Genomic DNA, 247098 nt, shown 5'->3' on the forward strand with positions numbered 1-247098 from the left:
TGTTCCTGGGCTGCAGACTCTGAAGGGACTTGTAAACTAACATTGCTGAACAGTTATATAACAAAACCTCCAGATCCAGGAATAGGTCAGTTCAGGACTCCGGTGAAATTTTCTGATTACTGCACTGTCCAGAGTAAGGTCCAGGAATGTAATTACGGGTGACTTCATTCTTAAAAAGAACTTCCTGATTGTCATTCCTGTGCATTCCTGTTTGTTCCCACTGAAAAATAGCACTGGTGATAGCTATCACTTACTACTTACCTCTTAGCCAGAGTATTCGCAATGTGTTTGTTAAATAGCACAGAAAAATCATTTCTAATTGCTGCAGTATGCGGTGATAAGCAATTATGTGGCAGATGTATTAACATGGAGAAGGGATAAAGAAGTGATAAACTGGTGATAAGCGCAAGGTGATAACGCACCAGCCAATCTTTACGGACTTGAACAATGACGATTGGCTAGTACTTTATCACCTTGCGCTTATCACTTCTTTATCCCTTCTTCAGGCTTAATACAACTGCCCCAATATTTGTCAGTGCCCCGCTGCCACCTATGATAAATATCCCTCTAAGGATGCTGTGCATGTATATTTAGTTGAAGAAGACATGTGTACACCTAATGTATGAGTAATTGTTTTATACTACAGTATCTGTTATGTACAAGTTCATGTCCTCATGCTAGTGGTTTCTCATATTGCATTATCATTGCCTCATAGTCGGCTCATTTTGTCCAATCCAAATCAAACACCACAAAACAAAGATGACCTTTTGCTCTGCTCTGTTGAGTCCTATGGTGACATTACTAGTACAGATAACGTTACCCACGTTACAGGACCTTTCTGTCTTCAATTAACTCATGACATGGCCGGGCTTCTCTTGGAACTGGTACGTACACCACCTATATGTGTGCGGATATTTTCATCAATATTTTAAGACATTTGCTTTTTTTATTGACAAATTATTATTTTTTAAATAAAGGAGGCTTAACAAAATAATTCCTTGTCCAGTACCTAGGCGCACAGTACTACTCTCTTGATTTTATTAGACATGGGGTCATTATATTTGCATTTTTGAATTTCCTGTTTTTCAACCAGATTAACTGTGATTTTCTGTCAAGAACAGAATGTTGGAACAATTTAGTTGAAACATCCAAACTTCATGACCAAATCACTCATTAGGGTATATGTAATAGAATATGATTTCCAGCACAATTAAGGCAGCAGATTCACAGTGATCACGCCAGTTCACAGAAATTGCACCCTATAACATATACCCATTGTGTGTCTGGTATAACCATACCTGAGAATACTGCAGTCAGTGTGATCGAGCTGATAAGAGTTGCAGAATGTTCAATACGGAGACATTTGGTAAACCAAAAATGAATAATTTATAAGAAACATTTATGCAGCTCTTTCATATAATACTGCTCTAGCTTTTTTTGTTGTATGTCTCCAAGGGCTTACGGTCATTAGGTCAACATGACTTAGGTCGACAGTCATTAGGCGGACCACTTTTGGTCGACATGCACTAGGTCAACATGGTCATTAGGTCGACATGAACATGGAAGACATGGAAAAAGGTTGACATGATTTTTTCATTTTTTTTTCATTTTCTGAACTTTTTCATACTTTACGATCCACGTGGACTACAATTGGGAATGGTAACCTGTGCCAAGCGCAGCGAAGCACCTTGCATGCTAGGGGACACAGTGCACTAATTGGGGTTCCCCGTCACTTTACGAAGAAAACGACACCAAAAAAAGTAAAAAACCACATGTCGGCCTAATGACCATGTCGACCAATAGTGGTCGACCTAATGACTGTCGACCTACATCTTGTCGACCTAATGACCCATACCCCTCTCCAAGATTCCAATTGCTAGCTCTTGGCAGCATAACAATTATAAATACATTGTCAAACATCTCAAAGTTCTTGTTATAATTTGTATTTAAGGTTAAGTCACCCTTTACGTGAGGTGACAATAACTTGTAGAAACACATTGATCATATAATTTACTTTAAGCAGAGAAATATTTGTCTTCTGAGTTCTACTTAATGAAGAAATTGTTTCATAAAGGTCAAGCGCAGTGCACTGTTCCACAACTTTGCCTGTAACCACGTGTAAACAAAACCATGGGGGTCATTCCGAGTTGATCGCTCGCTAGCAGTTTTTAGCAGCCATGTAAACGCTATGCCGCCGCCCACTGGGAGTGTATTTTAGCTTAGCAGAAGTGCAAACAGTTGTATCGCATGGCGGCTACAAGATTTTTTTGTGTAGTTTTAGAGTAGCTCAAAACCTACTCAGCGCTTGCGATCACTTCAGCCTTTTCAGTTCCGGATTTGACGTCACAAACCCGCCCAGTGTTCGCCCAGCCATGCCTGCGTTTTTCCTGGCACGCCTGCGTTTTTCCACACACTCTCTGAAAACGGTCAGTTGCCACCCAGAAACGCCCACTTTATGTTAATCACTCTGCGGCAAGCAGTGCTACTGAAATGCATCGCTAGACCCTGTGCAAAACTACATCGTTCGTTGTGCCCGTGCATTGTGCCGCATACGCATGCGCTGAACTGCCGGTTTTTTTACCTGATCGCTGCGCTGCGAACAAATGCAGCTAGCGATCAACTCGGAATGATCCCCCATATCTGCTATTCTAGATCGTTCTGTAAGCTTGTGAGAAAAGCTCTTTCCAGTGGCATATCTAGATATCTGTGGGATCCATATAAATCCTGTCTCCTATGCTAAACATGATTTCCTGGTCAGAGAAGAAGGCAAACCGGAGGTTACTTTCCCTTAATGTTGAATTAATTACTTGCATCATTGGTACCATAGAAGTAGAGATGGCCATTGATGGGGGAGGTCTGATAGTTCAACACAGGTCAAGCAATATTTTTTTTCCTCAGCTCAGGAGGCATGGGAATTAGCCCTGCCGCCGGTACATCGCTTAGCACTGCCTTCTTCCCTGATTGACTCGCCACTTAGCCCTTCTTGGCCATCACCTTCTTTGTCTGATTGGACTGCCATGTCCCACAGCAGGGATGTTCATCAATGGTCCAAACAATCAATGGTTCTCCAATGATTTCATGCCATAAATATAAAGCTCCATGATACCATTGATGATTAATCCTTTGATGGCCATCCCTACATAGTAATAAAGCAATCAAACCATGGGTGACCACTAACATGCACAGAGGAGGAAGGCCTGGAATAGAAAGGTATCAGCAACGTGAAAAGCAGTATTTAGTCAACACTTTTTGCAGATATAAAGATATATACTATACATTTAAGAAATTTTTCTTCATTGGACAGTGTATATAAGGAGGGAACCCTAGACTGCACACCCTAACTACATGTAATGAGAGGTGCTACCTAATGGGACTTTTAGTGCCACAAACAAAGAGAAAGAATGAAGATGCACTATTCAGACATTACTAATTGAAATTGGAATACAATCCATTTTGCACGATATCAGTATGAAACACCTACAATCAAAATCCTGACAGTCAAAATACCAACAACAATTGGCCGACAGTCAAAATACTGACAAGGTAAAAATCCCAACATTTAAAATACAGACAAGGTCAAAATACCGACATTTAAACTGTGGACAGGTCAAAAAGTCGACACAAGTTTTTAATTATTTTTTGGTGTGTAAGTCGACATAGGTTGACATGGACACTGTATAGATGGACCGCGTCCCCTGGCATGGCGAGCGCTATGGGCACGGTGCCTCGCTGCGCTCGGCACACTATTATATTCCCTCTTCATATCCACTTGGATGGTAAAGTATGAACAAGTTGGTTTCAATGAAAAACTCATGTCGACTTTTTGACCTGTTGACATTTTAAATGTCGGTATTTTGACCTTGTTGGTATTTTAAATGTCAATATTTTTTTTGACCATGTCGGGATTTTGACCGTCAGTCTTTGGTTGGCGGGATTTTGACCATCAGGATTTTGATTGTTGGTAAATTGACCGCATCCCTTTTGCACCCCTAGCCAGCCCAACCAAACCACAGAGATAGCAAGTGAAGTGTTAAAGAGTGTTAGATAAGTGTGAGCAGCTACTATGTGTTAGGGGTGAAAGATGAATGTGTGAAAAATGTTACGTAGATAAAAGCTTACACTGTGGCAGTGTACGCTATTGCCGCTAACTAGATTACTGGTGCGGCAAGAGCTCTTTCTGCTTAGTAGTTTCCACTGTGGTACAGTGCGCCGTGATAACTTAGCATATGTTCATTAATAATTCAGAGATGTTTTTGCTGGTTCTCCTTACTGGTGTTGTGCAGACACTTGGAGGAACCTGGTTATACACAGATAATATGCACAACTTTTCAGGAGAAACAATCAAGGCATTGAAAACCTAATCTTTTTCCAGTTTATTAAATTGAGTTAAGGCATTTCACTGATTGATAAATAGACCTAGTGGTTTGTTTTTTTCTAATTGTACAGCACAGCAGAATAGGCTATCTATTGGTATTAAAAATAAATAAATAAATTAATAACCTCCTTGTCATGTCCATGTCTAAACAATATGGCTCCATTAGGAGCAAAATACTGTCACAGCTCTCCCCACCTGTCTGTTCTGGTAAATTACTGTTCACAACAACGTCTTAGATTTCACAATTTCATTATATCATTCAATCTCATAATCCACAAATTACATTTTGTGGTGTCAAGGAGAGGTTATATGTAGCAAAAGTGACCATATTAAGCTTAACTATACAATAAATGTTCCCTCTCTGCTTAACTGCTTCCTGTTTCTGTAAGGGCCCTAGGGTGCTGGAGTGGGGTAACTAGTCCCCCGCCACCATAATGCCAAGAACACGCCCCTTGAAGTGCATGTCACACACCATAGGAATGTACACCAGGAAGGGGCCACGCCCCAGTACCATTATTTTGTGCACAGACCTAAATGCAAATATTCATACATAAGCAGAACTGTAGGCATCTCGGCAGCTGGACTGACATTATCTGCACTTTTTATTTCAAAGTCATCATTATAAGTACCATATCCCTGGTGCATAAGATCTGTCCGACAACCGCTGTACTTGTGCTTATGCACAATTCTACATGGACTACAGTTCTTTTCGAACCATCCTCGCTGAACATTGCCTTGCAAAAGCAGAACATTTTTATTGTGGCAGTTCCATAAAGTAGAATATTGGTGAGAACTTTGTTATACATGAGACCAGCGTGGGTTTTATCTAGGAGTTGTAGCCCCTCCAGTAACATTCACCATAGCTCACAGTCTCCTAGTCTGTGCACTGGCAGCTGGCAGGTTTCCCATTGGAAGCGCTCTCTGCTAGTTACATGCTGGACTGTAAATCAGGAGTTTTCCTCCCTGTGACTGTGCCAGTGATGCAGAGAGTGGGTATTTAAACCCGGGCTTGTAGGAGGGGCCTGTGCTGGCCACTGCGCCTTTTATTTGTCAACAGTGGCAGCAGCCTCTTGCCCAAGCCAGCACAAGCTGATGTGCTAAGTTGCAGTGTGCTGGGCTGCAGTAGTGATGGGGAGACTACTGCTGTGTGTGTGTGTGTGTGTGTGTGTGTGTGTGTGTGTGTGTGTTTGTGTGTGTGTGTGTAGGAGGGTGGGGGGGGGGGGGCGGGGGAAATCACACTGATTGTGTGATTGATAAGTACCCGGACCAGACCCAGCGCTCAATGGCCCTGAGGACTGCCAGTCCAGCCTTCCATTAACATAAAGTGCTTCCAATGATAGGCCATTTCTTCATTGAGTATGCCAGTGATACCTGGCTTTTAAGAGCTGCAGTCACTGCAGTCCCTAGAAGTTGTCCCTACCTTCCCATTCCCTGTTAGACTGTTAGTGCATGCGCAATGGATGTAATATCTGCCCCCTAAATGAATAACAGCTGGGCAGCCCTTCTCTCTCTCTCTATAAGGTAGAAGCCACCCCTGCATGAGACAATTAGGCTGGCATATTTATACAAGTAGAGAGGTTAGGGGTTAGTAAAATACCTTTATTACCTTTTCATATAGGAAGAAACTGCCAGTATAGTAGGTCTATTGTCCATTTAATTTACTAGATTATGATTAAATATTTTTGTTTGTATTCTCCCAGGTCCACCATTGGAGGCTGCTTCCATTAATTATTGCGCTAGGCCTTTGTAATGGATTGCCGTTCGGCTATCATGTATCAGTAATCAGCTCATCATCCTTCGTAAGTGTAATCTTTCTTCTACAATTGGTAACATTTAGCAAATTGCAAGGGTTCTATTCTATACAGCCTGATAATGACCACTGTTCAAAAACCGCACCTGTTTTTTTGGGGAGAAAAAGTATCAGGGCTAATTGAATACCCCTGAAATGGACATAATATAGAGTAGGATGTATGTGACCGGAAAAAAAAATCTGAAGATGCACCAGCTTGCTCACATGCCTTATGTACCAATTTTATGCCAGGGGAAAACTAAAGTTTATGTGCTGAGTTTACTTCTAGAGATGTACTTGAAAGTGTCAGTAAATGCTAAAATCCCAGGAATTTCTGTAAATTGTACACAGTATAATTAATGAAGTGTCATATACACAAGTCTGTCTGTGTCATGTCTGGACATTATAATTAATAAAAACTAAAGTCACTTATACCATGTACAATTGAATACAGACACCAATACAAATAAAAGTACTAATTACATTTTATTAAGTACAAATATCTGTTTCTCTTTAAAAAATAAAATGCTCATCTTCTTTCCTGCTCTGACCAATTGCAAATCTTCATTAAATAATGAGAAGCGACTGTCATGGAATGATATCAGTTAATAATTTATACTGAGAACATAGGGCCTAACTCAAGTTGGATTGCAAAAGTTGCAAATCACAATCCGGCCGATTATTGAACAACTGTGCATGCGCAGCATTCGCATTGTGCACACATGAGCAAAAGTAGTGATAGAAATTGCATACAGATCGTGATCGCTTTGCAGCCGCTGTTTGACTGACAGGACGCCAGTGTTTCTGAGCGGAAACCTGCCGCTTTCTAGGTGTGCCCAGGCGTTTCTAAGGAGGGCCTCTGACATCAGCAATGACCACTTCCAGTCTCTCGTGTTACAAGAATTGTGCACAACCTTGCCTGGCACAGATAGGAAAAATATTCGATGTTCCAGTAATTGCCTATGGTTTTGCGATCAACCTGCATATTGCGTTGTAATAGGCATTTTTTCTCTATATCGGGACGGCAACCATATGATCGAAGCAACTGCTTTTTAGCAGAAATTACAATCCTTGCTGCATGAGGTCCTTACTGCACTAATCATTTATATAGAACTGGTAGGAAGGATCAGTGACTGCATCCTGGAACTCTATTTATTCTATGGGCAGCTTGGAAAGCTTGAGAGGGCCGGATAATACATCCGGAACTAAGAAGTTATTATCCCACTGCCCCTGGGCCCAGTCCACAGTGTGTTTTGCATCCTGTAATACCCAGGATTTAATGTTTGTAATCGTGGGTATTTTTGAGACTCAAAAACATCTGCAATCCTGGGAATGGCTTCCCTACTGGGGACTCTATTATACTATCTACAGTAGCATTAGTAAGAGACATTATTGACCTGGACAAATCCAACGTATAAAACACTGTCAGGTGGGGTAAATACTGCGTAGCATGGGCAGGGCTGTACTATAATTTGGTCAGTAAATGGCTTTTCATTATTCTGCAGTGAAAATAAAACTACAGAGCCTGGTAACAACTACACTCTGAAATTTGTCAGTACAATGCGTACAACATAGAATACGGGCATATAATTGCATTAACAGTCCATTCACTAAAGCCATCCACATTTATGTTTGTATACTGTACATACAACGCAGTCCTTCAATGCATATCTCTTATTCTACCAAAGTGGTGAAATATATATAACAAAATTGCCATTGGATACATTCCTTTTCTCTCTGTATATTCCCACAACACCTCAATGCATGTCCTCTGCAGTTTGTCAAAGACTTCATCAACCAGACCTGGATAGGAAGGTATGGATCACCTGTCCCCGAGGCAACGCTTACTCTTCTCTGGTCCACAGTTGTTTCAGTGTTTAGCATTGGAGGACTTTTAGGATCATCGGTTGCCGGGTACCTGACAAGAAAGTTTGGAAAGTGAGTACATTAGTTAACCACTTAACTGACGATTTTTCCCCTCAAAAACCGCTCCGAAATTGTCAGGGATTTTTATAAGTGAATTAGGTGAAGAACATGAATTTAACTTTATCCAAAATGATTTTAGTTAAAAAAAAAAAAGAAAAACATTTTTTGGGGGGAATTTAAAAAAAAAAAATCTTTCCCCCCCCCAAACATCTGAACATCGGTCGGGAACATCAAAACATTGGGACATTGGTAACATCACGACCATCGTGGCATTACTTTTTACACTCCACACAGCTGCATTTACACAGGGTAGGGGAGGTTGGTTTACACTTCCCCAGCAATGATCGGCAGCACGGCAACACTGAGGGGAGAGTTCAGGGAGGCAGAGGGAGCTTACGATTCCTCTGAGAGCAGTGGCCGGAGGGAAGTTTCCCTTCCCTGCAGCTGCTAACACTGTTTATCTGACTAGTTGCACCCTGTGCGCCCAGGTCAGATAAGACACTCAGGGCCGGATTAAGGGCCACATGGGCCTGGAGCTGAAAATATTCAAAGGCCTATTGTGAGAAATGGGGGAGGTGTGATCAGTGCAGTGTGGGTGTGGCCAGAGACATGTGGGAGTATAAACCCCTACACTATCAGCTCCAATGTCTCCCGAAATATGTAAAAATATAAGAAAATGCATAATTTTGTGAGAAAAATCTGAAATGCAATCTTAATAGTTATGATTTATGGCATACCATGTAGCCAGCTGGTGGCTAGTGATGATCATGCTGTCATGATGATGGGCCTATTTTTATGTGATGGTCTGGAGCTGAAGCTCCATTCGCCCCATTGTTAATCTGGCCCTGAAGACACTTGCTGGTATGGTCGCATCTGGTGCGACCATGTGAAGCAAGTGGTTAACTGAAATTCTTTGATACTAAGGGGAGATGTATCAAGCCTTGGAAAGTGGAGTAGTTGCCCAAAGCGGGCACATATTCCGGAAGGTTTCACTCTACGATTTACCCTGCGGAACTTTTTTAAAACATATGGGGATCCTGCAGTTTTCTGAGGTTTTACTGCATTTTTTTTTATTGAAACATCCCGTCCCGGGGAAAAAAAAATAGATTTAGTCATGTAAGTTGCGGACATAAGGAAGTGCAGGGTACTCTCAGTCAGTGGTAAAGTGGAGAGAGATACTCCTAACTTTCATTTTAAAAACACATGGCAGTAAGGAGCTAATTAGCTGGAACTTATGGCCCTCATTCCGAGTTGTTCGCTTGGTAAAAATCTTCGCATCGCAGCGATTTTCCGCTTAATGCGCAATGTCCGCACTGCGACTGCGCCAAGTAAATTTGCTATGCAGTTAGGATTTTTACTCACGGCTTTTTCATCATTCTGGCGATCGTAATGTGATTGACAGGAAATGGGTGTTACTGGGCGGAAACAGGCCGTTTTATGGGCGTGTGGGAAAAAACGCTACCGTTTCCGGAAAAAACGCAGGAGTGGCCGGAGAAACGGGGGAGTGTCTGGGCGAACGCTGGGTGTGTTTGTGACGTCAAACCAGGAACGACAAGCACTGAACTGATCGCAGATGCCGAGTAAGTCTGGAGCTACTCAGAAACTGCTACGAGGTGTGTAATCGCAATATTGCGAATACATCGTTCGCAATTTTAAGATGCTAAGATTCACTCCCAGTAGGCTGCGGCTTAGCATGAGCAAATCTGCTAAAATCCGCTTGCGAGCGAACAACTCGGATTGAGGGCCTATGTCTCTCCACTTTATCTCCCTCCAATGGGTGTATTCAATAAGTGTCGGAAGCTGCCGTCTTGTCGGAAAGACGGCAGCTTCTGACAGATTTAGGTCGGAAGGGGTTCCGACCTATTCATTAGGGCCCCGTTTTTTTTGTCGGAAGCCTGTCGGAATACACGCGGAACGGCGGCATCAGATGCCGAGCCGCGTGTATTGTCATAAGTGCGGCCCAACCTGACAGGTTTTAGCCCTGTATCCAACAATGTCAATCCGACTTTAAAAAAAGTCGGATTGGCAGTGTCGAGAATGGGCCAAACCTGTCGGGTTTGGTCATGGGACTGAATACTGACCTGTCGGATTTCGACAGGTGTTGAACATACGTACAAGGCTTAGAACATCGGCCTCTATGTCTTAAGGGGGGTACACATCGAGAGATCCGTGTTTAAAATCTAAGCAATCTGACTAGATTGCTTATATTTTAAGCACAGATCTGTCGTGTGTATGCCCCCTAGCGGTAGCGTTGCGCGGCCCCGCACATCGCTATCGCCGGTGCTAGATTGAGCCGGATTGCAGGCTCAATCTAGCGGGCCGCTCACTTCACCACTGTGTGAAGTGAGCGCCCCCCCCCCCCCCCCCCCGTCCGTCCTCCCCCTCGTTCAGCACATCGCGCTGTGCTGAGCGGGGGGAGAGATGTGTGCTAAGCGGTCTGTGTTAAGACCGCTCAGCACACATCTCTCCCGTCAGTACTGCCCTTTACTATATTATACATCTGATAAAAAGCCAAGATTACATCTAACCTTTACAAACTCTGAGTGTCCTTCTGACCCCTTACAACATTCATTCTCTCTTTCCTCAGGAGGCGATCTCATATATTCACTCACTTATTGGGCGTTACGGCCAGTCTATTTCTTGGGTTAAGCAAGATCGTGGGATCCCATGAGATGATTTTGGTTGGACGATTCCTCTATGGCATCACATTAGGTAAATAATATGATATATATAAGATCATATATAGAATTTACTCGCTATAGCATGTTTTCTAAACCTATGGAATATGGATACACAACTAAAACATAGCTCCCCATGCTATTCAATGGGAGTCACCATAATCCTGTGCAAATTAATTCAATGAAACTAATTACAGTAATAAGCTGTTATAGTAAATAATCATATTTTAATATTATTACTTTATTTTTTTTAATTGCTACAAGAAAAATGGGTATGTATAGCCATACAGGATTATAATGTAACATTATCCATTACCTAATTTGTATTGTTTTATAAAAACTACTGTACAATTATTCACAAGGGACATGCAGCTCAGAATAATACAGTAGGAAAGTACCAAATGTTCTTCAAATAATGAGACAAAAGGGTAAAAATTGCAATGAAATAAAATTAACATTAAAAGCTGACGTCTACCTTCTTGCTATCCCAAGTACATATATTTATCAGAAGGCAATTAGTACAGATTAATACAATCTGTATTTCTCTAAAATGACATAAGGAAATTTCTTCTTAATTGTGATGTTTATATGTATCAGATTGTTGTCTAGGGAATCACTTTCTCATCTGATTGTCCTAAAATTCCACAGTCCTATGGTGTTGTACATAAAAAAAACCCAGCAAATGATATCTATAGGACTGCGGAGCAGATTCAGGATTGCACACAAGGTGGCAAGACCGCACAGATGCGGGACAATCTGAATACAAGTGTATGGCACCATGATCCAAGTTTGAAAGAACGTATCATGACCTGGTGTCTGTATTAGTACCAATTTGTTAATAAGCAATTTTAAAACTTATCAGACGTTAATAGAGATCATAAGAATATGTTGTCCGATAACTGATAATAGGATTTTAGTACCTACTGGTAAATCCTTTTCTCCTAGTCCGTAGAGGATGCTGGGGACTCCAAAAGGACCATGGGGTATAGACGGATCCGCAGGAGCTTGGGCACACTATAAAGACTTAAACTGGGTGTGAACTGGCTCCTCCCTCTATGCCCCTCCTCCAGACCTCAGTTAGAAAACTGTGCCCAGGAGAGACGGACATTTCGAGGAAAGAATTTATAATTTAAACACAGTGAGTGTTATACCAGCTCACACCACGAACATACCGCAAGACATGGCCTTCAACAGAATACCAGACCACGGTATGAAAAACATACAGCCATATGCTGAGAGAATATGTAACACAACCTGTGTGTCAACCCAACCAATAATAAGAAACCACATGCCAAGGCATGAACAACGTCAGCAATAGCCTGACAGAGAAGAATAACCACAAAGTGCAACCAAAATCAATAACTGCAGACACAGTACGCACTGGGACGGACGCCCAGCATCCTCTACGGACTAGGAGAAAAGGATTTACCGGTAGGTACTAAAATCCTATTTTCTCTTACGCTCCAGAACGGGCGGGAGAGTGCGGACGACTCTGCAGCACCGATTGAGCAAACAGGAGGTCCCCCTCAGCCAGAGTATCACACTGGTAGAGCTTAGCAAAGGTGTTTGAAACCCGACCAAGTAGCCGCTTGGCAAATGTAACCCGCCAAGACACCTCGGGCATCCGCCCAAGACGAGCCCATCTACCTGGTAGAATGGGTCTCCCCCGACTTCGGTCACTGCACTCCAGTCGTAGAACTAGCACGCTAAATCGTAGCACAGATCCTGCGTGTAACAGACTGCAGAAACGCAGGCGCCCCCAAACACGCTGGGAACATACCGGACAAACAGAGCCTCTGTTACCCCAAACCGAACTCCAATTGGGTACATAAATGTTCAAAACCCTGACAACATCGAGACTTTGAATCAGCCAATGCTGAAGTTACCAGAGGCATCAACATAGGCAGGTTTTTGATAACACCGAAAAACCTCCTCTGCAGAACTACCATCCGAGGTCTCCATTCTATCCACTTGGAAGATCAAACAGGGGCTCTTGTGAGACAAAGCCGCTACATCCTACAACCGCCTCGCGGTCGCCCAAAAATCAAAAGCATGACCACCCTCCAAGAGAGAATTTTTAACACAACCTTTAATAAGGGTTCCAAGCAGTGAGACACAAGAAACGCAACACCACGTCAAGATCCCACTGTGCCAATGGGCCACAAATGGAGGTTGTATGTGCAGTACTCCTTTCACAAAAGTCCAAACTTCCGGAAAGGTGGCTTTTTTTTTTTTTTTTAAAGAAAATTTATAAGGCCACAACTGCCCTGAAATGGAGCCCAACTGTAGGCCTGCATCCACACCTGCTTGCAAAGAATGGAGAAGAACAACTCAGCTGAAAGTCTTCCGTAGGAACCTTCTTAGGTACACACCAAGACACATATTTACGCCAAATACAGTGGTAAAGCTTTGTCGTTACTTCTTTTCTAGCCTGAAAAAGTGTGGAAATGACCTCACTGGAAATACCCATTCGGACTAGGATATGGCGTTCAACCGCCACGCCGTCAAACGCAGCCGCGGTAAGTCCTATTACACGCCCGGATCTTGTTGTAACAGTTCCTCCCGTAGATGAAGAGGCCAGGGATCTTCTATGAATAAATCTTGAAGAACTGCAAACAAAGCCCTCCTTGGCTAGACCGGAACAATGAGGATCGCCGGAACCTCTGTTCTTCCCACATTTATCACCTTCAGCAGAGTGAAAACGGAGAGGACCCATAGACCAACTGAAAACACCTAAGGTGTCACGAGGGCGTCCACTGCTATAGCTTGAGTGTCCCTTGACCTGGAACCATATTCCTGAGGTCTCTCGTTGAGGCGAGACGCCAACATGTCGAATTGAGGCACTCCACAAAGACTTGTCACTTCTGTGAAACTTCTCGAATGACGACAGTACTACTCCCGGATGGAGAGCACGTCTGCAGAGGAAATCTATTGCTCCATCGTTTACGTCTGGAACGAAGACCGCTAATATAACGTATACCAGTCTTTTCACCCAGCGGAAAACTATTTCAGCTTCTGCCATTGCCGCTTTGCACCTTGTGCCGCCCTAGCGACTTACTTACGCCACTGCTGTCAAGTGGACCGACAGAATTAACACGGGCAGATCACGAAGAATATGTTCGTTGAAAACAGCTCTTAATTCAAGAAAGCTTATCGTAGACCAGCTTCTCAGCTTGACCTTTCCTTCTGGAAATACTACCCCTGTAAGGACTGCTCCCCAGATTCGGAGATCTGCAAACATGGACACCAGGATCTAATCCTGGATCCCGAACCTTCGTCCCTCTAGGAGGTGAGAACTGAGCAGACACCCCAGGAGTGATATCCTGGCCATTAGAATTATATCCCGGTGCATGTGCCGGTGAGACCCGGACCACATTCCCAACAGGTCCCATGGAAACCACTCTTGCATTCAACCTGCTCATCGAAAAGGCCTCTTAGGCTGCACCCAACTTCATCCTCAACGGAACATATTGCTGGAGTGTCACTGCAAATCTGATCCGACTCAGGATCCTCAGCTCTCTTTCCGCAGGAAAACACAGAACCTCAACCGTTCAGCATTTACCCTGATACTACCTCCGACATCTGCGGCGTTGGGAACAACAGCCCTTTCCTGTGTTGAAGAACAGTCAGAGAGAAACCACGATTTGCACCACTTGTTTCTTGACCTCGCCTCAAGCAGGCGAACATCTCAGTACAGAATAACAATAGCTCTTACAATTGAAAGAAAACCACCATACTACCATCACTCCAGTGAAATGTCAAAGACAATCCTGGCTATCCCTCCAGGTAATCTGAATGCGCAGAACAACGCATGCAAACTTTTTTTTTTTTTTATACAACCGGGACAGGCGGACAAGGCCCTGAACCTGACGCACCTCTGGTATGGCGTTGCATACTACCTCCCCTTCCAGAGGGGAAACAGCAATATCCATTATAAAATCAAGGAGGGGAAAGATCTGTAACACCAGAATGTCCCCCTCTGTATACCACAAGTAACATTCCCGGACTAACTGAAAGAAGTAACTGAGTCCACACCGGAGCGGGGTCACGCCATATAGACTCTGCGACATCCTCCTCTGCGAACCTACCAAGGCTGCAGAACCCTACCTTTTCACCTTCCACAGGCTGTACAGAAAGGGAAAAACAAAAACTGTATCTAACCGATTAAAATGACTGCATCCCCCAAAAGAATGCGTCACCAACCGTTGTGAGGGAATCTAACTCCCGAAGTTAGACTCACCAGGAACATCCACTGAGATTGACTGAACTAAGGCATCCCCCCAAACAGCGGTACATCGTCCCAGGGAAAAACTCCAGTAACTCGGAGTCAGCCTCAGCATTCCCCCAGCCACACTACCTGTATACGTACGGCAGCCTGCCGCAAAGTTATAGAGAAGAACCAACATAAGGAACCTCCCCTCTCTCTTTAGGGTAAATCTATCTGATGTCTTACCGAATACAAACACTCCCTCATGTGTATGTAATGCAAATAAGCCCACAGCATAGAAAAATAATATCACTTAGCTTTCCTGTATACGATCCTTTGAGACAGGGCCCCGTGTCGACCAGGCGTTGACTTTCACAATATTCTATCCGTGGCGGGAAAAGAATAAACATTCGGAATCCTGGAGAGGGTGTGAGTCACGGCCGACCTAGAGCTTTATCAACAGAGCGACCAGCACATGAGAAGGAATACTATTACTTCAGTACTCATTATAAATCATAATATGAATTTACATATTGAAATACACGTATACACACATATCCTAAATATATATATATATATATATATATATATAAAACATACATATAAGCGGATTGTCCGGAGCCTTCTGGTCCCCAGTGACATTAATGTGTTCTGAACGTGTATGACCATGTACTGAAAAGCCCCAGTTGTGGATCTACCAGGAAACATCATAGTCGACAGAAAACCCAAGTATTTGTCGACAGCAGGGAGTAGTAACCAGGCAAAATTACCTTCTTGCGACCCCAAGCGGTCCGAGGGAAGTATCCTACAACTGTATAGTCAGATACAGCATGTCCATTTACCCCCGGTGATAACAGTTGGTGCCGACAGGGTCACCCACATACTACTGTGCCTCCCATATAGTATTTACTTTTTACAAGCATACCACTACCGACCTGTTGTATCAAGTACCCACATGCGTCGATGATGCAGACAGTGAACCCCATAGGTGTTTATGACAGAACACTCACGCCTGTCGACACAAGTGAACTAAAGTTGGTATATCTGACAAGGAGCTCATAGAAAACACACACAAGAATGATTTCATGCTCATTCCTAAATAAACTAGTGTTATGTACGTCCAAAATAACACTAAAAAACTGTTGAGGACTTTCCTGACTACCTCCAGATTAAGGCACTCATTGTGGACAGATTCCTGGACTGTCGTTCAAAAACTCCCCCCTCCTTTTTTTTGTTCAGATAAGCCATTTTTATTTTTTATTTGTATTCTGATTATTGTTCTTTTTATATATCTTTGATACGAGAATTAAAACCATTATTTATATTACTACTGGTTTGGACCATGGAATGAGAGTGCTCACTAGCAGTGACGTATAACACCTGTTCCGAAAAAGATCTTGTATTATGCCTGAATATTCTTTTGACGCGGTACGCATATTATTAACTAGGTGATTCATCGCGCCCTGCGGGCGCTCTTCACACCGTCGTAAGGGGCTACGCCCCCGTAACCCCTATATAAAGGTTAAGGTGTAGAATAGTAGTTGTCAAATGTATTGTGGTGGACTGTTGGTTTTGATGTTGGTTAAACGCGGCGAGCCGTGATTGGCTCACGGCGGCCATCCTCAATTTCAAAAATGACGGGGAACGCCATTTTTAAAATGGGTTACCGCTCTGCTGCTCCAACTCTGCACCTGCGGCCGCACTGACGCTGGCCGCACCCCCGCAACCACGCCGCCCGCAGCCCCGTTGGTTGCACCCCCGGCGTCCGTACCCCCGCTGTCCGCACCCACGCCGAGCGCACCCACGGCGCCAGCACCCACGCCGACCGTCGCACCTCCGCCGCACCCACAACAGTGATTGACAGCGGATCCAGTGACGGATCCGCTGGGCAATCACTGTGGCCTGACTGACAGGGGACGTGCTTTCATAGGTTGAAAGCACGTCCCTGTGTGATTTTTCAATGGGGTTTTAAGGGGCATTGCTAGTACCCGGCCGCGGCCGTCCCCCGCTCCCCATACGTTCCCCTATCTGACAGGGAGGCACCAGGATAGGTGGCTCCCAAACACTTTAAGTAAGTGGAGGCTGCGTGTGTTGGGTCGGGGTGGGTGGTGCGGGTGTGTCCCGTGCTGCGGCTCTGGGTGCATGGGGTTTGCGTGTGGCGGGAGCAGAGATAGTGGAGGAGGTTGCTGGAGAGGGAGGGTGTTGGAGTCCGGCAGCGCTGGTAGTTGCGGGTGCCGTCTCCTGCTTCATGTTAGAGGTGAGAGCTGGGAAGGGGGGTAAGTGGAGGCTGCGTGTGTTGGGTCGGGGTGGGGGGTGCGGGTGTGTCCCGTGCTGCGGCCGATGAGAAGCTGCAGGTGGGAGCTAGGGAGGGGGGTTAGCGGAGTGTGCGTGTAGTGGGTTAGTGTCTGTTTGTGGTGGGGAAAAAAAGCAATTGGTTTCCCCAGCACCCTGAATGATAACAGTAACCAGTTACTGTTATCATTCAGGGTGCTGGGGAAACCAATTGCTTTTTTTCTTGCTCAGAAATACCCCTTCCTTTCGAGCACCTGAATGATATCACTAAGCTAATTGAGCATTCACCAATCTATATGTCTGTTGTGAGAGGCAGAGAGGTTCCTGCATTAGGAGGAGGTGCAGGCCCTGACATGCCACATGGAGCATTATGGGGTTGCTCCAAGGTAGGTAGCTCTTAGCTTAGACATATTTTAGTAAGGAGCCATTATCATGTGGCTCCTTGCTGGTTAAATTTAGACCCAGATTGGGGTAATGGAGGTGTAAGGTGTGGTGCCTCTGGACTGGCTGAGCTGGATGGCTTTAGTGTGGCATACCTTTACATTCTATTAACACTTTCACTTATTAATTTTCTAACACTATTTCTCTATTTTAATTACATTTCATGTTTGTATCACCCTCTCTATAGCTTCGGCTTCCTAAATACTAATTTATTAACACTATAGTTTTTTACACTGGTATGCCACGCTGGGCTTTCTGGCTCATTCTGGTGTTTTGGGGTGCCACACCCTGCACCTAGATATAGCGCTAGGGACCCCAAATATACAGAGAGGCCTTGATGCGGCTTTGGGGCTTAACCACACATTTGCGCAAATATGTGTAACGAAGATCTCTGAATTCTATTATCATGTGGGATTTATATCTGGTTACTGTTATCATTCAGGGTGCTGGGGAAACCAATTGCTTTTTTTCTTGCTCAGAAATACCCCTTCCTTTCGAGCACCTGAATGATATCACTAAGCTAATTGAGCATTTACCAATCTATATGTCTGTTGTGAGAGGCAGAGAGGTTCCTGCATTAGGAGGAGGTGCAGGCCCTGACATGCCACATGGAGCATTATGGGGTTGCTCCAAGGTAGGTAGCTCTTAGCTTAGACATATTTTAGTAAGGAGCCATTATCATGTGGCTCCTTGCTGGTTAAATTTAGACCCAGATTGGGGTAATGGAGGTGTAAGGTGTGGTGCCTCTGGACTGGCTGAGCTGGATGGCTTTAGTGTGGCATACCTTTACATTCTATTAACACTTTCACTTATTAATTTTCTAACACTATTTCTCTATTTTAATTACATTTCATGTTTGTATCACCCTCTCTATAGCTTCGGCTTCCTAAATACTAATTTATTAACACTATAGTTTTTTACACTGGTATGCCACGCTGGGCTTTCTGGCTCATTCTGGTGTTTTGGGGTGCCACACCCTGCACCTAGATATAGCGCTAGGGACCCCAAATATACAGAGAGGCCTTGATGCGGCTTTGGGGCTTAACCACACATTTGCGCAAATATGTGTAACGAAGATCTCTGAATTCTATTATCATGTGGGATTTATATCTGGTTACTGTTATCATTCAGGGTGCTGGGGAAACCAATTGCTTTTTTTCTTGCTCAGAAATACCCCTTCCTTTCGAGCACCTGAATGATATCACTAAGCTAATTGAGCATTTACCAATCTATATGTCTGTGGTGGGGAAAGCAAGGGAAGGGTGTGTGGTACCGTGCTCAGTGGAGTGTCCGTCCAATGCTGGTTCCCTGTGCTCTAGCCACTGGTCAGTAGCAGGTGGCTCCGCCCCAGACAGGCCTGTGACTCCACCCAGCGTTACGGCCTAGCACAGAGTCACAGACTTGGGCTAATATATAGGAGATTGATTAATACTGGAAACAGCAACACATTAGGTCTTACTGCACTATGAGGAGTGTATTTTGTATCTTTAAACTTTAGATCCAATCGCATATTGAGTTTTGGAGGATAAAGACCACCTGTGACGTGCTGTTATACTTCTACTTTCTGGTACACTCATTACCTATAAAATTGGTTTATGGTCCGGTATTGCAACAACAATATTGCACTATGAGAGGCGCATTTTTTGCTTATGTTTAGAACTCCTGTGCTGTGAGCTGACTCTATTACACTCTGAGCTTTGGATGACTAAAGACTCCCCGTGACGTGTTGTCATCTTGGAAGTTTTCCGACTCCCCAGGCTGTGAGCAATAGACAGAAGACAACAGTTTTTGATGTGCATGCTAAAATTTCCTCATCTGGTACGCTTAATACCTATATGATTGTTGTCGTGACAGAAATCAAAATCTAAAATTACTGCACCATCAGGCGCTTGTTCTTCATTTTCCTTATATATATATATATATATATATACCACAACAACCACCTAGGTGGAAGGTGCACTCACGCCCAGAAATTAGTCTCTGAAGTCACTTGTAAATTCAGTATATTTTTATTCGGGTTCACTGTTGATGCCGTATTTCATCGACGTTTCGGTCCTTATGCGGACCTTTATCAAGATTGGCACTTAAATCACCTATACAATCAGAAACAGTTACAATTAATATGTATAAGAACCCAGATTTATTCAACACCAACACCACCAGTGCCTCCCAGGCCCTGAAGACTGTCACAAAAACCAGAAAACGTATTAAAAAGCTGTTTTTTTATATATGTAAAAAAGAGATACTTGGAAATAATCCACGTGTGATGAAAGAGACACCTCCACCGTTAGGACTATCTGTTTAGATAGGCAAATGATTACCTGGACGGCAAGCCAGATCACTCAGATGTGTGGAATGGCCTTCAAAGTTGGCAACATGCCTGATCACATAATGAAGTTAAAAAGCCTATAACGTAGGGGAAGCTGCAAGGCGTAGTCACCTATTAGATAAATAACAGAGTAACTACACCATAAGAAAATACACTAACAACGTCATTTTGGAAAAGATCATACCTAGTTACATGTAGAAATAGCTCATGGCAGCTTGTGGGCTCTGTACATGTGTCAGACACTCAGTCTGTAAGGAGGCACAACAGGAAAAAATAATCACCAACCGTAATCATGTGTCAGAAGGGAGCTGCAGGAGAACCATACTCACTGCTCAAGTGTCCAGAGCCAAATGGAAGCTGCATAAAGTTCAGCCTCAGCTGAGCACTATTTAAGGATCAACCACAGGAAGTGCCAATTAGGGAGATTAGTATAAACCCAGTCTCTCATTAACTGATCACCTCTCAGATAACTAACTCAGACCAACTGGGAAAAACGTTACAGGGTTCACAGGACAGGCAGTGGCTATCGCTAACGCACGGCTACTTAAATGAGTGTATTTTAACGATTTAGAAGGGCAACTGCCGGAGACGCGTCTTTTGCGTTCCACCGACCGGAACACCATGCGTTCCATTCCGCGGAAGTGGCGCTGGCCGGAAGTCTCTGCGTTCCACTCGCGGAAAGAACCGTAATTAGGCTTATCCACTGGCTAATGTTTAAAGGAGGTGTACAACCTAGAGGGGGGTGTTCTCAGAGAATGAACACTCCCCCAGGTGGAATCATCAATGTACAGGTTCACTCATAGCTCACAGGGACTCGGAGGTATACCGGAGGTCTCCTCACGTATAATCCTGGATTAACCTATGTGTAGCCTGTCAATCACCACAGAAGAAAAAGAGTGCAAATGTAAATAATGATCCATAATATGAAATGTCAAAAATGTCAAAAATGACATAAGAGGGCACCAGATCAAATGACCACAACTCACCCTACGCATACAAACTAACATATATCTGATCAACAAAGGCAAATTGAATACTGATGTGAGTGTAATATCTTTATAGTAATACATTGGTATAATGTAGTAAAAGATTTTAAATAATAAAAGGGAATAGTGGGTGGTGTGGTCATTGAAATTGGTGGACCCTCGTGACTAGTATAGGACCTGGGAAGGCTCCGGGAAACAACAGAAAAATATATATAAAAAACATAAGCAAGGACGTATAAATAACTGTCCTTACTTTCTTAATCTCTATACATAAAAAGAACATACAAAAATGAAAAAAATAAAACATAGAACATATAAAACACAAATCGAAACCCAGCCTGTATGTGCTGATTGTATCACAGTGCCCTATGTCCCTGAAACATACAAAGTGTGTTCCAAGGTATCCAATCAACTATGGCAAAATAAAATTCTAAAGAAAAATATTAAGGCTTTCCTTCTGTTTAAGTAACAAGGTGCGATCGTCTCCACTAACAGGTGGCGGCACCCAGTCAATCAGCTGACACTTCAACGCAACGCAGCACTCAAAGATCAACAATGTAACGAGATCACTTCTCGCTTTCTGGAGCGAGGGTACACTAGCAGTGTACTTACTCGCTGTCTCAATAAAGCGAACAGCATTTTTCATGGACAACAGGTTAAAAACCCCATTCGTAACAATCGGATGATTTGTTCCACTCAGTATGATGGTTCCACAAGTGCAACCAGAAAGGCCCTACGGAAACATTGGCCAATAATAGCCACCGACAACAGTTTGCCTTTTCTTAAAACACCTGCTCCTATGGTTGCATACAAACGAGGGGCCAACCTAAAGCAATTACTAATGAGACCCACGATTTTCCCTGAACAGAACACATCTCAAATCCAGCTTATGCAAGCCAAACCTGGCAGTTTTTCCTGCGGGGGGTGCACAACGTGCAGATCTATGATCACTGGTCCTTTTTTGTATCACCCACACACAGGGAAAAAAATCTTCATCAGATATCATCTCCACTGTCGACTGGATCATGTCGTCTACCTTCTGAAGTGCCCATGTGGGTTATGTTATGTCGGACTAACCGCGCGTCCCTTTCGCGACAGGATGGCAAACCATCGGTCATCCATACACACGGCCCTCAATGTTGGCTTTTCTGACAAACCGGTAGCACGGCACTTTTTGTCAGTTAGACATCAAGTATCTGCCCTGAAGTGTCAGCTGATTGACTGGGTGCCGCCACCTGTTAGTGGAGGCGATCGCACCTTGTTACTTAAACAGAAGGAAAGCTTTTGGATACACAAACTCAATACAGTGTCACCAAAGGGCCTCAATGAGGCCAACCCCCTTAATATTTTTCTTTAGAATTTTATTTTGCCATAGTTGATTGGATACCTTGGAACACACTTTGTATGTTTCAGGGACATAGGGCACTGTGATACAATCAGCACATACAGGCTGGGTTTCAATTTGTGTTTTATATGTTCTATGTTCTATGTTTTATTTTTTTCATTTTTGTATGTTCTTTTTATGTATAGAGATTAAGAAAGTAAGGACAGTTATTTATACGTCCTTGCTTATGTTTTTTATATATATTTTTCTGTTGTTTCCCGGAGCCTTCCCAGGTCCTATACTAGTCACGAGGGTCCACCAATTTCAATGACCACACCACCCACTATTCCCTTTTATTATTTAAAATCTTTTACTACATTATACCAATGTATTACTATAAAGATATTACACTCACATCAGTATTCAATTTGCCTTTGTTGATCAGATATATGTTAGTTTGTATGCGTAGGGTGAGTTGTGGTCATTTGATCTGGTGCCCTCTTATGTCATTTTTGACATTTTTGACATTTCATATTATGGATCATTATTTACATTTGCACTCTTTTTCTTCTGTGGTGATTGACAGGCTACACATAGGTTAATCCAGGATTATACGTGAGGAGACCTCCGGTATACCTCCGAGTCCCTGTGAGCTATGAGTGAACCTGTACATTGATGATTCCACCTGGGGGAGTGTTCATTCTCTGAGAACACCCCCCTCTAGGTTGTACACCTCCTTTAAACATTAGCCAGTGGATAAGCCTAATTACGGTTCTTTCCGCGAGTGGAACGCAGAGACTTCCGGCCAGCGCCACTTCCGCGGAATGGAACGCATGGTGTTCCGGTCGGTGGAACGCAAAAGACGCGTCTCCGGCAGTTGCCCTTCTAAATCGTTAAAATACACTCATTTAAGTAGCCGTGCGTTAGCGATAGCCACTGCCTGTCCTGTGAACCCTGTAACGTTTTTCCCAGTTGGTCTGAGTTAGTTATCTGAGAGGTGATCAGTTAATGAGAGACTGGGTTTATACTAATCTCCCTAATTGGCACTTCCTGTGGTTGATCCTTAAATAGTGCTCAGCTGAGGCTGAACTTTATGCAGCTTCCATTTGGCTCTGGACACTTGAGCAGTGAGTATGGTTCTCCTGCAGCTCCCTTCTGACACATGATTACGGTTGGTGATTATTTTTTCCTGTTGTGCCTCCTTACAGACTGAGTGTCTGACACATGTACAGAGCCCACAAGCTGCCATGAGCTATTTCTACATGTAACTAGGTATGATCTTTTCCAAAATGACGTTGTTAGTGTATTTTCTTATGGTGTAGTTACTCTGTTATTTATCTAATAGGTGACTACGCCTTGCAGCTTCCCCTACGTTATAGGCTTTTTAACTTCATTATGTGATCAGGCATGTTGCCAACTTTGAAGGCCATTCCACACATCTGAGTGATCTGGCTTGCCGTCCAGGTAATCATTTGCCTATCTAAACAGATAGTCCTAACGGTGGAGGTGTCTCTTTCATCACACGTGGATTATTTCCAAGTATCTCTTTTTTACATATATAAAAAAACAGCTTTTTAATACGTTTTCTGGTTTTTGTGACAGTCTTCAGGGCCTGGGAGGCACTGGTGGTGTTGGTGTTGAATAAATCTGGGTTCTTATACATATTAATTGTAACTGTTTCTGATTGTATAGGTGATTTAAGTGCCAATCTTGATAAAGGTCCGCATAAGGACCGAAACGTCGATGAAATACGGCATCAACAGTGAACCCGAATAAAAATATACTGAATTTACAAGTGACTTCAGAGACTAATTTCTGGGCGTGAGTGCACCTTCCACCTAGGTGGTTGTTGTGGTATATTGGTGGCCTCTCAGGTCATTAGGAGCACCCGCCGTCGTTATTATTTTTGATGAGAGTGCAGGATCTTCCAAGACTATATATATATATATATATATATATCTACTATATTAAAGTGAAAATTTGTCCTTCTGTCTGTCTTTCTATACAAATCCACAGTTTTATAAGGGAAGACAAAAAAGAAAGACTCTAGTTGGGGCACGCTTGCTATAATAAAAATTCTGTTTGTACACAGAAAAATACACATAATAAAATATCACCCCTACATCCAGTGTTATGATTTTTTTTAAAGATAATTGCAGTTGAGAATGCAAACTTATGTATTCATTAGGAAGCACCTGAGGTGAAAGTATTAAAACAATAGATATTCCGAAGATGTGAACAGAGGCAATAATCTTAATAATTGAGACTCAAATATTGTCCATTAGGTAGTGCCTTCTGTTAAGTGAAATCTCCTGGTATGAGTTATTTGCTGCATATAGGTATAGTGTGACCTGGAAGAATAAGTTGGGTAGATAGAATAAGTGGTAAGAGTCAAAGGTTGCTCCAGCACTTCTGCTTTTTGTAATTGGCAAGAAGATAAAATTACAGCACCCAATACTCCCTAGTGGTCTCCCATCTAGCTACTGATCAGGCTTCTGTCGAAGTCAAAAATCTTACATAGAGAGAACATACAGACTCCACACATATGAGTCGCAATACGTGCAGCGAGCACAGCAATATATGGTGACATACGACAAACACAGAATTTTTTTTTTAAAGGGGAGTAGAACAAGTAGAGAATCACTTCTCCGTAGTGCCCAATCCAGTTGTCAAATTTTTATAAAATTTTCTCCACCTCTACAAACTCATCTGTCACCAACCTCTATTCTGTTTCTCCACAGTTTCCTCTTCATCTTTTGCGTTCACACAGGGTGGTACAATACATGGACCCAATTACAGTTCAAACACTACATGCCTAATTGGTCCTTCAGAGTTCTGCCCGAACCCAGTATATCTCACCAGCACGATAACACCAGTATTACTGCAGTGTGCCTTGTCATGCACAAAGGGTGGAGGAAGGATGAGAATACTGGTGAAGGGAAATTTTGTATAGACACTGATATGCCTGTTGGTGAATGGCAAACCTGACATTTTTCTTTTTCATTTTCTCCTTCTTTCTCTCCTCTAGAGATGTTTTTTTCTTTTTTTTTTTGAGTTATGCCCATGATACTCTACATTGCAAACACACAGCGACTTCGTACAGTTAACACCCTTTAGGAATTATTGTTATGTATTGGTGTGCACTGATGTTTTCTCAAACTGGGTAGAGGCATTTCCTGCCGCCACGGATGCTGCTGTGTTTACCGCAAAGAAAAATTGCGCAGAAATTTGTGTGTAGATAATGGTACCCCTAGAAGTAGGAGCAAAGCTTGAAATTGGACTATTGTGATCATAGATACTGCCACTAGTATTATGTAGCATCGGAACCACTCCCAGATCTTCACTTAACAAATCACCCTCTTCGAAATTTGTTTTTGTTTTGGTATTTGTGTCTTTTTGGGTTTTTTTGGAAGACAATCTCATGTCATGATTGATCCGCACAATGATCAGAAATACACCAATGAGGTGACAGTACAGTACTTTATCGAGATGAGCCAGCATTTGAGAACTTGACAAAAGAACTTGAAACTGTTGATTGCTGGTATGCTAAATACTAACTGTCTTGATTGTGAACCAAGAGACTGTGTGATTGTTCTTACGCTCAGGTTGCCTAATAGACAGGTGGGAAGGACCATACCAAGTTTTGTTGACAGCACTATCCCAGTGAAAGTAGCCGAGAGAGAGACTTGGGTCCACAATTCCCATTGCAGGAAAGTCGGTAGTCCGGAAGAAACTCGTAAATGTAGTGAGATTGCAAAAGTATCACCAGAGAGTCTGTTCCGTAAAGACTGAGAGGTGGCACTGTTGAACACTACCTGCGCGAGCTAAAGGATCACAGAAAGACCAGTCATTGTAATTGATTTGCTATGGACAAGAGTTGTTTTGTTCTATTTCTCTTTTCTCTCTTTCCCGCTGACAAACATTTTTTTTCAGGACATTCTATTTTTGCAAGGTTTTTTTATGAGGAGTCGAGTGTGGGACTGGAACTGGTTCTGGAGGAAGGAGTGATTTCCTTATAGGATCCCAGGATTAGCCGATCAATTTGTTAAAGCCAGAGAAAGAAAAATCAAAGGTCTAGTAGTTACGGAGTTCGGAGGTAACGTGATAGGCTATTGTCTGAGGAATACTGTATTTTGTAGTTATTATGACCCCATATTTGAAGATGAGAGCATCCAGAGATGTCAGTCTAGAAATAAGGTGACAGACATCCCTTGAGTGATTACCACTGACTAGTGGGTAAAGGTCTTAAACCAAACGGAATGTTGGATGTGCTCACAGGTACCTCTAAGACGAAAAGATGCAGGATTAGTGCCATATTTTTTTTTTTTAGAGTTAGCTGAGGTACTTGAATTACACGGAAGGGGGAGGGGACCGATGGACAAAGAATATAATATAACTAGACCCCCTAGCCTTAAGAACCACCAGTACCATAGATAAATCCTTGGTATGTTTAAATCTCACCAATTTCAGGAAATTGGGAGGTAATCAGGAACAATCAGACAATGGCTATTCACACATTGCAGATAAAGAGCTCATTAATATATGTGGAAGAAAGGTTTATGAGTGGCTCTCCCCGAACTCCGAAAGTTTATGTTATTTAGGAAGGACACTACTTATAACTCTTGTTCAATTATTAAACAGACCTAGAATACGTTCCAGAAATGGAAACAATGTTCAGAAAATGATAGGAATATGTAGATCATGAAAATGTTATATGTCACTTTCACGATTTGTTTGTGTCTTCTTCATCTACCCAGCAGAACCTCAATCGAATCCGAACATCAGTGTACAAAGACGTAGGTACATGTATGTGTGAAATGTTCGTCCAAATCAGACATTATAGGCCAAAGCACTGTCCCAGCATACTCTATAGGTTGAATGTTGTCCCACACCCAACCAGTGGTCTCGTGACCGCTGAGTGCATATAGAGGATGTCTCGTCCTCCTCCCTGTCTTCCCCAAATATGGTCAAACATCTGATTTGTGAAATGAATACATACTTGTGTCTAGGTCACCGATTATTGTCTGAAATATTTTTTGCTTATGTTAATAATTTATGGCAGTTATTGTTTACTGCCAAAGGGTGGACTGTCGAAGTCAAAATATTACATAGAGAGAACATACAGACTCCACACATATGAGTCGCTATGCTTGCAAATACGCGCAGCAATATATGGTAACATACGCATTTACACAGACATGCCACAGAGATAGATTTGACACATATTTCATACAGCACATAATTATAACATATCAAGCGTCAGACATCATAATGATTTAAAATTATATATTGGAGTAACGTCATGTATGTGTATTATTGGAGCAGACCAAGATAGACATGTCGTGTTTGGTATTACAGTAACCAGATTAATGTGTAGATTCATTTGATGCTTGTTATTAAGTTATAGGACATTGCTATGAGTAGTTATGATTAAATGTATGAAAGCTAAAGTCACTCTTATTAGAACAATGGACATTCCAAGCAGGTGGTGGACAGGAAACTCAGGCCAGCCCTTTTGATGTCTTCAAGGCTGAACCTGGTTTGCATATGAATTGACCAGTGACTCCTCATGAATGAGAAAGTTCCCTCCCTTAGACTTGATGTGTGCACTCCCCCAAACTAGATAGGGCATTGCTGATCAGACACACAGGAGTTGCTGTTTTGTCCCAGACGATGGTGGAGTTGCTGCCAGACCAGTGCCTACATGATTTTACAGAGAGAGTGATATGGAGGGAAGACTTTATATGAGAAAAATATGGTAATTGTATCGCTGGCCTGTAACTGTATGTATTTGATTTAGTTTGTATTAACTGCTTACTGTATAAATTGTAACCATGTAACTATATATATATACTGCACATTGTGATATATTGAATACATATCCTTTTAATAACAAATATATACATCAATTAGCTTTGGAACTCAGATAATGGGGTAATTCCAAGTTGATCGCAGCAGGATATTTTTTTTTAGCAGTTGGGCAAAACCATGTGCACTGCAGGGGGGGCAGATATAACATGTGCAGAGAGAATTAGATTTGGGTGGGTTATTTTGTTTCTGTGCAGGGTAAATACTGGCTGCTTTATTTTTACACTGCAATTTAGATTGCAGATTGAACACACCACACCCAAATCTAACTCTCTCTGCACATGTTATATCTGCCTCCCCTGCAGTGCACATGGTTTTGCCCAACTGCTAAAAAATTTCCTGCTGCGATCAACTTGGAATTACCTCCAATGTGTGGGTGTATTGTTTTCTCTTATGGGATGCAGTGTTTTGCGATGTATAGCTCACATTCATAGCACATGGTAATAAGATGCGTAGGCATCTACACACATATATATATATATATATATATATATATATATATATATTAGAGTGGGCATTTTAAATATTAGTTAGAAAGCAATTTGGTATTTACACTTCTCACTGCTTTGCCTCCAAGATCAGATGAGATTGGGCGTGACCAGTGATGGCAGTAAAATCCAGGTATAACAAATGAGAGAGTGCATGGTTAATGACAGTTACCAAGGATAGTAGTACTTCTGCTGTCCACTGGTTGTGCACAGGTTCTCTGTTACTAAAGTATTGCAGAGAGATAGTCCTCTGGCATATGGATTAGAGAGTACTGAAAAGGAATTAGCTGGTAAATGAATAGGCTAAGGGCCCCGCCTTCTGCTGTCCACTGTCATATAATGGATTATAGCGGACAGTGGATGAGAGAGGTGGGCTGGCTTAGCCTATTGAAAAGGAAGAATTAAGGGTTAACAGGTATATGAAGGTGTAAGTATATGAGGATTTTACCGTAAATGTTCTAAAATAGAGCTAAGTGTCTGTTAGTAGACAAGCATGTGGTAATCCATATACATATAACTTATTGGCATCGACAATAGTCCATAAGAGTAATAATGTGTCAGATTCCTGTTTTTGCAATTATAACATATGACCAGTGAACAAGCCACCCTAACGTGAAAGGGCCATTTGTAGACGAGTGGCGCTGGACTGTGCACAGTTTAACCCACACATCTCCTGGTATTGTGTACACCCATATGGGTATAGAGAGAACATCTTTCTTGTATAGAATTTGCTGCTAAGATTTTCTTTAAGTGTACACCTATACTTATGTACCATCAAGACAGACCATTATTTCTGTCTTTTGCTGCTATGTAGATTAGTGACAATGAACCATCGAGCGATACAGCTGCAAACTAAACACAAAGCATATCACCATACAATTTGCTATTACTTTCTGCTGAACTGCTGCATTTTGTGGTTACTTATGCATGTATCTTCTTTGTATCAGATTTAATTATCTGCTTTAGTGCATCTTGATAATGCATAACAATGTCCACTGATTGATACTTTTTCAACTTTATGGGACTAGATGCTGGTCACATGCTACAAATGCAAACTCCGGAGTCTGATATATGATTGAATGTATTACTATTGCTAATGCTGACAAATTATATGTATATGGCATATCACATGCTTGACTGCTAACGGGCATTCAGCCCTTTCAAAAAGCATCCACGGTGCAATTTTCATATACCTGCACCTATATGCACCTGTTGGGCACTAGAAAAACATTTTTACTTTTTACTCTGTACTCGCATACGTTACCTTTTAGGCAATACAGCTACAAATTCAACAACAGTATATCAGTATGCAAATTGTTACTATTTTTCTGCTGACCTCTGTAGCTATTCATATATGCATCTTTTTTTGGTATCAGACGTAATTACAATTGTCTGTTCTGGTGCTCTATGATAATGCATATCAAAATCCATTGAGTGATACTTTTTCAAAAACACAGCACTACATGCTGGTCGTATATAATTGCAAAAACAGGAATCTGACACAATATTACATTTATGGACTATTGTCGATGTCAATAAGTTATATGTATATGGATTACCACATGCTTGTCTGTTAATAATTGCAAAAACAGTAATTTTACATATTATTGAACTTATGGACTATTGCCGACGCTAAAAAGTTCTATGTATATGGATTACCACATGATTGTCTACTAACAGACACTTAGCTCTATTTTAGAACATTTACGGTGCAATACTCATATACTTACACCTTCATATACCTGTTTGGCATGAGAAAAACTCTCTATCCGAACCTTAAACAACCCTGTATTTGCACATGTTACTTTTCTCCTATCCAGTAGGAAGGACTTGCACCTTTATCAATAGATCATTGAGCCTACCCTTAATTCTTCCTTTTCAATAGGCCATGCCAGCCCACCTCTCTCATCCACTGTCCGCTATAATCCATTATATGACAGTGGACAGCAGAAGGCGGGGCCCTTAGCCTATTCATTTACCAGCTATTTTCTTTTCAGTACTCTCTCATCCATATGCCAGGGGACTATCTCTCTGCAATACTTTAGTAACAGAGAACCTGTGCACAACCAGTGGACAGCAGAAGTACTACTATCCTTGGTAACTGTCATTAACCATGCACTCTCTCATTTGTTATACCTGGATTTTGCTGCCACATTTCACTGTTCACACCCAATCTCGTCTGATCTTGAAAGCAAAGCAGTGAGAAGCCTGATCAGTACCTAGATGGGAGACCACTTGGGAATATTGAGTGCCGTAATATTATCTTCTTGCCAATTACAAAATGCAGAAGTGTTGGAGCAACCTTTGACTCTTACCACCTATTCTATCTACCCAACTTATTCTTCCAGGTCACACTATACCTACACACAGCAAATAACTCATACCAGGAGACTTCACTTAACAGAAGGCACTACCTAATGGACAATATTTGAGTCTCAATTATTAAGATTATTGCCTCTGTTCACATCTTCGGAATATCTATTGATATTCTCAGTGCTTAAAGTGGTCCTAGAGAGGTGGTGGAACTCAACCCCCTCCCCACGGCGCCCATGTAATAAAGGTAGGCGCACATGGCAAAATGGAGTGTGGTCTCAAAAAGGGGTGTGGTCACACTATAGTAATAATGCCCACAGTAGTAGCACCCAAGTGGAAAATTTGAAGTGGGGGTATGGAAAAATGAAGGGCGTAATTATGTGTGCGCCGAAGGCGAGTGCCTTCCTGAAAAGGGGGTGTGGTCACTCAAACGGGGCGTGTAGTTTACCACACCATATACCCTTTATACACATTATGCACCACAATAGTAGGACCCCTTATTGGTGCCCCTTTCACATTATAGCACACAGTATGAGCCAAAATTCACATTATACCCAACAGTATGAGCTGAAATTCACATTATAGCACACTGTATGAGCTGAAATTCACAATATAGCACACAGAATGAGCCGAAATTCACATTATAGCACACGGTATGAGCCGAAATTCACATTATAGCAAACAGTATGACCCGAAATTCACATTATAGCACATGGTATGACCCAAAATTCACATTATAGAGTGACAGAGGGACAGGGAGAGTGACAGCAAGAACAGGGAAAGTGACAGAAAGAGGGACAGCAAGGGCATACAGTAGGGACTAGGGAGAGAGGCAGCAGGGTAAGATTACCTGTTTAGCAGCGGCGGTGGTCTGCGGTGCAGTGGATGAGTAGGCAGTGGTAGGCGTGGGGTGGAGGGGGCTGTGTGCCTCGGAGATAGTGCGGAGGAGGAGGCTGTGGCGTGCAGAGGTCCGAGGGCGGGGTGGCAGAGGAGGCTGAGGATGGCTGCAGCGGATCTGGGACCAGGCTGGCTTTATTATCCCTGCCGCCGCATCGAGCTCCTGTGACCACGGCGCTAATATTTCAAAGCTGCCGCAGACCGGCAGCCAATCAGAAACAGATTTGAACTAGAAGCACCGCGGTCACAGGAGCTCAATGCGACGGCAGGGATAATAAAGCCGGCCTGGTCCCAGATCTGCTGCAGCTGGGAGTCTGGAACCAGGGCTTCCAGTGCGGCGGCGATGGTAGGGGCGGAGGGACGGAGGGCGGACCGGGAGCTCAGCTTCTTTGTCGGCCCTGCAGTGCTCGAAGAAGTGCCATTATACCATACTGTTGTATACCGGCCCACTTCGAGCACTGGTAGCACGCCGTAATACACATACAGTAATGCCCACAGCAGTAGCACCCCATATACAAGGCCCACAGTTGTAGTGCCCCTTATGCAATGCCCGCAATAGTAGTGCCCCTTATGTCCCCAGGAGTGGTGCCCCTTATGAAGTGCCCCCTTTACAATGCCCTCATTAGTAGTGCACCCCATCAGTAATGCCCTTAATGGTAATGCCCGTGTAGTATTGCCCACAGTAGTAATGTTGCCTGTAGTAATGCCCCCAGTCGTTTAGCCCCCTGTAGTTTAGCCCCAGTAGTTATGACCCCACTGGTAATGCCCTGTAGTTATAACCCCAGGAGTTTACTCTCCCGCCCTTTAGTTTAGCCTCCCAGTGGTAATGCCCCCAGTAGTTTAGCCCTCATGTAGTTTGCCCCATGTAGTTTAGCCCCGCCTCCTATAGTTTAGCCCCCAGTGGTAATGCCCCCTGCAGTTGTGCCCCCAGTTGTTTAGCCCCCATGTAGTTTACCCCCAGTAGATAGCCCCCATTAGTAATGCCCCCATTAGTTTGCCCCCTTGTAGTAATGCCCCCCAGTAGTTATGCCCCCAGTAGTTTAGCCACCAGTAGTTTAGCCCCCTGCAGTTTGCCCCCTTGTAGTAATGCCCCTGTAGTTATGCTCCCAGTAGTAATGCCCTGGCCCCAGTAGTAATGTCCCCAGTAGTTTGCCCCTTTGCAGCTTGCCCCCAGTAGTAAAGCCCCCCAGTAGTTTGCCCCTTTGTAGTTTGCCCCCCAGTAGAAGCGCTGCCAGTACACATATGGGGGGGACACACCATACTCACCAAGCACCACACCCGCCTCAGTCCTCTCGGCTTCCGCCCCTCGGCACTATGGGAGAGACGTCATGACGTCTCTCCCATAGCGTGCACTGACAGAGCCGGAAGCTGGAGCTCAGTGGTGAGCTCCTGCGTCCGGCTTCTGCTGCGGATAGGGAGCCGGGCACCCGCTAGTAACACAATCTCAGCGGGCGCCCGGCATCTCCCTGCAACACAGAGACATCGAGTTAGGTGAGCCGGAGGAGTCGGAACTGTGTTCCGTCTCCAAGTGAAACTGACGGAAGTTGAATGCAGTTCTGCCCCGTTCCGGCTCACTTTAACCCCTGGATATTCTAGTTTTAATGCTTTCACCTCAGGTGCATCCTAATGAATACATAAGTTTGCAATTGTAATTATCTTAAAATATTCATAACACTGGATGTAGAGGTGAAATTTTATTATGTGTTTTTCTGTGTACAAACTCTTTTATAAACTTTATTCAATTAAATCTTAAGTTTTAAGAATTTTCATTATAGCAAGCGTGCCCCAACATAGAGTCTTTCTTTTTCGTCTTCCCTTATATCTATGTGTTCTACTGACTCTGGGAGCACCACCAACTTTAGAAATATCTGACACTCACTCTAGGGTCCAAATAAAATATCTACCGATGTTGGTTTTCAAGGGCCTTATAGAATAGGGCCTTCTTACGATACCACATTGTCTAGTGCGGCACCAAACAAACCCCTTTCTGGTGTACCGAATCCACAGTTTACAAGCGAAGATCGTGAAATTTGGAATACGAGCGTATTAAAACATGCAGGAGGCAACTAAAAAAAATAAGAATTTACTTACCGATAATTCTATTTCTCGTAGTCCGTAGTGGATGCTGGGGACTCCGTAAGGACCATGGGGAATAGCGGCTCCGCAGGAGACTGGGCACAAAAGTAAAGCTTTAGAACTACCTGGTGTGCACTGGCTCCTCCCCATATGACCCTCCTCCAAGCCTCAGTTAGGATACTGTGCCCGGACGAGCGTACACAATAAGTAAGGATTTTGAATCCCGGGTAAGACTCATACCAGCCACACCAATCACACCGTACAACTCGTGATCTAAACCCAGTTAACAGCATGATAACAGAGGAGCCTCTAGAAAAGATGGCTCACTACAGCAATAACCCGATTTTTTGGTAACAATAACTATGTACCAGTATTGCAGACAATCTGCACTTGGGATGGGCGCCCAGCATCCACTACGGACTACGAGAAATAGAATTATCGGTAAGTAAATTCTTATTTTCTCTAACGTCCTAAGTGGATGCTGGGGACTCCGTAAGGACCATGGGGATTATACCAAAGCTCCCAAACGGGCGGGAGAGTGCGGATGACTCTGCAGCACCAAATGAGAGAACTCCAGGTCCTCCTCAGCCAGGGTATCCATTTTGTAGAATTTTACAAACGTATCTGCTCCTGACCAAGTAGCTGCTCGGCAAAGTTGTAAAGCCGAGACCCTTCGGGCAGCCGCCCAAGATGAGCCCATCTTCCTTGTGGAGTGGGCATTTACAGATTTTTGGCTGTGGCAGGCCTGCCACAGAATGTGCAAGCTGAATTGTACTACAAATCCAACGAGCAATAGTCTGCTTAGAAGCAGGAGCACCCAGCTTGTTGGGTGCATACAGGATAAACAGCGAGTCAGATTTTCTGACTCCAGTCGTCCTGGAAACATATATTTTCAGGGCCCTGACAACGTCTAGCAACTTGGAGTCCTCCAAGTCCCTAGTAGCCGCAGGCACCACAATAGGTTGGTTCAGGTGAAACGCTGAAACCACCTTAGGGAGAAACTGAGGACGAGTCCTCAATTCCGCCCTGTCCGAATGGAAAATCAGATAAGGCTTTTACAGGATAAAGCCGCCAATTCTGACACGCGCCTGGCCCAGGCCAGGGCCAACAGCATGACCACTTTCCATGTGAGATATTTTAACTCCACAGATTTAAGTGGTTCAAACCAATGTGACTTTTTTGGAACCCAAAAACTACATTGAGATCCCAAGGTGCCACTGGAGGCACAAAAGGAGGCTGTCTATGCAGTACCCCTTTTACAACGTCTGAACTTCAGGGACTGAAGCTAGTTCTTTTTGGAAGAAATTGACAGGGCCGAAATTTGAACCTTAATGGACCCCAATTTCAGGCCCATAGACACTCCTGTTTGCAGGAAATGTAGGAATCGACCCAGTTGAATTTCCTCCGTCGGGCCTTACTGGCCTCGCACCACGCAACATATTTTGCGGTTACATCCTTCCTGGCTTTGATCAGGATAGGGATGACTTCATCCGGAATGCCCTTTTTTCCTTCAGGATCCGGCGTTCAACCGCCATGCCGTCAAACGCAGCCACGGTAAGTCTTGGAACAGACAGGGTCCTTGCTGGAGCAGGTCCCTTCTTAGAGGTAGAGGCCACGGATCCTCCGTGAGCATCTCTTGAAGTTCCGGTTACCAAGTCCTTCTTGGCCAATCCGGAGCCACGAATATAGTGCTTACTCCTCTCCATCTTATCAATCTCAGTACCTTGGGTATGAGAGGCAGATGAGGGAACACATACACTGACTGGTACACCCACGGTGTTACCAGAGCGTCTACAGCTATTGCCTGAGGGTCCCTTGACCTGGCGCAATACCTGTCGAGTTTTTCCCAACGGTTTATAATCATGTGGAAGACTTTTGGGTGAAGTCCCCACTCTCCCGGGTGGAGGTCGTGTCTGCTGAGGAAGTCTGCTTCCCAGTTGTCCACTCCCGGAATTGCTGACAGTGCTATCACATGATTTTCCGCCCAGCGAAGAATCCTTGCAGCTTCTGCCATTGCCCTCCTGCTTCTTGTGCCACCCTGTCTGTTTACGTGGGTGACTGCCGTGATGTTGTCCGACTGGATCAACACCGGCTGACCTTGAAGCAGAGGTCTTGCTAAGCTTAGAGCATTGTAAATGGCCCTTAGCTTCAGGATATTTATGTGAAGTGATGTCTCCAGGCTTGACCATAAGCCCTGGAAATTCCTTCCCTGTGTGACTGCTCCCCAGCCTCGCAGGCTGGCATCCGTGGTCACCAGGACCCAGTCCTGAATGCCGAATCTGCGGCCCTCTAAAAGATGAGCACTCTGCAACCACCACAGGAGGGACACCCTTGTTCTTGGTGACAAAGTTATCCGCTGATGCATCTGAAGATGCGACCCGGACCATTTGTCCAGCAGGTCCCACTGGAAAGTTCTTGCGTGGAATCTGCCGAATGGGATTGCTTCGTAGGAAGCCACCATTTTACCCAGAACCCTTGTGCATTGATGCACTGAGACTTGGCTCGGTTTTAGGAGGTTCCTGACTAGCTCGGATAACTCCCTGACTTTCTCCTCCGGGAGAAACACCTTTTTCTGGACTGTGTCCAGGATCATCCCTAGGAACAGAAGACGAGTCGTCGGAACCAGCTGCGATTTTGGAATATTGAGAATCCAATCGTGCTGCCGCAACACTACCTGAGATAGTGCTACACCGACCTCCAACTGTTCCCTGGATCTTACCCTTATCAGGGAATCGTCCAAGTAAGGGATAACTAAAATTCCCTTCCTTCGAAGGAATATCATCATTTCGGCCATTACCTTGGTAAAGACCCGGGGTGCCGTGGACCATCCATACGGCAGTGTCTGAACTGATAGTGACAGTTCTGTACCATAAACCTGAGGTACCCTTGGTGAGAAGGGTAAATTTGGACATGAAGGTAAGCATCCTTGATGTCCCGAGACATCATGTAGTCCCCTTCTTCCAGGTTCGCAATCACTGCTCTGAGTGACTCAATCTTGAATTTGAACCTCTGTATGTAAGTGTTCAAAGATTTTAGATTTAGAATCGGTCTCACCGAGCCGTCCGGCTTCGGTACCACAACAGTGTGGAATAATACCCCGTTCCCTGTTGTAGGAGGGGTACCTTGATTATCACCTGCTGGGAATACAGCTTGTGAATGGCTTCCAAAACTGTCTCCCTGTCAGAAGGAGACATCGGTAAAGCCGACTTTAGGAAACGGCGAGGGGGAGACGTCTCGAATTCCAATTTGTACCCCTGAGATATCACCTGAAGGATCCAGGGGTCTACTTGCTAGTGAGCCCACTGCGCGCTGAAATTCATTAACACGACGGGCCCCCCACCGTGCCTGATTCTGCTTGTAAAGCCCCAGCGTCATACTGAGGGCTTGGCAGAGGCGGGAGAGGGTTTCTGTTCCTGGGAACTGACTGATTTCTGCAGCCTTTTTCCTCTCCCTCTGTCACGGGGCAGAAGTGAGGAACCTTTTGCCCGCTTGTCCACGAAAAGACTGCGCCTGATAATACGGCGTCTTCTCATGTTGAGAGGCGACCTGGGGTACAAACGTGGATTTCCCAGCTGTTGCCGTGGCCACCAGGTCTGAAAGACCGACCCCAAATAACTCCTCCCCTTAATAAGGCAATACTTCCAAATGGCGTTTGAAATCCGCATCACCTGACCACTGTCGTGTCCATAACCCTCTACTGGTAGAAATGGACAACGCACTTAGACTTGATGCCAGTCGGCAAATATTCCGCTGTGCATCACGCATATATAGAAATGCATCTTTTAAATGCTCTATAGGCAAAAATATACAGTCCCTATCTAGGGTATCAATATTTTCAGTCAGGGAATCCGACCACGCCAACCCAGCACTGCACATCCAGGCTGAGGCGATTGCTGGTCGCAGTATAACACCAGTATGTGTGTAAATACATTTCAGGATACCCTCCTGCTTTCTATCAGCAGGATCCTTAAGGGCGGCCATCTCAGGAGAGGGTAGAGCCCTTACAAGCGTGTGAGCGCTTTATCCACCCTAGGGGGTGTTTCCCAACGCACCCTAACCTCTGGCGGGAAAGGATATAATGCCAATAACATTTTAGAAATTATCAGTTGTTATCGGGGGAAACCCACGCATCATCACACACCTCATTTAATTTCTCAGATTCAGGAAAACTACAGGTAGTTTTTCCTCACCGAACATAATACCCCTTTTTTGGTGGTACTCGTATTATCAGAAATGTGTAAAACATTTTTCATTGCCTCAATCATGTAACGTGTGGCCCTACTGGAAGTCACATTTGTCTCTTCACCGTCGACACTGGAGTCAGTATCCGTGTCGGCGTCTATATCTGCCATCTGAGGTAACGGGCGCTTTAGAGCCCCTGACGGCCTATGAGACGTCTGGACAGGCACAAGCTGAGTAGCCGGCTGTCTCATGTCAACCACTGTCTTTTATACAGAGCTGACACTGTCACGTAATTCCTTCCAACAGTTCATCCACTCAGGTGTCGACCCCCTAGGGGGTGACATCACTATTACAGGCAATCTGCTCCGTCTCCACATCATTTTTCTCCTCATACATGTCGACACAAACGTACCGACATACAGCATACACACAGGGAATGCTCTGATAGAGGACAGGACCCCACTAGCCCTTTGGGGAGACAGAGGGAGAGTTTGCCAGCACACACCAGAGCGCTATATATATACAGGGATAACCTTATATAAGTGTTTTTCCCCTTATAGCTGCTGTTTTATTTAATACTGCGCGTAATTAGTGCCCCCCTCTCTTTTTTAACCCTTTCTGTAGTGTAGTGACTGCAGGGGAGAGCCAGGGAGCTTCCCTCCAACGGAGCTGTGAGGGAAAATGGCGCCAGTGTGCTGAGGAGATAGGCTCCGCCCCCTTATCGGCGGCCTTATCTCCCGTTTTTCTATGTATTCTGGCAGGGGTTAAATGTATCCATATAGCCCAGGAGCTATATGTGATGCATTTTTTGCCATCCAAGGTGTTTTTATTGCGTCTCAGGGCGCCCCCCCCCAGCGCCCTGCACCCTCAGTGACCGGAGTGTGAAGTGTGCTGAGAGCAATGGCGCACAGCTGCAGTGCTGTGCGCTACCTTGTTGAAGACAGGACGTCTTCTGCCGCCGATTTTCCGGACCTCTTCTGTCTCTGTAAGGGGGCCGGCGGCGCGGCTCTGGGACCCATCCATGGCTGGGCCTGTGATCGTCCCTCTGGAGCTAATGTCCAGTAGCCTAAGAAGCCCAATCCACTCTGCACGCAGGTGAGTTCGCTTCTTCTCCCCTTAGTCCCTCGATGCAGTGAGCCTGTTGCCAGCAGGTCTCACTGAAAATAAAAAACCTAAAACTAAACTTTTCACTAAGCAGCTCAGGAGAGCCACCTAGTGTGCACCCTTCTCGTTCGGGCACAAAAATCTAACTGAGGCTTGGAGGAGGGTCATAGGGGGAGGAGCCAGTGCACACCAGGTAGTTCTAAAGCTTTACTTTTGTGCCCAGTCTCCTGCGGAGCCGCTATTCCCCATGGTCCTTACGGAGTCCCCAGCATCCACTTAGGACGTTAGAGAAATAGAAATCCCTAGCACCCCTAGGGGGCGGGACAGCAGCACAGATTATATCAGGAGACAACATAACTCCGGAATTGCTAGACCCATATACTCCAAAATTGGTACACATCTGCCTTACACTCTGGAAACAAACACTGTGGTGGTGGTGGGGGGGACGGACACCCCTAGCGGTGAGGCAGCAGCACAGAGTTTTCAGCAGACAGCATAACTCTGGAATGTCTGGAGCAATTTACACTAAATTTGCTACACAATGACTTACACTGTGGGGGTAATACACCACTAGCAGGGTCGGTTCTAGCCCTTGTGGTGCTCCGGGTGAAAATAGGGGTGTGGCTTCATAAAGGATCGTGGTCAGGTATGCCCCCTGTAGAGTTGTGCCCTCTGTAGAATTGTGCCCCAGTTTGTGCCCCCTGTAGAGTTGTGCACCTGTTTGTGCCCCCTGTAGAGTTGTGCCCCCGTTTGTGCCCCCTGTAGAGTTGTGCCCCCGTTTGTGCCCCCTGTAGAGATGTGCCCCAGTTTGTGCCCCCTGTAGAGTTGTGTCCCCAGTTTGTGCCCCCTGTAGAGTTGTGTCCCCACTTGTGCCCCCTGTAGAGTTGTGCCCCCGTTTGTGCCCCTTGTAGAGATGTGCCCCAGTTTGTGCCCCCTGTAGAGTTTTGCCCCCGTTTGTGCCCACTGTAGAGTTGTGCCCCCGTTTGTGCCCCCTGTAGAGTTGTGTCCCCATCTGTGCACCCTGTAGAGTTGTGCCCCTGTTTGTGCACCCTGTAGAGTTGTGCCCCCATTTTTGCCACTTACAAAAAAAATAAAAAAAAAATAATTAATACTCACCATCCCCGCTCCTGATTCCCGACTGCTGCTTACCTCCATCTCCGGCCGCTGGCGCCGCTCCTCGGATATATGGGAAAGACGTCATGACGTCTCTCCCATAGTACAGAATAGACACTAGCGGTCAATCATAACCCCTAGTGTCTATGTGCCGCTCCCACAATGCCGTGCGGTGCATCGCACACTGCACAGCTGTGACAGCACAGCACTGGGGGGCACCACCAGTAGCGGATCTAGCTACGGCGGCGGCGCCCTCCGGATGGCAGCAGCGCCATCCGGAAGGCGGCGCACCGGGAAACAATTCTGTGTGCCCGTAGCAAGATCCGCTATTGACCACTAGCACTCCTAGGGGTGGGCCAGCAGCACAGACTATATCAGGACATGCATGATATGTCAGTGATGACAGGGCTGCATGTGACAGGGCCAGTGACATGATGTGAGGAGGGGAATGCAGGTAGCACAAACCCACACACTGAGAGTTATATAGTGGAAGTAACACGGTCCCCCAGCAGCACAGAGTATATCATGAGATACATAACGTGCTGCGCTATATAAGAAACTGTAAAAAAAAAGCCAACGCTCATTTCACAGGGGCACTGACATGGGGTGGTCTTCAGTATGCCGACTGACGGGATCCCGGCGCACAGTATACCGGCGCCGGGATCCCGACAGCCGGCATACCGACACTTATTCTCCCTTGTGGGGGTCCACGACCCCCCTGGAGGGAGAATAAAATAGATTGGCGCGCGTAGCGCGCCACCGTGCCCGTAGCGTGGCGAGCGCAGCGAGCCCGCAAGGGGCTCATTTGCGCTCGCCACACTGTCGGTAAGCCGGCGGACGGGCTCCCGGCGCCGGTATGCTGGTCGCCGGGAGCCCGACCGCCGGCCTATCGTAGTGAACCCCTGACATGATGTGAGGAGGGGAATGGAGGCAGCAGGAAGCCACAGACTGAGAGTTGTATAGTTGGGATGGGTGTAGTACGGCTGACCGGCGGTCTACTGACCGCCAGTCAGCTTACCGACGCCGGGATCCCGGCAGCATACCGACGCCGGGATCCGGGCGGGGAAGGGCGAGTGCAGCAAGCCCCTTGCGGGCTCGCTGCGCTCGCCACGCTGCGGGCTCGGTGGCGACCTGCGGTCGCCACGGGTTCTATTCCCACTCTATGGGTGTCGTGGACACCCACGAGTGGAAATAGTCCCTGTTGGTCGGCATGCCGACCCGCGGGACAGTGACCCGTCGGGCTGGTGGAGGAGGTCATGTGACTGTCGGTCAGCTGACCGGCGGTCACATGAATACCACCCGTTGGGATGTGTCAGGGAAGCAAGATATGCATATATACTAGAGTGTGTCAGGGAAGCAAGATATGCCTATATACTAGATCTCCAACCAACGTATATTAATGAATAACTATCATTCGCATTTACCATCCTCATCCCGTAGCAAAGCACGGGTATTCAGCTATCTACAATGTTATTCATACTGTGTGTTTAATATTTACATTTATTTTTGTAAACAGACATTCTTAAAATCCCGGGCAACTCCAGCTAGTATATATATATATATACTGTATATATACACACATTACAAAAAAAAATTATATATATATATATATATATATATATATATATATATATATATACAGGGCCGGACTGGACATCTGGCACATGCCAGAAGGGCCGATGGCCAGGTGGGCCGATTTATTCATCCATTTCGAGTCCGTCTGCAGCACCGCCTCCTCGGCGGCGCTGTACTGAGCGGACGCGTCATTTGCATAGTGATGTCATGACGCGGCTGCGTCATGACGCGACCGAGCGGCAAGTACGAGTGGTGCGAGCAGGGGGAGCTGAGGGACAGTGAGACCCCATATGAGTCCTGCAGCACCACGTCCTGGGCGGGACGAAGCGGGCGGAGTTTCATGTGTGGTCATGACGCGAACGAGCCGGCCAGAGTATGAGACATGCGGGCAGGAAGGGGGAGCTGAGTGGGCGGAGTTCCATGTTAAGTCGCGCTGGGTATGAACTGAAAGGCGCGCGCGGTCAGGGAGCTGAGCAGCAGGTGCAATGCTCAGATGAAAGTGTCTGCCTGCCTGTACTCGTGCATCCTGCTCACCATGTGCACCGGCTCCTGCCTCCTCCACTCACCTGCCACAAGCATCCAGTTTGCCTGCCTGAGCCCCTGTTCCTGGATCCTGGCAGCAGCACAGCAGACAGACATCTGCAGCATCAGCACTGCAGGGAGAGTGCTGCCCCCCAGCTAGGTGTAGACAGATCCTTGTTGACTCTCACTCTCTTTCTGTCTGTCCTCTCTGCGCTCTCTCTCTCTCTCTCTCTCTCTCTCTCTCTCTATATATATATATATATATATATATATATATATATCCTCACCCCCTCTCTCTGTTCTTTCTCTCCCCCTCCGTCCCCCCCCTTCCCCCTTCACTACTGTGGCATAATTTGAATTAGGGTACTATTGTGTGGTCACGCCCCTGCCTAGTGAGACCAAACCCTATTTTTCGATGCACTCCTACGGCGCGCACTCTCCCCGCCTTGTGTATGGACAGGGACACCAATGCTCTTTATCTACTCAGGGCACAAAAATGTATACTTACAGCTCTGCTTTGGTATGCACAGATGTGTCCTCCTCTGTGGTCAACCCCACTGGCGTAACTACTGCCCCCGCAGGCCCCGCCGTGGCGTGTAATGGGGATTGTGGTGTGTGGCATAATGTATCACGGACATTGCGGTGTGTGTCATAATGTGTCACAGGCATTACGGTGTGTGGTATACTATATCACGGGCATTGTGGTATAATGTCTCAGGGTCATTGCAGTGTGGCCCTCATTCCGAGTTGTTCGCTCGCAAGCTGCTTTTAGCAGCTTTGCACACGCTAAGCCGCCGCCTACTGGGAGTGAATCTTAGCTTATCAAAATTGCGAACGAAAGATTAGCAGAATTGCGAATAGAAACTTCTTAGCAGTTTCTGAGTAGCTCCAGACTTACTCGGCATCTGCGATCAGTTCAGTCAGTTTCGTTCCTGGTTTGACGTCACAAACACACCCAGCGTTCGGCCAGAGACTCCCCCGTTTCTTCAGACACTCCCGCGTTTTTCCCAGAAACGGTAGCGTTTTTTCAAACACTCCCATAAAACGGCCAGTTTCCGCCCAGAAACACCCACTTCCTGTCAATCACATTACGATCACCAGAACGAAGAAAAAACCTCGTAATGCCGTGAGTAAAATACCTAACTGCATAGCAAATTTACTTGGCGCAGTCGCACTGCGAACATTGCGCATGCGCATTAGCGACTAATCGCTCCGTTGCGGGAAAAAAATAACGAGCGAACAACTCGGAATGACCACCTGTGTGTCATAATGTATAACGGGCATTGCGGTGTGTGGCATAATGTGTCACAGGTATTACGGTGTGTGGCATAATGTATAACGGGCATTGCGGTGTGTGGCATAATGTGTCAGGCATTACGGTGAGTGGCATAATGTATAACGGGCATTGTGGTGTGTGGCATAATGTGTCACAGGCATGACGTTGTATGGTATACTGTGTCACAGGCATAGTGGTATAATGTATCATGGGCATTGCAGTGTGTAGCATAATGTATAACAAGCATTGCGATGCGTGGCGTAATCATGGCATAATATGTCACAGGCATTATGGTGTGAGGCATAATGTGTCGGGGGCAGCATTATGGTGTGTGGCATATTGTGTCGGGGGCATTATGGTGTGTGGCATAATGTCTAAGGTCCATTGCAGTATGTGGCATAATGTATACTGGGCATTACTATAAGGAGGAAAAATGACAAATAATATAAGGGGCATGATTCAGGATTATTTTTTTTTCCTGTGGTGGCCAACGTCTGGGCGTGCAGGTTTCAAAACTGGGGTTTAAGGTAGTTTTTCCCTGCAATACCACACCCCTTTATGCAAAGCCACACCCATTTCAGCAAGGACACGCCCCTTTTTTGTGGCGCGCAAATTCATCACTTTTCTAATAGCACTTTTTTTGGGGGGGGATGCATTCCCTTTTCTTTTTGTGTGATCTACACCAATGAAGTCTCCGCTTTACCTAACAGAACCAACCAAATGTCTGACTTTGGCACATGATGGAATCCCCTGCAAGATGAGCTTTGTTCTGTGTATTTTAATAGAGAACGATGTACGCTTGTATGTTGTTATATTAATTATATTTGTAAGAGCATAGACTAAGTAGGAGGAGTCAGGAATAGTAAGGGGAGGAGTCAGATGCTGACACCGAGGTGGGCCTGTCTGCTTAAAAAATCCCAGGGCCTATTTTTAGTCCGGCCCTGTATATATGTGTGTGTATATGGAATGTTCTGAATAAAAAAAGGTTATATACTGTATATTTCATTGTCACTTATTTTAAATCACACATTTCTTAGCAGTCATACATAGGATTTTAACCTGTGACCTGTTACACTGAAGGCAGACACCTTACTGATAGAGATATTTGTTCCTGCTTAGCAAGCCTGCAGATTCTAACTATGGGGGTAATTCCAAGTTGATCGCAGCAGGACATTTTTAGCAGTTGGGCAAAACCATGTGCACTGCAGGGGAGGCAGATATAACATGTGCAGAGAGAGTTAGATTTGGGTGTGGTGTGTTCAATCTGCAATCTAAATTGCAGTATAAAAATAAAGCAGCCAGTATTTGCCCTGCACAGAAACAAAATAACCCACCCAAATCTGACTCTCTCTGCAAATGTTATATCGGCCCCCCTGCAGTGCACATGGTTTTGCCCAACTGCTAAAAATTTTCCTGCTGCGATCAACTTGGAATTACCCCCTATATGAAGCTAGAATTGTCAGTTCAAAACTGTTGCAACTAGGCAGATCTATGTATTGTGCAGTCACACACTACATAGATTTGCTCAGTCACACACAATGCTGATTATTTCACTAACAATTATTTTACAAGCATCATACCCAGGATTAGAACCCACGACCTATTATACTGGAATCAGGCACCTAATGGTGCCCATACGCTTGTGAGATTATCGGTACTAGCCTTCGATTTCGACCACATCTGTGAGAGAAATCGAGGGATTGTATGCACATTTTAGGTACCATGAGACGCGATGCACGGGCACGCCACTCGAATATCGCGTCTCAAGATATTATGTGCTGCACTTAATATTTCTCGCATCATAGTGCGCAGTGGTTTTAACCCCACATGAGATATATCGCACTGCGATGTGCGAGGCCACTCCCACTCGGCGGTGACGTGCCCATCACGTGATTACCATGCGATCTATCGCATGTTCGCATGGTAATCACTTTGGCAGTTCAGGTGCGATGCCCCGCAATGTCGCTGGGCATCGCACAAGTGTATGGCCAGCATTACTGATGGAGTTATTTACTCCTGCATAGGATGTGTGAGAATTCTAACTATATGAAGTTACTTGCAATTGTCAGTAAGTGTGTAATTGTCAATTATACAGGAGCAAATAGCTTCAACAATAAGGAGTCTACTTCCAGTGAAATAGGTTGTGGGTTCTAATCTTGGGTATGATACTTGTAAAATATGTTTCTATAATAAAGAGGGTGTGACTTGTAAGGTGCAGGGAGGAAGAGCTAGGCTATCAATTAATTTAATTGAATGGTTTAGCTGAACACATGGAACGGGAGGAGAGGTGCCCCCCTACAGAGCAAGAGCCCGGCGGAAGCCGACTCCATTCCTCCCACAGTAATGCCTCTGGGGTAAGGTTAGGGTGACTGGCTGTAGCTAACACATTTGCAGATGACAAATTATTTAATATTCAGTGATCCTGTACATATGGGTGACCATATAGTCACAGTCACTGCAGGAGTTAAATGTAGACATACTGTACTGTAGGCATACAATTTTACAGATTTTCTTTTCTTCTCTTCTTTTACTAACTTTTGGAATTTAGAACAATTTTGATAAGCAAGCGAATCCCAGGAATTTAGGATTTAATTGCATATAATTCATTGTAAAGAAACACAAATGATTAGATATTAATCTTTACTGATTGCAGATGTTTCAATGTATGTCTGTGGTGTCTACTTCGGAAAACAAACTTTCCACCCTACAGATAATCATAGTCTTTTCTCTGATAGGCTTGTCAATCAACATATACATTCAGTACCTTGGAGAAATTGCTCCCAGAAAACTTAAAGGATTCACAAGCACTACAGCTCCGATCTTCGTAACTTCAGGAAAGCTCTTTGGCCAAATTGTTGGACTCAGGTGGGATCCAGATCAGATACTGTATGTTATACAGAATAAGATGTTGAACATTGCAAATGCTCGTGGGAGCCTGAGACCCAAAAAGCCAAAGACAACTGTGCATAGGTTTTTAGGAGTGCTTTATTAAAAATTTTATTTTATCATAGTTTTAGAGAGTTACTAATATTTCTCTCTGTAGTACTCCTGCAGAGCGTTGTAGAGAGAAGAAAACTAGCAAAACTCATTTGTGCAGCATGTACTGTAATAGACTTTTGCGTGATGAATATGTGGGGTCTTCATGGGTGGACGATATACGGTATCTAAGCCCAAGTAAACACGGACCTAGCCTACCAGACAAATACATCTCCAACAACAAAATAATTTGCAGTATGTATATGCAGGAAAAGTTTGTAATTAATGAGGACTTAATATACAGTGGCAGATAAATCAGTGTTGACGTAGATAATATGCAACTGTTCCCTCTAGTGCCAGTGAATTTCTTCCTCCTCCAGAAGAATATCTAGCAGTGGTCACTAGGAAGGATAGTCCTACAATTGACTCTATGGCTGTAAGATCCTCAATCAAATTTCTTTCTATCAATCTTTTTTTGTAAGATTTTTGGTTTGGGAAAAATCTGGACACAATAATGAAAACATTTACACAAGGTAATTGTGTTCATTTGCTATAGGCCATGAGAAATAGAAATTTCCCTTAATTATCTTTTCTGCAACACTTCAGAGAAGAACAAACATACAGTAAAAACCAGGCATGCAACATTTTTTGAGATTGGTGGGACCAAAATCAAATAGCCTTTCACAGGGGTGGAACTTCAAAAATATACTTTGGACCCCCTATGCCTCACACCATAATATGCCACAAGGAAGTGGCTTACAAAGAGAGGAAGAGAGTGACAGGAAGAGGCAGAGGGTGATGGGGAGAGGAAAATGGTGACAGGGAGAGGAAGAGGGTGACAGGGAGAGGAAGAAGGTGATGGAGAGAGGAAGAGGGTGACGAGAATAGGCAGAGGGTGATGGGGAGATGAAGAGGGTGATGGAGAGAGGACGAGGGTGATGGAGAGAGGACGAGGGTGATGGAGAGAGGACGAGGGTGATGGAGAGAGGAAGAGGGTGATGGAGAGAGGAAGAGGGTGGCGGGGAGAAGCAGAGGGTGATGGAGGGAGGGACAGGATGAGAGGAAGAGGTTGACAGAGAGAGAAAGAGGGTGATGGGGAGAGGAATAGGGTGATGGGGAAAGGCAGAGGGTGATGGGAAGAGGAAGAGGGTGACGGGGAGAGGAAAAGGGTGACGGGAATAGGCAGAGGGTGATGGGGTGATGCAGGGGGTAACAGAGGCAGGCAGAGGGTGACAAGGATAGGTAAAGTGTGATGGGGAACAGAAGAGGGTGATAGGGAGAAGAAGAGCTTGACAGGAAGAGGGTGACTGGGAGAGGCAGAGGGTGTCAGAAAGAGGAAGAGGGTGACGGGGAGAAGCAGATGGTGATGGGGAGAGGCAGAGGGTGACAGAGAGAGGCAGAGGATGATAGGGAGAGGCAGAGGGTGAAGGAGAGAGGCAGAGGGTGACAGAGAGAGAGGCAGAGGTGATGGAGATAGGTAGAGGGTGACAGGGAGAGGAAAAGGGTGATGATGAGAGGAAAAGGTGGATGGGAGAGGAAGACTGGCAGAGGAAGAGGGTGACAAATGTGTTACATATTACAATTTACTTACCTGGGCCCATGGTAGAGCTGTAGGGTGGAGGGCAGCTTATCCACTCCTCACACGCATCCCCAGCAATGGTGGCAAGAGCAACTTCAGGACTTCCTCACAGAGCAGGCAGGCAGGGGGAGGGGAGGGAGGAAATGTTTTGGGCCAGGGTCCTTCCTTCTGTCCTCCAACCAGTCTTTAGTCTCTTCCCCTGAATACCAGGTGGCAGCTGTGCATGAAAACTGCTGGCCGATGGATCTGCTCCTCCGGCTCCTCTGTTTCGATAGATATTTGGTGCCAGGGACTAACCGTGACATCAGGTCTACAGCGCCCAAGTGCAGCCTCAGTCACCCATAGTAAGGGGAAAGGTGAGGAGCTGAGAGGAGAGCGGCCCCTCCTCCTCCTCCAGCCAAGCCATCCTCATCAGCAGCACTACTAGGTCTGGGTGGAGGAGCTGAGAGGCCGTTCACGTCACAGCAGCACCATTAAGTCTGGGGGAAGCAGGTGCATGAGTGGAGAGCGGCCCACTTCCCGCTTCGCCTGGGACTTGAATACATGCATTGGATTGGGGCTTACAAAGAGTCAGTGTGGCGACTTTGAGCCCTTTCACTGTGGCGGGCCCCAGTGCAATGCACTGGCTGCACCGCTACTAGTTCTGCCACTGGCCTTTCAAGAATAGGGAAGCTAAAGCAGCTGCAAAGCCCCAAAAATGACTATTGCTTTGGCAACTTCTTTGTTCCACACGCGGGATTCTGGGACCCCATCACGAAGTATGGTGCTGTAATTATTTTGCCCTCCATGTTCCCCTGAGCTATCTGCAGATCCACAAAACTGTTTAGCCTCCAGCAACTTCAGTCACATTTTCCTTCCAGCCTATCAGTGCATACAGTGTCAACTGTAAACTATTGAACATTGCCAGTACAACATCTCTACAGCTTCCCCCCGCTACACTAGCATGCAGGGGACGCCCAGCACAGGGCAAATCCACCCCGCATGCCGTGCCCTTCCTCTCCTCTAACATGTGAGTGCTTCGCTCTGAAGCGAAACACTCACATGATAAGGGTAGCCCTCTGCCGGCACAGCCTAGCTGCAAAGGCAGACGGCTACCCACCATGTTTCAGGTTGCAGCGGCTGCTTGTGACATCACGCAGCTGCTGCGGCCCACCCCGCGAATGGTCCTGACACGCCTACATTGTCTGGACTGTGCCCTCAACGCAGCAACGCTGCCCTCTAAACAGCGCTTCAGCATCCCCTCCCTTCCTGCGAACGCCTCTGCCTGTCAATCAGCCAGAGGCGTTCACTTATGTGAGATGCCATCGCATCTCACTGTGTGAGCATGTTCAGTGCGGCCTCTGCATATGCGCACACTGCAAAAGGGCTTCAGCATGTGAACACATCATAGATGCGTTCCATGCTGAATCGGGCCCTCAGTGTGTTCCAACACACCTTCTCCAGTAATTGCTTCACAGCATTCTGCCTCAGTGTGTTCCCCCACACCTGCTCCAGTATTTGCTTCGCAGCATTTATCCAGTATATTCCAGCAAACCTGCTCCAGTATTGCATCACAGCAAATATAAATGCAATCTGCTCTATTAGTGCTCTAGCACCCAGTTCCTGTATTTTCTGAAGTCTGCTCCAGTTGTGCTTCTGGCACCTTGGTGGTCATTCCGAGTTGTTCACTCGGTAATTTTCTTCGCATCGCAGCGATTTTCCGCTAACTGCGCATGCGCAATGTTCGCACTGCGACTGCGCCAAGTAAATTTGCTATGCAGTTAGGAATTTTACTCACGGCATTACGAGGTTTTTTCTTCGTTCTGGTGATCGTAATGTGATTGACAGGAAGTGGGTGTTTCTGGCCGGAAACAGGCCGTTTTATGGGAGTGTTTGAAAAAACGCTACCGTTTCTGGGGAAAACGCGGGAGTGGCTGGAGAAACGGAGGAGTGTCTGGGCGAACGCCGAGTGTGTTTGTGACGTCAAACCAGGAACGACAAGCACTGAACTGATCGCACTGGAAGAGTAAGTCTGGAGCTACTCAAACTGCACAGAGAAGTCTTTTCGCAATATTGTGAATCTTTCGTTCGCAATTTTGCTAAGCTAAGATTCACTCCCAGTAGGTGGCGGCTTAGAGTGTGCAAAGCTGCTAAAAGCAGCTTGCGAGCGAACAACTCGGAATGAGGGCCCTTGTTCCAAAATTCCAAAGTATTCCTGCAGCCTGCCTGCTTCAGCTTTACTGCTGGTACGCGACACAGTTCCAGTGTATCCTGTAGCCTACTTCAGCTTTACTTCCGGTACACAATTCCAGTGTTTCCAGAAGCCTGCTTCAGTTGTTTTCCCAGCACCCAGTTCCATTGAAATTGTAGTCTGCTCCAAGATATCCTACATATTGCTACAGCGACAGGCTTTTCTACAAGCCTGCGCCTGTTCTCACTATCTGTCTTACAAATTCTGCAGTATTTGTCGTCTTCTGCTGCTACTACTAGTGAACTGCATAAGGAATAGTACTTTTAAGCCATCCAGCTACTTTCACACTCCAGCATATACTGTACAGCAAGCCCAAGGGGCCCCCGGCCTGAATCAACAAACCTCTGGTGCCATGACACTAAAGCCCTGTACACATGGGGAGAGATGTGTGCTGAGTGATTTATCAGTGACCGCTCAGCACACATCTCTCCCCCCGCTCAGCACAGCGCGATGTGACCCAGCAGTGAAATGAGCGACCTAGCACCGGCAATAGCGACACGCGGGGCCGTGCATCACTATCGCTGAGGGGCATACACACGGAGAGATCCCTGCTTAAATTCTAAGCAATCTAGTCAGATTACTTAGAATTTAAGTACTGAACCCTCCATGTGTACCCCCCTTTAGGAATCATGTCAGCGGTAGGACTTTGAATTATGTCTAAACATGGTTTCTCTTACGTCCTAGAGGATGCTGGGGACTCCGAAAGGACCATGGGGTATAGATGGGCTCCGCAGGAGATAGGGCACCTAAAAAGAACTTTGACTATGGGTGTGCACTGGCTCCTCCCTCTATGCCCCTCCTCCAGACCTCAGTTAGATCTTGTGCCCAGAGGAGAATGGGTGCACTGCAGAGCTCTCCAGAGTTTTCTGTTGAAGAAGAATTTTGTAAGGTTTTTTAATTTCAGGGAGTCCTGTTGGCAACAGGCTCCCTCAATCGTGGGACCGAGGAGAGAGAAGCAGAGCTGGCTTGTCAAGTTGGGCACTGCTTCTAAGGCTACTGGACACCATTAGCTCCAGAGGGAGTCGGAACACAGGTCTCACCTGGGGTTCGTCCCGGAGCCGCACCGCCGTCCTCCTCACAGATGCCGAAGATAGAAGCCGGGTGAGTATTGAGGAAAAGACTTCAGGCGGCTGAAGACATCAGATCTTCATGAGGTAAGCGCGCATTGCTCCCAGTCTCACACACACACACACACACACACAAGCAGGCACTGAAGGGTGCAGGGCGTAGGGGTGGGGGGGCGCCCTGGGCAGCAATTAACCTCAATTTGGCCATAAATACGATGGATTAGGCTGTGGGACAGTAAATCTGCGGACCCCCGCCATTTTATTAGTATATGATGATGGGACCGAAGCCCGCCGTCGGGTGGGCGGGGCTTGATCCTCAGCACTAACCAGCGCCATTTTCTCCACAGAGGCTGCATGAGAAAACACTGGCTCCCTGTTCTCTCCCCTGCTGAGCTTCACAGGTTGAAAAAAGGAGGAGGGGGCACTTTGGCGACGCAGTGAGTGGAGATTACAATTATAAACATATAACAGCGCTATCTGGTCATATATTCCAGTGTTTTTAAGCGCTGGGTGTGTGCTGGCATACTCTATCTCTCTGTCTCTCCTAAGGGCCTGGTTGGGGTTTTGTCCCCTTATAGGTAACTCCCTGTGTGTGTGGGGTGTCGGTACATGTGTGTCGACATGTCTGAGGCGGAAGGCTTCTCCAAGGAGGAGGTGGAGCAAATGAGTGGTGTGTCCCCGTCGGTTGTGCCGACTCCAGATTTGATGGACATGTGGCATACGTTGCATACAAGTGTGAGATCTTTACATAAAAGGCTTGATAAGGCTGGTTTAGGGGGGACATCAGGCGGTCAATCCTCAGATTGGACCGACTCACAGGGCCCGTCGGGGTCTCAAAAGCGTCCCTTAACACAAGACACTACTACCGACACGGATTCTGATTCCAGTGTCGACTATGATGAAGTAAAATTGCACCCTAGGGTGACTAAAACTATTCAGTGTATGATTGTGGCAATAAGGGATGTGTTGCATATTGTGGATGAACCCTCGGTCCCCGACACAAGGGTACACATGTTTAAGGAAATAAACATATTATTAATTTTCCCACATCTCATGAATTAAATGAGTTCTTTGGAAAAGCTTGGGAGACTCCGGATAAAAGACCGCAGATCCCCAAAAGAATTTTTATGGCATACCCTTTCCCTAAGCAGGACAGGGAGATTTGGGAATTACCCCCCACTGTGGACAAGGCCCTGACGCGCTTGTCCAAGAAAGTGGCGCTACCGTCTCCTGACACAGCGGCCCTTAAGGACCCTGCAGATCGCAGGCAAGAAACTACCTTAAAGGGTATTTATTCTCATACGGGTGCTGTGCTAAGACCGACGATTGCGTCGGCATGGATGTGTAGCGCAATTGCAGCTTGGACAGATGAGCTGACAGATCAATTTGATACTATGGATAAGGATACTATATTCCTAACTCTAGCACATATAAAAGACGCAGTCTTGTTTATGAGGGATGCTCAAAGGGACATTGGATTGCTAGCTTCTAGGGCCAATGCCATGTCTATCTCCGCGAGAAGATCCTTATGGACTCGCCAATGGACGGGTGATGCGGATTCCAAAAAACATATGGAAGTACTACCCTATAAGGGTGATGTATTGTTTGGGGATGGGCTGACGGACCTGGTTTCCACAGCTACAGCAGGTAAATCAAATTTTTTACCATATATTCCCCAACAGCAAAAGAAAGCAACACCTTATCAGATGCAGTCCTTTCGGTCGCACAAGTCCAAAAGAGGTCGGGGATCCTCTTTCCTCGCCAGAGGTAAGGGCAGAGGCAAGAGAGCACCTGCTTCGGCAGGTGCCCAGGAACAAAAGTCCTCCCCGGCTGCTCCAAAACCCACAGCATGACGCTGTGGCTCCCCTGAGGGAGTCCGCACCGGTGGGGGCACGTCTTCGACTTTTCAGTCAGGCCTGGGTCAGATCGGACCTGAATCCCTGGGTGTTGGAAATAGTTTCACAGGGTTACAAACTGGAATTCGAGGAGGTGCCCCCGCGCCGATTTTTCAAGTCGGCCTTACCAGCTTCCACATCGGAAAGGGATGTAGTGTTAGCTGCAATTCAAACGCTGTGTATACAGCAAGTGATAATCAAGGTTCCCCTGCACCAGCAGGGAAGAGGTTACTACTCAACCCTATTTGTGGTCCCGAATCCGGACGGTTCGGTCAGACCGATTTTGAATCTGAAATCCCTAAACCTGTACATAAAAAGATTCAAATTCAAAATGGAATCACTCAGAGCGATAATAGCCAACATGGAGGAGGGGGAGTTTATGGTGTCTCTGGACATAAAGGATGCGTACCTTCATGTCCCCATATATGCCCCCCATCAGGAATACCTGAGATTCGCTATACAGGATTGTCATTACCAATTTCAGACGTTACCATTTGGACTTTCCACGGCCCCGAGGATTTTCACCAAGATAATGGCGGAAATGATGGTGGACCTGCGCAAGCATGGAGTCACAATTATCCCATACTTGGACGATCTCCTGATAAAAGCGAGATCAAGAGAGAAATTACTGAGAGTGCTCCAGCAACACGGTTGGATTCTAAATCTACCGAAGTCACAGTTGATTCCGACAACTCGTCTACCGTTCCTAGGTATGATACTGGATACGGAACAAATTAAGGTTTTCCTCCCAATAGAGAAAGCCCAAGACATCCAGAACATGGTCAGAGACCTGCTAAAACCGAAAAGGGTGTCATTTCACCAATGCACTTGAGTTCTGGGGGAAATGGTGGCGGCCTACGAGGCCATTCCCTTCGGAAGGTTCCATGCAAGAAATTTTCAATGGGACCTTCTTGACAAGTGGTCCGGGTCCCATCTGCATTTACATCGGAAAATAACTCTGTCCCCAGGAACCAGAGTGTCCCTCCTGTGGTGGTTGCTGAGTGCTCACCTGCTGGAGGGTCGCCGGTTCGGGATTCAGGACTGGATCCTGGTTACCACGGACGCGAGCCTCCGAGGATGGGGAGCGGTCACACAGGGAAAGACTTTTCAGGGTCTTTGGTCAGACCAGGAGTCCTGTCTACACATCAATGTGTTGGAACTCAGGGCCATTTACAACGGCCTTCGACAAGCGGAGAGTTTTCTTCGAAACCTTCAGGTTCTGATTCAATCAGACAATGTCACAGCAGTGGCTCATGTGAACCGCCAAGGCGGGACAAGAAGCAAAGTCGCAATGGCGGAAGCCACAAGGATCCTTCGCTGGGCGGAAAATCATGTAAGCGCTCTGTCGGCTGTCTTCATTCCGGGAGTGGACAACTGGGAAGCAGACTTCCTCAGCAGACACGATCTCCATCCAGGAGAGTGGGGACTTCATCAAGAAGTCTTTGCAGACGTAACACGTCTTTGGGGAACTCCTCAAATAGACATCGCCTCAACAAAAAACTTCGGAGGTATTGTGCCAGGTCTTGGGACCCTCAGGCAGTAGCAGTAGACGCACTGGTAACACCGTGGGTGTTCGACTCGGTCTACATGTTCCCTCCTCTTCCTCTCATCACGAAAGTGTTGAGGATCATAAGACGAAGAAGAGTACAGACGATACTCGTTGTCCCAGACTGGCCTCGAAGGGCTTGGTACTCGGATCTACAAGAGATGCTCACAGGAGACCCCTGGCCTCTTCCTCTGAGGGAAGACCTGTTGCAGCAGGGGCCCTGTGTATTTCAAGACTTACCGCGGTTACGTTTGACGGCATGGCGGTTGAACGCCGAATCCTAGCAAATAAGGGGATTCCGGAAGAGGTCATCCCTACTTTAATAAAGGCTAGGAAGGAGGTGACGATAAAACATTATCACCGTATCTGGCGAAAGTATGTGTCTTGGTGTGAGACCAAGAATGCACCTACGGAAGATTTTCATTTGGGTCGTCTTCTCCACTTCCTACAGACAGGAGTGGATATGGGCCTGAAATTAGGCTCAGTTAAGGTACAGATTTCGGCCCTCTCAATTTTCTTTCAGAAGGAATTGGCTTCTCTTCCATAAGTCCAGACGTTTGTAAAGGGAGTGCTGCACATCCAGCCCCCTTTTGTGCCTCCAGTGGCACCATGGGACCTGAACGTGGTGTTGCAGTTCCTAAAATCACACTGGTTTGAACCGCTTAACAAGGTTGAATTTAAATTTCTTACCTGGAAGGTGGTAATGTTGTTGGCCTTAGCATCAGCAAGGCGAGTGTCAGAATTGGCGGCTCTATCACACAAGAGCCCCTACTTGATTTTTCATGTGGATCGAGCTGAATTGAGGACACGTCCGCAATTTTTGCCTAAAGTGGTTTCGTCGTTCCATATGAATCAACCTATTGTGGTGCCTGTGGCTACTGGTGACCTGGAGGATTCCAGATCCCTGGACGTAGTCAGGGCCTTAAAAATTTATGTAGCCAGGACGGCTAAAATTAGGAAAAAACAGAGGCTCTGTTTGTCCTGTATGCGACCAATAAGATTGGCACTCCTGTTTCAAAGCAGACTATTGCTTGCTGGATCTGTAATACGATTCAGCAGGCTCACTCTACGGCTGGATTGCCGGTACCAAATTCGGTTAAGGCCCATTCCACTAGGAAGGTGGGCTCTTCTTGGGCGGCTGCCCGAGGGTCTCGGCTTTACAACTTTGCCGAGCGGCGATGTGGTCGGGGTCAAACACTTTTGCTAAATTCTACAAGTTTGATACCCTGGCTGATGAGGACCTAGCGTTTGCTCAGTCGTGCTGCAGAGTCATCCACACTCTCCCGCCCGATTTGATGCTTTGGTATAAACCCCATGGTCCTTACGGAGTCCCCAGCATCCTCTAGGACGTAAGAGAAAATAAGATTTTAAACCTACCGGTAAATCTATTTCTCCTAGTCCGTAGAGGATGCTGGGCGCCCGTCCCAGTGCGGAAACTCTGCAAGACTTGTATATAATTGTTGCTTACATAAGGGTTATGTTACAGTTGACATCGGTCTTGGACCGTTACTGTCGTTTGTTCATACTGTTAACTGGTTATGTATGTTCCAGGTTACATGGTATGATTGGTGTGGGCTGGTATGAATCTTGCCCTTGGATTGCTAAATCCTGCCTTGTATTGTCCATCTCCTCTGGGCACAGTTCTCTAACTGAGGTCTGGAGGAGGGGCATAGAGGGAGGAGCCAGTGCACACCCATAGTCAAAGTTCTTTTTAGGTGCCCTATCTCCTGCGGAGCCCGTCTATACCCCATGGTCCTTACGGAGTCCCCAGCATCCCCTACGGACTAGGAGAAATAGATTTACCGGTAGGTTTAAAATCTTATTTTCCCACTTGCCAAGATCGAAGGTCTTATGACATCATCAACCAAGGATACAAGATAAAACTTCACTTTATACCCAGGGAACTTCTTTGTGAAATTTTGCATTCCATCCTCTCCAGTAGGCATGACAGAGCAGTTGAATTATTTCTCCTATTTCTTTTACACAAATGGGCACAGGCTTTTATTTCAAGATTTTCTTGGTACTGTAATAAAAAAGTTCATGTCTCCCATTCAGACTTTTACTTAACCAAGCTGCTGGTAGTTCTTAGGGTCTTTCTCAGGAAATTCTCATTTGTCTCATCTGTGCATTATTCTTGAAACAGGAAAGTCAGAACACCTGAGCTGTTAGCAAGATGCAAGACTAAAATATCATGGATTGGAGTGTCATTCTCAGATTCAGTATTTCCATTCTCTCTTAAGGGCCAAACATTTCAGGATCTTTTCCTTAACAGAACAGTCTTTATAAACTGTCAAGGTGGCACAAGAACAAAGACCGTGAGGGCAGAAGAATAAAGTGTTTTGTCCAGGGCAGAAAATGATTTTATATCCATATCTTAATTGCATGTAGCAGATAAAGGCAACAAGACAGATTGGTATCAAGTAAGTCTATCTGGAAGAATGGGCGTGCACAAAGAGGTTTTCATCTAATACAGAAGAATGGGCCTCATTAAATAGACTTAATGGTGGCATCCTCAAATACAATGGTAATCCAATTCTATCCCCTTGGTGGGACACCAGAGAATATGAAATATTGATTCACTCTGCAGAATGAACCTCGTTCAAGTCCGGTTGTTCTTGCACCCTAATGCGAAAAGTACCAATGTTCGGTACTTTGCGCACACGCAAAACCCATTGTGTTCATACGCAAATGGGTAATTGATAGTCTGATGCCATTTGGCGGCAAGGGGACAGGGACGATGGCCTTTGTTTGTGAAAACGGAGACGTGGTGTTGCGTTTAGGGAGAGGGAAGAGGCCAGGGTTTCCTGTAGTTGTACAGAGATTTCGTGACCTCTGCGATGGGCAGCTTGAGTGTCCCCATGGGTGCCGCAAGCCACTGGATGGTGTCCAGAGGAAGATCTGATCAGCCCACAAGTCTCAAAAAAGTTAATAAAGTGTTTCTTAAAGCTAGAAAACCAATAACTTCCCATATGTACTATTTGGGAGGCCCGTGGTGCCATGCTCCACAGATTCTGGATTTTCTACATCATGGATTAGACAAGGTTCTTGTTCTCACTAGAGTTCGATGCTCTAACTTTTTATCTCTTTGAACCTTCGCAGGTGCCAAACACATACTGTAATCTGTTCTTTCTTGAAGCAATCACATCTGCCCGTTAAGTGTGAGAGCTGTACACTTTACAGTTTGTTGTAAGGAGCCTAATCTGAATAAAGAGGTGTCACGGACTAATCTTAGTTTCTTAGTAGAGGTACTTTCTACTTTTAATATCAATCAGGCATAGTACTTTTCTTTCTTTGCCTGCAAACAATGGACACCAATAAAGAAGCATGATTACATACCATGTGTCAGGACAAATTCTGTGTTCTTGCTCACAACAAAATCATTCAGGAAAATGGATTACCACTTATGCTTTGTGTAGGATCTTCTCAAGGACATGTAGTTGTGCAGATTTGCCAGGGGAATGGATATAAATTCCTGAAGTAATAAAGGTGCATTCTACAAGAATGGTGGCAACCTCCAGGGCATACAGGGCACAGGTATCAGAAGACTGTTTATAGAAAGCGGCAGTGCCATCTCTTCATAGCTTCACCAGACATTATCTTCTATAGAGAGATCTTCTATGCATCCCTGGTTTGAAAGTAATATATTTTAACCAATTAATAAAAATACTTTTTGTTGTAATTATTTATTGTACTGTAAATTTTCTGTAATTAATGCACCTGTTTCATGTATTGCTTTGGTACGTACAAACTGTTGGGTATTTGAAAAGGAAAGAAATATAATGTCATATTTCCATATTATAACATTGTTTTCCTTAAAATACTCATGTCAGCCATATATCCCCACCAGTGCTGCCTGTTTATGTTTTGTAGGAGACCTTGGGAAGTTTCTCAAAGACACCAAAGGAAACAAAGAGCCACCAGGGCCATCTTTTAATATGGGCTCAATGGGCAGTTGCCGAGGGCCCCAGGTGTATAAGGGCCCAAGGCTGATAGCTGAGGGTCCACTTTCTCCAGGGGTACTAGATTTTTCAAAATCGGCCATGGAGAAATGGAGATATCCGAGAAAGCAGTGGTCCCCATCTGAGCCTGTTTCTTGCTCTTCCCAGCCTGATATCTCTGACTTAGAAGTTTTCTGAGGGTATACTCCAAAAGATGGGTCTCTCTTCTTTTGGTGGACACTGGCAGCTTTTCTCTACTATGCCCAGAACCAGAGATAGCCTTCCAGCAGCTGGTCCCTGCTCCAGCTCCACATGACTGGCATGCAGTTTTATATTTTGTTCTTGCTACTGAAATCTGACCCCAAGTTCCCAGTACCTCCTGAAAGGTGGGACTCTCTATTTTTGTATCTTATTGAAAGCTAAGAAATACAGCATATTTCTAGGAACTGGAGATATCTGCAGTTAAGCAATCTGCGCTCCCACTGGAAAATTATGAATATTAAGCCAACTCCAATATTCACTTCTTCGTATTAAACATCCCTACCACAATTGAAGTCATGTGACGGGGCCCCTTCATTCAGCCCAAATCCCCTTCTACAGTTTAATGTTCTCCCTCCCACCCTATCTCCCACCATCTGTGCAGTGAAGGAGTAATTAGCAGAAATTACTGATCCAGGTCCTACATGCTGAGCGAAAGATAGAACACCCCTACCACACATGGGACATCAAAGCTGTCACTTATAGCACCCTCCTCCCCTACCACTGGAGGATGGGTAGGGCCCCAGTGCATTGCTTTGCCCAGGGGCCTAAACTGCTGTTAAGATGTCCATGAGAGTCACACAGTTTAACTTACTGGTTATTTCTTTTGCCTGTTTCTACTTAGCTGACAAAGGCTATACTATTGTGAATGGCTGCTATGGAATATATTAAGGAAAAATCAGTAAAAAATGTACTTTTCAGTGACCACATTTTATTCTCTTCCAGTGAGGTCCTAGGAACAGAGACACTGTGGCCTTTGATGTTGTCACTATGTGGTTTTGCAGAACTACTGCTGTTGATCGTAATATTCCTTTACCCAGAGACTCCTCCATACCTACTGTTAGTGAAGAGAGACCTGGAGCGCTGCACAAAAGGTAACAGCAATAAACCACCATATACAGGTGTATAGTTGATATCTAAAGTAATAAAAAAATAAAATAAATTATATATATATATATATATATATATATATATATATATTGATATCAGGCGGCACTCACAGCATTGTAGATACTGGTAAATAAACGGTCAGACTCCGTATGAGTGTGTCAACGTTTCAATTTCATTAAAAATTGTCGTCAGGATACAAACAATACAATAAAGTTCTCACCTTATATCCCCACCGCTGTGTGTGCGTCTCCCGCCCGCTGTGGCGCCAGTCCAGGACGCCGGAGCTAGGCGCTGTCGGATGATGTCAAAACTGAGCGCCCTCACAGCCGCTCTGAAACCCATCACCATAGAGACTGTAAACAAATCCCCGTGCTGCAATGAATTACAGAGAAAAAAGCCAATAATCTCCATCCTGAATAGTTGCAACTATGTATATCGGTTAAGTCGCTAATCATATGTGATACTCAATGATTATTATGCTGAACTATGCATACAACAACACAATATTGCTGAGCTCAGTTAACGATAATCCAGTTAGATGGTACAATGTATAGCAAATCAATTGACAGAGCCTCTATGAATCTAACCAAAAAACAGATGATTACATAGCTTGAGTAACAGTAAACAATAAGCACTCCCACTGTTATTTAAAAACATGATAAAGGAAGTTTTTCATTTAATCCACGTGGAGACAACACATCAAGTTTAAAAATCCACCTGGCCTCGCACCTCAATAGAGCTGCCCCCCTATCACCCCCTCTCATAGATAAAGGGATGTGGTCTATCATGCGGTACTTTATACTTGCTATACTGTGTTTTAATTCGGCGAAATGCCTGGCAACTGGTTGATCGCTTGTACCGGTGGTAAGTGCCTGTCTAATAGCTGAGCGATGTAATGTCATCCTCTCCTTGAACTTTCTAATGGTTTTACCCACGTAGGAGAGCCCACAGGGGCATATAATCTGGTATACAACGTGGGTGCTCTCACACGTTAAGCGATGATGAATTTTGATCTTAGTTCCCAGATGAGGATGACAGAAAGTGTCACCGCTAATTAGGTACTTGCATGTGGTGCATGGGCATTTAAAGCAACCTGGTTTTCCTTTCGCCAAAATTTTTTTTGATGGTGGTAACCCTTTCCCTGTGATATCCGTTTTAACTAGGATATCTCTCAGATTACTAGATCTAGAGAAGCAAGGCATTAAATCCACAGCACCCAAACCCAGATTTTCATCTGTCTTAATAAGATGCCAGTGTTTTTTTAGTAATTTTACTGACTGTTTCAGATCGTGAATGAAATTGATTGACCCAGGGGAATTTAAGATTATCTGTAACCCTTTCCTTCTTGGTTAGTAGGTCCTTTCTATCCAAGGCCATTACTCTATTCTTATCGAGCAATAATTCAGATCGTTTATACCCCCTGGCTACAAATTTGGAAATCAAGTCGTCAATTTGAACAGCAGCTAAATCTGCGTCGTCATTGATCCTTCTCAATCTGATCATCTGAGAGTATGGCAAGCCATATTTTAGATTCCTAGGGTGGCAGCTCTTCCAGTGTAGGAAGGTGTTGCGATCAGTGGGTTTAGTAAAAACCGTAGTGGTAATCCTACCCTCCTTAAGAGAAATTTTAACGTCAAGGAAATCAATGACCTGTCGATCCATCTTATAAGTAAATTTGACCGGACTAGAGGACTCATTATGTTGTTCCATGATAGATTTGAAACTCGCCTCTGTCCCCCTCCACACCAGCAGGAGGTCATCAATAAATCTAGTATAGAATACAATATTGGTAGCAATCTCAGGATCTTTGAAAAATATCTCATGTTCAGCCGCGAACATGAAGATGTTAGCATACGTCGGAGCAACTGCGGAACCCATCGCACACCCTTTGGTCTGCAAATAAAAATTTCCATCAAAAAGAAAATAATTTTTGGTGAGGATGAGTTCCAGCAGTTGCCCGATAATTTCAATATGGGTTTTATCGAGAGAGCTAAATTCCATCAAGAACTTCTGCACTATATCCAACCCCTCAGCATGAGGAATGACAGTGTACAAACTACACACATCTGCTGTAATTAACCATACATCACCAGAAACAGTGCCTAAATCAATTAATTTATTAAGGAGTGCTGTGGTGTCCAGTAAATAATTAGGATGTGCCTGCACAAAAGGTTGTAAAATGGAGTCTAGAAGAGTTGAAGTGGGTTGAAATAAAGATATGTATACGGATAAAATGTGCACTATATATATACAGTAAATCTTGGAACTCACTGTAGTTATTTTCACATGGTTCCACCATAAAATAAGCATATGCTTTCCTTACGTACAGTTGTTTTTGAAACATATGATTGGTTTTACCGCACTGTGCATGTGCAGATCTGGGACTGCCTTGACGCTCACAGTGCCCCAAAAATGCTTGATTGACATGTTGCTGGTGTTTTGGGGGCAGCATTCCAGAAAACATGGGTGTGTAGGTCCTGTTTCCGTGTGTGCCGAATCCAGGGACTACATACTTGGGTATAGCTTCACTGTGTCACAATCCTGACTAAAATCATGTCATTTGGTGACTTACCTCTACCATCTGTCGTGTATCCTGTGTGTTTTCTGCTGGCTGGAATAAACAGCTCACCAGTACTATGAGTTCCCTGGGTGCTGAGTTCTTTATCAGGAGAGTGAAAGTTGCTAACGAGCTGCACTTCTGTTGATTAACCTCTGTGAATGCTGAATTCAGCAAGTCTCTTCATGCTGTCCTATACTGTGCAATAATGTGTAGGGAGGCGGTAGCACAGTAATGTGGTGAGGGGGGTAGTGCAATAATGTGTTATGGTAGCCACGGTTGGATTATAGGCAGGGCGGCAGGGACGGTCGCTCAATTCCCTGCTACTCTCAAGAGATGATGACATCTAACAAGACTGTGTGCATCTCAGAGACTGTCACGTTAATGAGTCCCATAGAGCTGCTGACACCATGCAGGACTGTTTCAAGCAAATCTGTATAACCACTTGCTTGTACACTTACACTCTTGTGTGTGGATCTCCCACAGCTCCAGACTGTGACCAATGATACTCCACAGCAGCGAGCGGCGGTATGCTCGCTGCTGGAGCAGTAAAATTACCTGAACCCAGAGAAGGCCACTGGCACCTGTACGGTAAACTCAGATGGCTCCCAGCAGTGACCACTGACCTACTACAGTGTAGCAGTGGCGCTACTGCAGTGGCCACATTACAGTGCAGCTTACTGCTCGCGGCCGCCCCTGCTAGAAGGAGGATGTCAGTTGCTCCCTTGACCCTGAAACACCCTGTAGGAGGCATCCCCTGTCGGAAGGAGGATTGCTGGCACTCCTCCACCTTGATCCAGCCAACCCCGCACTGGAGTCAAGCATTGCAGCTTCGCATTCTCCTTATTATTGATAAGGGCCCCACAGGTTTGTTGTCCAGAGGCCCCACAAACCTTAATCCAGCCCTAAAGGTAACGCAGTATTGTGGTGTGGGAAGGTAGATGTAGTGTGGGAATGTAATCTGGGGAGCAGTGAAATAGTGGTAAGGTAATGTAGCATAGTGATATACTTCAGCGATGTAGTGTGGAGAGGTAGCGTAGTGATGTAGTGTGGGAGGTAGAGTGGAGATGTAGTGCGAGTAGGTAGCATAGTGGTGTAGTGTGGGGAAGTAGTTTGGGGAGGTAGATATAGTGAGGGAATGCAGTGTTGGGAAGTAATGTAGTGGTTTAGTGTGGGGAGGTAGTGCAAGGATATAGTGTGGAAATGTAGTGTGGGAAGGTAGTATAGTGATGTAGTGTGGGGAGGTAGTGCAGTGATATAGTATGTAGGCTGACCATATTATCCCTTTAACCTGGGACTCCTCATGAATTACATGGATTCTGTGACTGGCTGACTACAAGCCTGCATTTCACCTGGTTTTAAGCAGCCACAGAACCTGTGTAATTCATGAGTGTCCCAGGGATAATATGGTCAGCCTATAGTATGTCACCACACCCCCCAACCCACTTGGAAGAATTTCTCTACGGCGCTGATCACACTACCTGTGACGGCATATAATCGGCCCTTCCTAAATTTCAGCTCCAGGCCCACATGGACCTTAATCTGGCACTGACCTGAGTTCCCTCCAAAACCGGCTATGGTCGTTGCCATGACAGTTCCAGGTCAGCTGACCTTCCAAGGCCCAATCCGGAATCACTTCCTCATCATGTGAATCCCTCATCCAGTATGCAGTGAGCAGGAGGTATGTTCCAAGTCCCAGCAGTGGCAAGCTGTCAGTGCTTTGTTGTCTCTCAGCCTGGTGTGAGCTACAGTATCTCCTGCTGGTAAAGACTTAGGGCCTAATTCAGATCTGATCGGTGGGCAGCTCATTTTGCTGTCCTGCGATCAGGTAGTCGCCGCCTCCAGGAGGAGTGTAAATTTGCTGTGCAAGTGTGCGTTCACATGTGTACGCCAAGCTGTGAAAATCCACTTTGTGCAGTCTGTGCGCTACCCAGATCTTACTCCTCCAGTGCGATGAGAACAGGCTGATCGGGGACGGAGCTGACGTCAGACACCCTGCCAGAAAATGCTTGGGCACCGCAGCATTTCCAAATTCTCTGGTGTGCCATCCCAGTGACCCAGAGGGACTGTCCTGCATATCATTGCGGCATTTTGAGACTTTGCTAGTTCCATCCAGCATTCTGGAAAACCTGCTGTGCTGGTTCCGTCCTGCCTTCTGCAAACCTACTCCGTTGGTTCCGTCCAGCATCTGGAAAACCTGCTGTGCTGGTTCCGTCCAGCCTTCTGCAATCTACTCTACTGGTTCCGTGCAGCATCTGGAAAACTTGCCTTGCTGGTTCCGACCAGCATTCTGCAAACCTACTCTGCTGGTTCCGTCTAGCATCTGGAAAACCTGCTGTGCAGGTTCTGTCCAGCCTTCTGCAAACCTACTCCGCTGGTTCTGTCCAGTATCTGGAAAACTTGCCTTGCTGGTTCCATCCAGCCTTCTGCAAACCTACTCCGCTGGTTCCGTCTAGCATCTGGAAAACCTGCTGTGATGGTTCTGCCCAGCTTTCTGCAATCTACTCCGCTGGTTCTGTCCAGCATCTGGAAAATCTGCTGTGGTGGTTCCATCCAGCCTTCTGCAAACCTACACCGCTGGTTCCGTCTAGCATCTGGAAAACCTGCTGTGCTGGTTCCGCCCAGCCTTCTGCAAACCTACACCGCTGGTTCTGTCCAGTATCTGGAAAACCTGCTGTGCTGGTTCAGCCCAGCCTTCTGCAAACCTGTTGTGCTGGTTCAGCCCAGCCTTCTGCAAACCTGCTGTGCTGGTTCAGCCCAGCCTTCTGCAAACTTACTCCGCTGATTCCGTCCAGCATCTGGAAAACCTGCTGTGCTGGTTCCATCCAGCCTTCTGCAATCAACTCCGCTGGTTCCGTCCAGCATCTGGAAAACCTGCTGTGCTGGTTCCGTCCAGCCTTCTGCAACTCTACTCCACTGGTTCCATCTAGCATCTGGAAACTCTGCTGTGCTGGTTCCGTCCAGCCTTCTGCAACTCTACTCCACTGGTTCCATCTAGCATCTGGAAACTCTGCTGTGCTGGTTCCATCCAGCATTTTACAAACCTGCCTTGATGGTTCTGTCCAGCATTCTGAACTCTTGACCTGCTAGTTCTGCCCAGCCTTCTGCAACTCTACTCCGCTGGTTCTGTCCAGCATCTGGAAAACCTGCTGTGGTGGTTCCGCCCAGCCTTCTGCAAACCTACACCACTGGTTCTGTCCAGCATCTGGAAAACCTGCTGTGCTGGTTCAGCCCAGCCTTCTGCAAACCTGCTGTGCTGGTTCTGTCCAACCTTCTGCAATGCTACTCCACTGGATCCATCTAGCATCTGGAAAACATGCTGTGCTGGTTCCGTCCAGCCTTTTGCAAACTTACTATGCTGGTTCCATCCAGCATCTGGAAAACTTGCCTTGCTGGTTCCTTGCAGCCTTCTGCAATCTACTCCTCTGGTTCTGGCCAGCATCTAGAAAACCTGCTGTGCTGGTTCCGCCCAGCCTTCTGCAAAGCTACTCCACTGGATCCATCTAGCATCTGGAAAACCTGCTGTGCTGGTTCCGCCCAGCCTTCTGCAAACCTACTCCACTGGTTCTGTCCAGCATCTGGATAACCTGCTGTTGTGGTTCCGACAAGCCTTCTGCAAACCTACTCTGCTGGTTCTATCCAGCATTTGGAAAATTTGCCTTGCTGGTTCCGTCCAGCCTTCTGCAAACCTACTCTGCTGGTTCCGTCTAGCATCTGGAAAACCTGCTGTGCTGGTTCCGCCCAGCCTTCTGCAATCTATTCCGCTGGTTCTGTCCAGCTTCTGGAAAACCTGCTGTGCTGTTGTTCCGCCCAGCCTTCTGCAATCTATTCCGCTGGTTCTGTCCAGCTTCTGGAAAACCTGCTGTGCTGGTTCCTCACAGCCTTCTGCAATGCTACTCCACTGGATCCATCTAGCATTTGGAAAACCTGCTGTGCTGGTTCTGTCCAGACTTATGCAAACCTAAACCACTGGTTCCGTCCAGCATCTAGAAAGCCTGCTGTGCTGGTTCCGTCCAGCCTTCTGCAAACTTACTACGCTGGTTCCATCCAGCATCTGGAAAACTTGCCTTGCTGGTTCTGTCCAGCCTTCTGCAATCTACTTCTTTGGTTCTGTCCAGCATCTAGAAAACCTGCTGTGATGGTTCCGCCCAGCCTTCTGCAAAGCTACTCCACTGGATCCCCTAGCATATGGAAAACCTGCTGTGCTGGTTCTGCCCAGCCTTCTGCAAACCTACTCCACTGGTTCTGTCCAGCATCTGGATAACCTGCTGTTGTGGTTCCATCCAGCCTTCTGCAAACCTACTCTGCTGGTTCTATCCAGCATTTGGAAAATTTGCCTTGCTGGTTCCGTCTAGCCTTCTGCAATGTATTCAGCTGGTTCTGTCCAGCTTCTGGTAAACCTGCTGTGCTGGTTCCGCCCAGCCTTCTGTAAAGCTACTCCACTGGATCCATCTAGCATCTGGAAAACCTGCTGTGCTGGTTCTGTCCAGCCTTATGCAAACCTACTCCTCTGGTTGCGTCCAGCATCTGGAAAACCAGTTGTGCTGGTTCCACCCAGCCTTCTGCAAACCTACACCGCTGGTTCCATCCAGTACCTGGAAAACCTGCTGTGCTGGTTCCGTCCAGCATCTGAAAAACTTGCCTTGCTGGTTCCTTCTAGCCTTCTGCAAACCTACTCCTCTGGTTCTGTCCAGTATCTTGAAATCCTGCTGTGCTGGTACCACCCAGCCTTCTGCAAACCTACACCGCTGGTTCCATCCACTACCTGGAAAACCTGCTGTGCTGGTTCCGTCCAGCATCTGGAAAACTTTCCTTGCTGGTTCCTCACAGCCTTCTGCAAACCTACTCTTCTGGATCCGTTTAGCATCTGGAAAACCTGCTGTGCTGGTTCTGCATAGCCTTCTGCAAACTTACTCCACTGGTTCCATCCAGCATCTGGAAAATTTGCCTTGCAGGTTCCGTCCAGCCTGCTGCAAACCTGCTGTGCTGGTTCCACTCAGCCTTCTGCAAACCTACTCCGCTGGTTCTGTCCAGCATCTGGAAAACCTGCTGTGCTGGTTCCGTCCAGCCTTCTGCAAACCTACTCCGCTGGTTCCGTCCAGCATCTGGAAACCTGCTGTGATGGTTCCGCCCAGCCTTCTGATATCTACTCCGCTGGTTCTGTCCAACATCTGGAAAACCTGCTGTGCTGGTTCCATCCAGCCTTCTGCAAACCTACTCCGCTGGGTCCGTCTAGCATCTGGAAACCTGCTGTGATGGTTCAGCCCAGCTTTCTGATATCTACTCCGCTGGTTCTGTCCAGCATCTGGAAAACCTGCTGTTGTTCCGTCCAGCCTTCTGCAAACCTACACAGCTGGTTCCGTCTAGCATCTGGAAAACCTGCTGTGCTGGTTCCGCCCAGCCTTCTGCAAACCTACACCGCTGGTTCTGTCCAGTATCTGGAAAACCTGCTGTGCTGGTTCATCCCAGCCTTCTGCAAACCTGCTGTGCTGGTTCAGTCCAGCCTTCTGCAAACCTACACCACTGGTTCCGTCCAGCATCTGGAAAACCTGCTGTGCTGGTTCCGTCCAGCCTTCTGCAAACTTACTACGCTGGTTCCATCCAGCATCTGGAAAACTTGCCTTGCTGGTTCCGTCCAGCCTTCTGCAATCTACTTCTCTGGTTCTGTCCAGCATCTAGAAAACCTGCTGTGCTGGTTCCGCCCAGCCTTCTGCAAAGCTACTCCACTGGATCCCCTAGCATCTGGAAAACCTGCTGTGCTGGTTCCGCCCAGCCTTCTGCAAACCTACTCCACTGGTTCTGTCCAGCATCTGGATAACCTGCTGTTGTGGTTTCATCCAGCCTTCTGCAAACCTACTCCGCTGGGTTCGTCTAGCATCTGGAAACCTGCTGTGATGGTTCCACCCAGCCTTCTGATATCTACTCCGCTGGTTCTGTCCACCATCTGGAAAACCTGCTGTTGTGGTTCTGTCCAGCCTTCTGCAAACCTACTCCGCTGGTTCCGTCCAGCATCTGGAAACCTGCTGTGCTGGTTCCGCCCAGCCTTCTGATATCTACTCCGCTGGTTCTATCCAGCATCTGGAAAACCTGCTGTGCTGGTTCCATCCAGCCTTCTGCAAACCTACACCGCTGGTTCCGTCTAGCATCTGGAAAACCTGCTGTGCTGGTTCCGCCCAGCCTTCTGCAAACCTACACCGCTGGTTCTGTCCAGTATCTGGAAAACCTGCTGTGCTGGTTCATCCCAGCCTTCTGCAAACCTGCTGTGCTGGTCCAGCCCAGCCTTCTGCAAACCTACTCAGCAGATTCCGTCCAGCATCTGGAAAACCTGCTGTGCTGGTTCCATCCAGCCTTCTGCAATCAACTCCGCTGGTTCTGTCCAGCATCTGGAAAACCTGCTGTGCTGGTTCCGTCCAGCCTTCTGCAACTCTACTCCACTGGTTCCATTCAGCATCTGGAAACTCTGCTGTGCTGGTTCCGTCCAGCATTTTACAAACCTGCCTTGATGGTTCCGTCCAGCTTTCTGAACTCCTGCCCTGCTGGTTCTGCCCAGCCTTCTGCAAACCTACACCACTGGTTCCATCTAGCATCTGGAAAACCTGCTGTGCTGGTTCAGCCCAGCCTTCTGCAAACCTGCTGTGCTGGTTCCGTCCAGCCTTCTGCAATGCTACTCGACTGAATCCATCTAGCATCTGGAAAACATGCTGTACTGGTTCCGTCCAGCCTTCTGCAAACTTACTATGCTGGTTCCATCTAGCATCTGGAAAACTTGCCTTGCTGGTTCCGTCCAGCCTTCTGCAATCTACTCCTCTGGTTCTGTCCAGCAACTAGAAAACCTGCTGTGCTGGTTCCGCCCAGCCTTCTGCAAAGCTACTCCACTGGATCCATCTAGCATCTGGAAAACCTACTGTGCTGGTTCCGCCCAGCCTTCTGCAAACCTACACCACTGGTTCTGTCTAGCATCTGGAAAACCTGCTTTGCTGGTTCAGCCCAGCCTTCTGCAAACCTGCTGTGCTGGTTCCGTCCAGCCTTCTGCAATGCTACTCGACTGAATCCATCTAGCATCTGGAAAACATGCTGTGCTGGTTCCGTCCAGCCTTCTGCAAACTTACTATGCTGGTTCCATCCAGCATCTGGAAAACTTGCCTTGCTGGTTCCGTCCAGCCTTCTGCAATCTACCCCTCTGGTTCTGTCCAGCATCTAGAAAACCTGCTGTGCTGGTTCCGCCCAGCCTTCTGCAAAGCTACTCCACTGGATCCATCTAGCATCTGGAAAACCAACTGTGCTGGTTCCGTCCAGCCTTCTGCAAACCTATTCTGCTGGTTCTGTCCAGCATCTGGAAAATCTGCTGTGCTGGTTCCGCCCAGTCTTCTGCAAAGCTACTCCACTGGATCCATCTAGCGTCTGGAAAACCTGCTGTGCTGGTTCTGTCCAGCCTTATGCAAACCTAAACCGCTGGTTCCGTCCAGCATCTGGAAAACCAGTTGTGCTGGTTCCACCCAGCCTTCTGCAAACCTACACCGCTGGTTCCATCCTGTACCTGGAAAACCTGCTGTGCTGGTTCCGTCCAGCATCTGGAAAACTAGACTTGCTGGTTCCGTCCAGCCTTCTGCAAACTTACTCCTCTGGTTCTATCCACCATGTGGAAATCCTGCTATGCTGGTTCCGCCCAGCCTTCTAGAAAACTTACTCCGCTGGATCCGTCTAGCATCTGGAAAACCTGCTGTGCTGGTTCTGCCCAGCCTTCTGCAAACCTACACCACTGGTTCCGTCCAGCATCTGGAAAACCTGCTGTGCTGGTTCCGTCCAGCCTTCTGCAAACTTACTACGCTGGTTCCATCCAGCATCTGGAAAACTTGCCTTGCTGGTTCCGTCCAGCTTTCTGCAATCTACTTCTCTGGTTCTGTCCAGCATCTAGAAAACCTGCTGTGCTGGTTCCGCCCAGCCTTCTGCAAAGCTACTTCACTGGATCCCCTAGCATCTGGAAAACCTGCTGTGCTGGTTCCGCCCAGCCTTCTGCAAACCTACTGCACTGGTTCTGTCCAGCATCTGGATAACCTGCTGTTGTGGATTCATCCAGCCTTCTGCAAACCTACTCCGCTGGGTTCGTCTAGCATCTGGAAACCTGCTGCGATAGTTCCACCCAGCCTTCTGATATCTACTCCGCTGGGTGTGTCCAGCATCTGGAAAACCTGCTCTTGTGGTTCTGTCCAGCCTTCTGCAAACCTACTCCGCTGGTTCCGTCCAGCATCTGGAAACCTGCTGTGCTGTTTCCGCCCAGCCTTCTGATATCTACTCCGCTGGTTCTGTCCAGCATCTGGAAAACCTGCTGTGCTGGTTCCATCCAGCCTTCTGCAAACCTACTCCGCTGGGTCCGTCTAGCATCTGGAAACCTGCTGTGTTGGTTCCGCCCAGCCTTCTGATATCTACTCAGCAGGTTTTCCAGATGCGGGACAGAACCAGCGGTTGTTGTTCCGTCCAGCCTTCTGCAAACCTACACCGCTGGTTCCGTCTAGCATCTGGAAAACCTGCTGTGCTGGTTCCGCCCAGCCTTCTGCAAACCTACACCGCTGGTTCTGTCCAGTATCTGGAAAACCTGCTGTGCTGGTTCATCCCAGCCTTCTGCAAACCTGCTGTGCTGGTTCCGTCCAGCCATCTGCAAACCTACTCCGCTGATTCCGTCCAGCATCTGGAAAACCTGCTGTGCTGGTTCCATCCAGCCTTCTGCAACTCTACTCCACTGGTTCCATCCAGCATCTGGAAACTCTGCTGTGCTGGTTCCATCCAGCATTTTACAAACCTGCCTTAATGGTTCCGTCCAGCATTCTGAACTCCTGCCATGCTGGTTCTGCCCAGCCTTCTGCAATCTACTCCGCTGGTTCCATCTAGCATCTGGAAAACCTGCTGTGCTGGTTCAGCCCACCCTTCTACAAACCTGCTGTGCTGGTTCCGTCCAGCCTTCTGCAGTGCTACTCCACTGGATCCATCTAGCATCTGGAAAACATGCTGTGCTGGTTCCGTCCAGCCTTCTACAAACTTACTATGCTGGTTCCATCCAGCATCTGGAAAAACATGCCTTGCTGGTTCCGTCCAGCCTTCTGCAATCTACTCCTCTGGTTCTGTCCAGCATATAGAAAACTTGCTGTGCTGGTTTCGCCCAGCCTTCTGCAAAGCTACTCCACTGGATCCATCTAGCATCTGGAAAACCTGCTGTGCTGGTTCCGCCCAGCCTTCTGCAAACCTACTCCACTGGTTCTGTCCAGCATCTGGATAACCTGCTGTTGTGGTTCCGTCCAGCCTTCTGCAAACCTACTCTGCTGGCTCTATCCAGCATTTGGAAAATTTGCATTGATTGTTTCGTCCAGCCTTCTGCAAACCTACTCTGCTGGTTCCATCTAGCATCTGGAAAACCTGCTGTGCTGGTTCCGCCCAGCCTTCTGCAATCTATTCCGCTGGTTCTGTCCAGCTTCTGGAAAACCTGCTGTGCTGGTTACTCCCAGCCTTCTGCAAACCTACTCTGCTGGTTCTGTCCAGCATCTGGAAAATCTGCTGTGCTGGTTCCGCCCAGCCTTCCGCAAAGCTACTCCACTGGATCCATCTAGCATCTGGAAAACCTGCTGTGCTGGTTCTGTCCAGCCTTATGCAAACCTAAACCGCTGGTTCCGTCCAGCATCTGGAAAACCAGTTGTGCTGGTTCCACCCAGCCTTCTGCAAACCTACACCGCTGGTTCCATCCAGTACCTGGAAAACCTGCTGTGCTGGTTCCGCCCAGCCTTCTGCAAAGCTACTTCACTGGATCCCCTAGCATCTGGAAAACCTGCTGTGCTGGTTCCGCCCAGCCTTCTGCAAACCTACTGCACTGGTTCTGTCCAGCATCTGGATAACCTGCTGTTGTGGATTCATCCAGCCTTCTGCAAACCTACTCCGCTGGGTTCGTCTAGCATCTGGAAACCTGCTGCGATAGTTCCACCCAGCCTTCTGATATCTACTCCGCTGGGTGTGTCCAGCATCTGGAAAACCTGCTCTTGTGGTTCTGTCCAGCCTTCTGCAAACCTACTCCGCTGGTTCCGTCCAGCATCTGGAAACCTGCTGTGCTGTTTCCGCCCAGCCTTCTGATATCTACTCCGCTGGTTCTGTCCAGCATCTGGAAAACCTGCTGTGCTGGTTCCATCCAGCCTTCTGCAAACCTACTCCGCTGGGTCCGTCTAGCATCTGGAAACCTGCTGTGTTGGTTCCGCCCAGCCTTCTGATATCTACTCAGCAGGTTTTCCAGATGCGGGACAGAACCAGCGGTTGTTGTTCCGTCCAGCCTTCTGCAAACCTACACCGCTGGTTCCGTCTAGCATCTGGAAAACCTGCTGTGCTGGTTCCGCCCAGCCTTCTGCAAACCTACACCGCTGGTTCTGTCCAGTATCTGGAAAACCTGCTGTGCTGGTTCATCCCAGCCTTCTGCAAACCTGCTGTGCTGGTTCCGTCCAGCCATCTGCAAACCTACTCCGCTGATTCCGTCCAGCATCTGGAAAACCTGCTGTGCTGGTTCCATCCAGCCTTCTGCAACTCTGCTCCACTGGTTCCATCCAGCATCTGGAAACTCTGCTGTGCTGGTTCCATCCAGCATTTTACAAACCTGCCTTAATGGTTCCGTCCAGCATTCTGAACTCCTGCCATGCTGGTTCTGCCCAGCCTTCTGCAATCTACTCCGCTGGTTCCATCTAGCATCTGGAAAACCTGCTGTGCTGGTTCAGCCCACCCTTCTACAAACCTGCTGTGCTGGTTCCGTCCAGCCTTCTGCAGTGCTACTCCACTGGATCCATCTAGCATCTGGAAAACATGCTGTGCTGGTTCCGTCCAGCCTTCTACAAACTTACTATGCTGGTTCCATCCAGCATCTGGAAAAACATGCCTTGCTGGTTCCGTCCAGCCTTCTGCAATCTACTCCTCTGGTTCTGTCCAGCATATAGAAAACTTGCTGTGCTGGTTTCGCCCAGCCTTCTGCAAAGCTACTCCACTGGATCCATCTAGCATCTGGAAAACCTGCTGTGCTGGTTCCGCCCAGCCTTCTGCAAACCTACTCCACTGGTTCTGTCCAGCATCTGGATAACCTGCTGTTGTGGTTCCGTCCAGCCTTCTGCAAACCTACTCTGCTGGCTCTATCCAGCATTTGGAAAATTTGCATTGATTGTTTCGTCCAGCCTTCTGCAAACCTACTCTGCTGGTTCCATCTAGCATCTGGAAAACCTGCTGTGCTGGTTCCGCCCAGCCTTCTGCAATCTATTCCGCTGGTTCTGTCCAGCTTCTGGAAAACCTGCTGTGCTGGTTACTCCCAGCCTTCTGCAAACCTACTCTGCTGGTTCTGTCCAGCATCTGGAAAATCTGCTGTGCTGGTTCCGCCCAGCCTTCCGCAAAGCTACTCCACTGGATCCATCTAGCATCTGGAAAACCTGCTGTGCTGGTTCTGTCCAGCCTTATGCAAACCTAAACCGCTGGTTCCGTCCAGCATCTGGAAAACCAGTTGTGCTGGTTCCACCCAGCCTTCTGCAAACCTACACCGCTGGTTCCATCCAGTACCTGGAAAACCTGCTGTGCTGGTTCCGTCCAGCATATGGAAAACTTGACTTGCTGGTTCCGTCCAGCCTTCTGCAATCTACTTCTCTAGTTCTGTCCAGCATCTAGAAAACCTGCTGTGCTGGTTCCACCCAGCCTTCTGCAAAGCTACTCCACTGGATCCCCTAGCATCTGGAAAACCTGCTGTGCTGGTTCCGTCCAGCCTTCTGCAAACCTACTCCTCTGGTTCTATCCAGCATCTGGAAATCCTGCTGTGCTGGTTCCGCCCAGCCTTCTAGAAAACTTACTCCGCTGGATCCGTCTAGCATCTGGAAAAACTGCTGTGCTGGTTCTGCCCAGCCTTATGCAAACCTACACCACTGGTTCCGTCCAGCATCTGGAAAACCTGCTGTGCTGGTTCCATCCAGCCTTCTGCAAACTTACTATGCTGGTTCCATCCAGCATCTGGAAAACTTGCCTTGCTGGTTCCGTCCAGCCTTCTGCAATCTACTTCTCTGGTTCTGTCCAGCATCTAGAAAACCTGCTGTGCTGGTTCCGCCCAGCCTTCTGCAAAGCTACTCCACTGGATCCCCTAGCATCTGGAAAACCTGCTGTGCTGGTTCCCCCCAGCCTTCTGCAAACCTACTCCACTGGTTCTGTCCAGCATCTGGATAACCTGCCGTTGTGGTTTCATCCAGCCTTCTGCAAACCTACTCTGCTGGTTCTAAGTACGTCAGGTATTTATGCCGGATAAGTCTGATAAATACCTAACCTCGTGACTCTCCCTACTTCCTAATGTATCTTCAAATGATATACTTCGTTCTCATGCCAAGGCATGTGCTCTATTACCTTACTCCCCATATATAGCTATGTTCTTAAACATATTACATAGAGCTTATTTATCTCCCAATAGAAGATTCCTAATAGGAGACTCACCAAATTCCAATTGTTACAAATGTGGCGCTAATTCAGCAGATTTATTTCATGGTCTTTGGGATTGCCCTGTAATCCGAAGTTTTTGGATTCAGGTCAGAAAATATTCTACTGATAATTTGGTTAACTATATCCCTATGACACCTGAATGAGCTCTGTTTGGCATGCTTCCTCCCAATACTCGCATATCGCATGGCAGCAAACGTCTCTTGTTAGCTATAGGAGCAGCGGCCTGCAAGACCATTCTACAAACCTGGCTACAACCCTCTCAGCCACTATTGTCACTTTTTAAAGCTAAATTACATCACTTATTCAGGATGCAGTGGGTTGAAGTAGTTCTGGCTAGAGAGGCCAAAGTGGAGAGGTTCTTCCTAATGTGGGAATCATATATAGCCACCCTATCATTACCAATAAGAACACAGCTTCATAATAGCCTAAAGGACACGACTTGGTACAGGTTACAAATGGCAGCTAATGACCCTCCAATTCCTCTGTAATACAATATTTCAGTTGATAAATGAAGTCAAAGTGTTTTGAATAAAGCCTATTCTGATCGAGGGGGTGGCGGGGGGATGGCGGGGCACCGGTGGCATGGCAGCTATTGACTCTGATTGTAATTGACTTGATGTTTGTTCACATGTAGTATGTATGTATGTATACACATATATAGTACCCCATTATTGTGACACGATATCATTTAACAGTGTGGATAGATTTTATATTCTTTACTACTGTATGTTGATTTCCTGAAGTCTTGAAAACTTTATTATTGTTTGTCACAATGATTTTGAATTGGAATATTGATGCTTCAATAAAAAAATTTATTAAAAAACCCAAAAAACTTAAACTATGTATGGTGGCAAATAAGAAAGAACGGCCGGATCAGCACTGACATTACGACTTATTGCCACTACGTACGTCCACGACATGACTTTATTTATCTCATTGGCTACGCCAATAAGCACTGAGTCTCCAACTCTCTCTCCAATACACCGTAATAGGGCCGGCCAGTCAGCCAGGCCCAACTGACCCCCGGTAAGGAGGGCCAGAGTATACAATGTATTGGGCAAAGAGCGCACCTCCAAGCAGTGGCGCAATAGCCACTGTAACCACCGTTCTTTCCCACCACAGAGATAGGTTGACAAATCCCAACTGGCAAAGAAAAAGAAAAATGGGTGGGGAAACGGGAGGTGACTTGGGGAGGGAGGGCGGGAAAATTCTGGAGAGAAAGAGACAGATGAAACCTTGTCTCTACTCAAAATGTATGCTAGCTCCTCCCTAACACTCCCATTATTCTAATTAACATCCAACCCCCCAGACCTCTTTAATTGTTTGCTAACCTGCTAATTGTGCAAGGCCCATGCAATCCTACTGCCTTGAAGTTTTCAAACGTTTGCGCTATTTGCGCTGGCTTTTCATAAACTTTCTATCGGTCGATGTTGGACCGCATGACATCATTACACAATAACCTTACCACTAAATGTGAACTAACTTAACTTATCTAGAAATAACGACACAGACTACTGAAATGCCATTAAAATAGGTCAACTGTTATTTATTTTAATTATAATACTTAAACTAAGTATGGTGGCAAATAAGAAAGAACGGCCGGATCAGCAGTGACATTACGACATATTGCCGCTACGCATGTCCATGACATGACTTTATTTATCTCATTGGCTACGCCAAGAAGCGCTGAGTCTCCAACTCTCTCCCCAATACACCGTAATAGGGCTGGCCAGACAGCCAAGCCCAATGACCCCTGGTAAGGAGGGCCAGAGTATACAATGTATTGGGCAAAGAGCACACCTCCGAAAAGCAGCCCAATAGCCACTAGTCTAAAACAAGAAAAAAAAGAACAGAAAGCGCTACTAAATTACTTATTAAAAAAAAGTTTTTTTTATTATTTTTATTTTTATTTTGCTTTTTTTAAATTAATGATATAAAGCTCCTTAGTTCACCTATATATCAGAATACACATTCCAAAATTTCCCTTTATACAATATTATAAAAAATCTGGCCAGTTTAAAACAATAATAACACATTCACAAAATGAATACTCTGCTCAGTGCAATAAAATAACAATTAGATACAAATGGATCCCGCTGTTTCCTTTTAGTATTACAAGGTAACCATGCTCCTGATTGAAGCTTAAACGTTCAGGTTTTTAAAGCTGTGTTTAGAAGTAATTTTATCACAGTTTCCCGTGCAGAGTGTAGAATAGTGAATACAAGTCCACGCACTTATGGATTCAAATGATGTTAACTTTCAAAGTAGATTAAACCACACAGCAATTTCAGTGGCTGTTCCTTTTCATTTAGAAGGTGTATATAGCAGCAATGAATTAAATGCTTATAGTTTTAGCATATAAGCCGGAATGTAGCCTTCAGAAAAAGAATGTTTTGCAGATCAGCTGATGGTTATAAGCTGATTAATTGTATAGCATAAAGTCACTTGATTGCTTTTAGATTAACAGCTGAGTATGTGATCTTTTTACTCCAAACGGACATGGATACTTTTTCTACACCTCAGACTGGTGTTATAACATGGCCATGTTGTGTAAAAATAATTACCACATAACCTCCTGGGTTCGGATCCTTTTCGCTCCCGGCTCTGATCACTCTGCTCCTATTCACCAACGAGGATTACACTACAGATTTACCTCATTGCGCTGGGCAAACATCCAAGGACCTCCGGATAAGGCTCGTATACAGGCATTTGGGCACCAGAGCCGGGAGCGAAAAGGATCCGAACCATATATACAGTGAGCTGCTTCTGGATTATTTAAATATTAAACATATATATATATAATCATTTTTATAAAACACTATAGGACTTATATATGCATTAATTGTAGATTGCCAATCAGCGCCAGGGGGTCACTTTGTTGTGCCCTTTTTTTCTTTTTGTTCTACAATAGCCACTAGAACCACCGTTCTTTCTCGCCACACACTGGCTCGGCAGGAGTCGGTGCCGCCACCACCATAAGACAACACAACTAACTATACCCTAACTAACTCAAGCCATACCTTCATCCGTCAAATGGACATCAGTTCTCAATAAATTAGCATCCTTAACGAATAAGTGGGTGAGAGACTAGTGCGCCACCCAAATCCTAACCGTACTACGGGAATGGCCAGGGGAGGAGAGGGGAGGGGAACGACCTGTCCCAAAGTGAAAACCTGCAAAACCTGCCACAGAGAGCGCAAGCCAATAGAACCCCCCGGGTTCTCAGGAGAAAAGCAGGGCAAAATCGGTGACGAGTGGCCAATAAGGCTACAGGTCGAGTCCAGTCGAGGAAAAACAAGCAGACGGGGAAGCAAGGTGGAGCGGAGGACACCCTCGCAGACTTACACAGAAAATTACATGTGGCAAGAAAAGGCACCCCCACCCCGCCGGCCCGTTGCTCCGTGAGCAAACTGAAGCAAAACAAACTGAAAATTAAACATTAGCCAAACCCACAGAAAGAGCCACCCCGATAGTGGACATAAACTGTATAGGCATTGGATTACCAGTGACCAAGTGATTTAATCTCGGCGTCTGAGAAACCCAAGGACGCTGCCGTCACAGCCCCGATGCAAAAGGAATGCGTGCCATACATTGATGGCGACAATCCCAACGCAAGGAGGCAATTCCACCGAAAGTGGTAGACTGTCAAAGGGGACCCATCAAGGTTCAGGAGCTTACGCTCTGCCACCACGAGGCCGCGAACCACAGTAGCGTGGCTGGAGCCACCGACTGGCATGCCAAAGCAGTTATCCCTGCCATATAACCTGCCAACAATGAGAAGGGCAAATGTCACCTGTAAGCGCTGCAGCAGGGGCCAACTGGATACCCAGACTGTGAACCGTGTTTAACAGCCAAATGGATACACCATTGAACTCACTTAAAAAGGTATCCCTGCAAAGCTCGGATGACAACCTAATGAAGTGATGTGGCCAACGCACGCCAGCTGTCGCCCGCTCCAATTTGCAACAAAAAATCCTACCCATGGGAATGACCCAGCAAGCAAAATTGAAAAGACAGAGAAGGGATTGGCACTGGCACAAGGTAACCTTGCCACCTGCCAATTCCCTCTCAATCCCCCCACGCAGTTATGCAACTTTGTCTAAGGGCAAACAGCAGCAACCCGCTTCAGTATCTATTTCAATGCCTAGATACGAGAGGCAAGTGCAGAGACCCTCACATTTGTCTGGAGCGATGAGTACCCCAAATTCAGAAAAGAGTGCCATCAAGGAGAAAAGTAAACATGCACACCTGTCTGAATTGGAAGGCCCTATGCACAGGAAATCATCCAGATAGTGGGCGACTACCATTTCACCCATCCCAGCGCAAACGCACCAATGGAGAAATGAACTAAAAGCCTCGAAAAAAAGCACAGGAGACCGAGCAACCCATGGTAAAGCATTTGTTGATGTAAAATCTGTTGTCCATCCTAAAGCCCATGAAACGAAACGAATGAGGGTGCAATGGCAAAAGACGAAATGCAGATTCAACATCAATTTTACCCGTTAACGCATGGGGGCCCGCCGCTGACTAGGTGCAACGCATCATCAAACGACTGATATGTAACCGAGGATAGCGCCGCAGGGATTGCATTGTTATCTAACGTGCCATGCGGGTAAGACATGTGCTGGATTAGTCTAAATGCGCCTGGAGTCATCTTAGGGACCACTCCGACCGGGGATAACACCAAATTCGGCAAAGGGGGTGAAGCAAAGGGGCTGGCCATGCGACCCAGTTGCACCTCCTTCGCCACTTTGCCTTTCAGAACATGGGGAAGGTCTCTGGCCGAGCGTAAGTTCCGAGGAGCCGAGTAAGGGACCTCACCGCTAATGGGAAGGCGAAATCCCTCGGTAAAACCATCCAGCAAAAATTGCGCCTGAGGGCGACGTGGGTACCAGTGCAGCCATTTGCGCAAGGCGTACACCCTGACAGGGGAAGGGGCTTTACTGAGCGCTATTAACGCCAGAGGATCTGCCATCTGACCCCGCACCGGCAGGCTTGGGACATTCCTTAGCTGGATAGGACGCTCCGCAATGCAGGCAACAGTGTCGAAAACGACATGTGGACCCGGAACCGCAATTGCCATTGTTAAAGGCAAAACAATGACCCTTGGATCTTTTTCCCACGATGGCCCGAAAGGAACCTCTATTGTGTGGCCAAACTGGCTGGGCAGGAGAGGCTTCCTCAAGCTCAAGGGAGCTCTCGGTAACCTCAAGCCACACTTCGACGTCCTTCACTCCGAAGGCTATGATGTGCAGCCCGTGCTGCTTGCGCCTGAAGTCCGTATCATACCGAAGCCATGCGAGAAACAGACCATGAATCATGTGCAGATAGCGCACAATGTTCATGGCCTCTTCCGGGCGCGTCTCCAGATAACAGGCTAAGAAGGTGTAGAACCCCTTGAGCCAGTTAACATAGGACCTATAGGCGTCCTTACCTATCCCACTCTTTTTCTTGGCCGCCACAAAAGCCTTGCGGGTCTTGGATGTCAAGGCAAAGACATTCACGTAATTTCCGCTATTGATACGATCCTGTACCCATGAGCGGATACCACGCAAGACCTTAGTGTACGGGCAACGCACGACATCGCTGGGGCTGTCCTGTTCCAGACTGCTGCTCCTGCTCCCGTGCCTATGGCGATGCAAACGCTTACCGCGCTTGCTGGAACGCCTATGCCCCTGGCATTTACCCTTGCAAAGCTCCACATGACACTTGCCACTCGCAGCCTCGACCGCCTCACCCCGCTGCCCTAGTGCGCAATCAACATCAGTCTCATCTGACGAGGAGGCTTGGGAGTCCTGTCACGGGACGGTCGATGCGGAAGACTGCTCGCTGTCATAGGAATCGCTCTCCATCATGTACACCTGATCTGAAACACGTGAGGGAACAGAAGGTGCCAGCGAAGAGCCAGGCAATTGGTTATTTGCAGACGCCTGCGCACCGGACCCATTGGCAACCAGTGAATGCTGTCCCACAGAAGAAGTAGGAGTGGCGCATAACGACGTAAGTTGAGTGACCAGCGGGGTCAGGGTAGACCGCAAGTCACTGAACTGCCCCGTCGATCCACTCCCGGATGCCTATGCAGTCAACAGGGTAGTCAAAATCCCTATGACGGAAACCAGTAGCGCAGTAACAGCCGCTGTGTCCCCGGTCACGGGCACTGCCGCTGGTGTAATAGGGAGCGCAACACCACCTATGGAAGGTTCACCTCCAGCCAAAGGCCTAGCACCACCATCCGGATGTGCAGGACCTTGAGCTGCGCGTCTAGTCCTACGCCCAGTGACTGCCTGAGGCAGGCTGGCACCGACCAGGGGGGATCATGGCCCGACGGGGAATCCTTGAATCAGGCCGACCCAGAGTGGCCACTGATGCCAGAGCTTCCGCCGCAGGAGACCAAGCCATGCTAGAAACAGTGGCAACTCCCTGACTGGGCACAACAGCACCACGACTCTTGACACGCCAAGCCTGAGCGCCACGTGACAAGATGGGTGCGTGTGCTGGTGCCCCCGCATGTGCCCCACGACCCTGTGAGGACCCCTCTGCATTATTATTATTGGGGACTGAACCCCTGGGGGCTGGAAAATCATGCCCTGCAGGGAACAGCCGCTGCCTCCATCTTGTGGGCCGCTCATGTGCGTTATGTGGCGCACCCATACCCCTGGAGGCTGACACATCAGCACTTTCAGGGGTCAAATGCACCTGTCTCTCCCAATAAAGCCCCCATGCAACGGCGGGGACCAAGGCAGAGGCGGGTGAAGCGCTGGGGGTAGACGGGATCTGCCGGTGGCCACCTGAGCGTGTTGTAGGTCCCCCGGTGGAAGTAGCCGCGAGACCGCTGGGGGTAGCACCCGCGAGTGCACCCGCGGCAGCAGGCAACACAGGAGGGCTGTAAAATTGGCAATGGCGTCGAGCGGGAGGCTCTGCTGAAGCCGCCTTCAACCCAGCAACCAGGTAGCGGGCAAGGGGGAGCGTCCGTCTGTGTGGGCGAGCGGCCATTACAATGCACAAATAATGAGGAGAAAATAGAAAAAGAGGAAAGGACAGAAGTTTATTAAGAGAGAATAAGTAGGTCAGGGATAGAGAGGAAGAGTGAAAGAAATATTGAAGAGCAAGAAGAGGATTGTAAAATAAAAGGGGGTTACTCACAGGAGCACAACCTTTTCAGGGAAAATTCTGGAGAGAAAGAGGCAGATGAAACCTTGTCTCTTCTCAAAATGTCTGCTGGCTCCTCCCTAACACTCCCATTATTCTAATTAACTTCCAACCGCCCAAACCTCTTTAACTGTTTGCTAAACTGCTAATTGTGCAAGGCCCATGCAATCCTATGGCCTTGAAGTTTGCGCTATTTGCACTCGCTTTACATTTCATTTCCTCAGTTTTTTCCTCTACAGGTTCTGGGGTCATCCTTGTGACACATTTTACACAGTTTTCCTTTAAAAGAAGAATTGTCCTTGATACTATAATGTATTTAAAGGGATGATTACATAGGCTTTTATTGGGTTGATTTTGAATAGACTTCATTCTCAAGAGACAAAGGGGGTAATTCCAAGTTGATCGCAGCAGGATTTTTGTTAGCAATTGGGCAAAACCATGGTGGTCATTCCGAGTTGTTCGCTCGGTAATTTTCTTCGCATCGCAGCGATTTTCCGCTAACTGCGCATGCACAATATTCGCACTGCGACTGCGCCAAGTAAATTTGCTATGCAGTTAGGTATTTTACTCACGGCATTACGAGGTTTTTTCTTCGTTCTGGTGATCGTAATGTGATTGACAGGAAGTGGGTGTTTCTGGACGGAAACTGGCCGTTTTATGGGAGTGTTTGAAAAAACGCTACCGTTTCTGGGAAAAACGCGGGAATGGCTGGAGAAACGGAGGAGTGTCTGGCCGAACGCTGGGTGTGTTTGTGACGTCAAACCAGGAACGACAAGCACTGAACTGATCGCACTGGCAGAGTAAGTCTCGAGCTACTCAGAAACTGCACAGAGAAGTCTTTTCGCAATATTGCGAATCTTTCGTTCGCAATTTTGATAAGCTAAGATTCACTCCCAGTAGGCGGTGGCTTAGCATGTGCAAAGCTGCTAAAAGCAGCTTGCGAGCGAACAACTCGGAATGAGGGCCCATGTGCACTGCAAGGGAGGCAGATATAACATGTGCAGAGAGAGTTAGATTTGGGTGTGGTGTGTTCAATCTGCAATCTAAATTGCAGTGTAAAAATAAAGCAGCCAGTATTTACCCTGCACAGAAATAAAATAACCCACCCAAATCTAACTCTCTCTGCACATGTTATATCTGCCTCCCCTGCAGTGCACATGGTTTTGCCCAATTGCTATCAAAAATCCTGCTGCGATCAACTTGGAATTACCCCCAAAATCCAAAGCAAATAATACAATTGAAAAGTATATATAATATACTAATTCGGGTTCAAATGATGTCAATAAAATGTTGATTGCTCAGTCCTGCAGCTCCCAATAGAAATACTCTGAAATACTTCAACAATATAACAAAACAATTCTAAACCTGCAATTGGAGACAGACTAACCCGCATGAGGGAATCGGGACTTCTCTGGACTTTAGGGGTCTATTCATGAAGCAGTGAAAGGAGTGGAGAAGTGAGCCTTTAGAGAAGTTGCCCATGGCAACCATATCAGCTGCTCCGCACAATTGTATAGTATGCAAATTATAAATGCTGATTGGTTGCTCTGGGCAACTTCTCCACTGGCTCACTTCTCCACACACTTGCCGACTTTCAGAGAGGCCAGGTCGGCTGATCAGGTGGCGGGGCTTTGAAACAGGGGCGAGGCTCTGAAAGAAAGGGGTGGTCTGGTGGTGTGGACTGGAGACATGATCACGTCATTGTGGCCACCCCTGCTATGCAATGCCCACATTACATGCACTGCAAAGTAGGGGGCGGGCCTACAATGACGCGATTCACTGCAAATCGCGTCATCAGCATACCTAGACCACTGAATTTCACGAGTGGTGCGGGGGTGTGCGGGGTGCTGCGGACAGTTCGGGAGCCTCCTGGCCAATCCGGGAGGATAGACAATCATGCTTCTCCACACTTTTCACTGCTTCATGAATAGACTCCTTAATAAGCAGAATACTAAATCCATCCACATAGATGTAAAACGGACTTCTCTATACTCCACATTGTACACAAGCTGTATTGTACCTTGTTCTTTCCATGTTGTATTTCATGCGTTTGAAACATTGCATATACCTCACTTGTTTCTGTACTTACAATATTATATCCTTTATCAAATCTGCATTTTCCAACACACGGTTTGTAACATGATCATATACTCTGTAATACCCCTTTTACACCGCCTGAAATATCCCGGTATTTTGATCAGGAGAGCGCAAAATCCCAGGATTGCAATCAGTGAAAAAGGGTCCAAAACCCTGGGTCCATTTTCCCAGGAATCCATCCCGGCTTGCGAGCAGGTTGTACATTGGTAAGGGGTAGGAGGTGGTGTAAATGGGTAACTCGGGTCATCCGACCCAGTACCCATTTACAGCATGGCAGACCTCCTGAACCTCAGTGTCCGGCGGGCAGTCGGGAGGCTGAGGGTCACGGTGCATGCTTTCTATGCAGACAGCAGCGCCGTGCTGGTTGCTATGCAGCGGTTGAGGCTGGGGTCATGGCACCTGCTGTTTATGCAGACAGCAGCACTGTGTCTGGTGCCCGGAAGTGCTGGAGGCTGAGGGCAGCACAGCAGCTTCCAGATTGCTGGGCTTGCCCCCAGTGTGACGCTCCGGAGACCCGATCTGCAGGGTTTCCTGGCGCTTGAAGATGATGTTATCTCTAAGCGCCGGCCCACAAGACACTGCAACTGGGTGCAATGTAAACGGTGCCGATGCGGGAATATCCCGGATCGGCACTGCGGTGTAAAAGGGGGGAGTCCCGGGTCTGACCCAGCTTGGAACAGTGTTCCAAATCTTGGGTCAGACTCGGGATTTTGGTGTAAAAAGGGTATTAGTTTTTGAGCACTGTGACTCAATAAAGACAAACTTTGCATTTGAAAACATTCAGATATATCATTTGTTCACAGATACTCACTCACATAATCCCCAAGGTGTGTGCAGGTAGCACACAGACCTATTATAAGCTAACATAATATAAATTAGCTTATCATCACTTACAAAGTCCTCACCCACTCCTCTCCCAGTTAAGGGGGGTACTCACGGAGCGATCGTTGCTTAAAATCTAAGCAATCTGACTAGATTGCTTAGATTTTAAGCCTGATCACTCCGTGTGTACCCCCTACAGCGATAGCGATGTGTAGCCCCGCGCATCGCTATCGCTGGTGCTAGATTGGCCTGCCATGCAGGCCAATCTAGCGGGTCTCTCATTTCACCCGTTGGGTGAAATGAGCGCCCCCCCCGTCTCCCCCCGCACGCTCAGCACACATCGCGCTGTGCTGAGCGGCGGGAGAAATGTGTGCTGAGCGGTTCGCTCAGCACACATCTCTCCCGCATCGGCCAGTGAGTACTGGCCTTAACATCTCTGACCTTATCTCCCTTTACACTCCTGCCTGTCCTCTTCACTCTGCCAATGCACGCCGACTCTCCTGCCTACTAATTACTTCCTCCCACTCCTACCTCCAAGATTTTGCACGTGTTGCTTCCTTTTTCTGGAATTCTCTACCTCTCCTCAGACTCTCCACTTCTCTACAAAACTTAAAACGGTCTCACAAAACACACTTCTTCACCAAACCCAGCCGTCTCTCATCCTAACCCACTGTGAGCCCACGCTCACTTTCTACCCCATCTGTGTCACCCCTGTCTGTGTGCCCCTCCCCTTTAGAATGTAAGCTCACAAGAGCAGGGTCCTCTTTCCCTCATGTGCTTTTACGTCTCTTTCTTAACCTATCTTCTTTTCAATACTCCCTTTGATGGCACCAAATCCCTCGGTTTTCTGCCAACCTGATACTTATTTCAGTGCTGTTTACTGATGCAGCTATGTTTATATAGACTGTGTTTCAGTGACGTGCGGTGAGGTCATGGGCTGGGGAGGCACTGCAGCTAAACACCCCCCACCCCCCGGTAAAAAAAAAAAAAAAAAAAAAAAAAAGTGCAGCCCCCCCACCGCTAAAACCAGCACCAGGCAGAACCAGCCAGGGGGGGGGGGGGGGGGGGGGGTAATGCCATAGCTGGGGAGACACTCAGTGTGGGGTACCCCTGCCATGCCGTAAAACACCCCCCAAGCCAGTCAGCCCAGGGCTGGAATTCCTCGGAAAGTGGGGCCCCCAAAAAATCAAAATGGGGTGCCCCCTCCCGAGCAACAACCAGCACTGGGCTGATAGCCCAGTGCTATGCCCCGCACCCCTGGTGGCGGTGGGTGCGGGGTTCATTGTATGCTAATACTGTTCTTTACAGGTGGCCTACAGGTCCCAGCAAGCCTGCCCCAGCATGCTGGCATTTGGAGAACCACAAGTGCCAGCATGCCCGGACATAAAGGGCCCACTGGCACCTGTAGTCCACCTGCAAAGAATAGTAATATTGTTCTTTACAGGTGGCCTACAGGTCCCAGCAAGCCTGCCCCAGCATGCTGGCACTTGGAGAACCACAAGTGCCAGCATGCCCGGACATAAAGGGCCCACTGGCACCTGTAGTCCACCTGCAAAGAATAGTAATATTGTTCTTTACAGGTGGCCTACAGGTCCCAGCAAGCCTGCCCCAGCATGCTGGCACTTGGAGAACCACAAGTGCCAGCATGCCCGGGCATAAAGGACCCGCTGGCACCTGTAGTCCACCTGTAAAGAAAATATAAAAAAAAAAACACTACACGTTCTTTAAAAAAACCTTTATTAAACAGGGTCTTCACCTGGGGGCGGCGGCCTTTAAGCTCTTTTGCGTGGCCGCCGCCTTCCCAGGGCTTCCGGCGTCTTCACCTGGGGGGGCGCCACCTCCCCAGGGCTTCTGGCGTCTTCCTCCGGCGTCTTCACCTGGGAGGCGGCGGCCTTTAAGCTCTTTTGCATGGCCGCCGCCTTCCCAGGACTTCCAGCGTCTTCGCCTGGTGGGCGGCGGCTGCTAAGCTCTTTTGCATAGCCGCCGCCCATCCAGGACTTCCACGGCTTCTTCGGTCTTCAGGAGCTCTTCACAGCTCCTCCTCCGCCGTCGGACTGACAGCCGCTGCCTCGCGCTGACTTATATAAGTCAGCGGGAGGGGGCGGGGTGATGACGTGGCGAGCCATGATTGGCTCGCGGCGGCCATCTTGAATTTAAAAAATGACGCTGAGACGCCATTTTTGAAATGGGTACCACTTCCGCTGACAAACTGTGCACAATGCTCCTGAATGCCGCGTCCCGCCGCCTCTACCGCCGCCCGCATCTCCACCGCCAGCACCTCCGCCGCCCGGCCCGCCGCATCCCGCACCTATGCCGCCCGCACCTTCGCCGCCACCGATGCCCACATAGTGATTGACAGCGGATCCAGTGACTGATCCGCTGGCCAATCGCTGTGGCCTCACTCACAGCGGCGTGCTTTCATAGGTTGAAAGCACGTCCCTGTATGAAAGCGGCACCTCTAATGGTGCCGCTTTCCCATGCAATTTCAATGGGCTTTTCCTGCCCATTGCTAGGCCCCGTCCGCGCCCGCCCCCCCGCTCCCATATCTTTTCCCAATCACTACGGGAGGCACCACGATCGGTGCCTCCCAAACGAATTATGCACACTTTAATGATAAGTAAAATAATAAAGAAGATACTTATGTGTCATAAGTATCTTCTTTGTATTATTTTACTCATTAATGATGACAGGGGAGGCACTGCCTCCCCTGACTGCACGTCCCTGCTGTGTTTGTCCTGTATTATATTGAACTGTAAGTCACTGTCTTCATGTTTTGCTTGTTTGTTTACTCTGTAATTGGGCGCTGCGGATTCCATGTGGCATCATATAAAGGATAATAATCTTAATAACTCTGTGTCTGGAACAAACCATATTGCCATGCAAGGGGAGCAAGTGTGCAAGGAAAATATTAACTGCTTTATTTTTACACTGCAATTTCAGTTTGAACACACCCCACCCAAATCTAACTCTCTACACATCTGCCCCAATGCAGAACAACATGGTTTTGCCCAGTTGCTTGCTTTTTTGCTTTACTTACAAAACATGAATCAGGCCATTAGTTACAATCATTTTCTGCCCTTCCTTTTCCCAGCTATGGACACAATTTGGGGACATAGAGACCATCAGCCAGAGATAGATGAGATATTGACAGAACAGGAGCACTACAAGAAGACTAAGAACATGACTGTGCTGGAGCTTGTGAAGGAACCATCCATGCGATGGCAGCTCTATGTTGTGATCATCATTACCATCACCGTTCAGCTTTCTGGAATTTATGCAGTTAAGTGATTTAATCAAATATTAATAAACAAATGCATTCTATAGCATGGATCCTTTGTCACCGATCAGTAATTGACACCCACCAGTAATTTTAGCCTACATAATTTGATGCCTCACAGAGCTGGGATTATAGCTTAAATTCCAACCAGGGTCAATTCTCCATGGGGTTTTCTCCATGCATTTGTGGGCTTTGTCTGAATTTAGGGGGAGATTTATCAAATTTGGAGACAGAGAAAGTGGAGAAGTTGCCCATACCAATCAATCAGCTTCTGAATATCATTTTGAAAGGCTGTGCTAGAAAAATTACAATTAGAAGCCGATTGGTTGCTTTGAGCAACTTCTACCTTTATCTCTCTCAAAGATTTGATACATCTCCCCCAACCCTTCTAAAAATAACACTCACCTAAGAACAGTGCTAAAAGAAAGCGGCGTGGTGGTGGTGGTGGTGGTGGTAGTAGTAGTAGTATGAGTGTGTTTCCTGTCATATTAACTTCAGATGAAAAGTTCTTCGTTTGCAGGCAATATTTTTTTTTTTCTGAAAAGAGAATTTCTCTATTATTATTACTACAACCAGAGGCATAGGGAGGGCGGTTCCGGTCGAGCGCAAGCTCCAGGTGCCGGAAACTTCGGAGGGCGCTGGGCAGTGGCGGCGCTGCAGGGACCGTTACCCACGCCGCACGTTGTTTTAGTCTGGCATCGCCTTTTCACAGACGTGGCCCAGGATGGCAGCAGCAGTGAGACAGAGCAGCATGCACAGCAGGGTTCTGACTGGCGGCTGCTACCTGCGTAGCTACCCTCACCCATGTGGCTGCACAGGAGGAGGCTCCGGCTCCATAGGGGAGGCAGGCAATGGTATGAGAACATCATTAAACTGGAACAGAGGATGGTGATGGGCATCAGTATGGAAATGGGGGAAGGGGATGGTGATGGGGCAGAGGATGGTGATGGGGCAGGGGGCTGAGGATGGTGATGGGGCAGGGGGCTGAGGATAGTGATGGGGCAGGGGACAGAGGATAGTCATGGGGCAGAGGGCTGAGGATGGTGATGGGGCAGGGGGCTGAGGAGGTGATGGGGAAGGGGGCAGAGGAGAGTGATGGGGCAGAGGGCTGAGGATAGTGATGGGGCAGGCAGCTGAGGATGGTGATGGGGCAAGGGGCTGAGGATAGTGATGGGGCAGGGGGCAGAGGATAGTGATGGGGAAGGGGGCAGAGGATAGTGATGGGGCAGAGGACAGAGGATGGTGATGGGGCAGAGGGCTGAGGATGGTGATGGGACAGGGGGCTGAGGATGGTGATGGGACAGGGGGCTGAGGATGGTGATGGGGCAGAGGGCTGAGGATAGTGATGGGGCAGGCGGCTGAGGATGGTGATGGGGCAAGGGGCTGAGGATAGTGATGGGGCAGGGGGCAGAGGATAGTGATGGGGAAGGGGGCAGAGGATAGTGATGGGGCAGGGGGCAGAGGATAGTGATGGGGCAGGGGGCAGAGGATAGTGATGGGGAAGGGGGCAGAGGATAGTGATGGGGCAGGGGGCAGAGGATAGTGATGGGGCAGGGGGCAGAGGATAGTGATGGGGCAAGGGGCAGAGGATGGTGATGGGGCAAGGGGCAGAGGATGGTGATGGGGCAAGGGGCAGAGGATGGTGATGGGGCAGGGGGCAGAGGATAGTGATGGGGAAGGGGGCAGAGGATAGTGATGGGGCAGGGGGCAGAGGATAGTGATGGGGCAAGGGGCTGAGGATGGTGATGGGGCAGGGGGCAGAGGATGGTGATGGGGCAGGGGGCAGAGGATAGTGATGGGGAAGGGGGCAGAGGATAGTGATGGGGCAGGGGGCAGAGGATAGTGATGGGGCAGGGGGCAGAGGATAGTGATGGGGCAGAGGATAGTGATGGGGCAGGGGGCAGAGGATAGTGATGGGGGAAGGGGCTGAGGATGGTGATGGGGCAGGGGGCTGAGGATAGTGATGGGGCAGGGGGCTGAGGATAGTGATGGGGCAGGGGGCTGAGGATAGTGATGGGGCAGGGGGCTGAGGATAGTGATGGGGCAGGGGGCTGAGGATAGTGATGGGGCAGGGGGCTGAGGATAATTATGGGGCAGGGGGCAGAGGATGGTGATGGGGCAGGGGGCAGAGGATGGTGATGGGGCAGGGGGCAGAGGATAGTGATGGGGAAGGGGGCAGAGGATAGTGATGGGGCAGGGGGCAGAGGATAGTGATGGGGCAGGGGGCAGAGGATAGTGATGGGGCAGAGGATAGTGATGGGGCAGGGGGCAGAGGATAGTGATGGGGGAAGGGGCTGAGGATGGTGATGGGGCAGGGGGCTGAGGATAGTGATGGGGCAGGGGGCTGAGGATAGTGATGGGGCAGGGGGCTGAGGATAGTGATGGGGCAGGGGGCTGAGGATAGTGATGGGGCAGGGGGCTGAGGATAATTATGGGGCAGGGGGCAGAGGATGGTGATGGGGCAGGGGGCAGAGGATGGTGATGGGGCAGGGGGCTGAGGATGGTGATGGGGCAGGGGGCTGAGGATGGTGATGGGGCAGGGGGCTGAGGATAGTGATGGGGCAGGGGGCTGAGGATGGGGCAGGGGGCTGAGGATAATGATGGGTCAGGGGGCTGAGGACGGTAATGGGGCAGGGGGCAGAGGATAGTTATGGGGCAGGGGGCTGAGGATGGTGATGGGGCAGAGGGATGAGGATAGTGATGGGGCAGGGGGCTGAGGATAGTGATGGGGCAGGGGGCTGAGAATGGGGCAGGGGGCAAAGGATGGTGATGGGGCAGGGGGCAGAGGATGGTGATGGGAGAGGGGGCTGAGGATGGTGATGGGAGAGGGGGCTGAGGATGGTGATGGGGCAAAGGATGGTGATGGGGCAGGGGGCAGAGGATGGTGATGGGGCTGAGGATAGTGATGGGGCAGGGGGCTGAGGATGGGGCAGGGAGCTGGGGATGGTGACGGGGCTGAGGATGGTGATGGGGCAGGGGATGGTGATGGGGCAGGGGGCAGAGGATGGTGATGGGGCAGGGGGCAGAGGATGGTGATGGGGGCTGAGGATAGTAATGGGGCTGAGGATGGTGATGGGGCAGGGGGCAGAGGATGGTGATGGGGCAGGGGGCAGAGGATGGTGATGGGGCAGGGGGCAGAGGATGGTGATGGGGCAGGGGGCTGAGGATGGTGATTGGGGCAGGGGGCTGAGGATGGTGATTGGTGCAGGGGGCTGAGGATGGTGATTGGGGCAGGGAGCAGAGGATGGGGCAGGGGGCTAAGGATGGGGCAGGGGGCTGAGGATGGTGATGGTTGGGGACTGACGATGGCGATGGGACAGGGGGCTGAGGATAGTGATGGGGCAGGGGGCAGAGGATGGTGATGGGGCAGGGAGCAGAGGATGGTGATGGGGCAGGGGGCTGAGGATGGTGATGGGGCTGAGGATAGTGATGGGGCATGGAGCTGAGGATGGTGCAGGGGGCTGAGGATGGGGCAGGGGGCTGAGGATGGGGCAGGGGGCTGAGGATGGGGCAGGGGGCTGAGGATGGGGCAGGGGGCTTAGGATGGTGATGGGGCAGGGGGCTTAGGATGGTAATGGGGCACGGGGCTGAGGATGGTGATGTGGCAGGGGGCAGAGGATAGTGATGGGGCAGGGGTCAGAGGATAGTGATTGGGTCAGGGGGCTGAGGATAGTGATGGGGCAGGGTGCTGAGGATAGTGATCAGGCAGGGGGCTGAGGATAGTGATGGGGCAGAGGGCTGAGGATAGTGATAGGGCAGGGGGCTGAGGATGGGGCAGGGGGCAGAGGATGGTGATGGGGCAGGGGACAGAGGATAGTGATGGGGCAGAGGGCTGAGGATGGTGATGGGGCAGAGGATGGTGATGGGGCAGGGGGCAGAGGATGGTGATGGGGCAGGGAGCAGAGAATGGTGATGGGGCATAGGGCTGAGGATAGTTATGGGGCAAGGGGCAGAGGATAGTGATGGGGCTGAGGATGGTGATGGGGCAGGGGGCTGAGGATGGTGATGGGGCACAGGACTGAGGATGGTGATGGGGCAGAGGATAGTGATGGGGCAGGGGGGTGGGGATAGTGATGGGGCAGGGGGCTGAGGATAGTGATTGGGGCAGGGGGCTGAGGATAGTGATTGGGGCAGGGGGCCTGTTGACTGGGATGGGAATCTGGAGAACGCGGAGCCCCTGGTACTGGATGAATTGTCTGTTAGACGGTGGTTTGCCAGTTCTAAATCAGGTAAGGCCCCCGGCCCAGATGGGATTCCGGGAAATGTTATTAAGACATGTGCTGAGCAGTTGGCTGGGATTTTTACTATAATTTTTAACCTTTCTCTTGCCACTTGTCATGTGCCTAAGTGTTTCAAGTCATCTATTATTGTCCCGGTCCCCAAAAATGGTAAGGCCAGTGAGCCAAACGATTACCGACCAATTGCTCTGACATCTCTTATAATGAAGGCCTTTGAAAGATTGGTTATGGGACACATAAAAAAAAAGTATCCCAGCCAATCTGGATCCTTTTCAATTTGCATATAAAGCAAATAGGTCGACAGATGACGCTGCTATCACCTTGATTCATCGTGTGGCTACCCATCTAGAATCCACATGTTCCTCTGCGAGAATTCTGTTTGTGGATTACAGTTCAGCATTTAATACAGTAATCCCAACATCATTAGTGTCTAAATTATCTCAGTTGGGATTGAACAATTTTGTATGTAGATGGATCTTGGATTTCTTGACCAACAGGCCCCAATCTGTTAGACTGCACAATTCCCTGTCAAGCGAACTTGTAATCAGTACAGGGGTGCCTCAGGGTTGTGTACTGAGTCCCCTGTTGTACTCTCTGTTTACCTATGATTGCCTCTCAAATTCGGAGTCAGTTCACATTATTAAATTTGCCGATGATATCGCAGTCGTAGGTTTAATAAGTAAGGACGATGAGTCAGAATATAGATCTGAGGTCGCTAGGTTAGAAGCTTGGAGTCAAACTAATCATTTAATTCTAAACGTAAAAAAAACGAAAGAAATGATTGTAGATTTTAGGAAAACTCACAAGCAGCCCTCCTGTCCTATAGTTGTAAATAATCAGGTTGTGGAGACAGTTGAGTCCTTTAAATTCCTGGGCATTAACATCTCCAATGACCTGTCTTGGGGTACCCATACACGATGTGTTGTTAAAAAATCCCAACAACGCTTGTTCTTATTGAGGAAAATGCGTATGGCGGGAATACGTAAGGAGATTTTAGTAAACTTTTATTCAGCAATTTTAGAGAGTATCCTCACATACGGGATTATGGTATGGTTTGGGAACTGTACTGCCGTAGAACGTAAGTCCCTTCAGAGAGTGGTTAAAACTGCAAGTAGAGTAATTGGAGTCAGCCTGCCCTGTATTCAGGATATATATGAAAAAAGGCTCCTCACTAAGGTGAGAAGTATTTTGGGAGATCTATCTCATCCAAATGGGGGGATGTTTTCTGTGTTGCCATCTAATAGGCATTACCGTTCTATTCTTTGTCGGACTAACCGGATAAGGGGTAGCTTTTTCCCAAAAGCAATAAACATGTTAAACCAGATAGGACCGAGATAAATTGACAATTGGGAATGTCTTGGGTTCGGGAGTGCTCTTTTCGTTCTGTTCTTATGGTCTCTGTATATGCTTGCTTTTTAGTTTCGTTGATTGTTCATTGAACTATTGATGACAATAAAGTATTATTATTATTATTATTATTATTATTATTATAGTGATTGGGGCAGGGGGCTGAGGATAGTGATGGGGCAGAGGGCTGAGGATAGTGATGGGGCAGAGGGCTGAGGATAGTGATGGGGCAGAGGGCTGAGTATAGTGATGGAGCAGGGGGCTGAGGATAGTGATGGAGCAGGGGGATGAGGATAGTGATGTGGCAGGGGGCAGAGGATGGTGATGGGGAATGGGGCAGAGGATGGTGATGATGCAGAGGATGGTGATAGGGCAGGGGGCTGAGGATAGTGATTGGGGCAGGGGGCTGAGGATAGTGATGGGGCAGAGGGCTGAGGATAGTGATGGAGCAGAGGGCTGAGTATAGTGATGGAGCAGGGGGCTGAGTATAGTGATGGAGCAGGGGGCTGAGGATAGTGATGGGGCAGGGGGCTGAGGATAGTGATGGGGCAGGGGGATGAGGATAGTGATGGGGCAGGGGGATGAGGATAGTGATGGGGCAGGGGGATGAGGATAGTGATGGGGCAGGGGGATGAGGATAGTGATGGGGAATGGGGCAGAGGATGGTGATGATGCAGAGGATGGTGATAGGGCAGGGGGCTGAGGATAGTGATTGGGGCAGGGGGCTGAGGATAGTGATTGGGGCAGGGGGCTAAGGATGGTGATGGGGCAGGGGGCTGAGGATGGGGCTGGGGGCAGAGGATGGTGATGGGGCAGAGAATGGTGATGGGGCTGAATATAGTGATGGAGCAGGGGGCTGAGGATAGTGATGGGGCAGGGGGCAGAGGATGGTGATGGGGCAGGGGGCTGAGGATGGTGATGGGGAATGGGGCAGAGGATGGTGATGGGGCAGAGGATGGTGATGATGCAGAGGATGGTGATAGGGCAGGGGGCTGAGGATAGTGATTGGGGCAGGGGGCTGAGTATAGTGATGGGGCAGAGGGCTGAGTATAGTGATGGAGCAGGGGGCTGAGTATAGTGATGGAGCAGGGGGCAGAGGATGGTGATGGGGAATGGGGCAGAGGATAGTGATAGGGCAGGGGGCTGAGGATAGTGATTGGGGCAGGGGGCTAAGGATGGTGATGGGGCAGGGGGCTGAGGATGGGGCTGGGGGCAGAGGATGGTGATGGGGCAGAGAATGGTGATGGGGCTGAATATAGTGATGGAGCAGGGGGCTGAGGATAGTGATGGGGCAGGGGGCAGAGGATGGTGATGGGGCAGGGGGCTGAGGATGGGGTAGGGGGGCTGAAGATGGGGCAGGGAGCAGAGGATGGTGATGGGGCAGAGAATGGTGATGGGGCTGGGGGCTGAGGATAGTGATGGGGCAGGGGGCTGAGGATGGGACAGGGGGCAGAGGATGGTGATGGGGCGGGGAGCAGAGGATGGTGATGTGGCAGGGGGATGAGGATGGTGATGGGGCAGAGGATGGTGAAGGGACTGAGGATAGTGATGGGGCAGGGGGCAGAGGATGGTGATGGGGCAGAGGATGGTGATGGGGCAGAGGATGGTGATGGGGCAGAGGATAGTGATGGGGCAGGGGGCTGAGGATAGTGATTGGGGCAGGGGGCTGAGTATAGTGATGGAGCAGGGGGCTGAATATAGTGATGGGGCAGGGGGCTGAGGATAGTGATTGGGGCAGGGGGCAGAGGATGGTGATGGGGAATGGGGCAGAGGATGGTGATGATGCAGAGGATGGTGATAGGGCAGGGGGCTGAGGATAGTGATTGGGGCAGGGGGCTGAGGATAGTGATGGGGCAGAGGGCTGAGTATAGTGATGGAGTAGGGGGCTGAGTATAGTGATGGAGCAGGGGGCTGAGGATAGTGATGGGGCAGAGGGCTGAGTATAGTGATGGAGTAGGGGGCTGAGTATAGTGATGGAGCAGGGGGCTGAGGATAGTGATGGGGCAGAGGGCTGAGGATAGTGATGGAGCAGGGGGCTGAGTATAGTGATGGAGCAGGGGGCTGAGTATAGTGATGGAGCACGGGGCTGAGGATAGTGATGGGGCAGGGGGATGAGGATAGTGATGTGGCAGGGGGCAGAGAATGGTGATGGGGAATGGGGCAAGGATGGTGATGATGCAGAGGATGGTGATAGGGCAGGGGGCAGAGGATAGTGATTGGGGCAGGGGGCTAAGGATGGTGATGGGGCAGGGGGCTGAGGATGGGGCTGGGGGCAGAGGATGGTGATGGGGCAGAGAATGGTGATGGGGCTGAATATAGTGATGGAGCAGGGGACTGAGGATAGTGATGGGGCAGGGGGCAGAGGATGGTGATGGGGCAGGGGGCTGAGGATGGTGATGGGGCAGGGGGCTGAGGATGGGGTAGGGGGCTGAAGATGGGGCAGGGAGCAGAGGATGGTGATGGGGCAGAGAATGGCGATGGGGCTGGGGGCTGAGGATAGTGATGGGGCAGGGGGCTGAGGATGGGACAGGGGGCAGAGGATGGTGATGGGGCGGGGAGCAGAGGATGGTGATGTGGCAGGGGGATGAGGATGGTGATGGGGCAGAGGATGGTGAAGGGACTGAGGATAGTGATGGGGCAGGGGGCAGAGGATGGTGATGGGGCAGAGGATGGTGATGGGGCAGAGGATGGTGATGGGGCAGAGGATGGTGATGGGGCAGAGGATAGTGATGGGGCAGGGGGCTGAGGATAGTGATTGGGGCAGGGGGCTGAGGATAGTGATGGGGCAGAGGGCTGAGGAAAGTGATGGAGCAGGGGGCTGAGTATAGTGATGGAGCACGGGGCAGAGGATAGTGATGGGGCAGGGGGATGAGGATAGTGATGTGGCAGGGGGCAGAGGATGGTGATGGGGAATGGGGCAGAGGATGGTGATGATGCAGAGGATGGTGATAGGGCAGGGGGCAGAGGATAGTGATTGGGGCAGGGGGCTAAGGATGGTGATGGGGCAGGGGGCTGAGGATGGGGCTGGGGGCAGAGGATGGTGATGGGGCAGAGAATGGTGATGGGGCTGAATATAGTGATGGAGCAGGGGGCTGAGGATAGTGATGGGGCAGGGGGCAGAGGATGGTGATGGGGCAGGGGGCTGAGGATGGTGATGGGGAATGGGGCAGAGGATGGTGATGATGCAGAGGATGGTGATAGGGCAGGGGGCTGAGGATAGTGATGGGGCAGAGGGCTGAGGATAGTGATGGAGCAGGGGGCTGAGTATAGTGATGGAGCAGGGGGCTGAGTATAGTGATGGAGCACGGGGCTGAGGATAGTGATGGGGCAGGGGGATGAGGATAGTGATGTGGCAGGGGGCAGAGGATGGTGATGGGGAATGGGGCAGAGGATGGTGATGATGCAGAGGATGGTGATAGGGCAGGGGGCAGAGGATAGTGATTGGGGCAGGGGGCTAAGGATGGTGATGGGGCAGGGGGCTGAGGATGGGGCTGGGGGCAGAGGATGGTGATGGGGCAGAGAATGGTGATGGGGCTGAATATAGTGATGGAGCAGGGGGCTGAGGATAGTGATGGGGCAGGGGGCAGAGGATGGTGATGGGGCAGGGGGCTGAGGATGGGGTAGGGGGCTGAAGATGGGGCAGGGAGCAGAGGATGGTGATGGGGCAGAGAATGGTGATGGGGCTGGGGGCTGAGGATAGTGATGGGGCAGGGGGCTGAGGATGGGACAGGGGGCAGAGGATGGTGATGGGGCGGGGAGCAGAGGATGGTGATGTGGCAGGGGGATGAGGATGGTGATGGGGCAGAGGATGGTGAAGGGACTGAGGATAGTGATGGGGCAGGGGGCAGAGGATGGTGATGGGGCAGAGGATGGTGATGGGGCAGAGGATGGTGATGGGGCAGAGGATGGTGATGGGGCAGAGGATAGTGATGGGGCAGGGGGCTGAGGATAGTGATTGGGGCAGGGGGCTGAGTATAGTGATGGAGCAGGGGGCTGAATATAGTGATGGGGCAGGGGGCTGAGGATAGTGATTGGGGCAGGGGGCAGAGGATGGTGATGGGGAATGGGGCAGAGGATGGTGATGATGCAGAGGATGGTGATAGGGCAGGGGGCTGAGGATAGTGATTGGGGCAGGGGGCTGAGGATAGTGATGGGGCAGAGGGCTGAGGATAGTGATGGGGCAGAGGGCTGAGTATAGTGATGGAGTAGGGGGCTGAGTATAGTGATGGAGCAGGGGGCTGAGGATAGTGATGGGGCAGAGGGCTGAGGATAGTGATGGAGCAGGGGGCTGAGTATAGTGATGGAGCAGGGGGCTGAGTATAGTGATGGAGCACGGGGCTGAGGATAGTGATGGGGCAGGGGGATGAGGATAGTGATGTGGCAGGGGGCAGAGAATGGTGATGGGGAATGGGGCAGAGGATGGTGATGATGCAGAGGATGGTGATAGGGCAGGGGGCAGAGGATAGTGATTGGGGCAGGGGGCTAAGGATGGTGATGGGGCAGGGGGCTGAGGATGGGGCTGGGGGCAGAGGATGGTGATGGGGCAGAGAATGGTGATGGGGCTGAATATAGTGATGGAGCAGGGGGCTGAGGATAGTGATGGGGCAGGGGGCAGAGGATGGTGATGGGGCAGGGGGCTGAGGATGGTGATGGGGCAGGGGGCTGAGGATGGGGTAGGGGGCTGAAGATGGGGCAGGGAGCAGAGGATGGTGATGGGGCAGAGAATGGCGATGGGGCTGGGGGCTGAGGATAGTGATGGGGCAGGGGGCTGAGGATGGGACAGGGGGCAGAGGATGGTGATGGGGCGGGGAGCAGAGGATGGTGATGTGGCAGGGGGATAAGGATGGTGATGGGGCAGAGGATGGTGAAGGGACTGAGGATAGTGATGGGGCAGGGGGCAGAGGATGGTGATGGGGCAGAGGATGGTGATGGGGCAGAGGATGGTGATGGGGCAGAGGATGGTGATGGGGCAGAGGATAGTGATGGGGCAGGGGGCTGAGGATAGTGATTGGGGCAGGGGGCTGAGGATAGTGATGGGGCAGAGGGCTGAGGAAAGTGATGGAGCAGGGGGCTGAGTATAGTGATGGAGCAGGGGGCTGAGGATAGTGATGGGGCAGGGGGATGAGGATAGTGATGTGGCAGGGGGCAGAGGATGGTGATGGGGAATGGGGCAGAGGATGGTGATGATGCAGAGGATGGTGATAGGGCAGGGGGCAGAGGATAGTGATTGGGGCAGGGGGCTAAGGATGGTGATGGGGCAGGGGGCTGAGGATGGGGCTGGGGGCAGAGGATGGTGATGGGGCAGAGAATGGTGATGGGGCTGAATATAGTGATGGAGCAGGGGGCTGAGGATAGTGATGGGGCAGGGGGCAGAGGATGGTGATGGGGCAGGGGGCTGAGGATGGTGATGGGGAATGGGGCAGAGGATGGTGATGATGCAGAGGATGGTGATAGGGCAGGGGGCTGAGGATAGTGATGGGGCAGAGGGCTGAGGATAGTGGTGGGGCAGAGGGCTGAGTATAGTGATGGAGCAGGGGGCTGAGGATAGTGATGGGGCAGAGGGCTGAGGATAGTGATGGAGCAGGGGGCTGAGGATAGTGATGGAGCAGGGGGCTGAGTATAGTGATGGAGCAGGGGGCTGAGTATAGTGATGGAGCACGGGGCTGAGGATAGTGATGGGGCAGGGGGATGAGGATAGTGATGTGGCAGGGGGCAGAGAATGGTGATGGGGAATGGGGCAGAGGATGGTGATGATGCAGAGGATGGTGATAGGGCAGGGGGCAGAGGATAGTGATTGGGGCAGGGGGCTAAGGATGGTGATGGGGCAGGGGGCTGAGGATGGGGCTGGGGGCAGAGGATGGTGATGGGGCAGAGAATGGTGATGGGGCTGAATATAGTGATGGAGCAGGGGGCTGAGGATAGTGATGGGGCAGGGGGCAGAGGATGGTGATGGGGCAGGGGGCTGAGGATGGTGATGGGGCAGGGGGCTGAGGATGGGGTAGGGGGCTGAAGATGGGGCAGGGAGCAGAGGATGGTGATGGGGCAGAGAATGGCGATGGGGCTGGGGCTGAGGATAGTGATGGGGCAGGGGGCTGAGGATGGGACAGGGGGCAGAGGATGGTGATGGGGCGGGGAGCAGAGGATGGTGATGTGGCAGGGGGATAAGGATGGTGATGGGGCAGAGGATGGTGAAGGGACTGAGGATAGTGATGGGGCAGGGGGCAGAGGATGGTGATGGGGCAGAGGATGGTGATGGGGCAGAGGATGGTGATGGGGCAGAGGATGGTGATGGGGCAGAGGATAGTGATGGGGCAGGGGGCTGAGGATAGTGATTGGGGCAGGGGGCTGAGGATAGTGATGGGGCAGAGGGCTGAGGATAGTGATGGGGCAGAGGGCTGAGGAAAGTGATGGAGCAGGGGGCTGAGTATAGTGATGGAGCAGGGGGCTGAGGATAGTGATGGGGCAGGGGGATGAGGATAGTGATGTGGCAGGGGAGAGGATGGTGATGGGGAATGGGGCAGAGGATGGTGATGATGCAGAGGATGGTGATAGGGCAGGGGGCAGAGGATAGTGATTGGGGCAGGGGGCTAAGGATGGTGATGGGGCAGGGGGCTGAGGATGGGGCTGGGGCAGAGGATGGTGATGGGGCAGAGAATGGTGATGGGGCTGAATATAGTGATGGAGCAGGGGGCTGAGGATAGTGATGGGGCAGGGGGCAGAGGATGGTGATGGGGCAGGGGGCTGAGGATGGTGATGGGAATGGGGCAGAGGATGGTGATGATGCAGAGGATGGTGATAGGGCAGGGGGCTGAGGATAGTGATGGGGCAGAGGGCTGAGGATAGTGATGGAGCAGGGGGCTGAGTATAGTGATGGAGCAGGGGGCTGAGGATAGTGATGGGGCAGGGGGATGAGGATAGTGATGTGGCAGGGGGCAGAGGATGGTGATGGGGAATGGGGCAGAGGATGGTGATGATGCAGAGGATGGTGATAGGGCAGGGGGCAGAGGATAGTGATTGGGGCAGGGGGCTAAGGATGGTGATGGGGCAGGGGGCTGAGGATGGGGCTGGGGGCAGAGGATGGTGATGGGGCAGAGAATGGTGATGGGGCTGAATATAGTGATGGAGCAGGGGGCTGAGGATAGTGATGGGGCAGGGGCAGAGGATGGTGATGGGGCAGGGGGCTGAGGATGGTGATGGGGAATGGGGCAGAGGATGGTGATGATGCAGAGGATGGTGATAGGGCAGGGGGCTGAGGATAGTGATTGGGGCAGGGGGCTGAGGATAGTGATGGGGCAGAGGGCTGAGGATAGTGATGGGGCAGAGGGCTGAGTATAGTGATGGAGTAGGGGGCTGAGTATAGTGATGGAGCAGGGGGCTGAGTATAGTGATGGGGCAGAGGGCTGAGGATAGTGATGGAGCAGGGGGCTGAGTATAGTGATGGAGCAGGGGGCTGAGTATAGTGATGGAGCACGGGGCTGAGGATAGTGATGGGGCAGGGGGATGAGGATAGTGATGTGGCAGGGGGCAGAGGATGGTGATGGGGAATGGGGCAGAGGATGGTGATGATGCAGAGGATGGTGATAGGGCAGGGGGCAGAGGATAGTGATTGGGGCAGGGGGCTAAGGATGGTGATGGGGCAGGGGGCTGAGGATGGGGCTGGGGGCAGAGGATGGTGATGGGGCAGAGAATGGTGATGGGGCTGAATATAGTGATGGAGCAGGGGGCTGAGGATAGTGATGGGGCAGGGGGCAGAGGATGGTGATGGGGCAGGGGGCTGAGGATGGTGATGGGGCAGGGGGCTGAGGATGGGGTAGGGGCTGAAGATGGGGCAGGGAGCAGAGGATGGTGATGGGGCAGAGAATGGTGATGGGGCTGGGGGCTGAGGATAGTGATGGGGCAGGGGGCTGAGGATGGGACAGGGGGCAGAGGATGGTGATGTGGCAGGGGGATGAGGATGGTGATGGGGCAGAGGATGGTGAAGGGACTGAGGATAGTGATGGGGCAGGGGGCAGAGGATGGTGATGGGCAGAGGATGGTGATGGGGCAGAGGATGGTGATGGGGCAGAGGATGGTGATGGGGCAGGGGGCTGAGGATAGTGATTGGGGCAGGGGGCTGAGGATAGTGATGGGGCAGAGGGCTGAGGAAAGTGATGGAGCATGGGGCTGAGGATAGTGATGAGGCAGAGGGCTGAGGATAGTGATGGGGCAGGGGGCTGAGGATAGTGATGGGGCAGGGGGCAGAGGATGGTGATGGGGCAGAATGCTGAGGATAGTGATGGGGCAGGGGGCAGAGGATGGTGATGGGGCAGAGGATGGTGATGGGGCTGGGGGCTGAGGATGGGGCAGGGGGCAGAGGATGGTGATGGGTCAGGGAGCAGAGGATGGTGATGGGGCAGGGGGCTTTTGATGGTGATGGGGCAGGCGGCTGAGGATGGTGATGGGGCTGAGGATAGTGATGGGGCAGGGGGCTGAGGATGGTGATGGCGCTGAGGATGGTGATGGGGCAGGGGGCTGAGGATGGTGATGGGGCAGGGGGCTGAGGATGGTGATGGGGCAGGGGGCAGAGGATAGTGATGGGGCAGGGGGCAGAGGATAGTGATTGGGGCAGGGGGCTGAGGATAGTGATTGGAGCAGGGGGCTGAGGATAGTGATGGGGCTGAGGATAGTGATGGGCAAAGGGCTGAGGATAGTGATGGAGCATGGGGCTGAGGATAGTGATGGGGCAGAAGGCTGAGGATAGTGATGGAGCAGGGGGCTGAGGGTAGTGATGGGACAGGGGGCAGAGTTTGGTGATGGGGCAGGGTGCAGAGGATGGTGATGGTGCAGAATGCAGAGGATGGTGATGGGGCCGAGGATGGTAATGGGGAAGGGGGCTAAGGATGGTGATGGGGCAGGGGGCTGAGGATAGTGATGGGGCAGGGGGCTGAGGATGGGGCAGGGGGCTGGGGGCTGAGGATGGTGATGGGGCAGGGGGCTGAGGATGGTAATGGGGCAGTGGGCAGAAAATAGTGATGGGGCAGGGGGCAGAGGATAGTGATGGGGCAGAGGATAGTGATGGGGCATAGGGCTGAGGATAGTTATGGGGCAAGGGGCAGAGGATGGTGATGGGGCTGAGGATGGTGATGGGGCAGGGGGCTGAGGATGGTGATGGGGCACAGGACAGAGGATGGTGATGGGGCAGAGGATAGTGATGGGGCAGGGGGTGGGGATAGTGATTGGGGCAGGGGGCTGAGGATAGTGATTGGGGCAGGGGGCTGAGGATAGTGATGGGGCAGAGGGCTAAAGATAGTGATGGGGCAGGGGGCTGAGGATGGTGATGGGGCACAGGACTGAGGATGGTGATGGGGCAGAGGATAGTGATGGGGCACGGGGGTGGGGATAGTGATGGGGCAGGGGGCTGAGGATAGTGATTGGGGCAGGGGGCTGAGGATAGTGATTGGGGCAGGGGGCTGAGGATAGTGATGGGGCAGAGGGCTGAGGATAGTGATGGGGCAGAGGGCTGAGTATAGTGATGGAGCAGGGGGCTGAGGATAGTGATGGAGCAGGGGGCTGAGGATAGTGATGGGCAGGGGGATGAGGATAGTGATGTGGCAGGGGGCAGAGGATGGTGATGGGGAATGGGGCAGAGGATGGTGATGATGCAGAGGATGGTGATAGGGCAGGGGGCTGAGGATAGTGATTGGGGCAGGGGGCTGAGGATAGTGATGGGGCAGAGGGCTGAGGATAGTGATGGGGCAGAGGGCTGAGGATAGTGATGGAGCAGGGGGCTGAGTATAGTGATGGAGCAGGGGGCTGAGGATAGTGATGGGGCAGGGGGATGAGGATAGTGATGTGGCAGGGGGCAGAGGATGGTGATGGGGAATGGGGCAGAGGATGGTGATGATGCAGAGGATGCTGATAGGGCAGGGGGCTGAGGATAGTGATTGGGGCAGGGGGCTAAGGATGGTGATGGGGCAGGGGGCTGAGGATGGGGCTGGGGCAGAGGATGGTGATGGGACAGAGAATGGTGATGGGGCTGAATATAGTGATGGAGCAGGGGGCTGAGGATAGTGATGGGGCAGGGGGCAGATGATGGTGATGGGGCAGGGGGCTGAGGATGGTGAATGGGCAGGGGGCTGAGGATGGGGTAGGGGGCTGAAGATGGGGCAGGGAGCAGAGGATGGTGATGGGGCAGAGAATGGTGATGGGGCTGGGGGCTGAGGATAGTGATGGGGCAGGGGGCTGAGGATGGGACAGGGGGCAGAGGATGGTGATGGGGCCGGGAGCAGAGGATGGTGATGTGGCAGGGGATGAGGATGGTGATGGGCAGAGGATGGTGATGGGTCAGAGGATGGTGATGGGACTGAGGATAGTGATGGGGCAGGGGGCAGAGGATGGTGATGGGGCAGAGGATGGTGATGGGCAGAGGATGGTGATGGGGCAGAGGATGGTGATGGGGCAGAGGATGGTGATGGGGCAGAGGATGGTGATGGGCAGGGGGCAGAGGATAGTGATTGGGGCAGGGGGCTGAGGATAGTGATGGGGCAGAGGGCTGAGGAAAGTGATGGAGCATGGGCTGAGGAAAGTGATGAGGCAGAGGGCTGAGGATAGTGATGGGGCAGGGGGCTGAGGATAGTGATGGGGCAGGGGGCAGAGGATGGTGATGGGGCAGAATGCTGAGGATAGTGATGGGGCAGGGGGCAGAGGATGGTGATGGGGCAGAGGATGGTGATGGGGCTGGGGGCTGAGGATGGGGCAGGGGGCAGAGGATGGTGATGGGGCAGGGAGCAGAGGATGGTGATGAGGCAGGGGGCTGATGATGGTGATGGGGCAGGCGGCTGAGGATGGTGATGGGGCTGAGGATAGTGATGGGGCAGGGGGCTGAGGATGGTGATGGCGCTGAGGATGGTGATGGGGCAGGGGGCTGAGGATGGTGATGGGGCACGGGACTGAGTATGGTGATGGGGCAGAGGATAGTGATGGGGCAGGGGCTGAGGATAGTGATTGGGGCAGGGGGCTGAGGATAGTGATTGGGGCAGGGGGCTGAGGTTAGTGATGGGCTGAGGATAGTGATGGGGCAGAGGGCTGAGGATAGTGATGGAGCATGGGGCTGAGGATAGTGATGGAGCAGGGGGCTGAGGATAGTGATGGGGCAGGGGGCTGAGGATAGTGATGGGGCAGGGGGCAGAGTATGGTGATGGGGCAGGGTGCAGAGGATGGTGATGGTGCAGGATGCAGAGGATGGTGATGGGGCCGAGGATGGTAATGGGGAAGGGGGCTAAGGATGGTGATGGGGCAGGGGGCTGAGGATGGTGATGGGGCTGAGGATAGTGATGGGGCAGGGGCTGAGGATGGGGCAGGGGGCTGAGGATGGTGATGGGGCAGGGGGCTGAGGATGGTAATGGGGCAGTGGGCAGAAAATAGTGATGGGGCAGGGGGCAGAGGATAGTGATGGGGCAGGGGGCTGAGGATAGTGATGGGGCAGGGGGCTGAGGATAGTGATGGGGCAGGGGGCTGAGGATAGTGATGGGGCAGGGGGCAGAGGATAGTGATGGGGCAGAGGGCTGAGGAAAGTGATGGGGTAGGGGGCTGAGGACAGTGATGGGGTAGGGGGCTGAGGATAGTGATGGGGCAGGGGGCTGAGGATAGTGATGGGGCAGAGGATGGGGCAGGGGGCAGAGGATGGTGATGGGGCTGGGGCTGAGTATAGTGATGGGGCAGGGGGCTGAGGATGGGGCAGGGGGCAGAGGATGGTGATGGGGCAGGGAGCAGAGGATGGTGATGGGGCTGAGGATGGTGATGGGGCAGGGGGCTGAGGATGGTGATGGGACTGAGGATAGTGATGGGGCAGGGGGCTGAGGATGGGGCAGAGGGCTGAGGATGGTGATGGGGCTGAGGATGGTGATGGGGCTGAGGATGGTGATGGGGCTGGGGGCTGAGGATGGTGATGGGGCAGGGGGCTGAGGATGGTGATGGGGCACGGGACTGAGGATGGTGATGGGGCAGAGGATAGTGATGGGCAGGGGGCAGAGGAGAGTGATTGGGGCAGGGGGCTGAGGATAGTGATTGGGGCAGGGGCTGAGGATAGTGATTGAGCATGGGGCAGAGGATAGTGATTGAGCATGGGGCAGAGGATAGTGATGGAGCAGGGGGCAGAGGATGGTGATAGTGCAAGGGGCTGAGGATGGTGATGGGGCAGAGGATGGTGTTGGGGCTGGGGGCTCAGGATAGTGATGGGGCTGGGGGCTGAGGATGGGGCAGGGGCAGAGGATGGTGATGGGGCAGGGAGCAGAGGATGGTGATGGTGCAGGGGGCAGAGGATAGTGATGGGGCAGGGGGCTGAGGATAGTGATTGGGGCAGGGGGCTGAGGCTAGTGATTGGGGCAGGGGGTTGAGGATAGTGATGTGGCAGGGTGCTGAGGATGGTGATGGGGCAGGGGGCTGAGGATGGGGCAGGGGGCTGAGGATGGGGCAGGGGGCAGAGGATGGTGATGGGGCAGAGGATGTTGATGGGGCTGAGGTTAGTGATGGGGCATGGGGCTGAGGATGGGGCAGGGGCAGAGGATGGTGATGGGGCAGGGGGCTGAGGATAGTGATTGGGACAGGGGCTGAGGATAGTGATGGGGCAGAGGGCTGAGGAAAGTGATGGAGCATGGGGCTGAGGATAGTGATGAGGCAGAGGGCTGAGGATAGTGATGGGGCAGGGGGCTGAGGATAGTGATGGGGCAGGGGGCAGAGGATGGTGATGGGGCAGAATGCTGAGGATAGTGATGGGGCAGGGGGCTGAGGATGGTGATGGGGCAGGGGGCTGAGGATGGGGCAGGGGGCAGAGGATGGGGCATGGGGCAGAGGATGGTGATGGGGCAGAGGATGGTGATGGGGCAGAGGATGGTGATGGGGCAGGGGGCTGAGGATGGTGATGGGGCACGGGACTGAGGATGGTGATGGGGCACGGGACTGAGGATGGTGATGGGGCACGGGACTGAGGATGGTGATGGGGCACGGGACTGAGGATGGTGATGGGGCAGGGGGCAGAGGAGAGTGATTGGGGCAGGGGGCTGAGGATAGTGATTGGGGCAGGGGGCTGAGGATAGTGATGGGGCAGGGGGCAGAGGATGGTGATGGGGCAGGGGGCTGAGGATGGTGAATGGGCAGGGGGCTGAGGATGGGGTAGGGGGCTGAAGATGGGGCAGGGAGCAGAGGATGGTGATGGGGCAGAGAATGGTGATGGGGCTGGGGGCTGAGGATAGTGATGGGGCAGGGGGCTGAGGATGGGACAGGGGGCAGAGGATGGTGATGGGGCCGGGAGCAGAGGATGGTGATGGGGCAGAGGATGGTGATGGGGCAGAGGATGGTGATGGGACTGAGGATTGTGATATGATGGGGCAGAGGATGGTGATGGGGCAGAGGATGGTGATGGGGCAGAGGATGGTGATGGGGCAGAGGATGGTGATGGGGCAGAGGATAGTGATGGGGCAGGGGGCAGAGGATAGTGATTGGGGCAGGGGGCTGAGGATAGTGATGGGTTAGAGGGCTGAGGAAAGTGATGGAGCATGGGGCTGAGGATAGTGATGAGGCAGAGGGCTGAGGATAGTGATGGGCAGGGGGCTGAGGATAGTGATGGGGCAGGGGGCAGAGGATGGTGATGGGGCAGAATGCTGAGGATAGTGATGGGGCAGGGGGCAGAGGATGGTGATGGGGCAGAGGATGGTGATGGGGCTTGGGCTGAGGATGGGGCAGGGGGCAGAGGATGGTGATGGGGCAGGGGCTGAGGATGGTGATGGGGCAGGGGACTGAGGATGGTGATGGGGCAGAGGATAGTGATGGGGCAGGGGGCAGAGGAGAGTGATTGGGGCAGGGGGCTGAGGATAGTGATTGGGGCAGGGGGCTGAGGATAGTGATTGAGCATGGGGCAGAGGATAGTGATGGTGCAGAGGGCTGAGGATAGTGATGGAGCAGGGGGCAGAGGATGGTGATAGTGCAAGGGGCTGAGGATGGTGATGGGCAGAGGATGGTGATGGGGCTGGGGGCTCAGGATAGTGATGGGGCTGAGGATGGGGCAGGGGGCAGAGGATGGTGATGGGGCAGGGAGCAGAGGATGGTGATGGGGCAGAGGATAGTGATGGGGCAGGGGGCTGAGGATAGTGATTGGGGCAGGGGGCTGAGGCTAGTGATTGGGGCAGGGGGTTGAGGATAGTGATGTGGCAGGGTGCTGAGGATAGTGATGGGGCAGAGGGCTAAGGATAGTGATGGAGCATGGGGCTGATGATAGTGATGGGGCAGAAGGCTGAGGATAGTGATGGAGCAGGGGGCTGAGGATAGTGATGGAGCAGGGGGCTGAGGATGGTGATGGGGCAGGGGGCTGAGGATGGGGCAGGGGGCTGAGGATGGGGCAGGGGGCAGAGGATGGTGATGGGGCAGAGGATGTTGATGGGGCTGAGGTTAGTGATGGGGCATGGGGCTGAGGATGGGGCAGGGGCAGAGGATGGTGATGGGGCAGGGGGCTGAGGATAGTGATTGGGACAGGGGGCTGAGGATAGTGATGGGGCAGAGGGCTGAGGAAAGTGATGGAGCATGGGCTGAGGATAGTGATGAGGCAGAGGGCTGAGGATAGTGATGGGGCAGGGGGCTGAGGATAGTGATGGGGCAGGGGGCAGAGGATGGTGATGGGGCAGAATGCTGAGGATAGTGATGGGGCAGAATGCTGAGGATGGGGCAGGGGCAGAGGATGGGGCATGGGCAGAGGATGGTGATGGGGCAGAGAATGGTGATGGGGCAGAGGATGGTGATGGGGCAGAGGATGGTGATGGGGCAGAGGATGGTGATGGGGCAGGGGGCTGAGGATGGTGATGGGGCACGGGACTGAGGATGGTGATGGGGCACGGGACTGAGGATGGTGATGGGGCAGGGGGCAGAGGAGAGTGATTGGGGCAGGGGGCTGAGGATAGTGATTGGGCAGGGGGCTGAGGATAGTGATGGGGCAGGGGGCAGAGGATGGTGATGGGGCAGGGGGCTGAGGATGGTGAATGGGCAGGGGGCTGAGGATGGGGTAGGGGGCTGAAGATGGGGCAGGGAGCAGAGGATGGTGATGGGGCAGAGAATGGTGATGGGGCTGGGGGCTGAGGATAGTGATGGGGCAGGGGGCTGAGGATGGGACAGGGGGCAGAGGATGGTGATGGGGCCGGGAGCAGAGGATGGTGATGTGGCAGGGGGATGAGGATGGTGATGGGGCAGAGGATGGTGAAGGGACTGAGGATAGTGATGGGGCAGGGGGCAGAGGATGGTGATGGGGCAGAGGATGGTGATGGGGCAGAGGATGGTGATGGGGCAGAGGATAGTGATGGGGCAGAGGATGGTGATGGGGCAGAGGATAGTGATGGGGCAGGGGGCAGAGGATAGTGATTGGGGCAGGGGGCTGAGGATAGTGATGGGGCAGAGGGCTGAGGAAAGTGATGGAGCATGGGGCTGAGGATAGTGATGAGGCAGAGGGCTGAGGATAGTGATGGGGCAGGGGGCTGAGGATAGTGATGGGGCAGGGGGCAGAGGATGGTGATGGGGCAGAATGCTGAGGATAGTGATGGGGCAGGGGGCAGAGGATGGTGATGGGGCAGAGGATGGTGATGGGGCTTGGGGCTGAGGATGGGGCAGGGGGCAGAGGATGGTGATGGGGCAGGGAGCAGAGGATGGTGATGGGGCAGGGGGCTGATGATGGTGATGGGGCAGGCGGCTGAGGATGGTGATGGGGCTGAGGATAGTGATGGGGCAGGGGGCTGAGGATGGTGATGGCGCTGAGGATGGTGATGGGGCAGGGGGCTGAGGATGGTGATGGGGCATGGGACTGAGTATGGTGATGGGGCAGGGGGCAGAGGATAGTGATGGGGCAGGGGGCTGAGGATAGTGATTGGGGCAGGGGGCTGAGGATAGTGATTGGGGCAGGGGGCTGAGGATAGTGATGGGGCTGAGGATAGTGATGGGGCAGAGGGCTGAGGATAGTGATGGGGCAGGGGGCTGAGGATGGTGATGGCGCTGAGGATGGTGATGGGGCAGGGGGCTGAGGATGGTGATGGGGCATGGGACTGAGTATGGTGATGGGGCAGGGGGCTGAGGATAGTGATTGGGGCAGGGGGCTGAGGATAGTGATTGGGGCAGGGGGCTGAGGATAGTGATTGGGGCAGGGGGCTGAGGATAGTGATTGGGGCAGGGGGCTGAGGATAGTGATTGGGGCAGGGGGCTGAGGAAAGTGATGGGGCAGAGGGCTGAGGATAGTGATGAGGCAGAGGGCTGAGGATAGTGATGAGGCAGAGGGCAGAGGATAGTGATGGGGCAGGGGGCTGAGGATAGTGATTGGGGCAGGGGGCTGAGGATAGTGATGGGGCAGAGGGCTGAGGAAAGTGATGGAGCATGGGGCTGAGGATAGTGATGAGGCAGAGGGCTGAGGATAGTGATGGGGCAGGGGGCTGAGGATAGTGATGGGGCAGGGGGCAGAGGATGGTGATGGGGCAGAATGCTGAGGATAGTGATGGGGCAGGGGGCTGAGGATGGTGATGGGGCAGGGGGCTGAGGATGGGGCAGGGGGCAAAGGATGGTGATGGGGCTGGGGGCTGAGGATAGTGATGGGGCTGGGGGCAGAGGATGGTGATGGGGCAGGGAGCAGAGGATGGTGATGGGGCAGGGGGCAGAGGATGGTGATGGGGCAGGGAGCAGAGGATGGTGATGGGGCAGGGGGCTGATGATGGTGATGGGGCAGGGGGCTGAGGATGGTGATGGGGCTGAGGATAGTGATGGGGCAGGGGCTGAGGATGGGGCAGGGGGCTGAGGATGGTGATGGCGCTGAGGATGGTGATGGGGCAGGGGGCTGAGGATGGTGATGGGGCACGGAACTGAGTATGGTGATGGGGCAGAGGATAGTGATGGGGCAGGGGGCTGAGGATAGTGATTGGGCCAGGGGGCTGAGGATAGTGATGGGGCAGGGTGCTGAGGATAGTGATGGGGCAGGGTGCTGAGGATAGTGATGGAGCATGGGGCTGAGGATAGTGATGGGGCAGAAGGCTGAGGATAGTGATGGAGCAGGGGGCTGAGGATAGTGATGGAGCAGGGGGCAGAGGATAGTGATGGGGCAGGGGGCAGAGGATGGTGATGGTGCAGGGGGCAGAGGATGGTGATGGGGCCAAGGATGGTGATGGGGCAGGGGGCTGAGGATGGTGATGGGGCAGGGGGCTGAGGATGGTGATGGGGCTGAGGATAGTGATGGGGCAGGGGGCTGAGGATGGGGCAGGGGGCGGAGGATGGTGATGGGGCAGGGGGCTGAGGATGGTGATGGGGCAGGGGGCAGAGGATGGTGATGGGGCAGGGGGCTGAGGACAGTGATGGGGCAGGGGGCTGAGGATAGTGATGGGGCAGGGGGCTGAGGATAGTGATGGGGCAGGGGGCTGAGGATAGTGATGGGGCAGGGGGCTGAGGATAGTGATGGGGCAGAGGGGCTGAGGATAGTGATGGGGCAGAGGGCTGAGGATGGTGAAGGGGCAGGGGGCTGAGGATAGTGATGGGGCAGAGGATGGTGATGGGGCAGGGGGCTGAGGATGGTGATGGGGCAGGGGGCTGAGGATGGGGCAGGGGGCAGAGGATGGTGATGGGGCAGAGGATGGTGATGGGGCAGGGGGCTGAGGATAGTGATGGGGCAGGGGGCAGAGGATGGTGATGGGGCAGGGGGCAGAGGATGGTGATGGGGCAGGGGGCAGAGGATGGGGCAGGGGCTGAGGATAGTGATTGGCAGGGGGCTGAGGATGGTGATGGGGCAGGGGGCTGAGGATGGTGATGGGGCAGGGGGCTGAGGATGGGGCAGGGGGCTGAGGATGGGGCAGGGGGCTGAGGATGGTGATGGGGCTGGGGGCTGAGGTTAGTGATGGGGCTGGGGGCTGAGGATGGGGCAGGTAGCAGAGGATGGTGATGGGGCAGGGGGATGAGGATGGTGATGGGGCAGGGTGCTGAGGATAGTGATGGGGCAGAGGGCTGAGGATAGTGATGGAGCAGGGGGCAGAGGATGGTGATGGTGAAGGGGGCTGAGGATGGTGATGGGGCAGGGGGCTGAGGATGGTGATGGGGCTGGGGGCTGAGGTTAGTGATGGGGCAGGGGGCTGAGGATGGGGCAGGGAGCAGAGGATGGTGATGGGGCAGGGTGCTGAGGATAGTGATGGGGCAGAGGGCTGAGGATAGTGATTGAGCATGGGGCAGAGGATAGTGATGGTGCAGAGGGCTGAGGATAGTGATGGAGCAGGGGGCAGAGGATGGTGATGGTGCAGGGGGCTGAGGATGGTGATGGGGCAGGGGGCTGAGGATAGTGATGGGGAAGCGGGCTGAGGATAGTGATGGGGCAGAGGGCTGAGGATATTGATGGGGCAGAGGGCTGAGGATAGTGATGGGGCAGAGGGCAGAGGATGGTGATGGGGCAGGGGGCAGAGGATGGTGATGGGGCAGGGGGCAGAGGATGGTGATGGGGCAGGGGGCTGAGGATGGTGATGGGGCAGGGGGCTGAGGATAGTGATGGGGCAGGGGGCTGAGGATAGTGATGGGGCAGGGGGCAGAGGATGGTGATGGAGCAGGGGCAGAGGATGGTGATGGGGCAGGGGGCTGAGGATAGTGATGGGGCAGGGGTCTGAGGATGGGGCAGAGGATGGTGATGGGGCAGGGGGCAGAGGATGGTGATGGGGCAGAGGATGGTGATGAGGCAGGGGGCTGAGGATAGTGATGGGGCAGGGGGCTGAGGATGGTGATGGGGCAGGGGGCTGAGGATGGTGATGGGGCAGAGGATAGTGATGGGGCAGGGGGCAGAGGATAGTGATGGGGCAGGGGGCACAGGATAGTGATGGGGCAGAGGATAGTGATGGGGAAGGGGCAGAGGATGGTGATGGGGCAGGGGGCTGAGGATAGTGATGGGGCAGGGGGCAGAGGATGGGTGCTAAGGACCCCACGTGAAGGAGGGTGTGAGACTAAGGGTGTGTATGTGTAGTGATGTGTGAGGGGGGCGCCGTGATGTGAGCTTGCTCCAGGTGAAATTGCTTCACGATACGCCTAAGACTACAACTACTATACTACTGTTATTTTTATTATTATTATTATTATTATTATTATTATTATTATTATGGGCTGAGGATAGTGATGGGGCAGGGGGCTGAGGATGGGGCAGGGGGCAGAGGATGGTGATGGGGCAGGGGGCTGAGGATGGTGATGGGGCTGGGGGCTGAGGATGGGGCAGGGGATGGTGAGGGGGCAGGGTGCTGCGGATAGTGATGGGGCAGAGGGCTGAGGATAGTGATTGAGCATGGGGCAGAGGATATTGATGGTGCAGAGAGCTGAGGATAGTGATGGAGCAGGGGGCAGAGGATGGTGATGGTGCAGGGGGCAGAGGATGGTGATGGTGCAGGGGGCTGAGGATGGTGATGGGCAGGGGGCTGAGGATAGTGATGGGGCAGAGGGCTGAGGATAGTGATGGGGCAGAGGGCTGAGGATAGTGATGGGGCAGAGGGCTGAGGATAGTGATGGGGCAGAGGATGGTGATGGGGCAGGGGGCAGAGGATGGTGATGGGGCAGGGGGCTGAGGATAGTGATGGGGCAGGGGGCTGAGGATGGGGGCAGAGGATGGTGATGGAGCAGGGGCAGAGGATGGTGATGGGGCAGGGGGCTGAGGATAGTGATGGGGCAGGGGTCTGAGGATAGTGATGGGGCAGGGGTCTGAGGATGGGGCAGAGGATGATGGGGCAGGGGGCAGAGGATGGTGATGGGGCAGGGGGAAGAGGATGGTGATGAGGCAGGGGGCTGAGGATAGTGATGGGGCAGGGGGCTGAGGATGGTGATGGGGCAGGGGGCTGAGGATGGTGATGGGGCAGGGGGCTGAGGATGGTGATGGGGCAGGGGGCTGAGGATGGTGATGGGGCAGGGGGCAGAGGATAGTGATGGGGCAGGGGGCAGAGGATAGTGATGGGGCAGAGGATAGTGATGGGGCAGAGGATAGTGATGGGGCAGAGGATAGTGATGGGGAAGGGGCAGAGGATGGTGATGGGGCAGGCGGCTGAGGATAGTGATGGGGCAGGGGGCAGAGGATGGGTGCTAAGGACCCCACGTGAAGGAGGGTGTGAGACTAAGGGTGTGTATGTGTAGTGATGTGGGAGGGGGGCGCCGTGATGTGAGCTTGCTCCAGGTGAAATTGCTTCATGCTACGCCTAAGACTACAACTACTATACTACTGTTATTTTTATTATTATTATTATTATTATTATGGGCTGAGGATAGTGATGGGGCAGGGGGCAGAGGATGGTGATGGGGCAAGGGGCTGAGGATAGTGATGGGGCAGGGGGCTGAGGATGGGGCAGGAGATGGTGATGGGGCAGAGGATGGTGATGGGGCTGGGGGCTGAGGTTAGTGATGGGGCAGGGGGCTGAGGATGGGGCAGGGGGCAGAGGATGGTGATGGGGCAGGGGGCTGAGGATGGGGCAGGGGGATGAGGATGGTGATGGGGCAGGGGGCTGAGGATGGTGGGCAGGGTGCTGAGGATAGTGATGGGGCAGAGTGCTGAGGATAGTGATGGAGCATGGGGCAGAGGATAGTGATGGTGCAGAGGGCTGAGGATAGTGATGGAGCAGGGGGCTGAGGATAGTGATGGAGCAGTGGGCTGAGGATAGTGATGGAGCAGGGGGCTGAGGATAGTGATGGAGCAGGGGGCTGAGGATGGTGATGGTGCAGGGGGCTGAGGATGGTGATGGGGCAGAGGATGGTGATGGGGCAGGGGGCTGAGGATAGTAATGGGGCAGCGGGCTAAGGATATTAATGGGGCAGAGGGCTGAGGATAGTGATGGAGCATGGACTGAGGATAGTGATGGGGCAGGGGGCAGAGGATGGTGATGGGGCAGGGGGCAGAGGATGGTGATGGGGCAGGGGGCTGAGGATAGTGATGGGGCAGGGGGCTGAGGATAGTGATGGGGCAGGGGGGCTGAGGATGGGGCAGAGGATGGTGATGGAGCAGGGGGCTGAGGATGGGGCAGAGGATGGTGATGGAGCAGGGGCAGAGGATGGTGATGGGGCAGGGGGCTGAGGATAGTGATGGGGCAGGGGTCTGAGGATGGGGCAGAGGATGGTGATGGGGCAGGGGGCAGAGGATGGTGATGAGGCAGGGGGCTGAGGATAGTGATGGGGCAGAGGATGGTGATGGGGCAGGGGGCTGAGGATGGTGATGGGCAGAGGATAGTGATGGGGCAGGGGTCAGAGGATAGTGATGGGGCAGGGGGCAGAGGATGGTGATGGGGCAGAGGATGGTGATGGGGCAGGGGGCAGAGGATGGTGATGGGGCAGAGGATGGTGATGGGAAGGGGCAGAGATAGTGATGGGGAAGGGGCAGAGGATGGTGATGGGGCAGGGGGCTGAGGATAGTGATGGGGCAGGGGGCTGAGGTTGGGTGCTAAGGACCCCACGTGAAGGACGGTGTGAGACAAAGGGGTATATTTACTAAGGTCCCGATTTTGACCGTGATGCCGTTTTTTCTTCAAAGTGTCATCTCGGTAATTTACTAAGCAAAAATCACGGCAGTGATGAGGGCATTCGTAATATTTAGGAAGTCCTAGGAAAAAATCACGAATCAATACACCATCGGTCAAATACGCCTGCAATTTGGTAGAAATCGGTCATTTACTAAAAAGTGCAAAACACAAACACTGCCGACAATAGCCAAACACTGCCGTGATGAAATACAAATCGTGAAAAAAGTGCTAAAAAAAAAAACAGACCTGCTTTTTTATCCCGTGTTTGGATAGGCATGCACGGATCCATGAGATCCGTGCATGTTTTTCAGTGGGAAGGGGTGGTAAATGTTTGACATTTTTTTACAAAATTGCGTGGGGTCCCCCCTCCTAAGCCAAACCAGCCTCGGGCTCTTTGAGCCGGCCCTGGTTGAAAAAATATGGGGGAAAAATGGACAGGGGTTTCCCCATATTTAAACAACCAGCATCGGGCTCTGCGCCTGGTCCTGGTTCCAAAAATACGGGGGACAAAAAGAGTAGGGGTCCCCCGTATTTTTGAAACCAGCACCGGGCTCCACTAGCTGGACAGATAATGCCACAGCCGGGGGTCACTTTTATACAGTGCCTTGCGGCCGTGGCATCAAATATCCAACTAGTCACCCCTGGCCGGGGTACCCTGGGGGAGTGGGGACCCCTTCAATCAAGGGGTCCCCCCCCCCCAGCCTCCCAAGGGCCAGGGGTGAAGCCCGAGGCTGTCCCCCCCATCCAATGGGCTGCGGATGGGGGGCTGATAGCCTTTGTGAAAAGTGATTGATATTGTTTTTAGTAGCAGTACTACAAGGCCCAGCAAGCCTCCCCCGCAAGCTGGTACTTGGAGAACCACAAGTACCAGCATGCGGCGGAAAAACGGGCCCGCTGGTACCTGTAGTACTACTACTAAAAAAATACCCCAATAAAGACATCACACACACACACACCTTGAAAGTATAACTTTAATACATACATGCACACCAACATACATACATACTTACCTATGTTCCCACGCAGGTCGGTCCTCTTCTCCAGTAGAATCCATGGTGTACCTGTTGGAAAAATTATACTCACATAATCCATGGTTGAAGGCTCCTCTGCTTGTAATCCTTTTGTAATCCACGTACTTGAAAAAATAAAAAAACGGATACCCAACCACGAACTGAAAGGGGCCCCATGTTTTCACATGGGACCCCTTTCCCCGAATGCCTGGAACCCCCTCTGACTTAAGTCCAAGAAGGTTCCATCAGCCAATCAGGGAGCGCCACGTTTGGCACCCTCCTGATTGGCTGTGTGCTCCTTTGTACTGTATGACAGGCAGCACGCGGCAGTGTTACAATGTAGCGCCTATGCGCTCCATTGTAACCAATGGTGGGAACTTTGAGGTCAGCGGTTGACCGAGAGTAACCTCACCGCTGACCACAAAGTTCCCACCATTGGTTACAATGGAGCGCATAGGCACTACATTGTAACAGTGCCGCGTGCTGCCTGTCATACAGTACAAAGGAGCACACAGCCAATCAGGAGGGTGCCAAACGTGGCGCTCCCTGATTGGCTGATGGAACCTTCTTGGACTTAAGTCAGTTTAAACATTCGATCCGGCCGAGATTCATTGTATTAAAGTCGGCAGTGTTTTACAAGTCACTCACGTAAAACACTGCCTAAAAAAACTAATGACATCGACATCGGAAAAACCGAAAATGCAGAATACGGCAGCTTAGTAAATTAGTCGTAATCAATTCAAAAAGTTGCATATTTACACTTTCGATGTCATTCGTGATTGAACTTTGACCTCAAACGGGAAAATACGATTCTTAGTAAATTTACCCCTAAGTGTGTGTATGTGTAGGGATGTGGGAGGGGGGCGCCGTGATGTGAGCTTGCTCCAGGTAAAATTGCTTCACGCTACGCCTAAGACTACAACTACTATACTACTGTTATTTTTCTTATTAATTAGTAGTAGTAGTAGTAGTAGTAGTAGTAGTAGTAGTAGTAGTATGGTTATAATTATTATTATTATTGCTTCTACTACTACTACTACTACTACTACTACTACTACTACTACTACTACTACTACTACTACTACTACTACTACAACAACTAGTACTGTTATTATAGTTTCTATATAATATTATATAATATTATTATTATTATTATTACTACTACTACTACTACAACTACTGCTGTTATAGTTGCTATGTATCATGATGATGATGGCAACGATGATGATTTTTATTTTATTTTTTTATTAATAATCATCATCATTATCATCAAATCCAAAGAAAAATAAAGGGGGGGGGGGGGTGTTGACTAAATATTAGAGATGTGCACTAGACTGGATTTTGTTCTGATTTGTCATCCGGTTGGGATCTGGATTTTTTATTCATTCTTTTCCAAAAATTGGCAAAAATGTTTTAAATAACAGAATTTGGGCCTTCTTTCTTGTTCCTAGAGTATTATTAACCTCAATGACATTAATTTTAAGTAATTTCCAGTCAATTTTGACCACCTCACAGCTCACAATATTCTTTTTTACCATTATTTGCCAAAGGCTGCTGCAAGCTAGCTAGTTTCTAAGTGACAGAGAAGCGGCACAAACACACAGCATTTTATAGCACATGTATGAATTATTGCCACAGTGTACTGGTGTACAGTGTACAGAACAGTACAAACAATAGATCTGTATATTTTTTATATTTTTGAAATTTGCAGCTCCGTTCAAATTGTGTGGAGTAACAGGGCATTGAACAAAGGGCAACTTGCAGCTCAGTTAAAACTGCAAGGAGTCATAGGGCTTATAGATGTACGTGAACAAAGCACACTAGGGTAAAGTGCACCAAACAGTACAATTTACAGCAGAATACAGTTAGCGTGCCCCTATACACAGCCACTATACAGAGTACATCCACTATTGAGTCTGGCCCCTATATACACAGTCACTATTCACTGCAGAACCACTTGTGAGTCTGCAGTCTTTGGAGTCTGGACACAAAACAGCAGAGTACAGTGCAGTGTGCCCCCATATACACAGTCATTATACACTGCACAGCCGCTTGTGAGTCTGAAATCTCTGAAGTCTGGACACAGCACAGCCAATACAGCAGAGTACAGTGCAGCATGCATCAGTGAAATGTTGCAGAGTCCCGGCCATGGTGCCTTATATAGAATCCAAGTTCTGTGAGAATCCGATGCCAGGAGGATGAGGTTCGGTCTCAATCTCGGATCCGAGTCTGTCGAGAACACCCGAGCCGCGGCTCATGTGGACGTGGATTCCAGATGTTCTGAGCGGTCTGGACTCCTTTGATTCTGGACTGCTCATCTCTACTATAGGGTATTTGTCTGTGTAATGTATAAACTATAACTGTATAGTCTATAAACTATAGGGGTGTGCAACGGGCCATTTTTCGGGTTTTGGTTTTGGATTTGGATCTCCTTCGTGTTTTGGATCTGGATTGGTTTTGCCAAAACCACCCTTGCAGGTGTTGGATCTGTATTTTTTTTCAAAATAATCATCAACACAGCTAAAATAAAAGAATTCTAGGGTATTTTTGTTCCTACAGTATTATTAGCCTCAATACCATTCATTTCTACTAATTTCCAGTCTATTCTGAACACCTCACAGCTCATAATATTGATTTTAGGCCAAAAGGTTGCACCGAGGTCGATGGATGACTAAGCCAAGCGACTGTTGTGAGCGGCACAAACACGTGGCACATCTAGGAGTGGCACTGCAGTGGTAGACAGGATGGCCGTTTTATAAACTATGCCCAAAAAATGCTCCAAAGAGCACATAATGCAAAGAAAAGAGGTGCAGGATGTAATTGTCCTTAGGCCCTCCCACTCACCCTTATGTTGTATATATTAAACAGGACATGCACAGTCCAACAAATCAATCATTTCAGCGATAGGGACTCATTTGTGACTGAAATGATTAGATTGTTTGGACCCCAACAAAACAAGCTGGCAATGGGTAGTGCACAAACTGGCTTTAGTACTTTAAATAGGCATGATATCATCGGCATCAGATTCCTCACACCCCTCAGTGTGTACATCCTCTTCTTCACAGACTATAAATTCGTCCCTACTAAAATCCACCATCACAAATCTCTCTGTACTTTTTGGAGGTAATTGCTGGTAAAGGTCTTCCTCGTGGAATTTGTAATTCATTTGAATGAACATCATCTTTTCCACATTATGGGGAAGTAACCTCCTATGCGATCACTAACAAGGTTTCCGGCTGCGCTAAAAACTCTTTGAGTACACACTGGAGTTTAGGCATCTAAGTAAAACAAAGCCAGTTTGTGCAAGGGCCCGCAAAAATGAGTCAGAAATATATTTTTTGCTCTAGATCACACACAGAGGATATATAGCAGTAGTGTACGTGTCACTGACCTGGATTGGGAGTGTTGTGAACTCGGGGGCTCCTCCGGTGGTCGGGAAGAGGCACCACAGCTGGGTCGGAGCAGAGAAGGACGGATACAGGTTTTCCTCATACAGGACTCTGACAATTGTGTTTGATGAAGAAATGCTGAAGAACTTTATTTAGGGAAGGGAGCAATACAGCAACACATGAAAAGAGGACTGGTGGGCAATGTCAAAGGCTACTGAAGAATTTGTGAACGATGTTTAGAGATACATGAATAAAGAACTTGTGAGCGATGGTGAAAGACACTAAAGAATTTGTGAGCGATGTTTAAAGTCACTGGTGAATGAAGAGCTAGTGAGCGATGTTTAAAGACACTGATGAATGAAGAATTTGTGAGCGATGATAAAGACACTGATGAATGAAGAACTTGTGAGCGATGATAAAGACACTGATGAATGAAGAACTTGTGAGCGATGATAAAGACACTGGTGAATGAAGAACTTGTGAGCGATGATAAAGACACTGATGAATGAAGAACTTGTGAGCGATGATAAAGACACTGGTGAATGAAGAACTTGTGAGCGATGATAAAGACACTGATGAATGAAGAACTTGTGAGTGATGATAAAGACACTGGTGAATGAAGAACTTGTGGGCGATGATAAAGACTCTGATGAATGAAGAACTTGTGAGCGATGATAAAGACACTGGTGAATTAAGAACTTGTGAGCGATGATAAAGACACTGATGAATGAAGAACTTGTGAGCGATGATAAAGACACTGATGAGCGAGCAGCACGATATGCTAGGAAAGCTGACTGGATGCTGGAAACTCTAGGAGGTAGCACAGCGGTCACAGGAGCAATGGAGATCACCTCTGGAAAAGCGACGATACTCAGGCGCCGGAGCTCTGCCCGGCGTCTGGTTTTGAATCTCCCGCCCTAACAGGATTGGTGGAGCGGTTCTGTGACGCCACCCACTCCCGCCCACGTGACGCCGGGTGCAATGGCGGCGCCCACGCTCCGGGGAACCGCCGGGAGCAGCGCCAGCCAGACGCCGGGACCCGACGACCGCCGGAGGCGGGGGGCTGCCAGACGGACCAGCAGACACGCAGGGGTAAGCGCTGCGGCCGCTGCCTCTGGTGTGTGACAGTACCCTCTCCTCCAGGAGTGGCCCCTCGACACTTCCTGGGCTTTGTTGGATGTCTGGAATGGAAGATCCGCACTAGTCGGGGAGCCGTGACTTCAGCAGCTTTGACCCAGCTCCTCTCCTCAGGACCATAACCTTTCCATTCTACCAGATACTGTAGATTCTTGTGAAGATAACGAGAGTCAAGAATAGTTTTAATTTCAAATTCCATTCCAGCTTCAGTCTCTACAGAGGTTGGCCTAGGAGATTCAGAATGGAACCTATTCAAAACAAGAGGACGAAGGAGAGAGACATGGAAAGAATTTGGTACCCGAAAGTGGGAAGGCAATCCCAATTTGCAGACAACCGGGTTCAGGACTTGCAACGCGGAACCTTGGAGCAAACTTCATAGCAGGCACTCTTAAACGGAGATTGCGGGTAGAGAGCCATACCCTGTCACCCACTTTGTAATGGGGAGCTGCCCGTCGCTTCCTATCCGCAAAGAATTTGTAGCGGCCAGAGATTTTCTTGAGGTTAGCATGAACCCTACTCCAGATTTGACTGAAGTGCCGGAGAGTAGAGGCTGCAGCAGGAACATCTTCTGGAGGACAGATGGGTAATTCTGGAACTTGAGGATGAAATCCATAATTAATAAAGAATGGAGACTCACCAGTGGAGGAGTGGAACAGATGATTATGGGCAAACTCGGCCCAGGGTAACAGTTCCACCCAATTGTCTTGCGAAGGAGAGAGATAAACGCGGTGAAAAGTCTCTAAATCTTGATTGACGCGTTCAGTTTGCCCATTGGTTTGAGGATGGTAAGCAGATGAGAACTTGAGCTTTATTTGTAAGGCAGAGCAGAGGGCCCTCCAGAACCTTGCCGTGAACTGCACCCCCCGATCAGGGACTATCTCCTGAGGTAACCCGTGCAGGCGGAAGTGTTCACGAATGAATAAAGAAGCCAACTTGGGAGCTGACGGTAACCCGGTCAATGGAATAAAATGTGCCATTTTAGAAAAGCGGTCAATAATCACCCAGATGGTATTATGACCCTTGGAGAAGGGTAATTCGGTAACAAAGTCCATTGAAATATGGGTCCAAGATCTCTTAGGAATGGACAGTGGATGAAGCAACCCTGCAGGAGGCAGACGAAGAGTTTTGTGCTGAGCACATTGAGGACATGAGTTGACATAATCCTGTATATCCTTCTTCATAGTATCCCACCAGTATGACCTTCGTAGAAATTCACACATTTTTTGAACTCCAGGATGACCGGAAAACTTGGAGATATGAGCCCACTGCAACAATTTCGGTCGAAATTTAGCTGGTACAGACATTCTCCCAGAAGGAGGTCCCAGAGTGGTAGGAGCTGCCGAAATAGAGACTGGACTGAGAATCAAAGCCTTTTCAACTGAATTTTCTTCATCCGAGGCCGTTAAGGAACGATATAGAGCATCAGCCTTAGTGTTAAAAGTCCCGGCCCGGTACTTAATGATGAACGAGAAACAAGTGAAGAAGAGCGCCCATCTAGCTTGACGGGGATTCAAGCACTGGGCCGTCTTGAGATACAGCAAGTTCTTGTGATTGGTGTAAATCGTAATTAGATGTTTAGCACCTTCCAATAAGTACCTCCATTCTTTTAGGGCAGATTTTATCGCCAGAAGTTCCTGGTCTCCAATGGTGTAGTTTTGTTCAGCGGGAGAGAACTTGCGAGAATGGAAACCACATGGATGTAACTTCCCATCAGAGGAGTACTGGGAAAGTACGGCACCGATGCCTACCGAGGAAGCATCGACCTCCAAGAAGAATGGTTTTGAAAAATTTGGTTGCTGGAGTACCGGAGCGGACATAAAGGCTGCTTTCAACCGGGCGAACGCTGCTACCGCTTCAGAAGACCAGTGACTTGGGTCAGACCCCTTTTTGGTTAGGGCAGTAATAGGTGCCACAATGGTAGAGAATCCCTTTATGAATTTCCAGTAGTAATTTGCAAAACCCATAAATCTTTGTACCGCTTTCAAGGAGAGAGGCTGAGTCCAGTCCCGAATGGCAGTGAGCTTTTCTGGATCCATGCGGAGCTCCGTACCTGAGATGACATAGCCAAGAAATGGAATTGAAGGGACCTCAAAGGTACACTTGGAAATCTTGCCGTAGAGATGATTCCTTCGTAGGCGAAGAAGTACTTCCTTGACCTGTACTCTGTGCTCTGTGAGATTCTTAGAAAATATCAGAATGTCATCCAAATATACCACTACGCTTAGGTATAACATGTCCCGGAATATCTCATTCACAAATCCCTGGAAAACAGCAGGGGCATTGCTGAGGCCAAACGGCATTACCAAATATTCATAATGCCCGTCCCTGGTATTGAAGGCCGTCTTCCATTCGTCCCCCTGTCGGATGCGTATCAAATTATAGGCTCCCCTTAAATCGAGCTTAGTGAAGACGTGGGCTCCGCGAACCCTATCAAATAGCTCCGTGATGAGCGGCAAAGGGTATTTGTTCTTAACGGTGATATCGTTTAAGCCCCGATAGTCAATACATGGTCTTAACCCTCCGTCCTTCTTCACAAAAAAGAAACCTGCTCCCGCCGGTGAAGTAGAGGGGCAAATGAATCCTTTCAGCAAATTAGACTTGATGTAGTCCGACATAGCTTGGGTCTCGGGTGAAGACAAGGGGTAAGTACGTCCCCGGGGTGGCATTTTCCCTGGGATGAGCTCAATGGGACAGTCCCAGGGTCTATGGGGTGGTAACTGATCGGCCGCCTGCTCCAAAAAGACATCTGTGAACTCCCGATAGACCTCCGGAATGAGCTCTTCATCCGACTTGAAAGATACCCGGAGGCAGTAGACAGGAGTGAGACAATTAGAATGACAAAAAGAACTCCAGGACAGTATTTGTGACGACTTCCAGTCGACGTGAGGGTTGTGAATTTTAAGCCAAGGAAGACCTAGAACCAGATCGTGGGGCATCTCCCGAGTCACTAGGAACTCCAGATGTTCTTGATGCAGAGCTCCCACCTGCAGCCTGATTGGCACTGTGCGACTGGTAATAAGACCATTAGAAATTTGGGTACCATTGATGGCGGTCAACGTAATAGGCCGTTTGACAGACTGTAACTGTAAACCTAAGTTCTGGACACAAGAAAGGGAAACAAAATTCCCTGCAGCCCCAGAGTCCAGCAAAGCTTTAACAGGTTTGGCTATTGACTCAGGAAACAGAGACACGGAGAGTAAACAGTCCACTGTCGGAGAAGGTTTAGATGTAATTCCTAACTCGACTCCTCCGGAACAAGCTAGGACTGCCCGTTTCCCGGACGGGACTTGAGAAAATGATCCGCGGCTCCACAGTAGAGGCAGAGTCTACCCTCACGACGTCGCTGTCGTTCTTCCGGGGACAGCCGAGATCGATTGATTTGCATGGGTTCGTCTGGACATGGAGTAACCGTTTGCTTAGACGGGAGAGACCGGAATCTGGATCAATCTGACCGACTACGTTCGCCACCCTGTTCCTGCATGCGAAGATCCACCTTTACACAGAGTGAGATCAACTGTTCTAAGGAATCTGGCAGATCCCTAGTGATCAGTTCATCCTTTAGGAGGTCGGAGAGCCCGTTCCAAAAGGCAGCCCGGAGAGCATCATTATTCCAGCGTAGTTCTGAAGCTATGGTCTGGAAGTGAATCACATACTGCCCCACTGAACGGGAGCCTTGTCGGACTCAGAGCAAGTCTGAAGAAGCAGCGGTCGTTCTGCCGGGCTCATCAAAGATCCTTCGAAATGACGCAATGAAATTGGTGTAACTAGAAACCAAAGGATCAGATCGCTCCCACAATGGTGACACCCAATCCAACGCTGAACCTTCCAGTAAGGAAATAATGTACGCCACCTTGGACCGATCCGTGGGGAAGTTGTGCGAAAGAAGTTCAAAATGCACCTCGCATTGGTTGAGAAAACCACGGCAATTCTTTGGATTCCCATTATAGCGAGAGGGAGTGGGAAGCTGAAGGCGTGACCTAGTTCCAGACAAGGATTAAACATTACTAGGGACAACCACTGGAGCGGGCACTGGAGCTGGAACTACTGAAGCCAGAGAAGCCTGAATTTGATCCAGCCGGCCAGATAATTCCTGGAGATACTGCATCACCTGGCTCTGTGCAGCCTCCTGACTCTGAACTCGGGAAACCAAGTCCTGGATGGCACTTGCCTCTGGGTTCCGTTCCCCCGGGTCCATGAGGCCTGAGTATACTGTCACTGACCTGGATTGGGAGTGTTGTGAACTCAGGGGCTCCTCCGATGGTCGGGAAGAGGCACCACAGCTGGGTCGGAGCAGAGAAGGCCGGATATAGGTTTTCCTCATACAGGACTCTGACAATTGTGTTTGATGAAGAAATGCTGAAGAACTTTATTTAGGGAAGGGAGCAATACAGCAACACATGAAAAGAGGACTGGTGGGCAATGTCAAAGGCTACTGAAGAATTTGTGAACGATGTTTAGAGATACATGAATAAAGAACTTGTGAGCGATGGTGAAAGACACTAAAGAATTCGTGAGCAATGTTTAAAGTCACTGGTGAATGAAGAGCTAGTGAGCGATGTTAAAAGACACTGATGATTGAAGAACTTGTGAGCGATGTTTAAAGACACTGAAGATTTTGTGAGCGATGTTTAAAGACACTGATGATTGAAGAACTTGTGAGCGATGTTTAAAGACACTGATGAATGAAGAATTTGTGAGCGATGATAAAGACACTGATGTATGAAGAACTTGTGAGCGATGATAAAGACACTGATGAGCGAGCAGCACGATATGCTGGGAAAGCTGACTGGAAACTCTAGGAGGCGTCTGGTTTTGAATCTCCCGCCCTAACAGGATTGGTGGAGCGGTTCTGTGACGCCACCCACTCCCGCCCACGTGACGCCGGGTGCAATGGCGGCGCCCACACTCCGGGGAACCGCCGGGAGCAGCGCCAGCCAGACGCCGGGACCCGACGACCGCCGGAGGCGGGGGGCCGCCAGACGGACCAGCAGACCCGCAGGGGTAAGCGCGGCGGCCGCTGCCTCTGGTGTGTGACAGTACGGCAGCCGCAGTACTAGTAGTCAGAGTGACACACAAATAAAATATTTTTTTTGCTTTGGATCACACAGTTATATAGCAGTAGTGTACGGCAGTACTAGTAATCACTTAGTGACGCACCAATAGAAATATTTATTTTTTTTGCTTTGGATCACACATACAGAGATATAGCTTTAGTGTATGGCAGCCACAGTACTAGTAGTCAGAGTGACACAAATAAAATATATTTTTTGCTTTGGATCACACACAGTTATATAGCAGTAGTGTACGGCAGTACTAGTAATCACTGAGTGACGCACCAATATAAATATATTTTTTGCTTTGGATCACACACAGTTATATAGCAGTAGTGTACGGCAGTACTAGTAGTCACTGAGTGATGCACCAATATAAATATATTTTTTTGCTCTGGAGCACACACAGAGGATATATAGCAGTAATGTATGGCAGCCGCAGTACTAGTAGTCAGAGTGACGCACCAATAGAAATATATTTTTTGCTCTGAGTCTGGATCACACACATAGGATATATAGCAGTAGTGTACAGCAGTACACAGCCCCTTATAGACAGAACAACATCTGGTCCTATACACAGCCACAGTATGCTGTATGCAGTGCACTACTATGCAGAGCCCTAACCTACACAAGCAGCACCCCAGGTTAACTCCACTCTCCTGCAACCCCTCTGCTCTCTCCTGCCCCCTTCCCTAACTACAGCACAGAAGGATCATGTGTTGGCAGAGTGTTGTGGTATCGGAAAAGGGATGCCAATCCACACAATGGCATTTAACCTGGATGATTGTTTTTTTCAGATAACATAGATAACAGCTTGTAGTATATAGCAGATGTTCTGCAGCAGCAGGAACTCACAGTATAGATGTGAAGCAGTACAGCTGTAACACAGCGTTTCAGTACACACAGGATGTGGCTGCATACATACAGGGTGTGGCTGTGGGGTAGACAAGGTCAGACACACAGGAGAGTAGAAGCTGCACGTCAGTGCAATTGTCTCTCCTAGGAAGAACTCTCTCAGACTGTGCACTAAGCACCTCCTCCTGCACTGAGCTGACACTAGGAGGGAAAGCACTAGAGCAGTGAAGCTGCCTCTAGTTCTGGGACGGAGACAGACCACAGAGTGATCCACTGTCTAACAACGTCCTTACTGTGCACTCTCCAAGTCTGGAGTGAAGGTGGCGCTGATCACCAGGACTATATATAGAATCCAAAACCTGCGAGATCCAACAGCGAGATGATGACATTTTGCCTCGTTTTTGGATCTCCAAGAACCGAACCTGTTCATCCTAATGAACTATAACCTAAACTATAACCTTTTCTTTCTGCTCATTATCTATGATATCTAAAGAGCTAGATAGATGGATAGATAGATAGATAGATAGATATAGATAGATAGATATTTATAGGAACAATATATGAATAATACTGTATTGAAAAAAATGGGATGTACTTATGTGACCGGCGGTCACTATACCGACGTCAGGATCCCGGCTGATTCACAGCACTACAGTTGGCATGCCAACTAACAGCAACTATTACCACTCGAGCCCGCAAGGGGCTTTGTTTCACTTGCCCCTCCGCCAGCAATCTAACATGGGGATCCCGGCGTCGGTATGGTGACTGGGGGATCCAAAACGCCGGTCACCCGATCCCAACCTGAGAAAAATGAATAACAATAACAGTAGCAATAATACATTGGACTTTTTTAAACTAATATGGTGTAACTTTGAACTGTCTGTTCCAGATTTACTTTTATGCAAGCAGTGTTTTTGTAACTGCTGGCTTTCCTGTGAAGAAGATCCCTTATATATCTCTGGGAATAGGAAGCTTCGAGTTGCTGGCTGTTATTCTATCTGTGAGTAACTTAATTGACCTAGGAACATGTCTTTATGGCCTATTGACTGAGCCGGCCCTAGGCATATGCAGTATGAGACACCCACAGGATCGATCCTAAACTCATTCACAACTGCGTACACATTTACAGCCTATATACATGAATGAGGAACATTGACTGTAAGGGTAGACATATGGCTATGCAGACTGGCAGCAGCAGTGGTGACGCTGGTGCCATGTTTCTCTTTGTACATGATCACATCTGAAGGCAGATACACACTCCAAAAATGGGCATGATACACCTGCGTTTTGCCACCACTTCCAGTTAACTCCCCCAACGGCCCCTACCTGTCAATCACTCTGCGATTACTGTAAATCATCCCTGTGAACGTGTTCACGCAATCGATCCGTTGCGTGAACATTGGCGACTGCATGCAAACATGAATTAGGCCCTTTCGGCAGATGCCTATGGGCATCTGGGTGGCCTAGGGCCATTTGGGCACTGAATATCTAATTAGCAATTACAGGCGGTTGGACAGGAATCACATTTATTAAGCATAGGCGCCATCGAGAGTACCGCCTCCTCTGCGTGAACATGTGAGACATTACTCTGTGAGGCAGTCATGAAAAGGTTGCCTAAACCCCCTCAAGGCACTTCCTCCAGGCTCCTGGCTGACTCAAGAGGCGCTTGGGTCCCCGGCAGCATCTGACTGATTCTCTGCACTCTGGGCCTAATTCAGCATGAGTTGTAGTTTACAACTCCTTCCAATAGCATTCCTCGATAAACAGTAAATCAGTCACCATGTTTTGGGTCACAGTGGCCTTTTTGGGTCACATCACACCGACGCTGCGGCCCGCCCCACATATGGTCCGGACACACCTCCGTAGTCCAGACCCCCCCCCCCCCCCCCCACCAAAGCTGCTTCGAAGCCCAGAAAACACCTCAGCGCTGCCCTGTCACCCCCAAAGCCCCCCCCCCCGCCGGCACTTAGACTGCAATTTCATGCAATCGCAATATAACCCCTCGCGCATGCACACAGCGCCGCTTAGCAATTTCCGCACTTCAGCGTAGAAAGCTGAATTAGGTCCTCCCGGCATAATTCATGTTTGAACAAAAATGTATATGCAGCTGGGTTTTCCTAGATTATGGAACTGCGGTAATCATCAAAAGAAGATAGACGCCCACTGGAGCATCGCAAAGCCCTCCGCAGTTGTGTTCTCATATGCAGCACTGACGCAATAACAAGGAACATCAACTCCTACAGTTGACCTGCAGTATGGCTATGCAGACTGGGTGCGGCAGTAGCAACGCTGGCACCATGTTTCTCTGCATACATGATCGCAGCTGAAGAAAATGAAAGCCTCAAAAATGTCCATGACACGCCTGCAACTGCACACTCATACACAGCACCGACGCAGTAACGAGGAACAGCGACTTTTACTGTTAACCTCAGGCTATGCATACTAGCCACAGCCATAGCAGCATTAGCACCATGTTTCTCTGCGTACATGATCACAGCTAAAGAAAATACACTCCTCAAAAATGGCCATGATACGCCCGCATTTTTGCCGTCACTCCCACGTTAACTCCCCCAAGCAGTCCCTTCTTGTGAATAACTGTGTATAAAATGTCAGCGCGAGTGCGATCAGTGTGATCACAGAACATGCGCAGTCTGTTAATAATTGCTCCATTGAAAAAGCATCGACATTGTGTACAAACATGAATTAGGCCCTCTGCCCCCAGCAGGGTTACTATGTTAGTACTGTATGTTGATGCTGCTGCCACCTGTCAGAAGGCCCTCTGACCAGGAAGAAGGCAAGAAATCTACCTTAAGTAGGTCACCTATGGGTGCTGTGGGACCACAGTACAAATCCAGGGACAGGGGGCAATGGGAAAAAATGGTGCTGTGATGAGAAGTACAATAGTGAAAGAAAATACAGACACTAAGGTATAATGCAATACATATAGGAGGAAGGGGGCTCATTGTGGAGCACATTAAATAAATATCATATTGGGGCATGAAACACTTAATAAGGAAGATACGGGGGGGGGTAAAGAGGTGCTCAATTAACAAAATACAGTCGTGGAGGAACACATATGGATGCAGAGGGCCTGATTCTGACTCGCATGTTATGCCAATGTACTGTGCATACATCTAAGTAGCACTGTATTTGCTAGGGATTTGGCTAGCAGTGGCTCCTACCTTCTAGGAGGGGGACTACCGCTGCCAGTGCCACTACCCATGCCTGGAGAGGATACTGCCAGCCATGTCCCGGTACCTGCGCAATAGATCTGGCATTTGTCTGGGGCTGGTGCATGTGCATAACCGGTGGTGGGGACTGTGCATGTGCAAGGCTACAGCTTCTGTGGACTGCATCTGCAGTAGTGATCAATCACAGGCTCTCCCAACCTCCCCTCACCCCCCCCCCCCCCACACACACACACCCATCTGCAAGACTCTGCGGCCTGCGGGTGGGACAGTGTTGAAATAGCAGGACTGTACCGCTGGACAGTTGACTACAAATGGGTGTAGACAGAGCAGAATGGGTTTTATTTTCACCTCCATTATTTGAACTCCCGGTTCGCCAAAAAAGCTGGCTGCTTGCTCTGGCAAAAAAAGACAACATGGCCTTGTGGAAAGGGGAAGCGGCCTTGCATCCTGACTACATTTTCATCACTCCAAGGGCATGCCCAGCAGAAATTGTGGGGCCTGAAACTGACAAAAGAGACAGGGCCCCTCTGTCCCCCAAAAAGAAATTTTGCTGCACTGCTCCACCCCTATGTGATGTCATACATTGTGATATTACATAAAGGTGGAGTGTTGCAGACCTACAGTAATGGTTCACAGAGAGCAGATGCGCAGGTGAAGGCTTGTTTTAAGAAGTACTCCGCTGCCGTTTCACAGCCTGGTGCAGCTTTCCAGGCATTGGTGCTAGGAGCCAGGGGTCAGGCCCCCTCTCTATAAGGGCCCGGGACACCAGTCCCCACAGCCCCCCCCCCCACCCTCCCCCATGGCTGCCCTGATGCCCAGCATCCTCAGAGATACTGGGCTGTCCCTGGGAGACTTGTCGAGCTGCACTGCTGGCTTCTACACTGTGACAGTAGTCAAGTACTGCATGTAATGTCACAGTGCGAACCCAGCTCCTGTCACTGAGGAAGAGTCAGCATTTTGGTGACACCAGGGCGTGGCCCGCACCCCACTAGTGACACCACTGACGGTTTAAGCAGTGACTAATGCCCCAAACTGACAAAATTGATGCAAAATAATAGTCTTTTGACTATTGATGCCAAGAAAGATGTGGGCCACCAAAAAGCATATTGAAGCCCGCATCAGAGTTGTGGTGTCCAGGTTACACAGCCATTTTGTTCTCTATGCATGATGGTGAAATGACAGCATCTTCTTTCCCGCAGAGTATGCTGACAGAGCACTGCAGAAGAAAAGTCATCCTGTTGGGTAGTTACGGGCTCATGGCTACAATGCTAGGACTTCTCACAGTCACTATGTCAATTCAGGTAATAATAATACATTTATCTATCCCACACATAGAGCCTGCACCTTCTTTAATGGCTATTTCAGGAAAATGAAAGCTGTAGCTAATTCATTTGTATTGTGTCTTTCATTCAGGGCTGGTTTGACTGGATCCCCTATTGCAGTTCAGTGTTAATATTCTTTTTCATCTTTTTCTATGGTCTGGGCCCAGGTATATATCTTTTCTTTTCTGTAAAACCGGAGAACATGCACAAGATCTTGCCTGTTGTGCTTTTACACAAGTCAATTGAAAACATCTTATGGCATTATCGTTTCTTTAATTTCTCGATTAGACATATCTGTCTAATCGAGAAATATACTGTGCTACTCAACTATATTTATTTATGTTAGTTGCAAAGGGTTTTAGATAACATGAAAAGGACTAATGTGCAATTACCTTATTATTATTATTATTAGTAGTATTATTATTATTATTAGTATTAGTATTTATATTAGTGTTTGACTGCATCTTCACTTGTGTCGATGTCTGTTATTGCTCAGTGGAACTAACTTTACAAAGACATTAGTGCCAATCTGTTTCTACTTAACCTAACACCAAAAGGTTGCAAGTAACTTGACCAGCGACTCAAATGATATACTGTATATCAACTTGCATCATGTGTAACCATAGTTTGTAGTATTTGTCTTGGTGCGCCATCTACTGGATTGACGTGTAAACTGAAACATCACGAGTCCGATTTTCATGCGAAATAGATCTTGTAAATCTACAGTATATATATATATATATATATATATACATACATACATACATACATACATACATACATACATACACAGTCTGAGTATCCCATATCCAAATATTCCGAAATATGGAATTTTTTGAGTGAGAGTGAAATAGCGAAACCTTTGTTTTGTGATGGCTCAATGTACACAAACTTTGTTTAATACACAAAGTTATTAAAAATATTGTATTAAATGACTTTCAGGCTGTGTGTATATGGTGTATATGAAACATAAATGAATTGTTTGAACATACACACACTTTGTTTAATGCACAAATGTATTAAAAATATTGGTTAAAATTGCCTTCAGGCTGTGTGTATAAGGTGTATATGAAACATAAATGCATTCTGTGCTAGACTTGGGTCCCATCACCATGATATCTCACTATGGTATGCAATTATTCCAAAACACGGAAAAATCCGATATCCAAAATAGTTCTGGTCCCAAGCATTTTGGATAAGGGATACTGAACCTATATATATCTATATATATCTATATATATATATATATATACAGTGCATCCAGAAAGTATTCACAGCGCATCACTTTTTCCACATTTTGTTATGTTACAGCCTTATTTCAAAATGGAATAAATTCATTTTTTCCCCTCAAAATTCTACACACAATACCCCATAATGACAATGTGAAAAAAAGGTTTTTTGAGATTTTTGCTAATTTATTACAAATTAAGAAATTATATGTACTTAAGTATTCACAGCCTTTGCCATGAAGCTTAAAATTGAGCTCAGGTGCATCCTGTTTCCACTGATCATCCTTGAGATGTTCCTACAGCTTAATTGGAGTCCACCTGTCGTAAATTCAGTTGATTTGGCATGATTTGGAAAGGCACACACCTGTCTATATAAGGTCCCACACTTGATAGTACATGTCTGAGCACGAACCAAGCATGAAGTCAAAGGAATTGTCTGTATACCGCCGAGACAGGATTGTCTCGAGGCACAAATCTGGAGAAGGGTACAGAAAAATATCTGCTGCTTTGAAGGTGCCAATGAGCACAGTGGCCTCCATCATTCGTAAATGGAAAAAGTTCAGAACCACCAGGACTCTTCCTAGAGCTGGACGACCATCTAAACTGAGCATTCGGGGGAGAAAGGCCCTAGTCAGGGAGGTGACCAAGAACTCGATGGTCACTCTGTCAGAGCTACAGCATTCCTCTTTTGAGAGAGGAGAACCTTCCAAAAGGACAACTTTCTCTGCAGCAATCCACCAATCAGGCCTGTATGGTAGAGTGGCCAGACGGAAGCCACTCCTTAGTAAAAAGCACATGGCAGCCTGCCTGGAGTTTGCCAAAATGCACCTGAAGGACTCTCGGACCATGAGAAACAAAAGTCTCTGGTCTGATGAGACAAATATTGAACTCTTTGGCGTGAATGCCAGGCGTCATGTTTGGAGGAAACCAGGCACCGCTCATCACCAGGCCAATACCATCCCTACAGTAAAGCATGGTGGTGCACGGCAGGAACTGGGAGGACTAGTCAGGATAGAGGGAAATATGAATGCAGCAATGTACAGAGACATCCTGGATGAAAACCTGCTCCAGAGCGCTCTTGACCTCAGACTGGGGCGACGGTTCAGCTTTCAGCAGGACAACGACCCTAAGCACACAGTCAAGATATCAAAGGAGTGGCTTCAGAACAACTCTGTGAATGTTCTTGAGTGGCCCAGCTAGAGCCCTGACTTGAATCCTATTGAACATCTCTGGAGAGATCTGAAAATGGCTGTGCACCGACGCTTCCCAGCCAACCTGATGGAGCTTGAGAGGTGCTGCAAAGAGCAATGGGAGAAACTGCCCAAAGATAGGTGTGCCAACCTACCCTATTCAAAAAGACTTGATGCTGTAATTGCTGCCAAATGTGCATCAACAAAGTATTGAGCAAAGGCTGTGAATACTATTGTACATGTGATTTCTTAGTTTTTTATTTTTAATAAATTTGCAAATACAGTATCTCAAAAAAACTTTTTCACATTGTCATTATGTGGTATTGTGTGTAGAATTTTGAGGGAAAAAAATGAATTTATTCCATTTTGGAATAAGGCTGTAACATAACAAAATGCGGACAAAGTGAAGCGCTGTGAATACTTTCTGGATGCACTGTATGTATGTATGTATGTATGTATGTATGTATGTATATAGATTATATATATATATATATATATATATATACATACTGTATGTACAGTATGTATTTATACAGTAGATGCACACATGCAGTACTGTGCAAACGTTTTAGGCTGGTGTGGACAAAATGCTGCACTGAAAGAATGCTTTAAAAAAATAGAAGTGTTAATAGTTTATTTTTAACAATTAACAAAATGCAAAGTGAATGAACAGAAGAGAAATCTTAAATCAAAATATTTGGTGTGACCACCCTTTGCCTTCAAAACAGCATCAATTCTTACAGGTACACTTGCACACAGTTTTTGAAGTAAGTCTGTAGGGAGGTTGTTCCGACCTTCCTGGAGAACTAACCACAGATCTTCTGTGGATGTACAGATGTATCCTCTTACATCATTGCTGGAGTCACGCTAAACAGCCCTTGAAATCGTGCCCTCTTTTTGCATTTTTTTTCCGCAAAAATATGTTTTAGATGCAAAGTAATGTTATAGGACGCACAACCAGCTTCTGCTGATTAAAATGCTTTGCAGCAGGCCTATATTGTGTGTAGGGAGCAGCCAGGAAGTAGGCAAGTATGCTGTTATTACATTCCAATGTGATGACATAATTTATATCAGAATTCTATTTTATATTATAAATGTGTGGGTGTGTATGTGCCATTACCTTTAAACTGAAGCCTTATGACTACTAGAATAACAATCCAAATAAATACTAACATTGCCTTTCCTTCATAGGGACACTAACTATTGCAATAATTATAGAAATATGCAGTAACTCCTCACGTGCTGCCATGTTTGTGCTCATCAGCAGCTTCAACTGGATTGGTCTCTATGTGATCGGGATGACATTTCCCTATGTGGAGGTGAGTATGACATTATAGCAGCAGTACTAACCACTGACCACGTGTAGTTATATATAGTTTAGAAAATGTATAGTCTCCAATTGCAAATACAAAACATGAAAAGTCTAAGAATTATGGGCCTGATTCGGTTATACGTATGCAGATTTTTTGGTAGTTGGCCGAGGTGTTGTTACTTCACAAGTGTGAATAGCCTCGGAAACTCTTACTGCTCACGCATAAACTACGCAATGATACGAGGATACCACTTTGAAGCACTTGCAAATCTGGGTGGCGACTAGGAGGTAACCAAAATTAAACGTAAAAAGAGGCTGTGTTGCAGGTGTGTAATGGGAGTGTCATGGGCGTGCTTGTGCACGAGGCTGAGTGCTCTCTCGCAATACTGCTGCCACAGTAGTCATATATACTGACAGTTACACAGTTCAATCTGCACGACCCACCACATTTACTCGAGCTGCCAATGTGGAGTGAATAGACCAGCCGGCGGATCTTCCCAGTGCTCAGATAAGTAATGTAGGTGATCCACTTTTTGCACAGTCCAGCTGACGCTCGTACACGTCGGAAATGCTTAAAATAGTATTTGTATATTTCTGAACTTTCATTTTGTATGGGATCGCGGTATTGGCATTAGAGTACATCTCTGAATCAGGCCCTGTGTTGTTCTGCATAGTGTAAATGTATACCTCCATTTGATCATGTACCACACATATTAAATGCAGTAAGTAAGTTACAGTCTCCTTCTCCACCTGTGCAACACAGATAGCAACACGGCAGTGAGTAATAACATTCACAATGTTTCTGGGTGCAGCAATTCCACATTATTAGAGACTCACACCGGAGACTCCATTAATGGGCATCCCTTAAACATGGACCCTATCTCTGTACACACTTCTGTGTTGCAAACCGAACTAATGCCCTAAATGTCCAGGGACTCTACCACATCCATGAATCCAGGGATATTTCTTATAGCAACATTGTTCACTGCTGGGTTCACTCAGTTACAGATTCTATTAAATAAAGTCTCACCTTTAACCATGCTACCTGGAGTGTCCCCCTCATTATGGGATACTTTTAGTTTTAAGGGGCTGTACTCAAGGAGAGATCCTTCTCTCTATAACAGCCTTTTTAACAGGTGTGCTGCTGCAGTTGCCAGGTGTGCCGCAACCGCTGCCCGCCGCCTGCCGCCACACAGTCCTGCTGCTGCCCGCACACAGACCTGGCACCTCTACCCGCACACAGACCCGACGCAGCCGCCAGCCAGATGTACCTGTGCTAGCCGGGCAGCGCTGCACTTCCGCATCAGCCAGCCTGTGGCCTACAATGACTCACAGGTCACGCACCGCACATCGCGTTCTCGCCGCCTGCAGTGCACAGTCACTCGCTGCTGCTCCTCCTCCATGCTGCCTTGTCCCAGAACTCCTCACTTCTCCCCACTGAGAGGGAAAGATTTAAGGTTAGATATATATATATTTATATATCATTATAAAACATTAATGTGCAAGGAATTACTATGTTGGGGGGCAGATGTGTGGAATTACAATGGGGACATGTGTGTATGATTACTATGTGGGGGCAGGTGTGTGGAATGACAATGGGGGGCAGGTATGTATAATTATTATGGGTGGGACAGGTGTAAGGAATTACAATGGGGGCATGTGTGTGGCTTGACTATGGGGGTCAGGTGTGTGGAATTAGAATGGGGCAGGTGTGCATAATTACTATGGGGGGCAGGTGTGTGGCATTACAGGGGGGGTAATGAGTGGAATTACTATGGGGCAGGTGTGTGGCATTAATATAAATCTGTTTTATTACAGTAATATGTGTTTTATTACTGCGGGGGTCAAAGCATTGGTTTAGTACTGTGGGGCCAATGTGTTTTATTACTGCGGGGCCAAAAAAACTGATGGTGTGCCTTGGCAATTTAAAAATTTTGTTTAGTGTGCCACAAATTTAAAAAGGTTGAAAATCACTTCTCTATAGGGTTAGGGTGTATCAAGGAAAAAATCTGCCAATTTTCAGGGGTTTACCAAAATATATACGGTACTACATATGTAATGGTCCACAGTATGGGTGTGGATCATTAGATTGACAGTGTCTAGTTCGACAATGTTTAGGTCGACTACTATAGGTCGACAGTCACTAGGTTGACAGGGTTTGAAGGTCGACAGGGTTTCTAGGTTGACATGTTCTAGGTCGACATGAGTTTTCCATGTTTTCATGTTTTTTTGGTGTAGTTTTCTCCGTACAGTCACCGGGAAGCCCAATTAGTGTACTGTGTCCCCTCGCATGGCTCGCTTCGGTTACTATTCCCAATCGTAATCCGCATGGATCGTTAAGTATGAATAAGTTCCAAAAAAGAAAAAAAAAATGAAAAATTCATGTCGACCTTTTGACCTGTTGACCTAGAAACCCTGTCGACCTTGAAAACATGTCGACCTAGTGACTGTCGACCTAAACACTGTCGATCTTCAGACCGGATCCCCCACAGTATATGTCGGCAATATCCACCGTGGAGCATGAGCACAGCAGTCCTCAGAGAATTCTAAGGGGCTGTGATGTGCCCATATACATCAATCTCTAGTGTAACTTTGCGGATCTTATGCACGATAGTGTCATGTATAGATCACATTACCTATCTATAGAAGTCACTCGGCTCCTTTATGTAACGAGTCCCTCAGATCCCTCACCTTCCCCCCACGCTTGCTCATGCGCAGACCGACGGCCATATATGTGCATAAGGACTTCCGTTTCATAGCCCCAGAAGTTAGAACTTAATTGGGACAGCTCTACATCAAAAGAGCTGTCCCAGGAGGTAAATATTCATTCCTGCAAGTGTTATTAAATGCCGGCATGCATGTAGTAGTAATATATACTTGATACATCCTGCCCCATGACTCCTACTACTAGTTACATGGAGGCACTCATCCTGACTTTGAGTATCTATTCACAGGATGGCTTCACAGTACAAATAATTGTCTTTAGCCTATACTCTGTATCGGACATTGGTGGTCATTCCGAGTTGATCGCTCGTTATTTTTTTCCGCAACGGAGCGATTAGTCGCTAATGCGCATGCGCAATGTCCGCAGTGCTACTGCGCCAAGTAAATTTGCTATGTAGTTAGGAATTTTACTCACGGCATTACGAGGTTTTTTCTTCGTTCTGGTGATCGTAATGTGATTGACAGGAAGTGGGTGTTTCTGGGCGGAAACTGGCCGTTTTATGGGAGTGTGTGAAAAAACACTACCGTTTCTGGGAAAAACGCGGGAGTGTCTGAAGAAACGGGGGAGTGTCTGGGCGAACGCTGGGTGTGTTTGTGACGTCAAACCAGGAACGAAACTGACTGAACTGATCGCAGATGCCGAGTAAGTGTGGAGCTACTCAGAAACTGCTAAGAAGTGTCTATTCGCAATTCTGCTAATCTTTCGTTCGCAATTTTGATAAGCTAAGATTCACTCCCAGTAGGCGGCGGCTTAGCGTGTGCAAATGAGGGCCATTGGTGGTTATTCCGAGTTGTTCGCTCGTTGCCGTTTTTCACAACTGAGCAATTAGGTGGAAAATGCGCATGCGCACGGTACGCAGCGCGCATGCATTCAGAAATTTAACACAAAACTTTGGAGATTTGCACAAGCTCGAGCAACGTTTTTTCATTGCTCGAGTGATCGTAGTGTGATTGACAGGAAGTGGGTGTTTCTGTGCGGAAACTGTCCGTTTTCCGGGAGTGTGCTGAAAAACACAGGCGTGCCAGGTAAAAACGCAGGAGTGGCTGGAGAAATGGGGGAATGGCTGGCCGAACGCAGAGCGTGTCTGTGAAGTCAAACCAGGAACTAAACGGACTGAGGTGATCGCAATCTAGGAGTAGGTCTGGAGCTACTCAGAAACTGTATGAAAATTTTTAGTAGCAATTCTGCTAATCTTTCATTCGCAATTCTGCTAAGCTAATATACACTCCCAGAGGGCGGCGGCTGCACCTATAGCAGCCTGGTTTCCTACTCAAGAAGTGTGATTTGTGTTGCTCAAACTCAGACATGTCGGTTTTCACCACATAGTCCCTGATGTTATGGTTTCTTGCATAACTGACCAATAATTTAGATCCAGATGCCTCACCAAGATCTTTATCTGTAGACACAATAGGCCAGTATTGTTTAACCTTTCTGGACAAATGTGTACTTTTACTGTTAAATTGAGTGACCCATGGAAATCTATTTTTAAGTTGCTTTTTGTTTTTGGGTCTAAGCAATTCATCACGGGTACATTTGAGGGCCTTGTTCTTGGCTAGTAATAATTCCCCTACTGGGTACCCTCGTTCCACAAACTTTTTAGTCATGTTGTCCAACTCAGTATCTCTTATACTGGGTCATTATTAATACGGCACACCCGTAGGAATTGAGAGTATGGGAGACTGTTGATGGTTGGTCTAGCGTGAAAGCTGTCAAATTTGAGGAGATTATTTCTGTCTGTTGGTTTAACATACAATGATGTACTAATAATACCACCCCTAATGGAGATTTTTACATCTAAGTAGTTAATAGTACTGGTGTCCATAACAGATGTAAATTTGACAGGGCTGGACGATAAATTATTAGTCTCAATTATGTTTTCTAGCTGAGACTGTGCCCCTGTCCATAAAATTAGTATTGTAAAAAATTACAATAATTACAATAAAAATTACAATAAAAGCACCGTTTTTCTTCACTTTAACGAAGTCTCCCAGTGCCGCTTTCATGGAGGATTTACGTACGGGAGGATGTACTCTCGTCTAAGAGGGCACGGGAGCAGCTATATCTGACGGAGGGAACACATAGGAGTGCCGGGTAAAGTGGTTTTGTGTATATATATATATATATATATATATAGTCCAGTGTGATCCGGCACTCCATCCGTCCCCACGGATAAGGTTTACGTGCCCCGGTGCCTTCCTCCAAGGGAGAATCAATTCTCCCACACGTATCGTCCAGAAAAAGGCGGCACTCAGGTGCATAAAGTGCTTTAATGCAGTATTCTAAGTTTCGGGGTCGCAGCCCCTTCGTCAGGATAACATGCATAACAAATAACAGTGTTTAAATACCTGTCTCCACGAGGATAGTCCACTCGGCCTCCAATCACGTCGCCCGGGTTCCAGACTTGTCTCAACGGAAGTGACGACATCCCGGCCCGACCAGCCAGTGTGTTGGGGCTGTAAACAGAGTCACCATGGCAACCGTCAACAACCTATGAAATCAAATCCCACTTACTACATGTATAAAAACCAACAATTCAAAGTTCAAACATATCTTTTTACATTATGTGAACATTCTTAAAAAACATATATTGACATTGCCCCATCTTAATCCCTCTAATACTATCCCTAACTAGCAAATTCACCAGCGAATCTACATATTAACAATCACTTATTCCTTTTCAAAAGATCACTACTGACACTTTTATCTTAATAAATCAAAGCAGAAATCGACTTCATGAGTCATATAATGCAGAGCTATATACATCATAAAAAGCATTTGAAATTAATTGTTTCATTGAGGCCCTTAGGATAAATCGTATTTAATTTATGGATCCACATGGATTCTACCTGCAGCAATTTTTTAGACCTGTCCCCTCCTCTAAAGGAACGTGGGACCTGGTCAATAATTTTATATCTTAACGTAGCAATGCTATGCTTAGCTTGCAAAAAATGCCTTGCTACAGGCTGTTCACTATGTCCCAAATTAATGGCCTCTCTTATAGCATATCTATGCTGCGCCATGCGCACCTTGAACTCACAGTCGGTTTTTCCGACATAAGACCATCCACAAGGCCGCGCATCGTTAATCGTTGCTGCCTCCACAGTAAACGATATGAACTAGTTCTCGTTCATTAATGAACGAGAACGTTCATATCGTTTAGTGCTACCGGCCAGTGTGTAGGGCCCTTTAGTTAATTTAGATGTGTCACAACTGAGGGCCTGAGCTGACGGGAGGCAGCCTCAGTTGTAGGGGCTGAGATGTACCGGAACCTGGGAGGTTGTATCAGACCCCTGGACATGTAAGTAACATGAATAATAACTGCCCGAAGACGTGACCACGACAACTTGGATAAAAGTCAATGATGTTTATTATGACAACTCCGCAACACAGCAGCAGTAAAAGAAAACGTAAAAGTCAGCAAATAATAAATACAGTTCCTGGGTACTACAGGATGGCAGGAGCCACAGGGCACTGGTAGTGTGAGATAGTTCTTATGATCTTCTAGATGGAAAGTCCTTACCAGGCCCGACTGTAGCAATGGAGATAACCCAGGATTGTGCCAGCTGGTGTTCCAGGAAAAGCTGGGTTGCTGAAGGTAAAACAGCTGCTGTGGATACTGGCTGGAACCAGACTGTTGTTAGCACGGAGTGGATACTGGCTGGAACCAGTTAAATAATAAATGAACTTGGGAGCGATGAAATATGAACTGAAATGTAGAACTTGAGAGCGGAGAAATATTAATACCGGTGGAGAGTGGTAAAGTGTAGAAAGGACACCGGCCCTTTAAGGGAAGCTGTACTCTGCTGAAAGCTGAGCTGGAAGCAGGTAATGTTGTAGCTGGAAACAGATGAATCCACAATGGATTGGAGAGTCAGGCTACACCGCAGGTGGAATGCTGGTGCGGGTCTCTATGGTGGAAGTCTTGAGACAGGAGCTGGAACCTGGAAGACAATCACAGGAGAGAGACAAACAGGAACTAGGTTTGACAACCAAAGCACTGACGCCTTCCTTGCTCAGTCACAGTGTATTTATACCTGCAGCAAGGAAGGGATTGGCTAGGCAATTATGCAGATTAACAATACTGACAACAGATTGGAGGAAATGATCAGCTGACAGAATCCAAGATGGCTGCGCCCATGCAGACACTTGGAGGGAAGTTTGGTTTGTAATCCATGTGGTAATGAAAACAGTAATGGCGGTGCCGGCCACTGGAGACAGGAGACGCCAGGCTGACAAGTGCACATCCAACCACGCGGACACAGCGGAGGCCGCGTCTGACGTAATCGCCACTCTGACACTCTGCATGCAGAAGCTCAGGGACGGCGGCGGAGGCCGCGGGAGACGCCATGCCAGATGTAATATGGCGTTACTGTGACAGCGTCTCAGAGAGACAGGAGAGGATACAGGAATGTACACATCAGGATAACAGATGGGATCCGGTCCTGGAGCGCTGAGCCAGCCTTAGGAGGCATCTGATGGGTAAGAAATGGCGTCCAGATACCCGGATCGTGACAGCACCCCCCCCTTTAGGAGTGGCCCCAGGACACTTCTTTGGCTTTTGAGGAAACTTGGAATGGAATCTCCGGACCAAGGCAGGAGCATGGACATCAGAAGCATTGGTCCATGAACGTTCCTCAGGACCATAACCCTTCCAGTCAATAAGATATTGTAGTTGACCGTAACGGTGACGTGAGTCCAGGATCTTGGCCACTTCATACTCAACGCCTCGTTGAGTTTGGACTTTCGGAGTTGGAGGAAGTGAGGAATGAAACCGATTCAAGATCAGCGGTTTCAACAGGGAAACATGGAATGTCCTGGGTATTTTTAAGAAGGGAGGCAACTGGAGTCTGTAAGCAACAGGATTGATGACTTGTTCAATCTTGAAAGGACCGATATAGCGAGGTGCAAACTTCATACTGGGAACTCTTAACCTCAAATTCTTCGTGGATAACCATACCCGATCACCCACCTTGAGAGCAGGAACTGCTCGACGCTTCTTATCCGCAAACTTCTTGTACCTGAACGATGCCTTGAGCAGAGCTGATCGTACGCTCTTCCAGATATTGGCAAACTGATGCAAGGTGATATCCACTGCGGGAACAGAAGTTGCTGGAAGCGGTTGGAACTCAGGGACTTTAGGGTGGAATCCAAAGTTAGTGAAGAATGGTGTTGAAGCAGATGAAGAATGATACTGGTTGTTATGACAGAACTCGGCCCAGGGAAGTAATTGAACCCAGTCATCTTGAGAGGAGGACACATAGATGCGGAGGAAGGCCTCCAAGTCCTGATTCACCCTCTCGGTTTGACCATTGGTCTGAGGATGGTAAGCCGTGGAAAACTTTAGCTTGACTTGGAGGACTTGACATAAACTTCGCCAGAATTTGGCTGTGAATTGAACTCCTCGATCTGAGATAATTTCTTCAGGAAGACCGTGGAGTCGGAAGATCTCTTGTATGAATACTTGAGCCAACTTGGAAGCTGACGGAAGACCGGTGAGAGGAATGAAGTGTGCCATCTTGGTGAACCGGTCAACTACCACCCAGATGGTATTGAACTTGTTGCACATGGGTAAGTCTGTAATGAAATCCATCGACAAGTGGGTCCATGGTCGACGGGGAACGGATAGTGGAACCAGTTGACCCGCAGGCGACTGGCGGGATACTTTATGTTGGGCACACTTTGGGCAAGATGCAATAAACTCCAAGACGTCCTTTTTCAGAGTTGGCCACCAATAGGACCTAGAGATAAACTCCAGGGTTTTTTGGATACCTGTATGTCCGGCAAAACGGGAAGCATGGGCCCAATGCATGAGCTTCTTCCTTAGCATCGGCTTCACAAAACTTTTCCCTGATGGGGGCGTAGAGTCCATCCCTACCGTGGAGAATGCCAACGGATTTATAATAGGATGCTTGTCTGAAGACTCTGACTCATTTTCTTGCTCCCATGAGCGGGAAAGGGCATCGGCCTTGCGATTCTGAGAGCCCGGACAGAACTGGAGTTTAAAGTCGAACCTGGAAAAGAAAAGTGCCCATCTGGCCTGACGAGGGTTGAGACATTGTGCGCCCTTCAGATATAAAAGGTTCTTGTGGTCTGTAAGTATGGTGATTGAATGAGAAGCTCCCTCCAACAGATACCTCCACTCTTCTAGAGCGAGCTTGATGGCTAGCAACTCCTGGTCGCCAATGGCATAGTTGCGCTCAGCTGGGGAGAACTTCCGGGAGAAGAAACTGCAAGGATGTAAATGGCCATCTTTAGCCCTCTGAGATAACACCGCTCCTACTCCAACGGAGGAGGCATCCACCTCTAGGATGAAAGGAGAGTCGATGTCAGGCTGTTTCAGGACAGGCGCAGAGATGAACCTCTGTTTTAAAAGATGAAAAGCTTGCATGGCTTCTTCAGACCACTTGGACGGGTTAGCACCCTTCTTGGTGAAAGCAGTAATAGGCGCCACAATGGTGGAAAAGTCTTGTATAAACTTTCGGTAATAATTGGCGAACCCTAAGAACCTCTGGACCCCTTTGAGGGTTAAGGGTACCGGCCAATTCTGAATTGCTTGTAGTTTCTCAGGATCCATCTCTAGTCCGGAACCGGACACAATGTACCCTAGAAACGGAATGGACTTGACTTCAAAGACGCATTTTTCTAATTTGCAATAGAGATGATTGACACGGAGACGGGACAGAACCTCTTTAACCCAAAAACGATGTTCCTCTAAATCGTTGGCAAAAATGAGGATATCGTCTAGATAGACCACGACATGACGGTATAGAATGTCTCTGAAGATCTCATTGACAAAATGCTGGAAGACAGCTGGAGCATTGCTCAATCCGAAGGGCATGACGAGGTACTCATAATGTCCGTCACGGGTGTTAAAGGCGGTCTTCCACTCGTCACCCTCACGGATCCGGATGAGATTGTATGCACCTCGCAAGTCCAGCTTTGTAAAGATGGTAGCTCCGCTAACTCTGTCAAAGAGCTCAGTAATCAGGGGTAAAGGATAACGGTTCTTGATGGTAATGTCGTTCAAACCTCTGTAGTCGATGCACGGCCGCAGACCACCATCTTTCTTTTTTACAAAAAAGAAGCCTGCGCCGGCTGGGGAAGAAGAAGGTCGAATGAACCCCTTTGCTAGGTTCTCTTTAATGTATTCCTCCATAGAATGCGTCTCAGGCAGAGACAACGGATAAGTTCGGCCTCGAGGTGGAACCTTCCCTGGAACGAGATCAATCGGGCAGTCCCATTCTCTATGAGGAGGAAGGATATCAGCAGAAGCTTTACTGAACACATCCGTGAAATCTTGATATGGAGGAGGTGGAACATCAGACGACCTGGGGGAGGAAGAACAGACAGGCAATACTTTAAACAAACATGTCTCTGCACAGGAGGAACCCCATGCCAGGATTTGCGTAGTCGTCCAATCAATTGTAGGATTGTGAAGACGGAGCCATGGAAGGCCCAGGACCACAGGATGTGTGGCTCTTGGAATCACTAAAAGTGAAATAAGTTCGGAATGAAGAACTCCCACTCTCAGATGAACTGGTAGAGTCCTTAGAGCAATAACAGTATCAAAAATTTTACTGCCATCCACGGCAGTTAAGGAAAAGGAGGAAGGAAGTCTCTCGGTGGGTAGGGACCACCGTTTAACATAGGCTTCAGTAATAAAGTTCCCAGCTGCTCCGGAATCAAGGAGAGCAATGACGTTCCGATAACGTTGAGCAACTTGAAGCGAGACTGGGAGATTACAATCATGAGGAGATGGAGAGGAGATCATTACTCCTAGCCGGCCCTCTCCTGGGCGAGCTAGGGTTTGGAGTTTTCCCGGACGTTCGGGACAGGCATTAATGGTGTGAGACGGAGCTGCACAGTAAAGACAAAGAGACTCAGAGAGACGTCTTCGGCGCTCAGCAGGAGTTAAACGGGAACGGCCAATTTGCATGGGCTCATCTTTAGATGGTGACAGTTGACGAGGAGGAGGAGCAGAAGATTTTGGAGCAGATGATCTTCCACGCTCAGTTGCTCTCTCTCTGAAACGTAAATCAACTTTCGTGCAGAGTGAGATTAGCTCATCTAACTTAGAAGGTAAGTCTCTGGTAGCTAACTCATCTTTAATAAGCTCAGATAAGCCATGCCAGAATGCAGCATACAGGGCCTCGTCGTTCCATGCCAGTTCGGATGCCAGGATCTGGAACTGTATCAGATATTGTCCTACAGTACGTGACCCCTGGCGTAAACGGAGAATCTCGGATGAAGCTGAGGTTACCCGACCTGGCTCGTCGAAGATGTGCCTGAATGTTGACACGAATGCAGTGTAAGAAGATAGCAGGGTGTCGGACCTCTCCCATAACGGTGATGCCCAGTCAAGGGCGGAGCCACTGAGAAGAGAGATGATGTAGGCAATTTTTGTACGGTCACTGGGAAAATTGCCAGGTTGTAGCTCAAACTGAATCTCACACTGGTTGAGAAATCCCCTGCAGAATCTTGGAGATCCGTCAAATTTTGCTGGCGTTGGAAGATGAAGACGTGGAGCAGAAATGGGTAAGGTGGGTGGGGTTATAGCTGGAGTCACTGTGGTTGACGCACCAGATGCGCCTGATCCACGGAGAGTTGTCTGAATCCCATCCAGCCGAGTAGAGAGATCCTGGAGACAGCGGATGATGTGGCCCTGTGCAGCCTCCTGATGTTCTAGTCGGGCTGCCAGTTCTTGCATCGGCCTGGCCGCTTGATCCTGGTCTCCGGCTGAATTCATTAGGTCAGTGCTTACTGTCACAACTGAGGGCCTGAGCTGACGGGAGGCAGCCTCAGTTGTAGGGGCTGAGATGTACCGGAACCTGGGAGGTTGTATCAGACCCCTGGACATGTAAGTAACATGAATAATAACTGCCCGAAGGCGTGACCACGACAACTTGGATAAAAGTCAATGATGTTTATTATGACAACTCCGCAACACAGCAGTAGTAAAAGAAAACGTAAAAGTCAGCAAATAATAAATACAGTTCCTGGGTACTACAGGATGGCAGGAGCCACAGGGCACTGGTAGTGTGAGATAGTTCTTATGATCTTCTAGATGGAAAGTCCTTACCAGGCCCGACTGTAGCAATGGAGATAACCCAGGATTGTGCCAGCTGGTGTTCCAGGAAAAGCTGGGTTGCTGAAGGTAAAACAGCTGCTGTGGATACTGGCTGGAACCAGACTGTTGTTAGCACGGAGTGGATACTGGCTGGAACCAGTTAAATAATAAATGAACTTGGGAGCGATGAAATATGAACTGAAATGTAGAACTTGAGAGCGGAGAAATAATAATACCGGTGGAGAGTGGTAAAGTGTAGAAAGGACACCGGCCCTTTAAGGGAAGCTGTACTCTGCTGAAAGCTGAGCTGGAAGCAGGTAATGTTGTAGCTGGAAACAGATGAATCCACAATGGATTGGAGAGTCAGGCTACACCGCAGGTGGAATGCTGGTGCGGGTCTCTATGGTGGAAGTATTGAGACAGGAGCTGGAACCTGGAAGACAATCACAGGAGAGAGACAAACAGGAACTAGGTTTGACAACCAAAGCACTGACGCCTTCCTTGCTCAGGCACAGTGTATTTATACCTGCAGCAAGGAAGGGATTGGCTAGGCAATTATGCAGATTAACAATACTGACAACAGATTGGAGGAAATGATCAGCTGACAGAATCCAAGATGGCTGCGCCCATGCAGACACTTGGAGGGAAGTTTGGTTTGTAATCCATGTGGTAATGAAAACAGTAATGGCGGCGCCGGCCACTGGAGACAGGAGACGCCAGGCTGACAAGTGCACATCCAACCACGCGGACACAGCGGAGGCCGCGGCTGACGTAATCGCCACTCTGACACTCTGCATGCAGAAGCTCAGGGACGGCGGCGGAGGCCGCGGGAGACGCCATGCCAGATGTAATATGGCGTTACTGTGACAGCGTCTCAGAGAGACAGGAGAGGATACAGGAATGTACACATCAGGATAACAGATGGGATCCGGTCCTGGAGCGCTGAGCCAGCCTTAGGAGGCATCTGATGGGTAAGAAATGGCGTCCAGATACCCGGATCGTGACAAGATGATACCCAAATATACCTATCCTCCCCAGATTTGTCACCATCTGTATTGGTCTGTGTCCCTGAATGTCTTTCTGCCGATTCATCTTGCATGTCATCTCTCCACCTAAAACTTAATATTTCCAAAACAGAATTAATTATATTTCCACCAACCAATAGTAGTTACCAACCTGATATCTCAATCACTGTTAAGAACTCAACAATCAATCCTACCCCACAAGCTCGCTGCCTAGGTGTCTCTGAACTGTCCTTTGTTCCCCACGTTCAATCTGTTTTAAAATCATGTTACATGCACCTAAGAAACATATCCAAAATACGGTAATTCCTTACACAAGACACTGCAAAAACTCCAAATCATGCTCTCGTTATCTCCCGCATTGATTATTACAATAGTCTTCTTACTGGTCTTACTAAACTCTCACCACCAGCGGCAGGGACTGCAGTGCCGACTACCTTGTGCAGGTGGGGGACGGCGCTAAGCACATATAAACATACATGTGTAGATGTTCATGGCGGCTGTGATACACAGCACTGCTGCTGATCCTGATACACGCCAGCACATATATTACATACATCTACACATGTATGTTTATATGTGCTAAGCATTTCTCCCTTGCACAAGGAAGTCGCCGCTGCTCACCACTACAATCCATTGTGAATTCAGCTGCGATGCTAATCTTGCTTGCTAGATGTTCATCATCTGTGATTCCACTCTGTCAGTCCCTACATTGGTTACCTGTATTCTACCATATCTTATATATAAAATGAATTGGTCTGTTTGTTTGTCTGCCCAGTTATGCATTCAGACACCCCTGCACTAATTGGGATGAAACAAACGCAAGGTGATCCAGTTGGATCCTGGGCAGGTTTTAGGGGGGTTGGTGTCCCCCTCTAAAACTGTAAATCTTTGATCCATGACCATGGAGCCTTTTTTGGACCTTCCACTGGATGTATCTGGAAGAAAACTACACAGAGTGGTAACATTGTATCTCAGAAGACTTGCTAGGGGGTTGGGGTCCCATTGGGACCTCCCGTTGGTATATGCTGAGCAGAACTTTGACAAAGGGTGCCTGTTCTGGGCCTTCCACTGGATGGATTTGGATGAAAACTTTAATGAACTGTAATAACTTACAGGAATAACCAGAAATCAAGATACTAAAATAACTGACAGAAATGGAGGTGGGAAAACAAAAAATGTTGTGTACCCAAAAGCCTTGGAATAGCAACATTAATAACAGGACAACTTTAAACCCATTTCGCAATGGAAAAGTGATTATAAAACTGAAGAGAAAGAAAAGATGGGAATTAGGACTACAGGTGACACCCAAAAAAAAAGCCCATACTGGGCAGCCACCTCATGGGCGCGTTGGAAGAGCTACTACTTATTTTTAATATGTTGACAGTTACATCCAACTCTTTGACAACTTAATAACTGGGAAATTTAATCCTGTGCAATGCCAAGTACTTCAGCTAGTTAAAAATAAACCACGTTTACTCACACTTAATGCCATTAACCAAACTACACCAATGTACAGCTCTTCGCTCATCTCAAAATATCTCCCATTTGTTTTTCACAAGATCATCCACACTCATTATTCGCTCCAATTCACGACTGCGTAACTTTCTTCGGGCTGCACCCACTCTGTGGAATACCCCCTCCCATGCACACTATGACTCTCCTCTAGTCTCCAACCCTTCAAGCGTTCACTGAAATCTCACCTCTTCAGGCAAAAACCGCTTCATAAACTTTCCTAATTCCTAGCCAATTGCTTCCCCACTGTACAGTTCACATAATTAAAGTTCTTATATGCAGTCACTCTGTCATTGTTCACTTCCTCATGTAATCATTGTATGAGTAGCATAAACATATTGGAACCAGTAGCAGAGGCACATGGAATTAAGGGGCAGATGTATTATTAACCTGGAGAAGGCATAAGGAAGTGATAAACCAGTGATATGTGCAAGGTGATAAAGGCACCAGCCAATCAGCTCCCATATGTAAATTAACAGGAGCTGATTGGCTGGTGCCTTTATTACCTTGCACATATCACTGGTTTATCAGTTCCTTATGCCTTCACCAGGTTAATACATCTACCCCTAAGTGCTTTCTTAGGTACATTTCTGTATGGGAGTTGCTGCATGTATTCTACTTCATGTATGTCAATTAACGTTGGGCACATCTCATGACATTTCTCTACTAATTTGCCAATGCCAAAATGATTATGACTGTTCATTCACTGCAGAAGTATTGGTATGTTGACATAGTTGTCATTAGCATCACATGACTTTTTGTGCTCTTTTCTATTTTGTAGGCTGCCCTTGGTCATTTCTGCTTCCTCATATTTCTTGTCAACATTCTGGCCTCCGTAACATTCCTATTTTTCTACCAGCCAGAGACAAAGGGGAGGACTTTACAGCAAATCACAGCTGACTTCAACAAAATGAACTTCAAAGGCAAAAAATCAGAGGAGTCAGTGGAGTTCTCAATCAGCCTATGACCAACCATAAATTGTCCACATCATTCACAAAGCACATTGTATACTACGTAAATTGCAAAATGTCTTGGCTTTGCACCGTGCTCCTACTGTAGGTGGCGTGCTGGCATCAATCAAGGTGCACAATTACTGCACTCAGGAGATGCCTTTGCAAAGTAGTTCCTATGTGGGCGAGAAACAAATCTGTAGTGTACATGTCACATGAAACGTTTCTCCTCACTTGAATCACCACTTTCATTAAATATTGCTTGTTTAGTTCCATTTAGCTCACTTACTGTATATGGGAGAAAGGTGATATCATTACAGTCTGTGTTACATGCAGCATTCCACGGTGTTTGGAGTATATTTTTATTACTTGTATTTGGGAATGAACTTTACTCCACAAGTGCAGATGTATTAAAAGTATAGAATGAGAGAGGTATTGGCTCCTCTCCATAAACTGCGTGTAACATTATATATATTGTAACACTGTAGGGGTGCAAGGCGCCTTTTCCTGGGGAATATTGCCGCACGCAGCAGCTGAGGAACCACACAAGTCCAGTTTCTGGTACAACTGACCCCGGCCAGTTTTATTGAAACAGAAAATAAAACAAACCCCAAAATAAAAATACCTTGCCTGTCCGGCACTAACTAAACATAAGATATTCCTAACTGTCACTAAACAAAACACAGAGTTCTTCAGTACATACTGTATAGCTTACTTGCATCAGAAAGCGTGTCTCTCACACACAGATCCTGCAGCCTTCCCAGGCAGTCTGCCCATACTAATCAGGTTAGAAGCCCTATAACACTCTTACACAGCTGAAACCCTGATTAGCCCTCTGTGAGGCCAAAGACCCGAACTGGGCCCAATGTCTAGAACTCGCCTTATCTCTCTCTCAGAGCCTTTACCCAGCTTTTACAGCAAACTGAAAAGGTTCAGACAAAACAAAAAGCATTTTCCTAGAAGTTAACATTTTCTAAAACATGTAAGACAAGAACCTGGGACAAATATACCTGCCCTCAAACACTATCCCAGTGTTCTTGTCACATATCCCCCTCCCCTGTTTCGACCTAGGGGCCGGAACACTTGTAGCCCCCAAACAGAAGATGCGAGACAATGCATCTGCGTTGGCCAATTGTGTTCCCGGTCTATGTTCGACAGTAAACTTAAAGTCCTGCAACGCTAGAAACCATCTAGTTACACGAGCATTCTTGCCTCTATTTACATACATCCATTTTAAAGGGGCATGGTCTGTCACTAGTCTGAATTGTCTACCCAAGAGGTAATATCTCAAGGTATCTAGTGCCCACTTAATGGCCAAAGCCTCCTTTTCCACAATGGCATACCTTTTTTCATGCTCATTGAGTTTCCTACTCAAATAAATGATAGGGTGTTCGTCCCCATCTCTGGTTTGGGACAGCACAGCACCTATCCCTACCTCTGAGGCATCTGTCTGTACCACAAATTCTTTTGAAAAATCTGGTGTTATCAACACCGGTTGTGAACACAAAGCCACTTTTAACGCTTGGAACGCCTTTTCTGCATCAGGGTTCCATTTCACCACATTTGACTGCTTCCCTTTGGTAAGGTCTGACAACGGCACCGCTGTGGTCGCAAAATTAGGAATAAACCGTCTATAGTACCCAGTAATTCCCAAAAAAGCCCTTACCTGTTTTTTATTCACTGGACGAGGCCAGTTTTGAATAGCATCAACTTTATTCAATTGGGGCCTAATCAGACCTCTGCCTATGGTGAAGCCCAAGTATTTGACCTCCTCCATTGCGAGGCAGCACTTCTTTGGGTTAGCAGTTAACCCTGCCTCTCTGATTGAGTCCAGTACTGCTTGTACTTTAACCAAATGGGACCCCCAGTCTGTACTGTGAATTACCACATCATCCAAATAGGCAGCTGCATATTTTCTATGGGGCCTCAAAATTTTATCCATCGCCCGTTGAAAGGTTGCTGGAGCCCCATGCAACCCAAAGGGTAACATCTTATACTGGTACAGCCCCTCCGGAACCGAAAAGGCTGTTTTTTCTTTGGCGCTATCAGATAAAGGTATTTGCCAGTAACCTTTGGTCAGGTCCAATGTGGTGAGAAACCTGGCTGTTCCCAGCCTTTCTACAAGCTCATCCACACGGGGCATGGGGTATGCGTCAAACTTGGACACCTCATTTAACTTACGAAAGTCATTACAGAAGCGTATGCTACCGTCGGGCTTCGGGATGAGCACTATGGGACTGGACCACTCACTGTTAGACTCCTCTATGACTCCCAGTTCTAACATGGTTTTAACTTCCTTAGAAATAGCTTCTCGCTGAGCTTCAGGAATCCTATATGGCTTTAAATGAACCCTGACCCCTGGTTCTGTGACAATGTCATGTTTTATTATGGTCGTTCGGCCAGGCAGCTCTGAAAATACCTCCCTATTTTGGATGAGAAATTCTTTAACCTGATTGTTCTGATCAGCTGATAATGTCTCTGACACCTTCACTGCGGGAAGCAACCGGGGTGAAGACACCGAAGGGCAAGGCTCCGCTGACAGAGACAACCTATCTTTCCAGGGTTTGATTAAGTTAACATGGTAGATCTGTTCGGGTTTTCTCTTTCCCGGCTGGTATACTTTGTAATTAACCTCATTCACTTTTTCCCTAATCTCAAATGGACCCTGCCATTTAGCTAGGAATTTGCTTTCCACAGTGGGTACCAAAACAAGAACTCTATCTCCAGGAGCAAATTCCCGTATCTTGGCACTCCGGTTATAGACCCTCTGTTGAGCACTTTGGGCCTGTTCCATGTGCTCTCTGACAACAGGTACCACGGCTGCAATCCTATCCTGCATTTGTGTTACATGCTCAATAACGCTTCTATAAGGAGTGGGCTGTCCTTCCCACGTCTCTTTGGCAATATCCAACAGCCCTCTGGGGTGTCTACCATACAACAAATCAAATGGAGAAAACCCCGTAGAGGACTGAGGAACTTCTCTGATGGCCATTAACAAGTAGGGCAACAAACAATCCCAGTTTTTCCCATCTCTCTCAACAACCTTTTTTAACATACTTTTTAATGTTTTATTAAATCTTTCTACCAACCCGTCAGTTTGGGGATGGTAGATGGACGTCCTGAGGTGAGTGACCTTAAATAACTTGCACAACTCTTTCATGATCCTTGACATAAATGGAGTACCTTGGTCAGTCAAAATTTCTTTTGGTATTCCCACTCTACTAAATACCTGCACCAGCTCCCTAGCTATCGCCTTGGTTGTGATAGTGCGTAAAGGGACAGCCTCAGGATATCGAGTGGCATAGTCCATAATTACCAGGATATACTGATGGCCCCGAGCAGACTTTAACAAGGGCCCCACGAGATCCATGGCTATTCTGTCAAACGGGACCTCTATAATAGGCATGGGAACTAGTGGGCTCCTGAAATGGGGTCTAGGGGCATGATACTGGCATTCAGGACAGGAAGAACAATATTCAGACACTTCTTTATAAACCCCTGGCCAAAAGAACATTTGTAAAACTCTTTCAGTGGTTTTTTCTGCCCCTAAATGTCCTGCGGTAACGTGACTATGAGCTAAATCTAGTACCGTTCTCCGATAAGGCTGGGGAACTACCAGCTGTTCCACCACATCCTCACCCCTTTTGACAATGTGGTACAAGAGCTCATTACAGATGGCCATGTGGGGATACGTAACCCTGTCACCTGGTACCACAGGTTCCCCATTAACAATCTTAACATTCTCTCTAGCCTTTATTAAGGTAGGATCCTTTAACTGTTCAGACGCAAACAGATCCTTCTTTACCTCCATGTCAGGCACGCTTTCAGTTCTAACTACTATGTCTCTGTTCCCGGCAAGAGGGTCCTCACTGGACTCCCCATCTGTCACTTCCCCAGCCAAACTAGCAAAAAGCAAAGGGCCAGAAAGTTCCGAAGACCCACGTACATCCATAAAATCACCGGTATTATCAACTGGCTTTTTACTTCTCACATCTGTTGATAACCGTGATTCCCACAGTTTCCAAAAATGAGGAAAATCCCTCCCTATTATGGCCTCATGCACCAAGGTAGGGACCAGTCCCACTTTAACCATTGCTGACCCACAACAAGTTTCTATATTCACCTCAGCAGTGGCATAATGTTGGGTATCCCCATGTATGCAAGTTACCCCAATAGGTATTTGCTGGACCTTTAAGGGGTTCACTAACCCAGCTTTCACGAGGGTAACTAAACTTCCTGAATCTAGCAAGGCCTCTACCCGGTTACCCTCTAAGAACACATCACACATTTGTTTTTCCAGCTCAGGTGAAGGTACCACAGTACAGGCTAACCTAGCAAAGAAAGACATTCTGCGACATTCAAAGGCAGCATCACATTGCATGGGTTCTTGCGTGACTGGGCAATTGGCAATAACATGACCTGGCATACCACACCTAAAACATTTAACCACACGATTATCAACCCGTTTGGGCAGCCTAGACCGTTCTAGCCCCATTGGCCTGTCTCCAGGGCCAGTGTTTACAGTCTCTCCAGCCTTGCGTTCTCTTAACCGCCCAGCAACGTTTTCCCACGGAACAGTCTTACCAGTCTTTACTGAAGGTCGCTGTCGAGGATCTATGGGTTGCTGGGTGGTCATCAGTAGTTCCTCTGCTGCCAAATACCTCTCTACCATGTCCACTAATTGGTCAGCAGTACCCGGGTTTCCATGGCTCACCCACTTGCGCAGGACCATGGGCAAAGATCTCAAGTAGCGGTCCATGACGACTCTTTCCACCATCTGGGGACCAGTTAATGTCTCTGGCTGTAGCCATTTTTTTGTTAGCTGAATAAGGTCGTGCATCTGGGAGCGCGGAGGCTTCTCCATGGCGTACAGCCAACGGTGCACCCGTTGTGCTCGTACTGACAGCGTGACTCCCAGGCGGGTCAGGATCTCAGTCTTTAGTTTATCATAGTCCCGAGCCTCAGCGGGGCTTAAATCAAAGTAAGCTTTTTGGGGCTCACCTGACAGGAAAGGTGCCAGCAGACTGGCCCACTGTGCTTTCGGCCAGTTCTCACGCTCGGCAGTCCTTTCAAACGTGGTCAGATAGGCCTCCACATCATCAGCCTCTGTCATTTTCTGCAGGAAGTGACTGGCCCGTATAGAACTAGAGCTGGTTGGAGCACTGACGGCCACATCTCCAACCCGAGCTGCAAGTCTCTGCACCACTTCTGCTAAGGCCTCTCTATCCTGACGCTGTTGCCTGTAAAGTTCATCAACAACTGCCTGCTGTTGTCTCTTATTTTCCTCCATTGCCACCTGCTGCTGTCGGTTGGCCTCCTGCTGAGCCGCTGTAGCTTGCAGCAAGGCTTTAAGCAGATCCTCCATGTCGACAGATTTTTCAGGCGGCTTTGTAGCTGCTTTCACCCAGGACATATATCAAACCCTCAGGGGTGAGTCTCAGTAACTTCACACTGGGCTGTATCTGCATAAACCACCGTTTTCTGCAGGCCTCACAAAGCTGTTGCTTTCACTTATGCGCAGAACGGTGTGCTCGCATTCTCCACCAAGTTGTAACACTGTAGGGGTGCAAGGCGCCTTTTCCTGGGGAATATGGCCGCACGCAGCAGCTGAGGAACCACACAAGTCCAGTTTCTGGTACAACTGACCCCGGCCAGTTTTATTGAAACAGAAAATAAAACAAACCCCAAAATAAAAATACCTTGCCTGTCCGGCACTAACTAAACATAAGATATTCCTAACTGTCACTAAACAAAACACAGAGTTCTTCAGTACATACTGTATAGCTTACTTGCATCAGAAAGCGTGTCTCTCACACACAGATCCTGCAGCCTTCCCAGGCAGTCTGCCCATACTAATCAGGTTAGAAGCCCTATAACACTCTTACACAGCTGAAACCCTGATTAGCCCTCTGTGAGGCCAAAGACCCGAACTGGGCCCAATGTCTAGAACTCGCCTTATCTCTCTCTCAGAGCCTTTACCCAGCTTTTACAGCAAACTGAAAAGGTTCAGACAAAACAAAAAGCATTTTCCTAGAAGTTAACATTTTCTAAAACATGTAAGACAAGAACCTGGGACAAATATACCTGCCCTCAAACACTATCCCAGTGTTCTTGTCACAATATATATATATATATATATATATATATTTATATATATATACAAAGTGTATTCTGTGGATCAGGTTACTAATACCAATTGTAGTCCACGTGGATGGCAAAGTATGAAAAAGTTCTGTAAATGAAAAAAATCCTAATAAATTCATGTTGACCTTTTCATGTTTCAACCATTGTCATGGCAACCTATTGACAATGTCGGCCATATCCATGTTGACCATTTGGTGTCGACCTATAGTTTGTCGACCTTTTCACTGTCAGCCTATCACCTGGGTACCCAGTTCCTCATCTGAAATTGGGGAGTTAAGTATTGTGATGGATTTTTTTCATTTCTAACTTAACTAACTCCTCTATGTACTAAAATTACAGAGTAAATGCAGGCTGGTGCTGGACTAATTTTAACATAATAAGAGGTGCTACAATGCTGAGACTTGTAGTGCCACACAGAAAAAAAAAAGAGTAAATTGAATTGGCTGAATCTGAGAGCTGTACTATGGGGGTTATTCAGAGTTGTTAGCAAACCAAAAAAGCTAGCAGTTGGGCAAAACCATGTTGCACTGCAGGTGGGGCAGATGTAACATGCAGAGAGATTCAGATTTGGATGAGTTATATTGTTTCTGTGCAGGGTAAATACTGGCTGCTTAATTTCTATACTGCAATTTAGATTTCAGTTTGAACACATCCCACCCAACTGTAACTCTCTCTGCACATGTTACAGCTGCCCCACCTGCAGTGCAGCATGGTTTTGCCCAGTTGCTTACTTTTTCAGTTTGCTAACTATTCTGAATAACCCCCAATGTTAGTAAATTTCACTGAACAGGCAATATAAAACAAGACAAAATATATAGATATTTAGAGCATCATGCATAGTGGGAGTCAACTACAGGAGAGCCACAATTTCCTATGGTAAGGAGGGTAAAGTTGCAATAAGATGTAACCAGGTTGCTTTGCTGAGTCACGTTGATGTAGTAAAATTCTACTCGTTACTGATTAAAATTTATAGGTCAGTAGAGTTCTCATTCCCTTTCTTACAGTATGACACTGACCTCTTCCTCCATAGGAGCATATTATACTCACATTGCAATTATTCTTATACTCATCACAATTTGAATACAACAGTTGTTTATCAGTTATTAATTCACATAACACATAGACAGGAGACTTTTGCTCCTGATGAACTTACCATTAACAGCAATACGAGTTTATAGCTCTGTAAATAATATACTTAAAGCCTGTGCATAGTGATGCCATCATTTATAATTTTTAAAACACATATATAACATGCAGCTGCCATTTTTGTCTTGTTTAAACTGAAATGTGTATTATAATAAATAATTTCCTTGGTCACTGATGAGTTCTGTCACCTACGTAAAAGCATTTATATGATCACACAACTTTTTTTATTTTCCTAAAGGGTTCTTTGCACAGTGGCCCCCACCCCAATGATTCTAGAGAGACATTACTCTCTACAGCAACTGCTCATTTTATGCCCAATAGAAGTGCCCTAGTTAAACTTACACGTTAGTGCCATAGTTCATTTTATGTTCCATAGTATGACCTCACCAGTATAATATTCACTACACACACCTCCCTTACCATTAACATTAATAGTCACTAAAAATGGGATATCACATAGTTAGGCAGCCTTATCCTACATAGAAGTCTGGTGGGAGATCATATATCATTGACCTCTTATCTTATCTCACATTGGGGTCTATGTATGTACAGAGAGAAAGTACTAGCCAATCAGCTCCTAACTGTCATTTTTCAAACACATGCCTTGAGGGGTTCAGTATGATATGCTGGCTGTCGGGATCCCGGTGGTCAGGAGATGACCGACGATGGTATACCGGCAGCAAGCGCAACGTGTACCCTTGCAGGCTCGCTTTCACTCGCCACAATTTGGGCCCAGTGGTGACCTTCAGTCGCCACAAGGTTATATTTCCCCTCGGGTGGTGGCGTGTACCACCACCTGAGTGGCGATTTCGGCAAGCAGTTGGGATTCCGACCACCGGTATTTCACCGAGTGTCGGGATTCCGGCGTCTGTATCCTGGCAGCTGGGATCCCGACAGTCGGCAAAATGAATGCCTCCCGCCTTGAGGAAGATGCACATAAAGTATTTGAACAAGTTGGAAAGGAGGTACTAGACAGAATGGTTTTGTGTCACTTTATGCTTCTATTGTAATAAAATTGTGTTACATTATCCGTAGCTTTCTTTTTTATTCCTTATGGTTACTCCCGAGATGTATATGAAAGCTCCCAATTGAAGGGGATGCAGAAGGATCAAGATTGTGTCCGTTTTGAGAAAGAGCCCCTCAACTGATGCCGTGTGTCTGTCTACTTTTAAACGTAGACCATCTAATTTGTTAGTAGACCAATCAGCGAATCATTAATTAATCCATCTGTGTTACTAGATATTGCACTATAGGCCCCATTCAGGTTGGATCGCAAACATAGGTGTGCGCAGGGGGTGTGCCTGGTGCGCACAGGCACCCCCTAATGTCTGGCACCCCGATCTCACATGCCTGATGCAGCGATCGCCGAGCAGGCTGATTACTGTCCCCTCTGCTCTGCACCCTGTTAGGATTGCATTACTGACCGGACGCCTGGGTTAATCAAGGGTGCCACTGCCACCGGCTTTCAAATTCCCAGCTCCACCTCCATGTACAAAAACAGTGTGATGTGACGTGATTACGTCATGCTGCTCGCACGCCCACCCGTCACACCCGCCACATGCCCACCTCTCTCCTTCTATGCTATGCCAACGCCAACCACTGATGAGGAGCAGCATGCAGCCAGCGTTCCTCTTAGGAAGACAAATTCAATACTGGCAGGCGGTCGGCAGCAACATTGACACGTCACTCGTTTTTCCAGCAGCGGCAGTACTAGTCTGCGACTGTCAGTGTCAGTGAGTGACTGACTTGTAAGTAAGCTGCTGCAGTTTGCAGGGGAAAGAGAGGGTGAGCCAGACCAGGCTGAGGAGGAGTAGTGTAATTGCACTGAGTGCATATCAGGGGTGTTTGTTTGGTGCACACCACAACATCTGACAATGTATCTGCTTTATTAGGATTGGTACAAGGGTGGATATTTTATATTGCGTTGACCATCAATAGATGGTGCTAGACCAGGGGTGGGCAATTATTTCAGCTGGGGGGCCGCTTAACACTTCCAGTGAATAGTCGAGGGCCACACACAAAATATCTTGTAAATCGGGTCTGAACTGCACTTCAATGTGTAGGCGCGTCGGTCCGCAGCGACGGGATGGTACGAACAAAGCGATCGCACGGGCGATCGCAAGGTGATTGAGAGGAAGAGGACATTTGTGGGTGGCAACTGACCGTTTTAGAGGAGTGTCCGGAAAAACGCAGGCGGGACCTGGCATTTGAAGGGATGGTTTCTGACGTCCGCTCCGGTCTCGATCATCGCACTGGAAGAGTAAGTCCTGGGCTGTGCAGAGACTGCACAAACTTTTGTTTGTGCAGCTCTCTGCAGATGCGATCACACCCCTGCACAGCGATTACCCCCACCCCTGTAGGCGGCGACTACCTGATCGCAGCAGTGCAAAAATCCCCTGCTAGCGATCAGGTCTGAATTAGGCCTATAGTTATGTATATAACAATAAAAACATAGTGTGTATATATATAAATATATATATATATATAAAAATATATATATATATATATATAACACTATAAAAACATACACCACAATATACATTAAATACGTAGTTTTTTACGGGCAAAAAACAAAATGTCTAAAAAAAAAAGTAATCCAGTAATAAAAATCCAGTAATAAAAAAAATAGCGCTGGACCTATATAGCAGTCTCTACCCTTCCCTCCTTCCTCCCTCCCCCTCTCCCCCCCTCTGCTGGACCTATATAGCAGTCTCTATCCTCCCCTAAACCCATATAGCAGTCTCTACCCTTCCCTCCTTCCTTCCTTCCTCCCTCCCTGCTGGACCTATATAGCAGTCTCTACCCTTCCCTCCTTCCTCCCTCTCCCCCCCCCCCCCCCTCTGCTGGACCTATATAGCAGTCTCTATCCTCCCCTAAACCCATATAGCAGTCCCTCCCCTCCTAACCAACCCTCCCCTCCCCTGAACCTATATAGCAGCTTTTAAAGTTGAGCATTTATACCTTTTTTCACAGTGGCAGATCCGCTGCCCGCTGCCTGATCCCCGCTGCCCGCTGTGCCGCACGGAGTCCCTGCTGCTACTGCCTGCTGCCCGCTCCTGCCGTGGCCCCGCCCCCAGTGCCGCCCAGCGCCTGACCTCACAGTGGAAATCCCGGTCAGCAGACCCAGTGACGTGACCGGGATTTCCTCTGCGGCGCCGCTTCTTGGAGTTAGGTAGCGCAATGACGAGCGGCTCAGCCAGCCGGGCCGCTTGTCATTGCACAGTGGTGTGGGAAAGCGGGGCCGGACAGGATCGGTTCGCGGGCCGCATCCGGCCCGCGGGCCGCACGTTGCCCACCCCTATGCTAGACACACCCCTCCGACGGTGCACCCCCTAATAAAATGTGCTGCGCACGCCTATGATCGCAAATCACAATCTAACCGCAGTTTTTACAATGGCCCCCACCAGGGGCGTAGCTACACCTTTGGGTGCCCCATAGCACCATTTCCATGGGCCCCCCAAAAGAAATATGGAGTTTAGAGTGCACAACGAGCAACTAATTAAAGTGAATATCCAAATAGAAGGTTCCTTCTCACCTTCACCAAAACATATACATAAATATGGAAAGCACTTAGCAGCAGCGTATCGGATCAGATACTGGTTGGCTGGTCCCCTACCCACCTCCATGGTAGATGCTAGAATCAAGTGGGCTAAGGGACCTTTTCCGTAAGGGGGAGGAGTTACGACGCAAGGGGGAGGAGCTACTGGCTGCCGCCTCAGGCTGCTGCGCTTCTGGGATCTGCGTTCCACTGGCATGCAAACTGGAAGCTGTAAACTGTGAGCTGGGACCGGTGCTTCCCTAGTTGAAGCTTGCGGCGGCTGTGGATTTTTAGGCTGCGGCCGCCGTCCCCGAAGTCTCACTGTTCTTTTATTGGCTTGCTGTCCCGTGGATGCAGCAGGCAGAGAGATGCTCGTCCCTTTCCATAATGTCAATCATACAGGAAGCTCCACCCCCCACAGTACACGAGGACAAGATGCTGGTCCACCCCCCACAGTACACAAGGACAAGATGCTAGTCCGCCCCCCGCAGTACACGAGGACAAGATGCTGGTTACTCAAGTTCATTTTAAGCAGCTTTTAATGTGCATTATTGTTGGTCAATTAATGGGTGCTTAGGAATAGGTGCTGGGGTGAATATATATATATATATATATATATATATATATATATTAGGTGCCAATGTGGTAGCAAATGAGTGTGGGGCATGTTTGTAGTGATGGGTGCTGGGCATGTATCTGTGCTGTGATGGGTGCTGGGGGTGCATGCAGTAATGGGTGCTGGGCGAGTATGCAGTAATGGGTGCTGGGAGTGTTTGTAGTAGTGGGTGCTGGGCATGTTTGTAGTAATGGGTGCTGGGGGTGTATGCAGTATTGGGTGCTGGGCGTGTATGCTGTGATGGGTGCTGGCGTGTATGCAGTGATGGGTGCTGGGCGTGTATGCTATGATGGGTGTGTATGCAGTGATGGGTGCTGGGCATATATGCAGTGCTGGGTGTGTATGCCATAATAGGTGCTGGGTGTGTATGCAGTTATGGGTGCTGGGTGTGTATGCTGTAATAGGTGCTGGGTGTGTATGCAGTAATGGGTGCTGGGCGTGTATGCAGTGATTGGTGCTCGGCGTATTTGCAGTGATGGGTGCTAGGTGTGTATGCAGTGATGGCTGCTGAGTGTGTATGCCGTGATGGCTGCTAGGCGTGTATGCAGTGCTGGGTGTGTATGCAGTGATGGGTGCTGGGCACATATGCAGTGCTGGGTGTGTATGCTGTCATAGGTGCTGGGTGTGTATGCTATAATAGGTGCTGGGTGTATATGCAGTGATGGGTGCTAGGTGTGTATGCAGTCAGAGCCGGCCCTAACCAATATGATGCCCTAGGCAAGATTTTGGCTGGTGCCCCCTAGCACCGCCGCTAGTTCTGCAGGAGATGCTGGCATGAGTCAGCTGGCAGCTCTGCTAACGTCGGGTGCCTTTTGTTTATTTAAAATTATATGCAGCATGCCTATATTCTCTGTGCGACTGCAGCTCTATCTGCATACGAAATGCTACATTACAGTGATTTCCAGGAATACACTGCAATGTACCATTTTGTATGCAGATACAGCCGCAGTCACACACAGAATATAGGCATGCTGCATATCATTTTATTCAGCAGAAGCTGCTGGTGCCCCTAGGCATACCAAATGCCCTAGGCATTTGCCTAGTTTGCCTATGCCTAAGGCCGGCTCTGTATGCAGTGATGGGTGCTGGGCGTGTATGCGGTGATGGGTGCTTGGCATGAATGCAGTGATCGGTGCTAGGCATATTTGCAGTGATGGGTGCTGGGTGTGTATGCAGTGATGGGTGCTGGGTGTGTATACTGTGATGGGTGCTGGGCGTGTATGCAGTGATCGGTGCCAGGCGTATTTGTAGTGATGGGTGCTGGGTGTGTATGCAGTGCTGGGTGTGTATGCAGTGATGGGTGCTGGGCACATATGCAGTGCTGGGTGTGTATGCTGTAATAGGTGCTGGGTGTGTATGCCATGATGGGTGCTGGGTGTGTATGCTGTAATAGGTGCTGGGTGTATATGCAGTGATGGGTGCTAGGTGTGTATGCAGTGCTGGGTGGTGGGCGTGTATGCGGTGATGGGTGCTGGGCATGTATGCAGTGATCGGTGCTAGGCATATTTGCAGTGATGGGTGCTGGGTGTGTATGCAGTGATGGGTGCTGGGTGTGTATGCTGTGATGGATGCTGGGTGTGTATGCAGTAATGGGTGCTAGAAGTAAATGTATCAACGTGTTTTATATTTTCCTGTCGGGGGCAGATGTTTTTATATTCTTTCTGTTGCAGGCAAATGTGTTTTATTTTTTCCTGTCTGCTACCAATGTGTTTGTATTTTACTACAGGGGCCATTGTGGTTTGTCCTTTTTTTCCTGTTGGGGTCCATTGTGTTTGTTTTCCTCAGGCAGGGAATTCCAAACACGTATTGTCCTTACCGTGAAAAAGCCTTTGCGCCATGATGTGCGGAATCTCCTCTCCTCTAACCTAAGCAAGTGTCCCAGAGTCCTCTGTGTTGATCTAACCAAAAACAGGTCTCGCGCCAGGTCTGTGTATTGTCCACTTATATATTTGTAGATGTTGATCATGTCGCCTCTCAGTCTCCTCTTTTCCAGTGTAAACATGACTAGCCTTGCAAGCCTTTCCTCGTATTCCAGCGTCTCCATGCCCTTAATTAGTTTGGCCCCCCGCCTCCAGGATATCCTTTTTGTAGTATGGTGCCCAGAATTGTACACAGTATTCAAGGTGTGGCTAGTGATTTGTATAACGGGAGTATAACACTCTCCCTTGCATCAATTCCCCATTTTATGCATGCTAATATCTTATTAGCCTTCTTTGCTGCAATCCTACATTGGGTACTGCTGCTTAGTTTGCTATCTATGAGAACACCTAAGTCCTTTTCCAGTACAGAATACCCTAATTTACCCCATTTAGTATGTAGGTGTTATGTTTGTTCTTGCTACCACAATGCATTACCTTACACTTGTCTGTATTGAAGCGCATTCTCTATTTGGCTGCCCATGCTTCTAATTTAACTAAGTCGTTCTGAAGAGACTCAGCATCCTCCTCCGTATTTATAGCCTTACACAATTTTGGTATCATCTGCAAAAATTGACACCATGCTCTCTAGACCTTCTGTTAGGTCATTAATGAAAATATAGAACAATAGCGGTCCTAGTACCGAGCCTTGAGGCACACCACTTAGTACTTTAGTCCAATTTGAAAAGGACCCATTAACCACAACGCGTTGCTCCCTATTATCTAACCAATTTTTGACCCAAGTGCATATTGTGCTCCCTAGCCCTGTTTCTTGTAGCTTGTAGATAAGTCGCATGTGTGGTACTGTGTCGAAAGCTTTGGCAAAGTCTAAAAAGATTACATCCACCTCCTTACCCTGATTGAGGTTTGCACTTACTGTTTCGTAAAAGCCAAGTAAGTTGGTTTGACAGGATCTGTCCTTCACAAATCCATGTTGATTCCTTTTAATGACCTTATTGGCTTCAAGGAACTTCTGAATACTATCTTTTAGAATACCTTTGAATACTTTCCCCACTATAGATGTAAGACTATCTGGTCTATAATTACCCGGTTCAGCTTTACTTTTTGAATATAGGTACTACTTCCGCTATACCATACCAGATATAACTGAATCTTTAAAGATCAAAAATAGCAGTTTTGCAAGTTCAGAGTGAAGCTCCATTAGAACCCTTGGGTGAGATCCATCGGGACCCGGTGACTTATTAATCTTTAAATGTTTTAATCGGTCACAAACTACCTTCTCACTTAAATAAGTACCTATCAGCGGGATATTCTCATTATTGTGATTGTGATTTAGTCCCTGAATTGGGTCCTCTCTTGTAAATACTGTTGAAAAAAACTAATTTAGTGTGTCCGCTATGTCATTATAATTTCTGATTAAGACTCCCAACTTGTCTTTTAAAGGGCCTATATTCTCCTTCTTTAATCTCTTGCTATTGATATAGTTAAAGAATTTTTTGGGATTCTCTGCTTTCCTTTGCTACTAGTTTTTCAGTTTCTACTTTAGCCGCTCTTATTTCTTTTTTGCATATTTTATTACAGTCCTTATAGTGCTGAAATGACTTCCATCAGATTTGTATTTTTTAAATGCTCGCCTTTTCTTGCCCATAAGTACCTTTATCTTTTTGGTAAGCCACATCGGTTTATGATTTTTATTATTTTTTTTGCTGCTCGTAGGGATAAATTTGAGAGTATTTTCAGCTAGTAGTGATTTTAAAACATCCCATTTCTCCGTAGTATTTAATCCTAGAAACAAACCTTCCCATTCAATAACTCTTAAAGCTTCCCTCATCATTTCAAAGTTGGCTTTGCTAAAGTTTAGAGTCCTAGTTGAGCCAGTATAGGACTGTTTATGAAAACTGATATTGAATGTGACCATATTGTGGTCGCTGCTTCCTATGGGTTCCCCTACTGTAATACCTAATACCAATTCCCCATTGTTTGTTAATACCAGGTCTAAGATTGCATTGTAAGAAACCAAGAAAATAAAAATAGCAGCGCTAATGGAAATCTTAGATAGTGATTCTAATACGAAGGATTGAGTGAAAAACGTTCGTTAATTTAATAAGACATAGATTTAGGCCTCAATAAAAATTGGATACACGATCCAAACATAACAGTTTAAAACAGTGAGAAATGATAAAATTAACAAGTATGGGTCAATTGAATTGTAGCTGCCCGTCGCATTAATATCCATTCCTATCGATACAACTGGAGTATATAGCAGATAAAAATAGACTGACAATGCAGTCACACCAGTACACATTACCCGAAGACCGCTAGAGGTGTAGTCCCTTAAGAGTGTCTCTGATGTTTTTACTCAAAACCAGCCAGGTTTGGGATCCTCATTTAGTGCGGTGTCCTCCTCATAGAGATGGGTGTAAAACGCGTTTCGCTGCGAGCAATGCAGCTTTTTCAAAGGACCTTTGAAAAAGCTGCATTGCTCGCAGCGAAACGCGTCAGGAGGAGGCTATCTGGGTCGTCAATTGTGACATTTGCTGCTGCCGTTACATATCCGGACCAAACTGGACTTTGCCATCCGCAGAAAAAACGGGACAATTATCCAACAACCAGGAACACTATTTACACCCATCTCTATGAGGAGGACACCGCACTAAATGAGGATCCCAAACCTGGCTGGTTTTGAGTAAAAACATCAGAGACACTCTTAAGGGACTACACCTCTAGCGGTCTTCGGGTAATGTGTACTGGTGTGACTGCATTGTCAGTCTATTTTTATCTGCTATATACTCCAGTTGTATCGATAGGAACGGATATTAATGCGACGGGCAGCTACAATTCAATTGACCCATACTTGTTAATTTTATCATTTCTCACTGTTTTAAACTGTTATGTTTGGATCGTGTATCCAATTTTTATTGAGGCCTAAATCTATGTCTTATTAAATTAACGAACGTTTTTCACTCAATCCTTCGTATTAGAATCACTATCTAAGATTTCCATTAGCGCTGCTATTTTTATTTTCTTGGTTTCTTTTGATGTATGGTTGGGGTGTGACTACCTCCAAGTTGTTATAGCAGCAGCATTAGAGACACAGCACCTGAAAGCGCCCGATCTTCCATTTGCTTGGTAGATTTCTTTGCTAAGATTGCATTGTACCTAGTTGAGCCAGTATAGGGCTGTTTATGAAAACCGATATTGAATGTGACCATATTGTGGTCGCTGTTTCCTATGGGTTCCCCTACTATAATACCTGATACTAAATCCCCATTGTTTGTTAATACCAGGTCTAAGATTGCATTGTACCTGGTAGGTTCTTCAATTAGTTGAAATAAGTAGTTATCATTTAGTGTGTTTAAAAACATATTACCCCTAGCAGTGTCACATGAATCGTTATTCCAGTTAATCTCCGGATAGTTAAAATCTCCCATCACTACTATGTCACTTACTCCTGCTTCTCTTTCAATTTGCTTCAGTAACAATTCCTCATCAGATACATTAATACCAGGCAGCCTATAACATACACCCAATACTAACTTTTTTATTCCTTTTTCCCCACATGCAATTTCTACCCATAATGTCTCGACAGTGTCTACAGTCCCCTCCTGAATATCTTCCCGTGTATCGGGTTTTAAAAATGGTTTTACGTAAAGACACACCCCTCAACCCCATTTATTTAGTCTGTCTCTCCTAAACAGCGTATAGCCCTCTAGATTGACCGTCCAATCATGAGATTCATCCCACCAAGTTTCAGTAATGCCTATAATATCATACTGTCTGCTTGCTGCAAGTATTTCTAGTTCCCCTTTTTTACCAGTTAGGCTTCTAGCGTTCACATATATGGATAATTTTCACCAAACGTGGGGCTGGCGCAGATGCAAATACTAATTATGATGGTTACAAACACAGATGCTTACACAGTGGGCAGGTGGAGTGCATTAAGATGCACAATCTATTGCTGATGAGTCAGACAAAGAATCTGCCTCTGTATGAGCTACTGTATTTGGCCAGGAAAAATGAAGGCAAGTGTGTATTTCTGAGTAAACATTGACTAAATAAATTGGGGGGGGGGGGGGGGAGAGATCTATTTATTATTACTACTTATTTTACTATACAAATATTTTACCAGGGAGTCAATGCAATTTCATTTATAATGGTGATAATAAAAATGTATTTATAATGGGGCTAGGTATTGTTTAATGATGAGATCAACCATTAGTTCTAGCGTGTACTTTTAGAGTTAAGGTGGACAGAAAAGACTGGAGCTGTAAACCAGACTCCCAACATCTATAAAATAACCTACATTATCACAAACACAATTAGATGCCTTCAGCAGAAATTTAGTAAATAAATAAATAAAAAAATCAGAAATGATGGCTAATTAAACCATTAGATGTCGCAAAATGGTGAATATCTGGCTCATTTAAATTTGTGGTGATACATGTTTTTTTTTTTTTTACCTATTCCTGCAGGTGAACTAGTTAGCCGTGATTGACCTTTACAATGGCATAGGGGGGAGTTGCCTAAAATGGTGAAGGAACGCCCTCACGGCCCAATCTCACCTCAACTCGCATTTTATGAAAATAGGTGGTCATTGCGAGTTGATTGCTAGCTGCATTCGTTCGCTGTGCAGCGATGAGGCAAAAAAAGGCACTTCTGCGCATGCGGCGCAATGCACACGCGCGTCGTACTATTACAACGACCGATGTAGTTTCACACAGGGTCTAGCAAAGCTTTTCAGTCGCACTGCTGGCCACAGAGTGAGTGACATGAAGTGGGCGTTTCTGGGTGTCAACTGACCGTTTTCAGGGAGTGTTCTGAAAAATGCAGGCGTGCCAGGAAAAACGCAGGCGTGGCTGGGTGAAAGCAGGGCGTATTTGTGACGTCAAAACAGGAAATGAACAGTCTGAAGTCATCGCAAGCGCTGAGTAGGTATTGAGCTACTCTAAAACTGCACAAAAATACGTTGCCGTCGCTCTGCGATCCTTTCGTTCGCACTTCTGCTAAGCTAAAATACACTCCCAGTGGGAGGCGGCATAGCGTTTGCACGGCTGCTAAAAACTGCTAGCGAGCGATCAACTCGGAATGACCACCATAGCCCTGTGGGACTGGGAAGAAAAAGGTGCAGGTTCGGAGCTCACGGGATGAGCCACCTTGTGGCTAAATGCATCAACACCATAATGTAAGCTAAAATCACAAAGAGAAAAGCACTGAAACATGTCTAAGCTTATAAAATGTTTTCTTTTTAATTTGAACAGGCAGTCAAACCAACATTTTATACTTTACTGTTTTTATCTGCCAGCTGCAAAGGTAGAACTTAAACTGGGTACAAACTATATGATCTATCATACGAGATATTGTTCTGATGCATATTGGAACAATATATTATACACATCATATAGTGTGCTGCATGTCCAATGTGACGATTCCACAGTCGTGTTGTTACATGCAGCATGTAATGATACGTCACACCATCATACAGTGGATTGTTTAGTGTGAACGGCGGATTCGACGTATAGTTACATCACATTGCCGCATCACTGGCTCGCGTTGTCGGATGGAGTGTACCCAGCTTCAGATTTGAAATAGCTATTCAAACGGGTGGTCTTCTGTATACCGGCGGTCGGGCTCCCGGCGCTCAGTATACCGACGCCGGGAGCCCGACAGCCGGCATACCGACACTTATTTTCCCTCCTGGGGGTCCACGACCCCCATAGAGGGAGAATAAAATAGTGTGGCGTGCGTAGCGCGCCACCGTGCCCGTAGCGTGGCGAGCGCAGCGAGCCCGCAAGGGGCTCATTTGCGCTCGCCACACTGTCGGTAAGCCGGCGGTCGGGCTCCCGGCGCCGGTATGCTGGTCGCCGGGAGCCCGACCGCCGGCCAGCCGTAGTGAACCCATTCAAACAGCTATAAACATGCACCATCGTAGTCAAACTAAAAATAAATGACTATTTTATTACAACTAAGGGGTATATTCAATTAAAGTCGGATCCACTCCGACATGTATTTGTCGGAATGGATCCGACAACCCCTATTCAATCCCATCTTAATTCGACTTTTTCCAGTCGAATTTAGATGGGACGCAGTGGAGGAGAAGGGGGGAGACCAGCGGGGGGACAGCCAGCAGGCATACAGGGAGATCAGCGCTACAGTAGCGCTGCAGCAGGATTTCACTCAGCCGCCCGACCTCACAGCAGCTTCCATCCGGCTCCAGCAGCGTGCTGGAGCCGGGTGGAAGCTGCCGTGAGGTCGGGCAGATGAGTGACATCCAGCTGCAGCGCTACTGTAGCGCTGATCTCCCTGTATGCCCGCCGGCTGTCCCCCCGTCTCCCTGCGGCTTTCCCCCCCTCACCTCCTCTGGGTCCGCATCTCAGTCCGACATCATTTTGATGTCGGACTGAGATGGTCGAAAAGGGGGACAAAACCTGTCGGTTTTGGCCCCGTTTTCGACACAAGCACGTGGATCGGCAGCTATTCCGCCGATCCACGTGCTTTTCGACAAGTCGAATTTATCGACTTGTTGAAAAATTTTGGGAAATATTTAATAGGTCGAATCAGGATTCGACCTTAAAAAGTCAAAAACTGCCGTCTTTTCGACAGACGGCAGTTTTTGACTTCAATTGAATATACCCCTAAATCTAAAAGGAAATGAAAACTGTAGAAACTTCTAGTAGTACTTCATAGGTTGTACTGACAGCAAAAGCAAAATTCTTGTATATGCAACTAGGCACCTTTAATAGAGAACAGGTTGTTGATTCAGATTTGACACAGAATTGGCTTGATCCGACAAGAATTGTACAATAAATGTAATTGTCTTCTGTTTAATTCTGGACAGTGGATCTGTATTTCTGCATCGTTGTAATTACTTTGCAGAGTTTTTGGTTCACTGATTACCTGACGTTTCCTTTATTAGCCGTTAATGTTTTGTCATACACCAAGCCTCTCTCTGTGTCATCGCTAGGTAGTCAGTAAGTAACTGCATACAACCTATTCTTTGGCTTGTCCTTCTCATATATATATCTTCCAAGTAGCTGGACCTCCCATCACTGTGTATGTGTTCAGTATTACACTCAAACTACCATTGGTAAGAATAAATTGGACTATTTCAGAAAAGAAAGGCTTCAGAAAAAGCAAAAGAAATGTCTGATTTATTTGCAGAACTGGTGAGTAATCTACATAATCCATAACTATCATGTTAGGCCCTTATATTCAATTAGGGTTGTGATATTGTATAACAGATTGTTTTCTTTGACTATTCCAAATGATTTGTTGCATTTTGTGGTAAAGGCAAAATTTCTTTCATTCTGTGAGCTGAATGTATTAACCTTTACTCTGTAGCCTGTAAAAAGAAAAGCAGCGCTATAGTTGGAAATGATTGGATTTATAATATTTAAAAATGTATAACAATTTATTATATAATTAAGAACAATTTCATAGTAAAAATAAAGAATGATCACATCGTGTGCCAGAACTAATTAGGATATGAAGATATATATATATATATATATATATATATATATATATATATAGTGTATACACCTTTTTCGCTCTCTTATTATCTGTTCACAATCAGACCATTTGGTGTCTGTTCCTGTTAGATACCCCTAGTAGATCCACAAGTACTTATTTGAATAAACGCAGCACAGTTCGGCAGAGTTAGTATATTTACCGGTCACCGTTTGTTAGAGGTGGAGATGCTTCCATTAAGTATAGGCCATGCTTGGAATCTTTATCCTCATTGAATGCAGTGAGTGCTGTTGTTTTCTTCTTTGGTGTAGAAAGCACAAAGCTGGTTTGTAGATCCGGGGTTGGTTCAGACACTTGGAATCATGAGAGCTGAATGGTGGTTAGTGGGGGGTCCCGGATCTACAAACCAGCTTTGTGCTTTCTACACCAAAGAGGAATACAACAGCACTCACCGCATTCAATGAGGATAAAGATTCCAAGCATGGACTCTATTAAAAGGAAGCATCTCCACCTCTAACAAACGGTGACCGGTAAATATACTAACTCTGCCAAACTGTGCTGTGTTTATTCAAACAAGGACTTGTGGATCTACTAGGGGTATCTAACAGGAAGAGACACCAAATGGTCTGATAGTGAACGGACTAATAAGAGAGCGAAAAAGGTGTATACACACACACACACACACACACACACACACACACACACACATATATATAAATTTATATATATATATATATATATATATATATATACATACTCCTAATTAGTTCTGGCACATGATGTGATCATTTTTTATTTTTACTATGAAATTGTTCTTAATTATATAATAAATTGTTATACATTTTTAAATATTATCAATCCAATCATTTCCAACTATAGCGCTGCTTTTCTTTTTACGTTTTACAGTTCTACAGTACAGGAGTGACTCACCTGTGTTTTCCTAGTAGCTGCTTGTTGTAGCAACTACATATCAGGCGCCTGTTTCACCTTGTTAGGAGGTCTGTTTGCTTAATCTGTAGCCTGTTTAGTTTTGTTTACTGCTAATTTACAGAGCTGTAATGTATGGAAACTTTCCTTTTTCTAATTAGCACTGGTAAACATATTCCATACTCCATCTTGCACTTAATTTTTTTTAGATATCAAGAATGGATTCAATAAATGTATTTTTCAGGCTTCCCATGGTGTATTGATTCTCCATTACTTGTACCCTTTTCAGACAGAAACATCTGAAATTCCCAGCTTTTACCCGGCATTTCCGTGCCGGATCGCTTTGCCAGACACAGCCTGACCCTCCTTTCACACAGGGAAGCAAATTACCGGGTGAAGCAGTTCTTCCCGGTAATTTGTGGATCAACATGGGTATTTCCCCTGTGTGAAAGTGACAACCCGGGTCAAAATTCCTGGGTCTCCAACCCTGGTAAATTCCTGTGTCGAAGTCCTGGGAATTTCAACCCGACTTGACCCTTAAACACAGAAAACGACCCTGGTACAAACCTTTGTGGTAAAGGGGTATTATACTCCTGGATGCATTAAGCTGTGGAAATTTGCGTCATGCTTGTAGCTACAAACTTTCTCTCTTATACCCTTGTACCAGGTGCATTTCAGAGGCCTATTTCTGATGACCTTTGTGTTGGGCATAGGCGGTACATTTCAATATGGTTTCCAACTGTCTGTGCTGAATTCTCCATCTCCAGTAAGTGACATCTAAAATCCGATATCGGGACATATTTCCACTGTCCCCATTAGTACAGTGACAGTATTGTAAAATAATAAAATGAGGCTATTCTCTGAATATGCCCCATCAACACTGCAATCAGAAAAAAATAATTTCTCTTTACTTGTGCTGTCAGGCAACTCACTGAATACTGACCCAATATATTTTGGCTACTTCTGCTTTAGTTCATCAAACAGTTCATCAATGACACGTGGGTGAACAGATACCAGACTTCAATAACTGATGGAAAACTTACCTTGATATGGTCTTTGCTGGTTTCTATGTTCAGCATCGGGGGTCTAATAGGATCAATGGTGTCTGGTTACCTAATTGGGAGGTTTGGGAAGTAAGTGTAAGAGGGAATTTATATTGTTGAAATCTGAAAATTCTCCAATCGATAAACTCACAATCTCTGAATGTTATTGATTTTCAAATTCCTATTCCTAAATTCATGTTTACTGACTGTATACATTTTTTGATTCATTTTTGTGTTATGTCCTGGTTGAAAAGCAAAATACAACTTATGCAGAATTAAAGGTCACTGCTACCGAGTGCAGCAATATTGGCCCTCATTCCGAGTTGTTCGCTCGCAAGCTGCTTTTAGCAGCTTTGCACACGCTAAGCCGCCGCCTACTGGGAGTGAATCTTAGCATAGTAAAATTGCGAACGAAAGATTCTCAAAATTGCGATTACACACCTCTTAGCAGTTTCTGAGTAGCTTCAAACTTACTCGGCATCTGCGATCAGTTCAGTGCTTGTCGTTCCTGGTTTGACGTCACAAACACACCCAGCGTTCGCCCAGACACTCCTCCGTTTCTTCAGCCACTCCTGCGTTTTTCCCAGAAACGGTAGCGTTTTTTCGCACACACCCATAAAACGGCCTGTTTCCGCCCAGAAACACCCACTTCCTGTCAATCACATTACGATCACCAGAACGAAGAAAAAACCGTGAGTAAAATTCCTAACTGCATAGCAAATTTACTTGGCGCAGTCGCACTGCGGACATTGCGCATGCGCATTCGCGACTAATCGCTCCGTTGCGAAAAAAAATAACGAGCGAACAACTCGGAATGACCCCCATTGTTGTAACAGAGTAAAGTAAAAGTGCATGACTAAAATTTGTTTTTAATGTTTATCTTTCTATAAGTAGGCAGCAAAATAATTAATCATTAATTTAAAAATCACATTTCAATAGGAGATGCTATTTGTAGAATTCCTGAATGGAAATCTAGGATGTTATTGTAGGTTAATGGGCTGGACCTCCTGTGATCTTGGAATCTTTTACAGATGTCTCTTGAGGCTCCTTTACTGAAGCTACTCAAGTTGATTCAGCGAATTGCTAAATTTTGTATACACCACTGCCAAAATTCCATGGGCTATATTAAGATGGGTAGTTAAATACAAAAAGTTGCGCAATCTCTCTGGCTTCTTGTGCTGTGTGGACAGGAAAGGATTCAAAGGACTTGGGAAGGACTTTCACAGTAATCACAGTCAGCTTGCCTTGAGCAACATGAATGACTATCAAAGGAAACAAAGCTGTTCTAAAATGACAGTAGACCTTGGCCTGCCATAATATCCCTTTAATCAGGGACACCTATGAATTATACAGGTTCTGTGGCTGGCCAAATTCAAGCCTGCATTTCAGCTGGTTTTAATCAGCCACAAAACCTGTGTAAATCATATGTATACAGATTAAAGGGGCGTTACAGCAAGCCTAACAGCAAGTATAACTCACCCACATCTGTGGATTTAATGTGGATTTAGCTCCATGGGGGTCATTCCGAGTTGATCGCTCGCTAGCAGTTTTTAGCAGCCGTGCAAACGCATTGTTGCCTCCCACTGGGGAGTGTATTTTCTCTTTGCAGATGTGCGAATGCTTGTGCAGCAGAGTGCCTGCAAAATCTTTTTGTGCAAAACAAGACCAGTCCTGCGTTGATTCTAACGACGGAGGGACGGCTTTTGACGTCACACACCCACCCAGCGAATGCCCAGCCACACCTGCATTTTTTCTGCCACGCCTGCGTTTTTCCAAACACTCCCTGAAAACGGTCAGTTGCCACCCAGAAACGCCCACTTCATGTCAATCTTCCTGCGTTCGGCCGTGCGACAGGAATGTTCGTTAGACTCTCTGTGCAAACCCACAATGCTCTTTGTACCTGTACGATGCGCCTGCGCATTGCAGGGCATACGCGTGCGCAGAAATGCCGATTTTTTTTTTGCCTGAACGCTGCGCTGGGAACAATGGCAGCTAGCGATCAACTCGGAATGACCCCCTATGTCTATTAAAAAGTTGTAAGCATTATTCTATTAAAAAATCACTTTGCCACCTCTTCCCTATCATCAATGTATTGTTGGCTCAGTGAGTAAATGGCTATTGTATCTATTACAGGAAGAAGTGTCAGTTATGTATCTCAATACTGCCAATGGTCAACACTCTGCTCATGAGTCTCAGCCAGACAGCTGGAAATGTTGAAATGGTTATGGTTGGTCGTTTCCTTTGTGGTTTTTATTCAGGTTTGTGAAAAGTCAAATGCTGCAAGTTGAGATGCTTATTTCAAGACTTGTTCACTTCACAATAATATATATATATCAGTGACGTGTGGTGGGGCGAGGCAGATGAGGTAGAGCCTTTCCTGTCATACTAACATTTGTGCCAGAGTTTTGACTGTATAAAGTATGTGAAAAATAGAAATAATTTATTTAAAATATCTTTTTTGTATTATTCTAATCATTTTTATAGCCAAAACTCTGGAGTAAAAGGTGTATGGCAGGTAACATAGTAACATAGTATCTGAGGTTGAAAAAGACAATTGTCCATCGAGTTCAACCTATTTGTGGTCTCCTATGCATGATGATTTGACTAAAATTGCCTCCCCTGCTTATCTTTTCCACACATCTCCGACCAAAACTCATCAAATTTCCAGGAGTTTATACTGCTGCACCTGTGTATAATGCCCAGAAGTACCCTTTGACTCCTATATTGTGTAAATCTAGCTCTGGCCTCTGCCTCCTGAGCCATTTAACTCACTGCATGTCCCTGATATGCACACACATATATATATATACACACATATATATATATATATAGATATATATAGATATATATATATATATATAGAGAGAGAGAGAGAGAGAGAGAGAGAGAGAGAGAGACATACACACTAGTTACCAGCCCATCAAAATAATTGAACAACATAATGTAATGACAACCAGCGGCTGGGCACCATATAGTGGCCGTGCGCAAAACACTTCCCCCATAGAGGTGAGGAGCAGGGTTAGCCTTTTATTATATATGTATATATATATATATATATATATTTGTTTATTTTCTATAAAAACCAGTACAATGTTTTAAAAAAACTTTCAGAACAAAGGCAGCAGTAATCTGACAGATGACAGAGATAATAAATATCACATTTACAACAATGACATTGAGATTACAGAATTAGTTTTCAGGTAAGTGACAATCTCCTGGCTTTGTAGGTACTGTGTACCAAAATCCTATGCGTTTCGTCCAATTGGACTTCCTCAGGAGTAGATGAAGCAAACAGTGTAAGGCTATATGATTCTCACATCATGTTAAAAATAACAAATCCCATTTGATGTGGGGTAATTGAGTAGATATCAAAATAAACCAATTAATTGGAACTAATGAGATGCTTCATCTAAATGATGGTTACAATTCTCTAGAATTGAGTGAGAATAAAAAATGATCCATTGAGGGTTAATTCACTCAGGAAATGTGATTAGAGAATATATCTCAGCAGCCTCAATTTTCCATATCTAAAAACCATAAATAAAATTATCGACCAGTGTAAGACATGGATCTCCTTCAGCTGCCTAAGCTTTAAACAATCGAAATTTCATCTCTTGGGAGTGTCATGGGACTGTCGTGGACATGTAGCGTGTTCATGTTATAATGGGGCGTGCATGCAGTGAAGTGAAGCCTGTTATTGACAGATCTCTTCACCCAACATTGGCCCTCATTCCGAGTTGATCGCTCGCTAGCTGCTTTTAGCAGCAGTGCAAACGCTAAGCCGCCGCCCTCTGGGAGTGTTTCTTAGCTTAGCAGAAGTGCGACCGAAAGATTAGCAGAACAGTGCTGAAATGTTTTCATGCAGTTTGAGTGGCTGCAGACCTACTCCTTCCTTGCGATCACTTCAGTCTGTTGAGTTCCTGCTTCGACGTCACAAACACGCCCTGCGTTCGGCCAGCCACTCCCCCGTTTCCCCAGGCACGCCTGCATTTTATCCTGACACGCCTGCGTTAGCAAACTCCCGGAAAACGGTCAGTTACCACCCAGAAACGCCTCTTTCCTGTCAATCACTCACCGATCAACAGAGCGACGGAAAAGAGTCGCTAGACCTTGTGTAAAACTACATACTTTTGTGTGAAAGTACGTCGTGCGTGCGCACTGCGGCCCGTACGCATGTGCAGTTTTGCCATTTTATACCTGACCGCTGCGCTGCGAAAATTGGCAGCGAGCGATCAACTCGGAATGAGGGCCATTGTGTACTACTACTACTGATGACGGTCGCAGTGATGGACATAAAAACATTGGGCAGTTTTGCTCCCTGCTTGAAGTCGTATGTTCGCATTAGCATAAGGTGGTCAATCTGGCTTTTGCGACTTCCTGCACTTACAGCAAATTTGCATCTGACTCCAAATCAAGCCCAGGATTTGTGCCAGATGCACTCTTCAATCCAGCATGACCCTGGACTCCTGCTTAGATCAGGCGGTGTTTCACATGTTTTATTTGAATTGCACAAACCTCTTGATCCTCTACCCATGGAAGGATCTCCCAGCTAATACACATGACACCAGTGGCATTACCCTACCGCCAACAAATATGAGTTCCAGATAGGCAAGCGAGACGCACCCCTAGTTCTATTTTACTAACCGCTGTTACCAAGACTACTGGACATTGTGTTGGTTTATATCCAACACGAATATTGGACAATTATTTGGTCTCTTTTGTACTTTATCATGCACCGGACAGTGATCGTAACATTGCCAACTGCATTGGTACTGTCTGTACAAATTACTTTATAATTATTCTCTGCATGTACCACATTTCTTTGTGTATGTGTGATCAACTGTATACTGAACAGCACTGTGACTGAAGAGTTCGGTAAACACACTTCATTGTTAGTCCATCACCATCTATCATTTAGCGATAGCAACCGAGCGCTGCACTCTTATCAATATTCCATAGCTATTGAGGACGGATATCCTCACATGTCAATTGCACTAACCCTGTCACTCTCACATAGACTGTATGCAGGGATCAATTGTCTTTTCATCCTCTATGACCAGGGGACAGTTGATTTGAAACCTGGGCCTGGGCTGCATAAATTACCGTGTGCCACTGCCCCGCACTATATGGCCACATAATCCTTTAAGCCTGAGATCTATAGTGTTAGGGATTACACAGGCAAATATTTTGCACATATATCTCCTTTACCAGTCATGAGTCCTAGTGGCAGGACCTAAATATTGCCTTCTGTAGGCTCTCAGGACTATCTAATGCCCAGGGAGTCAGTAATTGTACTCATTATATGCTGAATGCACTACAAATTAGGCTGAAAGTGTAAACGAATAGGATAACAGTGGAAAAATATCACAGCAAAAACAGCGCACAGCACTCACACACAAACAACACAGGGAAAACAGACCAAAGCAGACCAAAATCAGCAATTAGTATATACAGTAACGACTCATCAAAGCCACCAAATTACTACCAAATATATTTCTCTCCAAACTCCTTCACCAATCCCTTTCACAAATCTCTCAAAGTAAAATCTGCATAAACAAGGTTTATATAGTGCTAATGAGGCCAAACCGACACAACTTGAAACACTCAATGCTTACAATGTATTGTCAGACTGGCAAGTTTGGCATGGGTCTCAGCTCACAGCCAATCGATGAGCCACTGTTAAGTTACGTCTATTGTTTTCCAATCACCGCCCAGTTACAACTAGAGATGAGCGGGTTCGGTTTCTTTGAATCCGAACCCGCACGAACTTCACTTTTTTTTCCACGGGTCCGAGCGACTCGGATCTTCCCGCCTTGCTCGGTTAACCCGAGCGCGCCCGAACGTCATCATGACGCTGTCGGATACTCGCGAGGCTCGGATTCTATCGCGAGACTCGGATTCTATATAAGGAGCCGCGCGTCGCCGCCATTTTCACTCGTGCATTGAGATTGATAGGGAGAGGACGTGTCTGGCGTCCTCTCCATTAGAATAGAGATAGATAGATTAGATAGAGAGAGATTGTGCAGAGTCGCAGACAGAGTTAGTTTACCACAGTCAGTGACCAGTGCAGTTGCTAGTTAACTTTTATTTAATATAATATATCCGTTCACTTCTCTCTGCTATATCCGTTCTCTGCCTGAAAAAAAAAACGATACACAGCACAGTCAGTCACACAGTGTGACTCAGTCTGTGTGCACTCAGCTCAGCCCAGTGTGCTGCACAGTCATCAATGTATAAATTAAAAGCTTATAATTAATTGTGGGGGAGACTGGGGAGCACTGCAGGTTGTTAGCAGGAGCCAGGAGTACAATTATATTAATTAACAGTGCACACTTTTGCTGCAGGAGTGGTGACCAGTGCCTGACCACCAGTATAGTATTGTTGTATACTACTAATATCTCTTTAAATATCAACCAGTCTATATTAGCAGCAGACACAGTACAGTGCGGTAGTTCACGGCTGTGGCTACCTCTGTGTCGGCACACGGCAGGCAGTCCGTCCGACCAGAATTGTATTATTTATTATTATATACCTACCACCTAACCGTGGTTTTTTTTTCATTCTTTATACCGTCATAGTGTCATCCTAATTGTTACGAGTATACTACTATCTCTTTATCAACCAGTGTACAGTGCGGTAGTTCACGGCTGTGGCTACCTCTGTGTCGGCACACGGCAGGCAGTCCGTCCGACCAGAATTGTATTATTTATTATTATATACCTACCACCTAACCGTGGTTTTTTTTTCATTCTTTATACCGTCATAGTGTCATCCTAATTGTTACGAGTATACTACTATCTCTTTATCAACCAGTGTACAGTGCGGTAGTTCACGGCTGTGGCTACCTCTGTGTCGGCACACGGCAGGCAGTCCGTCCGACCAGAATTGTATTATTTATTATTATATACCTACCACCTAACCGTGGTTTTTTTTTCATTCTTTATACCGTCATAGTGTCATCCTAATTGTTACGAGTATACTACTATCTCTTTATCAACCAGTGTACAGTGCGGTAGTTCACGGCTGTGGCTACCTCTGTGTCGGCACACGGCAGGCAGTCCGTCCGACCAGAATTGTATTATTTATTATTATATACCTACCACCTAACCGTGGTTTTTTTTTCATTCTTTATACCGTCATAGTGTCATCCTAATTGTTACGAGTATACTACTATCTCTTTATCAACCAGTGTACAGTGCGGTAGTTCACGGCTGTGGCTACCTCTGTGTCGGCAGTCGGCAGGCAGTCCGTCCATCCATAATTGTATTATTATTATAATATATACCACCTAACTGTGGTTTTTTTTGCATTCTTTATACCGTCGTCATAGTGTCATACTAGTTGTTACGAGTATACTACTATCTCTTTATCAACCAGTGTACAGTGCGGTAGTTCACGGCTGTGGCTACCTCTGTGTCGGCAGTCGGCAGGCAGTCCGTCCATCCATAATTGTATTATTATTATAATATATACCACCTAACCGTGGTTTTTTTTTCATTCTTTATACCGTCATAGTCAGTCATACTAGTTGTTACGAGTATACTACTATCTCTTTATCAACCAGTGTACAGTGCGGTAGTTCACGGCTGTGGCTACCTCTGTGTCGGCACTCGGCAGCCCGTCCATAATTGTATATACCAGTGACCTAACCGTGGTTTTTTTTTCTTTCTTTATACATACATACTAGTTACGAGTATACTATCTCTTTATCAACCAGTCTATATATTAGCAGCAGACACAGTACAGTGCGGTAGTTCACGGCTGTGGCTACCTCTGTGTCGGCACTCGGCAGCCCGTCCATAATTGTATATACCACCTAACCGTGGTTTTTTTTTCTTTCTTTATACATACATACTAGTTACGAGTATACTATCTCTTTATCAACCAGTCTATATATTAGCAGCAGACACAGTACAGTGCGGTAGTTCACGGCTGTGGCTACCTCTGTGTCTGCACTCGGCAGCCCGTCCATAATTGTATATACCACCTAACCGTGGTTTTTTTTTCTTTCTTTATACATACATACTAGTTACGAGTATACTATCTCTTTATCAACCAGTCTATATATTAGCAGCAGACACAGTACAGTGCGGTAGTTCAAGGCTGTGGCTACCTCTGTGTCGGCACTCGGCAGCCCGTCCATAATTGTATACTAGTATCCAATCCATCCATCTCCATTGTTTACCTGAGGTGCCTTTTAGTTGTGCCTATTAAAATATGGAGAACAAAAATGCCACTCCTAGATGGGCCCGGTGTTTGTGTCGGCCACTAGGGTCGCTAATCTTACTCACACAGCTACCTCATTGCGCCTCTTTTTTTCTTTGCGTCATGTGCTGTTTGGGGAGGGTTTTTTGGAAGGGACATCCTGCGTGACACTGCAGTGCCACTCCTAGATGGGCCCGGTGTTTGTGTCGGCCACTAGGGTCGCTTATCTTACTCACACAGCGACCTCGGTGCAAATTTTAGGACTAAAAATAATATTGTGAGGTGTGAGGTATTCAGAATAGACTGAAAATGAGTGTAAATTATGGTTTTTGAGGTTAATAATACTTTGGGATCAAAATGACCCCCAAATTCTATGATTTAAGCTGTTTTTTAGTGTTTTTGGAAAAAAACACCCGAATCCAAAACACACCCGAATCCGACAAAAATAATTCGGTGAGGTTTTGCCAAAACGCGTTCGAACCCAAAACACGGCCGCGGAACCGAACCCAAAACCAAAACACAAAACCCGAAAAATTTCAGGCGCTCATCTCTAGTTACAACGCACCAGAAATGCACAGCCTATTACATTGCCTCCATCAGTGTAACTGTGGACTCATTTATATAACATGTCACAAAGTGACAAGTTTTCCCTGTTAACAAATAACATCATTGGAAACCTGTGATGCACAATAAATGTTATAATTGTAATATCATTCTACCACATCAGTGTTTTCTCTAGAACTAATATTAAAAGGAAATAGCTTTATATGTATTTATAAGTGTATCTAGAAAACAGCAGCAAGAAGTAAGTACAATAATATGTTTGTCTCCTGTATGTTCCTCTCAGGTTTTGGAGTTAATATTCATGCCCAGTATCTTGGAGAAAGTGCACCCCGAAAACTGCGTGGCATCATCAATGTCACTGGGCCCATATCTGTTAGCCTGGGAAAACTGTGTGGTCAGATTGTGGGACTCAGGTAAAACACCATTAGGGCGATGGGTGTAACTGATATTATACCTAGTAGTAATACATGTGTTTGGGAGCCATTTTAGGTGTCACGTGATAACACAGTATACTTCATTTATACTGTACTTGTTTTATTGGAACTGTGCACATGTCTTTTTCAGAGAGATATTTGGATCAGAAGCCCTGTGGCCTCACATTCAGCTCTTGAGTGGAATTTTAGCTTTGGTACAGCTGGGTACCCTGCCCTTCTTCCCAGAATCCCCCACATACCTACTGTTGGAAAAGGGTGACAAAGAGGCTTGTCTAAAAGGTAAGATATATTGGGCAGGATGTGTTTGTGCAGGTGTTATTATTTCATACCTTAATAATATAATTCTAGACCCTGTCATGCGCGAAGGAATGCATGGGAAAAAAGGTGGCATGGTCTTTTTTTAGGGGGTGTGGCTTCATGGGAAATGCCTTGACCTTGAGCAACGCCCCTGTTTTTCAAATTGCGGCTTGTGGGTGGGATGGAGAGACAGTGTCTGAAAAAAGTAAATAGGGACAGTTGGGAGGTATGGTTATTTGCAGAGTACACGCCAGCAGATGATTCAAACTATGAACAGACTAGTTCCTTAACCAGTGGCGACAGTTTATTGAAATATAGCAGGGGCAGCCATACTCGCTATACTGTACATACCTGTATTGGTGATGGACGAAGCTTGTAGCGTAGTAAGGTTTCATGCAGCTCAACAGCCAGTGCAAGGATGCTGGAACAGCTTCATATGCAGGTCCAGGGCCGGATTAAAGGAGGAGCGGCAGGTGAATCGGACGCTGGTGGCACTATTAAAATCAGAGTACAGCATATAGCTGTGACTCCATTCTCCCCCACCTATGTGGCAGCAGGCAGCAGTGAGGAGGGGGGACGGTGTCCCACGGTTGCCCAGCAACGGCTCCACTCTGCATTCTGGTATGCCTTGAGTCTCCACGCTGCACCTCTTTTCCCAGTGCAGCCCTCTCTCAGCAGCCGCGCAACACGGAACCATGGCGGCCGCCATGACAGCCCGGGGTGCCAGTGCAGACTGAGGATAATCGGGCACCTGCAGCTTGCCTTTTGTTCCAGCAAATGCAAGGCCCCAGCAGCTCCCTCATTCCCTAAACAACAGTAGGTGTGGCAGGTGAGCAGGTGGGTGGGCTTGTGTCCCTCACCTCTGCACTGATACTTGGCGGCAGCCAGCACATATATACAGTATATGTATCTATCTGTCTATCTATCTATACTGTATCTGTATATATGTGTGTGTGTGTGTGTGTGTGTGTGTATGTATATATATATATATATATATATATATACTGTAATTGATAGAGGCCCCACAAGTTTGTTGCCCAGGGGCCCCAACGGACCTTAATCCGGCCCTGTGCAGGTCTCTCTGGAGCTTTGCATGGAGAATTGTTTCTCCCTCATTATCACAATACAGTCTCACTGCGCAATGTAAGGAACTACACGATGCAGGCGGTGCCTCGCGGCTCAGTCCTGTTTTTCTCTTTCATCCACTAGGGGACACTGGAGTCCTATACAGTAGGGGTGTGAAGCCTTGAACCGGAGGTGTGGCACAATCTAAAATTAGCATTGTCTGCACAGCCGGCTCCTCCCCCTTCACATCCCTCCTCCCTCAGTTTGAAAAATTGTGCTGGAGGTACAGCACGTGGAGCACTGAGCTCCTGACTAAAATCTACAGAGTGTGCTGCGTCCACCTAATAAAAGGGAGACAAAGACACATATATATTGGAGAGACAAAGATCCCTATTGAAGGGACCTGCATCTCTCCACAGGAGATCCTCCAAGTCCTCCTAACAGTGAGTACTGGTTGAAGGAAAGAAGTAGCTTAGGCAGGGTCCTTCATGTAATATTCTTTTTTTCTTGGATGTCTTTCCTTATTTCATATCATAAACTATCACTGCTGCCTCCTGTAATAGACCCCCTCTTGCAGCTACAGCGGCGGGCGCAGAGTGCGGCGCGGGACTCAGCCCTTCCTCCACTGTGAGCAGGGAGCGACGGCAGAGAGGCGCGCTACACAGCGACGAATCGGTCAGCCGAAGCGGAGCACAGACGCCGCTACGGGACTGTCCAGGCGCGCGCCGGCCAGCGGGTCCAGAGCGCGCCAAATAGTAGCGGGGAAGTCTACTCACCGAGCGCCGATAGCAGACTCGGCGCGCGCCAGCCAGCGGGCAGCGGGAGGGGGCCAAAACAATCAAGGCAGCAAGTGCTTCCAAGCTATAATGAAATAGAAAATATATATGGGGCAGACCATATAGTATTACAGGACATTTAGTGGGGGCCATATTTAATGATTATGGCGCCAGAATGTGATAATGGATGGGTCCTCCCCCTCCCCCCAGTAAAGTACATAGGAGAAGGTTGCTTATTACAGAATTAGCTCCCCCTGCTGCACTGCCTGCATAGTGCATGGTATAATATAGCAGAGAGCTCGTTACTAGGTAACAGCTCCCTCTGCTGGTGTACTATATATTTACAGTATATGAGGATCTCCTGAAAAGTAATCAAACTTTACAATTTATATTTTCAAGGGACTTCTGTTTCAAAGTTCCTGCAGAAAATACACGGAAGCAAGCGAATACCAACTCTAACATCGTATCTGATTTACAGTTGGGGTGTGAGGATTGCGAGTCGGCTGGTGTTTTATTTTTTTATTTTATTTTTTTAATTTAATTAAAGTAAAGATATTGGCCTGCTCCTTTTTATATATGAAAAGGACAGGTAATTCCAGCCGGATCCAATACCGTCATCTCCCAGTCTTTCTCTTCCTAGATTAAAGGGTGAAAGCGCGGCGGGCTACCCTGGTACAGGGTTTACAAAACAACATGTCTAAGGCAACCAAGACCTCCAAGACCTGTTATGTTTGTACGAAATGTAACAAGAAGAGCACGCGGGTTGGCAGCTCCGGGGTGTGCGACTCCTGCTTAGACAAGGACGCTCCACCTGGGAGCAGTGCTCTGGCTAAGGCATGGGAAGACAACCTTGCTAATAGAATCTCCATGGAAATGGCAGAATCGCGCAAGCAGCAATCAGAATGGGCTGCGGGATTCTCAAAGACGATGGAGGAATTTCTCATCAGGTTAACGCCGCCCGCACACACAGAAACGAGTGTGCGCAAGGCTGTTAAAAGAACTCTCCCTAGGATACCAGAATCAGAAGAGGAAGAGGGTTTTCTTCTTGATACGCAGGAAGGTGAGTTAATTGAACCTAACCTAGACGCCGACTTTCCAGAAGAGGACTCGGCAATCTCAGGTCTTGACTCCTTAATTGACGCGGTAAAAGAGATCCTAAGCTTTAAAGACGAGGAAATACGGGAGCCGGAAGATTTCGATTTGTTCGAATCCCAGAAGCCGCGTTCAGCAGTGTTTCCCATTCCTAAATCCCTCCAATCTCAGATAGAGGAGGCTTGGAAACAACCTGACAAACGGTTTCAATTTCCGAAATGGTTTCAGGTAACTTATCCCCTACCTATGGGTGTAATGGACAAGTGGGAGACTCCGCCGGTAGTGGATACTTCGCTAGGAAGGTTGTCAAAAAAAGACAATTTTACCAATTCCTAACGTAACTACTTTAAAGGATGCATCAGACCGTAAAGTTGACACTGCGTTAAAGCCAATTTTTGTTGCAGCTGGTGCAGCACAGAGACCTGCGATCGTCTGTGCTTGGGTCAACAAGGCCATGGGTGCATGGTCCGGCCGTATTGTACAAGCTATTGAGGAGGAAAATAGCTTAGAAGAGATTACCCAACTGGCGGAACACATTCGGGAATCTGCATCGTACTTATGTCAAGCTTCTAAGGATATTAGCAGAATAGCATTGCGCATATCTGCATCGGCCATATCGGCTAGACGGATTTTATGGCTCAGAGAATGGCAGGGAGACTCTGAGACCAAAAAGGCGGTAGAATCCATCCCCTTTGGGGGTGAAATGCTGTTCGGACCAGAATTAGACAAGTGGATTTCGCAGGCTACAGCGGGGAAGTCCACTTTTCTGCCTACTCCTTATACGAGAACCGCTCCACAAACTAGGAGAGGTTATTCGGGACCTGCGTTTACTTCATTTCGATCACAGTCCTTTCGAGCCCGAGGAAGAGGTTTCGGTACACAAGCACGTGGAGGCAGAGGTAGAGGCCGCTCACAGGCAGCAACCAGAAAGCAGGATAAACCTACTGACAAGACCGTGGCATGACGGCCTCCCAGCTCACCTGGGGTCCCCCTTGGTGGGCGGCCGACTGGAAGGTTTTCAGGACATCTGGGCCAAAACCTCACCAGAACTTTGGGTGAACAACTTAATCTCTCAGGGATACAAACTGGAATTTCAACAGAGGCCTCAGTCAGTTTTTTACGACAGGACTGCCTCAGTGCCCTCAAAAAGCAAGGGCACTAAGGGCAGTAATTCAAAAGTTGCTACAGGCAGAGGTCATTATTCCGGTTCCCGCTTCTCAGAGAGGAACGGGGTTCTATTCCAATCTTTTTGTTGTGCCAAAGCCAGACGGGACGGTCAGACCAATACTCAATTTAAAAGTTTTCAACCAGTTCTTAAGGGTCTACAGAATCAACATGGAATCAATCCAATCGGTCATTGCAGGCCTAGAACAGGGCGAGTTCATGGTATCCATGGACATAAAAGATGCATATCTGCATATTCCAATCTGGACTCCTCACCAGGCTTACTTAAGGTTCGCACTGCTGGCGGATCACTACCAATTCTGGGCCTTGCCGTTCGGTCTATAATCAGCCCCAAGAATCTTCACAAAGATCATGGCAATCATGGTTGCAGTACTGAGACTGTTGGGGGTCACGATTATACCTTATCTGGACGATTTACTGATCAAGGCACCATCTCAAAATCGACTGCTCAGGGATGTTCAGACATCCCATCAATTTCTAATTCAACATGGATGGATTATCAATTTCCAAAAGTCCAACCTCATACCGACTCAACGGATTCAAATCCTCGGTTTCATCTTGGACACGGTCCTATTACGTGTGTTCCTGCCAGAGAACCAGGTCCAGGACCTACAGAGATTAGTGGCTCAGGTACTGAGGACGCAAACTGTTTCTCTGCACCTCTGTGTGCAACTTCTCGGGAAGATTGTGGCGTTGTTCGAAGCTCTACAGTACGGCAGACTTCATTCCCGACCATTCCAAATAAACCTCATTGCTCAGGGAGCAGGCTCGCACTGGCTTCTCCATCGGAGAATCAGACTTTAACCGCAGGTACGAGTCTCCTTAATATGGTGGTCGTTACACAAGAACCTTGCAGCCGGCAAGAAATTCGGCATTTGGAATTGGAGGATTCTGACAACGGACGCCAGTCTCAGAGGTTGGGGAGCCGTCCTAGAGGACCATCAGTTTCAAGGACGGTGGACGTTACAGGAGAGCAGACTACCCATAAATATCCTCAAACTAAGAGCAGTTTACAATGCGCTTCTCTTAGCAGAAGACATAGTCATGAATCAACACATCAGGATTCAGTCGGACAAGGTCACGACGACTGCTTACATAAACCATCAAGGAGGGACAAAGAGCAGGATGGCGTTAAAGGAAGCCACAAAGATCTTGTTGTGGGCAGAAAGACGAAACCTCATCCTCTCGGCAGTGTTCATTCCAGGTGTGGAAAACTGGGAAGCAGATTACCTCAGTCGCCAGGACATGCATCCGGGAGAGTGGTGCCTACATCCATGGATTTTCAACATGGTGGTGAGACGGTGGGGTCTGCCTCAGGTGGACCTAATGGTGTCTCGGCAAAACCATCAGCTGCCCAGATATGTGTCAAGGACTCGAGATCCAGCAGCAGAAGGAGTGGACGCATTAACGCTTCCTTGGCGTTACAGGAGGGTTTACATATTTCCACCATTCCCACTCATACCCAGGGTTCTGAAAAGGGTGAAGCGGGAACGAGTGTGGGCAATTCTAATTGCACCAGATTGGCCCTGCAGGAGTTGGTACACCGACCTGCGGGGGTTACTTGCGGAAGATCCTTGGAGGTTACCTCAGAGAGAGGACCTGCTATCTCAGGGACCGTTTCTACACCACGACCTGAACAGGCTGCGTTTGACGGCGTGGCTATTGAAACCTGGATCTTAAGAAACAGAGGAATTCCAAGAACGGCCATTCCTACAATGATTGCAGCTAGGAAGCCGATCACAGCCAGGCACTACTACAGGATTTGGAGACGGTACATGGCTTGGTGTCAGGAACGGGGATGGAATTCAACGAACTTCCACTTATCGCGACTGTTACTTTTCCTTCAGGCCGGTCTAGAGGGAGGACTCAGACTGGGCTCTCTGAAGGTTCAAATTTCGGCTCTCTCCATCCTTTTTCAACAGCGGCTAGCATCCTTGCCAGAGATTCAAACCTTTTTACAGGGGTTTCTGAGGATTCAACCCCCTTTTCGTCCTCCCACGGCACCATGGGACTTAAATTTGGTGTTAGAATATTTGAAGTCACCGACTTTTGAGCCGTTGACAGGAACAGACCTGAAATATCTCTCTTGAAAGGTCACGTTATAACTTGCCTTGGCTTCGGCTAGGCGGGTATCTGAGTTGGGAGCCTTATCCTGTAAGAGTCCTTTCTTAGTTTTTCATGAGGATAGGGCGGAACTCCCTCGCCTCGTGCTGTCAACCTGCTGTGGTCTAAGTTCTTGTTTTAAACAGTTCGTATAAACGGTGTTCCTTATTCGGTCAAGAGTTCTTGGCCGCTGTTTGATATGTTGTACGGTTCGGTTCCTCGCCATGTGCTATAGTGTCATGTCCTATTCTCTCAGTCAAATTTTTCAAACTGAGGGAGGAGGGATGTGAAGGGGGAGGAGCCGACTGTGCAGACAATGCTAATTTTAGATTGTGCCACACCTCCGGTTCAAGGCTTCACACCCCCTACTGTATAGGACTCCAGTGTCCCCTAGAGGATTCAGAGAAATGGATTTATCGGTAAGTACCAAAATTCTCTTTTTGCATTGTGGGGGCATGCCCACCACTCCCCAAGCAGCTGAGCAGCCCCCTGCTCACCTCCAAGCACTGAATAGATGTTGTGTACGTGCGCACAGCATCTATTCAGAGATTACTCGCTGAGCAGCAGGTGATCAAAGGATCCCCCAACTGTTCTCCACCCAGGTGGGACAGCAGAAATGTCAGACAGTATCAGAAAAGCAAGACTGTCCCGCTGGAATCGGGAAATTTAGGAGGTAAGCTAGTACCCAGCGTGTGTGCACAATAAGTTGACAGTGCAGGAGTGCACTGCTGTCTAACAAGATATACTGTATGCAGCAGTCACAGGAAGGATAAAATAAAGCTGTGACTAATGGTAGGCTGCAGAAGAGGCAGATACTTGAATGCAAAGCGTCTTGGTCATATAACTATTCTTCTGATGGAATACTTTTTGCAGCCGTGCAAACACATAGTCACCGGCCACTGGGGATATATTTTCTGTGCAAGTGTGCGATCGCATGTGCAGCCGAGCAGCACAAAAATAGTTTGTGCAGTTTCTGAGTAGCTCAGAACTTACTCAGCCGCTGCGATCACTTCAGCATGTACGGTCCCGGAAATTGACGTCAGACACCCGCCCTGCAAACGCTTGGACACGCCTGATTTTTTCCAAAAACTCCCAGAAAATGGTCAGTTGCCACCCACAAACGCACTCTTCCTGTCAATCTCCTTGCGATCAGCTGTGCAAATGGATTCTTTGTTAAATCCATTGCACAGCAACGATCTGCTTTGTACCCGTATGACGCGCCTGTGCATTGCGGTGCATATGCATGCGCAGAAATGCCCTGATCGCTGCACTGCGAAAAACTGCAGCGTGCGATCAGGTCGGAATGACCCCCATTGTGGCCTTTCTCATAGTTACACATAGTTGTTGGCTGACAAATTTAGTGACCCCATACACAGGCTGATAACTAGTCACATACAGATTGATAACATAAAAGTCGATTGTATGTTGTTGCAATAAACTGAGGGTATGTTGCCATAGGGGGTAATTCTAAGTTGATCGCAGCAGGAACTTTGTTAGCAGTTGGGCAAAACCATGTGCACTGCAGGGGAGGTAGATATAACATGTGCAGAGAGAGTTAGATTTGGGTGTGGTTTGTTCAATCTGCAATCTAATTTGCAGTGTAAAAATAAAGCAGCCAATATTACCCTGCACAGAAACAAAATAACCCACCCAAATCTAACTCTCTCTGCACATGTTATGTCTGCCTCCAGAGCCGGCCCTAGCCAATATGATGCCCTAGGCAAGATTTTGGCTGGTGCCCCCTAGCACCACTACTGGTTCCGCCTCTGACCTTGCACCTCTTTCCCCACACCATCACCCCTCATCCTTAGCAGTCCTTATTTTGGGGTTTGTACCCCCTATATTTTAAATAGGAACAGTTCGCACATTTGGCGCACAGCCCAAAAAGGGGTGTGTTTTTGCTGGCAAGGGGCATGGCCACACAATAGTAACCCCAATTACGCCGCACAGTACTGCAACTTTATTCACATTTGATCATGCAATAGTGTCCATAATTCATATTACATCCCACAGTAGTATCACTTTACCTTATAAACGTTACTCCTCACAGTAGAGCCCCTTATTCACATTACATCACACTGAATTTCTCCTTATTCACATTACACCACACCCTATTGCTCTTTATTCACATTAGACGACACAGTAGTGCCCTTTCTATACGCAACGCCACATAGTAGAGCACCTTATACACATAATGCCACACAGTAATGCCCCTTACACATATGAGACACATTATTAATGTCCTTATAAACATAATGCACCTTACACATTATGACAACCTTTATTAATGCCCTTTTACACGTAATGTCCCTTACACATATGCCACATATTATTAATGCCCTTATACACATAATGACACACATAGTGCCCCCTACACATTTGCTGCACATTATTAGTGCCCCTATACACATAATGACACACATACAGTAGTACCCTGTTACACATGTGCCGCACATTATTAATGCCCTTATACACATAATGACACACATAGTGCCCCTTACACATATGTTGCACATTATTAATGCATTTTTACATGACACACATAATGCTCCTTACATAACCAACCTACTCACATGCGCACAACACTCATACTGCCACTAACACTGTTACCTCTGCCTCTGCTTGAATACAGATGTGTCCTCATAAATCTTGTCTCAATGCTAACGTCGGGCAAATTTTTTTAATGAAAATGCATCTTATTTGCATTGCTATGTGGCTAGGATGCACAAGCATCTTCTGCTGATTAAAATGATATGCAGCATGCCTATATACTGTGTGAGACTGTGGCTGTATCTGCATATGAAATGCTACACACAGAATATAGGCATGCCGCATATCATTTTAATCAGCAGAAGCTGCTGATGCCCCTAGGCATATCAAATGCCCTAGGCAATTGCCTAGTTTGCCTATGCCTATGGCCGGCTCTGTCTGCCTCCCCTGCAGTGCACATGGTTTTGCCCAACTGCTAACAAAATTCCTGCTGCGATCAACTCAGAATTACCCCCATAGTCACATCTGCGACTTTATGCTAATGCTAGTATCAGCCCTTCCCCTAGTGTACCTGAGTGTGTATCTGAGTGCAAGGACTGGGATGCCCAAGCTGTGCGTCTTCAGATGCAACAATCCTGCTTGCAGAGTCTTTAAATGCTGCTATTAGATGCTCCATGGAGACTTTTACCTGTCCCATGCTAGTTTCAGATTCCCTGTCACAGTATGGCCTCCAAAGTAAGCGATTAAGCGTCTGAGTTTGGAACCAGTTTTGTGACATGCCCCCAACACACCAATAAGACAGTATATCTCTGATCAGCTCAATAGCCAGTAGCTGCTCAAGAACACCCAATTAATTTCCAATACATTTCTAGGATCATGTATTTCAATCGCTATTGCAACTCTATGCATAGAATGCATGCCCTGTGTAATTGTTTTTTCTTTTTTTATCATTTCTTTATTAATCAGAGCATATACATGATTATCACATGGTAGATCAATAGTTATAAGTATATACAGTGCCCTGCTAAAGTATTCACCCCCTTTGCATTTTTCATGTTTTGTTGCCCCACTACCTGGAATTACAATGGATTGTTTGAAGGTTTGCATCATTTCATTCACAAAACATGGCTACAACTTGAAGATTTTTTTTTTTATTGTGAAACAAACAACAAATAGGACAAAATAACAGAAAACTTCAGCGTGCATTCACCCCTCTAAAGTCAGTACTTTGTAGAGCCACCTTTTGTGGCAATTACAGCTGCAAGTCGCTTTGGATAAGTCTGTATGAGCTTGCCACATCTTGCCACTGGGATTTTTGCCCATTCCTCAAGGAAAAACTGCTCCAGCTCCTTCATGTTGAATGGTTTCCGCTTGAGAACAGCAATCTTCAAGTCTGACCACAGATTCTCAATTGGATTGAGATCTGGGTTTTGACTGGGCCTTTCCAACACATTTAAATGTTTCCCCTTAAACCACTCGAGTGTTGCTTTAGCAGTATGCTTCGGGTCATTGTCCTGCTGGAAGGTGAACCTCCATCCCAGTCTCAAATCACAGGCAGACTGAAACAGGTTTTGCTCAAGAAAATCCCTGTATTTAGCACCATCCATCTTTCCCGTGACTCGAAACAGTTTCCCAGTCCCTGCTGCTGAAAAACATCCACACAGCATGATGCTGTGCTGCCACCACCATATTTCACTGTGGGATGGTGTTCTTGGGGTGATGGGATGCGTTGGGTTTGCACCAGACATAGCGTTTTCCTCGGTGGCCGAAAATTACAATTTTAGTCTCATCTGACCAGAGCACCTTCCTCCATATGTTTGGGGAGTCGTCCAAATGCCTTCTGGCAAACTCAAAACGTCTTATTTTTAGCACTAAGTAATGGCTTTTTTTCTGGCCACTCTTCCATAAAGCCCAGCTCTATGGAGTGTACGACTTATTGTGGTCACATGCACAGATACAAGAGTCTCTGCTGTAGAACTCTGCAGCTCCTTCAGGGTTACTTTTTGTCTCTGTGCTGCCTCTCTGATTAATGTCCTCCTTGCCCGGTTTGTGAGTTTTGGTGGCCAGCCTTCTCTTGCCAGGTTTGTTGTGGTACCATGTTCTTTCCATTTGGGGGGATCATCAAAGATTTGTATTATTTTTTTTTATAACCCAAGCCTGACTTGTACTTCTCAACAACTTTGTCCCTGATTTGTTTGGAGAGCTTCTTGGTGTTCATGGTGTGTTGCCTCTTGCTTAGGGGTATATTCAATTAAAGTCAGATCCATTCCGACATATATTTGTCGGAATGGATCCGGCAACCCCTATTCAAATCTCATCTTAATTCGACTTTTTCAAGTCGAATTAAGATGAGAGACGCAGAGGAGGAGAGGGGTGGCGAGCCGTGGGGAGACCAGCGGGGGACAGCCGCCGGCAGCCATAGGAGATCAGCGCTACAGTAGCGCTACAGATGGATGTCACACAGCTGCACGACCTCACGGCAGTGTCCACCCGGCTCCAGCAAGCTTGCTGGAGCCGGGTGGACGCTGCCATGAACGGTGCGGCTGTGTGACATCCTGCTGCAGCGCTGTGCTGTAGCGTTGATCTCCTCTGGCTGCCCATGGAAGTCCCCCGTCTCCCTGCGGCTCTCCCCCCTCTCTTCCTCTGGGTCCGCATCTCAGTCCGACATCTTTTGATGTCGGATTGAGATGGTCGAAAAGGGGGCCAAAACCCGTTTGACACAAGCACGTGGATCGGCAGCTATTCCGCCGATCCACGTGCTTTTCGACAAGTCGAATTTTTCAACTTGTCGAAAATATTGAATAGGTTGGAACCCCTTTCCGACCTAATAAAAGTCAAAAACTGCCGTCTTTTCGACAGACAGCAGTTTTCGACTTCAATTGAATATACCCCTTAGTGTTGTAGCAGCCTCTGGGGCCTTTTGGAAAAGGTGTGTTTATATTGACAGATCATGTGACACTTAGATTGCACACAGGTGGACTTCATTTCACTAATTATGTGACTTCTGAAGGTAATTGGTTGCACCAGAACTTTCATAGCAAAGGGGGTGAATACATATGCACATGCCAATTTTCAAATTTTTATTTAGAAAAAGTTTTTTTATATAATTTTTTCTCATTTCACTTCACCAATTTAGACTATTTTGTGCATATCCATCACATAAAATTGAGATTAAAAAAAAAAAAGTTAAATTACAGGTTGTACTGTAACAAAATAGGTAAAAAGACAAGGGGGATGAATACTTTAGCAAGGTACTGCAAATACCTTACGGGCAGCAACAAGTCAAAAGATGAGCCACAGAAACCATTTGAGAAATAATACTGTGCAGATGCTATAGATCAGTACAAAGGGGCTGATTCAGGTGGTATCGCAAAACGCGATCCAACCGCAAAAAGTACGATAGGGATGCGGACGCATGCACCCGTATTTTCTGCGGGGGGGCCGCAGAAAATGAAACGCCTCTGCCTGTCAATCAAGCAGAGGCGTTCACGGGGCGGGATGGAGCGTTGCGGGGCAGAGATGGTGAAACGTGGGCAGCATTGTGGAAACAGGGGGCATGGCGTGGGTGAGATTGTGGCGGATGCATGACATCACACACAGCCGCCGCGATCAGAAAAATGGAGATGGGCCTCCTGCAGGCGCTGCCAAACTGCGCAAGCAGGAGGCAACCTTAATTTCTATGATGGCCCAGAAATTGCAATGTGATCGCTATTTCTGCTTCAAGGGGGGGAGGCAGCAGTCAGCATGCTGGGCGGCCTTGCCCTGCGATGGGTGACCCCCAGCATGCGTTCACATGGATTGCATATTCTGCTACTTAGCAGAATTTGCAATCCAACCTGAATCAGGCCCAAAGTATGCAGTTCCCCCACCTAGGCATGGCTGGCAAGCACCAGCAACCTGCAGTTAAGTGAAAGTAAATGCAGGGCCGGCTCTAGGCACGTTCGACTAGAGCGGCCGCGCGGGGCGCCACCCTTAATGGGCGCCGCGCGCTGGCGCCGCCATAGTCTTACCTGGAGCCGGCCCTGTACACTGCAGGCAGCTCTCCCCGCCGTCCCCGGCCTTTCAAAACTGTGCGCTGCGCTGCGCCGGCGTCTGACGTCAGACGCCAGACGCCGCGCAGCGCGCACCAAGCGGCCGGGAACAGTCGGTGGCCCTCAGGCTCAACAGCAGCACGTCCCCTCCCAGCGCCGCCGCAGGTATGTTGGGATCGTCGGGGCCGGGCACTGTGTGTGGGGGCACTGGCACTGTGTGGGGGCACTGGCACTATGTGGGGGCATTGGCACTGTGTGGGGGCATATCTGCACTGTGGGGGCACTGGCACTGTGTGGGGGCATATCTGCACTGTGGGGGCACTGGCACTGTGTGGGGGCATATCTGTCGCTGTGGGGTCATATCTGCACTGTGGGGGCATTTATGAATCTTGCACTGTGGGGGCATTTATGTATCTGGCACTGTGGGGGCATTTATCTGGCACTGGGGGGCATTCATTTATCTGGAACTGCGGGGGGGGGGGCATTTATCTGTGCACTGTGAGGGGGCATTAATGTATCTGGCACTGTGGGGGCATTTCTGGCACTGTGGGGGCATATCTGTGCTGTGGGGGCATTTATGTATCTGCACTGTGGGGGCATGTATGTATCTGGCACTGTGGGGGCATTTCTGTATCTGGCACTGTGGGGGTATATCTGCACTGTGGGGGCACTTATTTATCTGGCACTGTGGGGGGCATTTATTTATCTGGCACTGTGGGGGCATATCTGGCACTGTGGGGGCATATCTGGCACTGGGGCATATCTGGCACTGTGGGGGTATATCTGGCACTGGGGGCATTAATGTATCTGACACTGTGGGGGGCAATAATGCATCTGGCACTGGGGGCATTTATGCATCTGGCAATGTGTGGGCATTTATGTATCTGACACTGGGGGCATTTATGTATCTGGCCCTGTGGGGGCATATCTGGCACTGTGGGGGCAATTTTATATATGGCACTGTGGGGACATATCTGGCACTGTGTGGGCATTTTTATATCTGGCACTGTGGGGGCACTTATGTATCTGGCACTCTGTGGCCATTTATGTAGCTGGCACTGCTGGGGGGGGGGGGGGCATGTCGCGTGTAGCTGGCACTGCTGGGGAGCATGTCGCGTGTAGCTGGCACTGCTGGGGAGCATGTCGCGTGTAGCTGGCACTGCTGGGGGGCTTGTCGCGTGTAGCTGGCACTGCTGGGGGGCATGTCGCGTGTAGCTGGCACTGCTGGGGGGCATGTCGCGTGTAGCTGGCACTGCTGGGGGGCATGTCGCGTGTAGCTGGCACTGCTGGGGGGCATGTCGCGTGTAGCTGGCACTGCTGGGGGGCATGTCGCGTGTAGCTGGCACTGCTGGGGGGCATGTCGCGTGTAGCTGGCACTGCTGGGGGGCATGTCGCGTGTAGCTGGCACTGCTGGGGAGCATGTCGCGTGTAGCTGGCACTGCTGGGGGGCTTGTCGCGTGTAGCTGGCACTGCTGGGGGGCTTGTCGCGTGTAGCTGGCACTGCTGGGGGGCTTGTCGCGTGTAGCTGGCACTGCTGGGGGGCTTGTCGCGTGTAGCTGGCACTGCTGGGGGGCTTGTCGCGTGTAGCTGGCACTGCTGGGGGGCATGTCGCGTGTAGCTGGCACTGCTGGGGGGCGTGTCATGTAGTGTTCCCGCTAGGCGTCTGTGGCTAGGCAATGTGTCTCAGTGCTGTGCCTGGTGCAAAGTGTATAGGAGGTTCTACCTGGTGCAGTGTGTATTAGCTGCACTACTGTGTGGTGTAATGCAAATTGCCACTATTATGTGGCCACGTACCTTCCCCACGAAGTAACTCCCCTTAATTTTTGCTGCGCGCCTTCGGCGCGCACTGTCCATTCTTTGACATATAGGTATGGGAACAACAAGCAGTATGTACATCATTTTGCCCTCCTAACTTAAAAATGTGCCCTCCCTGTGATCAGCACCATGCCCTAAAAAGTGAACACTATCATGTGTAGCTGGCACTGCTGCGGGGCATGTCATGTGTAGCTGGCACTGCTGCGGGGCATGTCATGTGTAGCTGGCACTGCTGCGGGGCATGTCATGTGTAGCTGGCACTGCTGCGGGGCATGTCATGTGTAGCTGGCACTATACTGGAGACATTGTGTGTAAGGAACACTACTGTGGCTATGTGTAAGGCTGCTAATTGTGTGAAAATATGTTTATAGTTTGATGATATGAAGTTATGAGGCCACGCCCACTTTCCAGAGGCCACACCCACTTTTCCGGGAGCGCGCACGCCTTCGGCGCGCACATGGGGGGGGGGGGGGGGGGGCGCTTTTACATTTTCTCGCTCAGGGTGCTAGTAGGCCTGGAGCCGGCCCTGAGTAAATGAACATATGCACACTATTTGAGAAACAATTATGTGAAAAGTTTATGCACCTGATGACACAACACATCGGTTCCCATTGTTACTCATTTCTTATTTCTTGTTTTCTAGCTATGAAGCAGTTGTGGGGAGACAGAGATCACCATGCCGCAATTGATGAAATAATGAAAGAACAAAGTGCAAGAAAGAAGGGTAGAAGCATAAGTGTCTTGGAGCTGATGCGGGACCAGTCCAATCGCTGGCAACTCTACGTCATGATTGGCATGATCCTTAGCATGCAACTTAGTGGTGCCAGTGCAGTTAAGTGGTATTATAATTTAGTAGTTGCAGGATTAGGGTGTTGGCTAATTTAACCACATTAATGTTCCCTATTCATGGCAGAAATGAATTAGCTAGCCAACACAAAAATCTCATCCCAGATCTCATCCCATTTGGCCACCTACGTCTGTGTTCATATTGGGCAGCAATCCTGTCAGCCGATGCTCTTGCAGAGTGACAGAATCAGCTCGCGTTTGGCTTAAGGCATGTCAGTTTAGTTGTCCACCAACATTTTTTATTTGTATGTGTCCCTGGTATAAGTGACGCAGAGGCGGATTTAGACCTCATGGGGCCCTAAGCCAGACACTGATCTGGGGCTCCCCTTCCTCATACAATCCATAGCACTGTATCCTGTCATCACTGTCCCTGGCTGCACCTGCTGTGTGTGCCACCTTCTCTCGCAAGTACATAAGATGGCTGCAGCAGGAGTGGGGGCAGATTCTGCTCATCTACAGCCTCTGCAACAGCAGCAGCTCTTCTAGTAGCCGCCCTGATGCTGGTAGCGGAGGCTGGAGACAAGCAGAATCATCCCCGATCAACAGCACCAGCAGGGATGGATGAACACCCCCCCCCCCCCCCCCCCACTGTGAGAGGTTTGTGTTGCAGTTTCAGAGAGATAAGGGCGTCAAAGGGGGCCATCAACATAGGAGAGATAGAGACCATGGACATGTGCAAAAAGTGAGATGGGAGCTGGCGGAAGACTTATAAGAAGAGAGAGAGAGTAAAGGACCATACACACTAGATGAGCTACCTCGTCTATTGTTTCCCCTGCCGGGCAGGGCGGTCGGCGGACGTCTATACACACTGAGCAATATGACCGATCAAATCGCTCACACAGCCGCCGGCCATGCATGCAGCTCCTGGATGACAGTCCAGATCGAGCTTGCATGCACTGCCGACAGCGACGATCGTTGCTGACCAGCGGGCCGTGCATCAATTGTCGCTGGCGGCATACACACTGGCTGACAAAATAAGCAACATCGCTCAGGAAGGGGGAAAATGAGCAACGTTGCTCATTTTATCGGCAAGTGTGTATGGGCCTTTAGAGAGGCAGAGAGAGGAGAGGAAGGGGTCAGATAGGAGAGAGAAGCAGAGAGAGGGGACAGAGAAGAGGGAGAGCAGAAAGGAGGCAGAGAGAGGAGAGAGGGGGCATAGATGAGAGAAGCAGAGAAAGAGTGGACAGAGAGGAGAGAGACTTGGCAGATAGGCGAGAGCGAAGCAGAGGGAGAGAGGAGAGAGAAAGAGAGTCAAAAAGGAGATAAGCAGAGGGAGAGAGTAGAAGAGAGTATAGGGAGGCAGAGAGGAGAGGGAAGCAGAGAGAGGGGGCAGATAGGAGAGAGAAACATAAAGAGAAAGCATAAAGGAGACTAAGAAACAGAGAGGAGCTGGGGGGCATAGAGGAGAGAAGCAGAAAGAGGAAATAAGCAGAGAAAGGAGAGAGAGAGAGAGTGGACAGAGAGGAGAGAGAGAAGCAGAGACGGGACAGAGAAGAGAGAGAGGGGGAGCAGAGAGGAGAGAAAGGGGCATAGAGGAGAGACACAGAGAGAGAGAGAGACTGGACAGAGAGGAGAGAGAGGGGGCAGATAAGAGAGAGAAAGAGAGGCAGAAAGGAGATAAGCAGTGGGAGAGAGGGGCAGAGAGAAGAGAGTATAGGGAGGCAGAGAGGAGAGGGAAGCAGAGAGAGGGGGCAGATAGGAGAGAGAAGCATAAAGAGAAAGCAGAGAGGAGACAGAGAAACAGAGAGGAGTTGGGGGGCATAGAGGAGAGAAGCAGTAAGAGGAAAGAAGTAGAGAGAGGAAAGAGAGAGTGGACAGAGAGGAGAGAGGGGACAGAGAAGAGGGAGAGGGGGAGCAGAGAGAGGAGGTAGGGGGGCATAGAGGAAAGAAGCAGAGAGAGGAGAGAGAGAGAGATAGTGGACAGAGAGGAGAGAGAGAGAGAAGCAGAGAGAGGGGACAGAGAAGAGAGAGAGGGGACAGAGACAGAGAAGATGCAAAAAAAAAAAAAAATTGTGTACAATTAACTTTTTATTTTAAATTGACAAACAATGACACTACCTTGGGGATTTTCTGGGCACTCTGAAGTAGGAGTGTTACTTATTGATTTAAGTGTCTATTGAAGTCAGGAATCACTTTGTGTCAGTCTCAGAGGCACATGGAGTATGTGTACCATGAGAAAAGATGTGAAAAAGAGAAAGGGGGCCAGGGGCAATGGCAGAATTTGTAAAAGGGGGGTGGGGGGTAGGTTCCACATATGTGTTTTAGAAAGGAATTAAATTGTGGGTCAACTGCTATTGTAGCGTCTTTTAAATGTCTGCAACAGCAGCCCAACTTGTACCCTTTACACGACCGATTCGCACCCCTCTTTACTGAAAAGTGCATGTTACCCTACGGCCGTACGGTGCGCTTGCTATTATAAAGTGGGCGTGGCCATGCCCCTTTTCCTATACTTTCAATGGGAATTTGGAGAGCCAAAGGCCCTCATTCCGAGTTGTTCGCTCGCTAGCTGTTTTTAGCAGCATTGCACACGCTATGCCGCTGCCCTCTGGGAGTGTATCTTAGCATAGCAGAATTGCGAACGAAAGATTAGCAGAATTGCGAATAGAAATTTCTTAGCAGTTTCTGAGTAGCTCGAGACTTACTCCTACACTGCGATCAGTTCAGTCAGTTTCGTTCCTGGTTTGACGTCACAACACACCCAGCTTTTGGCCAGACACTCCCCCGTTTCTTCAGACACTCCCGCGTTTTTTCCAGAAACGGCAGCGTTTTTCCGCACACTCCCAGAAAACGGCCAGTTTCCGCCCAGAAACACCCACTTCCTGTCAATCACACTCCGATCACCAGAACGATGAAAAAACTTTGTTACGCCGTGAGTAAAATACTAAACTTTTGTGCTAATTTACTTGGCGCAGGCGCACTGCGAACATTGCGCATGCGCAGTTTGCGACTAATCGCTCCATAGCGGAAAAAAAATAACGAGCGAACAACTCGGAATGACCCCCAAAAATCGGTACAGACCATTAAAAAAAAGGTACTGTACCTGCTAAAAAGGTACAGTTGAAGGGTATGCATACTGCACCTCCCCCAACACACATATTACAAACTAGGACAGCAGAGTACATACACTGCAGACTGCTCCCCCATACACAACACACTTGGATTGCACACTGCCCCTCCCCCACACTTGTACTTCAGACTGCCTCCCCCCCCCAACACACACACACACACACACACACACACACACACACACACACACACACACACACACACTCACTCTAGAATAGCAGACTTCCCCTCCCCAACACACATATTCTGACTGTAAACTGTCCCTTACTTCTAGAAACATACTTGGAAGGTAGACTGTCTTTCCCCACACAGACACATAGGGGGTAATTCAGACCTGATCCTAGCGCAGTCTACCTTCCAATATATGAACGTTCTCGTTTATTAATTAACGAGAACTCGTTCATATCGTGCAGCGTGTAGGCACCAATGATTAACGATGTGCGGCCCGCACTCGTTAATCGTTGGTGCCCCGTCGCAGGCCAATACGGACAAGATTGTCCATATTAGCATGCATTGCTATGGAGCCGGGTGATGGGGGGAGTGAAGAAACTTCACTCCCCCCGTCTCCTCCCCCCGCTGCCGGGTCGCTCGTATCCGCCGTCAGTCAGCACTGCGGCGAATCTGCCAGTGTGTAGGGCCCATTAGTGTGTGACTGGATGCAGGGGGAAGGCAGGGCCTGGAGGATTCTGAAGGAGTGGGTCCCTGCTCATCCAGTGAGACAGTGTCAGCCAAAAGCGGGCCCAACTCTCCTTCCGGCCCTCCCAGCAATCCTTCCCTGAAGGTGTCTCTGTATTCAAACCTTGTCGGCGGGGCCCTGAGTGGACGCCTGTGTTTCCTAGCAGTAAATCCGCTACTGAAGTGATGTATAAATGATGGACCTAGAATGAATAAGCAGGGCATGATTGTTATCATATAAATTGAACACTTATCTCCAGTACTATGAATTACAAATGCTAACCACTGTGCTACATGCTATCCTACCATCATTATTTGTAGCGTTGCATGCTGTGAAGTGAGGCAGAGCCTTTCCTGTCATACTCCAGTATATGCCAGAGTTTTTACTATATATATGAAAAATATAAAGAATATATTCTAAATATCTTCTTTGTATTATTCTAATCATTTTTATAGTCACAACTCTGGAGTAAAAAGCCTATGACATCTGTGGCAGTGCCTCCCCTGCTTATCTTTTCCTCACATCTCTGACGATCAACACACACCAAATTTCCAGCAGTATGTACTGCTGCACCTGTGTATAATGCCCACATGCACCCTTGGGCTCATATTGTGTGAAAATCTGGCTCTGGTGCTAGTCAGTGCCTCCTCAGCCATTTACCCCACCGCACGTACCTGATTTGTAGTCACACACAAATATAATTTACAGAAAGTAGATACAAATAGATTACAAGAACACAATAAGGCTTATTTCAAAACACAAAAATGTAGATATGTGCTTATTGGTTGCTCTGTATTTATCGCACCTTTCTGCAATTTAAGTAATCCCTCAGTAAATGCTATGCACTGCTCTCTGTTAATTATTCATATACAGTACTTGTGGCTGATCCTTGGTGTACTGTAATACTAAATGACTCTGTGTCTCTCTCCATGACCCAACAGATTTACTTCTACTCGTATGACGTGTTTCACGCTGCCGGCTTCCCTGAGGATAGGATTGCGTATGTTTCGTTGGGAGTTGGGGGTTTTGAATTTGTTTCCTCCATGATATGTGTAAGTTTATCACTGAAATACAATTAAGAATTGCCATTCCATCAGCCTGTCTTTGCTACATGTATATACAGCTGTATGTACTGCTCTCTAGGCATTATTATTACAGGTTGAGTATCCCATATCCAAAATGCTTGGGACCAGTAGTATTTTGGATATCGGATTATTCCGTATTTTGGAATAATTGTATACCTAAATGAGATATCATGGCGATGGGACCCAAGTTTAAGCAAATAATGCATTTATGTTTCATATACACCTTATACACACAGACTGAAGGTCATTTTAGCCAATATTTTTAATAACTTTGTGCAATAAACAAAGTGTGTGTACATTCACACAATTCATTTATGTTTCATATATACCTTATACACACAGCCTGAAGGTCATTTACAATATTTTTTTTTTTTAAATCGTAAAATTTTATTAGGAGAGATGAACATAGTTAACAGCACTCGGTAACACAGGAAATAAAAGTACAATAAATGTGGTCAGGGAGACCGTATAGAGTAAATACTTGAAAAAGCACATATTTTCCAGTAAAGAAAAAAAAAAAACTCGACATATGGAGTGTTATAACCATAAAAATACATGAGTGACCAAGAGAGGAAACATCAGAAAAGTGTGAATCCATTAAGTATAATCATCAAATCGTAGTAGGAGATCTAGTCAAAATAAGTAAGGGTGGCGGGTGGGAAGATGTAGGGAAGGAAGGAAAGACGGAAAAAAGAAAGAAAGACCTCTGACGAGCCAGGAGCATTTACAATATTTTTAATAACTTTGTGTATTTGTTTGTTCAACAAAGTTGTGTACAATGAGCCATCATAAAACAAAGTTTTCACTATCTCAGTCCTGCTCCAAAAATTCCGTATTTCGGAATATTTGGATATGGGATACTCAACATGTATTATCATTGTTATTTATTAGGTGCCGCAAAATGTCTTTAGTGCCCACAGGCAAATTTCAGTTGTCCGGAATTTTAAAGAGCTCCTCAGTATAACAACTGAAATATTTAGCACCATATGTGGATCTTTTTAAATGTCGACCCGTAATGAATGCACATGTGCACCAGCTAGAAAATCTGGAAAACATGCACCCCTGAGGACCGAATTTGGGAATCACTGCTAAATACCATCTATGGTGTTAATTATTATTATTATTATTATTATTACTAATAATATTACATTACATACACTATTCAGTGTATAATGAGAACGATGTGTAAATACTTATGTATGGGTGGGATGTACTACTACTTCCTGTTGCCCACTAAACTTCCCCTTCTCTTCACCTTTCCACCTTTAGGGATGTTTCCCTTATCGGGCTCGGATTTACTGGCTACTGAGGAAGTCACTTCCTTCTTGTCTGGGTGTTTGTGACACCTAACCTTAACCAACTCTGGACTGGGAAAGGTTTTTAAGTTCACTCTGGGCCTAATAGTCACCACGGCCCTCACTGGTCTTGGCCTATATGGACAATTCCACCTTTTATGGCCAAGCTCTTGGCACCGGTAACACCTAGTCTCTGCCCTGACTTTAATTGTTCTGAGGTCATGGTCCAACTTTGCCCCCACCCTTTCCCTCAGAGTGAGGCACTGGTCCCGAGTCTCAGAAAGTCCTTTCATTTGTTGAACTTTTAGTGCTTCCTTCAGTCTTTCCAGCTTTGGTAACATTTCCTTCATTAACATGACTACTTCGTCCTCCGATTTCCCATCTTTGACCCTAGCTACTGTCTCCTGCTGCTCTGTGACCGGCGCATAACCCATTTTAAGTCTCTTATTCGACTCCGTAGTTTAGGAATCTCCTTCACTGTTTCTTTTAGCTGGCTGTTACTTAGGGTCAGCTTTTGGAACTCTCCCCTCAAGTTTTCCAGCTCTCGTGTCTCATATAAAGAACTCTCCCTGGGTAAAGCAACCTCAGAAATGGGACTCTGCACCGATTGCTCTGAGACAGGTTCTTGCTTCTTACATAGTGTGTCCTTTATGAACTGCCTCAGTTCAGCAATTGGATCTTGAGCCTCTCGTGGTGGATCATGCTGGGGTGCATCAACCCCAAGATCGAAATCTTGCACTTTATCCTCCACATACACGGGTGGAACTCCTTCAGAAGCAGGTTCCCGAATGACTTCGGAAGTAGACTACTCTATTGCCACTATCTTAGCCATGACTACCTCACGTGGGCGAGACACCTCCAAAGGTACGGTCTTTGTCTGTGATTTGTCAGAGAAAGTCTCAAATGTGCACTGGATGTCCAGATCCTGGGTTTCCAAGACCTCAACAGAAGCAATCTCCAGCTCAGATGAGACTTCCTGCTCTAGGATGGGCTCTTGAGTAGTCATCAAATTGCCATCTGTCCAGGTAGATTCCTGGGGTTCATCATTCTGCCACAGATCCAGCAGATTAGAGGATTCTTGTTTTGGAGGTGGATGATCACTTGACATCAAGTAAACCTCTCCCAGCTCCATTACCGCTTCCTCCTCACTCCCTGTCAACTGAGGAGCAGTCGGGCATCCCACATCCTCATCTCATGTCTCCATAAACACATCTTCTGTGAGTCCCTGTGGCTGCCCTGCTCCATCTTGAACAGGTTCTACTGAACTCAGTGCTTTGTTCCACTCTTCACCCAAGCTACTATGATGTTCTTTTTCCGGAGAATGAGGTGGTCCTGCTTCGGAGGAACTTCTCACTGCCGTCCTAGGGGTTAACAACAAAACACTGCCATCTGATGTGGCTCTCTCTTGCTGCTTGAAAAACTCCTGTGGATTTTCTGTGCGCTGCGCAATAATGGCTGCAGCTTCCTCCATGCTCTGGAATGGCAATACCAACTGAATGGACATAAGTGCCTGTAAATGCTCTACCTGTGAGGAAGGGCCATCATTTTCACTTTCCAGGCAGATGGCCTTACTAGTGGCAGAGCAGGGAGCCTTCTGGGCCTTAGGCACTGGCAGCTCTGGCTCAACTTTCCTGTTCCTTCTGGCTGGAACAGGGAAACCAGTATATCCGGGTTCCAATACAGTATGGTAACACTCTTCCACAGCCTGCACCACCGTTGGCATCAATTCCCCCGAAGATGGCATCTCTATTTCGGCTGATAATGTCTCTGATCCAACCTTCAGCATAACGTCTTCAGCAATTGGTGTAGCTACACCTGTGTCTGAACTGAAACTAGGCATAGCCAATAGGTTTAGCTGAGAAACCTCCCCCTGAAGCTCCGCCAAGTCTTGAGACAGAGCCTTATTGGCCAACACCAGACTTCCATATCGTGTCTGGTCACAGGAGATTTCCTCTAATAGTCTTTGGCTATGTACTACAAAGATTTCAGATCTGGGTTTAGCCTTTGCCAAGGTTTTCTGCAACTCTGACACCTGGCCTGAGAGTTTGGCAATCTCTTCTCTACTCCTTCCCAATTTGGTCAGAGAGTCAGACAAAAGAGATTCCTTCTCCTCCAGCTTTTGCGTTAAGGTGTTCACCTGCTCTTGAAGGAAATCACATTTTTCCTTATGCTCTTCTAGCTCCTGGTCCTTTAATTGGACATTGCTTTCAAGGTCACTTATCATGTGACAACAAAAAAAGGTTCCATGCTAAAATCTTCCCCAAGATCTGGATTACTCCCCAATAATCTCTCCACTTCACTCTCCAACTGTGGGGCTTTAATAGGGTCACATAAGTTCCTGATGTGAGGTGTTAGAGCTGTCACCCCTTTTGGTTTTTTAGCATGAATTCTCTTTTTGTTACCCATTTGAAGAGACACTTCAGAATAGGCTGTATATCTGAAAATCTTTATTCACCCTGTTACTTTTGAAAACTGTAAGTGAAAGGAAAAAGAAAAATTCCTTTTTTATTTTTTTAGCAGATTAAGCTTTTAGCAAAGCACTGAAAGGTAGCATGTACATAGTGGTCACAAATACCTTACACTGTTAGTGCAAATAAATGACTTCTCCCTTCAGGCTCTTAAAACTAGAACTCAGGGATTGCTGGGACACATAGTGCCACAAAATTTCTCTATTTAAATAGAACCACATTTATAAAAGGTTTCAACTTTGCTTGATTGGTCTTAATGAGCTAATTAAAAGGGACACCAAACTCCCATTACCAGATTTTGTAGGCACAGGTAAAAATAATCTTGGAAAAGAAATTCAGTCACAAATTATCAGCTGCTTGCAACCCCTTAGAGCAAATCAGCACAGCTACTTTCAATGAATGGTGCAAAGCAGAAAAGTCAAAACAGTCCATGCACCCTGTTTAACCCCTTTGCTGCCAATGCAAACCTTTGCACCATAAACAAACACATTCAATTTGAACAAAACATATAATTATTTTTACCCTGTGGGGTTGGTTTTAACCACTACTCAGAGTCACAACACCCTTGGTCTGGTACTGATGCCCATGAGTTCAGCTTTGTCTGGAGTTTGCTGGTATGTGTGCTGCTACCTTGCGGCTGTTGGGTCCTCTGCCACGTGTGATATGGCTAGCAGAAGGGCCCCACGTTGGGCGCCATTTGTAACAGGAGTCTTGCTAGAATGTGCTCTGCTACAAAATCCACCAACGACCGACTCCAGGCTTGTGCAAAAACAACAAATACCTTTTATTCAGGTAGCTCAAAAACAAAGATATACATAAAACAAAGATCACTGTCTTTTTGTATAAACTACCAGGGAGGTAGTTTATACTACCTGCCTCACTCCCTCTTACTTAATAACCCTTAATAACCTTTCAGGTCCCGGCATCCTGACACTAGTGGCCCAGCCCTCCGGATCCCACTGTCCCTAGCAGGCCTATCACCTGAACACTAACTGCCTTCAGGAGCCCTGACTCATGGGAGAGACTCTGCTTTAAACCCAGCACACAGGTGCTGGCTGATGAAGCAGCTTCTTGGGCTAAGAAGCCTATAAGACCTGGTCTGGGCCAAATGGATGGGAACCCGGTCCATCCACACTTCCCATCCACCCCCAGGACCCTGTGTGTAGCTTACAGGTGGCAAAATACCTCTCCTGCCACAATATATATATATATATATATATATATATATATATATTATATAGCAGAAGGGTGTCACACTCACATCCTTATTAGCTCATTGTTTCTTGACAATGACCCTGCGGGGTTGAAACGTCGACTATACTATGATAACTATTCTTGAATAAAGAGACTGCTTTTGTTTTATAAATGGTGAGTGCTCTCTTCTCTTGCTGGATTCCTAGCTACAATTTATATATGGACTTATCAATATACCATTCTATTATATGTAAATGATAATGTCCCCACTCCTTCCCTCTTTCCCCCCTCCCAGCAACTCATCAACTCTGCTTCTTATATATTTGATGATCCCCCTCACCCATTGCCGGATTAACAATGGGGCAGATGGAGCTGCAGCTCCAAGCCCCCCATTGAAAATAGGCCCACAGAGTTCCCTACAGGCAGCCAGTGCTGACAGGAAAAAACTATTTCCTGTCACCACATACAGCAGCTCACTCACCTCTGGCTGCCCATTCACCCCGACCCCAAACTGGTTAGCCTGTGTCCTGACTACCGGCAGCCCACCATGGAATGATGAAACTGCCTTCCCTGTATCCGAGGCTCCACCCCTGTGCCCGTCTGAAGCCCTGCCCCCTTGCAATCTGAGGGCGCACGATGCACATTTTCGCTACTTCTTGCTGCAGGGCTTACAGACTGGTAGAGAAAAAGTGCCGGCACCTGGCGTGAAGGGGACCGTGGGGGCTGGGCCCGGTAATTCAACCCGGGAATAAAGAAGGGTTATTCCCAGGTTAAATACCGGGTCATGTGCCGTGTGAACAAGTTACCCAGGTCTATGTGACCCGGGACCTGTTCACTGCATAGGGAGAGGCAGCGCGGAGATGATCATCTCCCAGCGCCGCCTCCACACCCACTACTGATGCCGGCTCCATCCCCGCCCCTGGATGGCAACCTGACCCGGCATATTGCCTGGTCGGGATGGGAGTGTGTATGGACCAATGCCGGGTCCCACCCGAGAAGGACCTGTTTCCAATTCCCAGGTGGGACTCGGCATTGTGATGTGAAAGTGGTATATGTATTGTGTTGTGTTGTGTGTGTGTGTGTGTGTGTGTGTGTGTAAGCAAGTAGTGTCTGTGTCAGTAAGTTTATCTGTGTTGTGCGTGTGTCAGTAAGTAATATCTATCAGTAAGTGGTGTCTGTGTCAGTAAGTTTTGTGGTGTGCGTGTGCGTGTTAGTAAGTAGTGTCTGTCAGTAAGTGGTGTCTGTGTCACTAAGTTTTGTGTTGTGTGTGTGTGTGTGTGTGTCAGTAAGTAGTGTCTGTCAGTAAGTAGTGACTGTGTCACTTACATGAAATAGGACACAGCCCCTTTTTAGACCACACCCACACTACACTGGTCACACCCCCACATCACTAGTAACACCACTGCAGCACTTGTCACACCTCCTGCCAAGGCACACAATAGGCCCTTCCTAAATTTCAGCTCCAGGCCCATGTGGACCTTAATCTGGCATTGCCCTCACCCCCACCCATTATATATTTCAATGATCTTTCCCCATCACCACTCATACAGTATATTTAATAATCTTCTCTCCTCCCTCACCCCTTCTATGTTTAATGATATCCCCCCTCAAATATTTTATATTTTCTCACCCACCACAATATATATTAGTGATACAGACCTCTGCTGATTGGAGCGGGCTGCGTTCTACTTAGTCCTCCAGCTCCCAGCGTAGTCAATCAGTCCAGCCTCCCTCTCCTCGACACCAACTTTCAGATGCACAGCGCCTGTGTCAACTCGTCATCGGCGCTGCAGGAGTAGGGGAGTGAGAGCAAACAGGTACAGGAAGGTGCAGGTGTCTGGGACGATATTACTTCTCTCCAGGCTCCTCCACCACAGCAGCTCTCTGCGCTGATGCAGACAACTGCCGCACTACTGCTGAGTGTTGCTAATGGTGACGGAGCTTGAAGAAAAATGATATCGTCCCTGTGCAGCAGCTCCAATGGGGGACCCTATGACACGGGCGGCCCAGGCTTACTGACCCCCTGGGCCCCCCCCCCTTAATCCGGCAGTGGGTGGAGGAACCCCATGGGGGATTTCCCCTGTACCCTTGTTAGCGAGTCCGACCCTGCTCTAACACTTTGTCCCTGCAGCCTAACATTAACCCTCACTCTCTGCAGTCTAAACCTAACCCTCCCTACCCGAAGCTTAAACCTAACCCTCCCCCCGCAGCCTAACCCTGACCCTCCTGGGCATACTTTCGTTCATAATCCCGACGCTCGGTATTCCGGCACTCTGGTAGGTGTCAGGATTCCAGCGCCAGTATCATGGCCATTGGGATCCTGAATGTCGGCATTGTGACTATCCCCTACTGCCACATGTAACAGGTTACTGTGATCACCTGCCGTGTATATGTCTGTCATATTGCATGCAACGCACTGTGTATGAGGTGGACTACAGCTTGTTATGTGCTAGGTAATAATCATAGTATGAGGCAGCTGTATCAAGGCTATTTTCACTCACATTTAGCAAAAACATCACTTTACGCATGGTTTTAGTGTTCATTTATTTTTCATGATATATATGAAACTATTAATGCATAAGATATTGTAAATCAATGTCACCAAAATTTTTGAGACCATAAATTGTCGACAAACTTTACGGTATCAAGCTTTTAATTTTTTCAAATTTGACTGCTGTAGTTTGGGCCTTCTTTTCATAGCCGAAAAGATAGCTTTTCATAGCTTTATATGAAAATGTATGGGGAAAGGCTTATTTTCTCATCTTCCCCTGAATTTCTGTGACTAAATATCAGCCCTGGCATTTAAAGCACACGGGCCTATCTGCAATGGGCTCAATGTACAAGATTGCTGCATGCCATTAACAGCCCCAGTACCCTCATTCACTGCCTGCCATTCCCAGCCCCAGACCATGCATTCACTGTCTGCCATTCCTAGCGCCAGTCCCCACATTCACTGCCTGACAGTCCCACCTCCAGACTCAGCATTCACTGCCTGCCATTTTCAGCGCCAAACCATGCATTCACTGCCTGTCAATACCAGTTCCAGTCCCACATTCACTGCCAGCCATCCCGGTGCCAGTCCCACATTTACTGCCTGCCATTCCCAGCTCCAGATCCCATATTCACTGCCTGCCATTCCCAGCACCAGTCCCCATATTCACTGTCAGCCATTCCCATCACCAGTCCCCATATTCACTGCCTGTCACTGCCAGCTTCAGCTCCCATATTCACTGTCTGCCATTCTCAGATTCAATCCCCATATTCACTGCCATTCCCAGGTCCAAACTGCACAAGCACTGCCTGCCATTCCCAGCTCTTGTTTGACCCACCACCTGTTATACCCACCTCCAGTCCCCACACTCACTGCCAGTTCCGCGGCTTTCATGCAGAAGCCTGCCTGCTGGGCAGAGTGCATGGATGGATACGGAGCTGCTTGTCCAGGCCTTGGATAACCAGGCTAATCTGTCAGGTGCCAAAAGTGCCAGGTGGCCAGTCTGACTGTGCATGCAACTCTGCCTCAGCCTCCAGGTACTTACATTTCTGTATTCTGCAGCAAAGTCTGTGCACTGAAGCAATGTTGTTTCATCCCACAAAATCCTTTTTTTTGTTTTGTTTTCTTAAATGGGAGCTTGATTCATGGTAGCTGGATCCCTTTAAAGGTAGGCTCCCACAGAGTCCACATTGTTTCTAGTAGAGATGAGCGGGTTCGGTTTCTCTGAATCCGAACCCGCCAGAACTTCATGTTTTTTTTCACGGGTCCGAGCGACTCGGATCTTCCCGCCTTGCTCGGTTAACCCGAGCGCGCCCGAACGTCATCATGACGCTGTCGGATTCTCGCGAGGCTCGGATTCTATCGCGAGACTCGGATTCTATATAAGGAGCCGCGCGTCGCCGCCATTTTCACACGTGCATTGAGATTGATAGGGAGAGGACGTGGCTGGCGTCCTCTCCGTTTAGACACTTGATTTACTAATTTTGGGGAGCATTAGGAGTACTCAGTAGTGTACAGTGCAGAGTTTTGCTGATAGTGACCAGTGACCACCACTTTTATTTATAATCCGTTCTCTGCCTGAAAAAAGCGATACACAGCACACAGTGACTCAGTCACATACATACCATATCTGTGTGCACTGCTCAGGCTCAGGCCAGTGTGCTGCATCATCTATATATATTATATATCTGTCTGACTGCTCAGCTCACACAGCTTATAATTGTGGGGGAGACTGGGGAGCACTACTGCAGTGCCAGTTATAGGTTATAGCAGGAGCCAGGAGTACATAATATTATATTAAAATTAAACAGTGCACACTTTTGCTGCAGGAGTGCCACTGCCAGTGTGACTAGTGACCAGTGACCTGACCACCAGTATATAATATTAGTAGTATACTATCTCTTTATCAACCAGTCTATATTAGCAGCAGACACAGTACAGTGCGGTAGTTCACGGCTGTGGCTACCTCTGTGTCGGCACTCGGCAGCCCGTCCATAATTGTATATACCAGTGACCTAACCGTGGTTTTTTTTTCTTTCTTTATACATACATACTAGTTACGAGTATACTATCTCTTTATCAACCAGTCTATATATTAGCAGCAGACACAGTACAGTGCGGTAGTTCACGGCTGTGGCTACCTCTGTGTCGGCACTCGGCAGCCCGTCCATAATTGTATATACCACCTAACCGTGGTTTTTTTTTCTTTCTTTATACATACATACTAGTTACGAGTATACTATCTCTTTATCAACCAGTCTATATATTAGCAGCAGACACAGTACAGTGCGGCAGTTCACGGCTGTGGCTACCTCTGTGTCGGCACTCGGCAGCCCGTCCATAATTGTATATACCACCTAACCGTGGTTTTTTTTTTCTTTCTTTATACATACATACTAGTTACGAGTATACTATCTCTTTATAAACCAGTCTATATTAGCAGCAGACACAGTACAGTGCGGTAGTTCACGGCTGTGGCTACCTCTGTGTCGGCACTCGGCAGCCCGTCCATAATTGTATATACCACCTAACCGTGGTTTTTTTTTCTTTCTTTATACATACATACTAGTTACGAGTATACTATCTCTTTATCAACCAGTCTATATATTAGCAGCAGACACAGTACAGTGCGGTAGTTCACGGCTGTGGCTACCTCTGTGTCGGCACTCGGCAGCCCGTCCATAATTGTATATACCACCTAACCGTGGTTTTTTTTTCTTTCTTTATACATACATACTAGTTACGAGTATACTATCTCTTTATCAACCAGTCTATATATTAGCAGCAGACACAGTACAGTGCGGTAGTTCACGGCTGTGGCTACCTCTGTGTCGGCACTCGGCAGCCCGTCCATAATTGTATATACCACCTAACCGTGGTTTTTTTTTCTTTCTTTATACATACATACTAGTTACGAGTATACTATCTCTTTATCAACCAGTCTATATTAGCAGCAGACACAGTACAGTGCGGTAGTTCACGGCTGTGGCTACCTCTGTGTCGGCACTCGGCAGCCCGTCCATAATTGTATATACCACCTAACCGTGGTTTTTTTTTTCTTTCTTTATACATACATACTAGTTACGAGTATACTATCTCTTTATCAACCAGTCTATATATTAGCAGCAGACACAGTACAGTGCGGTAGTTCACGGCTGTGGCTACCTCTGTGTCGGCACTCGGCAGCCCGTCCATAATTGTATATACCACCTAACCGTGGTTTTTTTTTCTTTCTTTATACATACATACTAGTTACGAGTATACTATCTCTTTATCAACCAGTCTATATATTAGCAGCAGACACAGTACAGTGCGGTAGTTCACGGCTGTGGCTACCTCTGTGTCGGCACTCGGCAGCCCGTCCATAATTGTATATACCACCTAACCGTGGTTTTTTTTCTTTCTTTATACATACATACTAGTTACGAGTATACTATCTCTTTATCAACCAGTCTATATATTAGCAGCAGACACAGTACAGTGCAGTAGTTCACGGCTGTGGCTACCTCTGTGTCGGCACTCGGCAGCCCGTCCATAATTGTATATACCACCTAACCGTGGTTTTTTTTCTTTCTTTATACATACATACTAGTTACGAGTATACTATCTCTTTATCAACCAGTCTATATATTAGCAGCAGACACAGTACAGTGCGGTAGTTCACGGCTGTGGCTACCTCTGTGTCGGCACTCGGCAGCCCGTCCATAATTGTATATACCACCTAACCGTGGTTTTTTTTTCTTTCTTTATACATACATACTAGTTACGAGTATACTATCTCTTTATCAACCAGTCTATATATTAGCAGCAGACACAGTACAGTGCGGTAGTTCACGGCTGTGGCTACCTCTGTGTCGGCACTCGGCAGCCCGTCCATAATTGTATATACCACCTAACCGTGGTTTTTTTTTCTTTCTTTATACATACATACTAGTTACGAGTATACTATCTCTTTATCAACCAGTCTATATATTAGCAGCAGACACAGTACAGTGCGGTAGTTCACGGCTGTGGCTACCTCTGTGTCGGCACTCGGCAGCCCGTCCATAATTGTATATACCACCTAACCGTGGTTTTTTTTCTTTCTTTATACATACATACTAGTTACGAGTATACTATCTCTTTATCAACCAGTCTATATATTAGCAGCAGACACAGTACAGTGCGGTAGTTCACGGCTGTGGCTACCTCTGTGTCGGCACTCGGCAGCCCGTCCATAATTGTATATACCACCTAACCGTGGTTTTTTTTTCTTTCTTTATACATACATACTAGTTACGAGTATACTATCTCTTTATCAACCAGTCTATATATTAGCAGCAGACACAGTACAGTGCGGTAGTTCACGGCTGTGGCTACCTCTGTGACGGCACTCGGCAGCCCGTCCATAATTGTATATACCACCTAACCGTGGTTTTTTTTTCTTTCTTTATACATACATACTAGTTACGAGTATACTATCTCTTTATCAACCAGTCTATATATTAGCAGCAGACACAGTACAGTGCGGTAGTTCACGGCTGTGGCTACCTCTGTGTCGGCACTCGGCAGCCCGTCCATAATTGTATATACCACCTAACCGTGGTTTTTTTTCTTTCTTTATACATACATACTAGTTACGAGTATACTATCTCTTTATCAACCAGTCTATATTAGCAGCAGACACAGTACAGTGCGGTAGTTCACAGCTGTGGCTACCTCTGTGTCGGCACTCGGCAGCCCGTCCATAATTGTATACTAGTATCCAATCCATCCATCTCCATTGTTTACCTGAGGTGCCTTTTAGTTGTGCCTATTAAAATATGGAGAACAAAAATGTTGAGGTTCTAAAATTAGGGAAAGATCAAGATCCACTTCCACCTCGTGCTGAAGCTGCTGCCACTAGTCATGGCCGAGACGATGAAATGCCAGCAACGTCGTCTGCCAAGGCCGATGCCCAATGGCATAGTACAGAGCATGTCAAAACCAAAACACCAAATATCAGTAAAAAAAGGACTCCAAAACCTAAAATAAAATTGTCGGAGGAGAAGCGTAAACTTGCCAATATGCCATTTACCACACGGAGTGGCAAGGAACGGCTGAGGCCCTGGCCTATGTTCATGGCTAGTGGTTCAGCTTCACATGAGGATGGAAGCACTCAGCCTCTCGCTAGAAAACTGAAAAGACTCAAGCTGGCAAAAGCACCGCAAAGAACTGTGCGTTCTTTGAAATCCCAAATCCACAAGGAGAGTCCAATTGTGTCGGTTGCGATGCCTGACCTTCCCAACACTGGACGTGAAGAGCATGCGCCTTCCACCATTTGCACGCCCCCTGCAAGTGCTGGAAGGAGCACCCGCAGTCCAGTTCCTGATAGTCAGATTGAAGATGTCAGTGTTGAAGTACACCAGGATGAGGAGGATATGGGTGTTGCTGGCGCTGGGGAGGAAATTGACCAGGAGGATTCTGATGGTGAGGTGGTTTGTTTAAGTCAGGCACCCGGGGAGACACCTGTTGTCCTGTCCGTGGGAGGAATATGGCCGTTGACATGCCAGGTGAAAATACCAAAAAAATCAGCTCTTCGGTGTGGAGGTATTTCACCAGAAATGCGGACAACAGGTGTCAAGCCGTGTGTTCCCTTTGTCAAGCTGTAATAAGTAGGGGTAAGGACGTTAACCACCTCGGAACATCCTCCCTTATACGTCACCTGCAGCGCATTCATAATAAGTCAGTGACAAGTTCAAAAACTTTGGGTGACAGCGGAAGCAGTCCACTGACCAGTAAATCCCTTCCTCTTGTAACCAAGCTCACGCAAACCACCCCACCAACTCCCTCAGTGTCAATTTCCTCCTTCCCCAGGAATGCCAATAGTCCTGCAGGCCATGTCACTGGCAAGTCTGACGAGTCCTCTCCTGCCTGGGATTCCTCCGATGCATCCTTGCGTGTAACGCCTACTGCTGCTGGCGCTGCTGTTGTTGCCGCTGGGAGTCGATGGTCATCCCAGAGGGGAAGTCGTAAGCCCACTTGTACTACTTCCAGTAAGCAATTGACTGTTCAACAGTCCTTTGCGAGGAAGATGAAATATCACAGCAGTCATCCTACTGCAAAGCGGATAACTGAGTCCTTGACAACTATGTTGGTGTTAGACGTGCGTCCGGTATCCGCCGTTAGTTCACAGGGAACTAGACAATTTATTGAGGCAGTGTGCCCCCGTTACCAAATACCATCTAGGTTCCACTTCTCTAGGCAGGCGATACCGAGAATGTACACGGACGTCAGAAAAAGACTCACCAGTCTCCTAAAAAATGCAGTTGTACCCAATGTCCACTTAACCACGGACATGTGGACAAGTGGAGCAGGGCAGGGTCAGGACTATATGACTGTGACAGCCCACTGGGTAGATGTATGGACTCCTGCCGCAAGAACAGCAGCGGCGGCACCAGTAGCAGCATCTCGCAAACGCCAACTCTTTCCTAGGCAGGCTACGCTTTGTATCACCGCTTTCCAGAATACGCACACAGCTGAAAACCTCTTACGGCAACTGAGGAAGATCATCGCGGAATGGCTTACCCCAATTGGACTCTCCTGTGGATTTGTGGCATCGGACAACGCCAGCAATATTGTGTGTGCATTAAATATGGGCAAATTCCAGCACGTCCCATGTTTTGCACATACCTTGAATTTGGTGGTGCAGAATTTTTTAAAAAACGACAGGGGCGTGCAAGAGATGCTGTCGGTGGCCAGAAAAATTGCGGGACACTTTCGGCATACAGGCACCACGTACAGAAGACTGGAGCACCACCAAAAACTACTGAACCTGCCCTGCCATCATCTGAAGCAAGAAGTGGTAACGAGGTGGAATTCAACCCTCTATATGCTTCAGAGGTTGGAGGAGCAGCAAAAGGCCATTCAAGCCTATACAATTGAGCACGATATAGGAGATGGAATGCACCTGTCTCAAGTGCAGTGGAGAATGATTTCAACGTTGTGCAAGGTTCTGATGCCCTTTGAACTTGCCACACGTGAAGTCAGTTCAGACACTGCCAGCCTGAGTCAGGTCATTCCCCTCATCAGGCTTTTGCAGAAGAAGCTGGAGGCATTGAAGAAGGAGCTAAAAGGGAGCGATTCCGCTAGGCATGTGGGACTTGTGGATGCAGCCCTTAATTCGCTTAACAAGGATTCACGGGTGGTCAATCTGTTGAAATCAGAGCACTACATTTTGGCCACCGTGCTCGATCCTAGATTTAAAGCCTACCTTGGATCTCTCTTTCCGGCAGACACAGGTCTGCTGGGGTTGAAAGACCTGCTGGTGACAAAATTGTCAAGTCAAGCGGAACGCGACCTGTCAACATCTCCTCCTTCACATTCTCCCGCAACTGGGGGTGCGAGGAAAAGGCTCAGAATTCCGAGCCCACCCGCTGGCGGTGATGCAGGGCAGTCTGGAGCGACTGCTGATGCTGACATCTGGTCCGGACTGAAGGACCTGACAACGATTACGGACATGTCGTCTACTGTCACTGCATATGATTCTCTCAACATTGATAGAATGGTGGAGGATTATATGAGTGACCGCATCCAAGTAGGCACGTCACACAGTCCGTACTTATACTGGCAGGAAAAAGAGGCAATTTGGAGGCCCTTGCACAAACTGGCTTTATTCTACCTAAGTTGCCCTCCCACAAGTGTGTACTCCGAAAGAGTGTTTAGTGCCGCCGCTCACCTTGTCAGCAATCGGCGTACGAGGTTACATCCAGAAAATGTGGAGAAGATGATGTTCATTAAAATGAATTATAATCAATTCCTCCGCGGAGACATTGACCAGCAGCAATTGCCTCCACAAAGTACACAGGGAGCTGAGATGGTGGATTCCAGTGGGGACGAATTGATAATCTGTGAGGAGGGGGATGTACACGGTGATATATCGGAGGGTGAAGATGAGGTGGACATCTTGCCTCTGTAGAGCCAGTTTGTGCAAGGAGAGATTAATTGCTTCTTTTTTGGGGGGGGTCCAAACCAACCCGTCATATCAGTCACAGTCGTGTGGCAGACCCTGTCACTGAAATGATGGGTTGGTTAAAGTGTGCATGTCCTGTTTTGTTTATACAACATAAGGGTGGGTGGGAGGGCCCAAGGACAATTCCATCTTGCACCTCTTTTTTCTTTTCTTTTTCTTTGCATCATGTGCTGATTGGGGAGGGTTTTTTGGAAGGGACATCCTGCGTGACACTGCAGTGCCACTCCTAGATGGGCCCGGTGTTTGTGTCGGCCACTAGGGTCGCTAATCTTACTCACACAGTCAGCTACCTCATTGCGCCTCTTTTTTTCTTTGCGTCATGTGCTGTTTGGGGAGGGTTTTTTGGAAGGGACATCCTGCGTGACACTGCAGTGCCACTCCTAGATGTGCCCGGTGTTTGTGTCGGCCACTAGGGTCGCTAATCTTACTCACACAGCTACCTCATTGCGCCTCTTTTTTTCTTTGCGTCATGTGCTGTTTGGGGAGGGTTTTTTGGAAGGGACATCCTGCGTGACACTGCAGTGCCACTCCTAGATGGGCCCGGTGTTTGTGTCGGCCACTAGGGTCGCTAATCTTACTCACACAGCTACCTCATTGCGCCTCTTTTTTTCTTTGCGTCATGTGCTGTTTGGGGAGGGTTTTTTGGAAGGGACATCCTGCGTGACACTGCAGTGCCACTCCTAGATGGGCCCGGTGTTTGTGTCGGCCACTAGGGTCGCTAATCTTACTCACACAGCTACCTCATTGCGCCTCTTTTTTTCTTTGCGTCATGTGCTGTTTGGGGAGGGTTTTTTGGAAGGGACATCCTGCGTGACACTGCAGTGCCACTCCTAGATGTGCCCGGTGTTTGTGTCGGCCACTAGGGTCGCTAATCTTACTCACACAGCTACCTCATTGCGCCTCTTTTTTTCTTTGCGTCATGTGCTGTTTGGGGAGGGTTTTTTGGAAGGGACATCCTGCGTGACACTGCAGTGCCACTCCTAGATGGGCCCGGTGTTTGTGTCGGCCACTAGGGTCGCTAATCTTACTCACACAGCTACCTCATTGCGCCTCTTTTTTTCTTTGCGTCATGTGCTGTTTGGGGAGGGTTTTTTGGAAGGGACATCCTGCGTGACACTGCAGTGCCACTCCTAGATGGGCCCGGTGTTTGTGTCGGCCACTAGGGTCGCTTATCTTACTCACACAGCGACCTCGGTGCAAATTTTAGGACTAAAAATAATATTGTGAGGTGTGAGGTATTCAGAATAGACTGAAAATGAGTGTAAATTATGGTTTTTGAGGTTAATAATACTTTGGGATCAAAATGACCCCCAAATTCTATGATTTAAGCTGTTTTTTAGTGTTTTTGGAAAAAAACACCCGAATCCAAAACACACCCGAATCCGACAAAAATAATTCGGTGAGGTTTTGCCAAAACGCGTTCGAACCCAAAACACGGCCGCGGAACCGAACCCAAAACCAAAACACAAAACCCGAAAAATTTCAGGCGCTCATCTCTAGTTTCTAGTCAAATGCCTTGTCAGCAATTCAATGGGAGCCTGTTAGTAGTAAATTAAACTTGTTTAAATGATTCATATCTATTTTTTTCTACTTATGAATCATTTAGACAACACTATAGCTCATCAACCCACTTCTTCAACTTAACATGTACATTTTAGATGTGTGGACACTGGACTGGAAATATTCACAGAAGTTCAGTAAGGCAGTTCTGGTAAAAACAAATTGATTTTGATTGAACAATGGTTCAACTTGATAGAGAAAGACACAAAATGTATTTGTGCGGAAAGGGTGATGGATCCATAAAAAAAAAAGGGTAACAGTGTAAAATGTTATGTTTTTGTGTTTTCAGAGTTTACTTATTGATCGCTTTGGAAGGAAGACTCTGATTTTGGGAGGATATAGCCTTATGGCTTTGACTCTAGGACTTCTAACAGTCACACTCTCCTTTCAGGTACAGTAGTTCTCTTTATATCATAGGTAGTTTTTGGTGTGTATTGCGTGACCGGCGGTCAGGAGACCGCCGGTCAGCATACCGACGCTGGCATTCCTGCAGCGGATTGCCGGGGGTGAGGGAAGCGCAACAAGCCCCTTGTGGGCTTGGTGGCAACCTGCAGTCATCTCGAGTTCTAGTCCCACTCTATGGGGGTCGTGGACACTCACGAGTGGGAATAGTCCCTGTTGGTTGGCATGCCGGCCGTCAGGATTGTTAGGGTGCATCCCGCATGTGAGGTAATGTGACTGGCGGTCTCCTGACTGCCGGTCACATAACTACATCCCATACTTTTACGTTATTCACTAAATCTTCAGAGTGGGATTACACAGAGATATTTTTATATAATAAGTAATCAAACATTTGCAGTAAAGGGAAATACCTGTGGTCGTGATGCTGGTGGTCACATAACTGACAGCGGCATCCCAACACTGAAGATCCCGACATTGGAGGAGGTAAGTTTTTTTACCCTACCCTTACCCTCCGGTGGTAGCAACTAGGGTTAACCCTCCGGGGTGGTGGCTAGGGCTAACTGCCCCCCCTAGTGCCTAACCCTAATCCCCCATAGGGCCTAACCCTAATCCTCCCCCTCAGGTCCTAACCAGAACCCCAATACTTACCTTCGGGATGTTGGCTGGCAGTGTTCTGGAGCCTATCTCAGGGGCAAACGCAGGATTTACTCTGGGGGCCTCCAAATGAACAAATGTACAAATGTATTTATACTGGGGCGTTTCTAGAGAGGAGGAGGCCCGTGTGCAGGCTCTGTCTGGGCCCCCTCCTCTCTAGCCGGCAGCGCCGGACAGCTCTGGGCACTAGGGGACCCTAGCACTGTCCCAGAGCCTAGAACGCATGCGCAAATCACAGGCAAAATGTCACGGTGGCCATTTTCCCAATGATTTTCCTACTGCACATGCACGAATCGCCTGGAAAATGGCGCCACACCAGCTCTGGAGGGTAAGTATTTAAATTAATGGGTGCAGTGTGGGCTCCCCTGGTCCCTTGAGGGCCCATGTGCACCGCACACACTTCACCCTTTATAGATACGCCAGTGTATGTATATGTGACTATGGCCCACATTTATCAAGCCTTGGAGAGTGATAAATTGCATGTTGATAAAGTACCGACCAATGAGCTCCTAACTATCATTTTTCAAACATGGCAGTTAGAAGCTGAATGGCTGGAACCAGTGGCGGAACTGTGGGAATCCGTGGAGTCGGCTGCCGCCGGGCTCCTGGCCACAAGGGGGCACATCTCCTCCACTGTCTCCCGCTGCCTGAGGATCGCTCGCTGATATTGCAGACGGAGAAGCTGTGTCAGTGACACGGAAGCTGCCTCCTGTATACACAGAGAGCTGGCACTGGCTGCAGCTAGGGGGAGCTCCAGAGTGCAGCTCCTCCCAGGCCCTTCCAGTTATGTAAGCCAGCCGAGTGAAGTTCTCTGCTCAGGCACAAAAATTAGTGCTGACAAGTTGTTCATTATTTGACACACATACAGTGAATGGTGAAAGCACATGTTAGGGTGAATACTTACGCTGTATAGGATACTGGAAGCTGTGGGCATATAAAGTGGTATATATAATATATCAATCTGACATTTGAGTACATGCCTTACCTACCCCGGTACACACAATAGATTAATCTGATATTTGAGTATATGTTATACTTACCTGATATTGGTAGTTCTTGCGATCCTCGGAGTGAGAATTTTAATTCTTATCACTTCTCTATCTTTGAGCACAATTTTCTTGGATTCTAGATTCAATTTTAACCATATATTTCGCTACGCTGACCGATGTACGGCCTCTTAATTTGATAATAAAAGTTACATTTTAAACATGTTTTCTTTGTGCACCTTACCAGTACAACCCCATTCTCTTCCTTGTTTCATGTACACCTCTGATGTCCCATAGATTTTCTATATAATTTGGTAAATCTATACAGCTGTAAACTTGAGATGTCTTAATGTAAGTAAATATGTATACATGGTTCTTGGCGTTACTCGAGGAGCACCCACAGCAGATACGGTAAAAAGTGATAGGACCATTTTTTGTAGTTTATTAAATTCTACACACTGGAGGTGCAATCCAAATTTGGAACCAATTGTCCGTTTGGGCATTATCGTTCACGCAACGCAAGCCATGCATCAATAATGACATCACTATGTCAACCCTTTTCATCCCCTTAGGGGAGGTTTATTAAAACTCTAATTACATAGTTTTCCTATTTCCCACCTGAAGAATACCTGTGTTACATTTTTGTATTTTTGTATATTTTGCATACACACACACACACACACACACACACACACACACACACACACGCATATATACACAAATGTCCATATGGTATTACATTTATACATACAAGACAGGCGGCTTAAAGCAGACAGGTGCCATTTGAAAGAAGGAAGGAGCTGCTGTGGTTGTGCATGTGCATCTAGCAGCTCCCTTAGGACATTCTGGATGTGGAACGCTATGGAGCTCTCATGATTGCGATCACAGTCGCAGCTTTTGCTGAGATGGAGAAACAGCTGTCTACGTCTCTAAAATATAAAATGCAGGTCATCAGGGGGGGGTTTCCAAGTACTCAGAACCCCCCATGCGTGCACCACTGTGCCTCCTGAGTGGTGTCAGGATTCCAGTGTAGGTCACATGACCACCGTCATCCTAAGGGAATGCCGAACCATCCCACACATACATACATGAAAAGCCATACATTTTGCCAATAAACACTCAACCATCTCAACTTGTAGAATCAGGAGTAACTAACTAACCAAGTAGGAGTAATATCGGGTTTATACTTACAATTATAGTAACTAATGCCCTAAAGGTGCTGATAATAATAATTGCTTCCACAAACATTAAATCCTGGAGAGCTGTCAAAGTACATAAGCGGCAATGTACAGTGCTGGTAAGCCTAATTCAGCATGGAATGCTGCTCTGACAGAAGATGCACTGCGCGTGTGCACACAGTGAGATGCGACGGCATCTCACATGTGCGAAAGTGTCTGCTTGACAGGCAGAGGCATTCACGGGTCGGGAGGGGGCGGGAGAGGGAGTCGCGGTGGCGGTTTAGGGGCAGGGTCCAGACAACGCAGGCATGTCCGGACCATTTCCAGGGGCAGGCTGTGGCGGCTGTGTGTGTTGGGTGTCACCCCATAAGTCAGAGTAAAGAGTTGTAGGTATGCATTTTTTCGCACATCTGCAACTCATACTGAATTAGGCCCTTAGTTAATATTATGAAACATATTCCGCACATTTGTTTAGTCTGTATAGCTATATGCTATTTAGCCCAAAATACTATAAATACAATTATTAACTAGTAAAGTTTTTTCAGTTCATAAATAAGTAAACATTTTGCAGGGAAAAAGTGGGGACATTGGGTCAGATTCAGACCTGATCGCTGCAATGCGCATGTGCGTCGCCAAACAGCGACAGGCTGGTGCAAAGATTTCAATCGCACAGCCATTCACACGCTGATTGACAGGAATAGGCCGTTTGTGGGTGGTAACTGACCGTTTTCAGGGAGTGTCAGGGAAAACGCAGGCATTCCCAAGCGTTTTCTGTTAGGGTATGTGCGAATATACAGTCCCATTGAGCGGTGACTATCTGAATGTAGGACAGCAAAATTAGCAGCCCAGGATCAGGTCTGAATCACCCCATTGTCCGTTTAGAATGCATTGCAAGACAGGCATCACCACCTATGTGCAATGTGGTGTTATTTGAATTCTTTTTTCTTGTGTCTAATAGGCCACATTCTTCTGGATGCCATACTGCAGTGTTGCCCTTACATTTCTATTTGTTTTCCTGTATGGGGCTGGGCCAGGTGAGTATATCATAGCTCCTCATTTGTTACTTTTCATTTAGGGATATATTTGTTAAGACATTAAGTATCACTCAGATGTTTTAGTAATCACATGCAAGGACAGTGGAACTCACTCAGAGATGGGCACAGATGGCTGCATACGCATCCAGATCTGCGTCCATCTCCTCATCTGCTGGGGGCAGCCCAGCATGTGTGAGGCCACCTCCCAATGCATCCACAATTAGATTGCAGACACATCGGAACTAAGGTTGACCCCTGACAGCGCAGCCTGGCTGCGCTGTCAGGCGATAGGCCACCATTTTTTTATTTGGAGCAGCTGTGTGTGACGTCACACAGCTGCCCGAAAACGGTTACGGCCTGCCCTGTGTGGCAAACCGCGTCCCGCCAATGCCAAGTTGCCGCCATGCGAACGCCCGCCGCTGTCAATCACATTGGAATCGTATCCATCAGCCGCTGTGCATCCGCAGTTTGCCCCCATCGGCAAGCTGCGCTGAGGGCCATGGAAAACAATAGGGGCTGCTTTTGCGATTAAAAATGTAGATCACAGCAGTGTAATCCAGATGGCACTTAAAATGTGTGGTACTTAATACTGTATTTGTGGGTACTTTCCACATATATTTTTTAATAAATATGCCCTTGCTGGGTACACATTACAGCGACAGCCAGTCGTTGTGATGGTCGAACCGAATTCCCCTCTGCTCAGACCAGCTGGGATTCGGTGTACACAAATGAAGGATGGAACAATATATCATTCAGTCCTTCATTTACACTGCACAGGGTCACTAACGATATATCTCCCTTGGCCCTGCCGCAAGGCCAACCGGAAGACGTCGCTAGTGATCTCAGGAATGCACAAATGGGGCGTACACACTACACGATGTAGATGATTTGTCATTACAAAAAAATCGGCCTGACATCGCTGTAGTGTGTACCCGGCGTTAATATGGACTTAATTGATAACTACTTTACATTGTTTAAGACAAAGGGCGGGATGTACTAAGCGGAAAATGCGGTAAACTCCCTGTTTACCGCATTTTCCTGATGTACCAACCCCCGGCCGGCAGGACAGCGCCGCGGCGGGGTACGTACGTCCATAGAAGCCTATGGGCTTCTCTCCGCGGCGCTGTGTGAGGGATCCGATCGGATCCCTCCCAGCATGCCCTGCGGCCGCCCCCGTCACCCCGCGCATGCGCAGACTGACTTCTGGGGCCGAATCCCGGAAGTCAGGCTGCCGCTGCGCATCGCGGAGGACAGCCCTTATCGGAAGAGCTGTCCTCCGCAATGCTGATCGCATATGTTAGTACATATGCGCTCAGCATCGTGGCGATGGGCGGCGATGTACATTAGTACATCCCGCCCAAAATATTTCTTGCAGTTCTGAACCTTTTTGTTTAAGTTTAGCTTTTCTTGGTTTCATAATATTTATTCATTTCATCCACAGTTGGCGCCGTGATATCTACCTGTGTTGAAATCTTTGCCCAGGCTCCTCGTGTTCCAGCCTTTGTCATCTCTGGGGTTTTCACCTGGTTAGGACTGTGTATTCTGGGAATGTCTTTTCCATATATTGTGGTAAGTTCCAGTCTATTGCAGTAAGGTCCTAGGCTGCAGTGCTGTATTTGTTGAAAGTGGGGTGTGCTACTGCGCAGACTCTACATTGTTGCTCCTTCAAGGAAGCTCATTCCTGGTACTAAGATGGCCACTGAGAATACTACTGAGCATGTGCGGAGACAGGGCAAGACGTGGGTGGGAAGATTTCATTGTAATGTAGATAGAGACAACCAAGCAATATTTTAGGCCACATAACTAAAGGCACTGTCAAGCTTGTGGGTTGTGGCCATACCGCCTTGAAAATTCTTGGGGCCATTGCACATTCGTAAATAAAAGGGGCATGGCCACATCATCTTGAGGAGAGGTTACGCCTCTCGAGCAGGTACATGTCTCCAGACAGAAAGACTTGAGTACTTTAAGCTCACTTTTACCCGTTTTGGTGCCCCTGAATGTAGGCAGACTACAGTAAGAACATATTTGTGCAGACTGGGACAGAAAGAAAGCAGTAGTGCAATGCACCGGGGCCCCACCACGACAGCCGGAGGCACTACAATGAGTCAGACTGACTCATTGCATGCCGCTAGGTTTACCACCTCATCCCTTTAATTCTGGACACATATTAATTACACAGGTTCTGTGGCTGGCTGACTTCAAGACTCCATTTCACCTGGTTTAAATCAGCCATAGAACCTGTGTAATTAATGTGTCTAGAATTAAAGGGATGAGGTGGTCACCCTACATGCCGCCCACCAGCACTCCCAGTATCCAGACCCAAACACCGCACAGCAGCCTCCAAGTGGCCCAGACACCACACCAGAAGAGGCCGGCACAGGGCATCAGAGTCCCAGCCAACAGCGCTGCTGCCATGAGCAGGCGCACACTCATGCCGTACAGTCACTGTGTGTGAGAGGCTCCTGTCACTCTGAGGCTGCTCCGACACCACCTAAAGCCCGCTGCCCTATTTGGACAAGATGGCTCAAATCTCTGCCAGGCATTAAGTGGCATACCCTTGGGGCCCGGTACAGGTGTCCCCTTTGACCCCCCCGTTGCCGGCCCGGACTTTATAAGAACTTTCTTGAAGCAGCATCATAATGTAAAATTAAGTTCTCCAATGGGATATATTTATGATATGTGAAAGTGTTCTTATGGAATTTTTCTGGAAAATATTCCTAGAAGCCAGACAAAGCAGTATAACAGGCAGTGCTTAAAGTGGTTTTAGAGAGGTGGTGGAACTCACCCCTCTCCCCATGTCACCCATGTATTAAAGGTATTGCGTATGCCGTAGGTCACACAATAGTAATAATGCCCACAGTAGTAGCACCCATGTGGAAATTTTGAAGTGGGGGTATGGAAAAGTGAAGGTTGTAATTATGTGCGCGCCGAAGGCGCGTTCCTATAAAGGGGGCATGGCCACTGAAAAGGGGGAGTGTCCTTCAGTGTAGTTTACCACACCATATACCCTTATACACATTATGCAACACAATAGTAGGACCCCTTTCACATTATACCACACAGTATGAGCCGAAATTCACATTATAGCACATGGTATGACCCGAAATTCACATTATAGAGTGACAGCAGGGACATGGAAAGTGACAGCAGTGACAGAGAGAGTGATAGCAAGGGCATACAGTAGGGACTAGGAAGAGAGAAAGGCAGCAGGGTAAGATTACCTGTTTAGCAGCGGCGGTGGTCTGCGGTGCGGTGGATGAGTAGTCTGTGGAAGGCGTGGAGTGGAGGAGGCTGTGGGCCTCAGCGATAGTGCGGAGGAGGAGGCTGTGGACGTGCAGAGGTCCGAGGGCAGGGCGGCAGAGGAGGTTGAGGGCGGCTGCAGCGGATCTGGGACCAGGCTGGCTTTATCATCCTTGCCGCCGCATCGAGCTCCAGTGACCACGGCGCTAATATTTCAAAACTGCCGCTGACTGGCAGCCAATCAGCGACAGATTTGAACTAGTAGAGCCGCGGTCACAGGAGCGCGATGTGGTAGCAGGGATAATAAAGCTGGCCTGGTACCAGATCTGTTGCAGCTGGGAGTCTGGAACCAGGGCTTCCAGTGTGGCGGCGTTGGTAGGGGCGGAGGGACGGAGGGCGGATCGGGAGCTCAGCTTCTATGTTGCCCTGCAATGCTCGAAGAAGTGCCGGTATGCCATACTGTTGTATACCGGCCCACTTCGAGCACTGGTAGCACGCCGTAATACACATACAGTAATGCCCACAGTAGTAGCATCCCTTATACAATGCCCACAGTAGTAGTGCCCCTTATGCAATGTCCACAATAGTAGTGCCCCTTATGTCCCCAGGAGTGGTGCCCCTTATGAAGTGCCCCCTTTACAATGCCCTCATTAGTAGTGCACCCCATCAGTAATGCCCTAAATGGTAATGCCCCTGTGTAGTATTGCCCCCAGTAGTAATGTTGCCTGTAGTAATGCCCTCAGTCGTTTAGCCCCCTGTAGTTTAGCCCCAGTAGTTATGCCCCTGCAGTTATGACCCCAGCAGTTTACTCCCTCCCCTTTAGTTTAGCCTCCCAGTGGTAATGCCCCCAGTAGTTTAGCCCTCATATAGTTTAGCTCTGTCCCCTGCAGTTGTGCCCCCATTTGTTTAGCCCCAGTAGTTTAGCCCCATGTAGTTTGCCCCCAGTAGATAGCCCCCATTAGTAATGCCCCCAGTAGTTTGCCCCCCCCTGTAGTTATGCCCCTAGTATTTAGCTCCTGTAGTTTTCCCCCTTGTAGTTTAGCCCCCAGTAGTAATGCCCCCAAGTAGTAATGCCGGCAGTAGTTTAACCCCCTGTAGTTTGTACACTTGTAGTAATGCCCCAGTAGTTTGCCCCTTTGTATCTTGCCTCCTTGTAGTTTGCCCCCAGTAGTAGTGCCCCAGTAGTTTGCCCCCAGTAGCTTTCCCCCCAGTAACAGCACCGCTAGTACACATATCGGAGGAAGGGGGACACCATACTCACCAAGCCCACTCCCGCCGCAGTCCTCTCGGCGTCCGCTCCTCGGCACTATGGGAGAGACGTCATGACGTCTCTCCCATAGCGCTCTGGGAGAGCCGGAAGCCGGAGCTCAGTAGTGAGCTCCTGCCTCCGGCTGACGTTGTGCTGGGGTGAGCCGGGCGCCGCTGGTAAAACAATCTCAGCGGGCGCCCGGCATCTCCCTGCAGCGCCGGGACATCGGGTTAGGTGAGCCGGAGGAGGCGGAACTGCGTTCCGTCTCCAAGTGGAACTGACGGAACACAGTTCCGCCCCGTTCTGGCTCACTTTAACCTTGATAACCGGTGTTTCTTGACGCGTTTCTGTGATTGCAGGTTTCTCAAAAGCAGTGAGTTTTCTGAAGGCAGTTTTCTTTTACCAATTGTTTTTTTGATGATACACCCTGCTCTCTATCACTATATATTTCACTATTCGCAGGGATGGGCTCTTATCGGAGCCACTGTACTCTCCGGGGACTTGTAATATATGTCCCAAGAAAGACATTGCTAATCACTGATAGAGATAAACATAGACACTTTTTTAAGCAAAATGCATAAATATGCCCCATAGTTTCGTAATGTATTATATTGATTTGACATCTATGATAGAGAAGATGAGTTGTTCTTCTTGGCAGACCTTACTGTTGGTATAGGTACCAGCAGTGTGATAGAAAACAATCCACACAATAGACCAGGTTTTTGAATCAGGTAGAATAGGTTAGCAAGATGGCAGGGTCAGTGCAGTAGCTATGTGCAATGGGTATCTAGTACACATATAATGTATATACCAGATTCAGCCAGGAACGTATAGGGTAGCACAGGTGGTGTGAGAAGAAACAGGAGCACATACACGTACGTGTGTGTGTGTGTGTGTGTGTGTGTGTGTGTGTGTGTGTGTGGTCATAACGTGGTGGCAGTGGAGTTTGTGCACACACTGGCTCATACACAGCAGTGGTAGTGCAGTGGTCTCTGGCCTCTGTAGTGATGTCTCTCACACTCTATGGAGACCCTCAGGTGCTCATCTTTTTATTATGGAGGATGTAGCTAAAGAAGTGTGGTATGGCCGCGCATACGCAGTAGTGCACAAGGTCGGTGGTGACGTCTCCGACAGTCCAAGCACCCAACAGATACAGCACAGGGTTATTTCTCCCAACAGTTATTCTGTATTTCCAGCTTCTTTAGATATGAGTTATTATTGTTCCTAAGTAGTCTTCTCTGTTACATTCTGTATCAATCATTATGAATATACTTAGATCACAGGTTCTCAAACTCGGCCCTTAGGAGCCCACACAGTGCATGGTTTTCAGGTAACCCAGCAGGTGCACAGATGTATTCATTACTCACTGACACATTTTAAAAAGTCCACAGGTGGAGCTAATTATTTCACTTGTGATTCTGTAAGGAGATCTGCAAAACATGCACTGTGTGGGGTCCTGAGGACCGAGAGTGTGAGAACCTGTGACCTACACACATGATAATTACTGTACTATACATTCTTCATATAAGTGATATTAATGAGCCTCTCTATCTAACATACCCTGTTTCTCCCTTTGCTCTCTTCTATCTTACTCTCTCCTATTCTCTTCCTTTCCCTCTCTCTTGCGCTCTGTCCCAGAATCCTCTTTACTGATCTGTATCTCGGTTTATATCTTCTAGGAGAGTCTCCAGCAGTACTGCTTCCTTCTCTTCATACTGGTTATCGCCATTTCAGGGATTTCACTATACTTTGTCCTTCCTGAAACTAAAGGTAAATCCATAACAGAAATCTCACAGGAATTCAACAAGCTGAACTTCAGGAAGCAGCACTTAGAGGAGAAGGCCAGAATCCCGGAAGGTGTACTGAGTACCAGGCTCTAAGGAGTACCTAGACAAGCAAGACAACCATCCAGGCATGTGCCCTGAGCACTAAAGCAAAGGATACAGGATTGTCTGAGCAGCATATAAAGCAGGAACTAGCATGGGAGTGTCTGATAGCAATGGTGACTATCAGGATAGTGCCATTATACAATGCTGGTAGTCTAAGGCAACAGTACTTATGGTTGTGTCACTGATCTTCTCATGGTGTAGCCAGAAGGATAAGCGGAAGAACACAGTGGGCCTTATGCTGAGTTGGATGCATGTTGGACATAATTTATGGTCAAAAACAACATCCCTAACAATAACGAGGCAAACGCATATCAGGATGCATCCATCTATACACCTGTAGCATATGAGACAGGTATACATGCATAAACATACATCCATACTTACCTAGTGTATGGATGCGCAGAATTCTGCTTACACACATACTGTATATGCAGATTTTTCTCAATAAATGCTCAGAATACCTATAGTATGCAGATTTTATGCTGTGCAAATACCTCCGACTCAGCCTCAGGCCCAATATGTCTAAGCACTAAACTGTGATACAAGATCAGAAGACCACAGTCCCTGAGCATCAAACTTTTTTCACATAAAGAAGTCCAGATCATGACAATTCATCTATTAAAACCACACGTCTCCTATTAGTGAAAAATACATTTAAATGTACTACTAAGCTGTGGAACAGGATTGTCAATTATCAGTCAATTTATTTACATGTCAGAAATAGAGGATGATAACATTTAGATACCTATCTGTAAAAGACATTTCACACCAGTAATTTGGGTTTAGTCTATGCATGCTGTAGGTCTCTTGTCTATAATCAATGAGAACTATTTTCTAGATATCCTTCCACTCCGGATCGGTTCAAGGTTTTCCGCATCTTAAGAAAAGCTTCAGCCTACAACCCCTTCTACCCTTAATACACACTTGAGACCCCCTGACACACTGATTTTTGCTAAATAAAAATAAATCTTACATTTTCCTGGTTGGCTGTCAAGGCTGCATTACTGTTGTCCAAATGCAAAACTTTGTCCAGGCTCCACTGCTGCCCAGGACAGTTCCACTTTGGTATAAATATTCCCGAGACATCCTTCATTTTTTTTACTAGTCAGACTCTGCTTCTGGGCTTGTATTGCAGCCCCATTCCTCCCTTTATTATACTGCATGAAGTGGTTGCTGGCCAGGCTGGGAAGAAGGGGGTTTTCTGAGCAACTGGAATACCCCCCTGTGTTTGCCTATTTAGAAAGTGCCTTATGAGGCCACTCTATCACTGTATGACTCTATATAGTGAGATCAGCTGAGAATAACAAAAGATTAAATGGGAGCAAGTCCTTGTGACTCTCAGTGTTATTGGTAACTTCAACAGCATCAAGAATAAATGCAAAAACCTGCAACGTGCTTATTATACTGATTCTATCACGTAAACATTAACATATTCTGCATTCTTACGGTGTATTGCAGCATACCCAGCTGCTACCCAGCTGCTGCTAATATACACTGGGTGACTGCTGATAAGTCAAGACTATTAAAAAATGTATTTAGAATAACATACCTCCCATCATGACCCATTCCAGGAGGGACAAAATGCTCTGCTCCTGGACTTCACTCTTAATTTATGATTTCCATTGCCTGTTTTGGACAGGTAAATTGATAAGACACAGGGGTTTCAGTAAAAGTGATGGCAATCAGAAATTAAGAGGAAAGTCCAGGAACATAGCATTTTCTCCTTCCTGGAAAGGGTCCTGTTGGGAGCTACGGAATAAGCAATAAAACATGTTTCATTATTCTTACCATACTATCCCTTTAAACCGGTACACTCATTACTTACACAGGTTCCGTGGCTGTCTGACTTCAAGCCTGCATTTCACCTGGTTTTAATCAGCCACAGAACCTGCGTGATTCATGAGTGTCCCGGTTTAAAGGGATAGTATGGTAGGCCTATGTATAATATATAAAACCACTAATAGGCCCTACACACATGCCGATTTTTTGAAAGATATGAACGATCTCGTTCATAAATGAACGAGAACTCGTTCATATCTTTCAGTGTGGAGGCTCCAGCGATGAACGATGCGCGGCCCCGCGCTCGTTCATCGCTGGTCCCCCGTCGGCTGTGCATGCAGGCCAATATGGACGATCTCGTCCATATTTGCCTGCACTTCAATGGAGCCGCGTGATGGGGGGAGTGAAGAAACTTCACTCCCCCCGTCACTGCCGCCGGGTCGCTCGTCGGCCGTATCCTCCGTCGGGCAGCTCGGCGGCAGATCGTCATGTATGTAGGGCCCTTTAGACACATACATACTGCTTAAGTATGCAATATATTATCAAAATGTAAAATATGTGTTTTTGTGTGAATGCCTTTTTGTTATAAACAGAAATATTTTATTTGTATTGATAATAAAGATATGTTGGAAAGATGAGTATTGTATTATGTTTTGTGGATTTCTTTAATTATGCACAGGTGAGTAAAGCTGGCCACACATCTAAAATATTATCTTTCCAAACAGCCAACTAATTGGCTGGTTGGAATGAAAGTCAGGTAATGCATGCCATTTACTACCAAACACTGGAAAATGGACAAAAAAAAGTCATTCAGACACATAGGTTAAATGTGTTTTGATTCTTATTCATCGTTGGGTTTTGGTTTTGGATCTGTACTTTTTTCAAAAATTTATAAATCAGCTGAAATCACATAATTTGGACATTTTTTTGTTCCTACAGTATTATTAACATCAACAACATTAATTTCCAATCATTTCTAGTCAAATTTGACCAGCTCACAGCTTATAATATTGTTTTCACCAACACGGACCGAAGGCTGTAGCTAGCTCGCTGATTAATAAGTGACAGAGCAGTCGCACAAGCACATTGCAGTTTATAGCACATCTATGAAATATTGCCACACAGCAGTGCCAGAAAACCCACCCTTTTGTTGGTTTTTATAAAGGACATGCACAGTTTAAAGGTGGGTATGCACTAGAGGATTTACTTCTGATATGGTTCAGTGATGTCACACCGTGGCCGCCCCGAACATGCAGTTGTGGACAATATAGTCCAAACTGAGCTGCATGCACAGATGACGGCTACTGTATATTTATTTATTATTAACAGTTTCTTATATAGTGCAGCAATTTCCGTTGAGCTTTACAATTGGAAAAAATGATAAAACAAAGCTGGGTAATAACAAACAGTCATAGAGGTAGGAAGGCCCTGCTTGCAAGCTTACAATCTATACCAGGGACGTGCGGTGAGCTAAATGGCTCAGGAGGCACTGTCTAGCACCAGAGCCAGATTTACGCGCAAATGGTGCATGTGGGCATTATACACAGGTGCAGAGGTTTAAACTTCTGGAAATTTGCTGAGTTTTGATCAGAGATGTGCGGAAAAGATTGGCTAATGAGGCACTGCCTCACCTGCCATAGACTTTTTACTCCAGAGTTTTGCCTATAAAAATGATCAGAATAATGCAATGAAAATATTTCTAACATATTCTTTGTATTTTTCATATACTTTATACAGTAAAAACTCTGGAACAAACGTTAGTATGACAGGAAAAGCTCTGCCTCACCCCACCGCACGTCACTGATCTATACGGAAATAGGCATTCCCTGTCCGAGAGGTCTATTTAATTATTGTCTGCCTATTCAAGTCCAGTGCCGTTTTTCCGACTTCTTGGAAAACACGTGGATCAGCGATTAGTTGCAGATCCACATATTTTGTCGAATTTTGCGGGCGTTTCCAACAGGTTTTTGGCCCATTTTCGAAAATGCCGATCCGACTTTAAAAAAAGTCGGATTGACATTGTCAAAAATGGGCAAAATCTGTCAGATATGCCCGCAAATTGAATACTGATGGAGAGGATCCGACACTAATTGAATATACCCCATAGTGCATACACGCTGGGCGATATTATAAACAATATCTCTCAGAAATGTGAAATGAGCGATATTGTCTAAAATATCGCCTAGTATGTATGTATGCACCTTTGCAAACCAAGCACTTCAGTGACAGGGACTGCCTCTTGTGGCTGAAGTACTTGGTATATTTGGGACCCCAATGTTGTTAATGATGTACTTAAGGGTAGGGCCACACATAGCGGCCAAGAGGGTCCTGTTTAGCGGGACCCGCTTGGCCAGAAGGAGCCTGCACATGTATGTGTTCTCACAGTGCGCCTGTGCCGCACTGTGTTCTACAGAAATCCCGTGTTTCACTGGCCGGATCGCAGGATAAGATCCGTGTGTACACGAAATCCCCCTCCCGGCCAAGCGGGCTCCGTTTGGCTGCTATGTGTGGCCCTAGCCTAAGGCAGCTAAGCTAACAGTGCTGTCAATGATCTCTACAGTGGCAAGATGTCATAATCATTCTCACCCTCATCAGTGTTTACATCATCTTAACACAATGTTACAGAAGTCCAACATCTTCACACCATTACAGAAGTCTCTGTATTTTGATATAGTTGCTGGTAAAAGTCCTCCTCTTGGAATTTGTAGTTAATTTTGATAAACATCAACATTTCGAAAAAGTAGCCTCCTACGCCAATCGCTGACAACGTTTCCAGCTGTGCAGAAAACACTGGACGGTGGGCAGCATAAGTAAAGCAAAGTGAGTATGTACAAGGGCCTCCAAATTGCCTTTTTTTCCTTCCAGTAGTCAAAAAGACTGTCTGACCTGCAAATTTATACACCAAATTTAATAATACTTCACCATTCTTTGAATGGTGACCATATCAAATGGAGTAACGGTAGAGGTGTCACTAATTTTAGGCAATTCCTTTAGAACTGACCAGATGTCAAAAGGTTCTGTTGACTCATCTGCATCACCAGTGGGTCTTTGGGAAAGCTCAGTTTTTGGCAGTAGCAGTTGTTGGTGAAACGGAAGAAGACGTTGTTGTGTCGTGCCACTTCAGCTGACAACTTGCTCACAAGCTCTTAAGATCTGGGTCAGTTAGAAAGAAACACCTTGCACAGCGCAGACAGTGCCACTATGCTAGAGTCTGGACTAAGGTGCATTCCCCCTCCTCTACCAATGTCAGGGCTTGTTGGGTTGGTTTGGATGGCTTTTTGCTGTTCCTCCATCCGCTGAAGCATATAAAGGCTGGAATTCCACCTTGTTAATACATCTTGCATCAGTTTGTGGCAGGACACATTTTGAATGTTGAAAATGTCCCAAATTTTTTTGGGCCGCAGACATCATCTCCTGCACGCCCCTGTCATTTAAAAAGGTTCATGCTGCAGTTAAGTTACAGCACCAGTGTGACACACTTAGCCAAAATGCAAGTAACATAGATGCTCACTTCCTGCCCTATAAAAATAACAAAGAATGTTTTGCTAAGTGCCTAGGGCATGCGCCGGAATTCTGACAAAACTCAGGAGACTGGTGCCGGAATACCAAAAGGTTAGGCACTAATGGAAGGGGGGGGATCTTAGCCCTAGCCACCACCTCTTGAGGGTTAGGGTAGGGGATGGCGGTGTAAAAAAACTTACCCCTTCCAAATGTGCCCGAGGAGACGGACATACTTTGAGAGAAGGAAATACACAGATAGTGGTGAGATTCACACCAGCTCACACATAACAGAAAACCAAGCTAACCAACTTGAAATAATTCAACAACGGCTGAACAACAGTACTTAACCGAGTAACAATGCAGTACTTAACCAAGTAACAATGCAGTACTCAACTAAGTAACAAATGCAGGAGAACAAAGCGCTGGGCGGGCTTCCAGCATCTTCTATGGACTACGAGAAAAGGATTTACCGGTAAGTAATTAAAATCCTATTTTCTCTTATGTCCTAGAGGATGCTGGGGTCCAAATTAGTACCATGGGGATGTACCAAAGCTCCCAGTACGGGAGGGAGAGCGCGGAGGCTCCAGCAGAACCAATTGACCAAACTTTAGGTCCTCAGAGGCCAAAGTATCGAACTTGTAGAACTTAGCAAACATGTTCGATCCTGACCAAGTAGCCACTCGCAAAGTTGTAAAGCCGAGACACCCCGGGTAGCCGCCCAGGAAGAACCCACCTTACAAGTAGAGTGGACCTTAACAGACGTAGGACACGGCAATCCTGCCGTAGAATACGCATGCTGAATAGGGAACCTGATCCAGCGAGAGATAGTCTGCTTAGAAGCAGGACACCCAATTTTCTTGGGATCATACAGGACGAACAGAGAGTCCGATTTCCTGTGACGAGCAGATCTCTTCACATAGATCTTCAGAGCCCTTACAACATCCAAGGACTTTGAGGAAATTGAGGAGTCAGTAGCCACTGGCACCACAATAGGTTGGTTGATATGAAAAGCCGACACAACCTTTGGAACAACTGCGGACGTGTCCGGAGTTCAGTTCTATCTTCATGGAAGAGCAAGAAGGGGCTCTTCCAGGACAAAGGCCCCAACTCCGACACACATCTAGCAGAAGCTAAGGCCCAAAAAGTGACAGTCTTCCACGTGAGAAACTTGACCTCAACCTCCGGCAGAGGTTCAAACCGATCCGATTGGAGAAACTGCAACACCACGTTAAGATCCCAGGGTGCCGTAGGCGGCACAAAGGGAGGCTGGATGTGCAGAACCCCTTTTAGAAAAGTCTGAACCTCAGGAAGAGAAGCCAACTGTTTCTGGAAGATAATGGATAGGGCCAAAATCTGGACCTTTACGGACCCCAACCTCAGGCCCATATCCACACCTGCTTGCAGGAAAAGGAGAAACTGTCCCAGTTGAATCTCCACCGTAGGGAACTTCTTGGACTCACACCAAGATACATATTTTTTCAAAATACGATGGTAATGTTTAGACATTACTCCTTTCCTAGCCTGTATCAGGGTATGAATAACCTTGTTTGGAATACCCTTCCGAGCTAATATCTGGTGTTCAACCTCCATGCCGTCAAATGTAGCCATGGTTAGTCTTGATGGATGAATGGCCCCTGCTGCAGCATTTCCTCCCGAAGAGGAAGAGGCCTCGACTCTTCTAGCAGTAGATCCAGAAGATCCGCGTACCAAGCCCTTCTTGGCCAGTCCGGAGGGATAAGGATTGCCTGAACTCTTGTTCTTCTTATGAGTTTTAGAACTCTTGGAATGAGTGGAAGTGGAGGAAACATGTACACCGACTGGAACACCCACAGAGTCAATAGGGCGTCCAGCTGCGGGTCCCTCGACCTGGAACAATACCGCCGAAGCTTTGTGTTGAGACGAGAGGCCATCATGTAGATCTGGGGTACGCCCCAAAGATCTGTTACCTCCCTGAACACCTCCGGATGGAGTCACCACTCTCCTGGATGGAGAGTGTGTCTGCTGAGGAAGTCCGCTTCTCAGTTGTCTACTCCCGGAATGAAGATTGCTGACAGCGCCAACGCGTGTTTTTCTGCCCAGAGGATGATTCTTGTTACCTCTGACATTGCAGCTCTGCTCTTCGTTCCGCCCTGTCGGATTATGTAAGCCACTGTTGTCACATTGTCCGACTGCACTTGAATGGCCCGATTTCTCAGAAGATGGGCCGCTTGGAGAAGACCGTTGTAGATGGCTCTTAGTTCCATAATGTTTATCGGCAGGCCGGCTTCCAGACTTGACCACCTTCCTTGGAAGGTTTCCCCTTGAGTGACTGCGCCCCAGCCCCGGAGACTTGCATCCATGGTTAGAAGGATCCAGTCCTGAATCCCGAACCTGCGGCCCTCCAGAAGGTGAGGCAGTTGCAGCCACCAGAGTAGTGAAATCCTGGCCTTTGGTGACAGATGTATTCTCTGGTGCATGTGTAGATGGGATCCCGACCACTTGTCCAGGAGATCCATTTGCAAGGACCGAGTGTGAAACCTCCCATACTGCAGGGCCTCGTAAGAGGCCACCATTTTCCCCAGAAGGCGAATGTACTGATGAACCGACACCCGGGTTGGCCTCAGGACATCCCGGACCATTGTTTGTATCACCAATGTTTTTTCCTCTGGAAGAAACACCCTCTTCACTTCCGTAACGAGGATCATTCCCAGAAAGGACAACCTCCTGGTTGGTTCCAAATGTGATTTCGGAAGATTCAGGATCCAACCATGTTCCCTGAGAAGCTGGGTCATGAGAGCTATGGACCGTAACAGCTTCTCCTTGAATGATGCTTTTATCAGCAGATCACCCAGATATGGAATTATGTTCACCCCCTGTCTGCCGAGGAGAATCATCATTTCTGCCATCACCTTGGTGAATACCCTCGGTGCCGTGGAGAGGCCGAATGGCAGGGCCTGGAACTGAAAATGACAGTCCAACAGTGCGAATCGAAGATAAGCTTGATGCGGCAGCCAAATCGGAATGTGGAGTTACGCCTCCTTGATATCCAGGGATACCAGGAATTCCCCCTCCTCCAGACCTGATACCTGATACCAGCCCTTAGAGACTCCATTTTGAACTTGAACTCCCTCAGAAAGGGGTTTAGTGATTTTAAGTTCAGAATGGGCCTGACCGAACCATCCGGTTTTGGTACCACGAAAAGGTTCGAATAGTATCCTTTATTTTGCATATGAGGTGGTACTGGCACAATGACCTGTGCCTCCACCAACTTCTGGATGGCTTCTTGCAGGACAGTCCTGTCCGCCAGCAGAGCTGGCAAGCCTGATTTGTAAAATCGGTGAGGAAGGAGATTTTGAAATTCCAGCTTGTACCCCTGAGGTACCAGAACTGGGCCAGACTGCCATAGAGTTCTGTAAAGCCTGAGTTGCAGATTAATTTTGTGCAACCCTATTTGAAATCTGAGAAATCATAGATTTGATAGAGTATAACCACTCAGGCTCCCTTGGTGGTATCTGTGCTATACCAGTGCAATCCTGATTACATGGAATGGGATCATCCCGAGAGGACATATCCTCTGCAGCATATGACACAGAGTCCCTGGACATTGCTTAATGGAGACCACAGACACTCCACACACACACAGGGGAGGACAGACAGAGTTTCACCCCAAGAATGGCAAGAGAGACACAGAGATTGGAGTCAACCCACATACAGCGCTTTTCATGTAAAGGGAGACCCCTACTAGTGCTGACTGTGCACCTTAATAGGTTAGACATGCTTAATGCAGCCTCCCCTCCCTTCTACAACCCCCTGGTACCGTGAGAGATAGCTGGAGTTGCTGTGGAGGGACTTGCTCTTCCTGGATAGAGCTGTGCAGGCAGGAAAATGGTGCTGAAACGCTGCTGGGTCCGCTCTGAGGAGAAGCTCCGCCCCCAAAATGGCGCTGTCTTCCCGCTCTTCACAAGGATTATACTGGCCAGAGGTAAAATGCTGGCTGAGATCCACGGACCCTGACAGGCTTGCTGACCAGTGCAGGGTTCAGTCGCTGGCTCAGGGCGCCCCTCACAGCGCCGCACTAAGTACCGCTGAGCCTCCGGAGCGCAGTTAGTACTGCGCTCCTACCCTGTTGCCCCCATCTTCACACTGGCCCCCCACTTGCTAGAGGGGTTGGTGACTCACTCGCCACTGATCTTCAGCTCTGTAAGGGGGTGGCGGCATGCTGCTGGGGTGAGCGATCCCCTGTGGCGGGGAACGATCTATCCCCTCAGGAGCTCAGTGTCCTGTCAGCGGAGACAGTGGCTCAGGCCCCAGAGGATGGACACTACTCCCCCCCCTTAGTCCCACGAAGCACGGAGGCTGTTGCCAGCAGCCTCCCTGTAATATAACAAACTCTAAAAAAAAACGTTACTAAAGAAGCTCTGTAGAGCTCCCATAGCTGTGATCGGCTCCTCCGGGCACATTTTCTAAATTGAGTCTGGTAGAAGGGGCATAGAGGGAGGAGCCAGCCCACACTCTCAAACTCTTAAAGTGCCAATGGCTCCTGGTGGACCCGTCTATACCCCATGGAACTAATGTGAACCCCAGCATTCTCTAGGACGTAAGAGAAAATAGCATTTTGAATGTGCACATTGAACATAAAGAGACACAGAAGCACAAGCTGTGGTACTCTCATACCAGAAGCCCGGAGGCAAAATAGTTGTTGGTGTTAACCCACATTCACTTATCAACATCCCAACAGCATCAAGACACCCATATCCATGTTAACTACTAAAACCCTAGCAGCACCCATATACACACATATCCACATTCGCGGGTAATGATATTGCCCAAGGGTTACCTGTTGCTGAAATGGGTGCCGGCTCCTGAAAGCTCCCGGTGCAGCGCTGCACCTCCGGTTCCCCCCGTCAAATGACCGCTCCCCCGTCATGTGACCGCTGCAGGGGGCAGAGGGGGGATGCAGGTCATGGCACTGCCCTGGCTTACCCGCCAGGGGTTACAGTGATGAGTGCCGGCTCCCGGGCCGTGGCGTCCTCCCTGCAGTCCCAGCCAGCTGCTGCTGCTGTGGCAGGCATGGGACACTGCAGGTTGCTGAGGTTATCAGGGATTTGTTTCACCAGCCTCATGCGAAAACGGGGCTGTTTCTACTGAAAACACACAGGTTTCACTGAACTTGTGTCTTTTCGGGAGATAATGCATTTTTTTTACGGGCAACCAAATTGGATAGCCTGTTAAAGCATATTGGAGAAACATCGGAAAAAAGTGCGAAAAACAGCTGGATGTTCGTTCACCTGACCAATTGGATACTTCTCCGGGTAGGGATTAGGATTAGGCTTAGTAGGGGGAAATACTCTCCAGAACACTGCTGCATACACTGATCCTCATGTGACTGCTGGGACCCTGATGAAGATGCGGGACTCGGAGCAGCCACCAGGACAGCAAAAAACACAGCTAAACCACCAAGGACTGTTTGTCGACAGTTCATCATGTAGACATATCATCCATGTAGACATGATAAATGTTAACATGACTTGTCCAATCCCCCTACTCATTGTCCACCTGCTTTAGGAGTAACCAGCCCAGGCTTTATCAATGGTGCTGGGTACACAAAGCATCCATCAAACGTTGGGGGTAATTCAGAGTTGATCGCAGCAGCAAATTTGTTAGCAGTTGGGCAAAACCATGTGCACTGCAGGTGTGGCAGATATAACATTTACAGAGAGAGTTAGATTTGGGTGGGTTATTTCGTTTCTGTGCAGGGTAAATAATGGCTGCTTTATTTTTACACTGCAATTTAGATTTCATATTGAACACACCCCACCCAAATCTAACTCTCTCTGCACATGTTATATCTGCAGTGCACATGGTTTTGCCCAACTGCTAACAAATTTGCTGCTGCGATCAACTCTGAATTAGGCCCGTTATGTCAGCGTTGACAGCTCTGCAAACCAGATCATCCAAAATCATCCCATGGTCAGCAGAAAAAATAAATTACACTTAATATAATGTTAATACATTTGATGCTAGTTTATTCTTTAACCTTATAATAGGTTTGACACATTAACTGACCATTAACCATTAATGTTGATGGGTGAAATGATAATGGAATGTAGAAGAATAGGCTAACAGACTCTCAGGGGGGTTTGATTAATAGGGGGTTAATCGATTAAGTGTGTGTGTGTGTGTGTGTGTGTGTGTGTGTGTGTGTGTGTGTGTGTGTGTGTGTGTGTGTGTGTGTGTGTGTGTGTGTGTGTGGTCTATGTGACATGAGCCTGCTATGGGTGCCATGTCCAGGATATGCCCACAAATATTAAGGATCCCTCGAAAGTGCTATAGAGGGATCACAGCAGATATGTAGTTCCCCCATTTCTGACAGCAGCTGCAGCCCCCCTGTGAGGGTTTCAAAGCTGTCAGATTTACCTAGCTCAGGAATGCGAAGCATTCTGGAGTTTAGCCCTTAAAGAATAACACCGTCTTCTCCTATAGGTTACTAAGGGGGGGGGGGTATTCAATTAGTGTCATTTTTTCGACCAGTTGAAAAAACTGCACTTTTTGCCCATTTGTAGTTTCGACCTATTCATTGCCCGTGACGTTTTTTCGTTTGGTCGAAAAATCCGCATGGGTGAAAACCACGTGGATGGGCGAATTTGCCGCTGATCCACATGTTTTGTTGTATTTGCAGGCTTTTCCGGCAGATTTTGGGACCATTTCAGTCCATGCCGATTCAACAAAAAATAAATAAATGAAAAGGCATGGGCAAAAATTGATTCAAAAACGGTCGAAAAACGCCCTCTGTTGAATACACACAGGTCAAATTAGTGCAGATTTTCCAACTGTCAGAAAATTCTGCACTAATTGAATATACCCCTAATTTGCAAATCTTATGGAGAGGGAACTGGTGGTCGCCCATACATAATATGCATCGAGTACCCAAACCAGGAAACATACCTCCAAACATTTTTTGTAGCAAAGGCATGTGTGCCAAAAAAGAGGGTGTGGCTTCTGGAAAAGGGGGTGTTTCTGGGAATGCCACACTCCCATTTTTGGCATTATGTGGGCATGCCCAGCACTCTGTAAGCTGCTGCCCATGCCCCCAACCCTCTCTCCCAGTGTACATGCGCACTGTAGAACTGGTAAAAAAAGAAACTGTTAAAGGGATAAAGTTCCTCTATGGTGTCCGGGTGGGGCCTGGGGGAAGAAGGCCATCAGAAGCTGAGATTTCTGCAGAGCAGGAAACACAAATTTCAGCTCTACTGCATTTCAAAACAATCGATAGCCAACAAAACACAATGTCACTATATCTTGAGCAAAATGTTGAAAGTTGAAACCTGTAACATAAATTCTATAGAACTTGAATTTAATTACAATATTAAATCATCCATGTCATCTATAATGAGAAAACAACAGTCTACGAACATGTCACTAGTCAAGAGCAGATTTCCCATCAACCTGTCCAATAAAAACTGTTCTTCAAATATTTTTGTATAGTTGCTGATAGATGTGAATGGTCTGGTCTAAAGGCCCATACACAATAGACGATGTCGCTCTGTGAGTGACATCGTCTAATGTTTCCCTCTCCCGGGCCGGCCTGTCGGCAGCCGCCTGTACACACTGAGCGATATGACCGCTCATATCGCTCAGTGACGTCAGGCCCCCGCCAGCCCTGCATGAAGGTCGTGGACGACAGTCCACATCCTTCATGCATGCCCTACCGACAGCGCCGATCGTTGCCGACCCGCGGGGCCGCGCATCGGTCGTCGCTGGCGGCATACACACTTGACGATAAAATGAGCGACGCCGCTCAAGGAGGGGGAAAATGAGCGACGTCGCTCATTTTATCGTTAAGTGTGTATGGACCTTAACTGACAACTGCCAACCATGAGACTTGCTTTGCAGTCAGACAGTGGTGGTAAGTTGTGACGGGGTGTGGTCAGAATACCGACAGCGGCATCCAGACACATTTTAGTAAATCTTCTAACCATTGGCGTTTCTATAATGGGTGCAATGTGTTCGGTGCACACTGGCTCCTGGGTCCAGGAGGGGTCACACCGCACACATTGCATCCATATTTTAATACCATTTTAGAGACACGCATCAGACGCTGTAGCCTAGGCAAAAATGGCTTTTAAAATGTCTGGCACATGCGCAGTAGTAAAATTGGTCTCTGGAACATGGCAGGCACTATGATTCCAGAGGCCTACACATTCTGGAGACCTGCGCACAATGGCGGAGACTACTGCACTGTACAGAGGAGGGGGCCCACCCGGAGTCCACAGGGGCCTCCTAAAACGCACCTGCTTCTAACCCTTTTCATTACCCCCCCCCCCCAACCATAGCCCTCCCTACCCGCAGCCTATCCCTAACCCTCCCCATTGTATTTTTCATTTCCTCTAAATAGTCAAAACTTTGGTGTATACGTTAGTATGACTGGAAAGTCTCTGCCTCATCAGCCTCACCTCACCACACATCACTGCATTCGGGATGCTGTTAGGAATCCAGCATCGATCTTCTGAGCCGTGCCAGGATTCTGGTGCCGGTCTTCTGACATCTGGTTGCCAATTACATCTTGTTGTGACATTTGAACAGATATCCAAAAACCTACAGGTAGCTTAATTGTCTTCTGACAAAAATAATAAATAACCATAGTGTATAAGTGTGTGTGTACATGTGTAGGAATTATAGAGTGTAAGTGCCACTGGAGCAGGACTGATGTAAATGGACAAATACGAGTACTCTGTAAAGCGCTGCAGAATATGGGGGTGATTCAGAGCTGATCATAGATGTGCTAAAATAAGGGGGGCTGCCCAGCACAGGGCTAGTTTCCCCTCGCATGTCAGGCCTTTCCCCTCGCAATCAGGCAGAGGCAATCCCACCAGTGAGAATCTATCGCATCTCACTGGGTGCGCTAGCCCACTCCACAAGAGTGATGTAGCGCTGCAGTACAATTGATACTTACAGACAGTTTATGTGTGGTGTTTGCTTCCGAGTAAAATGAAGATTCCATTAAGATTTCAGCACTGAACATAAACTGACATTGGATACCAGGATCACAGAAATGTTCTGGCAATAGTGCAGATATTGGGCCTGATTCAGAGTTGTAGCAAATCAGTAGCTCAATACTACTAAATGATGCCAATACCGCAGGAAATGTCTTATGTAAGTAGACACTTTCTGCAGGCTTCTGTGATCTGCTGCTGCGCCCTAAGATGCAGCATCGGATCACTTGTGTAAACATCGGCTGTTCCGCCTTTCAGGAACAGTATATCTTTGTTGGAAGATGCAGACACTGGCCTCTGCACTCCCAGAAAACGGGAATGACGCATATGCTGCCCAGCACAGCCCACTCCCTGTCCACAAACAGCCGCATCCTGCCAATCAGTCTGTGGCTTAGGAGGTACTAAGGAGGCACTGTGCAATGACACAGGACCCGTTCTGCATATGCACAGTCCTCCTGCCATCGTACTTGTATGCAAACCCTCGGGCCCATTGCCAATTTTTAATGAGTTACCAACTAATTAGGTCCTGACAAAATCTGATTTTTATTATTTTTTTTATATTTTTGTAGACTGGCGCAAAGGTATCAGCTCTGTGCATTGTTTGAATCACACTGGACACATGCACATTAACATTTATTTTTATCACACTTTACTTTTCTAACTAGTAAAGGCATGTATCACTCCAGATGACATACAATTATCCAAGCATCCGCACAAGCTGATTTTGTCATATCATCATCATCGTCATCATCATCATCATCATCATCATCATCATCATATTTAAGCCTCATCTTCCTAGCCATGGCTAGGTATGAACCCCAAAGACAAAGTAGGTCCCCAGACACCTATTCCTTATCAGATAAATGAATATATTCTGCTGGCAACAAATCTATATTCATCCAAAGATAAGTAATATAACTATCTCCAAACAAGAGACTGAGGTGATTAGGTAATAGTACCGTAATTACAAAAACAACCCTATGCAGAGGAATAACTGAATGTATAGAAGGTAACCTAAGCCCTACATGTAACTCATTCATTGACAGTTCTACGAAAACGCCAAAGCTTTCAAAGATACTGTATATGGGAATGTCACACATTAGAGGAACACAGACAGTAATACTATGCGTCAGGCTGTAAAATATTAAACAGAATCAGATCTCTTCCCTTTGAGACATGAGTTTAGTTAGCCAGGCATAGGATACTGTAGCCTGATTCAGAGATGGATACTGGTACAGGCATGACTGACTTTTTGTGCAACGTGACTGTGATTTTATGCTAAAGCCGTAGCAGATGGGCCATAGGTGCCAGTGCAACTGACTAGTCTCCCCGTTACCTCTCAGGAACTCCAACCAAAACTGCCTCTATCTGAGACTAAATCTGGTCAGCATCCGCTGGGGGTAACCATCAGGACTCATGCGTAGTGCCACTCAGATGCACGTGCAGACTAAACATTGGCCACTTGCATCTGCCATCAACACTGCATCCACCTCTGAATATTGAATTTCTTTCCTCATCTAGTGGATGCCACAAACATACCAAACTAGGGATTCTTTGTGATGTATGTGTGGCCAAATTGCAGGGTTCCAGCTGTTTTGTATATAGTGATATATAGTAACATATCATGCAATGTATGTTGGTATGTAATGCATGTATGTATGTATGTATTTATTCAGGGGCATAACCAGAACTTTGTCCATAGCAGTTATTCATTTTATTCCCCATAATAGAACCCTAGTTCATCATCTGAACCATAGTAGTGCCCTAGATAATATTATGCCACATAGGAGAGCCCTAGTATATTTTATGAAAATTGAAGTTCCCTAATCTACATGATGTCACATTGTAGGGCTGCCAGTACATATTATGCCACACGGGAGGCAATCACATTGCCGGCTGTTAAGATCCCGGCGGACAGGATACCGGCACCAGAATCCTGACACCTGGCGAAATGCTGGCGGTTGGAATCCCGACCGCCACCCAGATCCCCCACTTGGGTGGCTAAGGTCCCCACCGGGCCCAAAGTGCGGCGAGCGTAGCGAGCCTGCGAGGGCACACGCTGCACTCACCGCTGGTATTCCGGCTGCCAGGATTCCAGCATCGGTCTGCTGACCGCCTGGGTCCCGACAGCCGAGATATCATACTG

At 47.7% G+C, this 247098-nt stretch overlaps 2 protein-coding genes, 1 long non-coding RNA gene and 1 pseudogene across 3 annotated transcripts; all 4 read left to right on the forward strand.

The window, feature by feature from the left end:
* The first annotated feature begins 798 nt into the window (after positions 1 to 798).
* On the forward strand, positions 799 to 150922 carry LOC134884584 (solute carrier family 2, facilitated glucose transporter member 9-like). The gene is made up of 12 exons (XM_063913000.1): positions 799 to 884; positions 6076 to 6174; positions 7942 to 8102; positions 10678 to 10802; positions 46497 to 46626; positions 59977 to 60125; positions 88341 to 88528; positions 127949 to 128059; positions 131450 to 131551; positions 131664 to 131739; positions 135183 to 135310; positions 150414 to 150922. The coding sequence occupies exons 1-12, from the start codon at positions 861 to 863 to the stop codon at positions 150597 to 150599; spliced, it is 1479 nt and encodes a 492-aa protein (XP_063769070.1). The 5' UTR covers positions 799 to 860; the 3' UTR covers positions 150600 to 150922.
* LOC134884600 (uncharacterized) lies at positions 23556 to 24263 on the forward strand. The gene is made up of 3 exons (XR_010168748.1): positions 23556 to 23619; positions 23693 to 23811; positions 24040 to 24263. It is a non-coding gene; the product is annotated as an uncharacterized LOC134884600 (long non-coding RNA).
* LOC134949617 (5S ribosomal RNA) lies at positions 30845 to 30963 on the forward strand (annotated as a pseudogene).
* Positions 150923 to 171042: 20120 nt separating the features above from the next.
* On the forward strand, positions 171043 to 232354 carry LOC134884335 (solute carrier family 2, facilitated glucose transporter member 11-like). The gene is made up of 12 exons (XM_063912982.1): positions 171043 to 171066; positions 172965 to 173063; positions 173270 to 173430; positions 175474 to 175598; positions 182393 to 182522; positions 182674 to 182822; positions 198041 to 198228; positions 202927 to 203037; positions 220358 to 220459; positions 224247 to 224322; positions 225764 to 225891; positions 230491 to 232354. Exons 1-12 carry the CDS (start codon positions 171043 to 171045, stop codon positions 230689 to 230691), a joined length of 1494 nt encoding a protein of 497 aa, XP_063769052.1. The 3' UTR covers positions 230692 to 232354.
* Positions 232355 to 247098: the final 14744 nt, after the last annotated feature.

This window comes from Pseudophryne corroboree, chromosome 1 (assembly GCF_028390025.1).
Source record: "Pseudophryne corroboree isolate aPseCor3 chromosome 1, aPseCor3.hap2, whole genome shotgun sequence".
Classification (NCBI taxonomy): domain Eukaryota; kingdom Metazoa; phylum Chordata; class Amphibia; order Anura; family Myobatrachidae; genus Pseudophryne; species Pseudophryne corroboree.

Bases quoted from the DNA above. Each gene is read 5' to 3' on its own strand.
- LOC134884584 (XM_063913000.1), top strand. From the start codon at position 861: ATGGCCGGGCTTCTCTTGGAACTG. The intron at 8,103-10,677 runs GTGAGTACATTA...CTCTTTCCTCAG, and splicing joins CTGACAAGAAAGTTTGGAAA to GAGGCGATCTCATATATTCA. The intron at 128,060-131,449 runs GTGAGTAACTTA...TCTTTCCCGCAG, and splicing joins TGCTGGCTGTTATTCTATCT to AGTATGCTGACAGAGCACTG.
- LOC134884335 (XM_063912982.1), top strand. From the start codon at position 171,043: ATGTCTGATTTATTTGCAGAACTG. The intron at 173,064-173,269 runs GTAAGTGACATC...CTTCTGCTTTAG, and splicing joins TGCTGAATTCTCCATCTCCA to TTCATCAAACAGTTCATCAA. The intron at 175,599-182,392 runs GTTTGTGAAAAG...TGTTCCTCTCAG, and splicing joins CCTTTGTGGTTTTTATTCAG to GTTTTGGAGTTAATATTCAT.